The 288358-nt window shown below is 45.8% G+C and overlaps 4 protein-coding genes across 9 annotated transcripts; 2 read left to right on the top strand and 2 right to left on the bottom strand.

Moving 5' to 3' along the window:
- The first annotated feature begins 15584 nt into the window (after positions 1-15584).
- LOC149350947 (uncharacterized) lies at positions 15585-136423 on the top strand. Its single transcript, XM_089575583.1, has 11 exons — positions 15585-15672; positions 15788-16057; positions 29436-29474; positions 108648-108772; positions 113854-113988; positions 116522-116620; positions 116715-116790; positions 122273-122397; positions 131706-131815; positions 135957-136025; positions 136140-136423. Exons 1-11 carry the CDS (start codon positions 15585-15587, stop codon positions 136321-136323), a joined length of 1320 nt encoding a protein of 439 aa, XP_089431709.1. The 3' UTR covers positions 136324-136423.
- A 4508-nt stretch (positions 136424-140931) lies between these two features.
- On the bottom strand, positions 140932-192584 carry kappaB-Ras (NFKB inhibitor interacting Ras like 1). Of its 5 annotated transcripts, XM_089580114.1 has the most exons (8): positions 192393-192584; positions 191971-192110; positions 179974-180069; positions 177977-178024; positions 170566-170661; positions 170404-170497; positions 152233-152319; positions 140932-142822 (listed from the first exon to the last, which is right to left on the bottom strand). In XM_089580114.1, the coding sequence occupies exons 2-8, from the start codon at positions 192094-192096 to the stop codon at positions 142758-142760; spliced, it is 612 nt and encodes a 203-aa protein (XP_089436240.1). In that variant the 5' UTR covers positions 192097-192110; positions 192393-192584; the 3' UTR covers positions 140932-142757. The 5 variants fall into 5 exon arrangements, with proteins under 5 accessions (XP_089436240.1, XP_089436241.1, XP_089436239.1 ...); XM_089580115.1 differs by lacking the exon at positions 152233-152319; XM_089580113.1 differs by lacking the exons at positions 140932-142822; positions 152233-152319 and adding an exon at positions 152327-158521.
- A 1087-nt stretch (positions 192585-193671) lies between these two features.
- On the top strand, positions 193672-222301 carry LOC149350945 (alanine aminotransferase 2). The gene is made up of 13 exons (XM_089580110.1): positions 193672-194120; positions 194766-194855; positions 198765-198873; positions 202239-202369; positions 202505-202618; positions 204496-204625; positions 208861-208940; positions 209010-209143; positions 210370-210478; positions 219055-219120; positions 219204-219359; positions 219504-219616; positions 219718-222301. The coding sequence occupies exons 1-13, from the start codon at positions 193869-193871 to the stop codon at positions 219806-219808; spliced, it is 1575 nt and encodes a 524-aa protein (XP_089436236.1). The 5' UTR covers positions 193672-193868; the 3' UTR covers positions 219809-222301.
- A 7522-nt stretch (positions 222302-229823) lies between these two features.
- LOC149350944 (HEAT repeat-containing protein 3) lies at positions 229824-276865 on the bottom strand. Of its 2 annotated transcripts, XM_089580108.1 has the most exons (16): positions 276549-276865; positions 274404-274576; positions 270284-270368; positions 252981-253075; positions 252784-252893; positions 251991-252125; positions 248452-248594; positions 247436-247483; positions 247262-247358; positions 246210-246301; positions 245984-246129; positions 244801-244937; positions 241394-241429; positions 235838-236085; positions 235457-235630; positions 229824-230110 (listed from the first exon to the last, which is right to left on the bottom strand). In XM_089580108.1, exons 1-16 carry the CDS (start codon positions 276687-276689, stop codon positions 229934-229936), a joined length of 2037 nt encoding a protein of 678 aa, XP_089436234.1. In that variant the 5' UTR covers positions 276690-276865; the 3' UTR covers positions 229824-229933. The 2 variants fall into 2 exon arrangements, with proteins under 2 accessions (XP_089436234.1, XP_089436235.1); XM_089580109.1 differs by lacking the exon at positions 241394-241429.
- Between the last annotated feature and the right edge of the window lie 11493 nt (positions 276866-288358).

The following is a 288358-nucleotide window of genomic DNA, read 5'->3' as shown; positions in this document are numbered from 1 at the left end:
ATACGTGGCTCGAGGCCCCACCGAGTTTAATATAGGGAGCGCTTCGGTATAAACACAAGAAGGTCATTGCAACATCTTTGTTTTACTGCAAAAATAGAGAAAGGCAGGGTAATCCGGAAATTGCTGGCATGTGTTGGGTGAGAGCAGTGAATGCATGCATTTTCATGTGCCCGTTAGACACACTTCAATACCGACTAACGCTGCCGAGGCATGATATCGGCACTCAGATTGAAGGCTTTTTGGTGGATGCCACAGCCGGCGCACAAGCTTAAAAAGAAACACACAAGGTGTAATACAGTGATGGAATCGATTCTGTTAAGGAAACTGAGTAACAACCTGCCCCAGCGCGGTGGCTGTGACATAGCTGTGACATAGTTTTTCGCATGGCGGTCTAGAAGAAGTACAGGACCCATCATCTGCAGGGGCTGATTTATGGGTTTCTCTTGGAGGGGGCGGTTGGAAGGGGAGGCCCCCCATTTGAGCTATGCATTTCTCGGACGTTTCCTTGGACAGAATGAGGCTGATCATGGTTTCCCTGTGTAGAATTTCCCGCTTAGAAAGAGCGCCCCCCCCCCCCCCCTCTTCCCTGTCCTCTATATATCCGCCCTGCCCAGCACATGCCCGAAATGCTCAACACCGACCGCTGATGTCGACATGCGCCAATTTCTGTTGATGTACGCTAGGGAAAATGTCTCATGTATAAGGACACTGCGGGAAGTGGTGCTCAGGGCTGCATGGCATGGATACCTCCTCAGGCGGTTGATGGGCAATATTAAGAGATGGAGTTCACACACAGGCGCTCAGTGGAAAGGGTACTCCACGCAATAACTTCGCTTGCTAATATAACTCACTTGGCACGCAATTCGAAAAAGAAGCGATGCATGTAGTTTAAGCACAGTGGAACCAGATTACTGAATTGGACAAAATTCAGATGTCCCTTAGCGATCTTTTTCTTTCGTTTTAATTTTATACTTCTAATGCTGCGAAGTGGAGCAGCTGAAGCATGCATGCAGGACAAATATACGAGAGCGAGTCCGTGGTAAGGGACGTGCAGTGTAGCGCAACTTGAAGGTCATCACGTTCGTTCCGACTAAATGAAACCAACGAACTTTTCCTGTTGTGACGGTCACTTATTTCGCAACAAACATGAAGGTGCAGCACGGAGGAATCATCGTGTTCATTGCAGCCTCCTTGCGAAAGTAAGCCGTGTTAAAACCGCTTAATCCGAGCAGGTGAACCTTGAAGTGATGACCTTCAAATCGCTTTACCCTGTAGCTGAGGAAACCGGGAGGGATATTGCGAGCGTGTCGTGAGGCGCGTCTGCTGTTTCGACCGATATAAAGGCTCTATAACAGTGCAAAGCGGAAATTTTGTATTACAGTCGGAATGCTAACTTGGGCAGAACAGATCGACTACAACGCGGCGGCTGGAAACTGAACAAAGCGAGCATACGAAAAGAAATCAGAAATGCAGATTTTTTTTCATTACTTAATACATAAACGCTCCGCAGTAACTAAAGTAGCTGAGACTTTACCTTACTGTTTCGAGAGGAAGCTCGTTTTTCTGCGTGTTTTTCTGCATAGGGCTCCCAAACTTCAAATCCTTGTTCACTGATACAGTTGTCCTTAAGCATTACTGGTCCAGTGAATTTAAACAGGAATATACCCCGAAGAGACATCTCAGAAAACAACCGCGTTACCAAACACGAGGTATGGTGCGGCCAGGCGTTGCGCTTATGTGCCGGCTACTTTTCACAAATTGCCGGATGAAACCTTTACGGCTAGTACTAGAGGCAAGCTTCGAGAATTACTGAAAAATTAATGGTAGAGTTTTGGGTTTAGTGCAACCTCTTTCGCTTTTGTTTTTTCTTGGTCTATGTGCGCATTCTTACGCTTTTCAGTCACTATGTATTTTTTTTAGGCACGGTCCTACAAGCCATCTAAAGGCTTAGACCGCCCTGTCTCGCCTGTATTGCTATTGACGGTGACAAAATAAATTATTATTATTATCATCATCATTATTACTACAGGCTTCGCGTGACAAGCCGTGATGGTGGCTTAGGTGAGCCTGACTTCTGTAATTGTATTACTAGCTTTGTGAATAAAATTATTATTATTATTATTATTATTATTATTATTATTATTATTATTATTATTATTATTTGTTGGTTTAGGGGGTTTAACGTCCCAAAGCGACTAAGGCTATGAGAGACGCCGTAGTGGAGGGCTCCGGAAATTTCGACCACCTGGGGTTCTTTAACGTGCACTGACATCGCACAGTACACGGGCCTCGAATTTCTCCTCTAAAGAAATTCAACCGCCGCGGCCGGGATCGAACCCGCGTCTATTATTATTATTATTATTATTATTATTATTATTATTATTATTATTATTATTATTATTATTATTATTATTATTATTATTATTATTATTAGGAGACAGCATTTAAAGATGATCTGGGCGCTTCGTGGTTGGAACCCATAGCGTAGATGCTTTGTCTTTGCTCCATTAAATGCGTGCGATCGCACGCGTTCTCATTTAAACGATTTCGACACCCCTGCTCCGGTTCTCCTTCGTCCGACTGCAGGTTTCCTGCAGCAGTGCTCGCTCCTCGTCTGCAGCCTGCAAGGACAACTTTCACGTGCCGCTGGAGAACGGTTGCCGCAACCTAGGGAAAAGGCGGCTTTGCGAGCAGCCAGAGGGAACGTCCTGGGAACGAAAAAAAAAAAGCGAGAAACGGAGACGTGCGGGGAGAGCGGAAACGGCAGCGGAGGAGAGGAACCTTGACACGCACCGCCGCGCTTTCCTCTCCGGGCTGTTTGGGCTCGTGACGCGTACGTCAGTGCGCGGCTGCGAAGGGGGGTGAGTCCGACTGTTGGCGATCAATAGAGGACCGAGCGTCCGGGGCGAGCGCCAAAAGCGACGGTGGGGTCCGCGGAGGGGGCCCCACTGAGCTCCTAGGGAGAACTCGGGGCCCGCTTCCCCAGGCCGGGTGGTGCATCGAGCCAGTGCGCGAGGACGGCGGCGAGGAGGAGCGCGCCTTGCAGCGGCGGACGAGGGGGAGGGGTGTTGTTGCCAAACCGTGCGGCGACCGACCCCGGACTGCAGCAGTTGGGCGTCCGCTGGTGCGCTGCTCGCTGCTACGGCCGTTGCTGCTGTCGTCGCACACTGGGATTATCGCCACTGCCTGCTTTGCCACGCTGGTCTCCGCTGCGGTGAGTGTTTTCTGCCGGCGATTTCTTTATGCTTATTTCGCTCCGAGAAATATTGCAAAGCGGGACGCAGGTCCCTACTGCAATTTGATCGGTCGTACCGATGTTGTTTTCGAGCGACCTCGCTTGAGAGCTCAGATGTAATTTCTGCTACCACTGATCAGCCTGGCGTTCTTTCATTTTATCCTTTCTTTTGTTAAGAAGCCTTTGTAAGAACCCAACGAAAAAAAAAATGCAAGCAAACTAGTTTGCCCTCTTGCATCGCATCGTTTTGCATCGCGCCGCTGTGTTGTCCTCTGATGTTCGGCCTGCAATATGTATGGTGCGGCTATCGCACCGTCCGCGAGGCTCGAGCTGATACATGTTCAGCTTTAGATTCTGGCCGGAAATATATTGTCCTGTTTGTGCCAGCATTTTGGACAGGGCTGCCATGTGGGGGTTTAGAGCTGCCAACGACAACGGTGGGTGGGTGCGTGCCCTTCTTTGCGCATCTCTGGGTTACGGTTCTCGGTCTCGAAGTGTGTACCACGCGTCGGCTCCTGTACACGCCCCGCACGGAGGAGGAAAAGAAATCGCGGCCCCGCGGCGCTGCCAACTTTAGTCGCGGCGGCCGCGTCGGCGGTGGGCCTTTGTTTTTGCGCAAAACAGCCAGACGTCACGTGGTCGTCCGCGGTCGGACGACGATGAGCGGGGTGTTGTGACAGCGTCTGAACCGGTTGCGGCCGCCGCTTCGTTTTCAGACGCCGCGCGCTGCGGCCGTGCGGCATCCGGGGCCCCGGGCCGGGGAGCCAACGCCCGATATCGAGCGGTGCGGGCCGGAAGCGAACGGGCCCCTTGTTTACAAGTGGAGTGCGCCTGCCAACGGCCTGCCCCTGAAAGGTCGCGACCGATCGATAACGCCGAGCGCGTGCGTGTGCGCTCGCGGAGTTCTTTGTCCGCGCACGAATATAGCTGGCCATATTGTTATTCGAGCACGAAGCGCAAGATAGTAAGCCGTGCCATGGCAAAAACAAAAAGGAGTTAGAAGCAGCACGCCCTCATTGTTGGTGACCCGCGCCGGTGTTTCTCATGCCGGGCGCTTTTGCAAGCGCCGCGAGGCTGGAAATGAAACAAAGGCCGGCGAACCCGGGCCTCGCGATTCGCTAAAGAAGTGCGGCGAAACGGGCAACACCTGCCTGCCTCGTCGCGAGCACGAAAGTTCCGAGAGCCTGAGGCAAGTTTTGCGCTGCAATCTCGGAGGACGCGGTTACTGCGGCTGAGGAACTGCTCGAAAGTCCAGCGATTTCCTTCCGGGGCGGGTTCGGACACGGGCTAGCGGAAGCTATTTTTTTTTCTTTTGTCGCGGAAATATATGCGGTGCGTTGCAGGGAGGTGAGTGACGAGGTTATGCTTGTAAGGGTTGAGCGTTTAATAACGATAGCTTTAAGCAAAGTATTCCTCAATTTCTAACGGCTTACTGCGAACGCCGAACTCACTTCAGTGCACTAGCTGCAACTATTACGGAAAGCAGTTGCTCTAAAACCAGAGAAATTTCTCTGTCAAAAGCAGAAGGTTAATCTAATGGACACAGTGCCTCTATTTAATACAATGGCTCATAAAAAAAAGCACCAAGGTAACTTACCCAAGCTAGCCTGCTTAAAGACACCATGATCAAGTGCACGATAAACAATTACCGGTGCGCTTGTTGTTTGCAGCCTCAGTTTTGACACTACGTAAAATTTTGGTGAATTCTACTGTTCTGTTAGTAGCGCATGTCTAGCCGACGACCGGTGCGTCCCAAAGTGGTGGTGAGCCGCGTTCAAAATTCTGTCTGTATTTATATATACAAGGGGTCTCAGCTAATGTAACCAAGCTTTTAAAAAATACAAAGTGTCCTAGCCCAGTGAAATCAACTGAGGGTTGTCCAGAGTCGCGTGGCCTACACTGGAGGACTTTTTGTCCTTCAAAGTTGTTAAGCCTAATTAACTTACTTTTTATATATGGGCATGAGGAACTAAAATGCCAAGGGAAAAGTTGTAGATCGTCTCGAAAAAGCGCTAACAGCGTTCTTTCCGTCAAGGCACGATTCACGCAGCTTCATTCATTGCGTTTCAAAGAAAGCTATCACGTGACCAGCTGCTGGCTCACATCTCTGCCCCAGTGCGCACGCAAAGGCTCATCGGGGAGAGCAGTCCAGAAAAAAAAAAATGGGGGGGGGGGGGGGGGGGGGGGGGGATGTTCTCTGAGACACATCTCGGGTCGTTGAAGTGGCACCGTTGATGTGTGGACGTTTTAAGTGAGCTGTTTTTCAAAGTGGTGTACAACTTCTGTATTGAAACTCTGTTCCTGAAGCCAATAATTAGAAAATTACCTAATTAGGTTTAACTAATTCCGTAACTTTGAAGAATGAAAAACACTGTAGGCTAGGTCACGCGACTCAGTCGGTTTCACGCGGCTAGGGCATTCCGTGTTTTCTAAAAGCTTGTTTACATTCAGATGGGACACCTGGTATATGTAGTCTCTCTCTGTGTGTGTGTGCGTGTGCGTGTGTGTGTGTGTGTGTGTGTGCGTGCGTGAAGGAAGCCAACAGGGCCGCGGTTAGCCTGATGGCAGGGGACTGCGCTGGTCTCCTCAAGATTAGCGTGACGGAAGCAGCGTCAGTTGGAAAGAAAACTCGACGGTGAATTTTTTTCCCGCGGCATGGAGTCATGTTCTAATTCACCCAGGCATTTCACTCTCCTGCAGAGCCGCGAACTCCTCCCTCCCAAACCATGAGAAAGTTCTATCCAAAATGCGCATGCGTCAAGTCGGGCCCTAGCACGTGGCCTTGTATTTCGTGACCTCACGAAGCTGGCGCTTCCAAGATGGGAACATTTTCGAGGAGTTTTGTATACCTCTGGGGCAAGTTAGCAGCATCAGTGCACCGTGTGTTGCCTTGTCAGAAAGAGAGATTCGCTGTCTGAAACGCGCCATGCCGGCTGCGCGCACATGCGTGAATTACAGGCAAAGTGTTATTTGTGCATTACCATGTAAACATATTGAATAGCTTTCGCGCAGTGAACGCCGTTTGAAGTCTTTAGCGTCATCGCCCGTGTACTTTTTCCCAGAGAAACGAAAGAAGGAAATAAGTAAACCAACGAAAAGACGGGGCTGGAAATTTTTGCAACGTTTTCCGCCAAATTAGTTTTGATATGCACGAATATAGCAGCACTAAATTTGCGAGAGCAGTGTTTGCTGAACCACAGCAGAGGGCCCAAAACAGTCTGCAAACAGTCTGCCCGTACTTGCAGGCACTCTGCCTGCAGCTAGCCTGGAAGACTTGCGTGACAGAGCGGGCGTAGCCGTGTTTCGTTACTGGCACACGCACAGAGGCTTTGTGTTGCGCAACATCACATTGCTTGACTACATGGCGCAAGATCGCGCTGTCCGTTAGTTAATGCGAGACGCTTATGAAAAAAACGCCGACGTTCCATCGCTGCGCAGAGAAGCTTCTTTCGCAGCACTTAATGAGGAAACTGTATTGTATACGCAAACATTTAGCCGCTTTCTCCGGCCTGTATTGTACATTCATTTAGCCGCTTTCACCGGCCTGTATTGTATATTCATTTGGCCGCTTTCACCGGCCTGTATTGTATATTCATTTGGCCGCTTTCACCGGTAGCTTAGTTAGTTTACCACATTTGCATCGTTCTAACACGCAGCTCACATCTGCGCTACAAGGGACGACTGGTGGCAGCGCACCGTAGAGAGGGCAAATTTTTTTCGGCAGCGAATATTGTTCGCCAGTTTCCACCTCACTCTTCGCGCGCCATGTGCCTCGTTTTGAAATTCTAAATTACAGTTTGAATAGTTTAACAGAACAAGTTATCGCTTAGGTTGGTGCATGTTTGAGGTGTCTTGCAGAGCAGCATGACACATACGTGAGGAAGTAAAGGACACCACAGTGTGCTGCTTTTAGCCGACACAGACTACCGTGTAGTTACTCGTATAATGGACGCGCCCGCTGTAAAACAAAAGTGCAGTTTTTTTTTTCGTTGCGTAATAGACATGGCCCTTTCATTTGGTACCCTGTCTGATGATCACGATAGAAAATGCCAGCAGGCGCCATTTTTGAACGTCGAAACAACCACGTGATAATATTAAGCACTATCTGTCGAATGCTAACACGTCACCCTACGGGACAAGCATTAAGTAAGGAATGGTCCGCGAGAAATTCGAGGACTAGTTGAAACCACGGTTAGTCACAAAGAGTTTCTCTGTTCGACCTATCATATAAAGATATTGTTGTTGATGAAATCGGTCTCGTCCTACCATGTTCTAGCCGCCCCGGTTCGCTCAGTTGATAGAGCGACTGCCCGGACGGGCGGTGGTCCCGGGTTCGAACCCCATACCGGGACGAATTTTTCTTCAACTACGAAGTTTCTCTGAAAGCTGTATGGCTTTCCTTTGCAGCCGTACGGCTGCGCTTGAGTGATTGCTGATGAGTAATTGCTCCCATATTACGAGTCTACTCCACCTTGGAGGTTTCTCCTGTACATTCGACCGTTATGCGAGTACATAAGGCAAATTAAAGAAAGAGAAAGTTCCGCTGTTGACATCGAACAAAAATGGTATTTCACATTATCGCCCATTAAACAGGCTTTCGACGGGTAAACGTGGTGTCTTTCTGCATGCGTTATAGGGAGAGAAAAGGTGGAATACTCAAAGTGCACGCTCGTCGGACGTAAGCAGCATTCTGTTTCCGTCGCTCGCTTAGGTAAAAACCACTGCGGTTTGTCTTTGCCACCCCCCCCCCCCCCCCCCCCCCCCCCAGCCTGTGCACACGTAGAGTAACACGCGGTTGTCATCAAAAATTGTAACTTATGAGCAGAGAGGGAGAGCGAGCCGTACGAGTGCCTCACTTTCGTACTTTATAAGCGCCCGCGCACAGGTGGAGGTCCTCTTCCACTGCTCATTCTCCAACAGAAGCTGAAACACTCAGTGGCCTATTCTCACAGCCTCGTGCTAGCCGCATCCTAATAAAGATACGATTACTCGTTTATTATTCATCTGGTCAGCGTGTCACGAAGCGACATGGCAGTGCGTTAAGGGTCCAGGAAGAAGGTGTGACAGTGTCAGGAGAACAATAATCGTGAAGGTGGAATCCGTCACTACGGTTTACATCTCGCGTCTTCCCGAGCTCGCTTGATGAACTGCGCGGACGCGTTGGCTGTGAATGAATAAAAAGTAAGAAAAGCCAATCGCGTCATTGCAGGGATGTAGAACAGACCGCAGCACCCTACTGATCGAGCATGACAGCATCTTCAATTTAGAGAGCATCAAACCACTGAAAGCAACGCTCTGCCCTTCGGCATTTAGCCCACGTGTAGCTCCATTACCTCTTTGCAAGGAGCTCAGTTGCCGCGTGCATCTGTGCTCGTGTACAAAACTCCTGCACAAGGCGCAGGCAGCGCGGGTAGTTTGGCGTTCAGATCGGTATATCCGCTGCCTCGATCTCTTCTTCGTCAAGGTACAAAAGTGAACGTTATTTCTTATTTGTTTGTTTAACTATTTATTGATTCGTCCGTCTGTGCACTTTCGTCAGTACAAAGAGAGAATTACAGTATTACTCACCCATCAACAAAAGTGCGCTGCGCATCTAAGGAGATCATATGCTGTCTATTAAGTTAGTATCGCAAAAGCGTGAAACGGATCGGTTCACATAACTATAGATCAGGGTTTTGGTCGGCGACTTACAGTTGGTTAAAAGTGGTCCCTTCTGTTGGGTTGCCATCCAGAGACTTACGTAAGCTACAAGTGGTCCCAGAATGCAGCACGTCGACCCCCGCACTTGTGACGCGCCCGACGCTGCCAGCCAGTCACGCGGCACCGTGCTGCATGAACACGCTCCATTTTTTTTTTCTTTATTTTGTACGATGCACCCACACGGCGCGCTGTCCTTTGTTTTCTGGCAAGGAAGCCGACCACTGGCGGCGCGTCATTATTACGATTTTTTGTGACACAAAATAGTGGCATGCTAATGACATGAGAACTAACGCATGCACAGTGCGCGTAGGTAAAGAGCCGTTTAGGTGCACTGTCAACGTTCTCTAGAATAGCATGTTACGTCTGCGCGGTTTGAGAAATTTGATTGTTGCCTATGGGCTTCACATGTGTCGAACTTCACCCTGACGCCCCTGATTCTGGCCCAGCCTCCTGGTTTCCTGTCCTCGTGCTGCTTGTGCAGTTTATATTTCACAAAACCTGGCCAACTTGAAGCGTGCGTGCTCGCTTAGTAGTCACTACATATTCACCAAGAGCACGCGCTTCAAGTTGGCCAGGTTTCGTGAAGTATGAACTCCGTACTTGCTAGCCAGTGTATACAACGCCGCCGCGGTGGCTCAGTAGTTATGGCGCTCGGCTGCTGACCCGAAGGACGCAAGTTCGATTCCGGTCGCTGCGACGTCGCATTTCGATGGAGGCGAAATGCCAGAGCCCCGTGTACTGTGCGATGTCAGTGCACGTTAAAGAACCCCAGGTAGTCGAAATTTCCGGAGCCCTCCACTACGGCGTCTCTCATAGCATGAGTCGCTTTAGGACGTTCAACCCCATACACCAACCGTTTTCGTTTTCTTTCTCATCAAGATTTACCGCACGCGCCGAAAACCCTGGATTTGCAATCGTTGCACGTAATCGTTCTGTTTTCGCAATACCCGCTCAACGGCAAACTTTCCCATGGATCGCCCTATATCTCTGATCTTTACAAACTCCCACTTGTGCCGAGAGGACCGACAGCTGAGCCTGTTGCGTAAGTGGACACCGTGAAATGTCCACATTCACAAGCGCATCAGAAATCCTTATGGCTTGCACTCTGCCGCGATAAAATTTTTTATTCCATATGCGAAGTTTCTTTATCGGAAATGCTGTTTGCGTTCAGTGCTCGGATTTATTTTTTCTTTTCTTTTTTATTTTATTTTCACAAAGGCAGGGCGCTGTCTGCTACAATACTCATTTTCATTCTTGTGTCTCCGTCGGTCTCATTCATTCATAACCCAGAAAAGGTATTCACTGAATCTTTTACGATATGACGTGCTTTCGTGTTGCAAAAAAAAAAAAATGTAAAGAATTTATGAACACGCTAGGGATGCAGGCGTGTTTGTTAGCCCTGAGGTGTGAGGTGATCGCAAAAGGGGGAAAATGGAAATAAAGAAGGAAAAATATGCGAGAAATAAATTCATAAGGCATTGTAACAAGATAAGGTAGACAAGAAACAATGATGAAGGAGCAGTCCGGAAGTAAAAAAAAATAATAAATTTGCAAATCTGCAATACAAATCCCCCCGTACCAATACCCTCGTGTTCCCAACTGATTACCCCAGTTTTCTTTTCAGCGAAATTAATTTGCTTTCCATCATTATATATCATAACCACATTTCTGTCATGCCTTATAGTCATCTTATAGTCGCAACTTGAGTTTCAATTAATTTCATTCCGCAGCTCAACGTGTGACGTCACAACCCTCTCGACCAATCCTAATTACTAATGTATGACAACGAGCATGGCTTCTCCTCCGAGCGTCCGCTGTAACGCTGCCGCGTTAAAACTGAAAGGGCTATGGAGAGGGAGCGGTGGTGGTGGTAAAAACTTTTATTTTGACAGAAATGTTTGGGGCACACAGGCCACTGGGCCCCCCACGACCCGACTACACTCAAACGTTCATGCTCCTACGATCCATGACGTCGGCAGCCCGGTCCGTGGCGGTCTTCTGCCGTACCGGGTCCTCAGAGCGTAGCAGAGTCTCCCAGACCTCCCAGCTGGTGAAGTGTTCCAGGCCTCGCGGAAGAGGATCCGCCGGGCATTGGATAAGAATGCGGGCACGGGCGCCGGTGGGTTGGTTACAGAGGGTGCAAGAGGGGTTGGTAAGCGTTTGGTGGTAGCGGGACCTAGTATGAGGTGATGTGAGGGTTCGCGTCTGGAGGCGGCGCCATAGGGTTTGGTGGTAATTATCAAGTGAGGGGTGTGGCGGCGGGTAGACCTGTCTCTCGGCTCGGCGAGCCTGAGTCAGCTCACTGAATGTGTGCATACTCTATCGGAAGAACTCCGACGCGGGGGCCGCCTGTGCCCGGTGTATCAGCCCTCGGGCTCATCTATCGGCGGCCTCGTTGCCTGGGTTCCCCAAGTGCGCAGGCACTAAGAGCAGCTCCACGTGGCGGAGCGGGTTGGCTCCGGACGAGGTCAGTATGCAAATAGCAGAGACATGAACTCGCCCGCGCGCGAAATTTAGCATTGCAGTTTTCGAATCTGTGAGAATATAACGGGCTTCCGTGTGGGCAATCGCAAGGGTGATGGCTGCCTCCTCAGCCGCTTCTGGGGAGGAAATCGCGCGGAGAGGGCGAACAGCAAGGGACTGAAGAGTATGGCCCGCCACGGCTGCCGCTGCTTCCTCGCCCGAGCATGCGGCGTCCACCCACACGGCATACTCTTCGGAGCCGCAATATTTGTGGAGAGCCTTTGCCCTGGCTCGCGGCGTGGCCCGTGGTGTTGGGGATGGGTGTTTCTCGGGAGGGGTTCGACGAGGAGGTTGTAGTGGATAGGGCGCGGGAAGGAGTGGAGTGCGGGGGTCTTTAGCCGGGATGTGAATGCCGAGAGTGTTGAGGATGTGGCGTTCGGTGGTAGTTTGTTGAAGCGGAATATGGCATAGTAAGAAATGAAGGAATGCGCAGAATGCTAAGCTTCGCCTTTTCTTTCGTGGCTTTCTTTTAGCTGAAATCCTGCCGAGCCGTTTTCCGCATTGAAGTTGAGGCTTTCGCTGATAGTGAGTACTATAGCCTTGCAATTGCCGCCGCCAACTGCTCCGCCGTAGCGGCGCTTTGAAAAAAAAAAAATAAAATACAAAATAGTAACAGTTTCCATTCGTTGCTCAGCTGTGTGTCCTTCAAGTGCCGTTTTTAGTCCCGAGAATGCCTTAGGCCAGCGTAGCGCTTTCGTTCACAAAAGCAGCCCGCGCGAGAGTCAGTTTCCAGCGGCCATACGGCGCTCCGTCGGGCCATCGCTTTTCTGGAGTTGTGCCCTCTTTCTCGCGAAGCAACCCTTCTGAGCAATAACGGTAAACGCGACCGCTGATAACGCGAGCGGTAGCTTGTATCGGTCGATAAAGGTTTCTTTCCTGCACTTGGCGACAATAGTGAGGTGTTTCCGTTGCTTAAGAACTTTTTTTTTATGACCATATTACTGTTCACGCGCCATTAGACGAAGCCAAGACTGCAAAGAGCGGGGTCCGCGGTATTAAAAGCGCCAACACGCCTTCTGGGTATAGCGCCTCCTTTGTTGCGCGGTTCGTAGAAGGTTGGCAAGGGACAGGGTTAATTGGAGAGACACGGGAGAGGCCTTTGCACTGTAATGGGCGTAGTGAGGATGATGATGATAATGTTGCGCAATGTCTGCGCGGCTTTTCGCTAGACATTTGCATTCGCGAAAAATCGCCCGCTACTTATGCAGGTTTTGCAGCGTAGTCCAGTCGTCGCGAAGAGCTTGTTCGCTCACACGATGCAGCAAATCGTTATGAAATCCGTGCGGCCAGAGATATCGGTCCGCTGTACTCGGCGTGATGCAAATCGCCTGCGGAGGGTTCGAAAGTGGTGCTAATTGAGGCGCTGCGACTAGTGAGACTTGGCAGTGCTATAGCTGCCAGGTGCTAAATGTTCGCAAACAAGCTTGCGCAAACCCGCGACAGATGTTCTCTCTCACGCGCTGTTTCCTTCTTTATTTCTCGGTTTCTTTATTTTGATTATTTTTGTGTGCGTGTGTTTGAAAAGGGCATATAACTACCGCTCTGTACCGTGCCGCGGACAGTGCAACATACGCCTCGGGGTACCAGCCGCGCCGCTAGATCGCTTACCGGCCACGCGAATACAGCGGAGTGCGACCGCTAGCTCATTCCTGTTACGACTGAATCCATGCAGAATATGAATAAATACCTCCGTTCGCGCCCCTCGTTGGATGGCAGTGTCACGTTGTTCTTTTTTTTCTTTTTTTTTTGTGCTCGTCGCCGTGGCATTTCGCTCGGGAGTTGGAACGAAACACCGACGTTCCGCTCTCCTGGATAAACAGCGTGCGAGATATCTCGTGAACCGCAGCTGGTGGAGGAAAAAAAAAGAAAAGATCAACACAGTTGTAGATTCTCAAGACACCGGAGCAAGGCTTGCGAGTCGGGAAGTCCGTTGCACTTTATTTGCTCCGAAGGCGCTGCCCGCGGTTCGGAAACACAGCGAGGCAGCATAAATGCCGCTGCTGGCGACAGGCCAGCATAGAGGGCGGAAGCGTGCTGAATGGAAGCAAGGCACGTTGTGCCACTTTTCACGGTTTCAGTCGCAGGACGTCGGATGTGACACCGTCTCGCGGAATGTCGGGGCGAGCAGTTAAAACTAGCGGACCAATGCCATTTGCTTTCCTCTCGGACTATTGCTCTGCGGCTGGCAAGAAGTGGTCAACGCTCCTAAACAATGGAATCCCCAATGACGTCGCCTACGGCGTATATGCCAGTGTGCTGTTTCCTGTTAGATCATCGCAGCGCTTGAAAGAAAGAAAGAAAGAAAGAAAGAAAGAAAGAAAGAAAGAAAGAAAGAAAGAAAGAAAGAAAGAAAGAAAGAAAGAAAGACCAGACCACTTCATTTCTAAATGTGCGTGCATGTTCAGAATAAGCCACAAGCCAAATAAAAGAAAAGCTTGAAAATGCCTGTGACCTTCTTAAAACCCACGTGAAAAAAAAAAAATGACATACATGCAGCGGAGGCGGGTCGTACACGAGCATACTGGTGGCCAGCTATGAGCAAGAAAAGCAGAAAAGATCCTCATGCAGAGTATACAGTAAACGTGAGAAATTATGAACAAACTACTTTGAAAACACATTATGGGCAAACAAAATACATTTTAAATATGGCACAGTGATGGGCCGATGTTAGCGGAAACAGCAAAAGGATGCGCATGCACACTGCAGTAGGTAGAGGTTATAATAATTTGTTTACAAAGTGCAGTTTGAAATCACGTCTCGGGAGGTTACACACGCTAAGTCGGCGAGATTCGTACCTGTTAAGAATATCAGATATAAGGAAATTAAGTGTTTGTTCACCTTAATTTGTTCTCGTGCGTGGAAGTGACCATTTCTCAGCGGATCAGGTAATGAAGGTGTACGCAATGGACTGATTTATGGATAGCGGTCCAGAGGCGGTAATGGCGGAGAGATCTTGCTTAGACCCCCCTCATCCAAGAAAAAAAAAAATCGTTCTTAGCATCCGGTGGTGTTTTATAATTGTCTCCTGTTTTCTTATTTCGGTCACCTATCACTGGCGTCCCTGTTCTTTCTCAAAGGCGCTGATCGTAAAATGCATCGGTGGCGGCTCGCCCAATACGCGCATGCCCAAATTTTCTCAAAGTCATTCACACAGAGGAATTGGCGCTCGTACGCGCTTCCCCGTCTCCCTTCATTGCGATGCATACTGCTAGCCTGCTAGCGTCTGTGCGGTTGGTTACACACCATGCTTGCGTAGTTAAACGGTGCCATAGATCATGTTCACTTATTGAAAGTAAACGTTGCTGGTGAATAACACAGCCAATATGCGCAGTCCTCACAAAGCCGTTTTTAAGTTACAGCCCACGATACCTCAGTCCTACTGCAACCAAACTGTCCGTTGCTTTGCTTGAGAACGAATTACACAAAGATTACGACACTTACACGGCGACATAAGCGGAAAGCAGCGCAAAAAAAAAAATGAAAAAGAAACAGTAATTCTGAGTCAGTCAGAAAACTTTACTGAACAACACGGCCACCGGACTTTTTCACCTGGCTTGAGCATAAATATTTATTAGCAAAATATTTTGCCCATTATAATCTCCGAGCATGTTAAATAATAATAAAAAAGAATGGCGCTAATTTCATTTTAATTTTTAACTGGCATGTACTGCTAATTTCCTCTTATCCATTGCATGTGAACATTTTCCCAGCTCACCACCAGTGTCCCATTCACATTTTGCCGAACAGCGAGAGAGTTGCAGCGCCATGATTTTTATTTCGCTTTCCTTGCTTCTCAAAGTGCGAGCCATGCCTGCACGTTTAATGTAGCCCGTTCATTATACGGGGCAGCGCACGTGCCAGAAAAGGCAGGCCTTCCACTATCTCCCGCACGCTAGCGTGTATCGATCCCAGCCCGAGCGGAACACCGAAACCGCCGCGTACCATAAACACCCAGCGAAATGTCTCATGCCAAGCGTTCGAAGGTAACGGCAACGTTCCGCGAGGCAGGTGCGCCGTGCTCTCTCCTTCATCGCCCTTGCCCTCTAGCCACGCGCTGTGGCTGTTCCTGCGAGCGAGCGCACGCCCTCCGCGACACGAGAAGTAGGCGGAGCTTCGCCGCTATCACATGGCCTTTGACGTCACTCAGCTCCGACGTCGATTTGGAGGGGAGCGCAACGGAGCGGCCGCCGCTTCGATAGAGGTGCGGCCGCCCGGTAACGGACATATTCGTGCGTTAACGCCAGTACCTCGGAAAATTATCGAGTTAAGGACGTTAGGGATGGTAACTAGCTACTCTAAATCTGCAGCTGGCCGCTTAATTGGCGGAAGAAAGCGATCGTAGGACCGAGGGCCGGCTTTGCCCGGTGCTCGGTTGTGCGAGGCGCGTAGCGCCGCTCCGGGGGGTTGCGCTCCGGAGTACACGTGCCGACGCCGGGAGGGTTCGGCACGTGGAGCCCTCGTCGCTGAGTGAGGGGCGTAGAGGACGAGTGCGGCACGTGCCAAGACAACCGGGAGGAGACAGAGCTGCGAGCGCGCTGAGCGCTGTGCTTGGCCTATCGTCCCCCGAAGTCGGCGTCTGGGGGCTTACTCACGAAAAAGGTGAGCTGGCTCGGCATCGAGCCCCGTTTTCTGCTAGGCCGCAGCAGTTTTGGCTCTGGCGCATAATTTACGCTTCTGCATTCACCGACGGGTCTATAAATCGACTAAATAAAGCTGAATTTTCTGTAGAAAAAATCGACGGAACCTAGCCTGACTCGAGTCGTGGTCTCTCGTCATCCACACCGGCGCGGAAGCATGCATAACGAGCGAGAACAGTGGTAGTGTCATGAGCACGGCCTTGCTACCGACTGCCCGTGCATTTGGAAAGTCCCGAAACTTAACCCTGGAAATCAGGGCCAGGAACCAAAAATTCTTCAAGTCCAAGCGCTAGGAGTATATCGGTGATCTCGTTTTACGTGTATCAAGGTTTATAATATGTGTACGCTCCGATCAGAGGCGAAGCGGTGAGTGCGCGGGTCAGTAGTATTCGCCTTGGAATCACAGAGGACCTATCGTGGGTCCGCTGTTCCGGCTGGTGAGAAGGGTTCGTCTCCCTGGCAAACGTTCCTCTGTTCGTATGAGTTCGGACGTCGGTGGCTGCTCTCTAGCACATTACGTCCGCCAACGTCTGGTGGCCGCAAAGCACAGTGTTGCGCCACACGCTCGGCTCGTGCGTGTGGGCGACGTAAGCTCCTGTGCGACGGACCTTCACACAGACACAGGACACATTACATCGGGACAGAGGCCCTTACTGTGTTTTGTGTGCCGCCCTTGGTTACAAAGTACTGCCCTCTGGTCGTTATCGCCGCGAGATTTTCTGGGGGGAAACTTCGCATACGAGTCGACACTTGTTTGCCTGGACGAACCGTCTCTCTCCATGGCGGTCCCTGTCTGCCTGCGTTCAGCTCATACTGGCTGCCACACAGGCGGCTTTACATGCAACGCAGCGCGAGGGTCCGCGGAAATTTCGGCCCTCGGGATACAGCCGCCAAGGAGCGCATTCGAATTGAGCGCGTAGACTTGAGCGTCTGGATTGGCTGTGGCGACTGGAGTGCGGCAGCGCGCCGGAGCACTGCTCCGACGGTGGCGCTCCGGCCGCGTCGCCGGACTCGTCGCCTGCGTGGCCGAGTGCTGGTACGCTCGGTGTGCACGTGCAGTGCATAGCAGGGCAGTTTTCCACGTCCCTTACAAGGGGATACGCGTCTAAGCGATTTCTCCTGGTGGTGGGCTTGCTATGGCGTGAACAGCACTTGGTTCGGTGAAAAACACAAGACAGCAATGGGCGGCTAACTATATAACGTCGTCTGTCCGGCAGCTCATGTTGCTGAGAAATATCTACCCGTGGATCGTCGTCATTTTGAACCCCGGTATCATCACGAAGAAGCGTGTAATGTACTGTGCACGCAAGTGTTAACTGTATGAAAAAGGTGCAGGAGGCAAAATCCGATACTTGTAACACTAGTCATTAAACTGGCTTACGCTTAAGTACAGTCCGAATAGCACCCTGTTCGACGGTCCTGTTAAGCCCTTACATCGCTTCCCAGAACCCTGCAAACATAATGATGAAACCAGCGCTAGTTCCGACAGTAATTGCACACTGTTTTTGTTTTTTTGGCTGAAACTGCTTCTGACCCACTGCTGAGAACCTCTACGTTGAAAGTAATAAAACTGACTACTCGATGCTTCCTGGTAGTGACACGTATAATTATGGAGTTAACGTCGCGTCCACGATACCAGTTGTCGCTGCAACGGGAACGAGAGCTACGCGGCTTGCCGAATTCATCCTGGGCCGGAAGGCTCGATGGCTACCGCGGGTCAGGGCATCGTGCGAACTGCAGGGTTTCGTCCCTCGTACCCTATATACTAGCCCGCAGCCGCAGAGCCTCGTTGCACAGCGCCTACGTGTGGCGCAAGAAGGTTTGGAAATAGCGGGGAGAGTTTCGAAACAACGCGACACTCCTCTCTCGTGGCTTTCGCAGTTAAGACGGCCGGGACTCAGAGAGTCGCGCGACCTTTCGGAGATAGAAGTGGTTTTCCGCTCATTTTGGCTTCGAACCAGCGCAGTCGTTATCTTCACGCGGTACCTGTTGACTAAGCGGAAGTTGACGTCGGCCGACGTTACGTTTTGGCGTCGTAATAACAAGAGACTAAGAAAGCTGGTGTGCTTTCCTCGCAAGCCGTTTGGGTGCCTGTGCGAAGCTTCGACACTTGTCACGGTCGCCTTTCACTAGAAAGTTCAGGAATATGGCCTTCCTCTCAACCAACTGGCCCCCGTGTTAGCATTGTTAGCTTCCTCTCGAGTTTCTTGCGGACGAATTGACCGCGTCCGGCCCTTGGGACGCACCATGCAGCGCGAAATGTTTAAAGAGCGCGCGCAGCTGCTCGCCGTGCGCCTCGATCGATGACGCCTTGCGCGAGTGGTGTGACCGCACTCTGCACGCGCGCGAGGCGGAGTTTCATCGCAGCCGCGTCCTTGGCGCGTTTGCCGAAGCGTTGCACAACGGGTCGCGCACGTGGAGAGAGATAGGGAGTCCGCGCAGCTCGTCGATCCGTCTTCGCGGGAAACGTGGAAATTTACGCGCCGCGTACGCGCTGCTCCATCTCGCCGAGGCTGAGCACAGAGGCGCGCGCCGGCGACGCGCTATAGCGACGGAGGCCCTCTATAGGAACGAGGGGGTGGCAATGAACTCTTAACTGGCAGCGTTGGGACGCGGAAGCTATTCAACGCGTGTCATCTTCCGGCTAGAAAGGACGCCGTGCGATCTGCGTCCCTTGATGGCACATATTAGACACCTGAACTGAAACCTTAATTTCCAGTGCATGCAGTCAACGGGGAACGTGGTCACTGCCTCCCATCTCCGCTGCCTCCGCTGCACACTCTGGTCGGCCTCACTGGTCGCAGGGGTTGCGAAAGTCACGACCGCGGTTGGGGCGCGTTGCAGTGGTGCTCACGCACGTTGAGAAACCGCTCTGCCCTGCGTGCGAGGGGGGCAAGGCGCTCGGTCGTGTTTTTTCTCTTCGGAGTGGGAACTAAACCGAGTCGTGCAGATGTCCTATCAAAGCGGGATCGCAAGTTGTTCTGCCTACTCGTTGTAAGCGTCGTATCGCGGTTACACCGTCAGTTGCGTCTGGCGAGTACAATAGTCACTTGGCTGATCTTTATAGCACATCACTGTCTCTGAAAAGTGACGCGCAGCATGCCTTTGTGTCTACATATAACGTGGTTTTAAAAAATTGCATTGGCTATATTTTCAAAAAGCGATGGGAAAACATCTGCCATAACCTAGGCCGAAAAGGATAAAGTAAAGTGTTCGTGCCCATACTGTCGATTAACCGCATCCCAACAGTTGCCTATACATTAAACAAAAGTAAAAAGTCGTAGGACTGGGACGGGCGATTTAACGCAAGCCTCAGCAAAGCTGCACGGTTTCGAAATTCCGCTACGTTTCCAGGTTCCGGCAACGTCTGCAGAGAGCGAGGCTGAACGCGCGGCACTAAACCGGTGGTGTAACTGCATAGCTAAAGGCCAGAGAGCAATACCGTGGTCACGGTGCTAGAAGCACTTCAATCACCGGGACGCGGTTTTCGCAGAAATTCATATAAGAAAAAGAAATAGTTGCAGCAACTGTGTCTCACATAGGGTATAAATACGCACCGCGCCGTGAGAGAAGGAATGAAGGAGGGAGAGAGAAAAAGGCGTCAGGCTCCGGATTAATTTCCACCACCTCGGGTTTTTTTTACGGCGCACTCACATCGCACTGCACATGGGCTCCTTGCAATTCGCCTGTACCGAAACGTGACCTCCGCGGCTGGAATTCGATCCCGCAACTTTTGTGGTCAGCAGCCGAACGCCATAGCGACTGGGCCACCGCGACGGGCGCAAAGAAATTTGGTTCGTTTGTCAGTCACTTGCAGGGTAGCATGCGGGCTATACGGCAGTCTTTCTCTAGCCTCGCGACCGTGCCTCCCCGAGCTTCGTCCAAAAGCCTGAAAGGTATTGGCCGTTGCTTTACCGAGCGTCAGCCAGCGTCCGCTAGATGACCGATAAATACCGGACTCGTGCCATATCGCTGCGCGATGTGTTCTGCGCCAGATGGGCCAGTGTGCCGCCCGAGATCAGCCAGCGCCTGGACGGGAGAGTGACGGCAGGGCACAGTGCACGTCTTCTTCGCGCAAAATAAGCGAGGTGCTCTGCTTGCATGGCGAAATGTCGACATATATGAAGAAACGCTCCACGTATCCGCGTCCCGCGTCAGCAGCAGTGCAGGGCTGAAGCGACTTTTCGCATTTCGCGAATATGTTTCGTAAAGCTGCGTCCTCTTTCCTTAGAAGCCAGCTTGAATATGGAGGGCGTTATATAGTGTCTTTTAATTTTTGCTCACTTTCTTTCTTTTTTTATTCTCCACGAAAGCTGGTTAGGAGCGGTGGGAGAGGACGTTCGCGTCGTTCTGTACAGCGGAGCTGTTAAGTCTGCTTCAGGTATCTGCGCCTAGGTTCCTTCTCCGTGTTCACAAACATGTTAGCAAAAGTACAAGCGCATGTAGTCATTTCGTCATGTGAGTTCGTATCACATATGGGCGTGCATGCAATCTCTTTTCCGTTCGTGTATGTCGCAGGGCAGGGTAGCTGATTTAAACGCCACATTTCGCTGTTGTTGCCGCGGCGACGGCGGGCGACGGACGTGGCCTGCAACAAACGACGACAGAACGCGTAGCCCTATTTTCGAGCCCATCTGTGCATCCCGGGAATCTGTCCAGTTTCCGTACTTGGCCAGCTATTTGTTCGGTGAATAGAGAGAATTGTGGCCCTCTACATTTTATTATGCGCCTGGAACGTACGACCTTTGTTTTAAGTTTAGAGCCCAGGAGGCTGCTTGTGAGCCACATCGTGTGGCTCGTGATGCAGTCCCACCGTTCCAAAGCTCCCAAAGATAAGATCTTTGGTCCTACACCTTCCATTGGGTACGAAGTCCACGAATGCTACAGGAGCCCCGCTTGACTGCCTAGAAGAAAACTCCCTGGCGTCTAAACTTTTGACAAAGGCTGTACAATGGCTGCGCGGTAACTGCGCTGAAACGTGTCCCTTGCTGGGCGCCCTTGATCTAATATTTTCGTTCAGAAAGGTATGGCTAATTATCCACGGTGATATAAATTAGCACGAAGTAAAAAAAATCGCAAATCCACGTAAGCGTTCTCTATGTATGCAACGAGCGCATTCTGCGTGATTCAATAAGAAGCGCCGAAATCTGTACGTGTCCAGGCATCGTTTGGGTGATGGCCAAAGTATGCCACTTGCTGAGGGTTTAAGTCGCACTTGTGCATTTCCAAGGAGGACAAAAAAAGAATAAACAAATACGCATTTCAAACACGAGCCAGTCGATACTTCCCGATGTGCACACGTGCAACATGGCATGGTCGCGATTAGTGCTGCTATTCACGCTCCGAGGCAGGTAGGTTCAAATGCGCCGACGGGGGTGGCGGAGATTAATTTGCGTTTACCTTTATTCATCTGACGTCAGGTGTGTCTTGCGCTGCTGTGCTGGTGAGGTGCTGCATTGACGTGTCTCGCAGACAGTGTAAGCCCGGTGACCTGTGAAGCTGACGCTTTGAAGCGCAAGCGAGCAAACGGAAGGGGAAGATTGACTGACAACGCTCTGTCAAAGAAAACGAGGCGAGCGGCTCCAGTGCAAAAGTCCAGCTTACGTTAATCCGTTTATGGACGGGCAGCACGAAGGCTGGAACTGATAGCTGCCTTAAAGCAGGCAAAAGAAAGGAACACACCAACACGCACGCGAAGCTGTTAGTGCAACCGCTGCTCTAGTGCACTCCCACAGACTCCCTTAGAACTCATCGTATTTTGTTATTCTCTGTCCGCTAATCCTTCCTCCGCATCTTTCAAGCTCACCTGGATAGCAGGCTTAGGCTATACCGTCCTACCTGTACTGGGCTGCCACGTACGCAGTCAGTGTACACTACTCACGTTACCAAGTATTAACAAAGTGCACATTTATGAAGAGACATTGGTGGCCTGTACTATTATATACAGGTGCGCACGCAAAAAGTGTTGACACGAAAATATGGCGCGCAAGAGTTAGAATGCTTTCCTGCGCGCGCGCACACAGTAAAAAAAGGCCCATTGTAGTGCGCGAAAGGTTAGTACACCCCCTTTCAGCAGCGAAGGGAGCAACAGCCGCAGTAGCAAGAACACGCCCCCTGGCGCGTCACTATAAATACTATACGCGGGACATTCTTCACAGAGCCGTCACTGCCTTCACGTGTAACCGGTTTATTCCCATCAAGAGTACATGCGATGTCCACAGATTCTTCTCGGGTCCGTCGACTTCTGCCAGGTGTCGCTCTTGTAGCTGTAGTGCCGGCATGACCCGGGGCCCGCGCTCCTGCGCACACAAAGACAGAGCAGACTTCGCTTGCATTTTAAGCCACACTTTACGTTTCTTGCATTTCAGAAGCTTTGAACTTGAAGTGACACGGATGCTACTCGAAAAATTATGCAAACTGAACCGCGAAGGAGATAAGCGTAAGCAACTAAACGCTCACAAGCGCGTGTTTCTAAGTAGACGCATCGATTTCGTATTCTTGCTCTCCAAGTTGCAGAGCTTAGTGCGCTCGAGTACTAAATTACAAACATATTTATTTTTTCTGACGTTACGACTGACATTGCATGCGTGTGAGAGAGTGTAGTATCGAACTCTTCGTCACGTAATGTCACTGGCGCCGCGGGTCATCGTACTACGCAGTGGGAAGACCCGTTCCAGAGAGACGGCCAGTTTAATGTTTGAACCTGCACTAGAATTACAGCAACAAAACACAAAGGTGAAAGGCAGTGGGAGGGGAGGGGGATGGTAGTGAAGGCTCCGAAGACACCTGCATCACAGCGTTACTCCAGTGTATTCAATAGAGCTCCCCAACGTGGCTATTAACCGTGATGTCATAGGCGGAAGCTGCCAGTGATAATGGGGACAAAACAACGAATCGGGGAAGGTATCGTTAGAAAACACGGCCCCTGTACGGCTTTTTTTTTTTTTTTTTCCCCGCAGGGTGGACTACATTTTATTTCACGGAGTAACTATTCATTAATGTCCACATGAGCGCAGTTAGCTGGTTAGCTTAGTTAGTCAAGCTACTGCCCCGACTTTGGTTGGGATGGGTGGGCAATATATGTAAAGAAAAAAAAATGCTGCCTTGCATGGGGGGTCCCACTTTCGAGCCCCGGGCCAGGACATGAATTAAAGGAGCATGCACAGGGCGCACTGTTCGTCGAAGGAACGAACGCAAGTTTTATGTCTTTAGTCAAGAGTAATTTTTCTTGAGCTACGAAATCTAGTCAAAGCTGTGCAGCTCTCCTTGACTCCTGTATTTCCCTTATCCTCCGCCTTCCTTCTGGAGGGAGAGATGGGTGAAACACATATTGAGTGTTTGGCTTTTCTCGGACCCTGGCCATAGCGGTGCAAGCGCTGTTATTAACGGTGCCAACAGTACCAGCCTCGAAGTTTGTTCCCCGTCTTCCTGTGTAGCCGTACGACTGCGTTCGGGTGGATGCTAATGAGTAATTACTCCCTTAATTGTACACCACGGCGCTGTTTGCATACAACGTGCTGTCTCCAGTATCAACTCGCAGAGACCCACGGACGTCGTTTTGTTTTGCCCGGAGGGTCATACGTATTGCTAATCAAAAGCTCCTTGGGCCGCTGCGAGTGAGACCGTAACAGCTGCAGGGTTTCCTGATAAACGCCTGCTGAGTTAGAAGCTTTGAATAATGCCAGGGAATGTCTCCGCTGTCAAGAGCCTCTTATCGGAAACGCCTCGTCCGCAGCAGGTACCGAGCCGGCTGGAGACCTTTTATATTTTATGTATGGCTTCGTCCTATTACGTCTCCTCCTGTGTTCTAGTTGTGCTTCGCTGCCTACCACAGCTCTTTGCACGACGTCTACAATTGTGCACGCGACTTTTTTTTTTTTTGCAGGCTTCTGGGGCTGTTTTCAGGATGTCAGGGATGCCGGTTACATTTTAAATTCCTGCTGGACAGAATGCTAGGGCCGTTTCGTGCCTAGAAAATAAAAAACACTTTTCAAAAACGAAAAAAAAAAGATGCACGTCGCGAAGTTGTACGATGCGTATAAGAAGTGATATCGGATGCTTTAAATTTATATTCTTTCACGCGGTGGAATCCTTTATTAAAAAACGCTGAAGCTGATTTTTCGTTGAGGAAACAGCTTCCTGATAAAGAAAATTATTGATTTGTCAAAAATGTGTTTCTTTAAGAATATAGCTAAAATAGCGTGGGAGTGTGCGGGCGTGAATTCCTAAATTTTTTTATCCATTCATATTATTTGTGTGGCCGCCGCGGGGGCTCAATGGTTGTGGCGCTCGGCTGCTTCCCCGAAAGACGCGGGTTCGATCCCGGGCGCGGCGGTCGAATTTCCATGTAGGCGAAATTCTAGGCCCGTGTACTGTGCGATGTCAGTGCACGTTGAAGAACCCCAGGTGGTCGAAATTTCCGGAGCCCTCCACTACGGCGTCTCTCATAGCCTGAGTCGCTTTGGGACGTTAAACTCGCATAAACCATATTATTTATGTAAAGTAGAGGGTTCGAAAGATACGCACACAAATTTTCAAGTTGTTCTAAGTGAATATGTACGCGTGTCTGAAATGGATAGAACAGTCTGTAGTGCGCCAGCCATGGCGCCAGCCCTCGCCGGCACAACTTACGCCTGCTTCTTCCCTATGCCTCCGGCAACGTAAGGTGAACGCCGTTGCGGTCGAAGTCTGCGGCGTCCCTTCAAAGGAACCCGACCGCACCCCGCGCGCCCCCGCATCTGGCGCGCTCTTTCCTTCTCCTCCCTTTTCCCTCTTGCAGCGGCGGGGCGCGACTCCCGCGCTCCCCGCCGCAGCTCCGTTACTCAGAGAATAAACGGTTGAACAGAACAGACGTCTTGTCTTCTCTCAGGATCTCCGAGCAGCTTACGCCCTACAAGTCCGTCTCAAATTGTTCTCAGTAGCAAGAATGCTCTCTGGCAGATAGAATGTTTTTTTGTTTGTTTTTTCTGAGGGTTCATCTTTTCTCTCATGAAAGAAGTGACCTCAGCTCGGTCACAGTCGATGCATTCGTTCAGCTGGCTATTCGTGGGGCTTTACAAATACTGGTTGGCGTAAATCAGACGCAGTCCTATCCTTCGTCTGAACACCGAGCGTGATATGGAAAGCCTTTCATTTTTCTCAAGCGTCAGCCGAAATCACCCGAAACGCAGGCATCTCGCGCAATGAGCGCTTTATTCGAATCTGCCGCGTTCGGCGGCGCCTGCTATTGGCCGTTGCCATGGAGATACGGAGTTCGCCCAGCTGCTGCCGAGCGCTGCGCGCGCGAGCGGCCTCCGTTGCCGCTGTCATATCCTTCTCCTCCGGCTTTCGCGCTCGGAACCCTTTCAGAGAGAGAGAGAGAAAAGGAATAAAGTTCTTCAGAATAACTGCGCGTGTTTCATTTCCGTCTGTAGTCTTTCAGCCAGATAGATGTTCGGGCATATCTTTAGTGGGTTTCAAGTGAGCTAGTTATGACGTAACTGACCGCGCCGATTTGCGCGGAACGACTCGTTCAAAAGAATGCAAATATATATACTCTCAAAAGCCTCGGCCGGCGATGACTGTCCTTTTTATTGTACCAAGCAAAACAAAAGTGCATTACGCAGGCACGCAGGCTGCTCGAATTGGGCGCCGTAGGCATTGCATTCTGCGCGCCCCATACGCTCTTTTTTTTCGGTTTTGCGCGGGAAATAAACCCCCTGTGACCTCCTCCCGCGGAGGGCTTTAGAGAACGACTTTCTTTTTTCGTTTCAAAAACTGATTTCTCATCGTCTTCTCCGAGCCTACCAACTCGCCGTTGGCCCACGAGTTGCGTTAATTAAAAGTAAATTAGTGAATATTAATTAATTACTTAGATCAGCGTGTTTTTCAAAATTATTCAAGTCTGCTGTGGCCGACAGTGTGCATCGGAAAAATTTCCCCTTCTGGTTTTACCCTCTATATTTAAAGTGTTCGCTGAAACGCCAGGTATATATATGTCAGTTTAGTCAAGGGTTTGACGAAAGGTCGTCTGATCGGAATGGATCATGTCAAAAAAAAAAAAAAAAAGACATCACCACAAAGCTAGAACAGATTTGGGTTTTATTTTTCTTGTTTTATGGTCGGTGAATCTGTTATGTTTGACGTCTGCTTGGGTTTAATTTATATTTTAATGAGCCCATTAGGTATTCACATGCACGCTGTCACGTCTAGAACGCTGAAAGCGCTCGGGCCTGTCATTGATCTGACACCTGTCGGACAAAGTTTACGACAAGCAAGGCGCATCAAAGATGGAGGTATCGATGTTCGAATGTTCGATTTCACCTCAGGCCAGCACAGTCAGCATAAACGCGGGCTGAGACGAGTGATAATCCGAAAGAATAGGAAGATGACGCATCAGTGTCGACCTCCGGCTCAGCCGTCTCCAACTACGATATTTACACCGAGGAAAAAAAAAAAAGAGAAACTATTGTACAGGCGGGAAAAATGTATTCGACGATTTCGGGCCCTGGTTCCTCCAGAAGGCTTCGTAAGAAGTGACGACGCGTCTGAAATGGGGCAGCGATAACGCCAGCTGTTACGCACGGATGCTTCCACGAGGAAGGGGCTTCTGATGAGGAGGATTCGCCTGCGTGGTTTCCCGCGTGAACCGCAGACCTATAAAGCAGCTGTTGTGGGCGTGCAAACTCTTGGCTTCCAGGAAGCAGCATTCTCTACGGGACCCATCTTTGAACGGTGCCCATAGCGTGTGTGATGATGTCGAGGTTGACGACAGCCTGAACCTTCTCGAATGTCTCGCCGACCTCAGTGACATCAATAATTGGCATGAAAAAAAAAATGACTTTTGAGTGCTCACGTTTCAGATATCATGTTAGCCGTACTTGCACTGTCCACTCTCTGAAACCGCGCACTTTTCCCGACGTTGTTGCTGGCGTGAAATTCGCGAGGCTGTTGACGCCCTAGAGACATCTGTGATTGGCCAGCACCACTGTACTGAAATTGCCTTTCGTGCGAACAGCTTTTCTATGGTTGCGCTGACTCTATGGCTCTGCAAAAACGCGCAGCAAGTTATATAAAGGATGCTATAGTGCTCTCGTTCATTTTGCCAGAGGCATTCGTTCAGCCGTGTGCTTTACACGGGGTGGATTTTTCGAGTGCGGTGCCTTCTTGGCGGAAACGGGCGCATATATTCATCGCTCACTCGCCGAGTGTTAAGGCTGCCTCGTCACCGCGGCTGCACGGTTTTATGGTAAACATCTTCAAACCTGTTCACAAAGTACGGCTTTACGCAGTTTTCCGAAACTGCATAAACCAAACTGAAATTATCTGAAAACATAGTGTCTCTTTTTGTTAGTTTTTTTCTTTTTTTAAGGTGCGTTACAATGCAAGTTGCAGCTGTCTACGTTCTTGTATCAGGCCGTGGTGCAGCTCTCTTGATACATTTCCGTAAATATGAGCGTCATCTAGCGGGACAACCAGGGGGCGGCAAACGTGGGAACGAAAGCTGTCGTGCCGTCACTGCCAACAAGAAGCCACGAAGTGTGTGCAGGAAGAGCGCCATTGCTGACGCATACTTTTGCGCGTGTGGAAAGAGTGCGACGTCGCGGCAGCAGCGATGGAAATTACGTGGTGACTCCGTCTGCGCATCTTGAGCAAATAGTGCTATGAATGAACATTGTTGAGCTCACTGCGCCGGTTTTGTTCTCTCGATAACGTGACGCGGTCATAACGAAAATAATCCTACTGAAGAACTTGTGCTACTATATACAGGGTGTTTCACCTAAGATTTTACATAACTTTTAAAAATAGGCTTTTTAAGTTAGAAGAGGGCTTTCTTTCGGCATAGTAGCACTATCAGCGGTGCAGTACATCGAAATACAGCGAAGACGTACTAACTCGCAGGCTGGTTAACTAATATTGAATAGTTGACTTTTAATATTAGGCTCGTTAATTATTGAAAGGCGTGTAGCCCCCCGTAAGTAATATCCATATCAGTTTTTAGAATTTTGAAAATGCGGGTACGCTTGGCGCTATGACGCAAAAAATTTTGGATATTTCGACGGGTTACGTGCACTGGAGAGGTCGCTTTGCCTGCAAGCTTCTCGAAAGCACATGTATTTTGGCGCGATGTAGCCAAATGTTCGGCCACTGCGTCGAGGGTAACGGCAGTTTCGAAATTCTAAAAACTGACTTTGACATTACTTAAGGCGGGCTGCAAGCCTCTAAATAATTAATGAGCCTAACGGTGACAGATGAAAAGTTACCCAGCCTGCTAGTTAGCGCGTCTTTACCGTATTTCAATGCACTACACCGCTGACAATGTTATGTTGTAACAAGCGCTCTTCTAACTCAAAAAACCTATTTTTAAAAATTGTGTAAAATCCTAGGTGAAAAATTCTGTGTGTGTGTGTGTGTGTGTGTGTGTGTGTGTGTGTGTGTGTGTGTGTGTGTGTGTGTGTGTGTGTGTGTGTGTGTGTGTGTGTGTGTGTGTGTGTGTGTGTGTGTGTGTGTGTGTGTGTGTGTGTGTGTGTGTGTGTGTGTGTGTGTGTGTGTGTGTGTGTGTGTGCGTGTGTGTGTGTGTTCCCACCGGCGGCATGTGGTTGTTTTTTCTTCTGGTTTTCTAATCAATTATCTTTAAGCGATAACGTATTCAGTAATATTCTCCATTGACCAACACCACAAAATAATAAATATAAATAAAATTCCCTGTGTTTCTTGGTTTCTGTGGCTGTTGGCTTCTCTTAAACTGTATAACGAGCCCCCTATCCCCTTCACTTGTCTGCTATATATATATATATATATATATATATATATATATCGAAGTATACGCCTCATTAAAGGAAACATATTTATTCGACTCGGCGTTTCGATCGGAAGACCGATCTTCTTCAGGAGCGATCTTACTTTGTCAATGCATCCTCTTTTATAGGGGTGGGCACCGAACAGTAAGTGAGAAACACAAAGCACATAACAGAAAAATATACATGTGTATTTTATGTGTATTTTTCTGCTATGTGCTTTGTGTTTCTCACTTACCTGTTCTGTGCCCACCCCTATAAAAGGGGATGCATTAACAAAGTAAAATCACTCCTGAAGAAGATCGGTTTTCCGATCGAAACGTCGAGTCGAATAAATGTTTCCTTTAACGAAGCGTATACTTCGCTATATACTCTTGTAAGCAGTCAAGTACTTCATGCTCTCGCAACATATACTGTATATATATATATATATATATATATATATATATATATATATATATATATATATAAGGTTGAAATAATTGTAAGGTGCTGTTGGCACAGCTTAAAATATTTCGGTTCAAGTACATGCTTGAACTTTACACTTTTTTCTTGTCTTTGTAGGTTTGCAGCTTGGACCGGCCACCTGCCCTCTTTTTAATGGTGAGTGAACACAAGCTTGCCTGCGACTGTAGAAGTAAAGAAACAGCGTATAATAATAGTTGATTTTGACAGAATTAACAAAACAAAACAATATCAGTGCTGCCACCCATATGGTTGAGTGGTTGATATTTTGGCACATACGTGTCAGGCACAAGTGCTGTTATTTTTTTTTCTTTTTGCATAATTCTCCACCACCCATTTCTTTTTGTCCGGTTACTCCGAACCTATTCATTGTGGCTTGGTCAATAAAAGCTCATTTATTGTACAGACGCCGTGCGTTGTTGTTGCGTGCATTTCTGCTCTTCACAGCAATTAACCCTTTATACCCTTGGAAGGGTATTACGTTTAACGAATTTTGCTGACCTGTTATTCTTCGTTTTAGCAGACTGTCCGGTTTATTGCTTTTATGCAGCCAACGAAACAACGCGCCTTTTGCTTGCTTGAAAAAAAAAAAAAGAAGAAGAAGCGTACATGCAGCGTCCTCAACAACTGCATCTTTGTAAGCATGAATGCAAAGGGAGAAAAGATTCATGTTTCAGGCATTCTCGCAACATAAAATGGTGACCTCATTAACGGTAGATGCGAAATTGCGAGCCAACTCCTCTCCGTTCTGCTTCGGTCCAGGTGCGCCTCCTCCAGCTACCAGAAAGTTATTTTTGTACCTTAGCGCAGAACAAACGTTTACGAGGATAATTACCTGCGTAACCTATGTACTTATTTTCACAGCGTGACAATTGATGATATAAAAAAGTGAAAGGTAGAAGAAAACGAGCCTGCAGAACGCCGGACACCTAAAGTGGTCATTTATATTTTAATTGTGGGGCTGCTGCAGACAGTCTCATTGCAAAGGTGGTATTAGATCGCTTAGCGCGACAATTTCCTCAGCGGTAAGCTTTCTACTTTGACTTACGAAAAATTGCTCTGCAGCGAATGTTTTAGCTTCAAGAAAACGTCAAAGCGGTGGCAGCAGTGTTGCGTTGTGGTTGGCTGTTATGTACTTCAGGGTCTGGTCGGTGTACTACAGGAAGGGTGTCGCAGAGAGACACGAAATCAAATGTTGAGTCGTGAAGGTGGGGAGGCAGGCTGCAGCCAGGTGTGACAGAGCGAAATATCGAGTCTTTGTGGTCGGGATGAAAAGGAGGCTCGCGAACTCGCTGTGCCGAAGTTCAAAAATGTCGTACACGTCCCACGCGAGACCTACGCAGAATGGACGAAAAAACGAATCGAGGAAGTCATTCGGTCGAAGCTAAATCAAATAGCTATACCCATGAGAGTTATAAGGTTCGCCCCTCTTGTGGCCCCTGTATTTGGGCCCGCGTTCAAAGTTGGCCAATTTTTTATTATATCTCTCCCGCCCTCCACTTTCGCCTGTAGCCAGGCCTGGTTATATAGCCCGGCCACCGTCGCACGGAACTACTTTTCTTTTTACAATGGCGCGTATTTCAAGTATCACAGGCGCACATCGAGTGGAACGACTGACGATAGCGACAGGCTCGGTTAGGTTGATGCATTGAGGAAAAAAAAAAAACGGGATAAAAAGCTTTGCGTCATGCGGCCGGCATTCGCAAGCAAAGCTCTCTGAAGCCTTTCCCTTTGCTCTTTTTCGCTCTCGGTACGTCAAAGTCGGTCCCACACGACGGCCAATACTCGACCCTGGCTAATGAAACGCTCCACCGGCGGTTACATTAGGCTGACTTTCTCCGTGTTATACTTTACGACTAGGATTCAAAACTGCCGCGTCACGTTCGTTCCCGATAATTTTTTTTGCCCTCCATGTGCTGACGTAGGAATCCAGAACGGGCGACATAAGCAGTGTGGGGTAGTAGGAGTGACCTCACAGCGCACGCAGGTATACGCGCTGGGGGATGTCGCCCTCCTTCCCCATACAAGTTGGGGTGGGGCTTGTGCGTAAGACTTGACGAATCTTGGGGCCCCTCTGGCATCTCCACTGCGGCTCTGTGCACTGTTGAAGAGGAGGTCGCGAACTCCGAGTGATGAAGCAACCGAAGCGCCTGTAGGTATATAGCTAGAACAGGAAGCGCGCTATTGTGGGCGGCGGTGGCGGCGCTGCGTCTGTCGCTGATAACGACGTTTGCCGCAATAATTGTTCGTACGTATCTCGATAACGGACGATACAATACGTACAAATGATTGCACAACCCGGAAAGACATCCTTGCCTTCTCGCGAGGTCGGCAGAGTCTGAGCCTGCATGAAGCACGTCGCACACATAATCTGCTTCATTATCTATCACTTATACCGAGTCACTGAAGGCTGATGTGGCCAACAGAAAGGCAGCGTCCAAGTTTTCCTTTATTGTTCTTTTTGCGCGCAAATCCTTGTGTCGTTTTAAGTTGCTCCGAAAATCTGGACGGAGCAGCTAATACAATTGCAGGTTCTGGCGTCGAAACAACGATGTTTTTTTTTTTTTAAACTAAATTCGATCAAATTTTGAACCGAACGAAACTAGAGCTTATTTGAAAGCGGGCCGTCAGGACCAGAGAAGGAGCGCCTGATCTGGGGCAGGGGTTCTCAATCATTTTAGCCGCGGGGAACCTCCAGGGTTTTCCAAAAGTGGCGAGAAACCCTATGTGTGTCTTGGCTACCGTCCCTTCCTGCCTAACGTCACGCAAGAAAAAGCATGCGGTCTTACCTACGGCTACTCAAAAAATGTGCAAATTCAATTATAGAATTTACTGACTGTACAGTGAACCATTGGGCTGTGAGAAGTTACGCTATTCTTGGTAGAACCAAAATAGTTGGCGAAGGGAAAGTGGGGGTTGGGGGGATGCATGGATTTAGTTGCCAAGGGAACCCTAAAAGCGCTCCTAGGGACCCAAGGGATCCGAGAACCCAATTCGAGGGCTCCTGCTTTGAAGCAGACACGACAGCAGTTAAATTGCTGTAAGGAAATTACAGTAACTTAATTGGTGTCGTGTCTTATCTTTGTAGTGATCCGTGCTTTAGAATGTTGAGGGATGGGGAATAGATAGGTGGGGCGGAATTTGGCTAGAAGACCAAAAAAAAAATGTGTGCGTCACGTCTAGAGAGATAATTTGGTGTTTATTTTACTATTTTTTCTCTGGTTATTTGTTTGTACGAAAAATAGAAATCCACTGTCACTTGTTAGGTTTGCCGCTGCCGTGCTTAGAGCGCAGGTATAGCGTGGCGTACTTGCAGTTTTTTGGACATTGGTTGTTATGGGCTATAGTTCATAGGTGTGAAAGGACTCGCATTTCGGCCTAGCCGAGGTAAGTATTATAAAGTGTAGATTGAGATGTATGCCACAGTGCAGTTATTTGCGGTGTACTTCTTGGTTGTGTTGAACTGTGTGAGGAATTGTGATGTGTGAGCATCAGTGTAGCAGCAAAGGGGTTTCTCAGGACGTGTTTCACTTCGCTGGTGCCGTTAAAGGAGCGAAGCGGGATAGAAAAGAAAAAGGCGGGGGAACTTGCCCTCACCACTTTTCCTCTCCTCCACCTTCCTTCACACGGCGAAGGCGTTTTTTTTTTTTTTATGGTAAATTAACCGAAAAGGAAATCCTGTGATGTTTTTATTTTAATTGCCAGCCGTCTTCCAGAATCTTTGATAAAAATGCAGTGCCGTCGGCGAATTTTGCCTTCCGGTGTGAGTTCCGTTAGCCGCTCTGCTCAGTTCTTGCCTTCTACCCAATTTTGGAGCTATAGCTTGAGGCGCGTGTTTTTACAGTGTGCAGGGAAACTTTTTACCCTAAATCTCTCAAAGGTACGCTGAAGTGAGTTCATATTGCCACCCGCTTGAATCAGACTCCTGACGTCTACACCGAAAAAGACTCCGTAGTCACTGTTTTAGAGTGAATAGGGGTGTGGTCCAGCCACTGATATCCTCTCTAAAAATGTCAACGCACCGCCGTTTACTTGCGAAATCAGCCAGTGACGGCCGATTTTTTGCATTTCATTTCTTTCTTACCTTTTATAGCTTATAAAAGCTCAATTTTAAGCCAAAACAGCGTCTTTGTCGCTTGAATGCGGTAATCTATCAATACAGGGCAATTTTAATTTGCCCTCAGTGTGCCTTTAAGTTTATATTGGGACTGTCCCGGCAGCGATTTTTCTTTTTAGTCCCGGTGAATGACTGCGTTCGCCATCATTCTCTGCAGTCACCGCGAGAGCTCCCGAAATACAGGCTTGTGAGGGCGCGCTCCGACTTCCTGGGTAAGGCCCGCCGCCAGGTAGTACGCGCTCTATGGATGGCCTCCTTCCGTTCCGCGTGCAGGTGGCTTGGCAGGCGTGCTTTCTCGCGGCCGCAACGCTGACGAGTGCGCGTATTGTGGTGTCAAGAGGGGAACACCTTTTCGCGGCACCAGGTGACGTTTCTGTCTCCTGTCAGCTCGCGCCTGCCACCATTGTGCTCGCCTGGACCTCAGTTAATAAAGAAGAGCAGTGGCGAACGGCGCCCCCTCGTGCTTTTCTGTACTCTCGCTGGCCGCATTCAGTGCCGCCATTCGTCCCCTTCACCGTCGGTAAGTAGAGCGCACTTCAAAACGTGCTCCCTGCACCTGTTGAAGGTGCATATTAAGTGGTCCGGCTTCATTTCCTATTGAGTTCCTTTCGAGCGTCCAGATATGGCGTCCTGTGGCTTATGCATTTCCGTACCGTTGCGATGTCCCCAAAAATCTTCATTGGTGCGGACACGAGGTACGGAAACAGCGAATAACCCGACGTAGCGAAGCAATGCGTATTTTACCTGCTAGCCGTAGCGAATTCGACGGGGCCAGACTGGGCGCGTTAGTAATTAAAAAAACCGAGCGCCCTCTGTCTAGACCGGCGAGTGTAGTGCATACCTGACCTCGAGTTACACCATTGCGCATGCACCTTCTGGTTTTGTATGCCTCGGTCCAATTACACCGTGTATGCAGTACCGGGGAATGATGCGTGGTCTGGTGTAGCAATTTGCTGTCGGTTTTTAAAACGACCTGCACGGCGGCGCCCCAATGGCGCTCAGGCACGATACGTTACCGCAACGCGAATTCGTCGCGCGGTGGCGCCACAGCGCTAATATTTTGCTCGCACTGCATTACGCGAAGAGGGCCTGATTGCTATAAACGTAAAAATGTGAAGGAGTTTTAACCAGTTTCTTGTGGAGATAGGCTCGTGAAGTTGGTACCTGTATGAATGTTTGAGTGCAGCGACGTTTGCCTTTTTTCACTGTACTCAAAGCTAACTCCAACCCGATGTCGTAAGTTCCAAAAAGGAATTGTGTTATCCTGCGCGAAGCACAGAAAATTTCGTGGCAATTTGTGAAGTCGCTGCGTCTCCTTACTTGCAAAAAGTGGAGCAGAAGGTTCGGTGCTACAAGTTGCCGTTCCGTAAAAGAGGAAATGGCGCAACAGATCTTTCGAGTTTCGCCACTTCTCGCCAGTGGTCGTCGTCGAATCACTGGCGATTAGCTTCGGAGAAAAACAGGGCTGGACTGTGAGGCGGTGATACAGGGGCGCAGCTACAGAGCTCTCACTGCAGGCGGGCCGCTAACGTCCCGCGTGCCACAGCGAGTATGTGATAGGAGAGACGACTGCTGTCGACAGGGCTGCTGCGGTGCACGTTAGGCCCGTTTGATGCGCGGCGCTCCCCGGCGTTTCCGACGTTGTTATCGGAGTTGCTACACCGCCAGCCCTGACTTCGCACGTACTAGTGGGGGTGCTGCAATGCTCACCGCTACGGACGGTTCTTGCGCAGCCTGTGCCGGAGAGCCAGAGCGGACGCGTTGCAAAATGCGGCGGCTGCCGGAAAGGCGCTTCTGGGCACCGGCGCTTGCGGAGCAGATAGAAGTCAGTTTCCCAATTCCGCGAACGCCTGGGACGGTCCGTGCGCAAGCAGCCTAATATACTTGCTGGCGTGTCCGCCCAGTTCTTCCCACGTCGGGTGCTCTATGAGGACGCGCCTGCTGACGAGCCGCGCTCAACGCAGGCGGCCCAGCCCCACCCGCGCGAGCGCGCTTTTTCAGTGACCTGCTGGTGCCCTTAAGGTAAGCTTCGCCACGAACTCGAGCAGCTTTCTCCGTTGTTAGCGTAGCAGTCGGAGCTGCGGTTGAGCGCTGACAGGCCAGGGCAGCCGAGCCGGTGGGCATCAGCGTGTCAACGGCTGTGGAAGGATGTGGCCGGGTTCTTCCAGTAGCTGCCTCGTTAAAGTTGCTGTGCTCAATCTTTCCGCTGTCCCTTAGTGAGCAGTTCACAGGTCTTATTGTGTTGATAATACTGGCGGCTCGCGGCCTCTTCAGCAGCGACCCAAGCTGCTGAAGAAGCCGCATGTTCGCAACCGGCTGAAGAACGGCGCTGCAGTCTGGCAACAGTTCCAGCGCAAGTCGTTTGTCTTCTCCGCCAATCAGTCGTCGCTGTGTTCCCAGGGCACGATTCAAAATGGCTCCGTGATTTCCATCTTGCGCTGATTGTACTGCGTCGTGTGAGATTCCAGGGGCCGTATTCTATAAGCTGTCCATTTTAAAATGGCCATTTCGAGTCCGTCTGGTCTTCTGTTATTGGTCACCCAGATATACCCGCGGCTTTCAAGCGTCTACGGAAAGCTACCCGGCCATTGGGTAGAAGGCGACCGGACCTCACCATTGGCTCCATATTGCAGCCAATGGCAGCCAGTGGTCAAGTCCGGTCGCCTGCTGCTGACAGAGCACTGCGATGCAACTCACCAGGGGCTGCCTATCGCAGTCGATGCCAGCCAGTGGTGAGGTCCGGTCGCCAATGGCCGGGTCGCTTTCCGCAGAGGCTTGGAAAGTCGCGGGTATATCTGAGTGACCAGTGACAGAGGAACAGGCGGACGCGAAATGGCCATTTTGAAATGGACAGCTTATGGAATACGGCCCCAGATGTACTTCCGCCACACATATTCCAGCCTTACCATTTCTTAACATTATCGTCGTAACCGTACAGACGCGTGAAGCAGCGTAGCGAAGCATGTGCAGCTGAGTGACATCATAGGATTTTTGCAACCCTTCCCTTACAGCTTGTAAGGCATGTAATTTTTATGCTTCGTCCGCGTAGCGAATGGCATGGCGATACCTCAAAGCTTAGCGAGAGCAGAATTTCAATCCGCTAGAGAAATGCTAATTTCGGGGTGGCGCGTGTCAAAACGTAGCTTTCCACAATGAACGTATAGCGGTGCTTCTGGGGTGCATTTGAGGTGCGATACGTGGCAGCAGGTATATGAGCCGTCTTGGTGATCAGGTGGCCTTGCAGTGCGCATTTCGTGCCTTTTTTACTCGACAAACGAGTATAGTAGAATGCCTCTAGTCTCTACGCGTGGGGTGCAGTTTGAAAGTAAATTCGAACGGGATGAAAAAAAAAATCAAGAAGATGAAAAAAGGCACTGTTTCTAACTTCGTTTCACTACAGATAAGCGCTGCTGTTAGAGGTAGATGCCAAAAAGGTAGTTAAAAAAAAAAAGTCGACGGACAGGGCGGTTTCCTCGCAACCTCCTTAATAAAACAGAGAATGAAAATAAGTAAGAACAAACGGGACAGAAAAAAGGTTCACTGTGAGAGTGGAGCCCTGCCCGTGGTGTCTGTTGACCAGGGGTGGGAGTGGCGACACTAAAAATACGGCTGACATGTAAGCTTCCGCTGCGTTTGCGCATAGCGCGGTTCGGATTGGTAGCGGCCAATTTCGTCACTGGGCGAACTAGTGAAATGGACTAGTGAAATTGATTCGCACCTTTTCACCTGCCTGTGTGTTGAAGTTTGCAAGTAGAGTGACTTTCGTCTGCATGCGCCAATTTGTATAGTTGTCTTTGCATTTGTATCTACAGTGTATGAGGAACCCTTTCGAGTGGCGTACTTGCTTTGGCGGTACTTGCATATAGATGGCGTGACATGTTGGGGGCGCCTAGAGTTACTGTATATGACAGTAACTCTAGGGGCGCCCTTCAAAGCGACGCTCCATCCGCTTCAGTCCAAATGCGCTTTCCTTGATGTGCTGTACGTTCAACCAACTCACCGACGATAAAAGTGGAACGTTGGCTTTCTCCACACGCCGTCTTCCTGAGACGTCAACGCATAACTGAGTGGTACTTGTTTTTTGTTTAAGATAGCTGCCGATTTGCGCCATCTAAGCCACACAATGGACGGCGTCCTCAGTCGTCATGAAAACGGCGCCTGTAGAGCAGATGTTTGATACCCTTATATTTATTGGCGTATCGCTTGCTGTAATGACCAAATGGCGAGGGCATTCGTAATTACTGCGAATAAATGCTCCCCAGTTTCTTTTGTAGGTACGAATTGCGCACAAAAGACACACACAGGAAAAACACGAGGGAGACTGAAAGAGCGCGAACTATCAACTGGTGTTTATTTGACTCGTTGTATAGCACGTGTGCACACTGCCTATAAAGCGGCACTGAATCAAATAAACACCAGTTGATAGTTTGCGCTCTTTCAGTCTCCCTCGTGTTTTTCCTGTGTGGTGTGTCTTTTGTGCGCAATTCGTACCTACAACAGTATGCACCAACTCGCCCAAGAAGAAGTTCTTCTTAACTACCAGTTTCTTTGCTTGAGAGTTCAGGTGCTGTGAGTTCCTTATGTCTCGTGACGTCACTTTTTTTTTTTGCGTTTTGCATGCAGGAAAGTAAGCTTTAGGACGGGCCTTGACGTCACTTTTTGCGAAGCCGAAAGCAGACACTGTGCTGCTTGACAGGCAAGCTCCTCCTCATTGTCTTATGCCCCTTTTCGTGCCTTGTTCTTATCGGTTCATACTCCTTCCGGCTCTCTGAACAGCTACCCCGCTGCTGTAGCTCACTGCACAGTGCGACTTATACAGGGGGAGGGGGGGGGGGGGGGGGGACATGTGTCTTCCGCCACGTTGTACATAGTACATTCAGTATGGGAAGGTATGGGGACCTAATGTTTTCATCTTTTGTCCTTTGAAGTGAAGATGCGAAACGCACCAGTAAAACTCGGGAGCTGTGTTGGCTGCAAGTGCTTCGCCCACGGCCGCAGATGTGGCCCTAGGCAGTATGCGCAGCCACTTCACAGATGTACCAAGCAGTACACCAAAAGCACTAGTAAGAAGCTCCCCAACACAACACAGTAAACAAACGAATCGCCATGCAGATGATTGCGCAGTACAGACTTGCAGGTGGTCAGGCACCGGAAGGCTTTGCACATGGATCGTGCTGCGCTTTTACAACACACTGACTTTGCATGCAAGGTTTTTTTTCGATATGTGCTATCAGGAGCACTGTGGAAGAGCAATGTCTCATATTGATGGCAGAGGGCGCTTGCATGCAAGGGAGAGGCGCTAGCGAGTTAGTGGAATCCAAAACAGTACACAATCTCTCATTTTATAAAGAGGACACTCTTTCTCATAAGCGCGTGGATAGCAATAATGTGAACGGATACTTGCATACCCTCTGCGAAGCGTTCTCAGTAATGCAGTATTCCTGTCGGTCGCATCCAAATTTAGCAAAGAAAGTTTGATTTCCGCAAACAAATATCGGGAGTAATTCAGTAGCTGATGTCTCAACTTTTCTTTCCAAAGTCGCTTGTATAGAGGAGAAAGAAAAACTCACAGGAGGCTTACCACTGCGTAACGCGAAATTCTGCGACAGCTTTTTTTTGGGTGGCGAATATAATATTATTTATTCGTTATCATGTGTCTTCTTCTCTGGCAGATTGCGCGTGACGTCATTTTACTGTCACTTGTGATGTCACGGTAATCGAACCACTCAGCGGGCTGCGTTGCCATGACACGTTGCAGTGACGTCACTGCGTGCGTGCCAGTCGGTCTGGCGAATTGCGGTGACGGAATACGTGACATCACTGCATACTAACCAATCAACATGACGCGGTGTTACGATACCGATGCTGCAGAACTGGGATATGTGACATTAACAGCTGTCGGTAGCAGGGATAACATTAACGCCTGGCGGTAGCAGGGATAACAAGTACGAGAAGCGCAGTGGAACGCCGCGGTCAAGCTTGCACGCTATGGCACTGAACCAGTGATTCAAAGACGTTACCGGAGGGCGGCCGGCTGGGCTAAACTCCTTTCCTCCCGTCGAAATATCATCATCATCGTCAGCATCAATACGTCCACCATAGGACAAAGGACTCTCCCAGTGATCTCCAATTAGGCCTGCCCTGCGCTGCTGCCACCATTTCCCGCACCGCAGACTTCCAATCTCATCCAACCGCTACTGGCCTTGCTTTCTCCAGGAATGCAGTGTTATCCCAAGGGACCACCGGTTATGTGCTCTGCGCATTACATGCCTTTCCCACGTCGACTTCTTTTTCATTTCAGCTGCGATGTCGTTTATCGCGTCTGTAACCTAACCCACTCACTCACTTTCTCCATCTTATCGTTAGCCTTATCATTCCGAAATCGGAGAAATGCGGCCAGCCTCATATGAAACAGTTTCCTTATCACCCAACCCTTTCCCCCACAAGACAAACATGACTCTGCACTCCCTCTCTCTAAAAAAAGACATGTATGACCACGTCACTGTAGTGTAGTGAGTACACCTTCGACAGCCTCCCAGGAAAGCTTGAGACAACTCCAGACTCTTCTTCCAAAGACGTTGCCGTGAAACACCTCCATAAGCACCCTATCTCCTTCTAGAAAACACCTGTCGCGGGTGGACCAACTAGACTCAGTATGAAACAGTACACGCGCGAGGAACGGCCGGGAGCGGCGATACGCATGCGCAATGTGTACAGACAGGCAAAGCCACTGCTTGATTGCATGTGGCTCCATCGCCGTGCTAAAGTCAGGTATACCACATCAGCACACGTGTAGCTTTCTGTTGGAATGAAGTGTAGTGTCGCGGCAGCACATTAGTATATGTATATGTTGCCAAGAACAATTTATTGACCAATTTGCAAACTGCCTGAGTGACTAAGGTCCTCATCATTTTCACGTGATTTGCCGCTGGGCATAACAGCTAGCTCATGCGAGCCGTTTAAAGAATTTGCGGAATAGACAAAGGAGAATAAGAGTGGCCGCGCTCAGGTTTCTTTGCAGCGTTTCTTCTACTGCGAATTTCTTGTTTGTATGGCAGCCCTTTTTGTTGCGCAAAACTTTGGGCAGGAAAAAGCCGACGCTTGTCGCGTCTAGTCGCCAGAGAGCGCTCTAAGACTGGGTCAAAGCTTTTCTGATATTGCGGAGCAGCAATGACGTCACCATTTTTTGTCACGCTATATAGCTGCCACCTCTTTCCAGAAAAGGCGAAAAGTTTTGATCTTTGTACCCCTGCCACACGACGACACGGGAACCCCTTGTAACTTCTTTTGCCTAAAAGAGTGCAAGGGGGTTTCGGCTCAAAGGAATTGTCGCCGTGTCACACGGCCTCCGGCGAGCTTCTCAGATTTTGGTTTGGATTATGGGGTTTAACATCCCAAAGCGACTAAGGCTATGAGGGACGCCGTTGTGAAGGGCTCCAGAAGTTTCACCAACTGGGGTTCTTTAAAAACGTGCACTGACATCGCACAGTCCACGGGCCTCTAGAATTTCGCCTCCATCGAAATTCGGCCGCCGCGGCCGGGATCGAACCCGCGTCTTTCGGGACAGCAGCCGAGCGCCGCAACCACTGGGCCACCGCGGCGGGGCCGAGCTCTTTAGAGGAGCCGCCAGGGGCCTATTAAGGCCGGTTCACATGCAAGCGACTGAGCGATTGAGCGGCTCGTCGCAGCGAAAATTTCCCACTTGTTGAAACCTCGCCGCTCGTCGCAGCGACGACTCAAAACAGGTTTTTCCGCCGCGGCGACAGGATTCGCTAGCATTTTCGCTGGCAGGGTGAGGACGCCCTTTTTACCACCCCGCGCCGCCGTTTCCCCCTCGCAGCGGTATGTTGGATCCCATGCGCCGGTCGCTACAGTGCGCTATGCGTGTGGAGTTGTTTGTATGAGTTTGTGTGGCGAGTGAAATAATGCGACTGAACTGGAAATATGCAGTACATAGTTGTTTCGCTCGTAGCTATAATATTCTGGCACTTTTGAGCGTGTATTATGCCTGATGCAGTCGCTCTAACCACACGGCAACCGAAAAGTAATGAGGGACTGATATTTTGCCCAGTCACTGGCTGCACTGAAAAAGGACAGGGGTTATTTGGTGTTCCTTCGTAGTTGTGATTTAGAGTGTCATGGTCGCCGAATTCAGTAGAATTATGCTTCATTTGTTGTTCGTACGTAAGGGTTGTTCACAGGGCCTTAATATTATCGGGTATGAGAGCAGCGCGGAGGATGACCTGCCAAATATAACTGTTTCTGCGTAGGTAACACCTCCTTTTTCAACATTATTTGGGGTCCCTTCGTCTTCCACGCAGTAATTGCAAATTTCTCTTCCGAACGGTGCGTCACCACACTGCTCTGAGGTGTACAGCTTTGACATGTCTGAAACTATACTGGCCATACTTTCTCAAGTGCTTGTTCCGCAAAATAATCATGCAGACGGTTGAGTTTTTTTCTAAACGATGTTGACTGCATGTAGATTTTTGATACGATGAGACGACGTTTTGCTGATTCGTAGTTGCTAAGTGCCTTATTCGAGGACAAATTTTAACGACACATTTACTTTTTCTTTTCAAAACTTCAAGAAATAAATCATGGAAAGCGACTGATTCACAAAGTAACCTCACAAAATCAGCCTCTGATAACCACTTAGTTTGAATCCCATTATCCCTGCCAAGCTAATTCAACTAAAAAAAGGGGAGTCGGAACAACACTGGCCGCCTTCCTCGCTTCCGCGGAGCCGCCTGCTCCAGTTTCCAAAAGACGCTGGCTTGTCGCCTCACTCGGTAGTAGTCGGGCAAGGCAATAGATCTCTCATTAGGGTATGGGTCTGGGCTAGTTGGAAAACCGCGTTTGACGTAAAGCGCGCCAAAATTCACGGACGACTCAACAGGACAGACAAGCTTTCATCCCCGCAACTGTCATCAAGGGAGGTAAAAAAAAAAAAACGTAAACTCTAGGAAATGACTGCCCTGAAACACGTGCGACAAATGTTACTGATGTGGCTGCGTGACGCCAACGAAAGGAACCTTTTTTCTTTCTAGTGGGGAAAAAAAAAAAAGGCTCCTTTCGTTGGCGTCACACAGTCGCGACTTCCTTGCTTGCTGACGCACAGAATGTGGGTGCGCCGCCAATATATTAAGGCGAAAGCCTTGAATGGCTCATTCTCCCGTCCGACGGTCCGGCGTTACATCCAGCACAAGCTGTCAATCAAACGGATGACGGGTATCCAACGAGATATGTGAGACAGCATTTTCTTTCCTTCTTCCTTTCCTCAGATACAATTTTCATTTTCTTCATTACAGTCCCTCTTTCTCTTTCTTCTTTCACTCCCACTTCCTCCCTTCCTTTACGGTGCGGTTCGGGTGCCCAGCGGGATGACAGAGAATTACTGCGTCATTTCCTTTCCTCAGAAATGCGTTGCGTTCAAAGGTGTTTCCAACGGGCAAGGCATCGCGCTGAACGGGCGGCGTTCCGTGGACTCCTTGGCAGCGCTGCAACACGCTGTCGCGTTCCACTCCTAAAGGCGAAGCTTAAGCGTCATTAATTAGTAGTTAATTAACGATTGGTCATTACTTAGCAATTCGTCGTTAATTAGTCATTGCGTCATCGAGTGGTGATGTCACCAGTGCCCCAGAGGCAGTCAAAGTGGTAAACGCTTTCGCCTCTACGCACCTTAGACAAAGTGCCTCCTGAATTTTTTCGTAGTGAGCTGGCGCAAAGAAGTAGAGGGGGTGTGGGAGGGTGGGGGGGGATTATGATGCCTTTGTGACATAAAGATTAATAAATTGAACAAAATGCTTGACGAAAGCTCACATACTCGCTTACCGGCGAGAGCGCGCCTAAATAATATGGGTGTCTTACTGGGAAACGCCTTTGTCGTCAGGTTCTGTAGGAAGCGCTCGGCAAATTTGGATCTGGCCTGACAAGTTTGAATCCTCGCTCCCCCTTGCCGCAATCAACTGCAGGACGATTACAGCTTTTACAGCCTATACGTCATCGGCGCACGTGCTAGTGGTCTGGGCAAAACACGCGACTTGTGACAGCGTGATGCGCAGAAGGTGCGATGTGTACTGAGGCTGCTGCACAATGATGCGTCTCCAGTCGGGAGAAGAAAAGCAGCGGGGAACGCTCGAAACATGCAAAACCAGGGCGAAAGTATACGCAGGTTCGCCCATTGGGCCACGCTTCTTTGCTTGAAGTGAGCTCGTGTTGTGAGCCTGATGCAGTTGTTGGAGATTAGCTATGAGGGATCGTTGCATTCCCGGGGGTTGTGCTCACTCTAAGGAGAGCGGCTGTTTCACTTTGCTCCAGAAAGCGTGCGGAGAAAAAAGTGGGAATCACAGGTCAGGCGAGACGGCTGTAAACCAACAGAACTCCGAAGTGTGCGAGGCAAGGCATGCGAAATGTTTGCATTCCAGAACAATGCTTGGGGAGAAGCTATAATGCGCAACTTTTGCGTTTCATCCTCGTAAACTTCTCGCACTTGACTTCGCGGCGAACGAGAAGCTGTTTGAATGGCAGTCTTTGGCGAATAAGTAATCTTTTTTGTTTGCAAACTAATGAAATGCAAAGCTTCCGGGTCAGCAGATTCCACTGGAGTATGCAACGCCCGTTGTGAGAATGTAACTACTGTTCACAAGGCACCGAGTTTCTCGGCAGATTAGCTGCTGAAAAAAGATATATTTTGCGCAGCTAACTTTTATTCATTTTTTAAACAATATATGTACCACCCTGTCTTGGGAGGATACCATATTTGCGGAATTTCACGCGGTAGAGGCGGTTTTCTGTTCGAAACAGCTCGCCGACGCATTGCTTCCAATGCAGCCGAACGGGAGAGAGGGACCCAACATGCCTCCGTCCAGAGCGGTGTCCTCACCCTGAAAGCGGCGCTGTCCATCGAGGCGCCCTAACTACAAACACAAAAGAATAACGTTCAAAACAACTGAAATGTTTCTTATATTTGTCACAAAATGCAGTTATCTAGACGTATTATTAAAAACAAATTTTTGCAAAAAACAGCGAGCATGTTCTCAGCAAACCATTTCTGTCCTCTCTGCTGGACGCCATGTGCGGCGTTCTGCAATGCCTGTGCAATGGTTTGTGACTCTGCTGATTCTTCGCTCTGACGCTTCGTTAACGGAAGCTGTGCTGATTGCGCGAATAAGTCGTCTATCATAGAACGACACGGCTACACGTGCGAGGTGCGAGCATGCGTGTGACAGAACAAAACAGAACAAAAATGGCGCAGTCAAGGCAAGCCATCGAGCGCCTAGTTCGAGAGTATAGTGTAGTCACTAGAATTAAGCGTAACTAACTGAGCTGAAAACTTCTTTTATGCGATGAAAGCTAACAATTTTTAGTAAAGATTAAATTATTGCAGAAAAAGGTTATTCACTTATTCGGAAGTGAAACGAAAATGCTAACTTCACCCTTCGAGGGAGATGATAGATTTCATTTCGCTAGGCACTTATTTTAAGTTCCTTCACCTAAAGGCTGCCATATATTGTGCGCATCTTCCTCGTGATAAAGACTACCTTGGTCGAAGGGAATTGAAAGGGGTTCAGCGATGCCCGTGTGACAGGGGCTATTGACACTTTATGGCGGCTCTAAAGTCGAAATACGGCGTGTAATAAGTCCCAAACTTGCAGCGAATAAAACTACCGGTTACATTGCTGCTATCTTGAAAGTCGTTAAGAAATTTTATTGGGCGGCTGCATCTTTCATACAGGTCTCTATGTAGTTGGTTTATGGGGTTTAACGTCCCAAAGCGACTAAGGCTATGAGAGACGCCGTAGTGGAGGGCTCCGGAAATTTGCACCACCTGGGGTTCTTTAACGTGCACCGACATCGCACAGTACACGGGCCTCTAGAATTTCTCCTCCAAAGAAATTCGTCCGCCGCGGCTGAGATCGAACCCGCGTCTTTCAGGTCAGCAGCCGAGCACCATAGCCACTGAGCCACTGCGGCGGCGCAGGTCTCTATGTAAGCGAATATAATTAAAGTTGTAAAGATTATCGGCTTTATGCGGTTAGAAAAGCGATAACACAGATTCTGGTATTGCACAACAGCGTTGCTGATAGCAAGCGCTTCTTGATTTCATTTTCCACCGCTTAAGAAAAGAAACAAATTTGAGAAGTTAGATTTCCTCCCAGTCCAGAAAAGAAAGGATCTATCCGGTGCAAAAAAGTGTACGGTGCTATTGGGAAAGTTTAAAATTATTCAAACTATTTAATTCAAGTGACTAATATAGTAGTCTGTCAAGGACGCGATGGCCTAGAAACGGTTCCCACGAAAACTGAATATGACGTTTCTGATCACAAACTGCTCTCCGCAGCTGGCGCGGTCAGAGTTCCGCACTAAAAGCACCTGTTGCACATACAAGCGTTTCGTCTAACTTGGAGCTGTTAAGGCGCTAGTGTTTGTGATACCGCCTGTATGAAGACACTCTCTTACATCGCAATAGCATATCTTGGCATGCCGTGTGCACCGCCAGAGCTTCGAGGCAACCGAAAAGGCCGTTTTCGGCTCCAGTGGCTCCGCCACAGTGTCCTATTCTTATATCAGTTTCAGCCACCTGGAGCACAGTCTGTATCCAAGGGGAAAACAGCGGACTGGAAGAGCAGAAAGGGAATATTCGAGTGGGTCGCGGGCTCCATCACCATGCCAACTTGGCTCCGTAAGCCATTTTCAGTCTAACCTCAAATAATGCAGAGGCGACACCTGGCAGTATATCTCGGCATTCGGCTACAGCGCTTACCTGTATTGCTCCCGCAATAAAATAACTCAATGTGTCGCCAAGAGATCCGGCCTTACTGACGCAGTAACGAACTGAAGCGACGAAAGAACGCCTCTGCTGCCAAGTTTGAGCGCTTCGGAGACACGTTTGCAGCCGAAATACTTTTTACAGAGCGGTTATACCCCCCCCCCCCCCCCCCCTCCTTTCCATCCTGTTTCTTTGCTCTTAGATCTCGCCGTCGTCCGCACGAAATGACATCTTCACATAGCAAGGCACATGACCCATTTATTTCATTAAACTCCTTACTTATGCATGACCCCCATAAAAAAGAAAAACATAACCCGCTCAACAGCTGAGGCAGAAGTTCGTTTGACATTACGTGAACGACTTTTCAGCACTTTTTTTTTTCAGGCGCAGATAACTATGTGAAACCTTATGTATGCATACCTGCTCAAAAAGCTTTGTCATTGTATTGCGATGCCAGTATGATAGGGAGTATACCCGCATCGAGATGCGCGATGCGTACTCGAAGGGCGTGGAGGAAAGAGGAGACAGGAGAGGCCGTGACGTCACCTTTAGTGATCGTGAAGCCGGAAAAGAGCACGACGCCATGTTGTCCGGGCAAGTCCCCTCATCCTTTTGCGTGTCCTCTCTCAGCATGTCGCCTTGGGGTGCTACAACCTCCCTTGCCGTAGCGAGGGCGCGCGCATCGAGGCACCTATACCTTAACTTAGCAACTACAAAGCCGTTGCTCAGAATACCCGGAGAAGAACCACGTGGCTTCTGCCACACTCTTCTCCTTTGGCGTGATTTTGGTAAAGCTTCTCCTGTGGGGTTGCCAAACGTATCGGATTTCGCGGGGCCATTCTGACGTTGCCTGAGTTACTTTGTTCCGACGTGCCCCGGGCGAGACGGGCACCTCTTCCGGATTTAGGTCTGCTGGAACTCACGCGCATTCACACCTCACCGCGTCGAAGTGCAACGCAAGTATGACGCAAGTGCAACGCAGGTATGCCTTCGCCGTGATGACTAACTCGGGCAAGCAACGTCTAGCAAGCCGGAAGTAGCCAGGCGGAGTTGAGAGGCCGCAAGAATCAGTGGTGGATACGCCATGGAGACACAAGGAGGATCGCTGTGACTGTGCCAAGCAGGAACCGAAATATTGCTTCAATTCGCATAAATAAACTAATTTATCGAGCTTGATGGTTTTGTTTTTAACTTTAATGTATACATGTTTTGTTTGTAATTGTCAACTCGCCCCGCCTTGACTTCATTCGTTAGATATATGGCAAGCCTGTCATTTTTCCTTCCTTCGTGTCGAGGAAACATGGACGAAGAAAAAAGGGCAGGAGGAACCGTGACGCCACTTTTTTAAATGCCTAAAGAACAACTACGCCGCCATAGCAACTACAAACGGCGTTTTGACCCGTTGCTAAGCGCGGCCGGACAGAATCTCTTTTTCCCGTACGTGGAGGAGGGAAGGCGTACGGACAAGTTCCCATTGTTTTACACGCCTTTACTCGTTCACCATAACTAGTTAACAAATGCGGTGGCCGTTTAAAAAGCGCCCGGACGAAATGGCTTCCAGAACCACGTGACTTCTGTCACGCTTTTCTCGCAGACCTCTTTTTCTTTTCTCCGTGCAAGGAAACTACCCGATTCCAGCGCCGCCCTGCTCTGAAATCCGCCTTTGGAACGGGATGCATTTAAGCGGCCTCTCATAAAGTAGTGATGCCAATGAAAAAAAAAAAATGCTGAAGTCGGTTGGTCGTTTCGATTGCGTAGAGTGCAGTTTGCAGGGAAAGTGTCGCATGCATACACGTTCACTGCAATGCACTACGAAGACAGATATGCAAGAACCGTTGCAATAAGAGTTCATGCACAGTGTGCATTCTTAGCAGGAATTTGATATGTCCAGTACAGGCTAACTCTTTCAAAAAACATCTCATGACCAGCACTGCACCACAGCAAACGTTGCTGCGATTATCGACGTCTCTCCGATTTTTGTTGCTGCCGTTTGCTGTGACCATGTGGTGGGCGGCCATAATGACAACTAGCACGTGACATGTGCTACAACCACACACGCCATTTTTCTTGCAAAAATCATGCTTTGCGAGCTATGCGACGCAGGGATAATCGTACATAACAGTTAAGTGCTGCTGCCCGATCGCGCCTTATTATATCATGCTGCGACCGAGCACGTACTACAAACATGCGAAACAGCGGTAAGCTGGCATCCACAGGCAACGCACGCTTCTCGGGGCATAGCAGCTCGGGTGTCCGTGCGGCTTGGACGCTGAGGCACTCTTTGCATGCTGCCACTCATTTGAGCAGGATACGGCATTAGGCTTACGTCAAAGCGTGAGAGAAAAATCGAAACTATTCAGCTTGTTTCGTTTGCCACTGCGCATACTCGAAACATCAATTCGCGTGCGTCCCCACATTATTCTGCCAGTGCACTGGTTCATCAGCGGCATTTTTCAGTTCTGTTAAAGACAGCTCAGGTAACAGCTATCTTAAGTAACGACGCCTTGCAGCGCTCTCATTCTATTTGGGGCTCATACCCGAAAATTCCCACTGATGACCCACGGGAAAGCGGAACGATTCGCTAACCTTTCCGCTTTCCCGGCAGGTCCAGCCGATCCGCAACCCTGTCCCGTGAGTTGATCGTACAGAAACCCGGACGTTACCTTTGGGTCGTTCCCCCGGCTCAGGTGAGACGCGCAACGTGTTCCCCGGCGCCTACCCGACTGCGAGCGCGTGCGTCTGTCTGCCGCCATGCTGCAAGGCGCGCGATTGCGCGAAGCCGCCATTGCACAACGCAGCGCGCGCGCGCGCGCGCTCGTTCAAGTTTGCGCGCGCTGCCGCAGCGCGCACACGCGGGAGGCGGCGGCAGCGGGGTCCCGCCTTGCGATCGTGCGCCTCCGACGCCCCGCCGAAGGCACGTGGCTGCTCCGGCGGCGGCGTACGCCCACCCGGAAGCCGCGGCGGTGGCAGCTGTGCCGCGCTCTCCACGCGCCGCGGCCTGGGGAGCGCCAAAGGACATGCCAAGGCCGCACGTGCTGCGTGCCGCTCGGATGACGCTTCGCCGGCCCATTGTTACCGGGCGCCCGCTCAAATGTTGGGCGCGTGGCGCCGCACATTTCTTATTCCTCCATTTGTCGTCTCTCCTGATTTTGCTTAGCGGGCGCCGCGCGTGCCTGTGACACTGCTTGATGCATCGCGCGTCCGGTATCCGCTCCGCAGTGCCAGAGGCGGCAGCTGGCTCTGCACTTTCCCAGCCTCGCGAGGACGCCAGGAATACTGTGCTCGCGATGCCGGAAGGTAATCAATAAACGAAAAGACGAGCTATCATGTCTCATTCAGCGAGGCGAAATGATGTATGCGAATGACCTCGGCGGAAGATTACCGCGCGGTCCGAAATGTTCGGGATAACGCAACGCTGTCGTGTCGCAACACCGCGTTGACAGAAATCGCGCACTGTGGTTACGGTTTGGTTGGTTGGTTTATGGGGTTTAACGTCCCAAAGCGACTAAGGCTATGAGAGACGCCGTAGTGGAGGGCTCCGGAAATTTCGACCACCTGGGGTTCTTTCTCGTGCACTGACATCGCACAGTACACGGGCCTCTAGAATTCTCCTCCAAAGAAATTCTAGCCGCCGCGGCCGGGATCGAACCCGCGTCTTTTGGGTCAGCAGCCGAGCACCATAGCCGCTTCTGCTGTAAACGTCAGGAGGCTTTCTTATCAGGAGTTTCCAAGTTTAGATTCGCTCTTGCATAACTGGGCGTGCGTTTGACTATAATCGCTGCTGCGTCGACCTTGTGCGCTACTCCTCCACGCTCAACTACGAATTTCCAAAAATTCGGTGAAGGGTTAACTGAACTCCACAAAATTATTATTTTTCGCTTTTGAGCTATTCATAAAGTTACGGGTTTCGCACCGAACTTTGCGCAGTCGCTGCTTGAGTTCACTTTCGCTTTCTTTTATTATTTTCTTCTTAGTTTTGCACAGTTCGTGTTCACTGCTTGGAACTTCCAACTGCCGACGACACATTGTTTCTAACTTACATATTGCTACAGTACCGTCGACGGCTGTTCACGCCACGCATCAGTTCATGTATTGCTGTACCATCCGCATTTTGCATGGCCACATTTCGCGCTTGCCTGCAAACCGGATAATCAGTGCATAGCGACGTACACGTGCAGGCTAAGTGAGCTTGGTCACTGAACCGCGAAACTCAAGCTTCAAATTCCGCAATAGTTCCTGCTATCTTGGTTTAGGTTTGAGATTTAACGTCCAAACGCGACTGAGGCTATGAGGGACGCCGTAGTCTACTGGAGGGCTCCGGTAATTTCGACCGCCTGGGGTTCTTTTACGTACACTGACATAGCACAGTACACGGGCCTCTAGCATTTCGCCTCCATTTAAATGCTACCGCCGCGGCCGAGATCGAACCCGAGTTTTTCAGGTCAGCAGCCAAGCATCATAATCACTGAGCCACCGCGGCGGCTGCCTGCATCTTCATGTCCTACCTCCCGAATTTTTATTTTTTTTTTGGCGTGCCTTGCCTTAATGCTCTTGCTCTCACAGCGTGCTGTTTGCTAGACTAACAAGTCTCACTGGAGGCAGCAAAACGACTTTTTTGTTGCTTCCTCTGTGACGTTCTAGATAGATGAAAGAAACAGAAGGCTAAATAAACCTTCTACATATACGCCTTTCTTTTCCAAATGTAGCTATAATTCTGACTCCCTTGAAAAACGGCTGATCGTTGCTTTTTTTTTTAATGTACGTTAGCTGTCCTGCGTTTGCCGCACTGGTTCGTCCTTGCAAGTTGTAAACTTGATCCCGTACCCAGTTCCTTCCTCCCTGCGCCCTTCCTTGGAGCCAATGCGGTTGAGCCCCTTTGGTTCCTACACACTCTCGCATGGGCGTCTTCCGTTACACTCTGATGGTGGTTACACGTGTAACCACCTATCAAGGAAGCGTCATATTCGGAAGCCGTTACAGCTAGGAGACCCAGCACCCTTGACCCCGTGAGCTGTTTGCATTGCTCGCTGCGGCTGAGCGCGTGAGCCCAATCGACAAGCTGTTGGCCGCGCGGGCCCTTACGCACCAACGCCGGCACAATTGCTCCCGATTCATTGTCGGCCTTGACCGCGCCTTGACAAGCCCAGCTTACGATTGCCGCTATCTGCCGGTCAACTCAGCGTCTTATCTGTACGCACGTGTGGTGTGCGCTTCTGCGGCGTGGGCTTTCGGGGCATTGCACCAAAGAAAGAAGGGGAGAGGGGGGGGGGGGGGGGGGGGGGGGGCTCAACGTGCCTTCTGCGCGGGCGAAAGGAATACCGCTGCGTTTAAATGGTTGCCACTTTGAAAAGCGAAACGCTTCTAGGGCATTATATCGGCCCGGCAAACAAGTTTCATTCAGGAACGAAAAATGGCCTGCAAGGGAGGCCCAGTTGGTTCCGCTGTTTTGGCTGGAAGAGCGGCTTGACTCACACATAGCAGTACCTGCCGGCGCATGACGCAAGCGTTAAATTTGCTGCGCTCCTTCGCTGCCTTCCGGTGGCGCAAAGTGCTACGATTCCATGTCTGCCCGGTTTGCGACACTGAGGCGTGTTGCGGCTCTACCTGTGTCTTCAAATGCCGCGAAACGCGAAAAATAGAATAGACTGGCGCGACGCCGGGCTCCTGGCACGCGGACAGCGACGCTTTTCTTTGCTCGCTCCCGCCGGCGCCGTCCGAGGCGGCTAGCGTGGAGCAACCCCGGGTGGCCGAGAACCCCCCCGCGGGGCGCCAGCGCCACAAAGCACGCACGGCTAGCAACAGCTGGCTGTGCGACTGCACGGCTGCAGTGGCGCGCGCCCTTGAGTCGGCCCCGCCAAGGTCAGCGGCGCAGCGCGCCAGATCGTTAGGTCCAGTTTTAGCGCACCGCTAGTGCACGCAACTGCGGGGAGCCCGGCCCTGTTTGGAGCTGGACAGCGCGAGGGCGGGTCACGTGGTGCCTTGCAGACGCTACAGGCCGTAATGGGTTTGAGGGCTCGTTATCAAGCTTGATTTATCAGGTGGTTAGCCACACTTATGGCTAGTGGCTCGGCCTCGCTTGAAATAATTGCTTTGGTAAGAGATCGCATAAACTTGCGTAGTCATGATCGTCCTCGGCGGCCATCTAGCGAGTCAGCTGACGATCCTAGAGCGGAACAGCGTGCCCGCGGTCGGGGTTAATATAGTAAACGGGAGAAGTATGCTATAACGCTACCCGGCCTCCTGGTTCTCATTACTTCCTAAGCGTCTACACGCTAACGCTCTGTCTGCTGCTGCTGAGAAGTTCACTTTCCAGCCGACTACTGTGAGCGAACAACGCTTGTGACGGTCGCCCACAAATCGAGAACAAAGCGTCTATCCGCCTGTGTGTGCCATTGTCCCACTACGCCTTCTTCCATGGCTCACGTAGTACTGCACTCATTAGGAAACTCCGTGGACAATGACGCGCATGAAATCTGTACTTGACGAACGGTACGCCGGATATGCTGCTGAAGTCGTGTTCAGGGGGGCAGTTTTGCAGCAGTCTGTCGTCGTCGTAGAGCTAGTTGCTAGCGAGACAGAGTCGCGGTCGACGCGGCGGGAACCGTGCGCAGGCTGACGCAATGCGCATCGCTTGTGCCGCTTCTGTCAGTGTGCTCTCCATCGCCGCAGGGGCGTACTGACCTGTTGCGCTGATGACACCGGCCTATGCGGAAGAACCAGCGCGCTTTTTCGGCTCCCTTGTGCAAGCGGGGAGCGTAACTCTTGCCCCGCACGGCACCACGCGTAGCCTTGGGAGGACATTTTTTTGGTCCAAGAACTGGAAAAGCTCGCACAAGCGCCTTGGGTTCATGCCAGTATGACTCAAACATGTCTACCTCTTCCGTGTTGATTAAAATGCTCTTGGTTGTGGACCTGAATTCAACAAAGCGGATATATATATATATATATATATATATATATATATATATATATATATATATATATATATATATATATATATATATATATATATATATGTTTGTGTGTGTGTGTGTGTGTGTGTGTGTGTGTGTGTGTGTGTGTGTGTGTGTGTGTGTGTGTGTGTGTGTGTGTGTTTGTTTGTTTGGTCCGCCTGACGACCGCGTAGCAAGCGTTGAAAAGCCTCACAAGGCGCCCTTCGTGGAGAACCGAAACGAATGTAGTGAATCTGGGTCGGCCACTGGCACAATAGATAGCTGCCAAAATTTTGAGCGGTTTCCTACGCGGACGAAATTCATTTCTTCAGTTGGCAGCAGCGAGCAAGCTCTTGCAACTGAGCAATTTGAACGAGAACATCGTGATAACAGTAGCATGGCCAGCAGAGTCGATAGGATGGCAGAGACGTCCCCCTCTCCAGAAAAAGGAAATACATGCCAGGTTGAGCAGGCCGCTTAGAGCAATTTGTCGCAGTATTTTCAGTGGACACTAGCTTTCCCACGGAGAACCATTCGCAGCGCACAGCTCGGACGCCGACTTAGTTTCGGATTGTGTCTGGATGATGGGACCCAGTGCAAACGGCACGAGAATACAGCTTTTAAGAGACGGCAAATGGTGGGCAAATGCAGTTGTGAAAAAAAAAAAAATTACTAATGATATTATAATTACAACAATAGTAGACATCAGGTCACCGCAGCCAGCTCTCGTATTCGGGCCGCAGCCTTCCAGCATGGAAGGATGGAAAACCGACTGCATAACGCGGCCTTCGAGCAGCGCTCCGGGTAAAAAAAAAAAAGAAAAAAAAAGCGGAACGAATGGAAGGGAGCGCTGAAACAGAGTCGCTACGCTAACAGCCGCGAAGGGAGATCGACCCGACCGCAGGCACGTCCCGCCATCTCTCGCCGGGCGGCGGCGTAATGCACTTGCAACGGCTCCGGCGGAGCGATACACGCGCCACTCTCGTACACGTGTGCTGCGCCCTCCTCTCTCGTTGAGCGAGGAAGAAAGCGCACGTGTCAGGGATCGCCCATGTGACAGGTGCCCCCTCCTCGTCACCCGCGCGCTATCTGGTCGCGCTCTCTCCGCCACCCGAGGGGTCACCTTTCCGCGCTATCCGAGTGAGATAGCGGTGCCGATCGCTTCCAGGTTGCTTGACAGCGGGTTATTGAGGCAAAGGCTAAAACAAACTCCCACCCTCGCCCGCTGCTTCCTTTGTACAATAATTTTGCGTCTGCGTGTTCGTTCCTTTTCGGACGGCACGTGTATTCATATGAGAGCTCTCAATCGCGCCTTTCCTTTTCCGGCGCCTTTTCGCGGAAAAAGGAATGAATCCAGGGCCCAAGGTTTCAAATGAATAATGATAATAAAAAAAGGATGGTGTGGAATATTCCCAGAAACTTCCACTTGCACACTTCTTTCCTTCGCACTTCAGCCCTTGTTATTCAACAAAATGGTGCCTCATGGCAGGAGTGGAACTTATATTCGGGCATCAATAAGCCTTTAGCTGTTGTATCATTCCATTAAATAAGATTTATTTTTCAGCTGCGCTCTGCTTCAGCGAACACCGTGTCCGAGTTAACATATAGTCGCACATGCTCGCTGACCGCCGTTGCTAGCGAAGTCTGCGGCACCTCGGTGCCCGAACGCCCTGGCAGTTCACCTGTGTTCACCTTGTGAAGCCTCTTTGAGTCGCCCTGCTGTTGCTAACATTTCGTCTTTTCACCATTTCCTTAAAAAGTCGGGATTATATATTGGTATCTTGCTGTTGAGCACATACCCTGCTCTGACACCGCGAATTCACGGTTAATTTCATACAATGCAGCCTTTCTCGTGGGGCTGCATGCGAGCTGCGACGCGTAACTGACGCCTCTGACGCAACATTTAACGCGTTGGTGGGGCGCTAAACCCATTTCACGCATCTGCAGCAGAAATCACGCTATTTGTAATTCATAGTAAGGTGTCCGTCTGATATCTGACCACACAATCACCGATCTTTTGAATTCACCTGGCATTAAAAAAGCTGGTGGTGGAGTTCGACTCTTGTCTGTAACATATTTTTGTCGCTGTGTATGTGCGCGCGCGCGCGCGCGCGTGTGTGTGTGTGTGTGTGTGTGTGTGTGTGTGTGTGTGTGTGTGTGTGTGTGTGTGTGTGTGTGTGTGTGTGTGTGTGCGTGCGTGCGTGCGTGCGTGTGCGCGCGGGCGTGTGCATATAGCGTGGTGGGAAACATTTTATTGCATTTCCTTTTTTAAACAAGTTTACCCTTGCTTCCAAAACATCAACACTTGCAATAGTTAACATTCCTTGGTACCGTTACCTATGCGACTGCCGGCGGGGCCTTCTTCGTAAGTAGACTGGAAAGTTTGCGGTAAAAACAAAGGTGCTAAATGACATCTGGTGCGTGTACCATGGAGGCAGAAAAACGTTTGGCAAGCAATGCTTGCCTCTGATGTCAGTGGTGGACGTCGTTAGGCAGGCTGCTTTGGTTAGCGTCCAGCGTTTTAACCTCAGCGGATTTACCGACGCACTACGCATCACGCCACCGCATCTCTCGTCCCTACTGTGTCTTCTCGTCTCTCATGTGCACCTGATTTGTTTACTGGAGTTCGTTTGTGGTGATCTTTCCGTTTACTTCGGTGCTATAAAAACTTAATGACTGGTGAACGAAACAAAAAAAAAACATTTAGGCTGCCTTGATTTAGGCCTCGAGTGTGCAAACACCCTTCTCAGGTGATGTTTTTTATACACTTTAATTTTTGGGCTCACGTTTAGCTTCGAAATGCTCCATTTCCAAACGCAGGAAAGGGGTCTTCTACTAATGATGGGCGCTAAGCAAAAACAACCCAAGGAAGTCCTAAGCTTTGTATTTTGCTCTGCGGGCTGTACTGCAGTGAATCGCGGGGCAGATACCTTCATATGACCTTGAGAGACCTGCGTATAACCAAATGGGTGTAGCGTTTGTCCGCACCTCCTCACTGTGAAATGGATGGGTGCCTTATACGCCCTACATCTCCCCCCTCCTTTTGTTTTATTCCCAGCTCGAAGGGCAGGTGTGTCTCGACCCCCTGGTCGCAGCGAACCAGTGGCCCTGGCCCTGGCCTGCGGCGCTGGGTCATCCGGGGAGCGTCCTTTCCGCGCACACCCTGTGGATTACGCCAAGACTGGAAGAAGACAGCGATGCCCTCTGCGGATAACACGCTCGTGTCTGTGCGTGCCAGTTTGTGCGCGTGTGTGCAGTGTGTCCCGTTTTGCGTGAAACGACCAGTGGTGGAGCTCTGCGTGACGTGACTGCGCGGGGCGTGTGTTGTGTGCCTCGCGAGGAGAGTGTCCCGCTCCACGGAGAGAGAGAGGTGTGCTGTGTGGCGTGTGGTGCACCTCTGCTATCTTCTCACCTTTCGGATATAGCAAGCGGGCCCTCGTGCCTGCACTGGCGCGGGGTTCGGTGTAAATAGGGTGCTCTGGTAAGTTCAGGAGGCATAAGAATGTAAGTGAACAAAGGAAAAGAAATAATTCGCGGGCGCAACCATCCAGGAGCTGCTCGGATTCCACTGACAGCGTCCAAAACCGTTTTCTGTTACGTCGCGCGTCCATGCTCCAGACAGGGAGCAGCGTTTTATGAAATGAGCATTCCGTCCTTAGCTGGTCCCTGCGACCATGGTCCAAGGCGAGAGTGAAAGAGCCAGTGTACGGGCCTAATGGCGCTGCACCTGCGCGGTTGCAACTTGCACCGGGTTTTGTCTGTCGCCAAGAAAAAAAAGAAAATAGAGGAATGTCTGGCAGCTTCCCGGGAGCCTAAGCGCAAGTTTTGTGGAAGGTCCTAGTCCTAACTGAGAAAAGAAACTGCGTTGCTCGTGGTCGCAGGCTGCGCTGCCGCTGTCTGGTCGCCCTTGGTTTCAAATGTGATGGCAAGTGAACCCGCTCAGCTTGGCCTTCGAAACGAGAGAAACGACGCAGACACGCGGCAAGCTGAAGCGATCGCTGGAAACCGCTTCAGCTTGCCGTCCGTCCGTTTCACTTTGCTGTTTGTGTGCTTCTGACTTTTATTTCGCCTGTTCTGTTGCGGTTATTAACTTGAGATGCACTTGCGTGCTTTAGTAAATGCTTCGCTATGACAGCACGTGCAGTCTTCGCGAGTACAGTGGGAACATGTTTAAGTGAGGAGCTTAAGCCCGACTGGTGAAGCGTGCTGCAAAACCGAACGCGACCTCGTAGCCCGCTCGTCGCAACTACGTGGCTGTCATTTACCTCCAAAGCAGGCGCGCGCTGATATCATCGGCCGTTTGCGACGCGTTATCGCGTGATACGCGCAGCCGGTATCAATTACCGCGATGTTCGAGGATGTTGGTCAGATGTAATAAAAAATAACCGCGTAGTTAGTGCATGGTCGCGCAATAGCGCTTTGCGCAACGCCTCCTGGTTGTCAATGGTGCTGCGCTTGTAATGTGTCGATTAAGTGAAGTGACAACCTTGGTAGCGTACAAAAAGCCTCCTGATATTTGCCCCTGCAGACACGCGACTGGGGCGGTGCTTTGGAAAACTGCTGTTAACAATAGGCGGCAAAGAATGACAGCTGCCATTTTAGAGAATGTCTCCCGCTACTTGACCTCTGATATATCGCTGACGGGAAAAGAGCGACGAAAAAAAAAAATAAAAAGGAACGCGTGCGCGTTGTCTTAGAATGTAAACAATAGAAAGGATGGAGTGACAAAAGAAGCCTGTCGCGAAGGCGCATACATTTTCGTAGTGCGCTCGGCTGGATTATGCTTCTGGGAAGAAGCACGAATAACGCTCTCGCTACCCCACGATCGCCCCGCCCAGGGACGCTGACCTACATATTCAGACAAGCTGGCCCCTTTGCACTGTCGACTCACGTCGCGCTCGAAGTGCTGGCTTTGAGCCTTCGTGGTTTATTTATTTGGACAGGTCAGAGGAGTTCGCAGTATCTATATAGGATTCATCTTTTGTTACAGGCGCGAATAAAGACAACACAATGCAGAAAGACGGGACGGAGCGCTTCGTCCCGTCCTTCTGCCTTGTGTTGCCTTTTTTTTTTTTCGCCTGTAACCAAAGATGAACAGTTACCAACTTGCCCAGCAAGACGTTCTTTTAATCCATATGGGAGACTGGCGAAACGGCCTCCTTCCGACTCAGACACCTGCTCAGTGCAAGCTTTTAGGAAATGCTACATTTGATATTGCAGCATTGAAGGGCAGAATGAACATGCCACTCCAGCTGAAACAATGCAAAGCAGAGAACAAAATTGAAACAAGTGGGACTGATTGATTGATTGATTGATTGATTGATTGATTGATTGATTGATTGATTGATTGATTGATTGATTGATCGATCGATCGAATAGATCGATTGAATGATTGATTTTATTGGGATGACTTACTGGCCTCTGAATGCTTTGCACGTGGCCACCTTTGCATTCTTGCAGTGTTCTTGCCAGCCCTATATTTTCTCTTCCTTCTTTTTTTATAGTAGCAAGGTTCTATTCGTTAATTATTTGATTCGCATGCAGGGCAACGAGGCCCTTCTCTAGTGTCAGTGTCATAGAATGCTTGGTCGCAGCTACTCTCAGAGAGCATGAAATTAGCGTTTTCTTTTGTTCATCTTCTAAATAGAAGGCAAGACTGCCTAAAACAGAAATTGCCAGGTTAGAAAAACAGAGGGCGACGGAACGAACCGAAATAATTTGCTGCTTTATTGTTCAGGGTGCAGTATGTGTAGGCCTTTTGTTTTTCATTTTCTCCTTTTTCCCCTTTTCTAAGCGAGGTGATGGACTGCCCTTTCTGAAGGTAGGTAGAGGTAGATTCTAGAGAGGCGCTTTTCAGCGGGACACTGCACGCGGAACGATTTATCGTCGAGTGGAAAATGCGTGCAGGAAAAATGATCTTTGGCGACATTTTCATTCTTTTTCGCGCGCAGCTATTTAAAAGCCTTTCACTTTGCGGCGGCATTTTGCAGTTGCGCAGCGCTACTACGCGTGAAGCTACGGGAAGCTTTTTTAGGCGTCGTTCAACGGGTGTTTACAGCGATATTGATGAGTGACCCATTTAGTGCATCCGCAGTAATGTGTGCTTCTGTTTACTCACAGATGCACAGCGTTTGTAACCGCCATTTCGCGCGCCGTAGCACGTAAAAACCAACCGGTTGCGGTCTCGACCCTCTTTTACATCAACGTCGCATTTGTGTGCGCTTGTATTACACGCCGACTTTCGAGTTTCATCAAGCGCATACTGGAGGCGCACTGATTCTAACAAAATATAAGAGCCCGTTTCATCTTGAAAAAAAAAAAAAAAATTCGAGCCACATCGACACATCAGCAAAGGAAAAAAAATATTTCTAGACCGAGGATTTCCCCAAGAATCTCCATTTTGCCTTTCTGTCACTTGTGTCACCATCTCTTGCGTGTATGGCAGCGTACCGGAAACTCAACAGCGTACTCTTCCTGCCGTCCTTCTCCGGTTTCTCTCCAAGAACAGAAAAAAAAAGAAAAAGAAAAGCTGCTAGAAATGTGCGCGTTGCAACGTTCCCGTCTCTGCACAGCGGCATGTATAGTTCCTCAGCTTAGTTGTGTTCCAGGGGCTCGGATCTGCACCCTCGCGGCGCTCGAAGTCGCGCGCTGCCGCAAGCGTTCTCTGCGATCGCCAATTTTGACGCGTACAGAGTAGGATCGTCGCGTATCACTAACAGAGCACTGCAGGCGCAGTCTCAATGTTTTGCTTACAGCGTGGAAGCCTGCGAAAATCGCACTGCCATTGGAATTCATCCCGAACTAGCGCACGTCGGTTCTTTATAATGCTCACAAAGCCTCATAGATCAAGCGTTGCTGCTCATAAGAAAACTGCTTGAAACAAAAAATTAAAACGTTGCACTACAGCATTCGCAAAGTGCACGAGGCGTGCACATTTGTCCTGATTCAAATCGGTGTCTACGGCGATCCGCGGAGTCACTCGTTGATTTATAACGGCCGTGGGCAAGGCAGGACGGGACCGCGAAGCAGACAGAACGCAGCGCTGACATTGAGCCAAGTCAAGCGGCCGTGCACTGCAGATGTGCGCAGAGGGGGCGCATTTAAACGCGAACCATTTGCACTGCAGGAAGGCGAGCTTTCTCTTGCGGGTAACTGCCTAATGTGCGGAACCGTTACCTGACCTTTTTAGGGTGCAGACAAGGATTATTGTACACCCACTGTTGCTCGACGACACAGCTTGCCTACACCTGACGGTCCAGGAGATACTGCCACCCTTAGCTGCCCGATGGAGGTTACTTCCCATTTCTCTGGGTGTCACGCAGAAATGAGTACTTTTATCACTGCTAAGTGCTGTTCTCGTCTCATTTCGCATTTCTTTTTCATAACTTGCTCTGGGCGAGAACCAAACGACGCTGATGTACAGGGAATTTAGTACACATCGAATGCTGCGGTTGAACGCAATCTGGAGCCCCCTGATATGGCGCCATTCGTTGCCCACAGTGTTGCCGTGATAGCCATACTGCTCCACGCAATAAAACTGCGCCGTTGTCCTGTTCTGCGTTTCTCACTCTTGTTGTCACGCACTAACCAGCTCAGCTGAGGTCTGTGCGGCGAATTTGGCGATAGTTGGGCTGCCCGCATCCATCGATACATTTGGTGTCAGCGCTTATGTCTAAAACCGGAAGCGACCCCACCCCGGCCACTCGTAGGGTACGCCAGGCGGTTACTCGAAGGAGCCGCGAGGTGCCAGAACCGACACCTGCGCGCGTTCTGTTCCGCGACAGAAACAGTTCGCTTTATATAGTCAGTCCTCTGTGCCAATCGGTCCTCGCTGGTCGTGCTGCGCAAGAATCCCTCGTCGTCTTACAAGCCGGTTGCAGAGAGAAAATGGACGTCCATTTACGGGCAGCGGTATCGTCAACCTCGCAAAGAGAAACGCGAGGCGTCCAGCTGCTGCTGAGGCGTCCAGCTCCGTTATAGCGTCCATTCGTTTCACCTGATAGCGGCCCCTGTCCGAAGCCAGGCGCGTAGTTGGGCGCCGTCGGATAACCGCGTCCAGCCCCTCCTCGTTCCCGCTTCCCGTGCCGTTCTTGTTGGGGCCCCGCTTATCGCCCTCTTTGGCGCAGCTCCTCGGCATCGGACGCCGTCGTATGGCGGCCGCGATACGCGCCAAGGTCACGCAGCTTGTTTCGTCACTAGGCGCGCACACTGCCGCGAGCGTTCCTCGCAGCACTTCCTCTTTAGCACGCCCAGGGTCCCCTGATAAAGGGCCTTATTCACCGGCTTTCTTTCTCTCGCCAGGCCCGGGCGACTTGGTGCCTTGCGAGGAATTTCACTCCGTTACAACGTCACTGACGCGGCAAGAAGCTTTAGTGTGAACAACTTTTTTTGTTTTCTACAGCACCATTTTTTTGCTTTTAGTTCTTTTCCATTTGCCACACGGTGCCATACAGTACAACAATAAAACTGCAGGGAAGAAGCAATATTGTCGAAGGGTCCCGTCAACTTTCTTTTTATTGCGTTTGTAGCAACAGTTCCTGCGCAGTGATTACTTCCATTTTGTTCTCTGATGTCATATGGTCGTTTTCCTGTCGTTTTCTCTGATGCCTGGATGTAGACCGCCGAGCAGCTGTTAGTCTCTGAAAAGGGAGGAGGAGAGAGAAGTGGAGGAGGGATTTCTGGAGCATTTAGATGAAGCCAACGTTCATCCAAAAGGCGAAGCGTCGGTAGGCTGCGAACTAGTGGAAAAAAAAAGAGTCGAAAGGCAGCAAAATAATCTGACATACCCCATGCCACGTAAATCTTCTTTGCAGTAGTTTTTCCTGACTTCTCACGTCCTCTGAGCTAAACAATTATTTGTTACCTTCATCCTATTTGGCAAGGGCTGTTGGCCTGGAGCATGGTTGTTGCAGGTACGAGCTGCATGACAACTTTAATCCGCACTCAACACACGTCCTCATGAGTGTAATCGCGTTTAGGGCGATCATCTTTAGCTTCACTGTCAGCGAATCGTCGAGGTTAGCGCACACTTTACGGTGAATGGGATTTTGTCTCATCAACCTCTTGTCCGGCGGAAGGGGAAGTTCTTCATTTTCGCGCCCTGGAAGCCATCTGCGAGGTGGCCAATAAACCCGCCGTGCCGTGTTACGTTGAGAACATCTCCCATGCGCTCAGTGTCACTGCCACTCCTGCAGCTCGTTCTGTACGATGGCTGCAGCGTAGTTCGTTGGTCGCCCAGCGCGATGGGCTTCTTTCCGCGGGCGGTGATGTATGTGGTCGGAAGACGTGCTAGCTCGGTGAACGGCATGGATTTGATCGGAATTTTACACGCTGAAGCCATGCTCGGAAGGACTCCCGATTAATTTCCACCACCTGGAATTTTCTGCGAAGTTGTGGGCGTTATTGCATTTCGCCTCCATCGAAATGCGGCCGACGCGGCAGGGATCGGACCCGCGACGTATCGTACTCCTTGGTTGAACGCCATAGCTATTGAGTCGTAGCATCGGTTCAGTAACATGCTACGGTGGCTCAGTGGTCTTGGTGTCCGGCTGCTGGTTCCAAGGTCGCGAGGTCAAATCCCGGCCGCGGCGGCGGCATTCCGATGGAGGCGAAATCCAATAACGCTTTTGTGGTGTGCGATGTTAGCGCATTTTAAAGAACCCTGGGTGGTATAAATTAATCTGGAGCCCTCAATTCGCTTTGCGACGCTAAACCCTGCATACCACCAGCGGGTATCTATGAAAGAGTCGCCAGCAAAGCTGTACGAGATGTGTGTGCTCGGGGCAAATTTATATAGCCCTGCCTCGTGACCCAGTCGTCTGATATTGCGGCCAGCGGATGGAGTCGCATGCCGCGATACCTGCAGACATTGCAGGCGATTGACTTTATTTCCGCACACACGCACCCCGTGAACTTTTGCTGCCCACTCTACGTAAGCTATAGCTGTTGCCTTTTCCAAGCTGAGCCGCAATGCGTGGCAAGGCAGATACAGTTATTGTTCTGCGTGGATGGGAGTCGTCCTCTGTCCCACCCTTCGAGTATCGGACAGGTCCTTTGCCCTTCCTGCAGTGCAGCCAACATGGCGGAAACCTCGTGCATCTTATATCAGACCAAGAGTGTGCCGAAGAAAGGGCAAAAAGAAGAAAGGAGGTCTGTTTCACGCTGTGATCTTTTTCTTTCCTTTACTCTTCCGATTTTAAAATGTTGTCAAACGTACCGGAGCTGTAAAGAAAATGCAGCCTGCTACCGGCGGTATAGGCGTAATGCAGGTGAATCAATACCGCAATGCACGGACTGGCGGTGGTGTTTTTGAGAGAAGTAAGGCACGCATGTAATGTTTGCTAACACCCCTGGTAGCGGTTTTACTTGACAGATGAAAACAGTTTTAGGTGACTTTCAGAAGTTTGATTAATTGATAATGGGCTTTAAAATGCTTATAGCAGTTCATCTTTGTCGTCATACCAGATTGCGCCTTGCACAATGTTTTCATACCGCACGTGTCTATGGCAGAAAGCTTCTTGCGAAATGCTGCAGCACACTTCTTGGTAGATGACATGTTTTAAATATGTCTCGTGCAATTTTTTTTTTGTGCATGACGTTCCTAGATCGCATCAGGCTGAGTGGGAGGAAGAATAAATATAAAACTGTAAAAAAAAATCACGGCCGCAAATGCGCCTTTGACGTTTGCACTGCATGTGGTAAAGAACCGTGCCTTCAATGGAGAGCAACGATAGACGGACAATGAGGACGACTCCATCGAAGCTTTGGCCTTAGTAAAAATCGATTCCACGGCTCTTTACGGCAGTGCTGACATTTGTGCGGCAGGAAAAGACGCATTTATTGCTGAGAAAATATCATTAAAATTTTTTTCCCGCCACTCAATTCAATCTCGTGGCATCTACACTGAAAAGGAACAGTGGCATCCACTGTTTCGAATTGAATAGCGCTGTAACCTACCCTCTGGAATGCGCGCACAGAAAACTGTCAACGCATCGCTGCTTACCTGCGAAATTGGCCAGCGATGGCGACACCCAGCGTACAAGTTTTTTGGTGTCTTATAGCTTGTAAAAGCTTCGTTTTTGGTTAGACTGGTGTTTCCACAATCAAAACACGCTAAGACTCGGACCAACGTCCATATGACCTCAGTGTCCATTTAATGTGATATAGTAACGTCAATAATGGAGTGATTACTCATTGGCATCCACCCAAGTGCAGTCATACGGCTACAAAGGAAAGCTATACAGCGTTCCCGGAAACTTTACAGTAAAGGAAAAATTCGTCCTGGTTCAGGGTTCGAACCCGGGACCACTGCGTCACCGGAGCAGTCGCTCTACCAACTGAGCTAACCGGGACGGTAAGCTTATGTGATGATTTGGTAAGGTTGGTGCACAGTGCCCTCGAGATACGGTTATTTAATAGGATTGCGTTGCCAGGATGGAACGACAGGACGAGAGAACAAAAGCAAATACGTGAGGCGATATCGAACGTGCTTTACGAGAAAAAAATTATCTGCAGGCTGCATGTTTTGGTATGCATACTGATCAGGCTCTGAGATAAGGATTCACAACTGCAACAACTGCGCTAGCTCCGGCTAGAGGCCGGTGCACCCTCCCGCAATGCAGGTATGCAGGCTCGAGCATAGGCTTTTCCGAGAACAGCGTGCGTCACCTGTCGGAAACTTTGGCAACTACGAGAGTGTGTGCACACGGGTGCAAGCTGGCCACTCACGCGCAGAAGCTGTCTGCGTTACCAGAAGCTGGTTACTTTTATCGGTAGCTTGTAGCTGTAACCTTTGACCTTCTTTCTGCGTGGTAAACATTGTGATGTTACGTTGCTGTTTCTCATGATTTCCTGGGGGGAGAAACAGAACCGATAGCCAGCACTCGTGAATAATAGGACGTCGAAACCTGTCGTCAAACCTGGGTATTGATTAATAAAATTGATCCCCGCTGCAGCTCAGACCATATGCAAAATAAAGGCGCCCTCTCCGTCGCGCCCGATAGCGACACGATTAGATACGAAAGCTATACCGTGTGTTTCACCCAAGATATGCTGCAATTGTTTTAAAATAGGCTTTTTAAAATAGGCTTTCGGAAAGCTTGCAGGCAAAGCAATCCTTCCAGTGTACGTGGATCGTCGGAATAGCCTAAATTTGTTGGGCCAAAGCGCGGAGGGTAACTGCATTTTCGAAATTCTAGAAACTGATATGGATATTACGGTGGGCTACACGGCTGTCGGTAGACAAGGAGACTAACATTAATAATTAGAAAGTAAACTATTCAATGTTAGTTCACCAGCATACTAGTCAGCACGTCTTTACTGTATTCTGATGCGCTACACCGCTCTGGCATTTCTGTGCCGAAGAAAGCGCGAACTCCAACAGCCTATTTTTAAAAATTGCAGAACATCTTACTAAGGTGAAACAATCGGTGTCTCAGGGAAAGCTCTGACTTGTAACGGTAAAAATAAATATGAGATTTGCTGATGAAAAAACGGAGCGTAACAAAAATGGGGCACACACACATACACACAACACCTGTTAAAACCGATCGGTGTGTATCGCTTTTTGCGTCGTCCGTCCTATCCTTTGGGGGATCCCAGAGTTAAAATAGGATTGAAATAAGAACATTAGTTCCATCTGTATCTTGTGTAGCATTCCTTGCCCAATGGCGCGCTCGTGTGGTTTTATTAAGGCGGAAGCCTTTAATGCCTCATCGTTGTAAGCAGGAGCTGTCGACAGAAATGTCACGCTTTTCAGTTGGTCGAAACGGTCGTGACGTCACAGTGCGCGAATTTCAAACGGGGCCAATTGTACTTTGGCTACTAACCATGCAACCAATTAAAGGGATCGTATAGTGATGCTCCAAGTAAGTTTGAGTTTAGTTAATTGCTTACTTAACCAATTAGTCCAATTAACCTTTCTAGTCAGACCAGATAAATAAAATAAAACCGAGTAAGAAATTGGCCGAGCTTGGGAATCGAACCCCGGTCTCCGCCATGCCAGCTCGACGGTTTGGAATGAAAAAAGGTGCGTCTAGTGAATACGGTGTCTTCGTTCACTCCCATCTTTCTCCCTTCCCGTTACGGCGAGGTTTAGGCGTACACCGAGATATGAGAGACAGATACATTTCCTTTCCTCAAAAACCAATTTAACGACGAGCAAGGCGTATTTGTCCGCGTTTCAGATTACTCCAAATTGTCGTGACGTCACCACGCGCGAATTTTGACGGGTGTCCACCGAAATATGTGAGACAGTTACTGCGCAACTTGCTTTCATCATATACAATTTTCGACTAGTGTCTACTGAGATATGTGAGACAGTTAATGCATAATTTCCTTTCCTCAAATACAATTTTAATTTTCTTCACTACGGCCCCTCTTTCTTCTTCTTTCACTCACACTTCCTCCCTTCCTGTACCGTGCGGCTCAGGTGTCCACCGAGACGACAGAGAATTACAGCCCCATTTCCTTTCCTTAAAAAGCGTTGCGTTCAAAGGGCAACGCATCGCGCCGAACGGGTGGTGGCATTCCGTGGACTCCCTGGCAGCGCTACAACACGCTGTCGCGTTCCACTCCTAAAGGCGAAGCTTAAGCGTCATTAATTGGCAGTTAATTAATGCACCAACAAAATGTGAAGTGAACAATCGCGTAGCAGAATGCAGCACTCAGGCTTTCGCCTTTGACCACTTTAGCCGCTAAAGTTCCTCGTAATTTTGAGGTGAGCCTTACTAAGTTGTTCTGTATAGACAGGATACCGCGTTCTAATCGCAGAGAAGGCACTCTCGCCGACGACGAAGCTTTTATAAGCTTGAAAAGACCAAAGAAAAAATACTGGTGTCGCCATCACCGGCCGATTTCGCAAGTGAAGTGCGTGTGTCGACACCGATTTCTGGGCGCCGATCCCAGGGGCTACGCTACATCGCCATTCACTTTTAGCGGTGATCACGGAGTCCCATTCGGCGTAGACGTCTCAGTTTGAATCGAGTGGTGGGGAGATTTTTAGATGCAATTTTCTCGGCGATAAACGGGCCCTTTGCTGCCGGACAAACGTCAGCATACCCAGGAAGAGGCAGCGAAATTATATATATATATATATATATATATATATATATATATATATATATATATATATATATATATATATATATATATATATATATTTTCATTGAGAGCAATAGTTGCATAGAGTTCTCCTCAGTGTTCTCCTACCCCCCCCTCCCCCCCTCGCCTCGCCTCTCTCCCACTCTTCCTTGTTCGGGCTGTTTGGCTCACACTGGCGGCCTTCCCTGAAAAGACAAAGGTGCTCTGTTTCGACGAAGCCCCGGTTAAGGCGCGCACTTTAGTAGGTAAAGTTCACTAGACGGCGAACATACTAGGAAACAAAGCTCCTTAACCGTTTACCGGGCGGGTTGATTTCGAGGCGAAATCAAGTTCCGTGCCTTGTTCACTTCGTGACCTCTCTCTCCGCGCGACGTTTTCGAGATTAGCGCTGTTGACACTCGTGAGCTCCTCCTTGTTGCTGACGCTGCGCTCGGAAGCCACCTCTCTGTCGCGTACTTCTCGCGATGCACTATTTATACGTTGCAAAGTGCGTTTCGATAGGCTATTTAGTGGGGTCCTGCCGTACGCTTTTGAAGATGCGTTATGGTCAGCATGACGGTCATGTAATGGCGCTCCGGTTATTCATTATGGCAGTGCGCTCATTGCGCACGTTGTTCCTTTCGACAAGTGCAGAACAGGGAACAAAAACGAAATCACACTTTTTGCCGTCAGTCTACGACATAGCGTTGTATTCGACTTTTTGTTGTTGTTGTCGTCGTCGTTGGTGCCATGGAAGCAATGTAAGCATTGTTTGAACTAACTGCCCAGCCGTACCGAAATTCCTTTTCGCTTTGTTCACAAGACCGCAAAGGCACTGTCTCCAGCGCAGCTGTTTAAAGCAGTACGGTCGCTCCTTAATTGTGGAAAGGGCAGCCTTTATATCACATTTTTCTGTCCCTGACACCATTAGATTACATTTAAAGCCGTCTTGTCAGAAAGTGACGTTTACGTCCACGGAGTGTTTTCGCATCTCGTGCGCATGAATGGGAAACGTTGACGTAAAATAGCGCCCCATCACCTACTCCTCGCGAGAAATCGGCTCATAAATAGAGGCACTGAGTGGGTAACGAACAAGTGTTGCAAAATACGCGCTAACAGAGAGTGATACATTGCGCGAATTTTTATGGTGTTGAACGAGTTTTTTGCCGTTCACGCACAATGTACACACACAACACTGCGGAATAGACGTAACAGCATATGCGAAGCCATCGTTTGTCGGGACTTTGCGGAGTTCGAATGCAGGGCAGCGACAACCTCCATCGCCGACAACGCATTAAACGTGTTCATACTAATTTTCTCTATTTCTTCTGTCTGGCAGAACATCGCACGTTTGTTTTGTTTCCTGTGCTAAAACTGTGTGCCATCTGCTTTGAAATACAGCAGCCTCTTGCAGCATCTAACTGAGCTCGAAGGGATTGTTTTTGGCCTGCTCTTGCATTCCCCCGTTATCGCTCGCGCCCGTGTGAACGATATGCAGAGTTTGCTAAAAGTGCCAGACGCCGGGGACTCGCACGTTTTGTTCTCTTTCCACGAACGTGAGTCCTGATTAGAGACAAGACGGAGAAAAAAATAAATAATATGCAGGCATCGCCGAGGATACGAATGATACGAGCAAAAAGTGCGCGCGATATCTTTCCACTGTGTACTCCATTCTTTATATGCAAGGCTGTGCCGAAGCTAACAGGTTGTCGGACCCTAAGATGGTTGTCTAAAAAAAAAAATGCGCTCCTTAGACATCAGAGCCTTTTTTTAGGTATGTATATATCGTTGTACCGCGAACAAAAATGCTGGCTTAAGGAACGGCGTTCGAGACGCCGTGACAGTAAGTTACTTTGTTCTTCCTTTGCAACGTTGCGAAACAATTGCCTCCTGAACGTTCCACTGCACTCCGACACACGAAAGGTGGAAGCTCAAAAGGTGCCAAAGGTAAGTGACCGGCTGTAGGAACGGCAAATAAAGATGCTTGTCACCCTCATGCGCCAGAATCTTGTATTTTCTTCGTGCTTATTTTTTTCCCCTCTTTGTTTTGCGCTTGCGAATTGTAGCATTACCTCAACACTTCAACTCGTCCTTCGTGGGGATTAGTGGCGGTTCTGAGTGTTCCTCGAATATGTAACGGTGAAGTGGTCGTTTGCGAACCGTCTTGTGGTTGCGATTATTTGATAATTTGTTTTGCTCCTAGTCTGAGCATGGTTACGCACGTCGTTCCAAGCACGGACCGTCGAAACCGTATTGACAGGAGCCCTAGAAAGCCTGTAACAATGGGCACTCGAACGCGTAACAGCTTTCCGAGACTTTTTTTTTTTTTTTTTCCTACTACACGTGCGCATAGTGGTCTTTGAGGAGCACTTGGAAAAGTATTAAGCCACGCGACGTCGATATGTAGCTTTTCCTGGAGAACTCCTTTATTTTGATTGCTTGCGCGTGCGTAAACGTTGCGCGGCACTGGGTCAACTTTCCAAGGCCGCGGCGGCAAGAAAGCCTCGAGTCCCGAAGGAAATTGAGGCCTCTCAGAAACGTGTCTAAGCTGCACGCACACACGCACGCACGCAGGCACGCGCGCTCAAAGATAAGAGCAGTTACAGTCAAGATCAAGGTGAGTGGAGGCGAGGGCAGATACCGGAACAACCTTGCGGCGAGTTTTCAGCCCGTCCTTAGCGAGCGAGCGCACACGTGGCGTCGAAGAATAATGAAGACAAAAATAAAGACCGCACGCGGCGGCGCTCAAACGGAGGAGCCGACTCAGTGCATAGACGAAGACAGCGCGCAGGGAAGAGAAAAATAAAACGGAGCCGGAGCAGCGGTACATCTGCTTTGCTGTTTTATTTCGCGAGAGCTTATTCCCCGGAACGCACGCGTGTCGACGCGACGGAGGAAAAGACAAGCAAGCGGACGAAAGCCCATCAGAGCTGCGCAGCTCTGACATTTGCCGGTAGCAGCAGCAGAGCAGGCCGCGCCGAGGGAGGGGAGGGGTGGGGGGTTTGCGCCGAACAGCGCTGCTGCCTTGTTACCGCAGGAAAGAATGCGCGGTAATGTAATGCGGGTGGCCCGTTGCGCCGACGTTGTGGGCCGCTTCGCCTTGCCCCCTCAAAATTTGTGGCATCACGTTACGTTGGCGCGTTGCAGTGACGAGCAACTTTTGACGAAAAATAATGGGTTATGTCGCAAGGCACTATAACCTGCCGAAAAAAATAAATAGAAAAAGCGAAAGAGTCTTTCGCGCCCTTTTTCAATTTGCCATGATTCCCGATGTGAGTAAGCTACGTGGATGCTTATGCGCCTGTCAACGGTCATTTCTTGACGCCGACTCAGACGGGCGCACTTTTATTGTGTTATGAGAGTTTTGTCTCATAAATTGCGCGACTTCTTCAGCCAGCCGAGTCGCCCCGGCGACCCTTGCAGCAGATAGCCTCTGAAGGTGATGTATAAGAAACAAGAAAAAACGAAAACCGCAGGACTGTTTCTTGGGGGGCTCTACTGTCGCATGCCCTTTTAGCGCAGAAAAACAGCGCAGTGTTTCCGACACCGATAGGTGTGAAACTCGAGGTAGCTGGGTTGGGCAGAACTACAGCGCTGCTGTATTTTCACATGTAGGTACACGTTGCGCGCCGAAAGTAACGGGCAACGAGCAACGCTCGGTGATTGCACAGCATCGGCATAACTGAGGAACTGGGTCACTTGTTGCACGTGCCAGTGGCACATTTTAACGCTACTGTCCAACCCGCTAGCAAACAGAACAAGAAACAACAAAAGAAGCGCTAACATTGATGCCGGTAACTTCCCACGCCAGCTGAATGAGAATTATCGCACACTCTCGTCTCTCCCACCTCCTCTATCTTTTACATTTTTTTTTTTCCACGAGCTTCGTCGGCTCGACGACACGCGGCGGCGCCCGCGCACACGCGCGCTCTTCGCCGCAAAGAGCAGCCAACGTGCCGTGGGAGGAGCCGCTAGCGGCGTCACAGCCGCGGCCGTGTTGCTCCGCGCGGCCGGACTACAGGGGCTCCCGGCGCATGGAAAATTTCATTGATGCGCGCGCCGCGACTGCTCGGGCGGCTCTGAGCTCCTGGCGAGGAGGGTGTGCCCCTTCCTTTTCTTTCTTGTCCTTCTCGTTCTTCCGCACGCTCTTCCTACACGCGCAGCCTAAAGCGAGCTGCCTTGTTACATGCTTCTCACGAGGCTAGCCTCGGGCAGCAAGTGGGGCGACCGTCCCACCCGGTCCCGTTGGTGACAAACGCGGCCCAGCGCACAACACATCCCGATTGGGGCCTGCCGTCAAGGACGGCCAAAAGACGTGCTTCTGCCGAGCGCCTGCTCAAGCGCTCGGCGGCTAGCATGAACAAACTCTGTCCGCTGGTCCCATACTTATTTTTCTTTTTACTGCGTGAGCAATATAATCGTCTCTCGGAGAAAACCCGTTTTCTGCCTGTTTGAGAGGCTGCTACCTTCCGGGTCCGGAAGATGCCTCCTCCGAGGCAACCTCCGGTAAGAATGCATCTCCCACCGGTAGCCCACGATGAAAGCAAATTCAAAGACAATGGGGAGGCGAAACGTACGCCTAATGCTGCTATCGCAGATTTGTATCGCATCATATGATCGGCCATGCATTTTTTGTCTGTGTGTGTGTGGGGGGGGGGGGGGAACCCACGTCTAGAACGCGGAGTTTGGAAGACGCGGGCCCGAGCGCGACGGATGCGGCTTCGCGAGCGCAACGATGGCCTCTGCCAAGTTTTGCTGTCGCAATGCGTAGAAGGAAGTAAAGAGAACGAGCGAGCGGCTCTCCCATCCAGGGCTCTTCCTGGTCTGTATTCCTAGTGCGTGCTTTTTTCTTTTTCCTTTTTACGTAATCGGGTGCTGCATACATTGCCCCGTGTTACCGGGGCATTAATCTTGCTCGAATTGTGTCCTCGACGTCGTCTCGTGCCGTATAATTTGGCTGTCCTCGTGATTCACATCTCGCGGTAACTTTCCGAAGACCCTCCGCATGTAGAGCTTAGCGTCCTGAAGCTGCATGTGGCTTATATGAGGGACGCCACAGTGGAAGACTCCAAGTTAGTTTCCACCAGGAGGGCTCCATATTAATTTCCGTCAAGTGGGGTTGTTTAACGTGCACTGGCATCGCACAGTACACGCGCGTCTTTTGGGTTCCGCCTCCATCGAAATCGAAAGCCGCTAAGCCACCGCTCCAGGTGAAAACGGAGGATGGGATAAGGGGGAGGCTGGCCGAATGCTTTTATCGGAAGCGACCAGGGTAGCACCGAAACATTACAATAATGTCGCTTTTTTGTTTAGGTCAAACGTTAATTAAACATTCATAGGGCCCTTTCCTCTAACGTTTCTGTATTGTTACAAACTTTGTAACAACCTTCCCCTGACATTAACTAAATATTATAACAGCATAAATGCAGTATTCTCGAAAATGGCAAAGCAACCTTCCATGAGAATGCAGGCCCGCCAATCGTGAAGATACACAACACTTTGGAAGGACGAACAAGGAGGCCGGCACTTGAGCTGCACAATACAGCACAACACGCAACTCGGACACTCGCCCCCGAACGTGGAATACTGAACGGTGTCCCATGATTGATAGTGGCGAATGGGCAATAAGCAAAGCTTTCTAACAAAATAATGGGGCTGTGCATGCAATGTATGTCAGGCACAACCTATGATGTTTAGTTACGAAGTGCTGCTGATTGAAAAACATCTTTACTGCAAGAACAGTGGAAAAAGTTCTGGGACCCAGCACCTGAAATACAGGGTGTTCCACGCAAGATTTTGCACATTTTTTTAAAATAGGCTTTTTGAGTTAGAAGAGCGTTTCTTTCGGCATAGCTCTGTCAGCGGTGCCGTGCATCAGGATACAGTTAAGACGTGCCGACTAGCAGGCTGGTTAACTAATATTGAAGAGGTTTCTTTACCTATTGCTATCAGGCTCTTAAATTATTGAGAGGCGTGTAGCCCACCCAAAGTAATATCCATATCATTTTTAAAAATTTAGAAAACGCGGTTACCCTCAGCGCTGTGGCCCAACAAATTTTGGCTATTCCGACGAGTTTCGAGCACTGGAGAGGTTGCTTTGCCTGCAAGCTCCTCGAAAGCGCATGTATTTTGATGCGCTGTAGCCAAAACTTTTTGGGCCACAGCGCCGAAGGTAACCGCGTTTTCGAAATTCTAAAAACTGATATGGATATAACTTACGGTGGGCTACACGCCTCTAAATAATGAAGGATCCTAACAGTAATAGTTGAAAACGTAACAATTCGATATTAGTCAACCAGCTTGTTAGCTAGCACGTCTTATCTGTATTCTGATGTATTGCACCGCTTACAATGCTATGCCGAAAAAAGAACTCAAAAAGCCTATCTTTAAAAATTATGTAAAGTCAGATGAAACACCGCATACATTTGCAATTTCATTTTTTTATGAGGTTTAACATCCCTAAGCGGCTAAGTCTATGAGGGACACCGTATTGGAAGGCTCCGGATAATTTCTACCACCTGGGGTTCTTTAACATGCACTGGCATCTCACAGTACACCGGCCGATAGAATTTCGCCTCCATCGAAATGCGACCGCCGCGGCCGGTGTCGATCAAACTCGCGTCTTTCGGGTCAGCAGCCGAGCGCCATAACCACTGAGGCACCGCGGCGCCGCAAATATATATGTAGTGTTTTTTTTATAGTTATGATTCATACATTATAAGAACGGGGTGAATATTTTATTGAGATGGTATTTATTTGAAAGTTACACTAATGTTTATGATACAACATATAGCATTACTTGTTAATTTTTAACATTAATAACATACTGACTGTTCAAACGCTAAACTCGCACTGTGCGAAAGCTGCTTGTTATAGGTCGCCAATGCTCCAGACGATTATAATTAATGCTGATCACAGAATTCAAACAAATTCATCAGGGTTCCAAACTCAGCATTGAAAAAGACTCGTATGGCATCTCTGCGTCAAATTTCAGCACCGAGGGAAGCCTTTTATGGTGCGCGTTCAGCGTTGCTACAGTCTATATAAAAGCATTAGAATAATGTTTGCCTTCAAACTTAAACTGATGTCTTCAGTATAACACTAGCGTTATTTGTTAATTTTTAACATTATAGCAACGTTCCAGTGCAACATATAACGTTACTGCAACTTGTATAACAATTTTATAATATTATTCTAATGTGCGTTGCTACCTGGTGCTCGTGTCCGCGAGGAGAATCTACGAGTCTTGGTGGCCGTTTTCTGATCTGAAAGCTGCTGTGCGTTATAGAGAAGGCTCTCGGGCGGTTTTCGTCGCTCTTGTCGATAACTGCAGGGCAAGAGTTTTCTTTTTGAATACCGCTTGTCTCGCTTTTACTTTCTGCCCAAATGGATTGCTTCAAAGAAAACAGGCCGGCAGCGAGCGACGACAGCTGCTCGCTGACAGCGGAGACCAAAACATAGCAAAGGGCGCGGTTGACAGCGCCTTTGTCGAAGCGACAGCGTCCTCTCGGCTGTGACGGAGCAGTTCAACACCCCGCAGGCCTGTAAACGGTGTGAAAAGCACTTACGAGCAATTTTCGAGGAAAAACGTACCGGTTGCCGTCGAATATTGAGCGGCGAGTTCGTTCTTCTCGAGGCAGTCTACGGAGAACAGAGCCCGTATGTGCGGCTTCTCTGCTGGGCACGCGGAGATGGTAGCCCGCTGGGCCCGAGTCTCGCAGCTTGCCTGTTTGAGTTTATCGCGTAGAACTGCGACGATGAGCACGACAAGACACTATTGAAACGATAGCGGCAGTTAAACAACTTCAACGCCGCCAAAAGGTCATATTATTATTATTATTATTATTATTATTATTATTATTATTATTATTATTATTATTATTATTATTATTATTATTATTATTATTATTTACCATGAAAACGAGACACTGAGACGCAGTGTACGTGCTTTCCGGCACGACTAGAACGAAGCGTCGCTAGAGAACACGGTGTAAGAATATATTCTTGCATCGTGCTCGGGAATCCCCTCAATAATGTTACCAGTCAAGTATCGTTGTGTTGTTAACACTTGCTCACCAAAATATATGTATCCTCCCCTTGTGTAATACCCCTCGGGGGTCTAAGGTAATAAAATGAAATGAAATGAAAAAGTAAGTTTAACTCGCCGCGAAAGCACTGTGCCGCGAATCTGTTCGGGCCGTGAGTCACGCTGTGAGAATAGGTGAGTAAGGGAACTATTGAAACGGTACTGCAAAAGATATGCAGCCCTACTTTCAGTTTCCACTTCAATAATCGTGTGTGCCGGAACACTATGTGCGGACCATATTTTACAAAGACGTCAAGCTCAACTATATAGGTCGGCACAATTAGGCCCACCAGTCACTCATTAATGTTATGTGGTTCGTCTCTGCAGCGGTGGACCTGTAAAGGCCTTTCACCAATGCTCTTGAACGAGTGGATTTTTCCGAACGACAAATTTTTCCCATTTTTTTTTTTTTCGAAAAACAAAAAGTAGACCCGCCTCCTTCCCTCACCCGACGCCTTCTGCAAGACTTGCCCATTAATCCGACTGTGCAGGCCGGGTTGGTAAAGAACCACGTCGGTGTGACAGATTGTCCTTACCCTTGATCTGAGGAAATCAATCTTCATAGAGTTAGATCCAGCGCGAACAGACGCGTACGAAAGAAAGTCGATGCATGCACGAGCGCTTTCTTTGGTACTCGTCTGTTTGCGCTGAATTGGAACTACGAAGCCACACGATATCCAAGGCTCCATGGGCGTCCGGAGGGGGGGGCAAGGGGGGGCGGCTGCACCCCCCTGGAAAATCACTCACTCGAACCGTGAGTGATGGCCGCACGCCAGGGGCGGTGGTGCGCTCAGCCAAAAGGGTAAAAGCAGCCCCGCTTCCACGCTTTGGGTCACATCTGCGAAATGCCGCTTTCAAACCACACCATCGTTAGCTCTGTTGAAGGGCGACCTGTTGCAGACATACAGCGCAACCGGCGAGCATGTGTTTCGAGCCGCCTTGAGATGGGTGTCTGTTTCTTTGATCTCTAGACAGATAGCGACACGGAGGCAGACAGTGCACAGGGCATCTTGTTTTCGCCTTCGTTACGCCGGCCACCGATGAACTCTTCAGGAGGGAAGGACAAATCAGCCGTGTCCACCCCGCTTTGTCGGGCTGCTCAGGGGCAAGCGGGCGATGAGTTGGCGCCGCCGCTCGCTGTCTCCTCCGATCCACGGGAGAGCGCAGTTCGGTAGAAGCGCAGCTTTCAGAATCTTCGGCAAAGGGGATTAGCTGCTTTTGTTCACGGCGACGCAGTCTCTAGAGGCGCCCCCACACCAGCGTTCCTTGCGTCTTCTCCGAAAACCAGCGCCTTTGGTCAACGCAGCCCGATGGCGCCTGCCTGGCTCGCCTGTCACCTCTGGCTGGGTCTCAAATCACAACAACGCCCATGTACTTTGCGATGTCAGTGCATGGTAAAGAGACCCAGGTGGTCGACATTATCCGGAACTCTGTACTACTCCGTCCCTCATAGCCTGAGTCGTTTTGGGGCTCTGAACCCCATAAAACACACAAAACAAATTTTCCGACCGGAGTGGCGAGTGTCCCTTCCCCTCGGAAGTCACGCGGAAGTAAGCCCTTACACGTGTGCGCGCCGCTGTGTTTGTGCTTCGGTGTTTTTAGTGGCCGGTTGTCACCGAAGCTGAAAACAACCGAGACAGCGGACGAGAAAACGACGAGCGGCGAGCAGTGTGTGTGTGGTTGCTCGACTGTGCGGATGCGCGAGCAAGATGGAGCGAGGTGTATGAAGCTGCGAGCGTGGACTTTTCTTGTAAATAAGTTTTCGTTGTATATATAGTCATCTTTTGTTTTCAACGTACGCGTTCAACCGTTTTTCCAATCAATGTGTATGATGAGTGTGCACCGAGAGCGTGTAATGAAGCACAGAAATGAATTTATCACCCGCGTAATCACGCAATTCGCCCAGAAAAATCCGAGGCGCCTACAGTTGCTGTTCAAGGAAGACTGACTGAGTGACTGTAGTTGCGTGTTTGTGACCATATTGTGCTGTGTGCTGGTCATCAATCCGGGTGAGTCGAGAACCCGTATGCAGCAAGACTGAGCACTCTTCTCCACGAAGTGACAGTATATTTTTGCATTTTTTATTAATTTTGATTGTTTCTTAACTCCAATGTATCTCTCCTAGCCACGCTTTAATTTGCTGTTTGTAATTTTTCTTTCATGTGTGTATTTAACTTATTTTTTATTTATATATAAATAAATAAAATTACTCCGCAAATAGTGCCTTTTTGCTACGAACATACCCCCCCCCCCCCCCCTCCGGCGCCAACAACCAATGGGGCCCCCCCCCTGCAAAAAATTCTGCGGACGCCCTTGCAAGGCTCCCAGTTCATCGCACTCCTGAAATAAGCGAAGCTGTCAGCAAAATTCTCGTTTGGCTGCGCGAGAGTTTCTCGTTACGTGAGCGAGCTGATGCTTTTTCTGTATAAATAGATTAGCGCAGGTGGAACAGCAAGAAGCGGTGATTGGATTCAGTGCCTTGCGCAGAGGTGATGGATGGTGTTTGCAGACAGGTGACACTGGTGAAATCGTTGTTGAGCGAGCGTGTGCAGCGCTAGCCATTTCACTGACGATTTAAGCACACATTGCAAGCCCTGCCTTTGGGTTACGGCGATGCTCATTTGCGACTGCAAAGCACATATATGCGAAGTCCACGTTGTGCTATGCATGACCGGCCCATCACGATGATAAAGGACCGGCCACCGAGCTGCCTGCGTGCCGTCCGGCGCTGGAGGGTGGAAGAGATGGTGCGCAGGACGCTGCGGGACCCTGTCCCTGCACTGAGCTTTGACTCAGACAATTCATTTCGACGTCCACCAGTTACAAACAAACCTCTAGTCCATGCCTGCGCGCGCTACCTCCTTTGGCTGTGGCATTAATGTCCCCTGTAGTGCCGGAGCTCCCATTTCGCTGGCTGGCCCCCCTGGAAACAAGCGCTGCGCGCTCGCCGACGCTCAAAGCAGGCCCAGACTTTCTCGGACAAGTCGCGACATGCAGCGTGACTCATCCCGACACCGCGGTGCCGACACGGACCCTTCCTCCTCTCCTCCTCTCCGTCGGTGCGAACTCCTCAGACGCTCGCCGGCTCTCGACCATTGGTCTAATTTGAACGGTGGCCAGTGATTGGAGGATTTGAACGGCTGGCTGCCGTAACCGTTTCCAGCGGCTTTAAAAGCGGAGCCGCGCTGAACCCGAGCAGCAGACGGGCAGCAGAAGAGCCAACACGCCGGAGCTACGCTCGCCGCCGGGGCCGCCCTTCTTCTGTGTGCCTGCCCGTGGTGCTCTTGACCCTTGTATCATGTAAAAGCCCTTGTACATACTGTACATAAAGTTCATTTGACTCACCGTCGCATCGACCGTTTCATGGCTCGGACACCCAGTCCCAACAGTGGTGGCAGCGGTGGGATGCCTCAGTCCCAACACCCCCCCCCCCCCCCTTGCCATTAAAAAAAAAAAAATAAATTACTACACTGTCAGAAGATATTTTTGTAATGGCTAGATTTATATGCTCAAGTCTGCCACCATGGGTGGGAACAGCCGGCCACGAGCCTGCTCGATCGGGGCTCCTTCCAAAAGAGCGCCTTCCACTGGTGTGAACAACGTGGTTAGAGGTCGGACACTGATGGCCTGCAGTTACCTGCACTGCGTAATATTTTTTTCCAGCCCAAAACCAAAAGCGGAATAAAAATCGTATCATCAGCATCATAAATGGAACGACAAAATATCTCCAAGCAACTCCAAGGAACCTGGATTTTATACCACACATTCGTCGCTGCTATGGGAAGCGAGCTATCCTTGGTAACCTCGTAATAAATCGACCTTATGCAGCATCAACGTTAGCTTGCATCCGACACCTTCTGGCGTCATGAGGTAAGTTTAAGGTGCCACCGGGCGGCGTTTTAATTCAATGGTATTGCGAGTGTCATGAAGGCGAAAACTGTGCGGCGTCGGCGTGTGGGTGAACCACCTGCCAACTGTGGCAGATGGTGTTCAGGGGATTTCCCTTTCACCGTCTGTATGGTTGGCAGGTGTAGAAAGGAAAATCCCCCCCCCCCCCCCTCCATTTGCGGGGGACGGAAAGCCTGTTGTGTTTTAGGCGGTGCGGGCTGGGCAACGTTATTTTTATTTATTTATTAACTGCCCACACTAATTTATGTAGGGGAGGAAGAGGCCTGACCAAGAATGCCTCAGCAAGAGATAGAAGTTTCTGAAGTGAAGCTATGTGTGCGTGAAACGTTCATACTTTAACCACGATGCCAGTTTTACCGTTAGGAGACAGTGGAGGCTGTACCGTCTACCAGTGTCCCAGACGCAGCCCGTCCGGAGTTCCGACATGGTCAAAATAGCCTAAAGAGATCAAGAATGCACAATACACAACATAATAAAGTGGTTTCAAAGCATTTCTAATGAGTCTCTCGTTACTGCATAAGCGGAGACGAAAAGGCGAATGATCGCATTTGCTCTGCATCAATCCAACTGACCGCCCCTAATTTCTTTTTTTTTTTCTGGAGTAAGGCTGACGCACCGTACAGTTCAGCCTCGCGGATTGAGCCAGATATGTGTCAGCGGACAGCGACGCAGTTACCATGTAGACATGACGCCGCCAGGCGTACAAGCTGCCGGTTAAGAACTAACCTTGCACAAGGCGGGAGCCTGCATGTATTGACGGAGCAGATTATGCCTATACAGGGTGTTTCACCTAAGAATTTACACAATTTTTAAAAATAAGATTTTTTTTTAGAAGAGCACTTCTTTCGGCATAGCATTGTCTCTAGGGTAGTACATCAGAATACAAATAAAACGGGCGAACCAGCAGGCTGGTCAACTAATATCGAATTGTTGACTTTTTAACTGTTACTGTTAGGCTCTTTTTGATTATTGAGGCGTGTAGCCCACCGTAAGTAACATCAATATATCAGTTTTTGGAATTTGGAAAAGCGGTTACCCTCGGCGCTGTGGCAAAACAAATTTCGGCTACATCGCGCCAAAATACATGCGCTTTCGAGAAGCTTGCAGGCAAAGCAACCTCTCCAGTGCACGTAACTCGTCGAAATAGCCAAAGTTGGTTGGTCCTCAGCGCCGAGGGTAACCGGATTTTCGAAATTCCAAAAAAACTGATATGGATATTACTTACCGTAGGCTACACGCCTCTCAGTAATTAAGGAGCCTAACAGTAGCAGTCAAAAAGTTAACTATTTAGTATTAGTTAATCAGCCTGCTGGTTAGCACGTCATAGCTGTATTCTTATGTACTACACCGCTGACAATGCTCTGCGTGAAAAAGCGCTTCTATACCTCAAAAATGCTATTTTCAAAAATTGTGTAAAGCCTTAAGTGAAGCACCCCGTGAGGCCACAGCATTCGCGCTGTTCCCTGCAGTATAGGTAGATGGCCCACGTGACGAAAGCCGTGGGTTTGAAAAAAAAAAAAAGAATGAATGACGATTGCACAACTGGTAATGCGGAAAGTCGGCGCTAGCTTGCATGCAATAACGACTGCGCACAGGAAGATGCAGTCCGTACCGGATACCCGTGCGAGGTCTCTGCCGCAATCGCCCCGATCACGCTCGGCTGCACGGACGCGAAAAGACTACGAATATAAAAGCGCCTTTCCCATTAACCTCCGGTCTGTTTGTCCCGGGAGAATGCCTGTGTGCATGGGGTTGTCACGTGTTCGCGACCACATGGAGTGGGGGTGCACTCCTTGCTGCGCTCACGTTCGGTTGCGCGGACGCTTTTTGGTAACGACAACAACACGCTTTGCCGGGAACCTTCGCCTTAGCAGCTCACCCTGCAAAGGAACTGGTGCACGTTGTGGGCATAGACATGAAGCGGTCGACAGAGCTCCAATTATTTTGCATTCACATAATAAATAACTGAGATTATGTTATTGACTTCCTAACCGCCGCAGACTCGTAAGGAGCTGTATTTTGAAAAGGCCATCGTAAGAAACTATCTTTGGCTCAATTCTCGTAACGATAGCTGTGTGAAGAGTAAGGCTGCTTTCTGCGCTGCCAAAAAAAAAGAGACACTTCAGCTCCGCCAAGGGTTTGACGCGATAGCGCAATGGGCTGTTTCCCATATATGCAGAAGGTCATTGTCTACTTTACATTCACGCATCCCTGGGAGTCCTCATAACCCTCCTGGCGCAGTGGTGTAGCGGTTAAGCGATGCGCCACTGCCCTGCGATGGCAGGTGCTCCCAACGGTGGGCTGTTACGACTGGGCATCCCACCCTGTCTCACTGTTGGGACTGGAGCATCTCAGCCTGCTCACCACTGTTGCGCAGAGCTGAGTGAAGAAACGGTCGAGGTGACGGTGAGGCAACGGAACGTTTATGCACAGCATGTACAAGGGCTTTACATAATCGACACTAGGGCCGGTAGCTCAACGGGCTAGCACAAAGGAGCAGTGCGATGCCCCGAGAGAGCGTCTCTCTGACTTGATGTCTCGTCTGCTACCCGTCTGCTGTTCCAGCTCTGCGCAGATCTGTTTTTATAGCCTCCGGTGACGTTTGCAGCAGCCAGCCGTTCGAACCCTCCTTTCAGGTCACGCAAATGTCCATCGTTTGAATTGGACGAATGAACAATAAGGGCTCGGCCGTTGAAAGTTTGCAGCTTGGAAAGGGTGGCCGGCGAGGAATCTGTTGAATCTCGAGCCGACCCTAGCAGGGAGAGGGTGAAGGGGCTGCGCCGGGCGAGCGAGGAAGAATCGTGGTGCAAGCCGCGACATGTCCGAGAGTCCGGGCTTGCTTTGCGCAATGGCGGGCGCACAGCGCTGGTTTTCAAGGGGGGTCAGCGGAATGCGTGCTCGGGCATAACAGCACCCCCGCCGCCAATGAGCTACGAAGACAAGCTGCTTCCGCGTGGCTCGCATGCGGGGCAAGCTCGAACACCAAGTTCTCGTCCGGTGGCCAGCCACGCGTGGCTCCATGTTCCTTTCCATGGACAGGTCCCGCTCATGAGGCCAGGATCACTGCTCCGCCGCCTTGTCACCCAGGTATCTGGACCAGATTTGCTCGGTGTAAGAGCTTGCTTCTCAGCACCGGTTGTTGATTATTCTGCATCTTGCCAAGAACCGACCGACAACAGGCAACACCCAACACAAGCAAGTGCCCTCTGTCAGGTCGCAAAACTCTGCTGGCTATATTTCCGATCCCCTTTTTTGTTCCCTCTTCAACAAGAGACACACGTGGGATACAAGAACTCTTAAAATAATAACTCAAAGTGTCAAACGCATGTAACACCCGGAATGAAATGAATGCAAAATAAATTTGGTCCCCTGAGGTCACTCGGGCAGGAAAACGCTCAGCTGAGGTCGCAAATGAGGACATCAATTTTGCGCCGTTCTACGTGCGAACTTGAAGCTGTTCGCGAAGCGACAAAATTAAGTCACAAGGAGGTCGAAGGTAGCCTTGCTTATAGTGCACGGCTTAGTGCGTCTGCGTTCGCGTTTAACTCGCTTCTAGTTATCGACACCTGCTACCACGGAAGCTAATGTGTCTGCTTCTTTCGCTGTGGCTGCGCTTTCCTCTCTCTCTGTACTTGTCCTTCCAGTTTCTACGGGAGGAACAAGTCGAGAATGAGTTGCTTTCTCTTACTGATGACTTGTCCCTTTCCTTACGCTTTGCGCACCCGTCGCGACGTTCCATTGTGAGTGCGCAACGCTTCCGGTGGGACCGTCCTATCTTTTTCTTTGCTCGTGACGGCAAGTGAGACCTTCTAGGAGAGTTTAATTCCTTGCACAACGTTCCTTTTCGCTCGATGTGAGGTTCGCATCTATCCGGCCTTTTGATTTTACGCCTACTAAATAGCGTTATCTCGACTCGCGGCTTTCCATCGCGATACCTATGCTTGGCCGAGCGCTTATACGGTTTCTTCTTGCCAGTTATCTTGTTTCCGCTGTCACTACGGCCCCGTACAATCTTGCGCTTTATGGGCCAAACATGCGTTTTCTCTGCGCGCGCGTGCCGCTTCCTGTGGGACCGTGGTTTCTTCTGTGATTGCAGTGGGAAGTGAGAGCCTGCATGAGTACGTGCCTTTGCGCCTCATGCTCTTTATGTACTGGCGGCAAGGTCCACCCTTGTCCCGCTCCTTAATTTTTCGCCTCCCGGACAGCGCTGTCATGTATATCGGTTTCCTCCCTTGATACCCTTTCCCGTGCGAATGCTTGTACGATTTATTTTTGCAGTTTATCTTACTGCCCAGATCCGCGTGCCTCGGCACACTTATGTGCTTCGCTTTGCGCGATGGCGATGCATCGCATATTTCTTTAGCTCTGATTCTGAACCTATAGTTCCAGGGCTAACAACGTGATGACGTTGCTGCTGTCAATGTGCCGGTGAAACTGATGCTTCCGACGGCGGCAACTCCTTTTCGTGCCCTTGCTCTTTCTCTCTTTTCGGCGGCACCACTCTTTCTTATGCCTGCCTCTCATCTTTCGGTGGCAAGTTTCACTTTCCTGAACTGGCGGCTCCTTTCCTTCCGGTTGGAGCTTTCTTTCTTGTGCTTTCCTTTCATGTTCTCCTGTGGAAGCACACACTGCTTCCGTTGCCTAGGCCGCCTAGGTTCCTGTTCTCTGACAATGTCATTCTTATTGTCAGCTGGTTCACCTGTGCTACCTGGATCAGGTCTTCGATGCCTTTCCTAACATTCTCCAAACTGCGTTCTGTCCTCCGCGTCTCTGAGTGCACATTAGTCCTCATCTTTCTCAGATGGAATGACGTCTACAGCCCCGATGTCGTCTGGAAGGTTCTGTACTCCACTGTCGTCCATCATTTTAGCTTCTTCAGGCGCAGACGAACCAGTGTTCTCTCCTAACATGAGTGCTGGCAGGCAGCTCTCGTCATGCTCCTGACGCGTTTCAGCCGATTGCGGATGACGGTCGGTCTTGCACTAAGTTGCTGTGTTCCCGCTACTGCAGCTGCTTTCTGGAATATGACTAAGCTCCCAGCAGTGCGAAAGCACGAGACACGAAACACTATCGTACAACTCAGCGTCCGCAAACTTTATATGCGCTCGCTTCCGTTGATAGGAAGTCTCAGGTTTCTGCATTTCCTTTGAATGCGGTTCACAGCACAGTGTGTCATCCTCTTTGACTTTGCTTGCGTCGGCATTGGCCTTGACATCAATTCTAACCGGACATCCTCTCTGTCATGCTCTGCAACTCCTCCTACTTTTGACATGCTAGGAGATCCAATTTCCGATAACTCCGCTCCAATGTCAACGGGCGAGACCTCTTTAATTGCATCGTCCGATGTTGTGGCTACCTTATCCGAAGGCAGAGAAGTTTCCTCAGTTGGTGAATATGGGGCATCTTCCACTGTTACAGCAGCAGTTACATCTGCCAAGTACGAACTACCTCCCTATGTGCCGCACTGGCAGGGCTGCTCCACAGCTACGCACTCTACCTCTTCGTCACGATCGTCCGAACCTTCCGCATTTTCGAGCCATTCTAAAATGTCGGCTTTAAATTGGTAGGGCAAATCGAAAAACCATTTGGTACTATCTTTCTCGCGCTGGTACCTTTGGCGAAGGTCCGCCGGTGACAAGCAATATCTTATCACTAAAAAGCTTTTCAGCTCATCGTAGTTCACCAAGCCGCCGTCCAACAGGCGCTTGACAACGTCATACGCTTCGCTGGAAAGAAGGGCTACCAACTTCTGTGCCCAACCATCCCGCTGGATGCGCTTTCTCTCACAGAGACACTCGAACTCCGCCATATACTTCGCCATATCCTCGGCGATCACGAAGGGCCGCAGCCTGTCTCTCGGCTGCCGACCGTTAGTCTCATGCAGAAAGGATAAGGTTTTATCTCTCTCGAAACTCATCCGATGCGCTTAAGGTCAGGTTCATCAGTTTCATTTTCCGAACTTGCTGTTTTACTGCCTTTTCGCGCTAAAGGCGCGCTAAAGGCCTGCTCTCACTCCCAGCGTTCTTTGATCTCAGCCCAGGCCTCATTGGCTTCCGCAGGGATTACACCTTCCTTCCGCATGATCCCAAGAATCGCATGCTTTCGTTTTGCGGGGCCTAAAGCAATGCCCAACTCTTCGTAAATTTTGATGAGTTCCTTCACTTTGAAGTTCTCCATCGCGTACAATAGCGTATTGCAGTTCGCCCATTTCTTAGAATTCCCTTGCCGTTCACTACTATAGAGCTACTAGTATGACACACGCAAGCAATTATTTACAACAACGTCTTGTTTACTCACACTGCACCAGCTTTGGTTTCAAAACACTCCTACTAGGCTCGAAACAGCGAAGGTCTCTCCAGTGCTACACACAGCACTACTCTAAACTGCAATCATGTGTGCTAGAGCAGCCTGGCGAATTGAGGGGAAAACACCAGTCACTCACCGCGCCGAGGTAGCTGACGCCGGTCGATCCTGCAGCTGCCATCCACTGTTACGAATGGCATCCCACCCTGTCTCACTGTTGGGACTGGAGCATCTCAGCCTGCTCACCACTGTTGCGCAGAGCTGAGCGAAGAAACGGTCGAGACGACGGTGAGTCAACGGAACGTTTATGCACAGCATGTACAAGGGCTTTACATAATCGACACAAGGGCCGGTAGCTCAACGGGCTAGCACAAAGGAGCAGTGCGATGCCCCGAGAGAGCGTCTCTCTGACTTGATGTCTCCTCTGCTACTCGTCTGCTACTCGCAGCTCCGTTTTTATAGCCTCCGGTGGCGGTTGCAGCAGCCAGCCGTTCGGACCCTCAAATCAGGTCACGCCAAAGGCCACCGTCTGAATTGGACGAATGGACGAGAAGGGCTCGGCCGTTGAAAGTTTGCAGCTTGGAAAAAGCGGCCAGAGAGGAGTCGGTTGAGTCTCGAGCCGACCTTAGCGAGAACAGGGGGAAGGAGCTGCGCCGGGCGAGCCAGGATAGTTCATGCTGCAAGCCGCCACATGTCCGAGTCCGGGTTTGCTTTGCGCAATGGCGGGCGCACGGCGCTGGTTTCCACGGAGGACAGCGGAATGCGTGCTCGGGCATAACAGGGCCTTGTGCGACCCAGGCTGCTCTTCCCTTGCGACCAATCATTAACTGCCACCAGCCACGGCGGACATGCTCACTATCAGGTGGGCAGGTTGTGATGACGCCGCAAGGTCACATGGCCTAGGTTGCACCTGCCTCCTAGGTTGCTCTGTGGGGCCACCTGCCAGCTCTCCCGAAGGTCATGTTGCACACACGGCGATACCCGGCTTTTCCAAGCAGAGTGAAGCTATCGCTTCAAAAGCAAGATGAATGTTCGCATAAGGAGTGCGTGTTTCGAACATTCCGCGATTCAAAGCAAAAAAAAAAGGCTGTGGATTTTTTTGTTGACGTTGCGCATATCCTTAGCTCATGTTACATGTGGAATGCCATGCGTATATTTGTGCGTGTGTGTGCATTTCGACGGCAGGAACAACCTTTAGGGTTATACACGAACTTCTGAGACAATGCCTTCGTGGAATTATGATGAAACATATTTAAACAATAACTTAGAACAAGAGCAACGGCAAAAACGACAACAATTTGCATTATTCGCTACTACTTGCATATAGCAGGTGTTTCAGCAATTTCTAAAAATAGGCTTTTAGAGACAAAAATATGGCTTTCGCGGCATGGTATTACCAGTGTTGGCAGACTCCAGAAAACCAGTCAATCATCTTAAGTAGCAAGCGGGTTAACTAATTTCTGATAACTTTTTAACGATCACACTTAGTCAACTGGTTTCAATTAGACATTTGTTATCTGAACAGCCCACACACGTTGAGGTGAAAAAGACAGGCAGGGCGCTCACTTAAAACTGATTTTTTTTAAGGCTTTGGTACTGGGTATATACTGTGGCAAATAATTTTAACTGAAAACACAAAGAGAGACTTCTGTCTCAAAAAGCTGGCTAAAAGAGAGCTTAAATTCCGGATGAGGTGGAAACACTGAAAAACAAAAAGAAGAAAAAAGAAAGGTCGCGGTTATACTGTACCTGCATAGATTATCACACTACCGTTTTTGCTGCTCCCGAAAAGCTTTCAAAGCTATGCCGCACTGTAAACTCCGGCCACACAGAAAGGTGGGCTGCGCCAAGATGCGCCAAAGAGATTTGTGCCTTGCGCTAGCGAGGTCATGCCCAGGATTCCTTTGTCGTGCGGCAAGCACTACACGGGACAGACGGGCAGATGCCTCAGTGACCGTCTAAGGGAACGCAACAACGAAGTGAGCACTTCTGTGGCCGGTCATCTGGGCATTCACTGCAGCGACTGCACAGAAATAAGGAAAATAAGAAAGCATGCTGTATCCAATTCTAAGCCAGTGTGAGATCTTAGCGGAAAGTGGCAACAAAACGACAAGAGGAATAACCGAAATTCCCCAGTAAATTCCCAGACATCAAGACAAATGCGTAAGCACCGCCTCTGTAGCACTGTCCGAGAAGGAATTTCTTTTTTTTTTTTTAAATACGGATAAGAAAAAAACAGTCCACCATGTCGCCATTGCCATGTGCAGGGTTCTTGTCATTTTGTGTGTGTGTGTGTTTTCAGTTCAGATTATTTGCCACAGTATACAAGCAGTAGCAAAGCCTCAATAAAATTAGTCGTAAGACAGCGCCGCCTGTGTCCTTTTCAAGTCCGCGTCTTCGGGCTGTCCCAAGTGTACGGAGGTGGCACACCTGCCATTATTTCTACATACACCAAAGTCGAGGTCTGTTTCTCTTGTTGGTCCACCGGCCACAGGACCGACGTGTGCCCCGACCGAAATCAAGACCACTGTAGGCGTTGCCTACAATCTCACTCCCCTGCAAAAGAGCAACCGGAATGCGTACCGCCCTCCACGTGGTCTGAGGAGGACCGCACATTGCGGGATGGAACGAACGCAAGAAAATACTCCCAAAACCAAGACCCACTGGCGAGAAGAACAGCAAGCCGGCAGTGCAAGAGCCTATACTCCAAGACGATCCAGAGACATAACCAAGACTACAGTAAAGACCCACCCGGAAAGAAAAGATCGCTCTTCATCCCCCCTCCCCCCCTCCCCCCCTCCCCCCTCCCCCGAACGACAAAACTAGACACCACCAGCCACTCGGAGACCAAAACAGGTGAGCTGGGCAACTGAAGTCTCTCTCCCCCCCCCCCCCCCCCCCCTCCAAATTCAAACACCTCCGAAAATTAATCCTTCAAAGCCGAAAATGCACGCTGCAAATTCTGATAACCGAGATGCAGCGGAATATCAGGGAGATTAAGATTGGGTCTTCCCCACATTCCCGCACCGATACCCACTATCCCACTCATAAGGCTAAATCCCGCCGAATATTTCCCCCAGTCTGAAAACCAGAAAACCAACCAAACAGCCAGATCCTCACCAGCGTACGAGTACATGGATACCCGAAACCTCAGATACAACGGAGGTCGAAACTTTGAATCCCCCACCACCCTCGTTTAGAAAGAAAAGATTGGCGTTAGGCATGAACCTTACAATAGACCTCCGGGCGCTGGAACAGCGCGTAAACGAAATCGAAGCCAGGATGGAGAAAAGAATGGCTGAATTCGAAGCCAGATGGAAGAGTGCTTGGCTGAATTTGAAGCAAAAATGACTGCGCAATTTACTAAGTGGAGCTGAATATCGGGGCTGTCGAAAAAAAGATTAACCAATGAAACCAATCTAGAAAAACTCTTCTTTCATTTTGCCACAAAAATGGAAGAGCGATTCACGCCGTTCATCCATCAGGCTCTGGCGGCACGAAGTTCTGGTAGACCCGTCATTACGAACTAAAGTTGTGGTTTGGGCTTGTTGGATGGTTAGAGGGAGCAGCGCGAAAAGACGAGGAAAAACACGGCGCCTGTCCTGTTACCTTCTGTGTTTATCCTTGTCTTTTCGCGCTTCTCCCTCTAACCGTCATTATGAAATCACAACATCAGTAACAACATAGCAGTCAACCATAACCTTACTGTATGGCAGTGGAACTGTAGAGGGTTCCGAGCCAAACGGGACCACGTACAACTCCGCGTTCAAAATTCCACCCAACCACTCGATAGTATACCAGTCCAGGAACATATAGTCTCACGTAACTTCCCAGGCTACCAGACCATTTATTCAGACGCATAGATAAACTCCACGTCGCCACCTTCGTCCACCGCAGCCTTACCTATCTCCGGATGACATAGACGACACTGTCATGGACAGTCTTGTCATATAATTCCTTTTTAAAAACGAGGCTGCCCACTCTGTTCATCCTAAATGTTTATAGCCATCCCAATGCTACTTGATTCACGCCCTCGCTAGAGCAACTAAAACAGCTAAGCACTGTCCTCTCCTCATAGTAGGTGACTTTAACGCCTCTCACACAGAATGTCGATGTAAGGCCAATAAACCCAAAGGCACGCACGTACCTATCGGAATTTAGCCACCATAACCGGTTCGCCTTATATACGGACATCAATATTCCAACTAGGATAGGCGACAGTGTGCAGACTTACCTATGGGCAGGAATCTGCTGAACCTCGTATGAAAAAATTCCAACAGCCTATGTAGCGATCACTATATCCTTAGCCTCCAGTGCACGCTAGGACACTGCAAAAAGCAGTTGCTCACGGCCACAATCACGGACTGGGATGAATTTCGCAAGATCCGAGACCAAACACTTAGCGCCAAAATCGCGAACCTGGAATAATGGGCCCTCGCACTGAACCAATGCGTACAAGCGGCTTCTGAAAAAACAGGTGCAGCGGAGGCCATTCCGCAATCAGATAGCAGTCTTCTCCACCTTTGGCAGGCACCAAAGTCTAGAAAACCGTTGGCGCAAGCAAACACATAATCGCAGGTTCAAAAAAAGTATGGCCCAACTGGCGAAGGAAATCGAACATACTCAGGTCCTAGCGTCGCAGCTATGAACGCAGTTTTGCAAGCGTATGGATGGTAATCTCCGGTGGAAAAGCACACGGCACTTTCTTCGACTCTTGCTCAATCCGGACTCCTCCGAAGGAGTCACCTCGAAGGCAGTCACAAAATTAATACACCATTTCGAGGGTACTGACGACGACGACCTCGTTTCTTTCCTCAAAAACAAGCATATCGCTAACGCCCCCCCTCCCCCCCCCCCCCCCCGGTCTCCGTTCTCGAATACCGAACAAGAACGAACCCCCCCCCCCCCCCAACTAGACGAGGCTTCGAGCAGTGGCAATCCTAAGGGGTGAAGGGGGCGAAGGGGGCATTCTCTCCCCCCCCCCCCCCCCCCCCCCTCCTAGAAAAAAAAAGCGTGGCGAGGTGTGACTTTTGACGTAGAACTGGAAAGCTTTTTCGCCTGTGAAGCGTCAAGTAGTCCCCTACTTTGTACGTTCACCGTGTTAGCGGCTGTCTTATTTCACACAATTCTACGTTCTACAGGTTGGTAGTTATACGAGTGCAATTCGTAGTGATTTTCGAGGTATCGTAGTCCTGCCGTGCCCCCACCGTTGTCTTGCCTTGGCGCCGGCGCGGCGACGACGGCGGCAGCGGAGCCATTCACCCGCGGTTGCGGTGGCCAGCAACCTCGTCGGGGTGGCAAGGAGCCACCTGTTCGTGTCTTTATCCCACAATGGGACACCAGCGAGGGGATTATCCCTTCTGTGGGTTTGACAAGGCGCGCCGACCAGCCACCGAGGGCGGAACAAAGCCCCTTCCCCGAACTGAGTAATGAAGGCCGCTAATCCCGCTCGAGAAATGATGCCCGGACAGGTGCTTTGACCTTCTTGGACACGCCGCGGCGGTATATCTCAGCCGACGACCTGTTTTCCCCTAGTATCAAAATGAATATTGCTCACGTAACCGTTAACATTCCTAACATGAGTTATGGTGTAGATCTATATCGTTCGCCATATATTTTTCAACAAAGCGCACAAAAATTGTTGTAGAAATAAAATGTATTAAAAAATGGTTGTAGCTATTTTTTTTCTTTTTTTTGTATATGGAAGTCTGTCCCCCCCACCCTTCCTTCTAGAACCCATCTCTGAGACAGCCACTGGCTCCGGCAGACGTCTGGGCAGCCCTGCAGCAGCTACGCACCATCTTCGCCCCAGGGACTGATGGTACAACCAATAAATCACTCCGTAACATCGATGGGAAATCTATAACCGTCCTCACACAGCTCATGAACAGCTGCTGGAAAGAGGGTCGCATTCCGAAACAGTGTAAACACGCTAAAATTACTTTCATACGGAAACCTGGCAAACCACTCCCTCCTGCGCCTGTAAACTGATGGAGTATGTCATTCTGAACAGGCTGGGCCGGTACATGGATGACCAACAACTGTATCCGCACACCATGCTCGGCTTCCGGCAACACTTGTCCACGCAGTACGTCATGCTCCAACTCAGAAATAAAATCCTCGACCCAGACCTCTCCCACTGGCCGAGAGCGATGCTTGCACTAGACCCATCTAAAGCTTTTGATAATGTGAAGAACTCGGCAATACTCATGGCCCTCAGTAATCTGAATGTAGGGATGATGATAATCAACGATGTCAGATCCTTCCTGAAGGAGAGAGCAACACAAATACAATTCGGCTGCAACAAATCTAGCCCCTTCCATCTAGGCGGAACAGGTACGCCACAAGGCGCGGTCCTGTCGCCGTTCCTTTTCAGCGTGACCCTCACTCCGGTGACTCATAAGCTCGGAGAAATTCCCCACCTATAACATTCTCTGTATGAGACATTACCCTCTGTACTGCTACAGGAAATTATGGCCAAGTTGAGGAGACACTTCAAACCGCTACAGATGTCCACTGTCATGCCAGGAGCAAATTTCCTTAACCTGCTCCCCGAGTAAATCTGAACCCTTGGTCTTTCGAGAAAAACCCCGAGATTCAAACCCCCCAAGGTGATAAAAACCCTCAGTGATTCCCAGGTACCCGAAGTCCATACCATGGAATGCTCTTACAGAACAGTGGGAGAAATAATGCGGCATACACGGCTACTAGTGCAGGCCTTCGTTCTCAGCCGTATAACATATCCTATCACTTACGTTCATCTCTCCTGAGCTCAAAAAGTGTCCCTAGACAGAATAATTCGTGCAGCATAAAACCGCCCTCCACCTTCCCAAAAATACCCCCACCAAAAAACTACTCCAGCTTGGGGTACACAATACGGTCGATGAACTGTCTGAGGCGCATCTTGCAGTACAGTACGAACGCCTCTCCCTCATGACCACAAGAAGGGCTATTCTTAAAAAACTCAAAATTGGGTACTCCGACACGTCTACCCCCGCACTTTCGCTCCGTAATGAAATTGCCAGCCGTATATTCATTCCTTCCTTCCCCCAAAACATGCACCCAGTGCATGACCAAGGCCCGCGCCGCCAGAGCTAAGGCCCTGCAAGAACACCTCTCTCCCTTGCCGGAAACAGACCACGGGAACGCTGCAGAATACCCTGAGAAGGAAGCATTTGCGCTCTAGACAACCACGGCCAACCCCTGGTGACGACTACCTCCCTCAATACCGGACTATCGATAGAGGCTCAGGAGGCGCCCATAGCGCTCGGCATGGCCGGCACCAGGGCACAATAAATCCTCAGTGATTCAAAGCCAGCAATCAGGAACTTCGCTAAGAGAAGGCTTCATGTTTGTGGTGTGATACCCTACTAATACCCTACCCCGTCCGGTCATTTTTAGGTTACGTGACTGCCGTGATAAGGTCAATATTTTGAAAAACTGCTCCAAACTGAAGGGTTCTAATTTTTCAATCAGCGAAGACTTTTCGCGCAGTATTCGGGACGTTAGAAAAAAGCTGTGGGATCGCATGAAAGAATATCGTGACAAGAAAGAAAAAGTGAGGCTGATTCACGATAAGGTTAAAATAAACGGTCGTATTTTCGGCTGGGATAGCGAGTGTGATGATATGGTGGAATTAAAGCCAAAAAACGGCAAGGAAACCAATGTAGAACCGCGGGTCACCCGGTCTCGAAGTCGTCAACATCCTTGATAAATTTGAATGCGCGTAGCCTTGTGAATAAAACGGAAGCCCTAGAAAGTATCTTGCTGACATTTAAGCCAGACATTGTCTGCGTTACAGAAACATAGTTGCACGCGAATATTTTTGATCATGAAATTATTCCTCCCGGTTATGTGATTGTACGGAAAGATAAGGCAACAAGGGGCGGGGGCGTAGCCATTCTTTTTAAAGAGGACATATCCTTTTCCATCATGCCAGATGTTCCGGGCGTTGAGGCATTGTGATGCAAGGTCTTCTTTCAAGAATGCATTGTACACATGGGTGTCTTTTATAGACCACCAAATTCCGAAGTGTTCCATCTAGACTGCCTGTATGATTACATGTTGAAATACATGTCTAAGAGCAAGATTATTATGGCTGGTGATCTAAATCTTCCTGACATAGACTGGAGCACTCTGAGTCCGAGGACGGTTGAAAATAATCGGATTTTAGATTTCTTGTTCGCCTTTAATCTTGATCAACTTGTAACTACACCGACTCGTGTTCAGGGTGTTTCTAGTTCTGTTCTGGACTTAGTCTTTGCAAGTAATGATTTCCACAAAGACAATACCCATGTAGAAATACTTGACGGCCTGTCTGACCACAAATTAGTTTTATGTACTTTCCCATTGCCTCGGGTTGAACATGACTGCCTTGTAAAACATGTCCTTGCTTTTAACAGAGCAGATGATGCTGCTATTGTAACGTATCTGGTTCACGAATGCCAAGACTTTTCATATTTTTGTACTGATTCACAGTCGCACATTAATGATGTATGGCTGCAATTTAAATCCCATGTCATGTATTGCATCAACAGGTTCGTACCAAAAGTAGCGAAGGTGACGAGGAAACACAATACATATGGATCACACGCGATATAATACACCTAAAACGCAAAATGAAAAGACTTTGAAAAACAAATAAAATATGCAAGAGTTCTGGGTATCACTCCCAGTTGAGCGGTCATAGAAAATTATTAAAGCTTAAAATACACAGCGCTAAACAACGCTTCAACAGCACCACTCTGCACAATTTTATTAAGAACTCCCCTCAGAAATTTTGGCAATACATAAAATCTCAGCAGCGCTCCAATGTATCATCTCATACGGATAGCAAAGGCCGGGCAGACACCTTTAATAGCTATTTTCATTCAATATTTACACGTGATGTGAACCCTCCAGACCAGTCATTTATACCTTTAAAGGGAGACAAAAACCTATTAGGTTTGCCTACAGTCTCAGAATCTGGTTTACTGTCCATGTTATTAAATATCAATCCAAAGAAGTGTGCCGGGCCAGACGGAATACCGAACGCTTTCTTAAAGCGATACGCCGAACCAGTCAATAAATACTTACACCTCATTTTCTCGAAATCAATACAAGACTGCCGCCTTCCAGATGAGTGGAAATTAGCCAAAGTTATCCCAGTTCACAAATCTGGTGACAAATCATTCGTGACTAACTACCGACCAATCTCATTAACCTGTAGCTGCTGCAAAATGTTAGAACATGTAATCTTAAAGTTCATTACAGAATTTGCAGAAACTAACCATATACTTCACCAAAATCAACATGGCTTCTGACGCGGACTTTCCACCGTTACACAGCTAGTAGAAATTATACACGACCTAGCTCAGGCTCTTAACAACCAGTCGCAAATTGATATGATCTTTCTTGATTTGTCAAAAGCATTTGATCCGGTCTCGCACACAAAACTGCTTTTCAAATTTACCCACATTCTCGGAAACGGGCCGATCATACGCTGGATAAGCGATTATCTTAGCGATCGGATGCAATTTGTATAGCTTGGCAGCCATACTTCTGATATGGCTGATATGGCGATGTCCGTACGCGAATGGAACGCTTTGCAACCATGTATTACCGCGCAGCCAACATTGGAAAAATTTATTGCGCTCGCTGAAAAGGCAGTTCTTTCTTATACGCATTGTTGACCCTGTTTCATCATGTATATTTGTATTCTATTTTTTTTTCTCCTTTTTTTCATCCCACTCCTGTAATGACCCCTCTGGGGTTGGCAGTATTCCAAATAAATAAATAAATAAATAAATAAATAAATAAATAAATAAATAAATAAATAAATAAATAAATAATTATTCTCGCCACTTGCTCCGTTGTTGCTTGCAATATCCTAATCACTTCCCCTTTGTTGTCCTTGCTATCTATTAACAGACGTAAGATTTCGCAACTGACACCTCTTGAATTTGCGCTCCCCCAAGAAATACTATAACAGGATCAGAGTCTCCTTTCCTCCTAAAGATTAGTATTTCCGGTTTGTTCAGCGCGCGTTGAAGCCCACAATTATTAGTGTATTCTTGCACGGTATCCGCCGCACAATGTAGCCTCTCCTGCATGTTCCCAATTAACACTCCGGATGTCCATATCGCAATGTCGTCAATAAACAAAATGCGCTTAGTTCTTCATATGTCTCCACTGCCACATTCAGGGTTCTTGTCATTTTATGCGTGTGTGTATTTTCAGTTGAGGTTGTTTGCCACAGTATAGTGGCAAAGCCTCAATAAAATCTTTTGTAAGTCAGCGCCCTGTCTGTGTCTTTTTCACGTCCACGTCTTTGTGCTGCACCGATAATGTTGAACCAGCTCGCCCAAGCTTCCACTTCGGCCGCAGAGATTTGTAGCCTCTCGTTAGTAAAAGCCATATCAGTTTCTAGACTTTCGAAAACGTGATTATCCTCGGCACTGTGGCCCAACAAATTTTGGCTCCAATTTTTGGCCAAAGTACATGCGCTTCCGAAAAGGATGAAAACAAAGTATCCTCTCTAGAGCACGTAACTAGTAGAAAAAGCCAAATTTTGTTGAGGCACATTGCCAGTGGTAATCGCGTTTTAGAAAATCTAAAAACTAAGTCTATTACTAATGGCTGGCTGCAAATCTCCAATTTCAACTAAGCGCCTAACTCTAATAGTTAAAAGAATTCATTATTAAAAATGAGCTAACCAGCTTAATAAAGATGATTCACATGTTTTCTGGTGTTCGCCAACATTGGTTTGCAGCAAAGGCATATTTTTACTTCAGAAAAGTGTAGTTTTGAAAATTACTGCAACTCTTCCCTGAAACCTCGTATTAGATGTAGTATATATGCTCAATGAAAACGTACGGTTTTGACAGAACGAAGAAAGGCGAGTACAGGACGTCCTGTCCTCGCCTTGTCCTGTCAAAACGCTACGTTTTCGTTGAGCATGATGTCTGACCAACTGGCCCCTGAGTATACGCTGTTAATTTTCACACACACACACACACACACACACACACACACACACACACACACACACACACACACACACACACACACACACACACACACACACACACACACACACACACACACACACACACACACACACACACACACGCACACGCGCACACACACACACACACGCGCACACGCACACACACACACACACACACACACACACACACACACACACACACACACACACACACAGTCCCATTATTTGTTGGAAAGCTATACTTATAACCCTTTCGCCACTAATATTCATGGGACACCCCTCAGTAATGGCTGTATAAGCTTGACTCGATATGTTGTCCGTTCGGGGGATGAGTTGCATGCTGTGCTTTATTGTGGAGCTCAAATGTCGCCCTCGTTGTTTCTCATTGCAAAGCGTTAACCATGTTGGGAACCTACATAACTGGCAGGCCTGCATGCTCGTGCAGGGTTACTGTAACATGTTTGAGAATGCTGCATTCATGTTAAAACGTTTCAGCCCAGTAAAAAAACAATGAGCCCAGCTGGGAGTTCCAATTGGTTCCAGTTAGAACCAGTTGGAGCCAATAGGTCGGCCAATTGCGCTTATGAATCCATTTCGGTAGTCGATTTGGTTTCCCTAGGTGCAGCTAAACGGTCCAATTGGTTTTGCCATTCCAACTGGATTAACCAACTGGTTCCCGCGATTCCAGTTGGTTTCGGTGCTCCCAATTGGATTACACAGTAGGAACGTCCAGTTAGAACCCAGGAAACAAACTGGAAGCTGATCTCCCAGTTAGAACCAACTGGAGCTTCCATTCGGTTTCCTGGGTTCCAGCTGGAAGCTCTAATTGGTTCCAACTGAGTGGTCACATTGGAAAGTCCAATAAGTTAAAGCCAATGATGTCCTTACTGAAATGTGCACATATAAACATGTCTCTAAAAACAGAACACTAAACTAATTAGGTTCTTGAAAAATATATATCAGCAGCTTAATTTTCTTCACTGTTGTCTCCATCACCACGGGCGTTATTAAATAAGTTACTTCACTTCATGGACAATCGCCACCAGCTCCAGCAGGAGGGTTTCACGAGTGTGGTATACAAGCGGCTGTTAAAGTGCATTCTGTCGGTATATATTGAAAACTTATGCTGGTGTAGTGCCTGACTATAGCGTTCCTTGTGTACGTGTGATGCAAGCTGGTCTGGATTGATTTCCATAAATTGTGTAATTATAATTTAAATCCTCCTGTATAAATGTTGGCATAGGTCTGCCAGTCGTCCTAGAGAAAGCCGATACTTCCAAATGGAATTCTATTTTTTTTCTTGGCCAGTTAAAACGTTTGGGTCCCAATAGGAATTCCATTTGAGTTCAATTGGTGAGCCACTTGGATTGGTTGGGTGACCATTTATTTGCAAGTGGAAGTACCGATTGGGTTCAATTGGTTGAGCTGAATGGGTGGCAAACACACAATTGGTTTTGGGCCAATTGGTTTCAACTGAAAATTTTCTAATTGGTCCCATTGGTTTTTTTTATTGGGGGTAACGTTAGAGAAAGATTATTCCAGTGATTATTTGTAACATGACAGAAACATTACAATAAGAGACATTTAGAACATTCAATTAACGTTTTACCAGAACAAAAAATTAATGTTGTTGGTTTTGGTGCTATCTGCGATGTTATGTTGTGGCATAAACATATTAGTTCAACGTTCAAACTAAACATTGTTCTTATGCTATGTCTAATGCTATTATAAAGCTTAAATCAACATTGAGGTTGGAGTTCTGGGTGGAAACCGGAAAAAAGATGAACATACGTCGCATTCAGCTTCTGACAATCGGTTTTAAAGGGGCCACGAAACACACTTTCAGTGCATTGTTTTAGCTGTTGGTTGCATAGAATGAGTTACAGTGATGCTATTCGCATCGGTCGTACCACGTATATTCCGGTTTTGGATATTTCAATTAGCTCGCAAAAACAAATTCATGGCGCTGACGGTGTCACTACACAGTGGCGGTTTTTAGCAGTAGATATGATATCAACGGGCGAGCGCTTTATGATTGAACAAACGATAAGTATACTGCAAACTATGTAATAAATGAAGAAACGTTTTGTCATGTTTTCAGGTTTTATATCAACAAAACCAACACGTTTGCCTTACGTAAAAGCACTACAAAGCAATAAAAAAAAACACCACCAGGGGCTCTGGCTATTGTTTTGCGTCGAAGGCTTTGCACCTCTCTGTACACATACATATATGACCTAGCACACAGCTCTAAAGGCTACTCTCTATGTATCTGAGAACGGCTGGGCTGGGTCAGCTGGGCGTTCACATGGTTGTTGTAAGCATGGAAACGACACTGCCAGCCTTGGCAAGAAGGAGGAAACAGGCAACTATGGTGTACAAACTTCCGCGACGTGCTCAGATAGGCTGTTTTGGTTGGTTCGACCTAATGTCGTCATTGAGGAAGTGAAATGGGAATGGGAAGCACCGCGAAAATCGAGTTAAGGACAGCATTTTGTTTGCTTGCATTTTGAAATTTGTTTATCGAATAACTCCCGTTCCTATGAGCCGATTCCTGAATTCTTTTTGAGTCAGCATCTATGTGACAAAGAATCACCTGAAGTATAGTCGGCATCCCTTCAAGCAGTATTTCAGAGCCCCTTTAAGCGAAAAGGGTCGGGATCCTTCAGATGCACACCATGGCTTTTAGAGCGAAAAGCTTTACTCGTCCCATGTTGAGCATGAAGGTCATCCGGCTCTTAGATTTGACCTCTAACGGGAGGCACGCCGCATGCGCAAAATTGTGCGTGGCAGATGCCTCGACCTTCTTCATCGACGCCATAGCTGCGAGCTTGGCAGTCACGTCTGCCGCTGCGCCCAGCGCCGCTCTGGACGCTCGCTCTTGCACTTGTGGCACGTGATTTGCATCACGTGATTTCCTCTCGCCGAAGCGAGAGTATCATTAGAGTAAGTTGTGCAGATGTACATTTTGAGACATTATTATATAACTTTTGGCAAACTGCTGATGCCGACGTAGACACCACTAACTCGTCAAACTTCGTCTACTAGCGTACAGACTGCTTATAGACTGCTTACAGACTGTCATCACCTTAACAGAGGCTTTCCTCAGTAAGAGTTTTCGCACGTCATGTAAGGACACTGGCAACGTTTGCAACCATAACAAACCACCATCAACTCGAAACCATGCACAAGCGTGACTTACGGAGCAGACTGCGGCATATGCCGCACAGCTCACAGACACCAATTGTATAGAACGCTGCAACTCGGCAGCGCGTCAGATGAGCTCTAAGGGGACTTGGCGTCTCTTACGCAGGTACGGCGGCGCAACTTGCGGACACTTTGTGCGACAGGTATCTCTGCCACACAAATTACCCGGTTGGGCCCGAGTACACGTACTCCGGCAAGCCAAATCAGGATTTAGACGCCCCTTTTGAGTTGCATGACCTTAACCTGGCTAAAATGCGCCGAGGTGGGGTACCGGGTCGGGATCGCATAACACTGTTGGCGAACCTCTCCGACTCTGCATACCTCCATTTGCTACAATACATAAATCAGATCAGGGATGTGTGTCCATTCCCACTCGAATGGAAAACATCGCTTGTAACGTTCATCCCCAAAGCAGGTAAAGCCGTGACTACGGACAACTTGAGACCCATCTCATTGACCTCGTGTGTGGGAAAGCTCATGGAGGCGATGGTTCGGGATCGCCTCTCTCCATACATGGAGGGTAAGGGCCTCTTTGCACACACTATATTCGGGTTCCGCCCGCACATGTCGGCACAGGATGTCCTACTCCAACTACACAGGGACATAATACGACCCACAGCCATGCAACAAAACGACAAGGCCATTCTCACCCTCGATCTGAAGGGGACGTTTGACAATGTTAAACATGCCACCATACTGTCTAACTTGAACACCAGAGCGAAGGTCTTCACCTATGTCAGAGACTTCCTCTCTGCGCGTCAGGCACTCCTCCGGATCGAGGACGAGGAATACGGCCCGTATTCTATGGGTACACGAGGTACACCACAGGGGGCGGTGTTATCACCGCTCCTTTTCAACATCGCCATGATGCACCTGCCCGGCCAACTGGCTCAGGTGGAGGGCATATAAAACACGCGCTCTACGCAGACGATATTACAACCTGGATCACCGAGGGGAGCCTTGGGGAGATGGAGGGCTGCCTTCAGCAGGCCGCCTCCATAGTCGCTGCATATGCTGCCGACTGTGGCCTCCAATGTGCTCCCGCCAAATCAGAGCTTCTACACGTCAGGACAAACCACAAGGACAACACGTCTCTTCACATATCTCTTTCCGGCGGTCCCATCAGAGAAGTGGCAGAGCTCCGGATCCTGGGTCTGTGCATCAACAACAAACTTAGGCCGGACTCTACTATAGCGAAACTCAAGCGCATAGGTGAACAGGTAGGGCGCATGATCCACCGTGTTTCCAACAAGCGGGGCAGTCTGCGGGGCAGAGACGCGCTACGGCTCGCCCATGCCTTCGTGACCAGCCGGATCCTCTACGCCGTGCCGTACCTACGCACCACCAAACAACAAGACGAGCGCATTGACGCCATCATCAGGAAGGCAACACAGCGAGCACTGGACCTCCCGGTGCCTACCTCCAACGCCAAACTGAAGACGTTGGGAGTGGTAAACTCCTATCAGGAGTCGCGGGAGGCCCACCTCATGAACCAATATACGCGGCTATCGCAGACGGTTCCTGGGCGCCGCCTGCTAAACCGCTTACACATCCAACACACATGCTTACCAGAGGGGACGGAGAACATCCCGGTGCTGTGGCGCCACATGCTCTGGGTCGCTCCGCTCCCGCGTAACATGGACACATGTCTTCACATGAAGGCAGACGACAAGCGCTGGTTCACACGCTTGAGAGGCAATATGGATCTAAAGAGGGCGTCTACTACTTGGACATCACAGCTAGGGCCGTCACCCGCGGGATTGTACACGGCTGCCGTAGTCCACCGGGGCATGAATGTCGATGGGCTATCTCTTCGGGCCCCAAATTCAACAAGAGCGGAGGAAGTTGCAATAGCTCTCGCTGCCGCCGATCCAAAATCGAGAACGGACCTGTCTCTGAGAGGTTTTTGATTTGCTGGGGTTATCACAGACTCTCGCCGGGCCTGTGAACATTATATATCTTTCAGGGGAAATATCCCCTCTTGCCTCCCAAATTCTAATACGCGCTCCCGCCGATCCAACTCGCACAAAAGTGATCTGGGCTCCTGGCCACCAGGGTCTACGAGGCAATGAGGCCGCTGATGCGGCCGCCCGCGTGCGCTCACACACCGGGCTCCTCATCCTAGCTCTCCTGGCTCAGAAGCTCATAAACCGCTTCTGCGGTTCCGCGAAATCCTAATTCATTATTGCGACAGCCACCGTCTCTACCCGACACCTGCAAAGGGGCTGAGTAAGGCGGAGGAGTGAACTCTGCGGCGCCTGCAGACAGGAACTCTTCTCTGTCCTGCCATAGCAAAACACTTCGATCCGAACACAGATGGGCGCTGCCCGCACTGTGGAGAGATCTGCGATAACTTTCACATGGTGTGGGCATGCATGTACTCAGAATCCTCACCTTACCCCACCCCCACCCGAGAGGCGTGGGAGACTGGCCTCCTCAACTGCTCCTCACTGGAGTCCCAGAGGGCTCTAGTAAAGCGGGCGCGAGTCGGGGTCTCGTCGTGCGGTGTCCCGGACTAAGGATACCGACCATGCAGCGGGGTTTTCTGACCCTCAAACTCTCTTTGAGTATTAAAGTTTTTCACCACCACCAACGCGTAGTCAGCGGTGTCCACGTAGACCACGTCCTGTGAGTTTTGAAAGCGTTTGTCCAGGGTTTCGGCCCTGTTCTCTCTCCGCTCTTTATGATGTTCCGGATGCATGTTCCTCGGTAATGGGGGGATCGAGGCGGGCCCTCATCTCCCGTGGCACGTCGACCTTGACGTCTTGCTGTCTTTCGTAGCTGATCGCTAGCTTCGCTAGAACGTGTCTGCAAACGTATTGTGGAGTCCTAGGTCCATTAGTTTTCATTCGCCGTGTGGATTGGCAGACCCAGCGCTTGCTACTTTTTCGGATGATACCCTCAACCTTCTGCCTCCCGCATAGCTTGAGGTCCACGCAAGGGCGTCCACAGAACTTTTTCCAGGGGGGTGCAGCCGATGTCTGGGGATGGGGGAGGCGGTAGGTTTGTAGTTGTTTTCTACTAGGGCATAAATAATATCCGTAATTCCAAGGGGGGGGGGGGGGGGGGGCAACCGCCCCCCCTTGCCCCCCCTTCCGGACGCCCATGGGTCCACGTAGGCGATCCTACTTATGACGAATCCTGGACTATAGCCTTACTTAGTTGGCTTCTTTAATTCCCGATCGTCTTTTGGCGATCCTTCTGATGAGCCTGATGGTTTGCTGAGCGCAGCCTTCGAGTTTTCTTATTGTTTCACCGATGCGTCCATTTGCCTGGATCAGCAGTCCCAACACTGATACGGTAGCTACCGCGGGGAATTGGATGCCCTCCGGCCGTGAGGGAGATTTGCGGTTTCTCATTCTTCGCGCCCCTCCAGGGGCGGTTGGTACAGCGGTATATATAGACCAGATTTTTTTACCCTCGCACGCAGGCTGCGGGCGCGCTCCTACTCTCGACACCAGTCGCCATCTGTCGGCGCGCGCGGCCCGAGGGACTGCGGGTTGCGCCGGCGCCGCGCGTAGAACGCATGTTTACGTGTTCGCTTCTGCCGTTGTTGTGCTCCATCAGCTAACGTATAAGGGTGTGTGCTGTGCGTCACTACTCACATATTCCCTCTTCCAGACAGTACTGCGGTTATCTTGTGCGCAGTTACTCGTTAACGTGACATCCGAGGGTAGTCGACCAGGTAGTGTACGGACTGGAAACCGGCACTTCTAAGCAGATTTCTGCGCTGTCGTGTCGTTTGTTGTCGCCTTTTACGTGCGATATCATCTATGATAAATTTATGCATCAGAATGTAGATCTATTGATTTGACTAAGTGGAGTAGTAACTGGACAGGCGAGCTGCAGACTGCAGGTTGTCCCGACGGAGCGCGTGTTTTCGATCACCAATACGTGTTCGGCATCCTTGCGCTGAGCTTGCTCTTGTTCCCATTAAACAAAAACTGGTATGGCGCAAGAAACGGGGACACAAAAGGCACACAAAACACAGGACTGACGCCCAAACCAACTCCCAACTCGCCAAACCAACTCGCCCAAACTATAGTTTTACTTGACCATATTTCTCCTACAATGGGCCCTTTCCTCTTTCGCAGTTTTTATTTCATCATGAACCAACTCGCCCAAACTAGAGTTTTACTTGACCATTAAACACATTTCATGCACAGGATTGTAAGCACGAGCGCTACCGATTTCAGCTGCTTTTTCCGCACGCATGTCAGAGGCATCTGGGGGGTAAAGGTTTATCTATAGTATCTTTCTGCTGGTGGTATCCACCTTAGTTTGGTTTGGTTTATTAAGGTTTCCCTGGCGAAAATCTTTCCCAGTCCAAATGGTTTATGGAACAATTTCCAGTTGGTTCCAGTTGGAACCAAGTGGAACCCAGTAGGCTCCAACTGGAACCAACTGGAAATTGTTTCATAAACCAGTTGAGCTGGGAAATATTTTCACCTGGGTTTACGTCACAAAGCGACTCAGGCTTTGAGGGGCGCCGTAGTGAAGGGCTCTTGAAATTTCGACCACCTGGGGTTCTTTAACGTGCACTGACATCGCACAGTACACGGGCCTCTAGAATTTCGCCTCCATCGGAATTCGGCCGCCGCGGCCGGGATCGAACCCGCGTCTTCTGGGCCACAGCCGAGAGCCGTAACCACTGAGCCACCGCAGCGGTGCGGTATATCTACTTTATTCATAGGAAAATATGTGCGATTTCATTACATTTTCCACACTTAGCCAAACGGCTACGCAACGCTCTCACACGCGGCGAGAGCTCGAATAAAATAACGCGACTTCGGACCTCAAAATTAGTGACCGCTGGATTAGCTTCTTATATCTATTCAAGCTTTGATAAATTAAGCGAAAGTACTATTTTATGCAGTCACGTGCGCTGCGACTCAGTTGAGCTCACAGCGGTATAATCTGTTGATAAACTAGCGCGGGGACAAGAAAGCCCTGTTTGTGGAAAGGGGGGGGGGGGGGGGGGGGGGCTTTATGGCCGGCTGGCAGGAAGGAATAAGAGTGCATGGGAATTGGAACTGCATGCTAGCCGCGCACCTAATGCTTGATATTGAAGAAAAAGTTTCTTTGCGGTGGAGCACCATGACGGAATTCGATATAAGCACGAGCGCGTTCTAAGCGCCGGCACAATTAACCTGAATGTCAAACTAAATGTCATTAAAACGCGTCATTGTTATCGCTTTGATAACGTAAATACTTCCTGCAACACAGCCACGCAGCGGAAGTATGCTCAACAATGTTTATTTAGCGCCCGAAGCGCGGCTATATGCAGGCGCGGCCGCGGAACTGCCGCAGCCCCGCAGTCCCCAAAGAAACGCCCGCACCGCGGCGCGCCAGTCGGTGCAAAATGGCCGCGCCCGGGAGAGGCTCAAAATTCTGGTCTATAGTCTGACTTTTGTGGCGAGCATTTCAGCTCCCTGTCTCTTACGCAGTCTAGGCTTCGACCGACTGGATGGCCGGATGGCCACGCGCACCTTGGAGTACACTTGCGCCATTTACGAGTGCCTTAGAGCTTCAAACTATACTTTAACATGTTTAACTCCTCATGTATTTAAAAGCTATATTGGGTTGGCTACGCAGCCTCGATTGTCATAGGTGTCCAATAGAGTGCGCCGTTCGAGCGCCTTAGACAGGTGTGTGAACGACTGTACAATTCAAATGGTTGTTCATCGCAAAGAATGTAGCTGTCATTTTGAAGTAATATTTTTTACACAATGAAATGTGAATCCGAGAAGTACTTCTGCGCAATACTCCATCTGAATATGGTTCGTGCAACATCTCGTTAATTCCTGACCGATGTGGAAAAATCCGCTCATCACGTTCTTCGCACAATAGGAAATACATAATCCATCTGAGACCCCTTTCCAGCTCTGTGAGGCCGATCCTTCCCTAAAGTGGTAATAATTGACCGGTGCTGCATGCGTGTGCGAGGATTTCGGGAATCAGAGTTAGCTTCCCCAATATTTCAGCGGCATAAATTAAGCAAAGCGCATTCTTGCTGTTACCGACAAGAGGGTAATTAAATCCGGATGCACACACAAAGCCGTCAAACAACCCTCGCACGTACTGACAGTCCAGTCAGGCGGCGCCGAAAACGGTAGAAAGTGATAAAATTCTGTGTAAGAACGATCATAGAGGCCAAGTGCGAAACGTAGTAACGCCGGTGGCTGAAATAGGGCAAAGACGAAACCGAAACTCGACAAAGCCATCGTAAGCCATTGAACTGAAAGCCAATACGATTATTTTTGAAATGAGGGAACGTTTGCTGCTGCGAAAGCGCAGAGCGGTTTGTTTGCCTACTTAACGAGTATGCTAGTACTGACTTCTCCACAGGTGAGCGATGGATGTTACCTTGGACGATACCTTGAAAGGTGAGCTTTCTCCAACGCATTGTCCTGTTGTTAGCGTCGTTGTTGCCGGTTTTCTCGGTGTCGTGGTCAAGACCTGGGATCGAAAGGAAGCCTGCTGCAATTCTTTCCTTTCATAACTGAGGTATACGATCATTGGTGGTATTGCTTAGCAGGGGATTCTGGCTGTCTTTCAATTCGTATTATTAATCACCTCTTTCTCAGTTCATTTTCTGCTAACCTACACATCCTTACATAAAAACTGAAGGAAGCATTTCATCAGAGCCTGCATATGAACAGATGTAGTTGACTTTTCTTTTGGATGGTTTGTATCTGCGTTCTGGCACCCACCCAAAATGTGTTGTGCTGCACATTGTTTTTTTCTTCTTGTTTGTTGCCACTGCTCCAAGTGACCAGGCCCATGCGAGGTCCCCAGTGATGCATCATCTGACCAGAAAATTGCCTCAAAAGAGTCGCAGTTTTTTGAACATTAACACAGTGGGAACAGAAGACCACAAAGGGTACATCTTGAGAGGGCAGCACAAATACATGCATGCATGGTACATAATACAGCAGAGGTAGCCAAGTGGCTGTGCATAGAAACATGTAGTAGCAACTGTTGTAGTTCCTTTTTAGTTACAGAAGGACATCTGTAATAGTCTCATATCTCAGCCCTTAACATACATAGCTGTTGCACTGTATGAAAGATGTCTTTCGAGATGTCAGCTGCAATATTCATTTCTGAACAACTGGTCACAATTCAAAACATTTAAATGTTATTGTCTTTATTGCTCATATGAAAATACTGAACGGTGTTTTACTTTCAGTAAATGCTACTGTCACACTTACCTGCATGCTCAAAAGGAAAAAAAAACACTGCTCAAGTGTGTGCACATGAAATTCATATGGAGAACTGTGAGCTGTACATCTGTGTGTTGTGCATGATCGTGATAACATTAGTAACAGCTGTTGTAACTATTGGAAAAATGAAATTTATGCACAAGTTGTAAATGACCCAGCATGTGTAAATACCTTTCATCATGTCAGTATGTGTCTGCTGTATGAATAAATTTAACCCGAATAAGCCTGATCTTTCTTTTTCAAAAGTTGTTGGAATGAGGTTGTTTAATTCAGCATTTAGATGTTGACTGCGAAAAATGGACACCGAATTCGTTTACAGGATCATTTTGCCCTACCTTAGCTTCAAGCACAATTAATCTGGGGTCATTTTTTTGGGTGCATGGGATCCAGGACTACTTTTCATGCAGCCAAATCTGTTGAAGTGCTTTAACTAGCATTTAATGAATAAAGAACCCATTTGACATCGAGCTGTGAATTATGTCTGCATGGGAGGGTGCACGGGTTCCAGGACTACTTTTCATGCTACCAAATCTACAACAGTGCTTTAAGTAGCATTTAATGAATAAAGAACCCATTTTATATTCAGCTGTGAATTGTATCTGCATGGAACTGGTGCTACTGCCTGCATCAGGTAGCATAGCGACAATTCATCCATACAGCATTTTTATGTGTGCTTCCAGGGGCACATTGAGAACATTCAGGTTATGTTCTCTTAGAACGTGAAAATGGGAATTTTTGTTTGTTTGGTGGGCTTGTTTGCTTTCTGGTATGTTTTAAAGCGATGCTAAGGGCAGTTTTTGTGCATTTGTATTTAAAACATTGTTTACGATCTTTAGGCCACTTGGTGCGTTTTTTTACCAGTTAGGCACATTTTTTTCTCCAGAAAAGTGTTTTCAAATAAGCGATTTGAATTTCCTACCCTCTTGAAGCATTTGGTGACATCCGTGATATTGCAACGTTACGGAGGACTGAAACCGAAGTTAGGTAATAAAAGTGATAATGTGCCTTCTTTTTAAAACATAAACACCCATTTGAGGTGAGGTAAAAATAAAAACAGTATGATAACAATTTTTTAAAAATATATATTGCGTAAGACCAGCCATACTTACTCCCAGCACAATGAGAAAAAGCCTCATGATGACATGCGAAATGTTACACGGCATGGAACTGCAGTGAGATACAACCCTAGAACGAAGCGGCTAATGCCCCGGGGGTTGATCTGCTGTCATGACATCACGGTCTCTACTGCCTTGCACCTGCCAAGGCCAATAACAGGTGCAAGGCAGTTGGCCGCAATGTCATCTGTGCAGTTGGCTTGAGGGCTTCATTTAAAGGTCATTTTCTGCATATTTCTTGAGTTGTACCTTACTATTGTTTATACGATGCCCATGTCAGGTTATCACCTTTGGATGCCCACTTTGGGTGTCAGATGTCCTGTCTTTTTTTTTTTTGGCGTTGCTTGAATACTTTGGAGTCGGGACCAAAGTTCCTGTGATGCTTGTCTGACCTAAGGAGCTTATTCTAAGATATCGAACAGTAAGTGAAATTTACTATGGTGTCTCTTTTTATGTCGAATAAAGGAAAACACGAGCTGGAGCTAAGACTTGCCATCACCATTCTTGGCATGTTGTTGTGTGCTTCCACACTGTGCTGGCCTTGAAGCTTATTTTAGTAATGCTGTCGTGTTATCTTGCAGCTGCCACAGCGGTTTGGTCTGAAGAGGATTTTGCGAAGCAGCATGAATTTCTCCAAGTAGTTGAGAAACTGAAGGAGCATGCAAGATATGTAATTACTAATGATACTCACCATAAACTGGAGATGGTATGTTACTTAGACTTTGTCTCTCTTCTGTTCACTTTAGTTTCGATGTTTAGGAATGGATCAAGGATAGGTTTTGTCCTGGTGCCTACACCATTTTAAGAAGAGAGAATTTAGATATATGAAGTGTGAATATAGCTTTGGGCAGTTTGGTGCTAATTCTTGGGATGAAACGTGCAATTTTCTATTAAACTATATATATATATATATATATATATATATATATATATATATACCGTATTGTGCGTTTTTATCGTAAAGACTTTGAAAATTTGTCTTACCTAAACCGCCGGCTTGTTTGAGGTGAAACTGCCCACAGAGCTTGCGTATTATGGTAACTTTTGTATCGTAGCAAGTTTTACAACGGTACTTACTTAGTTAAGCCGTGCATGATGCAAAAGCGTAATCGTCTGCGTCGACATCGGCGTACCGAAACCCAAAACACCGAATTTTTGCTGAAGGGCGGCAGTAGCGCCATCTGTCTTCTGCAGTGGAAAGCGTCACAATCACAAGGCGCCAAGGCGAGCGTTGCAAGAACTGAAGCGCTTCGAACATTTTCGGCCAACTGAGCAGAAAAAATGCCAGAAACAACTATTTTAATGAGGCTGTGCCGTTAAAAGATAATTGTTTGACGTCTTTTTTTTCGTCCAATGACTTTATCCAATTCAGCTTATATCGTCTGCTTTCGTAGCTCGTCGGAGGACGACGTCGCGAAGTCCTGAGCTGTGTTTTTCTCGTTTAATTTCGTTGTGGCAGACAGATGGCGCTACTGCCGCCCTTCAGCAAAAACTCGGTGTTTTGGGTTTCGGTACGCCGATGTCAACGCAGACGATTACGCTTTTGCATCATGCACGGCTTAGCTAAGTAAGTACTGTTGTAAAACTTGCTACGATACAAAAGTTACCATAATACGCAAGCTCTGTGTGCAGTTTCACCGCAAACGAGCCAGCGGTTGAGGTAAGAAAAATTTTGAAAGTCTTTACGATAAAAACGCACAATACGGTATAGATAGAGAGAGAGAGAGAGCTGCAGATAGAAAAAACTTAAAATGCCATTAGCTTTAATCTTTCTGGTGCATGCTTATGATTTTTGTAGTTTAGTGACAGATTATTGAAGCAGCAAAAGTAGCCAGTTGCTGTGAACACGTGCTGTAAAGTTTGTTGAAAAAGGGCTGGAAAAGTATGTTTGAAGGAATTTTAAGCTTGTGGCTGTTGCAAGCAGCAGTGAAATTATATGGCCATAACGAAGTGATAATTTTGGAGAAGCAAGCTGTGTAAGTTGGGGATTGTGCGTACCTAGATCAATTATGAAATTTTTTGAAGGCAAAAAGTTGTTTTTGGGTAAAACCTGATTTTATCCGATTCTTGCACACTGCACACATTTCTCAGTACCGTATTTTCCGGTGTATAAGACGCACCCTTGTATAAGACACACCCCCCATATATGCAGGCTGTCATTGAAAAAGTTAGTATATAAGACGCACCCGTGTATAAGACGCATCCCAATTTACCCAGTTAGGCTAGTGAGGCTTAATTAAACATGCTTGTGCGACCATTGCAAAATGCACCTTACCTGTGAGAAGTTCTTAAGCACCGCTAAGTGATCGAAAAAGGCAACACTCACGCCATTCCCGCCCACGTTTTAGCAAAAAAAGAAAAAAAAGAACGAAGGAACTCTCCTTATGTCCATAAGAACATTTTATATTAACTTATAACCTTCGAAGTCTTGATCTTAAGATGTGCTATCAAAAAGCACGCCCATTTCTGGAGGCGACCCAGCTGAAACATTTTCTTCGCACTACGTACGCACTACGTACACGGAGCAAACAAAGTTGCAAAGGGTGACTGAAGGAAACGCCGGCTTGTCTTGACAATGGCGAGAAACGCGATTGTCGCCATCTTTTGGCATTTCACATTACTTTTGCTTGGGGCCTGTGAAACGGTCGCGGGTTTATGATTCCGGAAGTCGTCATCCCCACCGTTTAATAATAAAGTTGTTCTCGGTGGTCCCCGTATTGAAGTATTAACCGTGTTAAAACCGCGTCATTGGTAGTGATGTTTTTCGGTGAAAAAAGCTTGAACATGGTCCTGAGTAATTTCTGAACTCGAAAAAAAAAAAACAGAAAAAGTCGCATATAAGACGCACCCTTGTATGGGACGCACCAGCAAGATTTTTGAAAAAAAGCTGCGTCTTATATACCGGAAAATACGGTATTAGGGCTAAACCTGATTTCTCCCTGAAAATTCTTCCATCTAGAGTACAGGCAAGGGAATTAAGGGGCTCGTTAAGATGTTGGCATAGGTATATAAAAGGGCATAGAGAACATTTTCTTAAACTAAGCTGAAAACACTGCGCAAAAGTTAACAGATATTCTGTGCTTATACCAGAGGAGTGTTTGCTAAACTGGTGATCTTAGACCTCTTAACGCTTGTTATTCTTGAGGATATGTTCGAAAATTAAATTTTAGAAATGAGAGGCCGAAACATGAGTATTGCCCAGGCATATATTTGGCATCTTGTACCAAATGCTATCCACGCTAATGATGTTCTGAACCAGGGCAAGATAGCCTCTGTGATGTTAAATGGCTGTTTTCGCTGGGTGCAAGGCAGCCAGGTGTTGCATTCCCATGAACGCTGCGTGATGAGTTGCAGTAGATGAGAAAAAATTTAATTTGGTGAACAGTTATCTTCTACACAACCTGTCATTTCCATGTTGTTTTTGAAATATTGCCCAAGAAATAGGGCAATTTGTGTCATGCACAAAAACCAGTGCTTATAGGATACTATCTTTTGCTGCAAAAAAAAGACCCAGAAAAACCCAAACTAGGGAAATTTTTGCTGAATAACCTGATTGGTACCTGAATTTAAGCAAAAAAAAGAAACCCAATTTTTATCCCCCCCCCCCCCCCCCTCCCCAAATTTTGGAAAAAATACCCGAAAACGAAAGGCCCTTTATATGAAGCATCAGGAATCAACAGGAAGAACCTAACTGGGCCAGTAATTGGGTCATACTCTGTTTGCCCAGGTAGTAAAGACATAGTAACAAACTTCGCATCAACAAGATTTTCAAGACTTTCATGCATAGCCTGCATTTTTTTTTAAATTTGTTCTGCAGACAATTTTCACTTCCTTTCGGGTCAGTCTGAATTTGATAAGAGGTGCATTCAGTGGTCTTCACATTATTACAACATAGCTTTTGTACTTTAAATGGCAAAAGCCTGAGCCTTTAGTTATCTGGAGGACTTTGTGCACATACAGTGCCTGCTCAGGTATAGCCTTTTCTAATTTCATATCCACAGGCATTGAAATCTATCCACACCTCGGTATCGTTCAAGCTTCATCATACTGGCTTATAAGTTCACCACCAGTGATGCCAGCAGCTATGAACCATCTTTCTTCATCCATGCCATGAAATCTAGTGTCTGTGAATTATTCAGAAGTTTGAGTGCGAAATGTATTTGTTAAAAACTAAGTCACACATTGAAAGGTTCGCAGTAGCAGCATAAGATTTCATGTGGTGCTTTTTTCTGCACTCTTTAAGTTGAAGCTTAAGACATCAGTATACATGGATCACTGCATGGAATTCACTTACATCCAGTAGATAGTATGATTTCTGCTCTCATGTTTCGATTTTGATAGCTCTACGGTGGCTGTGATGTCAGCTTGGACTTCATGTCACATGAAGTATTAAAGCAGTGCAGTATAATCGCCGCTCCGTCATTTTAATTCAGCCCAACTCTTATTCCAGCCTGCCCCAAGAGCTTGAAAGATAACAAATGATTGTATCGCAGTTATTTTGTGCCTCACTTCATCTGAGTCCACATTGATGTCGTAGCCACTGTTCAGCTGTTGAAACCAAAACAGCCTGAGAAAGAAATTGAATTACGAGTTATTTACTGGGCCCTCCTTTAAAGAGACCTGTGCGAGTGAGTGATAACACAAAATGTGAGGGTACTGATTGGTAATTTTTGTGATGTGGCGATACATAGAAATTTGTGGAATGCAGTTTGGAAGGGGTCTTGGTGTGCAATATTCACCACACTGCAATGACAATTTCATTGACTATGTGGGCCGGTGTGTCAATGAAAGACCAAAAGAATCTAAATGCACATGCAGAAAGCTGCAAGCTGCTGGAAAGTTGGCTGCACACTATGGTAGGTGCAACTCTCACCTCTTATTCATAAAAGGAAAGAGGCTTGAAAGGGATATATGGGGAGCATTTATATGGAGGTTTTGAACATAATGAAAAGCATCAGTAAACCTTTTCTTTGTATGACTGGATCAAGGCTGAGTTCATAGCCTGAATACAAGATTCTGGTTTATTAATTGTAGCATTGTCTGTGTAAGTTTTTTTCTTGTGATTTGGTTTTTGGTTTCTGTAAAGAACCATTCCACCTTTTCTTAGGTGCTTAAAGCGTGGCTAGCTAATATATTTGATGCTGTAAGGATGGAAGCGAGTGAAACAGTATGCTTTGCAACAAATCTGATAACTTAATATCTGTGCAGAGTATCTTACTATCTCTGTTTGTGAACTGTAAGCTTACAGATGTGCAGTGTAATCTCAAGGAGGAGGAGAATACAGGTACCTTACTTGGGGCAGAGGATGACATAATCTGATACTGTCTGAGGAACTTGTACTCCCCCTGTCCTGCTTCAGATACAGCTTGTCTTAGCAGCTTCAGATAGTCTCCCGAAATGCTTGTATCCCCTTGGCCAAATAGTCAAGTTGACCATTAAAATTATGACTTGTTATTGAAAGTCACTTTGCATCGGTGTTGAGCAAGTTACCATGTTTATGTTAGTTGTGCGTTTTTGCTCTGTGTGCACAAGTGGAAAGTACTTGCAAGGTGACTAGCTTAGCATAAATCAGGTTCTCACTATTCGAATGCGACAGTGATTGTATAAACCCACCAGCACATCAGCTAGGGTAACTAGCATCATGGCTTTAATGATGCGACTACACTTTGGGTGCACAACGAATTACTTGCAAAATACTTTGTCTGTTGTGGAATGGATTCAGTTTTTAAATGTCACAAATGCCTTTGTTGTGTGTCCTTAAGTGCCTTTATTATATATCTTTAATAGGCAGAATCTGATGCATTGGCCGCACAAGAAAGATATCTTCAAGCTTCATATATGAAAGATGCTTTGACCAACATCACGCGCTCACTTTGCTATGGTGAGGATCAGCAGCCATGTATGGAAGGCAGTGCAGAGAAGGTGAGCTACATTGACTTTACATTTCACTTTGCCCTGCGACAGAGCTGCTAGATCATGAAGCTTCCTAAATTTGATGTGTCTTGTAGTCACCCTGTATGCCAGGATTTCTTGCTGTAGTTATTCAGTAATGAGAATTTGGAAAGCCATTTAAGCACAACTTCTTAGCAGCGGTTGCTTTGTATCTATGCTTTTAACTGCTATTGAATAAGATATGAATGGACGAGAAGATTTTGATTGCAAGTTAATTGCAGGTTGCTTTGCACCTATGGAGAGTAAGTAGTTTCACATGTCAGAGGTGAAGACTGACCATGCTATAACATGGTCTTTATTAACTCTTTCTTTACTGTGCCCATTAAGCATGGGTCACCGGTGCCCTATATAAGTCATGTGCTGTTTCAAAGTTCCTGTATGACTTCTTATGCCATGGTTAGGTATTCCAAGAAATTAACTTGCAGTTTTCAAGTACTTAGCTGTTTGCCCCTAAGGCAGTGAATTATGATGTTGGTCCAAAGTACATGGTTCGTAACTTTTTTTTATGAGCCTGGCAGACTCCCAGACAGTCAGGCCTTCCATCAAACGGTGCCGGTTTTATGACTTTGTCCGGTCATGAGATTAAAATTTTTGGGTGCTAGTGGTAGTGGAGGGTCTAAGGATGGTAACATGTAATCAGAGCTCAATTGAGACAATGAACTCCCAAAAGTCAGCTTAGAATGTTGCTTGCTACCCGCTGAGAACCGTTGTTTTCTACCTGTGCTTGGTTCACTAATTTTTTTGTGCTGATTAAGATGTCATAGGGACGGCGGCAGAATTATGACCCTTGCTTACAGTGTCTTTCAGATGTCAGCACAGAAAAATCCACATACAAGTATAGGAAGGATGAAACAGATGGCTCAGCACCTGTGTCCATTTTGTCCTGGTTCTTGTCTGTGGTGTTTTCTGAGCTCGTTCTTGAAAATTAGGCAAAGCAACCAGCCCAACAGCAAGCTGTATTTGTCGTGTGTTTACACTGGCCAAGGCTTGCAGCAGCCAGATAAGGAAAGATTGCTACTTTCCTTGAAATGAGTCCCTGGTGCTAGCGGTGAAGCTGATGACACCATGAAGAAGCCAAATGGCTTGCAGGAACAGTCAATTTCTTGGGCTGTTTTTCCCATTAAGGCCAGCCACACATGGAATGAATTTGATAAGGAAATGATGAAGTGTATCCGACGGCTTTAGTCATCGGCTGACGTTGCAAAATGTACCAGCTGCCACCGATCTTGACCGACCAGATATTGATACCTATCGTCCACGAGTCTGGAAGTGGTGGCAGATGAGAGTCAGTTGCAAAGCAGAAAGCTGTGGCATTGTTTGCCGCACGAACTTTGTTGTAAAAGTCCTGTTTTCGCCTCTAAAGGCAATACAATTTGGGTTAATGCACGAATGAACATCTTGAGCCTTTGCTGAAGTCAAAAGGTCACATAACTCATGCGGTGTCACGTCTTTCATTGCCTTGTTCATTCACATCAGCATTGCTAAGTTTGTATGGCTACATCTCTACTTGAGTGAGGCTGACTCCCTACTGAAGCAACTGTCTTGGTGAATATCTGGAATGTTAGCGGTGGTCTTTTTTCTTACACTGTGTTGTAATACTCCTTGTGGAGAAGTATATGCAGCTTGTGTTGCCGCACTTTCTTAAGGGGGGACATGGGTCTTAGAGCATTTTTTTTTATTTGCAGACTAAATGCAATGAAACTGCTCAGACTTATTCAGTTTTTTTTTTTGCTGATTTCAAATATGCAATTTATTTATTTCTAGGCCAATTAGTTCCTGAGATTTTAATATATATCATGCCATTGTGTGCTCAAACAATAGAAAAAAAAATGGGCCACCAGAAATTTAATTTCAATATGTGGGTAGATACTACAACGTGTGAGGAATGGAACGCTGGAAGCAGTTTTCAGTTTTTTGTCCGTGTGGACAAATGGGCTTAATAGTTAGTTTCATGTGTGTCGTGTTTTCTGGCACTATATGTCTGGTTAACTCACTTGAAAACTCACTATTAAGCCCATTTGTCCACACGGGCAAAAATCTGAAAACTGCTTCCAGCGTTGCATTCCTCAGACATTGTAGTATCTACCCACATATTAAAATTAAATTTCTGGTGGCCCATTTTTTTTCTATTGTTTGAGCAGACAATGGCAAGATATATATCAATATCTCAGGAACTAATTGGCCTAGAAATAAACAAACTGCATATTTGAAATCAGCAGAAAAAACTGAATAAGTCTGTGCACTTTCATTGCATTTAGTCTGTAAATAAAAAAAAAATGCTCTAAGACCCATGTCCCCCCTTAAGCGCATATCAAATATTATTGACACTTTCTTGGATTGCTTCAAGTGTGCATTATAGGAACCCTCAAGCTATATATTGTTTGGGATATTGGGATATTATTTGCCTTCCAGGCATTTTTTTTTTCATCTCAGGCTGTGGATTATACGAGCATGGTAACAAGGGCGTCAGTCTTCAAATGCTAAATGTACTCTTTCATTCCAGTTTATTGAACAGTTAAAAGACGTGAGGAACCGAGTTTTGGTTGCTGAGTCTTCCTTCGGAAGTCTTTTGGAGCTACCATTTGAGCCTGAAGTTAAAGAGGCAAGTTGATTTTGTTGCCATTTTTATTAACCTGAGTTTCTGAAGGTTTGAGAAAAAACGATGCTGATTAGAGTAAACATTCTTTTTTTCTCAGGAAATCCAGGCTGAAATGCACGATCTGCTAAAACAAGAACTCCGGAAGCAGAAATCAAAGCTGTTAAACCAGATGGGTCTGTATTAGAACTCTGGTTAATTGTCATCATCACCACCACCAACATTACCATGTTAAGGTTATCTTCTGCAGGACAAAGGCCTCCTCTTCCTCTGATCTCCAATTAGCCATATCTAATGGCTAACCACTCTGTCCCAGCAACTTTTAATTCTATCTGCCGAGCTGACTTTTTGCTGCCGTCGCCATTTTCCTTCCTTCGATATGCTCTCTGTTGCTCTAACAAACCAGTGGCTATCTTTTGTGTTCAAGGTGTACCTTTTAGTTTATTTTTAATTCATTGTGCCCGGTATCTGCTCTGAATAGATTAAATTCAGAGCTGCTGTGCAATCTTAACCCATTAGGGCCCATGAAAATTCTAACAGAGGGATTTTCTTCATTTTTAGCACATAATGCTCTCTCATAAATAAAAACAGATTGCTTAAATTTTGTTACGTTTGCTTCATTCGTTCTGAACTTACGCAGGTGTACTTTTCATAGTACGCTGGGCCTTCCCCATAGCACATGTGGCTCCTGCGCTCCACTTCTACTTGGTCGCGTGCATTTTGCTAATGTGTCTGTGATTTTTATGCAGGGTGGTATAACACTTCTTGCAGGCCCTCATGAATCTGGTTATACTGGGACCACAGTTATTCTAATTTGCGTGGGAATCTTTCTCCTTTTGAACGAAGCATCATATACGGTTGAGCCAGGGTGTCAGCGAACCTCTGGTTGCTGCATTTCAAAGCATAGGCAATGACGAATAACGCTGTTACCAAAGCAGAAATAGCCAGCAGGCTCGTCTTTAGCAATTTGATAGATTGTTCAAGCGTTCACATGTGCAAAGTGGAGCTTTCGTGCCAACAGCCATCCCCACTTTTTGTCCCTGATGCCAATGTAGTAGCAGTTGATGGCTTCATCTGAAATGTCCAGACCTGCCGTACAACTGTTGTAAAAATATTGTAGTTTTGGCTTACAAAAGTCGTGTTTTTCGTGTGCTCTAGGCAACCACTGCTTTACAAAACATGTAGGCTCAATGCTGTTATAGTTGCAGGCCATACTGACTACACTGTTGTCCCAATAAAAGCATGTAACCTACACTATTGCAGCAAGAACCAATTCTTGCTGGTTGGTTCTATTCCGTTGCTTTCTTTGGGCCCATTGGACATCTCCTAAACCTGTTTTGGCGAATGGTTCTTGTAGCCGGAAATTCCTCCCGGCGGAGTGTTATCACAATATCTTGACTGGTAAAGAAATTTCCAGAAAAGATAAAATGTTCACTAAGAATTGAAAACGCCTCAGGCAACGGCAGGACAACCAACGCGTGCTTACAAAAGTTTCTTTTCCGAACTCAACGACTTTCCACAATAGGTATGATATTCATCACAGTAACCGTCTGCTCTGCAGAACATCCAGTACTTATAACCAAAACTTCATTATAACTTGTTAAAATCACACCATCATCATATTGAGGGTAGCTAGCGACAAGCCCAGCAGTCTATTAGGACTCGCTGTGCAGAAAACGTGTTTTTTTGTAAAGAACTGCAAGGAACCATAACATCTATGACCTGGAATAAATAGGCGCCGCTGTGCACACAGGAAGACCCAGCGTACTATAGAAAGTACAGCAGCATATATTTCATCATAGCGCAAAAAAAGCTAAAGGTGCGGGACAATCAAAGCATCCATTGTTTACTATCGTCTTTCGTGCTGCTCTATACTTGAAACTAGCGTAATATGTACATAAACGTGACCGCGAGAAAATCATAAGGCAGCGACTACCGGTGCAGTTCATGAGAAACAAAAATACTGAAGTTTCACCATGAAAAGATGACAGACTGAAAAGAAGAAACGGGCCTTCTTAGTTAATGGGCATCGGCCGATCCTCTGGTTACGAAAACATGACCTACTTGAAAAGGAAAATTCAATCTTTCGTGTTGAAATCATAAAAATTTAACTGTACTTTTAAAAGTACGCTGGGCGCTAATGGGTTAATTTGAGCTAGAGTATCATTAATTCATGTTCATTCTCCAATCTTTGCTGCTATTTGTCTGCCTCTTTCATTTCCCCTATCATTTTCTTTTCTATCTTTTGCTGCACTGCTTTGTCTCATTTTAATTTTCTCATTACCCTCCATGTTTCAGGCCCTTCAGTGAGCTCCAGGGTATGCCTGTTTATTCTTTCTTTTAGAGACAGTGGTCTCAAACCCATATTCTTCACCTTTTCATTTCTTTTTCTCGTGGTTCGATCTGCCGTGACCTTTTGGCCTAGGTAGATGTACTCCCTTACTACTACTGGCATTTTTTCAATATCAAAATCTGGTTCTACTCGAAAACGAAGGACCCTATATATACATCGCATTGCTGAAAAAACATCTTGGCAAAGTTATGTAGCATCCATAAATATAGTTCAATCACATCGAAAAAAAGTGTGGGAACAGGTTCATAAACGTAATGGCAGCTACTCCCCCTTCACATTTGCACTTTTGACAGGCCGTGGTGAGCAAACAAGTAGAGAGGAACAGGCGGCCATATTAGGTGAACATTTCTCCAGAGTTTCTAGTTGTTCACTTTGCACCATATCATTCGTAATGTACAAAAACACGGCTGAAAGGCAAAAAAGCTTTCGACAAATGATAATAGAAATGAACCATATAATAATTTAATTATTATTATATGGCCCATCTTCAAGAAATTCAGCGTTTTGTCTATTGTAAGCAGACTGCGCCAGGGTCTGATGGAATACATTATGAAATGCTGGCCAGCTCTCTGAACTCACTGTAGAGGTTCTTTTTGAGCTTCTTACAAAATATGGAAACTACCAAAAATACCTGAGGCTTGAAAAAATGCTATTATTGTACCATTTTTTTAAATTGGAAAGCCACCAGCCTCGCCTTGTGGTACAGGCCCATGGCCCTTACGAGTTGTCTTGCAAAATTTTTTGATAGTGTTTTGAATATCAGATTGAAAAAATTGCTTAGCAAGGCCTTTATACATAAACAGTCAGAGCAAGTACATAATCTAGGTCTGTGCATTCCATGTGGTGCATACAGAGCATACCATGTTGCAAGCCTTTAAGTGGAACCAAATGAGTGTTTACCAGAAGGTATGACCACACAGTGCGTACACTCAGAGTAAGATCACGAACAAAACACCTTTTTCATCCAGTCATCACAGCTGGTCCTTCCAGAATAATATTCACCAATAAACCCTGAGCAACAGGGCCACTGCTGTTGCGGTTTGAAGAAATGTGCTGAAATCTTGGCATGTTGAACACATTGCCTGAAATGGTGCAGTCACGACACATTGCCTGTTTTGTGTAGTTTCCCACAGTCTGCACTCTCACTCATTATTCAATTCAGTAAGCAACCAACCCTATCAAAACATATCCTACAATAATATCTTGCACTAAAAAAAAGACAGCTACACTAGTTTTATACAGATGGCTTAAAAACCTAGCTTATGTTGGAAGTGCTGTAGTGCAGGGGATCTGAAAAAAAGCAATGACTTTAGCAGTGTGCATCAATATTAACAGCTGAATGTTACACTGTCGTGTTTGCTGTGGAGAAAAGAATAAACAAAGGCAGCATAATCTACATGATGCACTGAGTGTACTCACAGCGCTACATTCCAAAAATGCAGTCATGTAATATGTGTACTTTTTTTCTTTAAGTTAAGGCTTTAAAAAGGGGGTGTGCAAATTACGCGGAGATTTCATGAACATGTCCTAAAAGGTCTACAAAGGTCATAACGTGCAATATATGCCATATATTGCTGCTTATACAGCGACCCCCTAACTCGCACTCCTTGCTGGCCAAAAAAATTATACAATTGCAAAGCCAGCAGTCAGGGGCAGATGGATATAAAGGGCAATAAAACGGCATTCTCGCATGCAGCTCGGTTGACTAGCGGCAAACTGGACAGCAAACGGTTCGGTAGTTTTGGATTTCGACACGCGCCACCAGTTCCCAGGAGTTAGCTGTCGCAGCTAAAGAAATTTTCAACTGTTTGGTGCCAATGTTACTTGGAACAGCTTCTGGTTGGTTTGGCAGTGTTCTTGCTGGCTGCCCTGCCTCCTATCTGGATGCACTGTGATTACATCCAGTATAGAATCCTCTGCTACTTCAACTACCTTATCCAAATTGCTAATGATATCTCCATCTCTGTCATTTACCATGTACTCCTGGTTTCTACCTTTGCCTAGTTAGCACCTTGCTAGTCTCACAGTTTTTATGCTCTTTTGCATCTTCAATTATCCCCATGCTGCACTTACGGATGTTACTTACCTTCGCCTTGTTGATCATGTTTGGCAGTTATTTTAATTGCATGCTGCTCTTGGGGGCCTTGAGTCCTTTGTGCTCTGGCATTTATTACTAAGACCTGCCATGGTGGCTCAGTGGCTTTGGCATTCAGCTGCCAATCCCCAAGTCGCAAGTTTGATACGGGCAGTGGCAGCTGTGTTTCAATGGAAGTGAAGTACAAAATGCCTATGTGGTGTATGATATCAGTGCACATTAAAGAACCCAAAGTGGCCTGAATTAATTCGAAGCTCTCCACTACAATATCCCTCATAGCCCGTGTGTCACTTCGGGAAGTTTTAATTGCACATACCACATACCATTTCTTATTAGCGTCTTGCTGGCTGCCTTACCTCCTACCCGGGTGCAGTGTAACTTATTTATAGAGATTGCTATCTTTTCATTTTGGCTGAGGAATCTTGAGTGCTCCTTACTGTTCTGTTAGCTTGCAAATTCAACCCTGTGTTGTATCCCGTCAGGTAGAATTTGTAGCAAAAGATGTGCCTATTTTCTGCAGCATAGAAATGGGTATTATAATCTCTGTTAGAGAACTCTGTTAGCCTTCTTAAAATTCAAGTTTTATTTGCTAACACTAACACTTTTAGCTTAGACAGTTGAAGAAGAGCCTGTGGCAATATTATGGCTACCTTCAACTGTCTTGTGAGCTGCGGAAATGGTGTCTTTTAAATGGGGCTAATTTGAGATTCTGGGCAAAATAATTTTGTGCACAGCCAAGGTCCAGATTCAAAAAACTTTTATTTGACTGAAGTGCATTGTGATTGGCTAACATACAATTCTTGAAAATCATGATAATCAATAAGGAATTTGTAAGGCAGTCTTGTATCGTATAGTATTGTATATTCGGTTTAACGTCCCAGAGCGACATGGGCTATGGGGGACACCATAGTGGAGGGCTTTGGATTAGTTTCGATCGCTTGGAGTTCTTGAACGTGCACTGACATCGCACAGTACACGGGTGCCTTGCGTTTTGGCTCTATCGAAATGCGGCCGGAGGCGAAATGTGGCCACCGCAACTGGGATTAAACCCGCGTCCTCAGGCTCAGCAGGCAAGCACCCTACCCACAGAGCCACCATGGCAGGGCTGTGCGGCAGTCCTGGAAGTGCAATTACACGAGATATTTTGTGACTCGCAAATCAAGAGTGCACAAAACTTAGGGAGGTGTGTTTCTTTTTTCTATTTCTCAAGGTGATTTCCAGTGTTCAAGCTTACAAGAGTCAGTTCTCCGAAAATGCATTGACCGTGATGCCACAAAGAGCTCGAATTTCAACCTGTTGCGTGAATATGCCAACTGTGTGTTTGAATTTTGGAAGGTACGTGCCTCATTTTTCATTGTGTGTGTGTGTGTGTGCTTACATGTGTAAAAGGGCGTTCTGCAGTCTGCATTTACAGTATAATTGTAAGTAGTGTGGTAAAAGCAAAGGCAGATCACCAAGAGTCAAGCTATTGTGGAGAGCTCCAAATTAATTTTGACCCTTCGGCATGGGCGTCCGGAAGGGGGGGCAAGGGTGGGGGGGGGCGGTTGCCCCCCCCCCCCACCCCCCTGGAATTACGGATATTATTTATGCCCTAGTAGAAAACAACTACAAACCTACCGCCTCCCCCATCCCCGGACATCGGGTGCCCCCTCCCCTGGAAAAAGTTCTGTGGACGCCCTTGCCCTTCGGGTTGTTTAATGTGCACCGAAATGTCTTCACGCAGGCATTTTTATGGCTCCTACACCACATAAGTGGACTGCCCCTTTGTCATGTGTTCTTGTTATAATGCTCCATGAACATAAAATGTAAAAAAATTTATACCTTCTCAAAAATAGCATTTTTTGTTTGTCTAAATGCTTGGAGTTGTGATCTCCTGGATGCGTGTATATTAAGAGTGTGTATGAAATTGTTGCTCTGAAATTTTAGTTTATGCCATCAGTCCTAAATTTGTCTCTAGTTACGATGTATGTTGTGAAGAAAAAAATTGATTGCTCTCAAACATTCTCAAAAGGAAGTGTATTCTTCCCTAATTTGTATATGAAGGAAATGTGTAATGTGCTCCTGTTTTGGAATAATGACACTTGGGCCCGATGCATGCTGCTGTCCCTTTGGGAATTTGCACGAGGTATGCATGAGCCACCTAAAGTAAATTTCCCCTTTTCTATATTGCACTCCCTTAGAGGTGTACAGACAATTTTTGGTTGCATGTTTTCTTGTTTTTAATGATGCACTAGACATTACAGCTGGATACAGCTCGAGAACAATGTGGCAAATGTCATGACATGGTTTTGTGGCTAATCCCCTTTCACCTGCCAACCTCCTGCGATTTCATGCTACCGGGTACATGGGGATTAACCACGATGCCACGAGGACCGGTTGACGCCCATTAGCCAGAGGGCCCCTTTTGAGGAGCAGTCGCCACTTCGTTCTTGATTTCTAACCGACCACAGTATTCTTGGATAACCACGTGGTATTCACCTGCGACCTCATCATAATTTATATTGTCTTCTCGCATGCTGTTTCGGTGTTGGTTTGAACAGCCAAACGATGGCTATGATGCCAAGGCTCACTATACGTCACGTGAGGCATGAAAGAACTGTGATATGAATTGCTAATTCGTCATTTTAATTAACTAAAATGCTCAAGCTAGCCTGTCTCAATAGCCAAAATGATAACCAATAATGAAGGAGCAACTATATCTCAGTTATTTACTTTTGGTTTTGAGGACTGCTTGATATGTTAGCAAGTGCTCAAAGAATTAATTTTTTGGTAATGCCACATTGTTTTCTGCTTTGCTGTGAATTCAATACTGTAGGCTTCTGGCCCATCATTTGTCTGTATTAGAAAATAATTGGGGCTTATTGTGCTGGGGAATGACCACATTTCTCCCAACAGATAGTGCATTCTGAAAGCTGTTGTCAGTCAAATTGACTGAGCATGCATGTTTTGCCAGAAAACAAGACGGTGACAACTGGCCAGTGTGGGAAAAAATCCTGGCCTTCAAAGTGCTGAATTGCTGGACATGTGTTGTAGCAGGAGCTGTAGGGTAAAGGAGGACGTTTACAAAAGCCACTGACAGTCTGATTGTGGGCTTTGCAAGAATAGAAAAGGACAAATGAAGTGGATGAGCATAGTCTGTTAAAAAAAGAAAAACATCATCACACTGACACTGTGACAATGCACAGAAAACTAGCTTGGAATGGCTGAACAGTTTTTTCATTGCTGCAGATGCCACTGTGCACCTGCGTCTAAGCAAGAGCATAACTGTCTGTGCAGATTTGATCAAGAATGGAGCCCTCTGAGTTGGTCTTTAAATAAGCGATTAGTTGTGCAAAATAGAATGCCCATTCTCATGAATTCGCAGTCTACCGATTTCCTGAAGCTGTGTTGGCAAATTCTTGAACTCAGTTTATCAAAATGAGTGTGTTAGGTAGTGTACTTATATTACTAGTTTTCATTGATTACTTTTAATAATTTGCAATAAATTAAGTTTCTGTGTTTAGCTTAGGTTTTGCAAACTATACCTATTTAAATGTAACCCAGATAACCACTTATGTCCTTTGAACATCCTAAGAATGCCTAGTGCTGGATATTGTGTACTTCTTATAGACATCCCAATTAGTGCACGGAATGCACCGGAGATGTTCCATAGACCATCAGAAATGCATCGGTACCTCTAGCATAGGATGTGCATTAGATCAAATGGTTGGATATTTGACGCATCCAGGGGATATCCATGATCATATAATGTTCTTCTAATGGATATCCTAATTTGTCCATGGAACACACTGAAGATATTCTATAGATCACCAAAAGTGCTTCTTTACCCCTACTAATGGATGTGCACTAGACCTCGCAGTTGGATATTTGTCGCATCCACTGGATGGCCACAAAAGCTACATAGCCAGCGTTGCAGAGCAGCAATGTCGCGTGTCGCAGCCTGCGCCGTCGTCTGCTATCTTGGATAACTAAAATGGTAAATTGGTTTTTGAGGAAAGGAAATGGCGCAGTATCTGTCTCACATATCTCAGTGGACACTGAACCACACCGTAAGAAAAAGAAGCAAGGTGGGAGTGAAAGAAGAGAGAAAGAGGTGCCGCAGTGGAGGTCTCCGGAATAATTTCGACCACGGGGATCTTTAACGCGCACTGACACCGCACAGCACATGGGCGCTGTTAAGTTCGCTGAACTTTCTGCGGTGTCATCCAGCCTCCAGCACAGGGCATGGAACCGCGGACGCACAACGCGACGCATGTCGGTGGCTGCTCTATTGTTGCTGGCGACATCGTCGCCAGAACGCTCGTTCTGTCTCTGGTTTGCCTCCCCATCACAGATACTTTCTAGCGCGCAGCGTTCTACGGTGCACTGTTTGAATGTCAGCAGTCGGTGTGTTTGCGGCCAGTGCATGTTTTTTTTTTTAACCTTCTCGCGTCCCTGCGGATCACTGTGAGGATGCAGGTGTACGGTGGCCAATCGGTACCCAGATAACCACTTATGTCCTTTGAACATCCTAAGAATGCCTAGTGCTGGATATTGTGTACTTCTTATAGACATCCCAATTAGTGCACGGAATGCACCGGAGATGTTCCATAGATCATCAGAAATGCATCGGTACCTCTAGCATAGGATGTGCATTAGATCAAATGGTTGGATATTTGTCGTATCCAGGAGATATCCATGATCATATAATGTTCTTCTAATGGATACCCTAATTTGTCCTTGGAACACACTGAAGATATTCTATAGATCACCAAAAGTGCTTCTTTACCCCTAGTAATGGATGTGCACTAGACCTCGCAGTTGGATATTTGTCGCATCCACTGGATGGCCACAAAAGCTACATAGCCAGCGTTGCAGAGCAGCAATCGAGAGCTGCTGAAGCATAATACAGCCCTCTTACAGCAATACAGCAGGTGCTTGCAATCAAGTGTGTGCACTAAAGCAAGGAAGGAAAAATTAATGATTTTTGTAATAAAACTGCACCATTTTAAAAAACAGTGACAAGTTACTTAGCATCAGTGTTTTTTATTTACAATATCTGCATGAGAAAAATTATAACAAATAAATCTAGCACAGGGTGGTAAAAATGTCATAATAAAGAAAATGAGAATATGCTGTGACTCTTTTTTGCTGTGTGTGCCTAGTCTTCCTAGTTCGAACGACTCAGTTTGCAAGCAAATGCATCGTCGTATGCGCTAGCATTTTGGGCTATACGCAAGAATTAAGTTTCCGGTTTGCAGAAAATACCCAGTACCACAGTATTCGTTACAACTTAATAACGAAGTGGCAGATGACCCTTTATAGCACAGTAGCACTATAAGCCACGCCACATTCCTGCATATTCAGCCACATGAATATGTGCATGTTTTGCCGAAGCCAATAATTAAGGAGTAGATAAGTTTAGGAAACGAAAAGTGTGCGTGAGCGCCGAGATCGAAGGCGTAGCACGTACGTGAGTGTAATCTGCATGCGTCTCGCGCTCTGCTCAAGTAGCTCAAGGTCAACAGATCACAGAACCGCCACTACGTCTTGGTTACATCATAAACGATGGCAATGTTTCGCATTATCAATCCTTTGTATTATGGCTAAAAAGCTCTGAGTAATTGCCGATAGAAGAAAACTTTAATAAATTCATTCCATGGCGCACATCTTAGGATTCAGGCTTTTCTTGCATGTTCAAATGTGGCACTAAAGCCGCCGAAAATATATAGCGCGTCCTATGTCCGCGTTTGGTGGACATTAACATACTTTGCACATCTATTGTTCACGCTTGGTGGACATGCACGAGATCATATATTAGGCATCTAGTGTCCATGCTTCGTGGACGTGCTCTAGATTTAAAAAATAATCATATTATTGACGCCCTATAGACGTCTAGCGCGTCCAAACGTGCCGATAGTCCTTATGATGCACATCTAATGGACGCCCCTTTTAGGACATGATGTTTGGATCTTTCCGATACGTCGAATGGATATTTCTGGTTCACTGGGAACTCATTTAAAGCCCTAAAAGGCTTAGATTTTTTCTGAAAATTGGCAATTTGTATCGGTCTCTACATTGTACCTGCAGCCCTGAGTAAAGACTAATATTATAATAGGAAATGCCGCAGCAGTCAACTAAGATGGGTGTGGCATGAGAAGTGTTAAATGCACTCTCTTCTAAAAGGTGAAAAAGTCGAAAAAAAAAAAAGAAACCTCTGTAGCACTATATTCCTGCCTTTGTGCTCTGTGTGGAAGCTGCTGAGTTCAGTGTAGTGGGAGGTAAATTGCGGCGCCATCCGACAGGACGGGGGTCCCTACACAGCAGTCACTTGATATTTCTCAGGAAGAGAAGTGCTGTGGAAGACGGCCGTGACACGGTTGTGGTTCAGACATGATCGCGTGCGATGCTTCCCCACAGCCTGTTCGTTCTCGCTTTGTCACAAAGAAAACATCCCTGCTAACACCAGTGTTTGCTGTCAGGTTGAGGTTCTCAAAGCTGTACCATTGGTTACAAGTTCGTTTTTTGGAAATTTAACTGATTACAAGTAATCATTTGCATAAAAAAAGTAATTGAATTAACCTGAACATTACTGTATGAAAAAAAGTACCGTATATTGCCGCGCATAAGTCGACGTTTTTTTATAAAATGTCCTTCCAAAGTTGGGGGGTCAACTTATAATCGGAGTCGACATAATGCAGAGTTTTAAAGTCGGCCTGTATCCGGGGTCAAAAGTAATTTCGATTGAGTAGCGGATTATATCACGCCCCGGGCGCCCGTAATTCCATAATAATTGTGAGACACGGTGCGAAAGTTAGACAGACGCGGGATGTGACCTGGTCATCATTCCGGGCGGTTTGACACCTATTCTTCAGCCACTGGGTGTGGCGCTGAACAAGCCATTCAAAGACCGCATCGGTGCATTCTACGAGTGGCTCCAGCAAGAAAACGTAAAGACACCAACAGGGCAGCTGAAGAGAGCTTCTTTGGGCGAAGTGGTGCAATGGGTCAACGATGCCGAGTATGGACTACCAACACATGTGGTCTCTGCGGCGTTTTCCACGTGCGGCATCTCGGCACCGCTTCCAACGACCAGCGGCAGCAGTTGCTCATAAGATGATGATCGCGACTGTGTCCTCACAAGCGACGACGAGTCAGAGATGTCTCGTGAACGAATAAATGTTTCTTTATGACTCGCCCTTCTGAAAAACTTTTTGGGCGAGCTAGGACCGCAGGGTGCAGCAGTGTCAACCTAAATTCGGAGTCTTTTTTTTGCCCAAAGGGGGTCGTGAGTTGGGGGGGCTGACTTATAATCGGAGTCGACTTATAATCGACAATATACGGTAATCGATTGTTTGCCAAATTACAAGAAAATGTAATCTATTACAAGTAACACGTTATGTGCAACTCTGCCTGCGTCGCTTTGGGACGTTAAACCCCATAAATCAAACCAAACCAATTTGAAGATGCAAGTTTTAGTTACCTGTGCTGGTGTGAAAAAATGCTGTAAATTTCAAACTTTATAGGTTCACAACCGAAGAAGCAGTGTGTTTGCTCGTGTTGCTGCTCATATTCTCATTTTGTGTAATCATTTAATAGATGGGATACCTTGTTTAACTCTTTCCTTACAATGGGGAAAATGACCATTTCCTGAAGGTTTCAGTACATTTTTTTTTCTGCAAAAACTATTGCATTCAAAATTTATTGCAATACCTAGTAACAGCTGTATCAAGGTGCTTTCTATTCATTCAAGTTTAAACAACAAATTGCATGTTGCAAAAAAAAATGTATTTGCTAAAAACAAGATTTTAGGAAAAAATTTAACAAAAATTGCAAAGACAGGCTTGTATTTAAAAATAAAAAAAATGTTAAAAATTTTCTGAAATATGCAAAATGTTTGTCATTCTATTAGTCATTATCTGCAAAAAAAAAATCAGCTCCATCTTGAATAGTATTCTTTCTGCTAAACATTAACTGGAAACCCTAGAGTTAAGCATCGGAGCGCGGCTGCCTGTGTTTCAGGCTGGTTTTCATCATCACCGATGTGAAAACTGAATCATCTTCAGCATCTTGCAACATCTTCAGACTCGTTGTTGCATGGGTCGTCGATTAAATCACTCGCAGATAAAATGGAGTATTGAAGTTTGCTATGTTTTAGAGTGCGTGGCGTGCTTGCGGAGGCTGCCAAGTGATTCTGATGGTACCGCATCTTTGGAGCGCGTTATGCCGTTTTGCAGGGAAAAAAAAAAACTATATCGGAAACAAACCTTCGGTTCTCCAACTACAAGCCGGACACGCATCGTGCCTGTCAGCAATGCAGAAGGCTCCAATGTCGAGCGGCGGAGGCATCATTTGTAGGCAACATGGCAGGCAATGAGCGCAGTTCGGTGTCTTCGTTTCTTCGCAGCGCGTTAGAAAGTGCCCCCTCACGGGACAAAAAAAACTACATAGGAAATAAAACTTTGGGTCCTTGCCTACAAGCTGTACCTGCAGCGTGGTCGTTAGCAATGCGGAAGGTTCCGAAATCGGGGCGCGAAATGATTGTTAGCGAGCTAACGATGTTGAATGGGTGCTGTAGGGAGAGTTAAGTGTACATGATCTATGAAGCTTTCATTTTGGTGGTCTTGCTGCCTCAAACTTTTCTATACCTCATAATATTGTGAAACTGCTTTTTAGTAGGAGCTTCTTAGTAACTTGTGCAGCAGTAGTGTGATGCCTAATCAGTAGATAAGTAAGACATGTGCCATGATGCAACATGTGCTCCTTTTGCTAATATTGAAAAGTATATCAAGAAATGCAGATCATAAATTGCGCTGATAATGCATGTGTTACCTGCCAGAATTGAAGAATAAATTGCACATATTTATTTTTGTGCAATTATGTGTGCCCTGGGCATTCGACATCTGGAGCTTCCAGGGTGACAAGGATGCTTTGTAATATGTAAACTGCCTTGGCTTTAACGGGCTTTATGTGCTAAGTGCACTTTGACGCAAGGCAGACACTTGAAACAAATTTGGAATTTAAGTGGTGTTTATCAATAATTTATGATAGCATCTTTTTTAGTTGCAAAGAAGATGCATGTAGCGCCTGGCAGGAGCTCCTTCCACAGTGCCCTTTTCAATGTCTCGATGCTCTGTGTTTGCTGCCCCTGGGCCACTCCATCTCTTGCATCTTTATACCCATGATGATTGACTGGAGAGCAGCATGTGTGTGAGCACAGGCAGGGACATACAAAAATGACCTTTCCCTTTAACTGCCCTGCTGTGTTCCATGCTACCTCAGCCTATGTACTCGTTGTCATTCCATTGTGCACCTTTATCCCTGCTCTAGTTTAACTGTGTCTTCTGATTTGGCAGAAATAAATGAATTTCTGTAGATGGTCATGAGCAGAAAGCGAACAATCAACATTTGTTGTTCTCTGCTCAAGTGTGCAAGGTTTTCTCGGGTTGCTGTTTGCACTAGGCAGAGCCTACATCTACTGTCCTTTGAATAGCCTATACTCCATTTCATACATAGCAGGCAATGCTACGAAGGCTGCGGAAGTAGTAGGTCCGCAAAACTATATTACTCCACCACGTCTCATTCTTCCTTCTCGAAACCTCTGTGAGTGTTTGTCTAAAACAGAGTGGTATAAAACAAAGTGGTAGCATTGAAAATTGCAGTCAAAAGCTGTGAAACACTCAGTGTTCGGGTGCTCTGGCTACAATTTTCACCGGGTATGGACTACTTTTTAGGTGCAGATTGAGTAAGAGCGATTCGCCCTACCGGGCATGTATCATGCAGCCTCATGCGATTCTTACTTCTTGAAATCTTTAGTCTCGATGAGTCTCGGGACAAAAATGTGGCAAGAGGTAAAATGAAGTCCAGGAGGTGCCAGTCACAGCACTTAAGGTTTGTCACAACGAAGTATGCCTGTGTTCACTTTGGTTGTATGGCAAATTGCGTTTTGGGCGCGGCTTGCGCGAACAGGCGCGCTAGCTTTGGCAATGTTGACTGCTGTTTATAAACGGAGTATGGGCTAATAGCATGCACTTTCATTGGGACATTAACAAACTGAGCAAAACGATGGCATGAATAGAATGAATTTGTTATCGTTAAGGCTTTCTATAGTTAGCACTTTGCAAAGAGTTGCAGGGGATTCAAAAAGTAGCTTTATTGCTTGAAGGGTGCAAGGTGCAAATATGATTATCGAAACATTTCTGGATACTAGGCTTGCTTTAAGTGCAAAAAAACTAAGAATAAATAAAAGCCATGCTTCCGCAGTGGCTCAGTGGTTATGGCGCTCGGCTGCTGACCCAAAAGACGCAGGTTCGATCCCGCCCACAGCAGTCTCGTTTTGGTAGAGATGAAATGCTTGAGGCCCATGTACTGTGTGATGTCGGTGCACGTTGAGGAACCCCAAGTGGTCGAAATTATCCAGAGCCCTCCACTACAGCATCCCTCATAGCCTGAGTTGCTTTGGGACATTAAACCCCATAAGCCACAATAAAAGCCAAGACTTTAATGTTGCGACTTGTCTTGAACACGTAGGTATTTTTTTTACGCAATTTATGCAGCAATATTTTCCCCTCTTTTGCCCCAATGGTGACTCTTTTTGCTCTGATAGATAATGGGAGCTGTACAAACTTTGCTTTGGCTCTAATCACACATCATTTCTTTTCTAGGTGTACAAAGAGTATCTAACCGTAGTCACGTCAATGCCTGTATTCGAAGAAAAGGAACATGAGCTTTTCATGCAGTTGAAAGAGATTTACAAGAAGTATTCCCATGCCAAGTAAGTCACCTGAGAAAATATGTTCAGCAGCTGGCTAAGCTGCCTTTTTGTACATTTACAAAAATATCTTTCCAAGGATGAGGGCAAGATGGAAAACGGGCGGTTTGCGGCTAGAGCTACCATCTGCTTTCTGCCTTGCTCACAGTGCATGAACTGTCTTCATAAAATCATCAAGGCATTGGTTCTATGTTGGAATTGTGCTGAATTTATTTCATGCAGTACAATCTGCATTGGGCAGAAGTGGCAGCATGTTTATTCTATGAGACAGTGGTGCAAGTTATTGAGAGCTGATAGGGACGGCTAGATTTGACTATACTCACCATACCAGTATTACTATGTTATCATTATTGTAGCTGGCAGGTACTAGTAAACTATTAATAAGCGCACATTCTATAGCATGTAAAGTGCTGTGCTTTATTTTTGTCTTTTCTTTTTTCTCCAGTTATGTGATGCATTTGAGACTGTGATTGCGGAAAACTTGTCCCTTAACAAATAGTTTTCAAAATACCTGGCATCCACTGTAAACAAGGCTACTAAACAGTCTGTTAACAGTTCACCTAAGGCCACTGCGGTGGCTCAGAGGTTATGGCGCTCGGCTGCTGACCCAAAATACGCGGGTTCGATCCCGTCCGTGGTGGTCTCATTTCAATGGAGGTGAAATTCTAGAGGCCCGTGTACTGTGCGGTGTCAGTGCATGTTAAAGAACCCCAGGTTGTCAAAATTTCTGGAGCCCTTCACTATGGCGTCCCTCATAGCCTGAGTCGCTTTGGGACGTTAAATCCCCATAAACCATGAACCAAACAGTTCACCTGAGCATTTTCTAGAAGAAGCTGGTATGTACAAACCACAACCAGCTTTATGGAGAGTGACCTGTTTATCAGCAGCTGTGTCAGCATGCTGCTTTAGTTTTTTTAGTTGCATTTTAGTTCAATAAAATGCCAGTTTGCCCCATACGTAACAGTGATGCTGTCTGCCAGCATATCTTCGTGCCTGTGTTTACCAGTGTTTATTCGATTGCGGTAAGCTGTGGGCACACACTTCACATGTTAATGCATTTTGCTGAGGTCAACGCGCTCCGAAATATTGATTGAGCTCTTGATCTTATCAAACTGCGTAGTCTTGCGTACAGTTTTGTATGGCTGCGTTCCACTGTCCACGTCGAGCACCTGCACAGTGGCAGGAATTCTTGTGACTTGTGTGGAGTTGGTGGCTCAATACCTTCTCTAGGCAAGCAGAAAAAACAAACATAAATAGCTAGGAGGCATGTTAAAATAGCGTGTTAAAAATGCTGGCGCTTCGTTTAGGTTGAAAAGTGCCTACCGAGTTGCCAGCCGTATGTTTTCCTGTAATAAGGGAGTAATTACTCATTGGCATCCACCCAAGCGCAGCCATACGGCTACAAAGGAAAGCTATACAGCTTTCTCAGAAACTTAGTAGTTAAAGAAAAATTCGTCCTGGTCCGGGGTTCGAACCCGGGACCACCGCTTCACCGGAGCAGTCGCTCTACCAACTGAGCTAACCGGGGCAGCAAGCTTATGGTATTCTGTGCGCTTCAAACACTTTTTAGAACCATGGAAAATTTTATGGATTTCGCATGATTGGAGTGAACTTTGAAGCTTTAATTTCGAGGAAGGCGTCTACACACGAGTCCTCATGCTACAGACATTGAAGCTGTTTGTCGTGCTGTATTTTTATCTCAAGTACCAAGCATATAACTACTGTGAAACACTTCAAGTCTTGAAGGCAACATGTGTACTAAAACTTAAAAACAAATCAACAGCCTCGCTGGAATGTTCTTGATTTCTTGAGTGCATACTGATGTCAAGCACCAAAGCACCACTTATGATAGACCTACACATGGAATGGAAAAAGCTGCCAAACAGATTTTGAAATGCGTGACAGAAGCTGGAATGTGATATTATAAAACAGTAGACGGTCCATGGAGCAGAGGTTCAACTATGGCTGCCCATAGCTTAATTCGCTTTATTAAGTATTAAAGTTCGTTTCACATATCTATTTGTAACGAGGACAAAAAAGTAGATGGATCAGGAAAACAGATAAAAAGTTTTGTTCTTTAAACCTAATATTGCTGTAAAAGTTCACTTTGTGTCACCTTTTTGTGCACGCCCTTGGAGCGTGTGGGGGTAGAGGTCCCGGTGTCAGAGGAGATTCCTTCGACCCAGCGTGGCAAGCTCTGCCAGAAACCAGCTGCCAAGTGACAAGGGGGGTTGTCGTTTGGTGCCCAGTTTTTGCCAGTCGCAAGCCAGAAAATGCGTCAGAACCAAAGGTTCACAAGCGAAACAGTTTATACAGCAAAGAGATGATATAGGGGATTTTCTGATCAGAAACACATATACAAAGCGATTCCACACAACTACGCAATACATGCAAAGTAACACAGGAGAGAGGTTACAATACGACAGAGACCTTGCACCTAAAGTGCACTAACACAGGGGCGAGACAAGCAAACAAAACACAATTTGTTCACCGGGCACTGCGACAGTCCGATGACCGGAGGATGACGACGGATCCATCCCGCAGGCTGGCGCATGCTGCTTCGCTGGTCTGTAGCTGGGCGAGTGGTGTTGACCCGGGAGTCATGCGGGCGTGCTTCTCCAAAGCTTAACGGCAGCATGGGCTGACAGACAGCGGTCAACGCCTTTCATATATATAGGTGTGCGGTGTCTGTTCGTTCTTTATGCCAAGGCAGGCGTGCTCATACACACAATAATAACTACAGTTTCCTTCTCATTCTTGCGCCGAGCGCGCATCCTCATTGGTCAGGCGTAAAAGCCGTTTCCCAGAAAGTTTGAGTCCTTTGTTCCGATGCACCATTGCCGGCGCGCTAGCAAAGTGGAGAGGGCATCACTCTGCACGCTTAAGGCTACGCCCTCTCTGACAGCAATGAGTAGCATTTAGTCCAAACTTCTAGATTTTTCGATGGTGCGCGTGGACATGTTTCCTTTGGCGCCCCGCCGGCGAGCGAAGTGGAGAGGGCAGCAATGCACACAAGGTTAGGCGCTCTCTGGGGTTCTCTTTGTCCACTATTCTGGAATTCTCTATGGCGCACGTACTGGCGAGATTGCTTTTGCGCCATGCCGGTCTTCCGAATGTGCGCCGAATTTTGTGACTCTGTCAGTACATATATGCTTACTTAGTGGACCGCCCTTGCCTGTGCTCAAAATTATTTGGCAGTAGTGTTAAGCTGTTCTTCAATAAAACTTTAAAGACACAAAGTGTGGCACTCAGGGTTGTTTGCACATACTGGTAAAAGCAACGGAGCAACAAAGATGAGAAGACACACCCACAGTGCTGCGTCGTCTTGTCATTGTCTTTTGCGCGCTGGCGTTTTCCCAGTAAAGAAACCAGTGTGGTCCACATACTTTTCCTGGCTTTAATTCAAAATAATGTAACAGTAGTGCTCCTTTCAACAGGATCCTTGCTTCAAGTGCCTTCTGGAAGTTTATTCTCACTTTTGTGCTGAGTGGAAGCCGTGGAGTTAGGGTTTCAAGTTGTGGGGCAGTCACTTGATATTTCTGGGGACAAGCGCTGCCATAGGAGAGGGCAGAATTACCAGGTCACCCTCTGTAAAGCTCATTGTGGCAGAAGCACATACAGGTAGATGCAGCGAGAGCAAGAGTACTCTGCAGTGCTAAAATGCCTTGTCGACTGCCAGAGCTTGTGCAATTGTATTGTATTGTTTGTCCTTGCACCTGCACTATGGCCAGTTTAAAAGCTCAGAATCTGATATCAATCATGTGGATAGAAAAGATCCAATTATGCCTCCACAGTTTCCTGTAAATGCTAGTGTGAACTAAAATTTCAAAAAATGGTCACTGCCTGGCCAACTTGGCAGTAAGGAAACAGCAACAAGGAAGCTAGCATTTACAGACACATCTGTTTAGGCAGCAAGTCTTGATGACAAATGTCACGATAAATCATGTACTTGTACCTTTAAGCAAATTGTAAACTGAAGACTTATACTTGATGTATTGCATTTTCACAAGTTGAATTAAGTGACTCAACTTGAAAATATGACGTTGAAGAATGACAGTTCGAAAGGGGTCCTTCTCAAGAACGCTGTATGAGGGCTTGTTCTTTACATCTACATGCTGCTAATGCTTTTGTGTGATCTTTTCAGCGATCAGCTTAAAGAAGAAATGGCATTATGTACTGACCGTTACGTGGAGAACCTCTTACAAGCGACAGAGTGAGTGCATTAAATTGCTCTTCGGAGCACCTGGATGTAGCCACTCATCCCATAGCTGCATAGTTGTGCACTTACTCTGTGTGCAAGTGGTAATCTTGTGCCGTATTATTCCAGAAAACGTCTTGTACGTGAAGTTGAACTAAAGAAAATGGCATTGGAAGAAAAGGAATCAAGGCTTGAGAAATTCGAAGCCATCTGGTCACCGGAAGTTGAAGACAATATTTCTTCGTACAGGTCTGCCATCAGAGACATCAAGGGCCTGCAGTTTGCTTTGGGTACTCTTCCGTCAGACAAGTGATTAGCCCTCAACTTTGTTTATGTCTGATTACGTATGCTAAGGCATGATTACATTACATAAACAACGGTTTATGGGGGCCTAACGTCCTAAAGCGACTCGGACTATGAGAGACGCCGTTGTGAAGGGCTCCGGAAATTTCGACCACCTGGGGTTCTTTCACGTGTGCTGACTTCACACGGTACTAGAGGCCTGTGTACTGTGCGATGTCAGTGCACGTTAAAGAACCCCAGGTGGTCGAAATTTCTGGAGCCCTTCACTACGGCGTCTCTCATAGTCCGAGTTGCTTTAGGACGTTAGGCCCCCATAAACCGTTGTTTATGTAATGTAATCATACTTACTATATATAATAAAACCTTGGTCCACTGTAACTAAGAAATAGTGCAGGTTAGTGAATCCCATATATGAATGCTTCAAGGACAATGTGAGAGCCACCAAAGGTGAAGGAGGGGGGTGCTTGAGGAATGCAGGCACTCCGACAGTTGAGTAGGTTGTGCAACTGACTGTGGCCATAAATTTTGCTTGCTTTTTGGAAAATCACAAAAGCAGTCAAGAGGTATTGTGCACTTTCTTTGATGTGTTTTACACAAACACAATATTATTACAATACGACTTTATTGATAGATTGTTTGCTTGCAGGTTTTAAATTTTGAAGATGGTGCAGTAAAACCTCGGTAATTCTAACTCGGATAATTCGAAACCCAGGAAATTTCAAAGAATTTCTGCGGTTCCATAATTTGTAATGTAAATTTGACCAGATGATTCCAAGATCTGAGGTGCTGTGCGAGGATGCCCGATCCCGATTTCGTCGCTGATTGATGGAGTGACGGCCCCTCGGAGTCGTGAGGTGGCACTGCAGAGCAATGCCGATAAGTAATGAAGTTGCTCGATATGCGAAGCACCCCAGCCCCAGTACTCTGAGCACAAAAATCATTCTGGTACGGCTTGGTGATCGTCAAAGCATGCATCTGCAGAGGAGAAGACATGGTTCACTGCAGCGCAGGTGTGGATACGAGTTTCAAAGTAAAGTACTATCAGCACTTTGTCAAGGCACGGCCAGACTGGAAGTAGTGGTGTGCGCGCCAGTCGCTCCTCTCCAGCCTGGCCGTAGTCAGGACAGTGTCTTGTGGAGGCACTGGCTTTGAAGCACCTCCCACCCCTAACAGTATCAGTGCATGTACCGCGATGCGACCACTCTTGCTACGTGCCTGCGACAGGTTGACTGCGCGCAATGCTGGCCTACCCCGTTTCTCTGAGTAGTGTGCCACGGTTGGAGGGTTAGATCGTCCCTTCTTCAAAAAACGACCATTCCGATAAAGTTCGGGGTTGACCTATACGCAGTAAAATGGAGAGCTGACCTGGTTGGTACGTAGTGGGTGAGCACTCCTTCTGTTCTTATCCATGACTGTGAAATTATATATCTGGTTGGGGAAGCGCATGCGCTCCTGGTTGTAGATTGAGTGTATATTTGTCTTTTCCAATAAAGGGGTTATCCTCCTCCTTCGTCCCTTGTCGCAGCAGTGTGTTTGCAGTCAGACCTATACGCAAAACCAATCTATTTGCACGGTCTAAGGTAGTTTTGGATGACAGCCAGCGTAGTACGCTCTCCATGCTAATACCCGTTCCCTGCAGGATGCATGGGGCTCCTTGCATCAAAAAAAAAGTTCATTCATATGCAAATCTGTTCCACTGAAGAAAATTCGAATTCCGCCCCGTTTACCCAGCTTGTTTGCACTGGCGGCCGCTTCCTTGTACTAGCGGTAGGTAGCACAAGGGCAGACTTCTAATTCTGATAATCTAGAAGGCGTGCGTTGCTGCGGCATTCGAAACTACAGGACCGTTTGCATTTTAGTTTGCCACTAGTCAGTAGGGCCACATGAGAGTGTGGAGGCAGGGTGGAGCACCGCTTTTTCGCTTTTTATATGCACTTGCTTATTCTCCACTGGCTTCTAGCTCCACTGCTGTCCTTGTGATTGCATCGTTACGCATTTGTTGCTTTGAGTTCACATGCGCTGCGATGCCACTCCGTGGGAAATTGTAAAACAAAATGCGGTGGCGGGATGAAGCACACAGGGCAAAGGTGGGGAAGCGGGTTGTGTGTCGACCTATATTAGGAGTCTACATTCTTTTTGGCCAGCAAGGGTTTCGCGCTGGACGGTTGACTTTAACGCGACAGTATATGGTAATCAAAATTCATCCAGTAACGGTAGTGCGTTGCGGTAACAATTTTTTGCCTTGGTCCATTTATTTTGCTGTGGTCGGTTAATTCGAAAACCCTGTTAATTAGAATATTTTTTACAGTCACAATGACTTCGAATTAACAAGGTTTTACTGTATCTGTATTGTTACTTGCAGCGTATGTGCTGCGGCTTAATTCTTTTCCAAAACAGTTTGATCCTGTGGTATCATACAGTGGTACAGAAATATCGAAGAAAATAAAAATTCTACATAGGCTTCCCCAGATGCCCTGTTCCAGGAGCTGTGGATGCCGCTGTATCAGATACTCAAGCAGACATGCATTCAAAGTGGCATAACTTAATTAGGACCAAGCAGCAATACTCTACAGGGTCTGTCCTGAAAGTATAATGAGACAAGTCACGGCGTGGTGTGTGCATACGCTAGAGCGGGCAACCGCTTTTGTGGGAAGGAGGGGGAACCTTCAGCTTCACAATGCAAAGACCTCGGCTGGCTTCGAGCAGGTCAAGCGAGTGGACGTTTTCGAACGTGTACCCCTGTTTCGTCGCTGCGTTGAGGAAACCATGGAGCGAACGTTAAAACAGCGCTACGCGGTCAAGCTTTGCAATAAACTGAGTAGATCACCTACAGAGACATTTGACAGCACGTGGGAATGATGCAATGTCCAGATCGCAAGGGTACCAATGGCACAAAGCATTTACAAATGGCCATGAAGCCGTTCAGGACCACACAGTCAACATTACCTTCCGTAACCATCATTGACGGGTGCCCGAACCATTGCCCGTCGTGAACGTCTTCACGGCCGTTTGTAAATGCTTTGTGCCATTATAACATGAGACCTCGACATCGCATCGTTTCCACATTCTGTCTTGATCACGTCAAATGACTCAGTGGGTGACTTACTCAGTTTATTGCAAAGCTTCACAGCATAGCACTGTTCCAACGTTTGCTCCATGGTTTTCTCGACGCAGCAACGAAACATGGGTGCACGCTGAAGACGTCCACTCGCTTCGCTTGCTCGCAGCCAACTAAGCTCGTTGCATTGTGAAGCTGAAGGCTCCCCCCCTTTCCCCCAAAAGCACTTTCCCAATCTAGTGCATTTGCGCGTCGTGCTGCGACTTGTCTCATTACTTTCAGGACAGACCCTGTATTAATAAACTTCCTTGTTGCCTAACAAGTGCAGAATGATTCATGCAATCAACCATTTCCCTGGTGGTGGTGTTGCATGCAAGTCAAGTTTAGTGGTGCAAGTTGGTGCAGGTGTCTGCAGCAGACACTCCACACCCAACTTTTTTAGGCACAGCTCCAGACCGCAAAAAAAAAAAAAAATGGCTGTGGTTTAGCTCTGGTTAACCCTATTTGAAATGCGAAAGCAACTGAGCGCGTTGTCTCGTCCTCGCTTCGTTCTTTCGTTGTTGCCTCTCTTTCGCGCTCTCCATTACGACTAGAATCCACTGAGGCGAAGTGCATATATATATATATATATACCCCCCGCGAAGCAACACCTCCACTCCCTCTACCCCAGTGGAGCACATCTGTTGGGGCGCGGCTGCGGCGTTGCTAGGCAACGGCCGCTCAAGGTCCTTCGTGGCCCACGGCATATGGCTGAAGTGCAACCACGCGACAGCCTAGCTGGCTGGCGTAGTGTTGCTTTCGCAACAAAAATTACTGTGTGACCATGAATAATATTACGATGAAAGTGCATGCTGCTCCATGTAGCTAATGAAAACATGAGGCGCTGCCATGTATTTTTGAAGCTGGACTGCATGCTAATTGAGCCTTTCATTTATAGCCATACTATCATATCGAGAGGACTGCAATAAATACAAGCCGCTGTCAGTATAAGCATGCAAGATAAAAGTACCTCAAATAATGTTGGAACTGAACATGCAGATTTGCCTGTGTGTGAAATGAAAACCCAGAAACAAAGCACTTGTAAACACTGAGTCAAAGTGAGCTTTTACAGACTGTCTGATGGCTGCTAAATGACTTATTTGTCCATGGCTTACGCTTGTGTAATTCAAGGGATATAGTAACATCTTTTACAAAGAGGTGAAAAAAAAAAAAGCATTTCCCTTCAATTTGGTCTCTCAGCCATCACACTGAAAGCATTTTGACTGCATGTCCTTCGCAATTAGATCCCGGCCGCGGCAGTCGAATTTCGATGGAGGCGAAATTCTGGATGCCCATGTACTGTGTGATGTCAGTGCACACTAAAGAACCCCAGGTGGTCGAAATTTCAGGAGCCCTTCACTACGGCGTCCCTCATAGCCAGAGTCTCTTTGGGACGTTAAAGCCCCATAAACCATGAACAGTTTTGCAAAATAACATGGGCCAAACAAACAAAGAAAAAAGCACTGCAAATTGAAACTAGAGGCTTGTTGGAGTTCCACTCGAGAAAAATTAAGGCACCACTGAAAAAGTTATGTCGAGATTTTATTTCCTTGTTTAGGAAACGGTTTGTTGTAAAAACACAACAATGAGCATAACTATGTGCATCTGACCACGTGAAACTTAACACACAACCTTGTTACCACAAATGCTAAATAACTTGTGCGTTCAGAGGAAAGCTCATTTGAACAAACTGCATGAAAATCTGATAGCAAAATCTATTTTCATTCCGAAGGGACAGTCTACTGTTGGAAAAAAAGAGTACAAAAAATGGTCATATCCTGGTAATCTTTCATTATGGTTACAATATAAGGACAAAACTTATGGTTTTGACAGGAATTTATATTTTAAAGTGGCAAAAAGTTCAGCTACGTCACCTACGGTGGATACACTTAATTTTATGAACAGGACTGAGTGCAACACAGAGGGTTATTATTGCTGGAAGAAACTCCCGGCACTTCATTTTTTTTTTTTTTCTAGCAACTATTCGTCATTCCATCAAAACAGTTGGGATATCTGCAATATGTGATTCCATTCTTTTAACAGTGCAGTATCCCAACTTCTGGTTTCGCCTCCCAATCTCTCTCCAAGCTTTTTAAATGACAATTTTCGCTCAAAAGCATCTTGGAATGCATGCTAAAAGGGAACACACATCCAGGGCAGATTACCAGTAAATGATTTGCATTCTGTTAATCTTTGATGAAATAAAAAAATATGAGAAAACATTTTCCACAAACGAGAACATTTTCTGCAAGCAAGAGAAGTCAAATTGCTGTCTGGTAGACTGTAAAGCTATACATCCAGATATCAAAGAGGACAATGGTGAGCATTCCAGTAGCTTTAGTTTTAGGGATAGTAAAAGCAAAATTAATACATCAGCAGTAAAGACGAGCAAAAGAAGACTAGCATACTGGTGGCGTAAAAGCAAAATGGAGGAACAGCACGAACCCTCATAGAAGTCCAAGTGGTATAGCTTGGAACATGAAAAATAGCCTTGAATGGGGACAAAAAGAAAAGTAAACATTACGATTCAAAGCAAGTCCAATATATATATAAAAAAAACAGCCATTTTAATTTACTAGGCAACGTAGCACTTGCCACTGCCCCGATACAAAGGGGATGCCAATAGCTACTCATCTGTGGGGCTGTACTGTTAATAGAACGGAATTGTGAATCTGTGACAAATATCACCAGTCCTATCACCAGTCTTATTTTAATGATTGTTTTTTAAAACCACCCCAGCGCTTTAAACTATATTTTTAAGAAAACCCGAGCATGTCGGTTAAAGCGGCCAGACATTACAGCATTGTAATTTCGGGGTTCGAAGATGCCAGCTACCACGCGAAAACGATAATGTCATGTTGAAAAACTGCTTATATTGTTCTGCCACATTTCTCAGCCTTACAGCTGGGTATATGTTTATTTGAGCAAGGAGTTTTTGATTGCAAACAAAGAAAATATGGTCGATAAAAGTCAGTAAGCTGTCCCTTTAGCGACTCTATGATGACTCCTACCATGTAATAAAGAAGGCTAAATGCTTCCTGTGGTATACGAAGGCTTATACTTCAAAAAGTCAAGAAGGAAATGCATAATTGCAGGCATTTGTTAATCCAAATGTGCTAGTGTTAAAGTAGGCAGTTGTTCATACATTGTTTTGTTAAAATATTTACTGAAAAAAAAACACAAAAATTCAGCTAAAATAAGTTAGCCTCTTTACTGTCAGCCGCCCACTTGCTCATAAGCAAAGGACACACTCTGCTGCAATATCCATGTCTTTAGACTTGCAGCAGGCACAACTTGTTCAGTTGAGATCTTCCTTGGGCAACCAAAATGGACCGTCAAGTCCATGCTCAAAGTTCCATGGTGATGCTGCCTGCTTTGCCTTTGCGGCCTAACTGGGGAAATGTGGACTTGCCTGAAAAAGCAGAAGTGCATTTGACTTTTGACAAATTTTTCCCCCAAATTTCTTGACTGCACTGAGCAACAGCACTGCAATGGACTGCGAGCAGCATACACCTCACTGTGGACTAACGTGGTTTGGGATTCCCTTGTAAAAGGCACTGTTGATTAGTCATTTTTCACTGGTCACTTTCTTACCTTGTAGTTGAGGGCCTTTGATATCATCATACTGAGACCCAAGAAATGCAAATACAGTCATGCATGCCAGGCTTTTTAGTGATAGCAAGGATTTTTGCCTTCAAAGATGAACTACAACTCTTCAGCATCACGTGAGGTACATGAGACAGCACTGCTTATACAGTTGTTTAAGAGAGTTTTCATCTCCCTGCCTTTTTCCATCCACATGTGTGCCTCAATGGAAACTCAATGGCCAAAAGTTTCTGTTGCACATGTAGTAAACTGCTGTGAAGCATCATTTTCAAAAATGAAAGTGGTTAGGTGAAGCATGAAACATGAATAAACAGCAAGTTGAACTGCACAAAGGTAATTCCTGAGCAGTTTTTAGGTGAATGATGGAAACCCCAACACCTTGGGTGCCCCAAAGTAGCAGTCAGTGAGGCAGCATTGGTCTGCACAGTGCACAACAGGCACTTGTGCTGTGAGCAATTCAAGTTTGCAAGTGCTTTCTTTAGAACAGAGAAAGTGCACAGTAAAGCTTCTGAGATGGAAAGGCTGCTCCTGGAGGTCTCTTTTGATGTTTTATATCTCTCTAAACTTTTGACAAACCTTCTGTAAAGAGCTAGTTACGCACTTGATAGTTATCATCATCACCCCGACTACGCCCACTGCAGGGCAAAGGCCTCCCCTAAATATCTCCATAAGGTAGAGCATCTGTCTCGTATGCAAGAGGACTGGGGTTCGAATCGTGGTGCTGCACGCAATTCTCCACTAGCTAAAAAATTGGAAAAAAAACTCTGCATGTCGATAAAACTGCATAACCAGGCCTTGGGTGTGGCCTGACCTCGGTGACAAGAACTGAGAATGCACTCCCTCACCAGAACAGGATTTGGCCACCCTGGTGTAGTACTTGGCCACAACCTCCTATATGACTAAGTTTTGAGAGTAAAAGTAATTAAATAGTAAAATAAAAACTTCTGCTTGCACTCGGCAACTACCAATGGTATCCCTTTTCATTCTCGTGACTTTCGCAAAATCTATGGCTTATGTTGCAAGAATTAGACTCCTAGCACATCTGAGGCAAGCACTTTACACTTCAGACACGACTAGAAATGAGAACTGCATTGCTTCACACACTTGGCACAAAACAACTATGGGCCATAACCAAGAGAAAACTAAATTAAAGCAAATATTTTTCTGCTGCAACCACAGTTTTGAGCATACAAAACACATGAGAGTGACAAAGGAAACACCAGGAACCTTCAGCATGGTAAGGCCAACTGCTGGCACAAGTGTTTAAACAACATTCAATAACACATTCCTTTGAGTATGTAAAAGTTCTTCAAACTGCAGCTGCTGCTTAGATTTTAGTGACATATCAAAATTACTCAAATTTTGCCTTAAGGCTGGCTAACACTAATGCGTGCATGCTACATAAATAGGGCCCTTTGTTTCTGGATTTGATGCTGAAAGAAGGATGTGGCAATCAAAACTATACTGGCTGTTTTCTATTAAATTTAATTTTGTTGAATGTATATACATAGTTTTGCTTATATAAAAATAAAAATCAACATTAAAGTACCTCTCACACTTTTAATATTGCCACTAAGTTGCCTCAACTCTAATTACATAAGCCAAAATTTGCACTTCATTTCTTTGTCAGTGTGCTAAAAATTTGAAAAAGAGCTGTTAGTTTGGAAAAGCTTTGCCCATAAATAATGAAACATCACAATAATCGACCAATAGAATGAAAATTCGACAGCTTAACTACTCTCCCAAATGTCTCAAGACCAGCTTGCCTCCTGAGATAGCATTCCTCTATCGTTCATTTAAAGATAGTAGGCAGTTGAGTGACAGAGATTGGCTAAAAACACGACTTAGACAAGTGAGGTCTGAGCATTACTGCTATGCTTCATGAATCCATGAAGCGTGGCTCTGCTGCAATAATTAACACCTGTCCAGGGGCCATAATTTTTAACATGATAGCGTTAAGGGCCCCGTGTCACAGAAAAGCCGACACTGTCGTCACCATCGTCGTTGGCCGTGAGGGAAAAACGGCAGGTGGGCCACATAGGTCATGTGACCTTGTGACGTCTTCACAACCTACCCACTGGATTGTAAGCAAACTGCCCACTGTGGCAGGTGGCAGTTCAGTTATTGATTGGTCGCAAGAGGCTGCTCGGAAAGAGCAACCTGGTTCTCACAAGTCTCACCGGTGGCAGTCCCTACCCCTTCAGGGCAGTGGTGCATTGCTTAACCGCTGCACCACTGCACCAGGAGTGGTATGAGGACTCCCACAGATCTATGAATGTAAAATTGGGAATAAACAATTCCGACGCATATACAGGCATTAACCCAATATAAGTTGGCCTGTATTGACAAAGTACCGTATCCTAATCACAAAGAGAGACCACTCTCACTGAAAATGGAGCTTTTATTAGCTAGATATGACCAAGAAATGAAGTACCGATGTCGCCATCACTGGCTGATTTCACAAGTAAAATGCGTGTATCGACAATGATTGTTGGGTGTGGATCCCAGAGGCTACGCCACACCACCACTCACTCCAAAACGGTGGCAACCTTTTCTTTCCGGTAAGGACGTCACGAGTTTGAATCAACTAACAGGAAGATTTTTAAATCCAATTTTCTCACTGATAAATATGTCTTCTGTAGCCACACATGTCAACAGAGCCAGAGAATCAATTTTTCACTGAGAACAATATTGAATGCAGTTGTCCTCAGTGTCCTTTTAATTTTAGTTGCTGTGAAGACTACTAGTTATTCAACAGTTTAGGTAAATATTTAAACATATAATTAAACTGAATGCTGCTAATTATTGTCATAAACACACCCGGAACATGCAAGCAATGCTCATCCTCCTGCACTAGCTACACCTACAGGTGGTCCATCAGTTCGCGGAGAGCATGCAGCCACATTTTAGTGCCATATCACGACCTTTTATGTCTCACACAGGGACTATTTGGCGGTAATTAGCGATTGGTGGCTCCTGCTGGTGCTGGACAAGAAGCGAAAGTGGCAGCACACCATGCCTGCTGCATCACGACATGATTCTGTGAGAAGCATGCATGGTGCCTCTTGCCCGGAGATAGCTACAGCAATTAAGTGAAGTGTGAAACTACCAGGCAAGGCACTAATACAATGTTATACAAGGTTGGAGACCAGTTATTTCAAACTTAGGCTCCACCTGTATCACCTATGGAGAGCAAGTAACATGTGCTCATGTACTCTGTGTAAGCATCTGATAAACTGTACCAAGGGCAGCTGCTCTGAAAACATGCTCTGAAAGTTTACCAAAACTGGTATGGCGCAAGAAGTTGGTGCACAGCACAACAGCATTAATAAAATACTGCTGTGCAGGCAGCCCCAATACCTGTTTACTTCTACATGCTAAGAAAACTGGACAAGTTTGAAACCAATAACGTGTACTGCATAATTGTGTGCTACTTAAGCTGAACACTCAGTTTGCTAGTTATTTATTTTATTTATTTATTTCAAAATACTGCAGGCCAGCTTTGGCCCAAGCAGGAGGGGCATGAAAAAACATAAATCACAACACCACGTGAAAACATTTCATGTGACACACAGCAAAAATGAAACTTAAATGATGAACATAGCAACGACAAAGAGAAATACATGCTGAAAAATTGAATATAGAAGAGTCACTTCCTTTTTAGTGAAGCAAAAATGTTTTTAGTGCGTGTTCCATGTTAGGAGAGTTAAAAAGCGATTCAGGGAGTGTGTTCCAATCTGCTATTGTTTGAGGGAAGAAACTGTGCTTAAATGAGTTTGTTTTAGCAAAAAGAGACTGTAAGGAGTGCTCCCTACTATGGTGGGTCCTTCGAGCAGTGGAGTGATTGAGGAATGAAGGGGGAGAAATGCTAAGCTTGCCTGATATAATTTTATGAAGGAAGTTCACTTCAATTCTACATTGATCTATACTGCACGCCATCACAATACAGAGGCTAGAAGGTGTTCCCTTTTGACATGAGCAGCCGCTGTTCTAAGCTGTCTCAGTGAAAACTGTTTGCATGATGCACCTAGGTGGCACTGTGACCTGCTGGTGAACTGTTTTCCGGCCCAGCCAACATGGGTAGGGCCTAGAGCCAGAGCTGGCAAACATGCAAAGTAGTCTCACCATGCAGCTGATTCTTTCGTTGCTCGTACATTTAGTGCTACCTTGTTATGCTAGCAAAAGTAACTGTGTAAACCCACAGTATGTGTGACCATGGCAACGAAGAAATGAAAGACATACTTTGTGTCCCTTCGCAAAAGTGGTCACAAATCCTTAAAATCTCATTTATCCGTGCACCAGCTGATCCTGCTCACTTGATAAAGGAGCAAACAACAGCCCTCTTTAAACCGTCCAATAGACACAATGAAAAACATTGTAGGGTTTTAATGTAGATAAACCGGGTAGACATGCGAAAGCACGTGTTTAGCCTGACAATGTGTTTAGCACATCTGGCGACAATATTAGACTCAGGTTAAGCTTTGATCAAGGTTAGGCTGATCTGATCTGTTCGCAGTGGAGAGGGAAGTTGATGAAGACGATGATGTGCAATGCACAGCGCGAGAGTGTGTTGCAGATTAACACCAGGCGTGATCTGCTGCGGCGATAGCAAAGTGCTCTCGAACAGTGGCCAGCGGAGCTGATCTGTTTGCGCCGCTGCAGGTTCGAATCCCAGTCGCGGCAATATTTACTTTATCAATTTATTTATTGAAGGTCAAGGTCAAGGCTTCAGCGGTGAATCAGCTTTTGCAGCTTTGGGCATGAAGTAGAGCTTTTGCTCATAACAGCACTAATAAATGAGCCACCGGATGAAAGAAACATTACAAATTCTACAGTTGCGCTTACCAAGCATGGCAGTTTGCTCGAGCAACACTCCTGTACTAATAAAGAAACTGACAGCCTGGCCATCTTTTACACAGCTGCCAGTGTTGACCATAAACTTCTCAATAGGCTTCCATGTTGCAAGTACGTATATCCTGCTTGAGCATTCTCCCCTTGCAGGCGAGTCCAAATGAAAGTGCATCACTGACAAGGCAGTTCAACCACAATGGCATAGTCTAAGGATCAAAGTCAATTCAGGAGCTTAATATGTCTTCAAATCACTGGCTGCAACAAGGTTCATGCAAAAAACTGACTGGACATTTTCCCTGTGGTAATGCTAATTTTAGCGACAGCTAGGGTGGTGCGAAATGCCAATGCCAGTTGGAATGCTTAGTAACTGTGTAGAAATGCAGTATGTCTGCTGCATTTATGCAGCTACATTCACACGGTAAGCATGGTAAGTGCCATGGGTGAGCTCTAGTGAATACCTCATGACGTCATGAGTGACACCATTGTGTTCAGACCAATCACTGGCAGGCATTCTGGCCAATCAATGTGGCATGCTGTCACGATGTCATGCATGACATCACTCTATTCTGACTGATCACCATGGCGCATTGCACTTGGTGTGTCATGCACACGGTGAAGTCTGATTCGCTTTTTTGCAAACTCTTCAGAGAAGTCAGCTTCAGGAAGTGGCTGTAGTAGACATGGGCATCAGTCACTCATCAATCATAAGTATTATGTCCTAACTAACGACAACTACCAAAGGAAAGGTACAAAGCTGCTTAAAATCAGGTGATGCCACTAAGACATACAGCAGCGTCGTGCAAAAAAGTCACTTTAAATGTGTCATTGCTGCCGTGATGTGTTATGTAAAAAGGGGTGCACTTTGTGATTACACATTTCCTCCTTTTTGTCATTGCCTGTTTGTCCGTACCCTTTGAATTTATGCTTGATGGACAGTGCTTTTGAAGCAGAACTCTTTAGTCTGCACAACTACATGCAAATGGTGTCGTGACAAACTAGTGAAGCTGGAAAGTTCCAAAAGTTTTGGGTATGCTTCTAAGTTCATGCATGAATGAAACAACAAGAAAAGTGTAGAGCAGAAAGAACTGCTCATACAGAGGCTTGCATACCTACAGCATGCGAGCGGGCTGCGGCGCCATCTATCCAGACACTGAAAAATATTTCAGCCCTACTGGTCCGTTCATGACAAAAGGAAAACCTTTCTAGTCATGCCACAGAGTTTTCAAGACTGTGTGTGCACTGGTGTGCCAAATGCCTGAAATTCTGTTAATGCACTTCGAATGCACTGAGCGCTCCACTGCAAAAGTGCACAAGAAATATAAATCATAGCAACACACATGTCCATGTTCATGCAGTGCCTAATAGCAGCAACTCTGTAATGTGGCTACTTTTGTTTGATTTGTGTTACTACTTATTTATGGCCAGTAAATATAGCACAACCAACAAGTTCCATCAGCATCAACCCAAAAATTGAACAGAAAAATGTTACTGCAAAACAAAACAAAAAATGTTTGCTGCTTGAAGAGAAATACATGCAAGGCCTATTAACAAGTGAAAATCAAGAGAACCAACAGTCAGTCTATGTCAAGTAAAACCTCGTTTTGCTGCTCCTCTTTCTAATGCCTTGATAGTATTTCACTTGATGGTGACATACATGTATAGCCCTTCTGTAAACTGCACATGCAATTTCACAGTGGTCAGACAGGGACAGAATTATTAGGTGGGGGGTCTCCCAATGTCTCTCCCCCCCCACTAAGCGTGAAATTTTACATAGGAAAATCATGCTGAACGTCATTTTTTCGATAAAAAGAGTCGAAAGAAATACATGGTTTAAACAAGACCATGCCCCGTAACTTCCCCCACCAATATTGACCTACAAATCCACCCCCGGTGGCAAAAGCACATGATAATGGCAGGCATTCTCCAACAATTCATGCATGAATGCATAACTGTGCATTCAAGTCCTAATGTACTCTGGTTGCATACTACAGGGCCTCTGAACAGATATGAACACTCTAATAGGTCATGCAGTCACCACAAAACACAGCCCTGATCATCATCATGGTAAACTGGCACAATGCTCCAGGGGCGGATTTCAAAGGGAAGAAGGTGGGGGGGAGGGGGGGGGGGGGGGGGGGGGGGGGGGGAGAGTGGAGGGGGCAGTCACTGCCTTCTTAGCCAGAAATATTACATGGAAAAACTATGTTGAACCCCATTTTTCCAAAGAAATAAAATGTCCTAGAAATACATGGTTCAGGTGGGACCACCTCCTCCACCAACCGCCCTCTCCAAGAGTGGCTCATAAATCCACCCTTGCAATGCTCCAAACATGGTTGAGAACCAGCAAAATAAAAAGACCAGTCATGTTAATTCTTAGGGAGTGGAGCAAACCTCTTTGGTTGCCAACGAAAACACCATAGGTGCTTCCATGGCATCACACTTTAAGCATTCTATTATTCACAAGAAAGCCAACATGCCTTTAGAAGGGGATCATAAATGCACACAATTGATGTGAAATTATGAAAGCTTTCAGTGAGACCACAGTGGCCCTGAAAATAATACATGCGTGATGATGACGATGATGATGTATTTTAATGGTGCAAGAGTAGCTTTGGCCAAAGAGCACCATGGCACAAGGTATTTTTGTGTACTCAAGGTGGAGTCAAAGACCCATTTTACAAGCATTTCACCCCAGGGAAGCCAAGCACCAGGCCAAGCGAAAGCTTGTACCCAATGGAAGCCAAAATAATATACGAAAAATAAAAACGTAGAAAAGAGTAATGAGAAAAAAGCTTCACAATGTTACTTTTGCACTGGAATATCATGTTTAATATTTTTAAACTTCCAGCATATTTTCTTGTACCAGAGATATGAAGCTGTGGCAACTGTAGCTTTATTAAACCCATCAGTATTTATAGTTTTTCTTTTCTGTAGGAAGTGTGTACAGAATGAAATGTTAAAGATGTATAGACACTAATTTTAAGAGCATTAGCTCTTATCACGTTTCTCGGTTTCTTGGGGTCTGCTACCACCTCCCTTCGGCGTGAAACAGAGTTCTGAGTCCGAGGAATTCAAGATGGCGGCCCCCATAGTAAATCAATATAGCAACCCAATTGGTGATTGATTGGTGACATTATTAGCATATTGAACTGGTGATTGGTGACGTCACTGATTTTGTGACATCATAATTAACTAGTCACATGACTATGTTTAATCGCTTTTAACTCGGTAATTAATTAGGCATCATAAAACGACTTAGATATTAGGAATCCTCTATATGAGTAGAACAGGTTAGACACCAAAATTAACTAATGAAGTTAATATTTAGTTATGGTTATGCTTATATTTAATTGCTTATAATTAACTAACCGATAATGTCAGCATCTAACTAATGGATATTCATAACGGGCTCGATGAGTAGGACATGTTAGACAACAATATTGTCTAATTAGTTTAATATTTACTTATGGTAAGGCTTAACATGGCGGCCATGTTGTCAGCACTCGGCAGCTCACAATTTCATACCTCACGGCGACCAGGCACCTACTGCCTTGAGGTAAGGAAAAATGGCCGTCCAAAGAGTCGAAAAACTTTTTCGGCCCAAATTGGTCAAAAATATTCAACCTCAAGGCGGTAGACGCCGGCTTGCCGTAAGGTATTGAAAAGTAGTCTAATCATGTGCAATACATCACATTAACGATAGATGGCACAACCGAACAGCTAACGCTCGTTACTTCAACGTTTTCCAGACTGTGGCGGCATTTTTGTTTTGTTTGTGTGCTTTCTTGTTTGTAATTATGTACAAGGCATTACCATACATGGATCACCACGTGTTATTCACCTGTGACCGCTAAATAATTTATTATTGAGTTTCTCTCGGCTATTTCGGTTTCAAGAGCTGAATAATGGCTGTGATGTCAGAGTTCAATGTAGGTCATGTGAGGCATGAAAAAACTGGAATTGCTACTATATCGTTTTGCTTCACTGCAATGCTAAAGCTGACCTGCCTCAAAAGCTGGAATGACCCATTATGCTGTCATCATTACCAAAACCGAAATAGACCGAGGGAAAAAATTCAATTATAAATAACATAGTGGTTGCCACTGAATAACACGCGGTGATTCATGTATACCAATGTCTTACGGACCATTGAAAACATGCAATGAAAATCTGGTATCTATGCTCCTTTAAAGCATACTAGATTGGGTGGCTTCCATAGGTGGGCTTCCTTTGGTGAATGCTATATTAGAGACACACGGATAAACTGTCCTAAGGTTGTACAAAAAGTTATTTTCACACCTAGCCTTTTTAAAAAAAAATGCATGCTATAAAGTAAGCTTAGCTCAATCGCTACCCTATACTTACTTGGAGGAGGGTTGATTTTTGAGACCAGGTAAATAAATGGTTCAATTAGAGATTTCCTATCAAATGCCGACACTTCAGCAAAGCGCACTGTAATAAAAAAGAATACTGACATCAGCACTTATACGATAAAGGTAAAAGTGAGGTTTACTGAATTCACTGTACACCAAATTTTTGGTTTCTGTGCGATCTCATGGCAGAAAATGAGACATCAAACTTCAATTGCAATGGTACATGACAGCAATTGATACTGTAGCATGCTGAAAGCAAAACAATGGTCATTAAATTGCTGTAGTCTGGATAAACAATGCTCATTTCTACTCGTCAGCTGGACTGGAAGCACACTTTTCCATGGTTGAAGTGTCACAAAAACAGCTCTTGGGAGGAAACGCTTCCCCTTATTCATTTTACCTGCTAAAGCCAGGAGAGTAGCTGTAAGGCACGCAGCAGTGGAAGGCTCTGGATCAATTTCGACCACCTGGGGTTCTTCAATGTTCATAGAAATTTCAATGCATAAACATTTTAAGCATTTCCACATTTTCGCCTCCACTGAAATATGGCTGCTGTTGCTGGTATTGAACCTGCACCTTCACTCTCAGCAGCAGAGTGTTGTAGCCGCTGAGTCAATGTGATGAGTACTTATTCTTAAATGGCAGTACTAGTGTGGCACAAAATTTTTATGAAACTTTTCTGTGGTTGCCCTTTCGCATCATTCATATGGTGATCACATGAAACTTCAATGACCTTATATAGCAAAAGAATGATCGGTATGGCATGGCATGTAGGGTTTAACATCCTAAAGCAACACACGGACTATGAACGACGCTGTAATGAGGGGCTCCAGATTAATTCAGACCATCTGAGAGGGTTCTTAATGTGTGTTGACACTGCACAGCACACAGGCATTTTTGCATTTTGCCGGCACTGAAATGTGTCTGCCGCAGCCAGGATTTGATCCTGCGACTTAGGGGTAAGCAGCCAAACATTACAGTCACTGAACCCCAACACTGGGCACAAAAAAAAAAAAAGAAAGGTGTACTGAAATTGCAGAGCAGCTATAAACTTTAGGTCCTGCTGATGTTCATATAAACTGGGCAACACAATCTATAAAAAAAACAGATTGAATACTCCAATCAATTTGCCAGTAATTAATGCACAAATGGTCGTACTTAGATGTGTGCTTGCAGAAGGAAGAGCTATCGCCATTGAAAAAGTAATGGAAGGTAAATAATGAAGCCATCAGACAGAAAATGACAGAGAATTTTTGCCTATATTCTATAAACATGCGAAAGCAGAATTGCATCAACATTGGCTTGTCTTGTTACTTTCCTGATGGCTTTCTAATGATGGCTTGTCATGCTGTCTTTTATGTCGTAAATGGTATGGTTTTAACATAGTTAAACCAAGCAGGGCAAGCGAAAGCAACTGAGGCAACACTGCCTCAAAGGCAATGTATCAAAAGATATGGCATGAGCAGTGTGCGTCCATCGCTGCCACATGGTTGCTCACATGATTCCAACGCCGATGGCTCTCGTGCATTGGGAGTGGGGACAGCGGAGCGCACAGGCAACGCTGTGTGGGTTGTAGTATCGGCCAAGCGGGGGTGCTAGGAGTGTAAGCAATGTTGCGGGATAGTGGTACCATTGGCAATGGTGGCACAAACCCACAAACATCGCAAGATGGTTTGGTTTATTGCGGTTCAACGTCCCAAAGTGACTCAGGCTATGAGAGGCGCCGTAGTGAAGGGCTCCAGAAATTTCGACCACCTGGGGTTCTTTAATGTGCACTGACATCGCGCAGTACACGGGCTTCTAGAATTTAACCTCCATCGAAATTCTGCCACCGTGGCCGGGATCGAACCCGCGTCTTTCAGGCCAGCAGCCAAGCACCGTAACCACTGAGCCACTGCGGTGGGGTAAACGTAAACATCACAAGATCTTGCTCGGGATTTACCCATTGCAATGGTGCTTTCGCATTAAAAATGCAAGTAGAAGTGCCACTGAACAGCCACAGTAGCCAGAACATGACACTTTTTTGTGACGTTAATGCATCACATCATGTCACTGTTTTAGGTGCAGTGCTGAAACCCAATTAACCAACTAACTGCCCTTGGTAGGTGATGACAACGAAGAAACAGCGCTTTGCTAGCAAATACCGAGGATGTGTAGCCTGCCAGTCTGTAGAGGCATGCAAGGTAGTGGACAAAGGCCACAAAATAATATGCAACTGCACTAATCTGACGATACCACCATACCCCTATGCTCCTGGCTTCCTCACACTGTTCATTTTTTCCTTTAATCCTTTGAGTGTAACTCTGACCCCCCCCCCCCCCCTCTCTCCTAACAGACCGTAAGAGAGCAGGGTGGGTCACGGAACAAACATGTGTTAATGACATTCTAGTTGAAATCAAGAAGAAAAGGCCATGGTGAGGAATGTAGAGTGAAGGCAACATAATTAATGGTTGTTAAGGGCAACGGAGTGGATTCCAAGAGAAAGCAAGTGAAGCAGAGAGTGGCAGAAAGTCAGGAGGGCAGATGAGATTAGGAAGTCTGCAGGAATAAGGCAACTGCAGCTGCCCCAAGTCAACGATAATTGGAGTGATATCGGAGAGGCCTTTGTCCTGCAGTGGGTGTTGTTAGGCTATATGTTATGGTGATAATGATGATGAACTTCTACTCAACAACCAGCTAGTGGTGCCATGGATGTCATGAATACTGACCTTCTTAGGTTAAAAACGAATTTCAAAAATTAAATTCAGCTTACTTTTACCGTTTATTTTCGTTTTTTTTTTTCCAGTTTAAACAAAGCCCAACCCCTACGCATGTCAATGCTTACAATGCTGCTACCAAAGTACTTTTCTTTAACACTGAAACCTTTAGGGCTGTTACGCACAGTTGTCTGCATGGCTACAAGCTAATCAAGCTGCTTATATTATCACACAAGCTGGAAACATGACCTCATGATGTATCTTCAGATGAAAGCAGTGAGTAATATTGCTAAAAAAAAAAAAGAGCAGAATATGGCAATTATGTTTTCATGAGAAAAAAAAAAAAGAAACACACTGGAAATGCCTCATACAGTCACTTTATGCTGGATTATCTGTAAAAGTGAAAGATCCTCAGCCATTTCTCTGACCTTTAATGTAGCAATCTGACCTTGCCATATTCTCATAAAAATTGTGTTTAAAATGCAATTTAAAACAATACCAGCTGCATTAAAGGGAGGTCAGATCAGTTTCGAATGTAGCAAAATTACGTTATATTATAGTTAAATAACCACTAATTTACTAATAACCACAGACACATGCCACAATCCCGCCAACTCGCAGCTCACGCACAGGACTCATTTAAGCTCAATAATTTTTTGCTGGACATGGAACATTACCAAAAAGACGCTGAAATCATCCACCACGCTCAGATCCATCATGACCCTGAGGCACTCCTGGCCAGAGATGGACTTCACCCTAATTTTTTTTGGCGTCCAAGTAATGGCAAACAACATAAAGTACCGGCTGAGAAACACATTTAAGCGGACGCTACAGCCCACTCATGCTCCCTCTCCCACTCTGGCCAACACTCAACAACAGACCACCCACAAAAGCGACAACACCCATGAACGAACACAGCCTCCCCCCGCTAGGACCCAGGACACCTCCACACAGTTCACTCCAGAGACTCGCGACGCTGGCACACAAGACGGAAACCATGGATCCCACACCAGCGGAACAGCACGTAGGAATCCCACCGGAAGTAGCCACTAAACAACAAAGCCACCACTTCACACAGACACCTACGCGATTAGTGATGCACACTAGCACCCAGATTTTCACCGACGCGGACCTCGACACCGATGCCACCCCCAAACAGAAGTCCCTTAAACACACAACACCCATCAAGAGGTCCACTCGGCACAAGCGCAGATGACTTACATCTGGCAGCACCAATCGCCCCGAACTCAAAAGACGAATTTTCCTAATCGCCAGAAAACTATCCACTAAACAAACTAACTACCGATTCCACCTACACACTTACAAATCCTACTCGCAGCACAGGACAATACCCAAAGGACTTCACGTTAATGTTAGGTGCTCCCTCGGTGCGCTCAGGCCTGAACTCCTCGCTCGATGGGAAAAGGTTTCAAATGACGCATCCCTTTCATTCATAGCTATTTTAAAAGAACATTGTCAAGAGCAGTTAAATTCCCTCGATGATCAACTTAGTAAGATAGAACTAAATTCGGACAAAAGCCAGGCACTAGCAGATTTTGTAGCCAGAAAGGAACACAAGCTGCACGATAAACAACAGCATAAACAAATTAGAGATAAATTTCCGCTAGATACGAATATATCTGGACAGTTTAATAACCGCCTGCCAATTTCGATACAGACAAAAGATATGCCTTTTCCGCCGCAGGACACTGACGGCAACATTGTCGATATTTCCAAATCCCTAAGTGATAGCGACAAACGGATTCTGAAGCATGGCCTTACATTTGGTCCAACTAACAATAATTTTAACGAGTATGAACTTCACAGAGATCTCACAGAATTTGCGCGAAGATTGCGAATTAAGGAATTCTTTGCCGAAAAAACGAGCACCCCGATTACTAACCTAGCTCTTTCCTGTAACACGTGGTCAACACGTGCTCACCCTACTGAAGTAACCAGCCTTAATCCCATCCCTCTCAAAGCAGAAAGCACGTGGACGCCGGAAGCGCAGCAGAGTCCCGAATTAGACTTGTACATTAAATCTGTCTCGAAAGAAATTATAGACCAAACAAAGCAAGCTTGAAAACGCAGAAACGTTACCCCAACGGAACAGGCTACTCTGAACCACTTAGCTTCTAGAACCGATATAGTCATTAAGCCTGCAGACAAAGGAGGTAGCATAGTTATTCTGCCGGCCGAAAAATACAAAAAAGAAGCTTTTAGGCAACTCAACAACCCTTGTCATTATAGGAAATTAGATTCAGGTCCCACTTCAGAGTTCTGCAAATTGATTCTGAACAAACTGGCAAACTTATTATCAAGGGAACTAATCACGTAGTCCGACTACCACTTCTTAAATCCACTAAACAAATAGGCAGGACGCTTTTACCTACTTCCCAAAATCCATAAGGTTTCCGCAGAAGACTTGTTTACCACAGATATCCCCAGCAGACCTATCGTTTCAAACAATAACACGCCCACAGAGAACCTATCAATTTTCCTGAACAACTATCTTGCAGATATTCCCACCCACCTCCCTTCCTTTGTCGAGGATACACCGCACTTTCTCTGCATAATAGAGTCTCTGAATGATGCTTCTATTATCCCAGCAGATAGCATACTTGTCACACTTGATGTCGCCACTTTGTACACAAATATTCCCATAAATGAAGGTATCGACGCACTCTCCAAAATTCTAACTCAAAGTCCTCACCCGCACGAAACTGAAGTGTACCTCACACTACTTGAATTGATACTAACACTCAACTACTTTGAATTCGATTCTTCTTACTACCTTCAAGTATTTGGAACAAGCATGGGCACTCCCTTCGCACCCACCTACGCGAACATTTTTATGGGGCTACTAGAATCTAAACTTCTAAATTTATTTCTAAAAAAACCACTTATATACCTGCGTTACATAGACGACATTTTCATGATATGGGAGCATGGGGCTGAGACCCTGAAGGCATTCGTCACACATTTCAATTCATGCCACTCCAGCATTAAATTCACCTTCAACTCCTCGAAAACGCAAGTCAATTTCCTTGACACCACTGTCCATTTAGAAAATAGCAAGCTCAAAACCACACTTTACAGGAAGCCTACTGACCGACAGCAATACTTAGATTTCACTAGCCATCATCCAGGGCACTGCAAACAAGGTATATTCGTAGGACAGGCAACGAGACTAAGAAGAATATGTAGCGACGACGACGACTACCTGAAACACCTCCACTCGCTAAAAAACACACTAATCACCAGAAACCATCCACAGACAACCCTTAATAATGCGTTCCAACGAGCAACCACTTTGAAACGAGATGTAGTTCTTAAAAAACGAACAAAAGCTAACAGTCAACGACCTCCTGCACTTATAACGAAATACTCAAACGCGCTTCCAAACATAAACAAACAATATCCTGCGGAATTACCACCCCATTTTAACTGGTAACGACCGTCTCAAGAAAATATTTCCCGACGCACCAAGGGTAACATACAGACGCAACACAAACCTGAAGGACATCCTGGTGCATGCTAGGCTCGGTAAGAAACCACCACCAACAGTAACTTCATGCTCTCGACCTAGATGCAAGACATGCAAACATTTACAAAGGGACACTACGGTTAAAAGTACGGCAAGCGATTTCAGTTTCGATATAAAGACCAGTTTTGACTGCACATCGTCCAATATTATCTACATGCTCCAGTGCTCCTTCTGCCAGAAACAATATATCGGAGAAACCGGGCAAACAATGAGTGCCAGATTAAACGGGCACCGGGCTGACACAACACGGAATGAACAGAAGGCAGTGTCGACCCATTTTAGTCAACGCCATCACAAATTCGACGAACTCAAACTGTTCATTCTTCAGTCAGGCTTCAAATCGACTAGGGACAGAAAATACAGAGAAGCATTCCTAATCCACAAATTTAAAACACTGCAACCAACAGGGATTAACATTTCCAGAGGAAACCTGGAATCTCTCAGGTACATTCCAGGGTTAGCATAATTTTAAATTAACAAATGTCTTGCACGTGGTCAGACCATTTCCTAGAACCTCGCATAAGTATATTATCGCTCTTTGCACCCTTCCCACGTCATATCTTCCACCACATTTCCGGCCTTCTCACCCTCTCCCTTTGTTCACCTTTTTTTTTCTCCTAATCCCCTACTATCAGTTCTCGGAAACCATGACATTTCTGTTACCCCCTCCACCCCCACCTTTTGGCTTTCTCTAAACTCGAGCCATTCCCCCCCCCCCCCCACCCCCCCTGCCTTGTCCTTCCTTGGAAATGCCCCCCCTTTCTTTCTCCTTCCAGTGCCAGCCTATTTTGTTTGCCTTGTTCTCATTTCCCTGTACCACGCTGACTAATCCTCTTATCTGAGTTTTTCAGGTCCACCCAGCGCCTCCCCCCCATCGCAGCCCCTTCAAAGCCTTTGTTCATTACACACCCCCCCGGATATAAGTTTTTCCACTATTGCAGCTTAACGAATCAAGATTCACCTCCCTCCCCTTCCTGACACGCATCCCCTCTCACACCACTTTCCTTCCCCCACCCGGGGATTTCCTCCTCGGAGCGAAGGCCCTATTTAATCCCTGCCAATGATGAACGCTTTGCCCAGACGAAGACAAGTCCCCTTGTCGAAACGTTGGCTCAAGCAACCTTACGATTTTAGCAGCGTGAACACGGTTAGGAAAAAACAGACAGAAAGGGGGACAGGACAGAGCGCTGAGAGCTTGTGTTATTCAAGCAACCTGAGGTTTCCCCCTCCCTTGTTCATTTTGTGATCACCAAGGACCATCTACCACACCCTCTCTCTACCATGCACTAATTTACTTGCAGGACAGTACATCTTGAATGACCTGTCTACCCCTCACAACCGGAGGTGAAAATAGCTGTCAAAGTTTGTGCTTGTTCAATTCATAACAGGCAAAACTCTTGCTTCTGAATGGCTTTGCTAGGAGCTGAATATCTGGCCTAGTGACACTGTCACAAGGTGAACAAACTTAAATGCACAATTTTTTTTTACATTCTGCCTCAATAAAAGACATACTTTTAGAACATTCTCTCAAACAAACCTTCCCTCTACACCTTCATCAGCAGGCTCCACACAGCCCATCACAGCTCTGGTATATAATGCATAGTGTGGTGTGACCACAGCCTTCCATTTTGCTAGCTCTTCCATTTATTCAGTTTTTAGTGCGAAACACCATTCCAAAGGGTAAACCCTGAGCAAGACCTTGCGATGTTTATGGGTTTGTGCCAAGTGAAATCATCATCATCATCATCAGCCTGACTACGCCCACTGCAGGGCAAAGGCCTCTCCCATGTCTCTTCAATTAACCCTGTCCTTCGCCAGCTGCGGCCACCATATTTCCACAAATTTCTTAATCTCATCCGCCCACCTAATTTTCTGCCACCCCCTGCTACGCTTGCCTTCTCTTGGAATCCACTTGGAATCTTGGAATAAAAGAAATCTAATAAATATCCGTGACTGGGATTAGACCTTGCGGCGGTCCAAACAGATCAGCTTCGCTGGCCACTGCGGGAGAGCTCAAAGCGCATAGCACGAGAGCACTAGGCTATCACTGCAGCTGAACGCAGCTTGTGTTAAACTGCAACACTATCTAGCATTATGCATTGCACATTGATTTCTTCATCAACTAATACTACTATCAAAATAATATTCGTGCTTTGAGCTACGCGGCGGTAGTGACAAAGAGATGTGCACTGCATGCGTTGGCATGGAAACGTGGCAGAAATACGGCACTAGAGCAATACGCGTTGCCGTTGATAACACTGCTGCAGAAATGCGGTACTGGAGCATAGATCGCCGGCGTACACTGGGTAAATTGGCATTGACGATGAAAAAGTTGTAGACGTGCATAACTGGCTCCCTGGGTCAGTGGATACTTCAATCCTGCTTTCAGGTACGTGACGGTAGTGTCTACCTGCAAAAAACTCTGCTTTTGCACAATATTTCATGCTTAGCAATGCTAGACTGCCAGACATTTTTTTTATTTTATCCTTTCCTTTGCAACTTTACGAACAAAGCACCAGAGATGAAAAACCTTTATTGCAAGCATTTCTTCACAACAAAACCTTTGGCTGTCTTTGCCACAACATGTGACAGCTTTGTGAAAGGTTTGGTTTGGTTTATGGGGTTTAATGTCCCAAAGCGACTCAGGCTATGAGGGACATGGTAGTGGAGAGCTCCGGAAATTTCGGCCACCTGGGGTTCTTTAACGTGCACTGACATCGCACAGTACACAGGTCTCTAGAATTTCGCCTCCATAGAAATTCAACCGCCACGGCCAGGATTAGCTTTGTGAAAGATCCGAGACTGCTTATGTGCATGGCTTACCAGAAATTTTAAGTAATTTTTCCATTTTGAACATGAACTCTTTTACTGAATCACTGGAAGAAATGAGGCCTTCTTGATAGTCATAAGACTGAGAGTTTTTTCAGGCAGCCGTCTTTTTAATCTAATCTTTTCAAGGCCCAAAATGGGCATGCATGAAACATTAACCAAACCTCATTACTATAACTTGATGCCACACAGCAAATTTGGCAACAGACATGACGTAATTCATATTTTGAAAATCTGCTAATTTAAAATCTGAGAATGAAACCACAGACAAAATCACTGAGAAAAGCAGAGAGGAAAGAAAGAGTGGGGAGGAGAACAAGAAAGGAAAGTGCCAATTTCCCCCAATTTTGTTAGTACTTCAGGATTATCAGCTGCAGGAGACAGAAATCAGAGTGGTGTGTTGTACTGACAGACAGGTATGCCAGCTAGGCTGAACAGTCAGCTTTTGAACTGCTGCACCAATCTTGACAAAAATTTCAGGGATGATGTAGCTTCTTGTCGCTAGACTCTATTTTAAATTTCATTACTATAGCACAAACAGAAAAAAAAACTTGCAGCTGTCATATAGAGCAATTAGGCATGTCAGCTTAGGTAAACTACCATTTCAAAAATAACGAAGATATACAATTTTTTTGTAAGTAGATACCTTCTAAGTGGTTTACAATGCAGGATAAGGCCAGTTGCATGTTTTTTGTGTTATTTCTGCAAAAATCTCACCACCTTAAAAACGAAGTTTATTTCTTCTGTTGTCATTATACACCAGACATCTGATAATTTTTTGTGTTAGAAAATATTTTGAGATTAAAAAGTATCTCAGCTTGTTCCTGACAAAGTTTCAATCTCGAAACTGCCTTGAAAGCAGCTTTTCACGATCTAACGGTTTTGTTTTCCCAAAAAGTGCAAACTGAGAAAAATAGGTTCAATGATTTCAGTAGATGCTATTTAATTTTATGACCAAAAATAATTAATCAAAGTGTCCTGCTGCACAAGTTGGGGCCTCCTCTTCTAACATGATGCTGCTCTGTGGTAAATGTTTCAAGTTTTCTCTTTTTTTTTTTTTTTTTAAGCTTTAGAGCTGTCCAGCGCCCTTTCCTGTGCTTGTGAAATACTTTTCTTAGTTCTTGGCTGGTTCGGGGAAAAAAAAAAAACAGCGTCAAACGGAGCCAAAACGAGGCCTGGCTTAGTGAAATTCCGAGTGGCACTAAAACAGTGCTGGAAGGTCATGTGCTGTGTTTCTGGCAATCCAACCTTCTGTTTCGGTTTTCCAGCCAAACCACAGTTGCCACGGCTAAAAATATGTTCTTTTTTTCAGTTTTTCTTTATTGGTCTGGTGTACTCTAAACATAAGCTCTCCCATGACTAGAAAGCGTGAAAAACAAGCTTTCTAACGTGGACTTTCACTCCGCGTCCGGTTCCTTGCCTGCTCTGCGGTTGAGTGTTCATATGTGCTTTTAACAGCGAATGGACACCACCGTCTGGTGAAAATAATTAATTTTCTTCTTTTCTGCTGCACAGATAACCAAATTTGGTGAGTTTTTTTTTTAAATCAGGAATCCAAAACAACACAAATTCAAAACATTTTTTTTTTTCATGAAAATCATTATTTTATCCCCACATCCCCCCTTAAAAGACCAAGCACTCAACATCAGCCTAGCCACCAGAATACCCTTTTTGTCTGAGACAGGGCTAAGCCATGCCAGCTAAGGTACACAGATGAGTTTGATCCACTGTGTTGGACCTATGGCGTTGCTGCAATATGCCAAATGCCTTTAGACTGCATACACCCCAGATATTTGCTAGTTTCCTTGCTTTGGACACAGTGCTTTAGACTTTCACCTCACCAGACCGAGGACCCCATACCACAGCACAGCCTACTTTTAATAGTGCACACAAGAAGCCAAAAAGAACAGTGATGCACACCAACTACAGGATGAATATGAGCAAATGGCACTTACTTTTGGCTGAAAAAAAAAAAAAAGCCACTTGCTGTAAGATTTGGGATTGTTTTTACAAGACATTATGGTATGCCAGATGATAACGTTACAAAAACACTTGTGTTCAACTGTGATTCCTCACAGGTTATGCTATGAGGGGAATGAATGTAGCTCTTGCCCATATGAACTCGATACTGACATCAATGCATAATGCAGAGGCAGGGCAAACAGAAAAAGTGCAGCATGGGGCTGCTCTTATCAGATGAGAACTGTAATGTTTAACCCTTTCAGCCCTTATCAGATGAGAACTGTAATGTTTAACCCTTTCAGCCCTAATTTTTCTGCACAATCCTGAAATTCTTCAAGCCATCTAAACAAAAAAGTACAAAGATATCACACGCATGTGCAAGTACTGAATAATGGGAATATGTCATCATGTAAGGACGCCAGGGCCCAGTGGCTGCAGTAGGCATGAACTCCGCATGTGACATGATCCTTTACCCATGCCTGTTAACGCACAAATATTTTCATGCGACAAAAAAGACCTCTGATTAGCCAAAGCATAACTGAAGATGAGGGCAGCAATTAGTGTGCATGAAAATCCTTGAAGCAGCTTTTTTTTCCTTTTTTTTCCCAGTTTCTGCAGCATAAATCTGTACTATACCCTTGCTCCAAATGATCCTGAGTGTCCCAGTACAATCTTTTAGATTGCACCTTTCCTGCTCCTTGGCTGCAAATGGCCAATGGTTCATCTGGTGCCACCAAACATCCTTGACCGTTGACTGCCTAAAAAAACCTTTATCTTTCCATAGGGAGCATGGTTGCCTTTTCCTGAAACTATGTTGGAAAGCATAGATGTGCACAGGTCCCTCCATAAAGGCGAGGGGGGGGGGGGGGGGGGGGCAGCATCCGTTCATGTCTTCTGGGTAGCAGGGAACATAGGCATGCACAGACGTGGGCAAGGGGGACACAGATTTTGACCTCTCTTGTTCCCTGCTTCCCCGAAGACTTGAAGAGTAGGCACTACCATGAACGTCGGCCCCCTCTTATAGAGAGACCAGTGCACACCCATGGCAGAGAACAATATGGTACAAAATTAGCACCTCTGGGGGGGGGGCCACTCCCCCACCCCCTCTGCACATGCTTATGGTTGGCAGATACTGCTAACTGTTGCTAATGTGTCTAGTATGCTCGTGCTGAATATGAGCAAGCCTAGCTAATGACTTTTCCTTCTTCTACTACTTGGACCCTGGTATGGTTCTACCTGGTTCTACCCGGCAGTAGGTGACTATGGCATAGGCTCTAGGAATAGCAGGGGGGAGTTATTAGTAGAGTTCACAGACAGAAATAATTTATGGATTATGAATACCTTCTTCTGCAAATGAGAGAACAGGGAATGGACGTGGAAGAGCACCAATGATGAGACTAGAAATGACATAGACTTCATACTATGCGCTCACCCTGGCATCGTGCAGGATGCAGCGGTCCTCGTAAAGGTGCACTGCAGCGACCACAGAATGGCAAGGTCTCGAATTAGCCTAGATTTCAAGAGGGAATGAAAGGAACTAGTGAGGCGGAAGACCATCAACGAGCTAGCAGTAAGAGGGAAAGTAGAGGGATTCCAAATCGCATTGCAGAACAGATATTCAGCTTTAACTGAGAAAGACACCTTAACGTTCACGCAATAAATGATAATCTAATAGCTATCACCATGGAGTGCACAGCAGAGGTAGGTAGTAGGATGGTTCAATAGGATACAGATAAGCTCTCCAGGAGACGAAAGGTCTGATTAAGAAATGCCAAAGCATGAAAGCACCAAACCCCCCAGACAGAATAGAACTGGCAGAGCTATCAAAGTTAATCAATAAGTGCATGTTAACTGACCTAAGGAAGTTTAATATGGATAGAATCAAGCACGCTCTAAAAAAATGGGGGTAGCCTAAAACCGGTGAATAGAAAATTAGGCATAGCAAAAATCAGATGTATGCGTCAAGAGACAAAGAGGGCAGTGCTATTAGCAATAGGGATAAGATAGTTAAAGTAGCCAAGGAGTTCTACACAAATCTATACAGTAGCCAATCTAATCAGGACGCGAGGCAGTAGCGCACAGCAATGGGACATCGCGCCAGTAATGAAAGAGTAAATAAAGAAAGCCCTAGGCACAATGCAAAGGGGAAAAGCAGCTGTAGATCTGTTGAAGGACAGAGGGGAGATTGTGATAGGAAAATCTAGCCGCCCTGTATATGCAATTCCTTATGACCATGAGCGTACCAGAAGCTTGGAAGAATGCTAACATAATTTTAATCCATAAGAAAGGAGACGTCAAGGATTTGAAGAATTACAGACCAAACAGTTTACTCTCCGTCACCTATAAGGTATTTACTAAGGTTAATAAAGTCAGGACAACCTTAGACTGCAATCAGCCAAATTATCAGGCAGGCTTTCGTAAAGGGCACTCGGCAACGGACCATATTCACACTATGAATCAGGTGACAGAGAAATGTGCAGAATATAATCAACCCCAATATACAGCCTTCACAGATTATGAGAAAGCATTTGACTCAGTCAAAAACCTCGGCTGCCATGCAGGCATTGTGGAATCAGAGTGTAGAAGAGCCTTATGTAAAAATACTGGAAGATATCTATCACGGCTGCACAGCTACTATAGTCCTCCATAAAGTCAGCAATAAAATTCCAATAAGGAAGGACATCGGGCAGGGAGGCATGATCTTGCCAATGCCATTCGCCTCCTGTTTACAGGAGGTATTCAGAGGCCTGGATTGGGAACAGCTGGGGATAAGAGTTAATGGAGAACACCTGAGTAATATGCGATTCACTGATGACATTGCCTTGCTACGTCACTCAGGAGATGAGCTGCAAAGAATTATCAATGAGTTATACAGGCAAAGCAGAACGGTGGGTGTAAAAATTAATATGCAAAAAATCAAAGTAATGTTCAACAGTCTCAGAAGGAAACAGCAGTTTAGAATTGGTAGCGAGGTGCTGGAAGTAGTAAGAGAATATGTCTACTTAGGGCAGGTAAGAAGGGAAGAGCGTATGAAGGCATAACCAGTGGGTGTTGTCAAGAGAATCACCCAGAGGGTAGTTACCCTGGGAGGAGAAGGATACAGCAAGAGCATAAGAATGCTTGACCGGTGGGTGGTTACCACAAGGACCACCTGAAAGGTAGTTAGTTACCCAGGGAAGAGAAGAAGGGTTACCGTGGAAGGAGGGTATGGTGAGAGCGTAGGAAAGTGTAACCGGAAGGTGGTTAGCATGGGAACTGCCTGGGAGGTGGTTGCTATGAAAGGAAGAGGATGTGGCGAGAGTGAAGGAATTGGTAACCGGAGGATGGTTAATGTGGAAGGAGGAGGATATGGTTAGAGCATAGGAAAGCTTAACCAGAAGGTGGTCACCGTAGAAGGAGGAAGGTACCACGAGAGCACAAGGCACAAGCGGAAGGTGGTTGCCACCGGAACCACCCTGACGATAGCCCAGAAGGAGGGAGAGTATGGCAAGAACAGAGGAATATAACACAGTCCATCTACAGCAGGTGCTGCGAAACACGGCGACTGAGGAGAGGATCATTGGTGGCGCCACACACCTGAGGTGAGTACTAGAGAGGACAGCTAGTTAAAAAGCGAGTGTGTACAGAAAACTAGAATGAGCACTCTAGAACTACGCAGATATGAAGTCGCTCTCATATTTTCTACCTCAACACATCGTAAAATATAAATACCTTAATAGCTGTTGCTGAACCTTGCATTACACAGTGGTAACCGCCCTGTCAATTTTTTTTTTTTATATCCTTACATCTTCCACTGCAGTAAAATTTTGTTAATTCAAACCCTGTTAATTCGGAAAACCGCATAAATTTGACACCTCGTCCGGTACTGTCAAACGTCTGTACTATCCCATGGCGTGAAACACTCATTAACTCAGAGGAATTTTGACATAATTTGGTTAATTCAGAGAGGCAGCGAACTTCGTGTGTACACAGTGTGCTGGAGATGGGGTGACGATGATGGTGAGTGAGCCCAATCAAAATGTTAAGGAGCCGTGTTCATCACTATGATTATTAGTTGAGAAAGTACGACGGGATGCTTTTTTGTTTTGCGCTGCACTCCACTGTTCTCGTTTGTTTTCATTGCGTGCATATTACACACCGTGCTGCCAGCATTCATGTTATTGTTGAGCCTGTAATCATTTGAATTATGCCGTGTGCCTCTATGCAAGATGCGCTTTTTTGCACAGGACAGAGAGAGTGTGTGTGGGTGTGTGTGTGTGTGTGGGGGGGGGGGGGGGGTTAACGTCCCGAAGCGACTCAGGTTATGAGAGACGCTGTAGTGAAGGGCTCCGGAAATTTCGACCACCTGGAGTTCTGTGTGTGCGTGTGTGTATTCTAGTGTGTTGTGTGTGGGGGGTGTTATGCTTACGGGACATGTGTGTTGATTATACAACAGCTTGCACACACCACGCCATTTGGTAGAATAATTACAGATTTTTTAAAGAAATAAAGGTATGTTGAGTGCGACACTTCATTATGTTTGTGTTTTTGGTCCCCCTTGATAATTTGACGTTCGGTTAATTTGGGCATTTTCCTCGGTCCCGTGAAATCCACATCAACGGGATCTTACTGTAATTATTCATGTTCTGCAACTCGTATGCAAATCCACACGAGCAGCTGTATTTCCTAGCAATCTATACCATCTTCTATTCCATTTGACCATGATGTCAATTGTGATGAATGTAGGTGGGGAGCAAACAGCTAATCACAGACAAAGCTTGCACGATCGTGGCACTGCCTCTTGCCACCCTCCTGCCACCACATCCAGTCCGGCTAAGTCCCGCAGACTACATTATGCCAAATCATTGTACAACTGATGCCCTGTCTCTTTGTTGAGACTGGATTAATGCCATCAGGCATGTAAAATACATCGTTCGCACTCAGTCATTCGTCAGCGTCTACCCTGGTCCTCCAGTGCGACATGGGTGTGGGATGCATTTATTCTAGTGGCTGTGTGGGCATTTCTGAAATGGCCAGTGTGACGCCTTCTCCCTTAGCCTATACCACTGGAAGCAGCGATGCATAGCAGAGGACTAAATGAATGGAAAGTGAAATGGACTGTTAAAAAATGTGACCCCTAGGACATTTTCACATAGTGAGAAAGATCTGAGGTGCGTTTCATTACTTTAAATAAAAAGGCAAAACAATTTTATGAACAAGTATGAACAAGAGAACATGTAAGTTATGGCACACTACTTTTATTATTATTGTCAGGGGAAAAATACGTTAGTTGTGTCATTGTCTCCAATAATGTTGAAAAGTGTACAAAATTATCTGCATGCCCAAGCAAATAGTTAAACAATAAAAAACGAAAGAACACGCACATCCTATTCTCTCTCTCTATATATTTATATAAAAGTCCTCACTTAATGACAGGGCTGAAAGGGTTAAAGGTGTTTATGAATTATAAAGTTAATGCAGAGTGCTTAAATTTGACTTGTGTCCACACAACCTGAAATTGATTCAATTTATTTTAAGCAGGTCCTTACAAGTAAAGAAGTTCACAATGATGAAAATATTTTTCCCTTATGAAATTTATGCAGTTAACCTGTGTTACAATTACTTTGAACAAACTTAAAAAAATAATAACAATGCAAAAGAAAAATATTTTTAGAGAGTCTGTGTTGTGCTTTACACACCGCACAGACACCTGCGTGCTACTTATTTTTGCAAGAATATCTCTCCTACATTCACTTAATTCACAATGGTCATCTTAAAAATACGAGGGGCGTTCATTAAAGATTTCCCCTGACCCACTTCCTGTGGATGGACAGCAATGAAACTTTGCGGATTTATTAGTCCTTCTCTGCATAGGTGCCACCAAGGGACACACACTTCTCCCATCTTTTTATGCAACTGCAAACACCTCGCATGTAGAAGTCGACAGGTTGCTCCAAAGGTACATGTTGTGACTTCAGAAATCAGAGTCTCATCATCTGGAAAATGCTTGTCCTTCAAATATGACTTCATTATTGGAAAAAGGTGGAAGTCCGATGGTGCGAGGTCGGGTGAATAAGGGGGATGCGGTAGAATTTCAAAGCCGCAGCAGCATGCTTCCATTTGGGCAACGTGTGAGTTGTGAACTAGGGCACTGTCTTGTAGAAGGCGGACACCTTTGGTGTGCATGCCACGTCTCTTACTTTTGATGGCCTTCCGCAATTTCCGCAGCAGTGAAGCATACTATGCCCCAGTAATCGTGGCACCCTTTTCTAGGAAGTCCATCAATACTACTCTGTGCTGGTCTCAAAAGACTGTGAGCATGGCCTTGCCTGCCGAGGGCTGGGCGCGTGCCTTCTTTGGAGGTGGTGAGTCCAAGTGCTTCCATTGCATCGACTGGACTTTAGTTTCCGGATCAGAGTGATGGACCCAGCTTTAATGCTGTGCAATCAGTCTGTTGAAAAAGTCCTCCTGGCTTCCACGGCACGTGGTCAAAAGAGCCTGAGAGCATTCGACTCGTTCCTGCTTTTGGAAAGGTGTGAGCAGCCGGGGAACCCAGTGAGCGGATACCTTACGCATATGAAGATAGTCCTAAATGATTTTTGCCATGAACCCCACACTAATCTTGACATTTTGGGCTATGTCTCGAACGGTTACGCAGCGGTTTTCCAAAATTCCGGCCTCCACTTGCTGGATGCTGTGTTCATCGATAGCGGAGTGGGGTCGCCCAGCAATCAGAGCCGTTTCCACCGAAGTCCAACCACATTTGAATTGACGATACCAGTTCTTCACTACATCAAATGATGAAGAATCCTCCCCATAAACCTCTTTTATCTCATTGAACGTCTCCTTGGAATGCGGCCTTTCAAGTACAGGAACTTGATGACTGTTCTGTATTCCAATGCATCCATTATTACACCTCACAGCACTTCAACACCTCTAAAAGAAAGACTGTTATTAGTTCAGAGTTGCACATTGGCACCTGACCTATAGTGAGTTAAATCATTACACATGCGCAGTTTCAGCGTCCTGCAATAAATGGAAGTGAGTCAGGGGAAATCTTTATTGAACGCCCCTCGTAGTATTAAGATATTCAAAAAAAGAAAACAAGCTCTCCTAACACAACACTTAGAGTTTGACATTAAAGCCTTACCCTTTTCTTTGGTGGCCCAGGTAATGGCAGACTGCACGTCAACCTGCCTCTCTGCACTCAGATCTGCTTTGTTTCCAAGCACCAAGAAGGCCAGCTGCAAGATATAGGTGTTAAGAATTTGGCAAAAATGCCGACAGTCTGATTGAAAAAAAGGAATGCTACCTCCTTCTTGTCTTTGTGCTTATCGATGTCCTTCTTTAGCTGCTCCAATAGCAAGAAGGACTCTCTGCTGTTGATTGCATATATTAAGACGACCCCCTGCAATAAGAAAATAGTAGGACTTAAGCACCTTTATTACAAAGGTAATTCTCCTTAGAAAAAGAAAGGTATTTTTCAGATAACAAAAACCTGCCAGCTAGTTTTGCTTTTGTGAGTATGTAATGGTGCTCACCCAGAAAGCAGCAGGAGAGGCAAAGTTATCAAGAAAAATGTGCTTACTTCTTGACAAGACATCTGTGGCACAGCAAGACCAGAAGAATTGCTCACAATTTTTTATCACGTCTTCCAAAAATCAGACAAACTATTATCAGCAATAGTGCCTCAGAAGTGTACGGTGGACAATAGCTTTACAACCTATCTGATATGATACAATAAGCAATATTTTTCAGCTTCACTCTCATGAAAAGGCAGTTTCTTCCTCATGGCACATGAAAAAGTGCATTACTTTACAAAGTCTAGAAAGAGGAACAACAAAATACAGTCCCTCTGAAAACTGCCAAAAAGTGCACTACTTTGCAAATTCTAGAAAGTGAAAAAAGACACAGTCTCTTCAAAAACTGGAAAGCTAGAAACTTCTGTTATATTACAAATTTTGGCAAATAAAGCTTTGCCTGTGCTGTATACAAACTCCACTACACTATTATGACAATGAACAGGAGATGCAACGTTTGTGTTATGACCACTGTTTCACTGCAGACACAAAGATGTATAACTATAGGGCTTTCAAAACGAAACATGAACCTTATATTTCTTTACAGCACTGCCAAATCAAGCCCTAAGCAGTTCACCTGTATGAGCATATGCCATGGTACTAAGCTGTCATCCTAAGCATGTCATTTTTTAATGTGAAAGCATTTCTTGGCTCATCAGTGGTATTCATCCAATGAGACAGATCCATAGCCAATCCAACACTAGCCCAATAACAATCCATACACAGGCTTAACTGGCTAAACATGGCTTTTCTTGAGGAAAAAAAACTCAAATGAAAACAATTAAAAATTAAAATAATAATAATAATAAAAACAAAAATATAATAAGTAACAAAAAAAAACGAACTATGACCAAAAAAGACCAAAGGAGGTAGAAAAAGAGGACAGGGTAAGGCTTTCGGATTTCCGCTCTTAAGCAGACTTAAGTGCAATCCTGTAATTTTGCAAGTTACCTACCCACCGCAGTGGCTCAGTGGTTAAGGCGCTCGTCTACCGAGCCGTAGTACCCGGGTTCGAACCTGACCACGGCGGCCTCGTTCTGATGGAGGCGTAACGCAAAAGGCGCCCATGTGCTGTGCGATGTCAGTGCACGTTAAAGATCCCCAGATGGTTGAAATTATTCTCGCGACCTCCAATACGGCACCGTTTTCTCTCTCTCCTTTCACTTCCACCTTCCTCCCTTCCCTTATGGCGCGGTTCAGGTGTCCACCGAGATATGCGAGGCAGATACTGTGCCATTTCCTTTCCTCAAAACCCAATTAAAAACCAATTGCAAGTTACCCGGCCATGAAAACAAAATAGTAGTAATCCTCAATACTCATCACAAAGAAGCAGAAAGGCAAGGCTGCTCTGAAAACCTGCCAGAACATACTACTGGCGTGCAATTTTAATTAACATAGCAACCATGCATGCAGCAAGCAAGCTGTTCGCTAGATGCATAGTTGCCATGTTGCTTCCACCGATATTTTTCTAAATTCCATGGTACACAGCAAATAAATAGGCTTTAGCAAGACTGAAAATGCTATAGTCCACCTTACACTTACCTAATGCACAGGTGAAACCCCTACCATAATGCACCTAATGCACACGTGAAACCCCTGCAACATTTGACCCTTGTGGTACGTTCATATAAACCTCAATGCTGATTACTGCGAGAATTACAAGAACATGAGATGATGTGCATTCATTCTGGTATCTCACCTTGCACCTATTTTGTTTCTTCTTGGCAGTTTTAGAATAATTCATTGTGACAAATTATATGGTTAACAGATCACACTGCTAGCTGACTGCACTAATTCAAGAGTTTTATTGATCAGTCTTTATCTACCGCAAAGCAAACTATTCATCTCAGAGCCCTTTAAATTTTCTTGAGCACTTCAACTCATTCCTTTTATTGTGGTGGTCACACTGCCAGACATGCTCGACATGAAAACAATGCACTTTGCGTTTTGTGTCCTCCCATCATGTACTTGCGTGAAGACCTCAGTGTCAGGTGTTGACACTCTGCCCGACAGCATGACCAAATCTTGTTCGCCACTCTCTGTGCTTCTTTTAAACATGGACAGATGGCGCCAGACGATGTAAGCTTGCCAAGTCGCCGAGCTGTGGCAGCCCTACTGCAGGTGTTGCGGGATTGTTCGGTGGCGTGGCATGCACAATGCTTAAGCAGCAAGGCACTGAAGGATCGAAACTGCTGTCTACATCAAGTCATTTTACGCTACTTCGTGTTCTACTGGCTGGGACTGCATGAATGGGTAGAACAGCAGCGACGACGGGGCCCTGTGGTCTTTTGGAGCTAGTTATCGAAATACATTCACTGCAAGGTTTTCTCGTTCATCCGCATGACTGCTGCGAACATGGTTAATAATACCACTTCTTGAAGATAAACAGTCGGCCTCAATGCACACACTCCCATATTTGGGCCAAAGAGATTAGATATACTTTCAAACATTGCTTGAGCAGTGTAATGAGCCGACGCTTGATAAGATGAGGCCCGCTGTGCAGAGAACATGGTCAATTTCAGCAACCTGGGTTCTTTGATGTACAAAGGCATCTCAAAGGCATTTCCGCATTTCCCTTGCATCACAAATACTCCCTTCGAAGCCGGGAGTTGGACCCATGCTCTCGTGCTCGGCAGCAGAATGTCTCGCTGCTACGCGTGATTGCCAGGATTGAAAGGAAAAAGAGAGTGTGTATGTAATGTTTTAGAGGCTAGTACAGTGCACTTTTAGTGACTTGTTTGTTTTGTCAGATATTTCAAACCTCAGGGAAAATGCTGGACACAGTGTTCACCGACAGCACCAGTTTCTTGGGTGCATTCAAAAGGACCTTTCCACTGAACTTGGCATGGCACGATTTGGCTATTTTATGCTCGAGAACGTGCTTCGCACAGACACTGTCACTCAGTTGCAATATCTTATCTGCTCCGGGGTTGCCCGGCGCCGAAGTTCCAGGCAAGCAGGCTCCGAAAAAGCTTTAAAAAGCCCGATCTGTGTTGGGTACAAACCCCTTCTCGCTATAACCGCATCGAGTCAGCTTCCAGATCCTGCTGGACTCTGGGGTGTGCCACAGCAGCAACCAACACATCATAGCACAAGGCACATAGACCGCAACAACTGTCCACGGGATCGGCCCGTACAACCACGTGAGCTCGCGCTACAATCACCATGGGTAGTACCAAAACGCGGCACAAAAGGCTAGTTCTGGCAAACCCTTTTCGTGCACGGTGCCCATACTACGTAGAAGCAGAGAACCTAAAGTTCACACTCTGGCAGCAAAAAATAGACAAACACAACTTGAAGTGACACCGAAAGCCAGGCATGCTGCTTGGTTGTGTCTGTCGTTCCACAACCAAAGAGCCCTCGACACACAGCGCCCCCGCTCCGCTGCGGTGAGTGCATGTACTAGAGCGTGAACATTATCTGTGCGCACTCTTTGCCACGGTGGGCAGTCAGTGCCAACACTTAAATATATTCTTAAATGTCGGTGCAGACCTTTTCCTACCCCCTAGGTCCAACTTCCTGATGCAAATGCAACAGTTAGCCTCTGGAGGATAAAATGGCTCGACTGCACACTAATAAAAAGCCATAGAGTTCACTCCATTATGATCTACCAGTACGGTTTGTATTAGAGTTAAATGTAGCCATGAATCCATGATGCAAAAAATTTGAGAATGCAATGAATGTGAACTAAATGTGATAGCGTACAGGGTAGAGCCACTCTAGCTGCTGCTGCTGCTGCTGATGGCGGCAGGTGGTTGCTGTTTCCTTTGTATCGGGCGGGCATGACATATGCATCCTAGTCAATTTGATGTGTGGGGCTCTTGTGCGCCTTCTCTTGCCAACAGCGGCGGATACCCATGTCACTACGACACGTCACGCGGATTTTGTTGCTCGTACGCATAAGCTTTGTTAATAGACAACAAGCATTTGTGACGCTAATTGGTCATCTTAATTAATTCATTTGTAGCCTGCTCTGTAGCATACTCTGTGGCGCGAAGCGCTCACGCAAGGCCTCCTTTTGTTGCCTTCAACCCAACAACCCAACTTTCTCCATGGTTGAGGGGTAGTTCGTCCGGCTCTCAACCCAAGAGGCAGAAGATCGTCTTGGCTTGACCATTTTTCTTTTCAGTACAATTGCTTTTCTTTCTCCAGAGGCATTACGTAATGGTGGTGGAATGGCGTCGCAACGCTGTAGACAAATGAGAAATTGTGTAGTGACATCATCGCCGTTGTGCTTTGTGACCGTTGTGGCGTGTCTGAATTACCTGCGCTAGGTCATGTGGTTGTGACGTCGGATCATTATCGACCAATGGGAATTTTATTTTCACACCACAGCGGCTGCCGCCGAATGAAATTTCATTCTTACACCTGTGGGGTTGCTGCCAAATGTGCACTTTAACGCTGTTGCGTTAGAAGTGCATTATACATTAAGTGGTGTTTCATCATCATAAAAAGGTTGCATAAGCTGTAAGCCTGCAGTGTCTGCATGTATGCAAACAGGGCACCACATGTAACTTAAAAGCTGCTTTAAAATGGAGTGCCGGGTTTTTCAAGGATATAGCTAGAATATATACTAAGCAGCCACTATACACTTTTCAATAAATAATTGTGTTCACATTAATGCACTCCCCCTTGCTCTAACCAAGCACAAACAATACTGTTTCAGTTTCATGTAAACTATATGAGCTATCTTTTTGTATTCCAAACATCTGGCTCACATTACGCAAGATATGTTGTACACAAGGTAGTGCAAAATTTTCAGGTAGAAGTTTTTTCTTTTTTTGTTAAGTGAAAAAATGTGTAAGCTCTTGGGACCTATTGCATCATATGTCCAGTGTGCCCAAAAAACATGGCAAAATTTCTGCACTGGAGTCTCAATATTGGTTCATTAGTACAAGAATCTGTGATTAAAGTCATTCAAAGGTGCGTAATGTGCAGCATCAGTTCCGTGGCTAGCCAAGTTTTGGTAATAACAGGCAGCTTTGTTGTTTGTTTAACATGCACTGCACATATTACAATTTTTTCGAAATGATAACACTGCAACAGTAGTGATATTAAGAGGTCAGGTGATCACAACCAGATTGGTTTTGATTACAAAATAAAGGCATAAAATATATTCTGGCAATTTCTCACCAGTAACAGCTGGTCAGAGCTATCCTTATTTGCACGAAAAGTTCACAAAAAAGCTCTTGTTGGTGAAAATATTTGGTTGTCTATTTCTTTCGAACAAAGCTCTCCATGCAGTACCAGGTCACTTCAAGTGAAAGAGTGAAGTGGAGAGTTAAAAACCAAACATCCACACAATGAAATCTTTGCAACATAAAATTCAGGGCTATAGCAACAAGTGGTAATATTTACTAATGAGCCAAAAACTGTGCCACCACGATGAGTTGGGATTGAGACCCAAGAGATGATGCACACACAATTAAATGAAAAAGAAGCCTAATAAAAAAAAAACATCAGATATTCACCTAAGCAGTTTTGTAGCTTGATGTACCATGCTGTTGCTTTTAAATGACCAATTCTGCTTGGCAGAATTTTAACATTTTCTTTTTTGCAATAGCTATGTCTAATTTAAGCATAGATGCAGTAATTTAAACAGCAGTAATGACAATGAAGAACATACAGTGAAACAAAATGCAGGACACGTCAAGTTTTGTTTGATGTATCCAAAGCAGTGCAACTTGCATATAAAGAATTTCAGTCAATAGTTTGCTATGTATGGCATTTTCAAGGAATGATAGAACAGCCTCCAACCTCCCAAAAATGTCACAGTATGCATTTATTGGTAGTAGTAAAGCATTCTCTCAAACAAATGTTGTGATCTATACTTTACACTGTGGACAACTTTTACCTATTTCATATATTTCAGTCTTTCCAATTTGCAAAATTACTAGTCATGCACATAATCTTGTTATCTGCACATGAAAAGAGGACAATGCTGGGCACGGCATTAATGAATGCCGTATGGTTGATGGAGATAATTCTGAAGCGAAAGCTTCCCTACAGGACCTCATGCTTTGATCACCGGGTGCCTAGATTTCACCTTCAAATGACTTCGTGCTTCGAAAGCGAAGGAAAGACGCACAACTGGCCCCCCGGGACAGTGGACACCCTAGTCGCACTTTAAGCTACGAAACCAATGGAGCGGTAGCTTGGAAAGCAAAGGAAAGGGGCATAACTGCCCTCTTGGAGCAGTGGACACCTCAGTCGTGCTTTAAACTATGTGGCGGTAGTGACAGGTGTGCGCTGCACTGGAATTGACAACGTTGTGCCAGAAACGCGGCGCTGAAGCCATGGGCTGTCGGTGCTCATTGTGTTCATTGGCATTGGTGTTTTACACTCCGATGCTTTCAAGGAAAGGAAGTGCGCTAACTAGCTCCCTGGGTCATGGATGCCTGAATTGCGCTTTGAGTGTACGTGGGGGAGTGAGAGAGAGATGCGGGCTGCATGCTTTAGCGCTGAGAACGTTGTGGCAGACGCACGGCACTGCAGCAATAGGCCGCAGCATTCATTGCCACCCTGCCAGGGTAGGTGCACTGCCTATCCAGTGTCCGGAACACACTCAACAATATAGACGCCAAGCCACTTAGTTGCCCAATACGCCATAGCTTTCGCTCTCCAACTATGTTCAGCAGTAGCTGAACCGCAGCTAATTTTTTTGCTGGCTTAAGCAGTCGCAGATGCTGTCAACCCTGATTCTTGTTGCCCAGTATAAATAGTATGCAAGGAGGATTGACAGTGGTCCTGTTCTGAAGGTGGCATTACTTATTTGGAGTTCAACATATCCCGCGCTGAGTTCAAAATAAGAAACTCGCAGTAGCAGGTATTTGATATAGGTAACTTAATGCATTAAACTTGTTATGACTTTTAAAGCATATTAAAAATTATCATGTTTACCCTTGTAACAAACACATCTAACAAATACAGTGAATGGATTCACTATTTTAATACTGAAAACATAAATTCTGTTAATATTTTACCTAGCAAAATGACCGGAGCCCAAATTTTGCAATTATTTTTTTTCTGGAAAAATAAGCTTTTACATTATGCTAGTAAATACGGTACATAGAAGTGAACAAAAATTCTACAGTAATGGCAAGTTTTTAACAGGAAACTAAGGCATACAGCATGAGTACTTACATCTGCATGTGATAGATGGGACTTTGAAACCTCTGCACGGGAACTTTCCTGCAAAAAAATAGCCATAATTCTCTATGGCATATTCTTTCTACATGCTAGTGCACAAATGAACAATGAGAGACTATGCGAATAATCAACCAGCCCAATTTGAAACGCTATTAATGTTCATTCCAGCACTGCCACGGCAGGCAGCACCAACAAGCGTTGAAGCCCATGTTATTTTGCAACACAGCCAATGCAGTCTTGCCCTCACCAGAGGTGCACTTTCATATCTAATATGATGCTAAACAACATGACCAGGACTGCCCATGTTATCATCAAACAACCTACATAGGGACGTAGCTTTTGACTAAATGCCACTGTAAGTGACTAAGTGACGTAAGTGTAAGTGAAGTAAGTGTAAGTGACTAAGTGACTCTGTAAATGACACAAGAGAGAAACTGACTGTAGAAATCACTTGCAAAAGCTATAAAAACTCCTTCTTTCCAATCAATCCCTCTTGAGCTCTACATGAAAAACAAAGTTTGGTTCAAAATTTTTTGAGGCATGCACTGCCATTGAGGCAAAATCCTAGCACCTCTGCATCAGTAGTTTCAAAGTCACCACATGTGCATATGCAGTGGTTTCTGCATGCCTGCCATTCTTGGAACATCTCCGCAAAGCTACATTAGGTGAGTGTGTCAGGCACTTTTTTGGGGTTCTGCGTGAATGAATTGCCTTGGAGGTGCAGAAATCGCGGCCTTTCATCTTAAGGGAAATAAACATCTGACTTGGTTCACAAGAGCCAGGCTAGGTGAGTAAGGTGGGCACAGATTAACATTCACATTGTTTTTGGTCAAAAGCTTCCTGTGTAAGTAACAGGTCAGGCACTGTGTAGCCATGGTGCAGCAGCCAGTTCTTTTGTCACCAAAATTTGGGGTGACATCTTTGCACAGCATCTCCCAGTTGCCATAAAATATCACAACAGTATCCGGAGTTGACACTTGTCCTACTGCAACTAATTCCCTCCTGCAAGCCCTCCATGTCTAAGGAATACATAGGCATGCCCTTCTGCCACATGCTCTTGATCTCAGTGAGGCTAGAGTTTCCTACTGGGAAAGGCAAGTTTATAGACATAAGGCCACTGAGAACTGGACAAGGAAGTTGCATATTCAAGATGGTCCAACAAAGTTTTATGCTGCTGTCAACATGTCCCCATTTCCAACCAGCTGTTATAATCTCTGGGAAAAATTTTCTGGGACGTTAGTCCATCATGTGGCCACCTCCCACCTCAGCAGCAATGCCTAAAATGGTTAAATGTCGACCCTTACAGAGCGGCTACTGAACTGTATCAACTGCCATGTGGTTGGAGGCCTTCCTGTGAGCCTGTCGTCCTGAATGGCAAACCAACAGGCATTGAGCGCAGCATTCCATTTGAACGTTGTATACTGACTAAGCTCTTTTCGTCAAAGACCTTCTAGGGCCTCTGCACAGTTGTGCCTGAGCTTAAGATAAAATCTGATGCCCTCTATCTGTTTCACAATTAGGACAATCCCCAAAATTGCTAAGCATCAAATACACAGTACCACATTAAAGGTCATGTCAACAGAGCATGTTGTCAAACAGTGTGGAATTTTCATACCTGAATTGTTATGTTAAGCTGGTGCTGCTATCCACAATCACGTTGAGCTACTACAACTACTGTTCACATGGCAGCACTAGTCTCTCACATCTCATACATCTAGTGTTACAAATTGCCAGCGAATTCCTGCTGGAAGTTTGTAACAGTAAGTGCTATGTAGGCTTTCAAGTTGAACGAACTATAATACTAGAGAAAACAGGATGCATTCAGGAAAAGTTTGCTTTTCAAAAGCATTTTGTTTTGGGTACAGCAGTCATGAGTATTTTCTGTGAACACTTAGTAATAATGCAACAATCCTACATTTCAATTACTTTTTATTCTACTTCATTGCAAGAAAAGCAAACTACGCAAAGCACACTGCAAAATAGTTACTTACCACACCACGAGAATCAAAAAACAGCACTTTCTCCTTCCCTCCTCGGTCATTATCAATCAAAGCACAGTAGATGTCTTCAATTGTCGGCTGAATGTCCTAGGAAAAAATGTGAAAAAGTTCATGCCTTCACTACAAAATTGAAGGGGATGACAACATACATAAAAGCACTCATTACCTTGCTTATCTGTACAAGAATCACGAAAGTAGTAAAATAGAAGCTCGTTTTTGCACAAAACTGACAGTAGAAAAGCTGCAGTGCAGAGGCATGCGGTGAAACATTCCTAAATGCATATGGTTAGCATTTATAGCCTTTTCCACCGGGTGAGAGAGATGTCGAAACGCCTCCTACGTGGACTGCTGCAAAAAGGTTCCACTGCCACTTCCACTGTGATGATGCCAGGTGCACACAACCATAACCTCCTTTAGTTTCTATGCCCGGTCATGCACTCCAGCGTGGGCATTCAATACTCTCTCTTGACCTCCTTACACCTCACCCACAAGGGGCACAACCCAGAACTGTTTTCGCCACACGACTATGCTTGCGTGGTTGTTTGCTCACGTTCTAAACTCTTTGCAGAGACCTGTGATGCAGGATAACTGTAAAAGAATATGCGGAAGTCGGTCAGTGCATTGTTCTGGCATGCAGTATCAAGAAACTAGAAAAATGACGAGAACTCGAGAACTTATGCGACTGCGACCTACTAGCGTGGATGTGAAGAACCATGCGAAGTTCGCGAACCTGAAACATAATCACTTACAAGGGAAGAAAATGATACGAGTACAGCTTTCTTAACGCACAGTTAACAGAATGTCAAAGGGGAATCATGGAACAAGCCCAGGTAGGTGATCTTGATTTATTTCCCGGTGAGTCAGGAGGGCATGGTTCACCAGCCATTCTAGAGGGACTAGCTCAACATGAATGTGAATTAGCACATAATTTGTTGCTGTTTTAGGACCTGCACATTTATTGGTACCAAAAGCAAAGCAATTGGGTCAGATAAGTCTGACTGTCCTCTGCAGCTGTACTTGCATGCAAAATAATGACCAATTAAATTTGGTCTAAAATGGCCTCAGGATCCTTAGAGAGGTTATTGATCATGACTCAAATGCAGAAATTATGACGGGCACGGCACTGCACAGGTCAAAGAGAAAATTTATTGTTCCATTGTTATACAGCTGTTCACAGCTGGAACACCTTCAAGCAAGCTATTGTGTTAAATATATTGTGCATTGCAAGACTTTGGCAATGTTTTCTAGCACTTTCTTTAGAGGTTGCTTCAGAGCTCTTCTTTTTGCTAAGATGACTTCAGTGAACCTTTTCCGACAATACAGGATGGCCAGCAGCTTTCCAGATGGTTGCAGAAGTCTTCCTCTGTCTCGAGGTGATCAGGCATAAGCAGTATTGAAGATACATGTATCTTCGATACTATTTTTTGATACATTTCATGTATCAACCAAAGACAACAACATCTGAGAACTGGTATCTAAAATAGATATTTAGGGTACCATTCATTTTAACAAGAAAAAAGATCAAAATGATGAAGCAGCATATGAGTATCGAGAATTAGCAATATCAAACGAATATTGTGTCATTAGCCATCTTTGCTATATCGATCTGGTACAAATTTTTTGTTATATCGGAATATCTACTCTTTTTATCCCAATATACACACCACAAAAAGACAAATAGTTTGACACCACTTCGAATGTCCTACATCAATTAGTTTGGGCGTAATGGACGTTTGAAATTTCAAGAATTCACGGTTTAGGGAACAAAAGGTTGTTGATGCGAATCCCTATGATAAGCTATGCTTTGATTCAACTCAACAAGTAATCTTATGCGCCATAACACGCTGAATTGTTTGATACCACTCCGAACATTCTACGCCAATTAGGTGGTCCACAATCTGTGTGCCAATGGTACAACCACTGGTCCCCCTTGAACTCCTCACACACTGCAGTATGTATAGGGGAACAAAGGTATACCAATTGTGACCTATTGGGTCATGTGGTATGGTACCATGGTATGGTGCCACTTGGTTGCCATCTGATGGTGGTGGTGCCTGGTGGTGCACCACCTGTTTTTGTCACGTGGTATGTATCCACTGTATGTATCCGCCATTTTAGACACCTTGAGTTTCATACTAACACGATCTTGAATAATGAAAGTATTAGAGCTAAGGCTCTAAAATGTGCCGCAGATTTCAAGGCTGCTGTGAGTCAGACTTTGGGCCCCCGGTGCTCGCTCAGACGCTAGCACACTGAGAAAAGGACTGGAGCAGAATTAGGCAGAGACTGCGGCAATTCCATTGGCCCCGTCTACTTTTTCCTACTTTGTTGTTTGACAGGTAGACGACATATGTTGCACTTCTGTACACTCAGTGACCGAAGGGATGAGGAGAGAGGCTCACCATAATGATAGGAACAACACCCCTTCACCCCTATTAAAAGTTGCAGTGGTTGCCAACAGAAATGGAAGACTTTCACCATCATGCTCAGGAGCTTAAAGAAAATTTGTTATTGACTTTGTCAGCATGACAAAGGTCACGCGCCGGCAGCATCAACTGCATCACCTGAGGCACTCCTTTCTTTTGGAGAAGCAAGTGCTACAACAAGCCATAGTTCTCAAGAGATGCTAGTAAAACTTGAGTTTCTGAACTATGCTTCCAGGATCCTGAAGTCAACATGGCCATGCTTCACTGTTGTCCATTGAAAAAAAAAAGGCACCTTCATATTATAGCACAGCAACATGCTCATCTTGTCAGCGGAGAGGCTTTTCATGTGGTTCACTTATAGCAAGGCCACATTACGGGGATTTACAGACTGGCAGTTTGAGCAAATGCTGCTACTTAATACTGTTATGATCGTACTTCTGGCCACGCGGGCCGGAGCAAGCGACAACCGAGAACTGCCAACAACGCCGACAACCTCACGATGGCTGCAGACTGGATACCCTTTGTCTCAGGGAAAAGAAAAAAGGGTTCCCTCTATCGCACCTGCTGGCCACTTCGACGAGGCACTGGAAGACTGAGCCCTGCGCGACTGCAGCGGGCTCTCCCACGAGCTGCCAAGGAGTACCGGGAAGCGCTGCGCAGTCCGGCCATCATGTTTTGACATAGGCATTCGTCTCCAAAGGGGACGTTGACACCGCATACCCTTCCACGTAGCTTGCCCGTGCATTGATGCTAGCATTGAAGATAGCACCCTCCTCTCAAGCTCAACACGTGATGGGGGCGTGTTCCCTGGGGAGAGTGCGTGATGACCTGCCACAGTGAACTTGGACACACCTTTCTCGGCAAACACGGTCTCTGTCTAGGAATTTTAGGGAAGAAATCCCTTATAAAACCCGGCGCCGAGGATGGTCGAGGGGTTCCTCACATCAAGTAGCTTTCTCTCATCGAGACTCTTTGACTGAGAAGCATTCTCAGTTGCTGTACGTATACATAATGTAAATAGTTGTATAAAGTTTTCCTTGCCTTCCTCCTAACCCAGTCTCCGATCATCCTCGTCCCATCACCCGTCCAGCCATGCTACCCAAGTTGCAACAATACTGTTAAGTAAATGTAACGTCCATATAAGAGTGATTAGCAAGATATGTTATGCCTAATAAAAACTTTCAGCACTTCTATTTTATGTTGTTTACCTTTTAGCTTTTAATGCAGAATGTTGAATGTGAAACGTCTGTCATCAATGTGCTAGGGAAATAACTGCTCAGCTTTCCTAAGTGCACGGAGCTTGCATCTTTTATCACAGGGCAAAGGCAGAAACCAGTTGGTAAATACCGCAGAAACAAATGAAGAGCATCAGAAAGAGTTTCAAGTTTATTCGTATGTTGTCAAGTGCTCACAGATAGATTTGCATGAAGAACATTAGCTTAAAAAGAAAATGATTTTGCTAGCCTGCTTATGGAAGAGATCATTTCAACATGACCATGGCTTCAGTCCAATGCTGAATTTTTTTCAAAACCAGGTGCACCGCCAATGGAGCTTAAAGAAATCCGTGTGGCCAGATTTATTTAAGCCCTTTCAAAGACAGTGTGCATTATGAAATACACCAAATAATCTAGAATGCACAAAGAAATTTCATAATTTAGCTAATCATATTACCAGCTTTGTTAATATGAGCCATTTCAGTGATGTATCGAGGTACCTGTTTCGGAAATCAATTTCGGTTGTGTGTCTCCTGTCAGTATTGGAAATACAGTTTTTGAGGGCACTGGTTTCGAGGATAAGAAGGCGTAGTATTGGCAGTGGTGAAGTGCATCAAAATACAGCTAAGACATGCTACTAACAGGCCAGTTATATTGAATACTGAATAGATAACTTTAATTATTGCTGTTAGGTTCTTCTTTATTTATTGAGAGGCTTGTAGCCCACCATTTGCTACTTAGTATGTTTTGCTTTTTTAAGTTCCTTGTATTGCACACCACTCCTGCAATAGCCTCATCGAGGCTGCAGTATGTCCAAATAAAAAAAATATATACACCATATCAGTTTTTGGAATTTCGAAAATACTATTCTCGTCGCCACTGCAGCGCAAGAAATTTTGGGGCCGCATATGGACAAAATCGAAACCTAGTGACCAGGAAGAGCACTAGCCGCGCCTACAAGCTCACGTCACATATTGGTATGCCTGCCACATGCTCTGTGACTGCTTGCCGCCTCCAGTTGGATACTGAAAAAATTCCAGAAACTGGTATGGATATTACTTACAGTTTGCTACAAGCTTCTCAATAATTAAGGAGCCTAACAGTAAAGGTTAAAAAGTTAACAATTCAATAATAGTTAATTAGTCTGCTAGTTCGCACGTCTTATCTGTATTCTCATGCATTACACCACATACGATGTTATGCTGAAACGCTCTTGTAAATCAAAAAGTCTATTTTTAAAAATTGCTGACAGTCTTGGGTGAAATAACCCATATAGGCCCAACCCTTAGTTAGGATTGCCAACCATCCCAGATTTGATGGGACTATCTTGGTTTCAGGTTTGCTTAGGCACACAAAAGATATGACATGCGCTACAAGCACCATGAACCAAAGCTAAACAATGATCACATACATAAAGAGAGAGAGAGGGGATTTATTGACAGGGAAGGCAGAGAGGTTGGCCAGAAAAATGAATATCTGGCCTGCTGCTCTGCACTGGGGAACGGGAAGAGGAGAAAAAAGAGGGTCACGATGGGGGATGATGATGACGGGAAGAGGCAGATGCAAAAAGACAAGGCACACTTGCTAACATTACAAACACAAGTCAAGGCCCGTATCACTTAAAAAGCATGAGAGCGCTCGCATTGCTTGTAGAGTTTTCGAACTATCTGGCCAAGTGTCGAGGATCAAATCCTCAGAGAGGAGCCTGGTGTCAAAAGACTTCCAAAATAGATGCTAAGGTTGAGTCTTTCTCGTGCATATGCTGGGCACGCCATTAAAACATGCTCTACAGTCTCTAGCACGCCACACGTAGAACAGTCCGGGGAGTCCGCTTGTCCAGTTAAGTGCAAGTATTTGCGCGTGAAGGCGACGTTTAAACATAACCAATGTATTAGGCATGCAATAGGTTGTGGTATTCTGTGAGGAACAGAAAAGGCCGTTGCCAGATCTAGCCGTTTAAGGCGGATGTGTCGAGTGTCTGGCAGGGCCCAGTATCTAGCCGTCGCACTCTTCACAGATCCCAAAAGGAGACGAGTGGTGTCCGGTCGAGAGAACGGCACAGCTGTGTGCACGTCACTGCAGAAGGCGCTCCTTGCTTCACATACATAAAAGCTGGTGACTGTGACAATGCAGCATGAAAGCTGCTCTAACCACAAAAAACTGGGGTCACCACATACTTAAGCCTCCATGGCAAGCATTCCTTACTGGCAGCATAAAATAAAACCTCATTAATTTGACCCCTGTCCTGCCCAACGCCCATACAAGTATATAGTGTCGGACACTTGTTAAATCGGACGAGCTACCAAAGGGCTATCGTGTCGATGTTGATCTGCTCAACAAGCAATCGTTCAAATATCCATCCTCAGGCCTGAACTGCATAGTACATTGTTCCCCGGGCCCCTCTGATGTGTGTGCGATGGCAGGCGTGATAATAATTGGCATGCGGGCACCGTCATTAAGACAAAAAATAGTCGACCACATAGTTTCATTTTCGGAGTTTTGCCACTAGCGCATCAGCCAGACAGCAGCCAAACCCAGCTGCGTGCCATTCAGAAGGCTCACAGACTCATCACTAGTCCTTTAGTTTCCTTTCTTGAAAGTGCCTTCCAGTCCGGCAGCAATACGCATTTCCTTTGCTTCTATCCGTGTGGTTCTTCCAGAGCACCAGAACCAAGGTCCATGTTGCCGAAAATGCGCGCTCATCATGCGTTGTTTGCCATTTGTGAGGTGAAGCCTCCTCACATGCGACATCACATGTGAAGAGGCTCTATCACCACCGCGTTCCACCATAAAAGAGACCACGTAGACCCATTCTGCCAGCCTGATGCTTGGCTTCTATGCTTGGAAAGTGGATCTTTGACCCCACCTTGAGCAGTGCGAAATGCCCGGTGCCATGGCGCTCCTTAGCCAAGCTGCCCTTAGGCCATGAGAATTTATCCTCATCATCACTGTGCATCCTAAACTCCCAATAATGTGCATGCTTAGTAGAGCAGAACGTTGGGCCAGCTGGTGTAGCATGTGTGTGTGCATGTTTCTCTTGCCCGTCCTGTGTTAACCTGCGCAAAGTTTTTCTGAAAATATGCACGCATTAAAGCATTTGACAGAACTGCGAAAAATCGTCGGTGCCCTGCTAGTTATCATCTCAGAAACTGATATCCTAGTTTTTCACCAAATAAATTTGCTCTCTTACGAAAGCTTTTTGGCAGTTTTTGGGGCCATTCGATAATTTTACCTTCAGATAATTTGTAAATTCTTTTTAAATCCATTCAAGTCCAAATTAATGAGGTTTCACAGTACATGATGCACGATTTAGATGTGTTGTATAACTACCTCCTCTATTTCGACGTGTGTTTCAGTCTTTTCTTCTCCTGCTCTTTCTTGTATGGCCTAAATGCTATTTTTCTGATGGCAGTTTTTGTCTGTCTCTACCATCTGGTTGCTATGTTAGCACCGGACATTACTGCACCTTTGCCATTGTGAATAACTGTAACAGGGTGGGAATAAAAAGGAGAAAAAAAAAACAGGATCAAAATTCGTTGCAGCATCTAAGTAAAAAAAGATACCTGCACCACCAGTCCCAAAATGACCTTGCCTACAGATAATCAGCAGCCGTTTTGTAATGAACATCTGGATTCTAGTATAGCCTCTGTACAGATGATCATACGCCAATGTGCCCTTTGTACTACCCAGCAAACACCACAAGTGCCACAGGGTGCCATCACAACTCCCATACAGGAAGGAGGCCTCCAAGATATCCCACCAAAGTGAACTGAAGCCAGTAACTTCTTTACCTTGTTTATGAGTTTCTTGCATCACAGTACAATAAGGATGCTCTCGTGATGCTACCCAGGCAACATCATGATTAAGTTCATTGTACTGGACAAAATAAATGAGGAAACATTAGGTGTGTTGCACAACAAAGCTCATATTTTAAGGCCATCCTCGCTATCTAGCAATAATTCAGAAATGGGCTTGAGGCAAAATGATACAGACAAAGTTGAAATCAAAATATGAAGGTTTGAGAAAAAAAGATAACGAGTCAGAAGTACAACTGCATATACAATTTTCACTAGTTTACCATGACCACCAGCTGTAGGTGAACACATAATAAGACAATTTTTTGTAAGGTATAAGGACACCATACATGTCATACGAAGCGAACATTCAGTGCACTCAACAGTACGCCCAGAAAGTAATTCCCCATGCTCCCCGTTATGCAATATTATAAGCTTTACAAAAGTAAATACAGGACTGCCAGCTGCAAGGAATAAGCAGAGGTGCTAGTAAATGGTCTACAAGCAGTTGTGGGCTGTTCCCACAGTGGACAAACTACCTGTTGTTGCTTGCATGTTGCCTTTTGTGATAATTGCCGATAGCACCTTATGGCTACAGCATACGACAGGCTGTGTGGGTGAAAATGCTACTCATTATATTGTTGCACAAATTAAATACAGCAAACACACAAAAACATCTCTTTGTGTGCTTGCTCTCTCCCTGCTTCAAGTGCATATCGACGCACATCTAGTTGACAGGTCATTACCTCTTGATTACAGCAGTACTGATCTGCTCCCGATTGAACCCAACATTCAGCCCATTCCCTGGAAGGCACTGCAACTGTGCACACTTGGCTGGAGAAAGTGCTCCAGATGGTTTTCCAGCCCAAATCAGTATTATTCATTAAAGGGGTCATGACATGGACTACCAACAAACCGTGGTTTTACACTGCAGGTACTAACCACGACGTGGTTATGTGTACTTAAAAAATAAGTAGGGCTCTAGGTGTGCATTTGAGCTAGAAATTGCAATTGGAGGATATCGGCTCTAAGCCCCTCCCCCTGGCAGTGACAGCCATATTGAAGCAGCATGAGTAACGTCATGAACCGACAGCGCCGTCGTCAAAACTGCAAAACTGCTGTGCGCACATTCGGTGAGGAGCAGAGCACGTTCTACTTGAGTCCGGTCATGACACCTTGCGGTGAAGCTGCAGAGATCGGACAGAAGCTAGACAGAAAAGGGAACGAGACCGGCCTTTGTCCTGCAGTCATGACTTCTTCCCTTCCTCCCTTTGTGCTCCTAGCCCGATCAACAAACAACCCACTCTCCTACGCTCAACCTGCGTGCAGTGTGCAGTTTAGTTGTTCAGCCGTGAGCAAGCACGTGACTGTCGGTCACGGTGTAAGAATATATTTAGGTGCTAACACTGCGCCCGGCAACGCGACCAGATCGTGTTCGCTACTCCTTGTGCTTCTCTCGAACGGTGACAGATGGCACCACATGGTGGGGGCTTGTCTAGTCGCCGAGCTGTGACTAGAAAAGCTGATGAACACTGATGAAGGCAGAGCTTGCACTTAAGTGAGGAGGTGCCTCCAAGTTTCCTGGTGGAAGAAGGGCAGCTGACACGCGTGATGTACTCCCGCCACCTGTGCGCAGTTTCTTTTGAGAGCTGCATGATGGATTGGTGTCTTTTTTTTTCCACAGGCCATCCCCGAAGGCAGTGCAGCAGCGGCGGGTGCGGATAGCTTGCTTGCCTGCTTGGAACACGTGACTGCAGACTGACGTTTTCCAGGAGGCTTTCTTTACCTTGCCTCTTTTGCCAGATATTTGGGACATTCGCCAACAGCACCGGTTTCTTGTATGCATTGAAAAGTGCCCTGCCACTGAACTCGGCGTCGTACGATTTTATATCGTATGCTCGGAAAAGTGCTTCGCGCAGACGTAGTCCTTCAGTTATAATATCCTATCTGCTCTCGCGATATCCTGGCGCCAAAGTGCGAGCTGGCTCCGAGCGAGCTTTAAAAAGTGACACTTGGTACGGAAAACTCTGGTTTGGTCTGGTTTATGGGGTTTAACATCCCAAAGCAACTCAGGCTATGAGGGACACCGTAGTGAAGGGCTCCGGAAATTTTGACCACCTGGGGTTCTTTAACATGCACTGAAATCGCACAGTACACAGGCCTCTAAAATTTCGCCTCCACCAAAATTTGACCGCAGCGGCCGGGATCGAACCCGCGTCTTTCGGGTCAGCAGCCGAGCACCATAACCACTGAGCCACTGCAGCGGCACCCAGACAACTCTGGTAGGCCAATCTGCAGTTGGGTACGCAGCACCTCATACGCATAATCATGCCTAGTCAGCTTCTGGACCCAGCTGAACCCTTCAGGTGTGCCACAGCAACAACCAACACATCACAGCCACGATGTACATAGGCCGCGACGACCGTCCACGGCGTCGGCTCGCACCATCACGTGCGTTTACACAACGATCATTGCGGCTGGTCCCAAACCGTGATACAAAAAGCTAGTTCTAGCAAACTTTGCTCGTGCACGGTGCCAACCACAACGCTGAAGCCGAGAACCTAACGTCCACACCTAGTGATGCAATCTGACAGCGCAAAACATCGACAAACACAGCCTAAAATGGCACCGAAAGCCAGGCAAATCGCTTAGCTGCGTCCGCCACTCCGCAAGCGAGTGGCCACTACTTTGCAGCGCCCCCTAGCCGCTGCGGTCGGCGCATGTACTAGAGGGCGAACATGATTTGTGCACACTCTCCGCCGTGGCAGGCGGCCAGTGTCAACACCTAAAATATTCTTACACCATGCTGTCAGTTTATGTTGTCATGGATCGCGAGCGTGCCAGTGTTGCCTGACTGTCACACGATTCAGAACTTTAAAAAATTAAATTACAAATTACTCACTGCACCAAATGAGCTCATATTTTGCCCAGTTGTTACAAGATGCATAGCGAACAAAACGTAATAAACAGCTTGAGTCTCAAAAATGCTGCCCTGACCCCTTTAATGGTCTGGCTCTTCAGAGACGATGTTTGTGCCTATTGTGATCCAGTCCTGAGGTGTGATGATCGAAGCAGACAAGATAGCTGTTAAAATAGGGAGTGCATCTGTTCTCTGGGAAACCTAGGACAGTGCCCCAGCTGTTCGCTACATTCCATATCAGTCATCCCTTGCAGAGCTGTCAAAGCCATAAGGCATGCAGAGGTGACATTCTTGCACTGTGGGGTATAGTGCCAGTCTAAAAGTCTTCTCCTTGATTAGGCACCAAGGTGTGCACAATTGGTATTTATAGTAGCCTTTGTAGGCCGATAGAAAACACACATATGCAAACATATATGCACAAAGAAAATAATGTTTCAAACAATTTGGTCAAAATATTTAAGGCGATTTTTTGTTCCAAGAGCATAAACATTAATAAAATGGTTCCAATTTCTTTTCCTGAATCTTAGTAAATGACGTCATAAGAGTGACATCATTTAATATACATTTAAGCCTAGTGTATGAACTTGATTAGAACCAAGTTACATGCATGTATTAATTTTTTATAGCTAACATGCAATAGCATGCATTTTCCTTCAATTTCTCTTTTGTATGACTTGTATAATTCGTCTTTTTGAGGAATGATGTTCGATATAAAATCTGCTGCCAAATGCGTTTGACTATGAGCCTTAACTAGTTTTGGCTAAAAGTCCATGTTCATTCTATGTACTGCTTAATTTGTAAATAAAATTGTGTGACCTTAAAAAAAGAGAGTTAAAATAAAAATAACTGCAACATTCTGTAGGACTGCCAGTGGATAGTGTGCCAGCTTTTGCAAACAGGGAATCTAATAAATCATCTGTGTGACACAAATGCATTGCCTTCATGCTGGAATTCACTAGGCTCATTTCGCAGGGAAGTCGTGAGATGTCAGCGATCCACTTCACTTCTTTCTGCTGCCACACCCCTGACCAACACTTAGTGACAAAAACGACCTTATTGTTCAGAATTCTACATCACATTGCATGCTAGCATGCCGATGCAGACCTCTACTCCTGTTATTGTGACATCTGACTTCTGCAGTACTGTTGCACTGTGCCGGTAGATGATCTGGATGGAAAACACCCACTGTCACGCTAATACTGCCTGACTGTTTCCTCTAGATCCTCTTCTTTTTCCACCTGAATCACAGCAAGGTGCCCAAGAATACCTCTAAGATTTCATCACCTTTCTGACTGCTTAAGGAGGTCTGCAGGAGTTTCCACAGTGCTGCTACTTATGAGGACGAGATGGAATAAAGACTGCTCTGCCTGTACCTAGTGGCACATGCTTTACACGTACATGTACTGTCATAAAGCTCTAAATGTCTTTATCGTTCTTCACATTGCCAAAAATTCTGAACAAATATTTCTATTTATTTTTTTCGCGTTATCACATTAGTGGCATAGAGATATGGCAAAGATAAAAGCGAGTTGTACAAATGGCCTCACACTTCAATGAATCAAACACAGAGCATGATAATATTCGTGCATATTCAGAGTAAACGTCGCGAGGGTGGACAGTAAAGCTGAACTCACAGCTTTTAGGGGATGGTGGTTGTATATTAGCTGCTCCAGCACCGATGTCTTGCCGCAACCCTTGTGCCCGCAAACCATTATCTTGCTAGTTTTTCCCGAAGACACCGATGACTTGAGCATCTGCATGCCAAAAATCGAACCTGAGTACGATATATAAAAAGTATACATGTTAGAGAAGTCGCTACTCAAACATACAATTCCTTGTTTTCATCAGTGCCCTCGGTGCCTTTAAAGATTTGCAACTTGAACGCCCTTTCAAGCGCAAACAAAAGACAACGACTTGAGCGTTTGAGCGTTTTCGAGTTAGAATTTAATGAGAAGCAGTAAAAAAGATACACTGCTGAGTGTTACGGCTGCTAAACTGGAAAAGTAGTTTTACGCTATCAGAAAGCACCTTAGGATACACATCGGGCGACGCTTGCCTTTGTAGCAGATCTGTTCCTGCTCAGAAGTCCTTCAGAAGGTAATTTTCGGGGGATGCTTTACAGAGATGCTTCTTCTTTGCCATCCATGCTTCATCGACTGATTATTGTTTCGTTGATGTTGTAGAATCTTAACTTTCTCACTACCATTTCAACCACAACAGACACAAACCCCGAAACCAGACGAAATGATACTGATGTCGATGGACTTTCTTCACACACATAGGCGATGTACTTACATTAGGCGCGAAGCAATAAATTATCCTCTTTTATAAGACCACATTTTAACAGTATCAGATATTTTAAATAAATTAAAGCTAAAACGCTGCAGGTACAATTAATTTGCTAAAGCGCGCGCAACTATAACTTGTTTGAGAATCCAGCCCAAGCAATGCTGCAGTTATTTTACAAAATTACTAGCACAGTCTTCAACTTGCAATCAGATAGCATTCGTTACCTTTGATATTCGATGTAGAACAGTACAATGAGCATAAAACTGTGTGTCGTAGAAGTTTCACGGTTTCACAAAGCTAGCAGACGACACTTCCCGGTACTGATTTTTTACGCGTCTTGCGAAGCGGCAACATTCGTAATTCCTCCGTGCTAGCTGTGCATTTTTACTGAGGAGATGTTATGATGTTATTTTCAGCATATGTTTCTCAATTGGTCGAGGTTATCAGTGACACGTGATCTCAAGCACTCGCGTGGGCATAGCTGCTCGCAGCACATTGGGCACAATTAGCAGAAATGGGCGTCGGCTGCGCAGCAAATTGACCTTGGCTTAGCAACAGTGAACTATGAAAACACGCTTCGAGGTCAACTACTGGAGGTGTCAACAACCTTGAGTAACACTGCGGCTACTCACACCTACGGGAAAGACCTGCCAGCCTGAAACTCCAACCTGTCGTGCTGTCTAAAGTTTAATTATTAAAAAAAAAAAAGTGCCCTTACTACTTTGCCTCAAGGCAGACAGTTGTGCTCGACAAGAATTCGAGTTCAAACGTCTTATGTCATGTCTCCTCGAGGTTCAAACTAATTCAGTAGCATTATAGTTGAAACTGCACAAGCAAGAGCAAATTCCTCCGGCGCGTGCATTTGTCGCTGGTTTCGTTTGCTGCAACTCTGCAAGTTAGGCAACGAAAGCGAGTGAAAAAACATTAATTTAAAAACTCTGAATAAATAAAAGAATATCTTGAATTTGACTCAAATATTACAAAGATTGTTTACATTGGCTCTGTGCGGAGAAAGGCCCCGTCCTTAGAATTGCTGCGGGCCTGTTTTGACCTGCAAGTGTTTACTTCTTGTCCTCCGCAGCCGTAGCGTAATGGAATCATTGTGACCGTGAACTTAAAGCCGTTTGTCACCTTGAATCTGCAGGTGCATTTAAAGGAAGGCAACAGTAACCTTTTGCGGAGAGCGAAGCTGCTTAAGAACGCTGCTTTTTAACAGGACTGGCCGCTGTAGCGTGCTCCAGCCATGCATAAGCGCGCAGTGTTCCGGCAAGTTCGCCTCCTATCGGAGGCTCGGCTGTCACGTGACCCCAGGTTGCAGGCAGCAGCGACGAAAGTTAACTTCCCTCTCGGAGCAGCTGTTGGTCGTGCAGCATCCACGATGGCTGGAAGAACCGTCACTCTGGACAACATGAACCCACATCTTATAAAAATGGAATATGCCGTGCGTGGCCCCATCGTCATTCGAGCCGGAGAAATTGAAAAGGAGCTGAAAGCGGTGAGAAACGCGTGCTTTTGCTCTTCGTGCATCGCATACCTGATTGATACCTGAGCTGCCTGCCCGCGTGTGAGGTAACTGTATACCTGCGTGATGGATTGTGATCAGTCATTAATTTTTATGTCCGCGAAACACAAATGTAGCCATTGCTTCGAGAATGGGTCGAAAGACGCGCGGTGTGTTGGAACTCGCGATCGCAGAGACAGTTTTACGGAATGTTCGGTATCCTGTTGCGCACGGGTGCCGTTCCGTGCGTGTCTGGCGCGTGACCATTTTTCTGTGTCACTTGTCATGTAGCAGTAGTCTGTAAAGAACAGAGTGTAGACGGATGACTTGAAAGGCACTCGGCGTTGGGCAGTTCTTGCGGGCGCTCTTAAGCGGCCATGGCTAGGCCGTCTTCCGCGAAGTATACGAGTGAGGCAGCAGATAAGAGACGTGATTGACAGCATTGCGCTAGCCTAATTTCGCGGGCGTTGAGTCCGCGGCACTATCTTAGCGTTGCGTAACCGCGGCATAGAGGGGAGTTTGTCGCGCGCAATTTTCAAAGCGTATATGGCAGGTTCACTGCTTGCCTGTTGGAGTTGTGAGTTACCGACCGGTAGCAAGGTATTTTAGCGTGTCTTACTGCGCATGCTTTCGTTCCAGGGAAAGAAGTATAATTTCACCGAAGTGATTCGAGCCAACATAGGCGATTGCCATGCTGTGGGACAAGTACCATTGACGTTTTTCCGACAGGTATATATTTCTAAGCGCTGTTTGTCTTTGTGTACATTTTGTTTTTTCTGCTATGTATGATTATGATTTTAAGTAACTGTGAAGCAGCACATAACTCATTTAGCTTCACTCATTACTAGTGCAGCTCTGCAAGGTGAGCAGATTATTTTGCTACTTCTGCACTCCTGACACAGAATTCATTTTAAAACTTCTCTGGCAGTCACTCGGGTATTCAGTCATATTTGCTTCTTCCAGGCCTTGTGTGTGAATTCATAGAAATCTTATCTGTGCAGTTCTGTAAGTGCAAAGTGGTGCTGTTTGAAAGTCAGCACTGAGAGCAAATGCAGGGTGTGCAGTAAAGAGCAAAAAACTCGTACATCATGCTCCATGGTGTGCTGCATGGAGTTGAAACTACCACTAATTTTAATTTGTACTCTGGGTATCGAAATGTTACGAAAAAATGTGCGTCTGAAATGTAGTGTTGGTTTGTAGCTTCTCCGTACTGTAGCAAACGAAATGTGCCTGCAATGTGTTGTCGAAGCAAATCAAGCTGGGCAAGTTGGCAGTGTTTCATTTTTCACAAAACAGCATAAAAGACTAGACGTAAGACACAGAGTGGGTGCTGAACTCTACTTGGTTTTGTTAAAATGCGGCATACCTAATAAAATTCAATTGAGAGTTCTGCACAAGTCCTTCGTCGTTTGCATCTAGTCATCATTTTCTGCACTGTTTTATGAACAACAGATGTTCCATAAAAGTGTCAGGTGGATAACTTGAACTTAGTAAAATAACATTTTCTTTTCTCTGGTTTTATTGTGTGATTGAAACACCTAATGGGGATAATGCTGGCAATCTATCACAAGGCTTTCGTATGAATTGGACTGAGTTTGCACAGTGTATGGAGGAAGCATACAAATAACTGAAGCCACATTGCTCATTGTGTTCAAGCAGAATACTCATGCCACAGAATGCTTGCATTTGGGATCTTTCTTTTGTGCCAAGCAAAAGTTTTGTAATGGATGCGTGATGAGCTTGGATAGAAGGTCGATGGTCGTCTAATCCACTAAGGAAATCCATACCCAATTTTTCGTTTGCGGGGACATTGCTACAGCTCTGAATTGTGAACCAGCTTTGCAATCAAAGGCTACATCCTTGGACGTAGCTGCATTGAAGTTTATGGCGAAGCTTGGCTGCAAGCGACAAGGCTCCGAAATGGGCTTCTGTTTTTGAACAGCCACAGCATCATAGATCACATCTTTGTATAATGCACTATGGCCTTTTTCCGCTTCCTAGCCTTCCCACTTAATGGTTAAATTCACGATGCAAGTGTGGGGATAAATTTAATACTTGATATCAGCATTTTGAGTGCTCTGATATGAAGTACAAATTCCTTTAATTTCAAGTTTTTTTTAGCAGAAAAACAACTTTCCGTGCTGAAAAAATACAGAAGTAATTAGGGCCCTGCTATTCGATTTAATTGAAAAAAAAATGAAATGCACAGGAGCTCAGTTTATTGTGCCTTAAAGAAAATGAACAAAGAAAGTGGTACATGTTGCAAAAATAAAACTGAATCATTGTTGGTAAAGTTTGCTTCGCTCTAACAATTGAAACTAAATAAGTAATAGGTTCTGATTTCCAAAAGCTTATGAAAAGTTTCGATTACAGATGTTTTGAGCTTCAGAAGGAACCTCCTGTGGTACAAGTTTTGTAATGATAGTTGTTTTGCCAAAGCTGTTTCTGGGGTCTGAGCAAAGTACATGAAATATCTTATGCAAGAGGGACTTTTGAACATTTTGTGTTTAACAAGGCATTTCGATTGGTCACTTCCATTGCATTCCACGACTGATCGCTAGCGGAGTTTGCAGGTGGTTGCAGTTTTATGCTCCTTCATTATTTCTCACACACTTTGTTCAGAGGCAGAAAGATTGCGAGTGGCACTGTTTTAGATTATTTTCAGCGCTTTTCTACTGTTATGTTTCAATTTTTTTCAAGTATCTGTGGATGTTCAGTAGTTAATTGGTTGCTTTAGGTCAAGTAGCCACTATAGATCCAGACAATGGCAGAGAAATTAGCAGGAGAATAAGAATCTGTTGGAGAGAATTTGGCTTTCATTAACAAATCTTGAGTAGTAGCTTACCTATATACGTGAAGAGGAAAGTATATAACCGATATGTATCTTGCCAGTACCTGCTTATGTTGCTGAAACTGGGGAGATGGGAGACGCTCTTCGGTCTCTGCACTGGCAGGAGGTTGATGTTTTTCGACTAGAGGGGTGAGTTTACAGTGCCTCCTTGCTCATTATAACCAAGTGGCACGGCTACGGTTATTCGTTAGAATCTGTTCTATGTTCTGTGGCATCTGCGACGCAGTGCCATAACCCCATTACATATTTTGACGGTAGATCCACTCTTGTTAGTAATAAGCGTGTGTTTGTTATAACTGCAGTCATTATAAGTGGGCTCGACTGTATTGAAGTCCTTCGCTTGCCTGCAAAATGCAACTATGCTCACTTAGCTCAAGGATTATAACTGTTGATGTATATTCATTGTGTATATCTTGTTCCAAGAGCATCCATGGGTAAATATTGCATGATCAGTCCTACAAATATTCCAAATGTGCCTTCGTCTGGTCAGACGTTGGGATTTCTCAGGTTAGAAATCCTATATGCCCACTGCTTTGTCATGCAGATGGGGAATGCATGAAGGTATGTCACAAATGACTGTCAACTGCTCGCATAGTAACTATGACTTGTGCTTCACTAATACCGTGAGCTGGAACAGTAAAAGTTTTAAAGTGACCATGAAATGGTGTACACTGAGATAAGGAAAAGCACACTAGCCATCGATATTCCAGCACTTGTCACCGCACTGCAAAAATTTTTGAACCTAGCATCATTAACACCAAAGATATCGGTGATTAAAAATGGTGCTCCTCCTTGCCCCCCTCAACTCATACACGCTGACATGCCAGAAAAAAAAAATAATAAATAAACGGGTTGGGGCTGCACCCCTCAGCGCCCCATCTAAGCGCATCCCGCTCATGCCACCTGGGCACGTCTAATGAGGATGCTCGCCCAGACTTACCTGCTGATGTCATTGAGGTAGGGGATGCACGATGAAGTGTTGCCCTAATCGGTTGCGAGCTACTGCGAGCAGTGATTTTTAAAAATTGTTTGTAAATTATAGAGTCCACGCAGAGCTTTTAAATTTCACTCGAATACTCATAACGACCTCCTGTAGAGATGTGTTGCGCTAGATTATGACCATCAAAATCATTTCAGGGTTCCTTTAATCTAAAGCAGGTGTGGCAGCGAGTTTATGGCAGAGCTGTTGAGGGCATACTTTTGTGGAGCACTTGAATAGACTATGTATTTGGGCTCCAGGGCTAGGTTATTCTTGAAAGTTTGGGTTAAGTAGAACTTGACTTAACACAGTAAAGCCGGTGTCGTCATTGACGTCATTGGCCATGAGTGAGAAGTCCCAATGGAAGCAAAGAATTACTAAAATTTAACTGGTCAAAGAATGTTTGCATTGGTGCCAAATTTTTCAGGGAGGTTCCTGTAACCAAAGGAAAGTAATTGAGCTGAAAAGAAAATGGGTTAATTTGTGTTTGGATGTGAATCAAACCCAGGACCTTCAGGTTGCAAGACAGGCATGCTACCCAGAGGCCACGAAGGCTCATTTCATTTCATTTATTTTACCCTCAGGGCTTTCACATTACAGAGGGGCCTCAAGTTGAATAGAGGTGGACCTAGGGAATACGTTGTGGTCCCCCAAGTGTCTGGATAGCAGAGTGCTGGGAATTTTTTCTGGATACATGCAGCTGCTGTCTCGCTCACTTTGTCACCCAACAGTTCTCATTTCAGTTTGGCACAAAATTGCTGTGATCTTTAGCTGAATTGTGTTAAAAATGTCCCCCTTTTATTCTCAGGTTATAGCGGCATGCACAGTGCCCGACTTGATGAAAGGGGACTTGTTCCCAGCTGATGTGAAGTCACGAGCTCAACAAATCTTAGATTACTGTGGCGGAAAAAGTGTGGGTAAGCACGCGACTTTCTTAGCTTATATTTGAAGCATTATGAAATGTACAGCATGATTGAAGACGCACGCAAAAGGACGAAATCAGATGATACACAATGCTGTTATGACCTTCGTCCTTTTTTTGCATGTCTCCGATGTGTGCTGTACGCTTCGGGATGCTTTTGCGCCATCTAGCCCAACAAAACTTCTTAATGCAATATATTTGAAGCCTTGAGTGTTATTAAAGGACCTGTATACCTTGTTCTAAAGCAAGTAGAAGCTTTAGTGTCAGTGTCCATGTCCTTGTGTGCGTGCGTGTGCAGGGTGTTTCACGTAACTTGAGCCAGGGAATACAAAACAAAAAATGGAACCACAGCTGGGTGAAACCAATGACATATTGTTTGCCATCATGTGGCAGTTCTCAGAGTATTCTTACATTCTGCTTAAATAGTTATGACCTTATTCTTTATATCATCCTATTCTGCTCTGTTAGTTATCAATATAAAACTTTTTTAATATTCACTTTACAGTCAAGTGTGTTTCGTTGTGGAGTGAGTTCAGGAACAACTGGTCCAGTTTTTTGTAGCAATGTACCTTCTGCGTGATTGGTTTTCCAGCATTTAAAGAGCTCGTGAAATATGGACAAAAAAAAAACGCGTAACTGCGCTCATGTGCTATCATATTGCAGCACTCCCAATTTTGTTTTGGACGGATGAAACATGCGTGTTGGCCGTGCCCAGGTTAGTGGCCACCGCTTAGTGCGATGGGCTGCACAATGATACAAATAATGAAAATGGAGTCTATGTTGAACTATATGACTTCACTGCTTTCCCTTCCTTTTTCATTTTGTTTCTGGGAACGCCTAATGAAAGCTCTATTTGAATTTGCTGTCGGTGGCCTGCCTATCACTTATCACGGATCATGGCACGCGCTTATTATGTTCCGAAAGAATGTGGTGACATACTGTCATGATAATGCTGGCAGCCACATCGGTCGTTCACTTTGAGATGGTGAGCATGCACACATTGTTCATTCAAGGCGCGTTTGTTTGGCAACGCTACAGTGCCATAGTGCAGAAGTGCAACCATGCATATATATATATATATATATGGTCTTTGACTCAGAAATGTACTGATGTGTACGTGAGTTAATGAGTATGCTAATTAGGAATTAGGTAATTATCCAAAATTAAAGGTAAATGTTGCGATGTTTCATTGCACTTGAACAATCCGAGGGGTATGTATGCATGTTATATTGATGTGCAAGATTCCATTTGAGTATCTATAAGTTAGTGTTTATGGTAATTAGTACGAAATATAATTAAGATGTGTAGTGTGTGTGTTGTGGTGATTTAATGGATTGAACTAGTGGAGTTTGCTGTCGTATTCTACTCTTAAAGGCAAAGCTTAAGCATTCGTGATTTCGTGATTTCTTGGCATCTGATTGATCAATATAAGATAAAGTCACCAGAAATTGAAAAACTCAACAGGATTTAATTCACGACGTTTTGCCTGGAGGACCAGCCTTTTTCGAAAAAGGCTGGTCCTCCAGTCGCAAAATGTCGTGAATTAAATCCTGCTATGTTTTTCAATTTCTGGTGACTTTGTTACGCACGTGCGCACACGCACACACACACGCACACACAGTAACTGGGCGACGGTGGTTGCGACGCGCGCGCGAGCCAGTCTGCAAGCATGACGGTGCAACCACCATCGACATTTCGGCCTGCGAGAGCAGTGAAGTCGTCGCGCCATACCAGCAGCTGATTTCATTCACTCAAGCCAGGATTGAGAGCAGCACAATCGTGTTTTTTTTTGCATTTTGCGGGCTTTCTTTGGAGCTCTGGAAAAAAGATACACGTGAGTCTTTCTTTATCGCAAATAAATGGAATCGGGGTTTCTGAAGGTCCTCTTCAACTTGGCTATTCCCATGTGCTGTCTAAAGTCAATATTTATGCATTTAGAAAAATTATCTTATTTGCTAATTAATTAATTGCAAACCAAAAAATTGCCTATGATGCGCAAGCCGGTTTGGTAGGTGTATGTAAGTGGTTTCCCTGGCCTACCTCAAACATTTTATCTTCTAACCCTTGGCTAAAGTTAGCCTGGACTCCCTGTACGTGCGTGCATGCTTGTGTGTGTGTGCGTGCGTGCGTGTGTGTGTGTGTGATGGAAAGAATGGAAATGTCTTTCTTTAAATACAGGAAAAAAGGGGCCACACAGGCAATAAAAACTTCATTGGCTGTCACTTAACCCTCTCTACAACATAATGAAACCTTCAGGACCTTAGAGTGAATAATGAAAATTTTGCATTTATGATCTTAGCTACATAACTAATTAGCAGAATTTTAAAAATTCTCCAACAGCACCACACTAAAAATGAAATGTCGTTGATTTCACCTAGCTGAGGTGCACTGTTTTTTTTTTAATCTTTGGCTCAAATTACATGCATGTTATTCGCAAAGGACGATAAAACAAAATGGCTTTCTTTTTGTTTTTGTTTGCTGGGCAAAGAATTGATCAGAGTATTAAGCCAGAAATTCGGAGGTTGTTGTTTTGATTGCTGTTTTTGGTGGTGTTTTTGGTGTGTCTGAGGTAGCGCTGAATGTGTGTGGTGCATTAAAAGTGCTCTGAAGAGGATTCTGAACTTTTCTTTTTACAGCGGGAACTCGATCTACACGCTCCAAGCATCCTTAGGAACTTCGAATTACTGCCCTCTGCAGCTGATTTCCGTAATAAATTGAATTAAACGTCCCGGCTCCTGCTTTTTTTTTTTTTTTTGAACTGACACCTGTGAATAGGAGGAGTCAACTAACACGTGGAGTAGTGCCTTTTCAGCCAGTTGCGTGGCGGCTTCGCTTCCACTTTTGTTTTATTTTTTAAGTTTCCGTCAATAAATAGTTTCAGTCGCAGACAACAGAGTTGTAAATTGGGCCCACGGAAATAAAATATGTGTGGACTCTTTGCTTTCGCAGACCACTCCGCATATTACTGCGTATCACTCCGCTAATGGCAGAGCGGCAAGCCGCCACACGACGAGCTGAAAGGCATTTGACACGTTCATTGACTCCTTCTACTCTCAAAAGTCAGTTAAAAGAAAAGGGCAGGAGCCGGGACATTTAATTCGATTTAATAGGGATATTGGCTGCACAGGACAATAATTCGAAGTTTCTGAGAGTGCTTGGAGCATGTAGATGGAGTTTTCGTGGTAAAAAGGCATGCCCAGAATACTCTTTGGTGCACCTATAATGTGACTTAAAAGCTTCAGGTGCTATGAATGAATTTATAGTCTCCCATTGCTGGGCTCTTTGTTACTTGCAGCTGCCTTGTGGTATAAAAAGTACTCTTAAGCGGCTGCTTTCTCTTAATTGCAATATTGAATGCAGGCGCTTACAGTGACAGTGCTGGTGTTGAAATTATCCGAAGGCATGTCGCCGATTATATAAGCCAACGTGATGGTGTGGAAGCAAACTATGAAGATGTGCTTCTCTCAACTGGTGCCAGTGAATCTGTTCGGGTGAGTGTCTTTCATTATTGATTGTTTCACTCGTACTAGACTGAGGTGAAATGATTTTTGTGATGCTTTCTGCTGTTTGTTTCTTCTTGCTTTTATGGCAGGCGTCTTTATAACTTGAGAGTTTTGTCTTTCTAGTCTGTGCTGAACTTGCTAAATGTGTGCAAGGATGGGAAGCCATCTGGAGTCATGATTCCAATCCCACAGTATCCCCTCTACTCTGCAACCCTTGCGGAGTATGGCATATATCAGGTATGGCATCAGGTGTATTCTGTAGTTTATTCTGCACAGGCCTCTAATTTTTTGTTTCTGGCTGAGAAATACTTGTTAACAGGTGCTAGAAAAATAAGTGAAATTTTGTCAGATCAAGATTTCTAAATGCTTAAAGTTTTTATCGAACATTTGTATTGAAACAGCTTGCATGGAAATCATTGTAGCTGTGCTTGTTAACTGTGACCAATTCAGCAATTTCATTAAGTTGTCTGCATTAGGAAAGTGCATCATAAAATATTTTTTTTTGTGAATTAATGCCATAACTAGTGCACTGACTAGGCAGAACTTTAAGACATACATGCTGTTGTACAAGAAATAAACTGAAAAATGCAGATTTTCCGATAAATATTGGGGAATTGGGCCTTGTTGCATGGACAAATTCAAATGTGCTGTTGATGGTATGGTTACTGGTTGAGGCCAATTGCTACTGGACTGGCGACCAGCTGCTGTGCTGGTTGCCTGTCCTGTCCTTGGCGAGTAAATTGCATGGTCTATTTGAATTAACCATAGCATATGATCATGCTTTCAAATTACCGAGCATTACCAAGCAAGGCACCAGAGGAAAAGACTGCGTATGGCTGTCTGAACTTGTATACACCATGCAGCACTCGGTAGCTAGTGCAGCCAGGTGTCTTATGTTGTGCTAAGCCATTCATACTGGCGAATTTTGTCATATTGACTGATTTCGGCTTGGAAGGAAAGTTTGTTCTTGGAAACAGTGCCATAGATGCTGTATTTGACACTGTAGGGCTGTCTATTTTCCCTGTATTTGAAGTCACTTTAAAGTTGGTTATTCAGTAATAATCATTCACATCAATAAATAAAAAACACTGACACTAAGCAGCTTCCAGCAGTAGTGAGGTAGTGTCTTCTTATGCAATGCACAACTTTTTGAGCTTGAATCTGTGGGTGGGGCACTGTGTTACATGCAGGGAAGTTGTGAGATAAGAAAGCTGAGTGCATTGGACACTGAGTGTTTGCGCTGTGTACAAATAAAGGAATTGTTGAGTAATGGCCTTGCTACACATTTCTCCTGCAAAAGTTTTTAGAAGCTCCTGAAATTAGGGTGTTTTTTACTAATATTTTATCACAGCAAACTTTAATATGTAAAAAGTATGTTACATACATAATAAAAAGAAGCATATAGTATGCACTTAGTTATGCTTTATAGATAGCTTTATTGTGGCAAAATGTATTACAACTGATTTGAAGCATTCATGTAACTTGGGAGGGTGCTTGCAGTCTCTTGCAATTAAATGTGCATATTGTGCACTCAAGCACAGTGTCTGAGTTGCTGTTTGAGGTAAACAATATTTTTGAAGCGAAAAACTTCACTAGGCTCGCCACAGCTGCGCATGCGCGAAACCGAGTGACGTCACGCGGAGTGCAGGTGGCCGCTGCTGCCGCAGCCGTCGTCGCCGCCGCACGCTGACTCCATCGCCTGACCTTTCGCCGCCGCCGCGCGCTACTGCGCATGTGCGCTGCCGCTTCTCCTCCTTGCCACTGTTTGACCTTTCGCCGCAGCCGTGTGCAGTGCGCATTTGAAAGGAGGGGTATATATCGCGCGCTTGCCCATAGAAGAGGCGCAGACACTCGTCATGGAAGGAGAAGCAACAGCCGGACGGCGCAGAAACACCGATCCAGAAGTGGTAGCTTGGGAGTTGGCTGAGAAGCAGCGAGAGCTTTTCGCTTCAAGACATCCAGGCTTAACCTTAGCTAAGCCACAGCCAATTTTTTTTCTGTAATGCCTTTAAAAAAATTAATTTGTAGTTAACCTTGTTTTGATGTTTTTTTTTGTGGTGCTCTGTGACATAGTTTCACTTCTACAGCTAAAAGTGGATTGTGTAATTGTGCAGGCCAACTATTATTTGGACGAAGAGAATGACTGGGCATTGAGCATTCAAGAGCTTGAAAGAGCTCTTAGTGAAGCCAAGAAAGTTTGCAACCCTCGTGGCCTTGTTGTGATCAACCCAGGGAACCCTACTGGTGAGCTTTAGTGAAGCTTTGCCAGACATCAGTCCTGGTGCAGGGATATTGCATAGCTGCTTCTTTTTCAAGTCTACTTGCTATTGCTGCATGTTGAAAAAGTTTTTCTTAATTTTTACTTTTACTTTTGTGAAAATTTATGGATAATTTGAGCAAACAGTCCATGCATGCCAGGCATGCACTCCTTATCAAAAGTGATGTTGGAACCTCTCCCTATGTAGCAACCTACAAACTTGCCGAGCAATAATTGCTGTACTGAAAGGACATGCAAACTCCAGTTTCTCACTCCTTCCTTGGTGGACTGCTAGGATTCCAAAAATTTTTGTGCCTTTCCATTGTTTGCAATGGAATTCTGTTGCTCTGCTAGCTCAAAAAAGCATGTATATACTTGTGAGACTTAGTATGACTTAAAGATTCTTAAAATGTTAGTACAGTTTGGAACTATTTTTTATGCTGTATGATGTGACCTTGCCATCTTGAATTAATGAATAGATTTACATTGATAAAGGTAATTTATGGCCACTCATGATTGTAGGAAATGACGTAATAAGAATGGTTTGGTTTGGTTTATGGGGTTTAACGTCCCAAAGCGACTGAGGCTATGAGAGACGCCGTAGTGGAGGGCTCCGGAAATTTCGACCACCTGGGGTTCTTTAACGTGCACTGACATCGCACAGTACACGGGCCTCGAATTTCTCCCCCAAAGAAATTCAACCGCCGCGGCCGGGATCGAACCCACGTCTTTCGGGCCAGCAGCCGAGCACCATAGCCACTGAGCCACCGCGGCGGCGTAATAAGAATGGGTTATTAACCAGAACTGTAATTGTAGTGCAATGGAATCTCAATGATACAAGTCTCACGATGTTGCGAAAAATTTTTATCATCCAAAACAAACAAAATCGGGGTGCAGAAGCATGGAAAATGCATACACGAAGATTGGTTTTGCAGATGGCAGGACTTATTTACGACCATGTAGCCACAGCTCTCTACTTGCAGTGCATACTGCATGACTAGTTATCGTAGTATCGACGATGTACGGGCAACACTTGGTACTCAACAGTGCAGTGACGCTGCCGTGGTGGCTCAGTGGTTAGGGCACTCGGCTGCTGACCCAAAGGACGCGGGTTTGATCCGGGCCGCGGTGGTCGATTTTCGATGGAGGCGAAATTCTAGAGGCCCGTTGTGGGGTTTTACTTAGTTGGAGATAAATACGTTCTCCCCGTTTAACCACGGCTGACACAGTTCAAAATCGCGCGGACCCCACCTCGTGGTCGCGTACGCTACTGAGTGCACGCCGACCACGGCGAGCCTTGCTCTGAGGGAACAAAGGAACGACACTCTGGTTGACACAAACGACATTTATTGCTACAACAACAATAACGCCAGCTAGCAACAAAATACGCTGAGGAATTGAGGACGTCCAACTCACCAGCACGGCTACTAGCGAATGTTCCCCCACACTAGGGCAGGGGGAAACACCGAGGCCGGGTGGGACGAGCTGTGGGAGAAAGTTCCCCCCCACGACGCTTCGCCATTTGCCCTGCCGGTGAAGAACGAAACGTCGCTCCGGGAAGCGAACCACAGGGGACGAGTAAAGCGCGTCCCCACATCCCCCCCAACCTTAAATAAGACCTATGCGCCTGCAAGTACATGCTACGGAGGCTTCTCCTGGTCTTCATGTCCTTGAGGCAGGTCTTGCAGCGGAGGTCGTGCCGACAGCGTGCACGCAGTCTTCCGTGGTATTCCGAAGGCGGCGTGAAGGCCTCCGCTGGGACGACTCGCATGGCTCGCGGACTACGTGTCCGCCGGCCCGCGAAGAGGAGGGCCAGTTGACCACTGCAGGCCAGGATTCTGCAGTAGTCGCCAGGGTAACAGTAGCCGGAGGTGGCTGGTGTCTGGTGTCGCCACGGCTGCTCCGGATGGATGCGGCGAACAGGATACAGGCCGCTCCGTCGCAGCAGGCGGCAGCGAGATGATGTGCACTGGATCTGCAAAATTTCCAAAACACACTCCGCATGCGTTTAACGTAGGTCACGGGAGGGGAAACAGCGTCCAAAAAGGCCTCGTGGCTCAATGCTCAACTTGCTAGCAAAAGTGTCGGGCGGTTGTGCAACGCAAAGTTTGAGTGAACAAAGCCCTTTCTTGAGTTGAACGAGACTGCTCAGTTCATGCGAGGTTAAAAAAAATGGGTGGGGCAGCAAAGTGTGCCCCCTCTCAACACCACGGTCCGGTGGTCGTGTCACTTTTGACATGGTGCATGCAGCTCTGAAAAGCCTTAGTTAGGCCTCACTGCCATTGTGACACCGACCCTCAACAAAAGAAGACCCGAAACGGGTTTAATGCGCGCAGCCGCGAGGAGACATCAGCTTTGTGGGGTGGTTTTACCCCGCTCGCTGCACAAAACAGCTTCTGAGCGACCGACGCCCACCGCATCGGACAGTGTCGGAGCGCGCAGTGTCGAGCTGCAATACCAGCGAGCTCGTAGTGCCACCCGTGGCCCCAGGCCACACGGGTCTCGGAGCTGCGACTCCCAGAGTCGTAACAGAGACAGGAGAGAAAATATGTACAAGAAAACTCGGACCACCCACGCGGCTTCCGTACTCATTTGCTTCGGGCTCGGCAACTCCGCGGGCGCTAGACCTCGCACTCCCTCGATGCAGACCAAGTGGTTCTCGTGCTGAAGAAACTCCAGAGAAAACTTGACAAAAAATGTGCTGAGCACGTTGAAAAGTTCAAACATGCAAGTTCAAACAGCGCAGTACACCTCGCACTCAGAAAGCATGCCGCAGGTTATAGCAATCAAAATTCACACTAGGCCTAGCACTTGTTAAGTCCGAACAAAGAGCGTTCCTCGAACTGAACAGACAGTCGTCCAGTGTTCCAAGAGCAGGCCCACATTGGGCTGCCAGTTGTGGGGTTTCACTTAGGGGGAGATAAATACGTTCTCCCCGTTTTAACCGCGGCTGGTACAGTTCAGAACCACGTGGACCCTACCTCATGGTCGTGTACGCTACCAAGCGCAAGCCGACCATGGCGAGCCTTGCTCTGCGGGAACAAAGGAACGAAACTCTGGCTGACACAAACAATGCAATTATTGCTACAACAACAATAACGCCAGCTAGCAACAAAATATACCGAGGAATAGAGGACACTGACTCACCAGTACAGCTACAAGCAAATGTTCGCCCACGCTAGGGCAGGGGAAAACACCGAGGCTGGACATGACAAGCTGTGGGAGAAAGTTTCCCCCCATGAGGCTCCTCCATTCGCCCCACCGGCGCAGAGCGGAGTGTCACACGGGAACATCAGTGCGCTTCCCCGTCCCGAGCAGAAGAGAGCCATCTCCTCCGCGCGTGTGCAGCAAACACGCCATTCGTGGCGCTGCGACGGCGGCGTCCTTCCTTGTTAAAGTAACTAACACAGCTAAGGAGGGTACTTTACAGGGAAGCAAACCATAGGGGACGAGTTCAGGGTGCATTGCGGGGAAGCGAACTATAGGGTCTAAGAGCACTTGCTGCTGGGCTAGTCGGTTTGTGGTTCATAATTAAATAGTTTTTAGGCGCAAAAAACAGACAAGGCACATAGGTAGGTGACAGGACGAAGGGGGCGCTTCGTCCTGTCACCTAACTCAAGGTGGTCGAAATTTCAAGAGCCATTCACTATGGCGTCTCTCATAGCCTGAGTCGCTTTGGAATGTTAAGCCCCAATGAACCAAACCATTCAAGGGTGTAGTCGTGGCTCACACATTTGTGCCATCTGAAGTGGTAGGGGAGAGTGTCTGGAACATTCGAAGTTCCGCACATTGTACATAGTGCACTATGGCTAGGGAACTCTACAACTTACCTCATACCGAAATTCGTATCACCCGTGTTCGTGCAATCAAGATTCTACTGTATGTTGCTGCTTGATAGTGGAGGTAGTTTTAGTTCTCCTTAGCATTTTGCAACTCTGAGACCTAACTGCAGATACGTCACTATCGGCTATTTTTGAGGGTATCTTTGTTTTTGACTTGCTGTATAATTGCTAAATAAGTCTGTAGACCTTTTCACGACCCTTGGGAAAACCGGTTTTCTGGGCTATGGGGAGAACGTGAGGAGCTTCATCCTCAACTCTTTCTTGTACTATGAGCACAGACCAGTGGCCAATATGGTGGCACCCATGGACGTTTTTTTGAAAAGGTCTACAGTAAGAAGAAAACTGAATGTGCAGCTTCTCTTGCCTTTTTTTTTTTCCAGGGTCGGTCCTGACTGAGCAGAACATCAAACAAGTTGTAGAGTTTGCACATAAGCACAAACTCTTCCTTATGGCTGATGAGGTAAGAATTAATCCAGTTACTATCACTTAAATACTTGTGGCCCTCACATTCTACTGCCGATACTTGCAGGTGTATCAGCACAACATCTATGCTGAAGGAGCTGCATTTCACAGCTTTCGCAAAGTCATGCACAATATGGGCCCTCCTTACTCTGAAATGGAACTTGCTTCTTTTATGTCTGCCTCCAAAGGATATATGGGAGAGTGAGTATGCACTGTAAACTGTTTGAGAAAAACAGCATGGCGCTTCTCGTGACGTGTCCATTAACCTCTGATCTACCCATGTTTAGTGCACGATAGCCTTAGCAGTAGTTCAGGTTTAGTGGAGCAGTGGCAGCTATTTTTGATTGACTGTTAGAGGGAATTAATGAGCATTTGTCGTGGGAAAATATTGTGCATGCGCAGTGTGTGGTGGAGCTGTCTAGAGTGAGTCATCTGTTACAGTGTATGACCTCCTGTGTTATAAAATGATGAAAGTTGAAATTGGACGTTTTGTGGACGCATCCACATTCACCTTGCCAAGTTATAACATTGCATCACATATGTTGTCAAGCGTGTTGTTTTAAGTTCTTGGAGCTAGAAAAATTGAGTGGTCTGTGCCACCAGGTGGTGCTTCTAAGTGAGCACACAATGTGCATTTGTTTTTGTTTTTCTGTCCCATAGCAAACTGCAGTTTACTTAGCTTTACTGAGCAATGGTGCTGCAATCAAGATACCTTGTTTCTGGCTATTCAAAATGTTGTCAAACATAAATTTGTTTAAAGGGGACACTGAGGACAAATTCAGTGTGGCCTATATCGATGACAATGAGGCTACTTCCTCTGAAAAGGGAGCTCTTATAAGCTAGAAAAAGGGGAAGAGATGAAATATAGTAAAACCTCTTTTAATAGGCTGAAGGAGAGTTCATCCGTATAGTTTCATTTTCAAAGCTTCGTTGCCAGCACGGATCTCGTGCGATTAGGCCGCACTGCCACTCACTTCCTCCTGGTAATCAACGACTCCTTTTCATCATTGGAGTCATAAGTTTGAATTGAGTGGCAGGGGGAAAAAAATGTCATTTTGAAGTTCAAATTGCTGCCCAAATAACATCAGCATATTCACAAAGAGCCAGACGATCGATTTTTACTAAGAAAAAAAAATTGGATGCTGTTGCCTTGAGACCCCCGTAACAGGAGCATTAATCAGCACTCTTTGCATTTTTTTTTTTTTTAGGAGGGGCATGCTCAATCATTGCAAGTGATAATTTAGTTCTGTATTCCATGTGCATCTGCTTAAAAAAATAAGTAAATGGAACCATGCTTTTGCTGGAAAAAAAAAAAAGACCTTTAATCCTTATATTATTCTTGCATGTCACTCTGCAAGTTATAAAAGAAAACGGGAATCATTGTCTGACTTCTGATCAAGTACAGCTGCTCATTCTCATGCTTGCAGGTGTGGATTACGTGGTGGTTACGTAGAGGTCATCAATCTAGACCCAGCTGTGAAACGTGTCCTGTTGAAGTCTGTCTCTGCCAAACTTTGCTCATCTGTTTTAGGACAGGTGAGTTGAGGGAGTAGAACTGCGACTTGAATGGTTGTTCGTTGCCTGTCACTTCTGTCGACAGTGGAAGGATTGGTTCGAGGAGCTGCTATGTTGCTTTTTGTTACTGACCTTGTCACACGCTTTTTATGCGCACACTTTAGTAAAGTGGAAGCTAGAGTCTTGCAGCATTGAACATGAGGCAGAGTGCTGGTCCCTGATCAAAGCATGTGTTTAAATGATACAAAATTTTAAGGGACTGAACACTGAATTTTAAGCACCCAATTTTTTTGGCATAACGGAAAGCTTTCTTTCTAAGGTGCTCAATTCTGCGACCGTTTGAAACAGTGTTGACGATATTTACTAAGAATTTTTTTATGGCTGCACGTGCCCAATACTGGAAATCGTGACCAGTGATGGTGGTGGCGTGATGGGACAGTAATTAGACATTTTTTAACTCCGCTTCATACCTCAGGTGCAATGCTATCAAAGCTTGCGCTGCCTTCATCTATGATCAAAAAGTAGTGCGTTCCTTGTGGCGAGTGAAAAATAATAAATGTTTTGCCTGCTGGCTTATTACACACTGCATTTGTTTTTAGCTTGATTAAATGTGCTGTTATTGCTGACGACACACTGCTGCCTTCTTGTGTCTTAGACCACTCGGCCACAAAACAAATGCGTAGTAACATGCCTTCTTTTATTTTTTCATGCGGATTACTTCCATACCTTTTACAGCATTGCACCTGATGTATGAAACAGTGTAGTACAGAGTAGCTTCCATTTTAGTTTCCACATCCAAAACTGTTGGTACAGTGATATATGTCTCATCGAAGAAAGTTTTAGTAACGTGGTTGCCCCTTCATCCAAGGAATGCAAAACACTGTGGTGCCGTCTAGTGACAAAAGCTTTTGTAAAAGCACATGGTAGATAACGCAAAGGGAGCATTGCTTTTCATTGAAGGGTGCACTGGAGAGAACGTAAGCTATGATGAAACATGATGAACACTCCTCAAAGAAAAACAACACTGTGCACATCGATATTTTACCGAGATGTAGTCACATTGTCAGATACACTGATAATGGCAGGGTTTCACTGCAGAATGGCACTTCAGTTTGTTTTATTCGATTTTAAATTCAAAATTAAAATTATAAATTCTCGTGTCTTTGGTATTGCAGCGCTCAATTCTTATAGTATGAGGCACGACCTTTTCATTTCCGCCATATTCTCGTGACACGTTTTGGTCAATGGTTGATTCTTTTAAGGACACTGATGTGTTGACATGCCATATGAATGAATACCTTCAGGAAATGTATAAACGAATACAGAGCATGACTCTGCATAGAGTCTACCGAGGTTTTGGCTACTTTTAGAGTCCACTGAGAAAGCACATGAGAGCTATGAAAATTTTTTGTTGGTGTGATTTGCTTAAAGTGTGGACAGAAACAGTCAAGCCGCAGAAAAGTTAGTGAGATTTTCTAAAGTTGCTACCTTAGGGTTTTAAGAACTTCAATGTGGGCGACATATTTGTGTTTGCAATGTATCAGTGACAGTGTGGTGCCAACAGCCTAGCATCTTTTGCACACCCACATTTTACTCAGCAGTGTTGCAATTTTCAGAGCTGCTTCATTCCATTCTCGCAGGACTCGCATCTGTCTCATGTTGCATATCAGGCACATCATATCCATGGGGAGGCCTGAGGCCCACCCCCGTAAAAAAAAAAAAAAATCAAGCACGGCAATTCCCCCCCCCCTCCCCTCCCCCCCTCCACAATTCTGTTGGCAGTGCTCTTGTTGGGCATGCAGCACCTAGCACCCCCCTCAATACAAGAATGCGTCTTGGGTCTCTGCCGAAAAAAAAAATCCTGGCTACATGCCTGTTGCACACAGTGGGAGAAACATAAATTAGTTGAAAGACCATAGTATACTACAACTATTGCATGCTGATTTTTCCCACTGCAATAAAATTGTGTAAGATTTTAGGATGTAGGATTGCAATACATGTATGATCAGTACATGAGCGACTATCATTGCAGCTGTGTAGTTCATCACGAATGCTGCTCAGCCAGATGTGCAGCATTTAGGCATTTGCTACTGCTCTATGAGTGATGTTTGCTTTGAGGCACATTTCACTGGCAGTTGGCAAAGTGTAAGGTGAGACATTGTGCCATTGGTACATGAAGTAATGATTTCTTTTTGGGTGTCAAGTTTATCTGATTATGGTGACCTGCATCTTGTGTTTAAGTGCACTAGTTTACGGTAAGCTGATGACTGCGAGCCCTGCTGGTGACACACCCATTGCATATCCCAGCTCTCCACTGTGATGCTTGCTGTTCTTTGGAAAGGCATGCCCTGACATTAGTTCACTTCATTTCCCCTGTCTTAGATGGGTGTTTCTGAAGGAATTGAATCAGAACCTGCGCATGTATAGAGTAAGATGGAATCAAAAAGAAACAGTGTGGCTTGATGGCCCAGTGGCTGTGGTTGTGCGGTGCAGAGCAGAAGTTCACAGGTTTGATTTCTAGCTGCAGCAGCCACAATTAAATGGAAGTCAAATGCAAAACCATCTATATGGAGTTATTTAGGTGTCTGGTCAAGAGCACAGGGTTAATTGGACAATATAGGGTTATTTGTAGAGAGATGGGAGAGGCCTTATTCCTGTAGAGGGCGTATTCAGGCTGATGATGGTGATGGTCAAGAGCGCCAAGTGGCTGAAATCACTTGGGAGTCTTCCAGTATGCAAGTCTCCTAGCCTGAGTGTAGCTTTGATATTTGAAAATGTTTTAGAGTGCAGTTCTTGGGCACCAGTTCTTGGCTTGCATGTTGTTCGCATAACAGGCAGAGCTATAGCAAAGCGAAGAGCACAGCCAAGGCTGAAAGTACAGCAATAATGAAGGGAGGGCGAGAATGAAAATGCAGAGGAGGGGCTAGCGGTGGGAGTAAGGTGGAAAGTGCAGGAGGTACGGTGGGGGTAGGCGAGAGGGTACATACTCACTTTGTGCCGGCTCTTGCGTAATGGCTTCCTAAACATGTTTGCAGATAGTCATCATGCTTAGAACATGTATCATAACCACCTGCGCATAATCTGCTGCGGTGGGTGCTGTAGCAGGCTGATATCCCTGCAACCCCTCCGTTTTAGGTGGCACCCATTGTAGGATTTGTGAGAAACGATGCACTGACCTGCCCAAATGTGGCGATTCCTTGTGCAAAAATTGTGGTCCCTTAATTGTTGCACATGTGTGTGGCTGAGTATGTTCAAATCAACGTAATATCTACCACAAAACTGCTGGTCCATGAATCGGCAGTTGAACCATCAATCAGCTCATACATGGGCGTCTGTGGGGGCCGTTTGTGGAGTCCACTAGGTTTACCATGGGAACGGGCACTTGCTACTCTGATTGTACAGGCCATGCGCCTCGTGGCCCGCTCCAAACAGTGACGTGTCGTTTGTGGCTTCAGCATTCCTCCTTGAAGCAATGAGACGCACATTGCAATGAATTCTCGCAGGGAGCAGCAAACACAGGAGAGGACACTGAAAACGGGCAAAGGTTTCACCCCGCCCGCTCTGCACCGCTTAGGGGCGTTCATTAATTGCGATAGTTTAGAGGCTTTGTGCAACAAAGCACCGATGCTTCGCATTGTACTCTTAAGGGTAGCTTAAGCATGGTCCAAGTTTTCTGCCTCAGTATATCGCAAAATCAAGCTGCGCTCAAATTTCGCATTAGGGAGCACTGTAATTGTTGAATCAATTTTTTTAAGGTTAGATTGAAATAAGGTTTGCACACGTCTTCCTCAGCAATAGCGGTGGTAAAGCACCTCCCTTTTATTTTAGATGTGCTGGGTTCAATAAATGTAAGCATCTCTCTTCTGCCTATGCACGCCTTCGTTCCTGGCGAGGGTGGGGTGTGAAGATCAAGTGGCACCTTCTGTAAGCAATTCTACCCTGGGGAAGCCAGGGCAGTAGTCTAGGAGCTGTCAGCATGGTTCACAGGACCTTTACGCAGTCACTGGAAATACCAGCGGGCTCCTGGCAATTCCAGAACAGACCGCATTCTGTGAATAAGACGGGTGTTCTTCCACTAGGTGGTGACTGCATGCTTGTTCAGCTATATTTTGCACCAGCATTGTGCGGTCACACGTGTTCAAGCGCAGTCACAGTGTGTTTGAGTTGCCCACATAAAGCGGGTTCTGGCCAGAGGAAAGCTGAAGGCTCAGTCAGCCTTCACCATGCAGTTGCATTCTCACTTCAAAGGAAGAATGGTGCTTGATTGAGAGCACAAGTGTTTATGAAATGGTGAGCTATATTAAAAGTACTGCACTACCACAAAAACCTGTGTATAATACGTGTTTTTTTTTGTTTTTTTTTCGGATTTTAGCAAGTTTACACCTTCCATTATATGCAGATCCAAACAATTTTTGCCCAAAATTTGCAGTTCCGTTTTGTTATTAACGAGCGCCGTTACCACCACACTTGTGAGAGGAGGCACCATCTAGTGGTGGCATGGGTTGATAGTTTCGATTTCGATGCGAGGTCACTACACTGACACGACCTCGTGACACCCAGGACGATCGCACCTCCCAAGGTATCTGGGATCGCAAAAGCAGTACTCGGCTGCTTTAAAAGGAAAGTAATCGTAGCTGCTGAAAGCATTGGTACCACATAAAGCACTGCTACATGGTCTGGATGAGGTAGGAAGAGCCTGCACTTACTGCCGCCTGACACGGGCCTCTCCAGCCATGCTGTGCAGTTGGATGGCAGACGCTTGGGCCAGCATTCCTGAGGAGCCCACCGGTTAATTTCAAGAAATGCAGGATATCAAATGCGCTCAATGGTACTGAAGACGTGCTTTTGTGGAAAGATATCTTAAAGGGATACTGAACCAAACTTTTGGAGCTGCTGTTTTACATTTAAACAAGAGCTTGACTGCTAAAATTGATAAATGCGACAAGCATTTTAGCAAAAAAGGCGGATAACAGGTTTTTTTTTTTTGTATTTATTGCCGTATCGTTGCACCTGGCGGCCGCCTGTGGAGGCTGCGACTAGACGTTATTACACCCGCGCGCCCACTGTTCTAGCAGAAGCACGATTGCCATCGCTACTCGCGGTTGTCGTCTGCTCATGGCGTACACAGATATGTCAAGATGTTAATCAATGCTGTCTACATACCATAACCATATGCACGCTTACGTACGCTAAATGCAGCTATTTTTTCTGTACTTTACGCCATTTCTAACATTCTCACTTTTAAAACAGAAGCCCGACGATGTTTAGACTAGTGGCGCCATCTGGTGGTTAGGAGGGGAACCATTGTTGTCAACAAACCGACGCCCCTCTTAGCCTAAAGGGGCAGAATCGTCACTCTAAATAAAAAATAAAGCAAACTTATTGCTCCTAGGTTTTCTTATGGCCGATAGGAGACGAAGCGAAAGACCAGTGGCCCATTTATGGCCATTGAACGCGCTGAAGAAGGCAGTAACTGCGATGAAACCAGTCCGAAGCGAGGCTTCATGCATCAAAGGGCGCCGCCATATTTGTCGCCGCGGGAGGGTGCCATGACGTCACCCTCTTCACCTCGCGCCAGCCGGGAGGGCTTGGCGCGCGCTCGTAAAACATCGAAAATAAAACCATCCGTTGAAAAATATGCGCAGTGACGACTAGATTTTGGTGTAATTACATTCCGAGAATCTATTTTCAGCGTTTTTGTTCAATTTTAAGATTTTGCTTCAGTATCCCTTTAAGATATCTTTGACGGCGGCTTTTCGGAAGACAGTACACCCGACGATGACGATCACTAAAGCACTGACTATGGACACATCTGAAGCGTGTGTGCCTGCAACCGGTCTGCTTATGTTTGTGGCGTAGGACACGAGTAGGTGCAATTGCGGCACCCGATATGTATCTGCCAGATATTTGGCGCCCGATGTACACAAATAATTGGAGGACATTCATCTTTCGCGACTTCCATAAGTCTTCGAGCTGACTGCCTTACTTGCATTACACGCGGATTAAAACTTTTTTGTTTGTTTGTTTTTGCTATCCCCAAATTACACCTCATATTATATGCGGGTCCGTATTCGCAGGTTTTTTGTGGTAATCCTCAGACCTCAGCATAACCCGTACCTATGCAGTATCATCCACGAGAGGGTCAGTGGCGTCACGTGCACAAAGCAAAGGCTATACGTATGTCAGTGCAACAAAGGATGTTTATGGGCCACGTGGCCAACTTCAGGGTTTCAACGCACAGCACTGCGCAGAAGAGGTTGGGGCCAGGTAGTGTGAGGGGCACATTCAGGTAATGCAGCCTGCAAGCTAATGGCTTTCACGTGCCACCACCAGTAATGGCTTATGAGGACAGAGAACGGGCTGTGTGCCATGCCCTTCGGACCATGGTTCTAGCATACATACAAATTGCGTTCATCTACAACCTGCTGAAAGGTTGAGACAGAGTAGACCGGGATGAGAGGCTACGCACCTTGCTGCTGCTCCAGTCAGTTGCGGTTTCTCTCTCGATAGCCTGCTCAAGACTTCACTCTGGAAGAACTGTCGAGTGTATCACTGAGAGAGTATCACTGAGAATTTAGGAGTGTAAAGCTGTAATGGGCAGAATAAATGAGAGGGTGACCAGCAGGGGTTTTTGGGAAAACTCCCCATTGGAGGGGGACAAGCAGTGCAACCGCCCCATTCCACTCACGACGACCTTGAGGGGTTTGTCTAATGAGTGAAACAGCAGCAGCAGCAGCAATGCGCTTGGGTCATTCTAGACGTGCAGTCCCCACAATATGGAAAGGCTGACAGCGGCAATTATATGATGGAGAATAGAGTGAGACTGCAGAGTAGTAGTAGTAGCATGAAAACAGGCTGTGTAAGTGAAGGCAGATGGCTGGTGTCATGGTGTCTCATGGTGGATGAGATTAAAAAGTTTGCGGGGATACGGTGGCCGCAACTGGCAAAGGACAGGGTTAATAAATAAATTAAATAAATAAATAAAAATGACAGAGACATGGGAGAGGCCTTCGCCCTTCAGTGGGCGCAGTCAGTGCGTGACTGTGACTGTGTCCTTGACTGAGTGACTGTGACTTCGGGTTTTTCCTTTGTCTTGATTATGTTTTTATTTTTCTGATTTTTATTTTGTGGCCGGCGCTCAGTGCTTTCTTTGACTGTTACGGTGACAATGACTTTGCAGACTTGGGTTTTCTTTTTTTTTATTACTATTTTATTTTTATTTATTCTGCGGACTGCACGCTGTGCGTTGGCTATCTGCCTGCGTCTAACTTATTATGACGAGACTTTTGTTTTCTTTTCTTATGAGTTTTTTTTTTTAATGCTCTGTTTTTCGCTTAATTTTTTTTTCTTCTTTGGAACATTTAGTTATTTTTCATTTATTTTGAATTGGCGTTAAGCCTGGCAAAGCATTGCTGGTCCAGGCATCCTCTCTCTTTCTTTTATGTTTTTTACCTCTTTTTTGAGAGGACCAATAAAAGGGTTAAAAGGGTGATGACATGAGAGAGAAGTCTTGTGATGTATTAAGAGTCGGGCAGTTCTTTCCAACTTTTCCCTGCTCCTCCCAACGAAGCCGAACCAGCACGAAAATGCAGATTACACCAGATTACACCAGAATTTATTTACATCATATTCAATACTGCGACAACTTCGCTGCCATCAGGATGCGGCCTCTGTCTCCGCATCTCCGATCCCTCTCTTCTGTTCCTCTGCGTTTATCTCTCCCTTCCTCCATTCAGGGTCCTAGTCTCCAGCCAGCTCTGGTTTGTTCTCCTTTCTCCGTTGTTTTCTCTGGGTTCCTTGTGAAGGCATCATCGCGGCTAGGTACCACAACCCGGCGGCCGTTACGCGTAGGTGCTTGCTGCTCCCAAGCACAGACGATTGCCCGATCGGGTAACACCCTTCCCTGGGGCACCGTGCTTTGCTGGGCCCAGCATTTTGTCTCGGCTGCCAGCCGTGTTTCCGGTGCTAATGTGCCGGCCTTTCGGCCAGTGCGCAGGGTTGGGGCCTGCGCACACACAGTCATCCGCAACGGCCCCGTAGCTGCCATTTGTCTTCGGCCCCTTGCCGTCTCCCAGGTGCCGGTTGCCCCCCCCCTCTCTTCTGCATGCCCCCCTGCACCCCAATTGGGGGCTGTCTCTTGTTCATCACCACTGAGCAGCAAGTGCACAAACACAAATGCACCGGCCGTTTGTTCTGGCTGCATTCGGAAGCGATGCGGCTGCTCGCACGACAGATGGGTTATTGTTTATTAATGCTTGTTAATGCACTCACATGAATTATTTCTGAATATTAACACATGCAGCGTTCAATTTTTAACTTATTATATGTGGCTTTGTTCAGGAGCTAAAATGTGTTGCTGTACATCAGTTAAAATGTCGAGTATTAAATGAGTTTTGTGATTCTGTAATGAGACTAGTCATCCTAAACAAACCCGAATACTATTTTGGTTAGAGCGATACTGGTTTTCTTTATGCATTTATGGTGTAGGAGACCATGCTGTGTGTTTAAAAAGCATAATGACTCGATGTTTTGTGGATTTAATGCATGCAGCAATGCACTGCCTCTGCAAATAAGTCATGTATTGTATTTTCTTGCAGTGCGCAATGGACTGTGTCGTCAACCCTCCGAAGCCTGGTGAGCCATCATATGACTTGTTCATCAAGGTGAACTCTTTTGCTTCCATGACTGGCATTTTATAACTGCAGAATATGGTTTACAGTACAATCGTTCTTTCATCTTGTCATAGGAGAAGACGGCTGTCCTGGATTCCTTGAAGAAGCGGGCAAAACTTGTTGCTGACACGTTTAACTCATTTGAAGGATTTCGGTGCAACAAAGTGGCTGGAGCCATGTATGCATTCCCAAGGTTCACATTGCCACAGAAAGCCATTGAAGAAGCCAAGGTTATTATTTTTGTTCTTGCAGGCTAGTGCTAATAGCATTGTCGCTTTTCTTTTTTTCCTTCTGAGAGAATTGATGCTGTTAATAGATTTGTCAGTGCACCAAATAACTTGGCTGTTTGTTGTCTCCTTCTTTGTTGTGGACAGGCTGCTGGCCAAGCTCCGGATTTCTTCTATGTGATGCAGCTGCTTGAAAACACTGGTGTATGTGTTGTCCCTGGCAGTGGTTTTGGACAGGTGCCTGGAACCTATCATTTTAGGTATGTATCACCCCGTTATTTTAGGCTCAGTGCTAAATGAGTGCAACTTAACTGCTGGACTGCTAGCAGTTAATGCCTGGTACTTTTGATGTCCTTTTCAGGACCACAATTCTGCCTCCATTGGAGAAGCTCCAGGTGATGCTTACACATTTCAAGGATTTCCACCAAAAGTTTATGAGCAAATACAAATGAACACTGCCAGCTCAAGCAGGGTGTTCATTGGTGGCTCTCGTCTCCTGTGCATCGGGACTGCCAAAATTGACCTATACCACGTGCTTTCGCTGTGACAGTGAGACTGTATCTAGACTGTCTCGTTTTGGTGTTTTGATGTTTGGTCATCCGAGAACTGCAGCAGTTTCTCTCATCTGCCTGCGGATGTTTGAAAGTGTGGATATCTTTTACTTTATGGAGAGCTTTAATGCTTACTAGCTGCGGTATGTTACCCTAGACGCAAGGTGCTAAAGTTTGCTTGACACACTTTTTTTTTTACTGCTTTTAAATGGTCTTTTGTTCACGGACTGTTCATTCATTGAGTGTTAGTTTTGTAACCACCACGAGAGGGGTTTACGATTCGTTGATATGCATAAAAAGTACCATTGTTTAGCTACGCACCCCTGCCACCTGGACCATTAACAGCAAGTTAGTTTTGGAGCTGTCGAAAGCATGGAGTAGCAGAATTGTATGTTTGCTGTAGTGTTTCCTGTTATTAAGTTATGTTGGGATTGTTTGCGTTCAGGAAGCATTGTATTAAATGTTGTCATGCTTCTCACCATTTTTCCAGACAGCCAATATAATCTTGCAGGTGTTATTTTTGTTTTTCTTCTTTGTACTGCTAACAGAAATTGGGATAGTGATAGCAGAGCTAATCGCCTTGGCAATAAATATAAAAGTGCTGGCTGAGCATGTTTTTCATGCAAAGGTTGGTTTCTCTAATTTATCTGAAGTCTCTGTTGTATTGTCATTATTTGCCAGTTTTTTATGCTGTGTATGAAGTCGGTTGCATCATTTAGCGAGACTGCTTTATTAAGCTACACGAATTAGCATTGTTGTGGATGGCAAACTTTTGTTCTTTACTGAAAGGTGTGTGAAACTTCACCATATTTCATGTTGTCAATTTGTTGTCATGTGGATGTCTGGTGTATCGCTGTGTATATGTAGCGGGCAGTGTAGTGAGTCTTGCTCATGTCAAACCCGAATATGTCAAATAAGTATTGGTATAGAACAGCACAAGCAGCCCTTTAAAAACTGCATGCACTGTACATTGGCATTGGAAGTCCTATTCAGTGCCAACCAAATTTTTTTATCAACCAGTGCATTGCTCCTTGCTTCTGCACGAGTTGCTTTTCTTGAGCACTTATGTTGTTACTGTCATGTTAAGTTCTTAGGTGTGAGGGCTAGCTTTAAGGCTTCAAATGGCAATATAAAGACATGGACATCATTTAGCTTCCTGCAGTTTTTTTCCATGCGCAGCCTGTGAAAACAGAACAGAAATTTGGGGATGAAAAGGTAAATAAGAAAAGGAAAAAAGAGGGACAATGCCAGGACAGGAACAACACTGATTTAAAGGTTGTTGCCTGCTGACAGCAATTGACAGCCCATAACCTGTGCCATCAAGTGACTTTTGCTCATGCAGCTGCCTTCCATGGATTGCAATGGAAAGCTCAAAAGTGCGCTGAATACCAGTGCACGGTCGGGGCTGGGTGATGGGTGTGCGCCACTGTTGTGTACTTCTATTCATTTACAGTTTAAAGTGCCACGTTAAAGCTAGTGTCAACACTTTGTCACAGTCTTAAATTGAAATATCATTACAGTGCGCGGTTCCAAGATCCCCTGTGAATTTGATGTATCCGGGTTTGATTGTATCGGACGCTGTTCTCATTGCCCCCCCTTTTCAGATGTTTATTGTAAATGATGCAGTGTTTACATGTGTAACAAATACCTGACAGCCTTTTTTTTGTATTATAACTTCACACACTCATTTGCAATAATTGCTTGAGACCATTTGCACTAAGATGCACTTATTATGCTGCTCAGCAGAGTTAGCTATTGAACTTCTGCCCATTGGTACTGCCTGATCTGGCATACCAAAGTTTTCAAGGAATAGCAGCTGTACCTGACTAGGTGAGTGATCTGCACCCAGATGCATAATAATTTTTTTCTGCCTGCTGGCATACAGCTCTTGTACATTTGCTAGTAGCAGGGCTTGAGATGTGTGATTTTGAAGAATGATGAACTACAAGCGCATACATTCGCACTGTAAAGCAGTCATGATGTGCATGTATTGTTCCAGGCAGATAAGCGAGCAATTGCATTAATAGTGTTTTGCCTGTGCACTATTAAGCTGCAGTCTTTCTGTTACTGTGCATAACACGGAGCAGTTGTTCCTTACTATTTTTTATACAGTTCTGAAGTTTTCCTTTGCAATAGAATTTTGTTGGTAACCAGCCTGTTCAATGATATAGGCTAGTTGCAGGCTTTTATTCAGTGTTCTGTATGTGCCTTTAGCTGTCAAGAAGCTGTTGTCCTGAGGGGTCTATATGTGGACAGTTCTTTGTACTGTTGTAGTGCCGAGAGTCTAACATTTAGAAGCAATATGAGTACCTCATTATATATTGTGCATGTTGGGATAGCCAAGCTGGGTTGTTAGTTTTGCTTAGTACACAATAAAACGAAAAGAAAACCTTGCTCCTGTTTTACTTGTGCAATATGATATATTGGTTTCTGTCATATAAGTTTTCAAGGTAGTGAGTGCTTCAACTTTTTTCTTGCCATACCTATCGATCATGGGTCAACAGTGACCCGTAGATATCACACGCCATCTCAAAGCTACCAATGCATTTTTTCACAGCGGTGGCTCAGTAGTTGGAGCACTTGCTACTGAGGAGGAGGACCTGGGTTCAATCTCGGCCACTGCTGACACATTTAGATGGAGGCGAAACTCAAAAAAGGCCTGAATACTTTTTCGGCGCACGTAGCCCTTTATGGGAGTGGGGAGGGGGGGGGGGGAAATAAAATGGCCAATTTAGTCCGAACTTTCAATTTCTCAATTTATTATTTTTTTTTGTGACTCTTAGGTGGTCTTCTGCCTCATGAGAAAATATAGCATAATATGCAGTACAAATTTAGAAAATGGTGGTCATCAAAAATACTGGGCAACTCTTAGCTTCTAATGGCCTTGGCACAACGTGAATTCCGCGCATTTACGATGGAGAACCACCACCTTAGTATCACCATTAAGAGGAGAGATCAGACGATCATAGCTGCCGTTGGTTGCAGGGCCGAATTTCTCTGAACAAAAGCGAAAGCACACAAGGCAATGAACGAAGCAGATCAGGGAATAAAGTTCAGGGTTGATCTTCTGGGCTTGTAGTTCTCTAATTGCTATCACTTATCCCTTTGGCATCTCGTAAAAGATGACAGTAGAGTGATTTTTTTTTTATGAATCTTGAAACAATGAGTGCAGTCAAGCTCTCAATTTTTGTATGTACACGTTTGGCATTTAAGAAAACTAACAGCTTTATTGCACGGAACAGGGCTTTGCGAATATGCTGATATACTATGTACTTTCTCCTGGATTATTTATCGCCCCAGTGGTGGTGACTTGTGTTATTTGTAAGTTTAAAATGCAGTTCTGAAATCAGCTTAAAAAGTTCCATATCTATGTCGATTGTGGCTACATTTGATGCCTAAATAACTAATATTTTGGCCCAGTGCCCCCTTAAGCGCTTCGTACATAGTTGTGTACATTGCGAACTCTCTGCGTGAGCTCTAGTTAGCACATATTTCTTTGTTTGAGGCGTATTTAGCATCCTCCACATGGCAAATAGGGCACTCTTTTATGGCAACTAGCAAATGGCGACAAATATTTCACAAAACAATAAGCCTGGACATTTTCTGCCATTTTCTTGCAGTGTCACTGATATCTTTTTTTTTTTTCTGAATTTCTTGCATCGTGTGCATATTTTAAAAAAATGACTATTCTTAAGGTGTTGATTCCATAAATCCTGGTGCTTTAGTATTTGTTTCTAACTGTTGACAAGCTGCAAGAAATTAACTGTCTGTGTTTTTTATCTAAAAACTAATGACTTGGTTTTCTTGAGGCCTGGATGTGCTATTGAGGCCGAAAAATATTTATTCTGAATTGAAATGATAACTGTCACTTAGAAGGAAAAAAAAACCCAGGTGGTCTAATTTAATCCGGAGCCCTCCACTGCGGTGTCCCTCATGGGCCATGGCCCACGAGTCGTTGAAACCCCATAATTTTCAATTTTTTTGTAGTATTTCCAGACTTTGTCTTGAAGTAGCTAGGAACTTTTTCCAAATGGTGGATTTTAGTGTTGGAGTGAACAGTGCAGTCCGTGACAACTCCCTGATAGCTGGACCCTCTTGCAAGTTTCGTAGGTGTCATCCCCAAGATGATTTTTTTTTAATGCTAGTGGCAGCGCTGGACCTTGGGATGTCGAGAAACTAGCTGAAAACAACTGCTGTCCATCAGGAAGGATTGTTTTCTGCCTGCCACCGGTTCACCGATTTTTGTGCTGCCTAAGATGTAGTAGGGTTGTTTGCAGTATTACGGTCTTATTGGCTGCGAAATGAAATATTTATATGTGCAGCCTTTAAGCACTGATCTGAAATGCACTTGGTACGTATAAGCCAGCTTCATTGAATTTTTGCTTTTAAATTTTTCTAGTGCATTGCAGTTCCCAACTCAGCCTTTAAATATGTATAATTCAGAAGTATGTTTGTGTCTGTCTGTTTGTACTTTCTAGCATTTTCCAGTATAAATATTTGAAGAAAAAAAGCAAGCTCTTGTAACATCTTCTAGTAGCTTTTTCTTCCTATGAGACAGTAAACATTTCATTTTTCATAGTTTACATTTGACAAATAAAATTTTGCATTACTGTCAAGGACTGATATGTGTACTGCGAAATAGCACATCCATTTCATTTCATTGTGATGTGCGGCACGTTAATGTAACTAATGCATAATTTTTATTCAAAAGTGACTAAATAAACAAACCAGATTTTTTTTTCCCAAGGCAAGGAAAGTTAACGGATGTTTCAGAAATTAATAATTGTAAATTAAAAGGGCTAGTTTGTTAATTTACAATCTGCACTATGTACTTATTTAAGCTCGCCACAGTACTGTCCAATTGCATGTTGTTTCAAAAGGGCTCTGAAAGGGGCTCCCAATAAAGTTACTGTATGCGTGGGATGTTAAAGGGTGCTGCTTCATGAATATCCTTCAAGAATTTTTTTTAATGCATTTATTAGAAGCTAAGTTATCCGTTGTCAGAATTTGAATTAAAGTGTCTTCGCTCCTTTCCCTCTACTCTCATCACTTTTTGCACGCTCCCCACCTGCTCGGCCGATCGCCAGCTGCCGACATGCATGGCAATTCCGCTGGGGGGGGAAGCTTCCTGACCCACCAGGGCAACGTGGCCGACTGGCTGCGGACATGGTAGCTGCGCAATGTCTGAAAGAATCTAACCAATAGCCACTTTTCAACCGACATACATAGGCACGCAACACGAAGAAAAGAGAGTTTCAAAAAGTCACCGAAAAGGGCTCGCCAACTTTCGTACGTGATTATGAGGCCTTTGTGGTGTCTCTGTGATTAAAGTAAAATCCCGTGTGTTTCAATCTGCATCTGGAGTCTGCTACTAGGCCTAAAATTTGCAGTTACCTTCATATGTGCAGTACTTGCCTGCTGCTCATCATGATTAATACTGCTTCTCCCTTATTTGAGTGTGTTATTTAATTTTGGCATATTTCATGCTGACAGAAACGTGATAACCATGAAAGCAGTCCTGTTAAATTTTGAGAAATGCAAGAAAAAATGCGCACACAGATATCATCACTTACCTGATGCATGCTACTGAGGAATATTTCGTAATAGTGGCCTCGTACCAGTTACCGTATTGTAGCACTTGTAATGGTGTGCTTTCGAGCAAGCAGGTCGCATTAATGATTCTCAGCTCCAGCAGCTGCATTGCGATGTGGGCAGAATCTTTTACAGAACCCCAGGGGGTGGAAATAAATCCACAGCCTTTCAATGTGGGGTCTCGGTGCCGATGTGCAGCTTTGGAGTGTTAAATGCTGCCAACGAACAAAGCAGTCTCCAATGCCCATGCATTTAATTGAATTGATGCCTTATAATGAAAGCTGGATTAATTCAACACAGCCTGCTCCAGCAGTTTTTTTGGAAAAAAAAAATGGCTTTATGTGATGGCCATCAAACCACTACAGTCCTATGCAAAATAGGCTGTAGAGAGAAAATGCATAAAATGTTAGGTGCCAGTGTGTGCTGAAAAGAAAGATGCAAGGTGTGTTGAATGAAGGATCTGCTGCTGATACTAAAAGTACTGATAACCAGTTTCTAAAAGCCTGGTTCTTTGTTTCACAAAAGAAAGCTTGCTATCTGAAGTACCGAATTCCTGAGTGATTGCACCGATTATTCTGTGAAAAGGAAAACTTCGGTTTTTCTCAATCTACGGAGTCTTCCATAATTCTAGTCCACAGTGGAAACTTTAGTAGTTGGGAATGTTGGCAGGTGCATGCAGGCAGAAGCGATTAAACAGTGAATTACAGCAGTTGCAAGAAACATGTAAATTTCATAGCTAGGCTAACAAATATCCTATATGTGTTACTGATGGCTGCATAATGCAACCATCACTAACATTGCTCTAGATATTTGATTTATTTCCAACGTTGCCCATTTATTGCTTTGAGCTGCGCATGTGCTGTCATGCCATCCCGCGGGGATCTACATAACGGGGGGCGGGATATTCGTCTTACATTTGGAGCAAACTTTTTTTTTTGCCCAGCAAGGGATGCGAGATGGGGGGTCTACGCATAGGCGGCATTATGCCTAGTTTCACCCAAGACTTCCCACAGTTTTTAAGAATACGCTTTTTGAGTAAGAACAGCGCTTTTTTTCGGCATAGCATTGTCAGCGGTGTAGTACCACGGCCCCTTGATGCACGATGCAAAGCGAAGTGCATTGCTTATCAACCGGCCCTGGTAGTACATCACAGCTAAGACATGCCAACTAGCAGGCTGGTTGTTGAACTACTGTTGAATAGTTAACTATTACTACTAGTCTCCTTAATTATTGAGGTGTGTAGCCCACTAAGCAATATCCACAGCAGTTTTTAGAATTTCAAAAATGCGGTTACCCTCGGCACTATGGCCCAACAAATCTTGCCTGTTTCGACGAGTTATGTGCACTTGAGAGGTTGCTTTGCCTTCAAGCTTCTCGAAAGTGCATATATTTCGGCGCGATGATGCCAAAATTTGTTGGGCCACAGCGTCAAGGGTAACCGCATTTTCGAAAGTCTAAGAACTGATATGGGTGTCACTTACGGTGGGCTACACGCCTCTCAATAATTGGGAAGCCTAACAGTAATAGTTATAAAAAATGTTAGGTGAAACACCCTGTATATTGCACATTATAACCTTTGTAGAGTTCTGTAGGACGTGTTGAAAAGTTTTTGCGTAATCTGCGCACTCCCTTTTTGAAGAAGTTCGCAAATTACGCAAGTAAATACGCTAATTGCCAACACGTCGCTTGTCATTCCGGCTCTTGAAGCTGACTGGCTTGAGCGTAGTAGTGAATTAAAACTATGTATTCGCAATTATACTGTAGTTTTGTTTCATGCCACACAATGCAATCTGAACTTGAGCGTGGTAGTGAATTAAAACTATGTATTCACAATTATATTGTAGTTTTGTTTCATGCCACACAATGCAATCTGAACTTTTATATCACAGCTATCATTTGGTTGTTGAAACCAAGAAAGTATCAACAGCATTAGCTCAAGGAGCTGAAAATCAATTTTTATGAAGGAAACAAATTGGACGGAGCTACTCTCACTGTCCCATCAACCTTTTGAGTGTTTTTGGCAGTGGAGTCTCATCTCGCTGGGTTTTTACCATACATGTACGGTGGTGTCATGGGTTCGGTGACTACGCGACGTCATCACCGAGTCCTGACAATGAGGGGGTGGCTGTTTGATGCCCGGCATAGCTGGTAAGCAAATGTAGTGAATGAGACCGAGGAGTGTTAAGAGGTAACAACAACAAAACAATGTTTATAGTTTCGATTGAAGAATACGACAGCTTTCACAGACGCCTAATGTACAAAATAATGGCAGGAAACACATAGCATTAAATACACTGAATTAAGTTATACATTGAATATGTCTACACAGGTCAGAACACAAGTGAGAGCCCAATTAGCTACAGTCGATAAAAGTTCAGAAGGGGAACAAACATAGTCAATCGGGGAGCACGGCTGCAGTCCATCCACAAACACAGTCAGTGCGGCCCCCGAAGGCGACGTCCTTCCAGAGCAGCTTGCGGGTTCGAGGATGCGGTGCGGCAGCTCGGCTCGGAGTCCCGGGAGTTCGCGGCGGCAGCGTCTCCACCGACGAGCGGACTTAAGTTCGTGCCCATACGGTCCCCTTTTAAAGTCCTCGGACGCTAGCGGGCGAAACACTCGCTGCGCCACAGAGTCACGGTTCGAAAAAGCAAACACCAAAAAGCGCAACAAGAGTACGTAGGCACCTACACTTTGACACTGCATGGCCGCCATCTTGGAGGAGGAAAATTAACGGACAACTAAAAAGAAGCCCTAGGCTGCGACTCTGGATTCGGTGACCTTGGAACAGCAAAAAAGTAAAACACAACCAAAAAGGGAGTCACGTACGCCCACAACTTCTTTCCTGCTAATGGTCAGCTCAAGACTTCGGCAGTATGGGGGCTGACCTTGAGCCGGGAAAAAGTAAGATACACGTCTCCGCTTGCGCAATGTGAGGGGGTTGTCTAACTAACTGAAACAGCGTGCATGTATTCGTTCTCTTCCTGAGACCCGTACAGGCTACATGGACACACAAACATAAAGAAATGCGGATGCATCAGTTTCATACAAACAAAAGTAATTTACAGGCTGCTGCCACTTCTGTGACAGGTGGAAACCAGGCAGACCTCTCCATTATCCATTAAAGTCTCTTTCCTTCCTTCCTTGTGTTTGAAATTTTGCACTATACTGAAAAAGTGCTGCCACCGCCTAGGACTTACAAGTGTTTGTGCTACCTTCTTATGGAGAAAAAGAGAACAGATTCTGACCTTCAGCGTATCGCATGGTTTTTGACATGCTTGAATGATTTCGGCTTCACTGCGTGCATTGCCTGGTGTTGTGAAGGATCACAAAAGTTGATTTTTACATTGATTGGCTTTGTCCTCGGATCGTTATCACAAACACTCGCAGACGTCGCTTTCCACTTTGGTTTGGTTTGGTTTATGGGGTTTAACGTCCCAAAGCGACTAAGGCTATGAGACGCCGTAGTGGAGGGCTTCGGAAATTTCGACCACCTGGGGTTCTTTAACGTGCACTGACATCGCACAGTACACGGGCCTCGAATTTCTCCTCCAAAGAAATTCAGTCGCCGCGGCCGGGATCGAACCCACGTCTTTCGGGCCAGCAGCCAAGCACCATAGCCACTGAGCCACCGCGGCGGCGTACTCAGTTTCCTTTGAACTGTTCAGATGCCTGGTAAAATTGCATTATGGCCGCACATGCAGTCTTTCTTTCTGGTGGTGACAACGATGACTCTTCCAGAACTCCCGACTTAGATTAGAACAGTACCAGCATCATATGACCAAAAAGTGCATCCAAAACCGGCACGAATGATGGCAAGCCACTTTCCAGAGAGGGAGACTGACATATCTGAGAGCAGCCTCGCCAAGCAAAGGTATCGTGTACACTAACATGACTTAGTGCTCCAAGCGGAGAGCAGACACCAGTTTTATGCACACAGAAAGCGAAAAGGCACTTTGCACAGAGCTATGCTTCAAGGACTATCATACGGTGAACATTTTTGCAGTTTTACATTATGCTGTGACTAAAACGCTGTCACTAAACATCTTTTCCCTATTTTCACTCATTTTTTCTATATTGGCGATAAAGAAATTCAACCCCCAGTGAAAGTTTTCGAATGTGCAGAGCAGGTTTCAATAAGGCATGCATGAATGCTACAAGAAGATGGCAGACACAAGTGGTGCAACAGTGCCAGATAAGTACAATTGTTTAGAAACTGAAGCCAGCTGAGAATAAGCATGAAGACTACCTTTCACAGTTGCATATCCCAGTTCACAAGCTAATATTGGAAAACTTGCAGCAGTGCCATGCAATCGAGAGCCTGGAGTTCAAGAAGCAGCCAAAGCTTTTATTCTTGAGCAGTACATGTTTGCACTGGTGGCAAACTTAAATGCTTCCTGAACTTAGAAAAAGCTGGCGCTAGTATCTTCACACAGTTTAGTCACTGGCGTCGTCTTTGCCATTTGGATTGCCATTTGGATTGCCATTTGGATTGCCATTTGGAATTCCACTCTTCCGTGCTTTGTACTTCAGAAATCGGACCAAGTTGTCTTTGGCGGTGGCGATCACTGGAAAATGAGCAGTGGATCCTAATATCCTCCTCGCTAGTTTCACCTGGAAAGTAAAAACAGGCAGTCATTGGCTTTCATGCACAGTAATATGGGTGCACTGCATGAGTGTATACTGTTTCACCGATGTGATGTCAGATGCACATGATTTGTGACATACGAGGGGGTACCCAAAAGAAACCGGACTAAATTTTTTGGTCGGCAAAGCTTCTGTGGTACCGCGTTTTGCCACTAGGAGCGCATAGAACGAACATTCCAGAGTCAGTAAACCGAGTGCCGTCGTTGAAGGAGGTCAGACTAGTTTAGGCAGAGTTTTAGAGTGACGACTGTTTTGTATGAATGTCGTTTTTGCAATGGCTGATTTTCATGAACAGCGTGTGCCGGTGAAATTCTGATTTTTGCTCGGAAAAAGTTGAATGGAAACTTTTGAAATATTAAGAAAGACGTACAAGGACGATGCTACGGGGACAACTCAAGTGTTCCTGAATCGAATCCTGAATCAAAGCAACAATCATGCCAATGGAAAAGTTCAAATTCATCTCGCCTCAAGAAAGCTCGTCAGGTGAAACCAAACCTCAAAACAATGTTGATTTGTTTTTTCGACGTGAGAGTCGTCCATTGAGAATTTGTTCCGCAGGGTCAGACAGTTAGCCAGGCCTTTACTTGGGATGTTTTGAAAAGATTGGGCAAGAGTGTGCGGTGGAAGCGGCCAGATTTGTGGCGGTCGGGTGACTGGTTTTTCCATCATGGCAATGCCCCTGCTCACACAGCCCTGTCTCTACGACAATTTTGGACCAAAAATGGCATGACCCCTATTCGTCAACCCTCATACTCTCCCAACCTTGCCCCGTGCTACTTTCTTTGTTTCCTAGAACGAAAAGGTGAAATGAATGGAAAGCGTTTCGCTGATGTTGCTGAGGTGAAGAAAAAAACGACGGAGGCACTGTGAAGTATCACAAAAGATGAATTTAAACAATGTTTTGAAAAATGAAATGAAAGATTCGACAAGCGTATCATTGCAAGTGGGGAATACTTTGAAGGAGATTGAAGGTCTGTGCTTAAAATGTGAACAAATAAGTTCAAACAAAAATAAGTCCGGTTTCTTTTGGGTACCCCCTCGTAGTAGCTTTTACAAGCCAAGACATAACTGGAACTGGCTCTTGAAGTATGCCTGCTCACCTCAGCTGAGCAAGTCAATCTAGTGGTAGTACTTCTCCGTGCATTGTTGGCTGCCTTGGCATTATCAAGCAAGTTTTGAAAAACCCTATCCAGACCAGCACTGTAACTGACTACTTGTGTCACTTAAATTGCTTCTTCCCAAATGTTCGCCTTTGATTTTGACACGACCATTGTAAGGGACACTGAGGACAAACCTATGTTAGCCTGTGTTGATGAATTACTGCATTCTAATGACAAAGAGGCTACTTTCACTGGAAATGGAGCTTATATAAGCTAGGAAAGGTAAGAAAAAAACAATAAACTACATAGATTGCCGTTGCCAGCCATTTTAGAAATTGAACTGCGGCGACGTCAAGACAGTGTTCGGGTATAAGCTATATGGCTATTCACATCCAAATGGAGACCACGCTGTCCTTTTCATTCAGTCTTTACATCAGAAGTTTGAGTAAATGACATGAAAAAATAAATGTTCCAGTTTAAACCCTATCTTCTCAGCAATAAATGTCTTTTTTGTGACAAAAAAAACATCAGCATAGCCAGAAAAAGCCACATGATTTTTACTACAAACAAAAATTGGATGAACTCGGCATCCCTTTATGCTTTGGTTAGTACAGCCAGCCACAATTTAAACACTAAGAAATTTCTATATGCAATGTATTTACGAAATGAGTAAATGGTGATGGCATGGGGGATTAATGCATACCTACATCACACAGCATACAAGCATTTTTTCCCACAACCTTAGGCCCTGCAGGCAAGTGCCACGGCCACCAAGACATTGCAGCAGTAGATGAGCCCAAGATTCATATCCCAGAGCAATACAGTAAAACCTCGTTGATTCGGACTTCAAGGCAGTGCACGTCGGAGTTATCGGAATGTTGAGTTATTGAATGGCCCCTCAAAACTGCCAAAAACAGTTCACAAAGCAAAATTTATTCTACTTTAACTAAAACTGTGCAACAGCAGCGATTTCTCACAGTTCCCTCAAATGCTTTATTTGTGCACGCTACTGGCAGTTGGAAGTAGAACTGCTCCACAACAGCAAGGGTATTCGAGATTTCTTTCAGTGTGTGCCTCAGTAGCGAAAAAACTTCTTCGCATGTGACGAGCGCGGAGTTTCAGTGTGCTAGAACAAGAGAAATACCATGCGGACGGAATTGAGGGAAGATCAGTGACAAGGCAATTGTTGCACCAAACGGTGTGTGGCTCGGCTGGTGGCGAAACTCCAAAAACGAAACTACTCGGCTGAACTCTCTCTCCACCTACCACCGACGGGAACCTGCCGACCGTCAAAGCGCCTGCCTTTGAGTGCACATCTGAAGGGCGCAAGAGACAATGCAACATGCAATTCAGACGAATATCTGGATGATCTCCTGTCGAACACACCATGCCTCCACACGGCACTCTTCGGCGTCTGGTAAACGTTATTCCGACGCCACTGACCAGCATGGGTGTTTGGCAGGACTCCGGCGGTAGTCCAAATTATTCGAATGAATGAGGTTTTAATGTACATACAGGTTTCCCTGCAAGGTTGCAAAATATGGTAAAACTTCATTGACAAGTTCCCAGTTCATACGATTTCTTGGTTCAGACGCTCAAAACAACAGGCACTAAAAACATCCCACGGAGTTGCCCTATTTTTCTCCCGGTTAATATATTCCCGAATAACGCGATTTCCCGGCTACTACGTTTAAAATTTCCGCAAATTTCAGCCGTACAATATGTTTAGTGACCTCCTGCACATGTGCACGCCTGTCATAGTGGCTTCTCTGCAGTGCTTTGGTGCAAGGGTGAAGCACACACACACAAAAAAAAAAGCTGGTGTTCTAACCTACGAGCAGGGTATTACTGCAGAGATGTGGCAAGGAAAGGAGAAATGCACCGGCTTCTTCAAGGAGCCTAAATGCTCTGGGCCAAAGCATCTGAGAACTACAAAGACGCGTTTACATACGAACAGACGGATCTGGGAAATGCAGCATGAAAAGCAAGAATGCCGCGACAGTGAGCCATCACGATGGCTTCCCAGCACAGCTTAAGTGCAAGGGGGCAAAGCATAAAAAAAAAAATGATTTCGGCTACTCTCGCCATTGCCGTCGAGGGACCGGGTGTGTTGTGAAGTTTATTGCGCAGCTAAGACAACAAAAATGTGGACCAAATTCCGCGAGCACTAGAAGGTAGGTGTTCAGACCTTGTGCCAGAACTGCTGACACTTTCATGAAGCAAAATTAACAAACGTCTTCGTACCCCATTCAACATTTCCATTCCTGAGCAGCCATAGTGGCTCACTGGTTATGGTGCTCGGCTACTGACCCAAAAGACGTGGGTTCAATCCCGGCCGCAGCGGTCGCATTTTGATGGAGCCGAAATGCCAGAGACCAGTGTACTGTATGATGTTGGTGCATGTTAAAGAACTGCAGGTGACATAAACCCCGTTAAACCATAAGAGTTCCATTTCTGACATTTAGGCGGTTTGGATCATACGCTTTCCCAAATACATGTTTTTCTTGAATTTTTTAAAAAAATGTACCAATGAGCTTGTACTGTACTTTTGTGATCCCAGCCTCCATTTCAATGAGTGAATTAAAATAAACAAAAATTAAATGCCTGTCTTCCAAGCAAGTACAGCAGACTCATTATTCAAACTTCCAAGGGACCAGAGATTTTTGTTTGAATTACCAAGAGCGCACCTTAGTATACTTCCAAGGGACCAGAGATTTTTGTTTGAATTACCAAGAGAGCACCTTAGTATGATCCAAGACAATGTGATTTGCTTTATGGACATCTATGCATACAAATAATAATTTAGCACTCTTTCACCGTGCAACTATAGCTAGATGCTTTAGCACAACTTAAAACAAGGGTGAACAGCGCTTATTCCTTTACTCAACCAGCAGTCTCCAACTGGTTATATGGTTAAAAAAATGTTATTAATGCATTGCTATCCCAATAGAGTAAAACCACATTATTGAGACCTCAAGAGACTGAAAGAAAGGTCTGAAATATCGAAAGTTCTAATAGTCGAACGGCTACAAAAAAACTTTTCAAGAAGCAGTTTTGTAACTGATGAAAAGGTAAGCATGGTCGTCTGCTCTTTAGAGAAAACTGCGCGGCAATGATGATTTTTCGCCGTTCCGCCGCTGGGAATATCACAGTAGAGCTGCTCCACAACCTTCACAGGTGTGAAGCCTCCCCAAAGCAAGCAGATCGTGATGCCTGCGCATTTTCGGTGTACATGACCACGCGGGTACATGACCCATGTGGGAAATGCACACTTGCACCGGAACAGCATGGCGTCTAAAAAGAAAAACTACCAGCAACAACAATCAGCGTCCAATCCGGCTCGCAGCTAGTGTTGGCTCCCTGATGCATGGCCGATAGCAGATTTTGTCGGAAGCTGGTAGCAAAGCTCATAAAACGAAACTATGCGGCGATGGGGCGATTCCGATCGACACACACGGTCCCCCTCGGATCGCATCTGAGTCAACCGGCTGGAGGAGCCGAATTTTCAGCTCACGCGGCGCCAGACCTTAGATATCTGAACTTGGCCGCCGCTTTTTCACGCTCCGGGAGCGTTGGAACAAGCCAAAAAGTTCGAATTTAAGAGAATCCGCGGTACGAATTAAGCGGCTCTAAAATGCACAGAAAATATAGCCAGTAATAAGGGAGTAATTACTCATTGGCATCCACCCAAGCGCAGCCATACAGCTACAAAGGAAAGCTATACAGCTTTCTCAGAAACTTTTACTGCACCTTGGGGGATTCCCCTAAACATTTGGTCAGCACTGTTCCCACTTCGAGTTATTGATCAATTCGCTCTCGCCCTACCATAAGCTTGCTGTCCCGGTTAGCTCAGTTGGTAGAGCGACTGCTCCGGTGTAGCGGTGGTCCCGGGTTCGAACCCCGGACCAGGACGAATTTTTCTTTAACTGCGAAGTTTCTGAGGAAGCTGTATAGCTTTCCTTTGTAGCCGTATGGCTGCGCTTGGGTGGATGCCAATGAGTAATTACTCCCTTATTACAAATTTACTCCACCTTGGGGGATTCCCCTAATATAGCCAGCTAACCAAAATTTTGAAATCTGTTTAAATTAACTAAGTTCAAATTATTAGTTTGAATTATTGAGAGTCTACTGCACTGAAATTCTGGAAGACAAGATATGCTCAGAAGAGCATGCAGCATATCAGAACAATAATTTCATTCATCTTCCCACTAACCTTGCTTCTAAAGACAGGTAGGAAAAGGCGCAACTTCGTCACCAACTCAATCTCTACAGCAACTGCTTGAGTCGTGTCTTCTCCAAAGGCATCAAGCAAGCCATCCACTGCTTCCGCCACCACTGAAACGTCGGGGTCCTTGAAGGCTACCTCCATAAGGCACAGGCCTACCTTCTGCATACAAGCAAACACGGCACATTAGTATTTTGAACCAAGCAATTAGAAGTAAATGATAAAGATTAAAGATGAGCCCAAACTGTGTGTTTTAGTTGTGTAGTAGAAGAGTTAAATGCACAAAAGCATTAAATAAAAACTTTTATTTCTAAGCACTTTCAGCATGCAGTACTGAGCACAGTGGTAGAATTTAAATGAGTTACAAACCTTGAGCACATTTGGTTCGTGTGGACCCAGTAGACAACCCAAAGCAGACATAACACGGGCCGTGTTAGTCCTAACAGCTGGCTCGTAGCAGTGACACCCTTGAGCAAGGACTCTGAGTGCCTCGTCATTGACACTGGGAATGGGTGGTGTGTCCCTTGTTCCACCTTGGGCAGCAGCAGAAGCCAGAGCCTGCAGCACCGCACGACATGCGCCGGTGCTTGCCTCCAGTAGCTGATAATCTTGGGAATCTAGAATAGAATTTTTAACCACCCACTTGATAATGTTTCTTTTTGTGAGGAAAAAAATAAAGGTGGTGCAAAAATATGTTACATAATTGGCAAAAAAAGCCTAAAAATCATTCCTTTACAGATAATGCTGCATGACAAAGCTGTTTTGCAGCTCAATAGCTTAATTCAGAAGACTTCCTTTCTAGGTAAACTTAATGGGACCAAATAACGTGTTAAACGCCTTCAGACACTGAATTTTGGCTGTGTGTTTTCTTTCTTGGAATAGTGCACAAGACATTAGTACACATAGATCACGTACAGTTCACCTATGCCTGCTAAACAATTTATAATTAAATATATTTTATCATACTGTTTTGGTTTTCACTGCTGAATTGGTGGTTATGATGGCAAAGTTGGCTGCAGACCATGCGGAGCATAAAAAAACCAAGCAGCTATCATATTGGTGTTTCTTTTTTAAAGCATCAGATGACCTCGAAAACATGAAGTAACAGCCACCACTCAGCTGTTGAAATATAAACAAACAAGAAATTTATATATAATAATAAAACCTTCTTGATATGCTCCCAGTTACGTGCTCGAAATTGCAGGCATTAAAAATGTCCCAGGGAGACATTAGCAGGTATTTTTCTCTCAGCTACTATGCTCAAAATTTTGACAAATTCTCTCGTATAGTGCGTTTAGCGACCAACTGCACATGTGCAAACATACATATGGGCCAAACATAAGGGGCACTTGACATGAAGACCTACAATGCAGTGCCTAGGCGCAAAGAAGCGAAGCACAAGCAGAAAAAAAAAAAAGAAAGAAAGCTGCATGCTAACATATGTGGGGCATTCCTGCTTGGATGCAACATTGAAGGTGCACTGAAGAGGAATCTAAACTAGTCTTTCTGCCGCGGGAACTCGAGCTACACATTCCGAGCATTCTTAGAAACTTCGAATTATTGCCCTGTGCGGCCGATTTTCTAATTTAAATCGGATTAACGTCCGGCTCCCACCTTTTTTTTTTTTTTAATTCCCCGCAGACCACCGGTGGGAGGAGTCGACCAACGCATGGAGTGCCTTTCAGGCAGTCGCGTGGCAGCTTTGCTTTCGCTTTCATGTGGTTTTTTAGGTTGCCGTGAATAAATAGATCTAGTCAGAGACTACATAGCTGCAAATTAGGCCCATGGAAATAAAAATACGCGTGGACTCTTCGCTTTTGCCGATCACTATGTATCACTCCACCGATGGCAGAGCAGCAAGCCGCCACGGGACTGGTTGAAAGGTTGGTTGACTCCTCCCACCGTCTGCGGGAAATTAAAATGAAAAAAAAAGGCGGGAGCCGGGATATAATAGGATTTAAATTAGGGAAATTGGCCGCACAGGGCAAATTTGAAGTTTCTAAGAACGCTCAGAACGTGTAGATTGAGTTCTTGTGGTAAAAATACGAGTTCAGATTCCTCTTCAGTGCACCTTTAAGAGAAATGCAGTACTTAAGGGCATGGGGCCCAAGTATCTGAGAACTACAATGATGTGCTTACATATGAGGGGGCCAGGTATGCTTGGACAGCCAGCTAGGAGCTAGGAGGAGCTAGGTGCTAGGAGGAAGAGGGCGAGTAGAGATTTCGGCTGCTTTAGCCATTGCTGTCGACAGACCGGAGGTGTCAATTTTCTTCCTGAACTCTGCTAGCACTATAAAAGGAGCTGTTCAGATCTTTTGCCAAGAAATGCTAATCGACATTTTTATGAAGTGAAATTGGCGATAAATGCCTTTGTACATACATCATTCAACAGTTTCATTACTCAAAACAAGGCAGTGTGCAACATAAGTTTTCCCAGAGAAGTTTTTCCCACATTTTATATTAAAACATGTCGACAAGCTTTAATACAGCACTTGCCGATTGTCTGAATTCCACATGGTGATTAATGTTCACTAATGTCTTGCACATCATTACAAAGTGAGGATACACAACCAATATTTGGCTTTGTATCCCAATACCTGAAATGTTGAAGACTGCAACAAAAACCCAATTAAGCACATGGAACAAAATTGATTCAGTAATAAACCACAGTGCATGCAGGCAAGTAATGAGCTCTAGCGGCTTTTAGCATTTTTTGCAAGGGCCCTTTTGCCATGTGTGAGGTCAACGACCCCACATCTCCGGAAGACTACTCAGAGCCTTCGTGCTATTCAATGAAAAAACTAAACACTGTTATAAAAAGACAGACTGAGCCTAACTGTGTCACATGCAAGGCCACCATAATTCACTGTTGCTTCTGGGCAATGGCGAATAGCGAACCAATTAAGTTGTGTTTTGTGTTTGCATATATTTGTGATGACTACAAGCAGATGTGTAAGAACTTGTGATGCGTTACGATTATGTTATTTTATCATCGATTTTGTCAACACATTAGGCTTAGCTTTCACAGTTGCAAATACACCTGGTCACATTAGTCTTCATTTACTAATGGTTTTTCAAAAATAAAGAACAGAAACTTGCTCTGAGGAAGTTCATTCATTCATTCATTCATTTTCATTTATTCGGTCCTCAAAGGCCCCATTTAAGGGGTATTACATGAGGGGTGGGCGGGGAGTACGGCAGTTATGACAAAAAATAATGAAGTTTGTGACGTTTTCCCCACCCTACCAGACAGCTAAGCTCATAAACGACAGTAGAACCTTGTTGCTGTTTTCAAAACATGCAGGGAACAAAAAAAAGTATTATCCGGCAAAACCTGTGTACCTCACTGAACAGTAATTTTTCAGAATCATTGGTTTGGATCAAAGGCATTTCACTTCATAAAAATGTCAATTAGCACTCCAAGGCACAAAGTATGAACAGCTCCTTTTTTAGTGCTCACAGAATTCAGCCCGCATTTGCGTTCCCTTTAGCAGGAAAAAACTTTGCAACACATCTGGCCAGTCTGTCGACGCACAGCAAGCAGGGATCTCTTTCTCACTGTTTTTGGATGCTTCGCCCCCTTATTGAACTGTGTAGAAGCCGACGCGGCAACTGACTGTCGCAGCATTCCCCAGACCCAGCTCGCTCGAACGTAAGCGCATCGGTGTAGTTCTCAGGAGGGTAGCAGACTCCTCAGTTCATCTTCAGCCCCATAGAGCTCTAACTTCAGGGATGACCACAACTATCCCATTACATGACTGACTCAACAGCAAACCCTCTAGGCTGACACTCTTGACTAAGACTATCAAGGACGAATGTCTTGAGAACCCATAAGCGGCATGTACAGACGAACCACACTATAGTAAACTCTGATATAGCAAAGCGAAACTGCAGTCCCATTTGACATTCCACAGACGACTGTACATTTTTTTTTTTTTTCATTTACTATATAGTACAGATTTTTTTGGAACAAACGATGTAGTAAAGAGTGTCTAACTGCGGCGATGTACTTTCCACAGAATGATGACATCGCAGCACGTGGAAAGTCGAGGATTGAGTGGCCAACGTTCGGAGGCAAATAGATACCAACAACTATAAAACGTTTTTTTTTTTTTAGATGGCTTCACCACCAACCTCAAGAGCGCGAGGATAAGCCAACTTTTTCGAAGACCTTGGGGCCCTGAGGCAAAGCACGCGGCGTGCACGGAAAAAAAAAAAAAGCAAAGCTGGCTATAAAGACAAAGAAAGTGGCGCGGTTCGCTGATAAAGGAAAGGTCGTAAAAGTGCAGTGGTGAGTAGGGAAGGGAAGAAAAAGGCGAACGTTCGCAGCATGGCAGCGGTGGCACTGCATAGGCGGTTTTGCCGCACTTCACTGTGTCGCGCGCGTTTCTTAACTGTCGCCTCTTAAATGATGCTGCGGCTGCGGAAGATGACGCAGTGTTCACGTAACGCTTTTGTTTTTGCATGAAATCAAACTGGCATTATATTCATAGCCACGTTGTATTTGTGCAATTGCAGTACTTTCACAAGATGTAAACGAAAGCGAAAACATAACTTAAAATGTGATAACTGAAAATAAATAAATATCACATAAAGGGTTGATAAGAGCAGGATGGTGTGGTTTATGTTTTATGAGGGTTTAACGTCTCAAAGCGACTCGGCCTATGAGGGACGCCATAGTGAAGGGATCCGGAAATTTCGACCACCTGGGGTTCTTTATACAGTAAGGACCCTGATATAGTACAGGTTTTCGCTGTTCCGAGTGACTTTACTATATCTATCGTATAACTTATCTGCTGGTGGCTCAACGCCACACCTGCGGAGGTGAAAGCTGGACTTGCCGCCTTTAATGTGTGGTAGTGACAGCACACAATCGTTGCGCACATAACACCTATGCGCCTGAATCATCTTTCGCACGTCCCGAAACTTTTCTCCACGACAGTAAAGCAGTGTACCGCTACACAACCTCCCCTGTATACTTCACAAATGTACTAACGGCAGAAAAAAGTCAACTGACCATGGGATCAAGTTTTCTTGAAACCTCGCACAGCAGCAACAGTTAAATCTGCTGGTAGATATCAAGCACGGTAGACTATGCTTGCAGTGCTCATTTTTGAACTGCAGTGTTAGCTATACTGCAACAAACCTATAAAGTTGTTTTCATAGTACATTTACTTTTTCTTGTGCTAGTGCCTAACTGAATTTGTCCATATGTAATAATCTCATCTGTACACTTTCCACTAGCAACCACTTTTTGGAATAATAAAAAAAGATCTCAGGGCAGAGCAACAGTGACAGGGAGGCAGAAGGACAGCCGTAAATATTATTAAATAAGATTCACAACGGTAGGGAATGGGGAGCTAGTTTTGCATACTGCAGATATGTTAGGGTCTGCAGCTTGATAGAGTGGACAGACTGTATATACGTGTGTAACGGCCACACCCAGGACAGACCATGTGTACGAAGCCAGGGGTCATCATCACCACCACAATTAACTTTTTTCGTCCTCTGCAAACTTCAGCTATAAATATTTGAAGTTTATTCATTGCTTTGTTATACAGGTAACAAACGCACAATAAAGCAGGAGCTAAAGGCATAGCCTGACAGGGGCTCCTGCCCCATCGAGCTGTAACGGCAGACAGGATGCAATTCCCCACAAAACTTGCAAGCATATACCAGACATCTTGTACAGGCAGCAAACATTGAAATTGAACAGAAAAGAAAACTAAAAAAACACGAACACGCATATAAAGTACATCTAATACACATAGCACACGCTCAAACAGAAAGTTAAATTGTATTCTAAAAAGCAACATAAAGATAACAAAGCATATTAAGTTAGTTAATCGAAGCAAAATAAGGAGATATTATAAAGTTAAGTATTTATTATTTCACTCTCCAGCAGGAATCTTCTGAGTGACTTACCGTATAAATGCGTGTAAGGGCCGCAATTCTTTGTTCCTGAATTCGAGGGTCATTTTTTGGGGTGCGGTCCATACATGCGATGTGCGGGAAAAAATTTTTTAAATTAAAAACACACCAATCAGGGAACAAGCGGCATTTATTCTAAGTTCAATTGTCACTCGCAAAGTATTTAGACTCTTGATCTGGTGCTGTGCTCTGGTGCATGCTCATCCAAAGAAGCCACGCAGCATGTCCGCTGTCAAAGCGTAGCCTTGTTCCGCACTTCCATCACATAGCAAAGCAGATCTTCCTCCGGTTCGTGAAAGTTTCATGGCTTGCCTCGGAAAGCGCGGTTTTTGCAGCTTGTGTTTCTGAATGCATCTTTTTGGTGCATCTCAATGCATCTCAATGCATCATCAGACACACTCCTCGGCCGCATCAAATTTACTGCCTGCCGCACGCTTGCCGTATTCGAGAGCTAACTCCTAGCCGTGCAGCTGTTAAGGTGCTTGCCCATCGTGCTAAAACTGCAACGCTTGGCGGCAGTACGCGAAAGCTACAACCATCACAACTACGATGAACACGCTAACACGCCACAAAAGCAAAAGGCTGGAGCTGGTGATACTGATGCCAATGTGAATAAGCAGGAGAATGCAGCAAAGGAAAAATTTGATGACGATGATGACCGCGGTCTTGGGCGCCACCGGTGGACGGCACTTGGAAGCTCCTGTGCGCATGCGTGGCCTCCTCGATTAAGCGCACTGTTGTTTGCAGCCGGATCCGATCGCGGAGGCCACGGCGCGTGCATTTAGAAGGCTATTCCCTCCTGGGTCATGGAAAGTTCGGGGTGCGGCCCTTACTTGGATATATATTTTTTTTAACATTTTCTTCGGGAAAAACGGGGTGCGGCCCTTACACGCGTTTATACGGTAATTGAAATACGTACATGCCCTGAAATCAATCCTGTTTCCTTGGTTATTTAAAAATAGGGGGGCTTGGTAGTTTACATGTTGCGTGCCATAGTTTGTACGTATGCGTGGTGTTCTAAGAGTTTCTTTTCGTAAGCAGTACCAACTTGGTGTCTTAGGCCCGACATTATCATATAGCTTTTTTTTTATGATTTGTGCAAGCTTGTAATACTCTATCTGACTAGGTTTAAGGATTTCATGTTTTAAGAAGAGGGGTTCAGTTGGTAAATTTTGATGTCTACCTCTGCAGCTTTCAAACATTTTATCTTAAAATTTTTTTCTGTAATGTGGTTAACCGGGTATCATTTTTTTACGCATAGTACCCCATACTAGGCTGCAATACGATAGTCGCGAATAAAATAAAGTGTAGTACAATGTTTTCTTCAACCAGAGAAGTATCAAGTTAGTCAACCTACAAAGGCACCCAACAACCCTAATTCTGAACATAGCTGTCTACATGTGTGCTTGAAGATAGATCGGTTTCAAACCACACACCCAAAAATTTCTGCGTCACAATTTGTTTTATTTTAATATTATTAAATAATATAGTAGTGGCTGTTTCAACAGGTTTGTTAACTGGAGCAAAAATAATATATTTGGTTTTATTTATATTTAGTTGTAGCCTATTTGTATGCAACCATGCTGAAAGTTTCTTCAAATATTCGTTAACTGTACATTCTAGGTTTGCAAGCGAAGCGACGCCAAAAATACATTAGCATCATCTGCGTACATAATCAGACAAGGGGAATCAGGTATATCAGACAAGTCATTTATATAGATTAAATAAATTGGACCTGGTATAGACCCTTGCGGGACACCACTGATTACTTTTAGTTTGGGCGATACATCATTGATGATTTTTACGTACTGGCACATATTAGTGAGATAACTGCGCACTGAATCTAGTGCACCACCACGTATGCCATAATTATGAAGTTTGGTTAATAATATTTCATGGTTAATGGAATCAAAAGCTTTACGTAGGCATCAGTATCACCAGCTCCAACTTTTTGTGGCTATCAACTGCACATGGGTAATGGCTTTTGTGTGCTGTTTGCAATTTTCTTTTCATGAACTGCCACAGAGTGTCGGAATGTCAGCATGATGGGCAAGCACCTTAATACAGCTACATGGTTGGCCTTAAATTGAAAGTTGTAGGGTTTGTTCTCGAATATGGCAAGCATGCAGTGGGCAGGAAATTCGATGTGGACAAAAAGTGCGTTCGCCGATGCTGCAACCAAAAGAATGCATTGAGGACCACAAGCTGCAAAAAGCACACTTTCCGAAGCAAGCCATGCTAGTTTCCCGCATTAGAAGAGCTGCTGGAAGACGACTTCTCGTGGGATGAGCATGCACCCGAGCACAGCACCAGCTCAGTCAGAATTTTGACTCGGCGAGTGACAACTGAACATAGAATAAATGCTGCTACCCCCATTGGTGCATTGTTTTTAATTGAAAAAAAAAGAAAGCACACTGTGTAAATGAGCCACACCCTGAGCATTGGCACTTGAATCTTGGAAAAGAAGTGCAGCCCTTACAGGTGTTTATATGGTACTCCACAAATGTGTATCCTAATGAAAGCCAGACTTCACTGAAACAAAACTATGTTTAAACATTTAGTTTCAATGCAGAAAGAATTCTAGAAATCAGACATTGAATGTTAAAACTTTCTCCACACTATTAAGCACTGATCTGCTACATACGTTACTCGTAACATGCATGTTGACATGCACGCGAAACAATGCTGCAACCACCTGCCCGCTCAGAGACACCAAGTAAATTCCAGTGTGGCTGCACGCTGTACAATAAGCTATACAAGATGCTATTAAACCAATTGGCTCTCCAGTACTCTCACCTGTTTATAAAATGAAGCAATTAGGAAAATGCCTGGCAATGCCACCAGCTATTATACAAAATAATAGATTACAAGATATTTCTGCCATACAGGCCAGGTCAGCAGCCCATGCCAGCTAAGTCAACCAGGCCATGTTGAGCTGAAACTATGGCTTCTGTCACAACAAAAACCACTCAGGATCTGCTAATCAAGGCTTCATCAAGCTCCACCCATGGAAAATGCAAACCTTTACTGCACTTACGTTTCTCAAGAACATGCATGAAATGCCACAACCACAGTCAAAAGAGTTCACTTTCTGGAACCACTAAACAAATGCACAAAATTGTCATTACCATCCTTTTAACAAAAGCTGGTGAGTTCTGCTAAATTCAAGAGTAACTATGTTAAAGGGAGGGGAAGAAAAGGCTTGTGCAAAAGATGCATTTTTGCGTTACAAATGCCTGCTTCCTTACCAGTCTGTCCACAAGGCAACCTTCAATTTGAGCTCACAACTGCCCCGTTGAGACCATTCTAACAAATGAGTAGTAATGCTTACCCTGACCATTCTAACAAATGAGTAGTAATGCTTACCCTGAACATTCTAACAAATGAGTAGTAATGCTTACCCATGTGCAAAAAAGTCAACTGTGCCAGGCAGATCCATATGCTGGCTAACCCAGAGATGCCTCCAAGATCATCTGGATCCAGTGCCTCAACCAGATTACTAATGCAAATCAGGGCACCACACCTGACAAGACCAACTCTGAAAAGAGGACATTTCAGCTTCTTCATGCATTTTGCTGATTAGGTCAGCTTGCTTTGTTGAGGAACCTCAGCTCTACAGGAAACAATTTGAATTCTTACAAATATCTTAAGATTGCAAAAATTTTAAAAATGTCACATACAATATATTTCACTACTTGAATGACAATAAAGACTAGGCTTGAGTCAATTCATGTACTAGGCCAGCACTAGTCTGCTTATACTAGACCCCAGTGATGAGAAATACTTAAAAAGGTGCACTAAAGAGAAATCTGAACTAGTCTTACCGCGGGAACTCGATCTGCATGTTCTGAGCATTCTTAGATACTTCGAATTATTGTCCTGTGCGGTCAATTTCCCTAATTTAAATCAGATTAAAAGTCCCGGCTCCTGCCTTTTTTTGAACTCACAGCTGAAGGTAGGAGGAGTCAAATCATGCGTGGAGTGCCTTTCAGGCAGTCACGTGGCGGCTTTGCTTTCACTTTTATTTTTTTTTTTTAGGCTTCCATGCATAAACAGATCCATTCAGTGACAACATAGCTCCAAATAGGCCCACGGAAATAAAAATTCGCGTGAACTCTTTGCTTTTGCTGATCACTACATATCACTCGCCGATGGCACAGCAGCAAGCCAATATAGAATATATTAAGAACTTTTGTGAGTAAAATTATGGTAATAAAAGATTTTTTTCATAAGCAATATGCACCCCATTTTTTAGTGTCATTTAAAGGCCCCAGTAACGAACAGAGGTGAGTGTGGTGTACGCTTCATCTGAGTGTGCTACAGACCACAGAGGACTTGGCTGAAATATTCACCACGACACATCCTGCTCACAGAATGGGTGCTCAAGAAGTGGTTCAGGGCCCTTTAACAACAATGACAGATTTCAACAATTTAAATGCTGAGGAGCCTCTCATAAATTGGCACAGAATACTAATTCATTCTCATACACCTTTGAATACAATAGTTCCTGCAACTGTCTTCATAAGATCCACCTATGGAAAATATTCAGAAACACTATCTCTTTCGTCAAACAAGGTGGAGTACCTTTTCAGCACTACTGATGAAGGCTTGTGTTTAAGAAGTTCGTTGGCAATGGCTTCATCTATTTGGTTCACATGATTCATGACTTTGGAAAAAATGCTCAGCCTCATCAGAGCTTCACGAAACTCAGACGATATCTTCAAGGGAAACTGAAAAACAAACAAACAAATAATAATAGTAAAAACAGTTTCACGGTAAAATATACGAACAGGCTTGGGTTGGTTCTTACTGTGACAGAGGTTTCCTCGGCCTCCATATCACCACTGGAAGCAGAGCTATCATCTGAAATATCTTCATAATCGTCGTCTCCATTGCCATCATCTGAATGCAAATTATATGAACAAATGTGGCCATTAGGTCACTATGAAGCACAAACTTTCTTCAGTGCAGCAGACATCATGCACATTGTTCTGGGCCAATTAAAAAATAAAACGGCAAAAGCACCACAATGCCCTACACCAACAAACATTTGCAGTGTCCAACAAGATCTCAAAACTCGTTATGCTGTCGCACTGCACATAAGGGCAGATTACATACAAAATGCACCTAACCAAAAGTAGCTTTTAAGGCCTTTACATCTCTCACTCAGTGTCAAAAAATTAAAATCATTCTCATCATCACTAGCCCAATTCATTTTACTGTAGCATAAAGGACTCCTTCAATGATCTCCAGTTATCCCTGTCCTGCACCAGCTGCAACTTGCCTAGCCCAGCAAACATACTAATCACATCCACCGACCTAAAACTACACCACACATTGCTGCAGCTGTACAAAGGCTGCACCAGTTTTTATACCAAAACAAAACAATGAAAACTCCCGACACCACTCCACCAGTCAAGCTAGTTGCTAGTAACTCTGATTACTCACTAAGGGTTCCAAAATAAAAAGCCCTGATAAAAGCCAGTTTTCATTAGTACAACGCTATTCCCAAAGGTCCTTCTCAGTTAGGCAATAAAGGGCATCAGGCTTCCTTAAAACACATATTCCAGTGTGGAGCAATGAAAGCAAAACCTAATGGCAGGTGAAGCTTCGGGCCACTGATAATGCCTTAGATTCACAGATAATGCAGCTCAACTCCATGCAAATAAAACAAAGCTAGCTAACATAACTCACATTGTGCATGGTCAATAAGCTAAGCCCGCTAAAACCCATCTCCTGACCTGTAGACTAAAGTGCACATGCGCACTCCATAGCTGGGTGGGACAGAAACTGCTTTCTCTGCCAGCATGTGCTGACATCAGCGCGCAAGCAAAGACATGCACTTGGCTCATGTCGAAGTACCTTCTTCAAAGCAGAGATCGGAAAAAAGCTCCACAGCTGTTTTCTTGGCCATCAAACAATCCAAGACCGATGTAAGCATTTTCTCATGGTCCTTCTCCTGTTCCAAAGAAGGGGCTATAAGAATATGTTCTTGACAGCATTCGGCCGGAGTGGCCACAAGACGAAAAAATTTACCTTCTCTTCAACCATGTCCGTGTCCATGTTTTTCTCCTCAACAGCTTCCTGTGCACAAGACAACAATTTCATGGCAAGCATTCTTTACTCATTGCATTAACCATTTAATGTAGTTTTTTAAATAAAATACTTCTACTTCACCGTCTCAGACTGCACAAAGTGGGCAAAATTCGACAGGATCACCCTGCCACCATTCAAATGGCACAAAGAAAGCATGCCAAGTTGCACTCATCTTAACGTCGCAAAACTAATAAGTTGCACTGAGCAGAACTATGGGGTTACTCATCTACAGCAAACTATCTTCTACAAAAACCATACCTTGTAATGTTTTTTTTTTTTTTTTCAGTGCATGAAACCTCACATTATAAATATATAATAGCTTCCAGCTGTCTACAAATGCATTCATACAACATGGCAGCAGCCAACCTTGTAGTGGCTAACTTCCATTTAGTAGCAGCCTTGATGTATAGCGTGAAAGTGAAAGATGTACAGTGTTGGCTGCACAGACAACCACAAAATGGTTCATTCAATTCTAGCCCAAGCACCCAGGACAGGGTAAAAATAGCTTCTTTTTTATGTGCCTTTAGTGTTCTTTTTCAGGGCTGGCTTCTTTCAGCTACCTTATGAATAATACTTGACGACAGTCAGTACTTAAAAGACAGCACTCCCCCTCCCTTTTTCTTTCCACCTTGCACGCACCCAAGCTATGCGTAGAATGAAAAACAGCACAGTGCATCACTATACTGCTGCACAGTCTATTCAATGTAAAATAACACAACTACTAAACACCCTCGTACAAGTACAACTTTCCCACACTTTGTGACTATAGCAGAAAGTAGAATCAAGAACGGAAACTTTGCATAGGCATGAAGTCTACTAGAGCACAGTCATCAATTGTTGTAGCCTCTTAAATATCTAGAAATTTTATAGAGCAACAGAGAAGTTCATGGATTTGTGAAAATTTTTGTTTGATTTGTAAAGAGATTAAACAACAATACATTTGGAAAATAACTTACTTCAAGCTGAGCCACGTTTTTTGCCAACATTTCGATGTTGCCAAGCACTGGCAGAGAGAGTGCATTGTCTAAAACAGAGATAACTGGCGACAGAATAGGTGCCAAGGGTGCTTTCTGAGCTTCTGTGATGTTTATCAGAATTCCTGCAATGCATAAAGCCAGGAAATGAAGTCCGTCTACATCAAATGCAGCTTGAAACTGTCACAACTACAGTAAACGGTCACCACCTTTAAAGGCCCCATAAAATGGTTTAGAAGATGGCTACAAAATACACGAATGATGGTAAACGCTATTGAGTGTTCATATCGCGTACGAGTTCCAATAAGTGAGCCATTAATTAACAAATTTTCAACCATTTCTATTCCTGTGGCTTGCCAGCAATGTCTGCTGCCAATTTCTCGCATGAATCCTGCCTTAAAGGGGTGGAGACACCAAATTTTGAGGCTACAAAAAGCCTGCTATCAAATTCCTCTGTACGCAAGGGCACTCACAGCCAGGTGTTGGACACAACAAACGTCTAAAAAATATTTTAATTCGGTTCCAAAGATTACCTAAATGATCACTCTCACGATCTAAACCCATCGCTAGCGCGATCAACGCTGACGTCACTGCGCTGGCAGAATAACCAACGTTTTAGTGATGTCATACCAAAATACATAGACGTACGATGAGCGGGGCACAGCCACAGCTGCAGCCGCAGCCATGAGGCACGAGTGACGAGCCACATGAGTGCAGTTGACGCACAAGTGAGCCGCATTTGCTGCGAACCACCACTCGCTCGGTTAGTTTTTGTCAACGTATTGCCGAACTAGCCATGCTTACTGGCATTTTCGCATCCTCACGCGAACTCGTGAAGGCGATATTAGCGTGCGACCGTGTGATCAAAAAAAAAAAAAAAAAAGTCAATGTCCTCATTGGAATCAGATTTGTCAAAATCCGAGCTGCTGGGACTAGCCGTGCCGTTGTTTGTTTTCATGCACTGGTCAGCACGTGTGTGAGAAAGCAGACGATGCAGCAGTAGGTGCATCACAACTTTGTGGGCCCACGTGGCCAGGCAAAGTAGTTGAGCATCCTAGACAGTGATGTCACTGTCCAACTCGGCGTTCAGAAACCAAAACCGAAAATCGTTCACCTAAAAATGTGATATTAAATTATTCACTAAATATATGAATCTTCGCGTGTGTATCATGCTTCCTGGAGTAATAAGAAATGTTTGAAACAAAGAACGCGCCAACCACAAATTTGGTGTCTCCACCCTTTTAACATACATATGGCTCGATTTAGTGACGTCAGGAGTGAGGAGGCTGGCAAAGGCGCGCAATGAATCTTCACACCCTGTAATGGTGAGAAAAACTGCAACAATGTACATGGGGGCACAGCCAGACTAGAGGTGACAACATGTCACTCCACTCCAGTCCAGTCGTGGCCAAGAACTGAGCATGACAATCAGAAGTAAAAAACCAAGCCAGGTGACAGATCGTGGGTGGAGCACAGTTCTAGCCTGTAATCTTTTTCTGGCTTTCTCCAATGCCTGAGTTGGCAATGAAAAGGGAGTGGGTTTTACTATATTTAACTGTCAATGTCTATAGTGTTACAGAAGCTATACTGAATTTTTTTTTGTTTGTTTGTTTGCGGGAGGATGATGGATTATTTCGTATCTATCAGTCTTGCTTTTCTTACCCTCGATGCAACGGTGCAAAGTGTTTCAGGGGCCCTTTAAACTGCTTTTTCAAGTGTGATTCATTATAACACTTTCTCAGTCGCAACGAAACATGCATTTCAAGAGCAAAAACACAAAACGTTTCGGTGGCCTCCTTACTACACTATGATGAGCACAGCAGCCGACAAACTTGGAAAGATTAGTACAAGTAGCAGTCTGGACTTCGCCACGTCTTCTAGCAAGGCAAATGAACAGCAGTAACTTTCTCTTGCGGCTTTCTAACCCAGTGGCTTGCACAGGCACCGCCACAAGCTTGTTACAGCAGGATACAACTTAAAGGGGATCTGAAAGGGGCTTTAATAAAGTTGCACTATGCCTGTGATGTTAAAGGATGCTGTTCCATGAATATCCTCCGGCAAGAATTTTTTTGATGCACTTTGTAAAGCCGAGTTGCCTGTAGTCAAAATTTTAATTTTAGCGTCTTTCCCTCTCCTCTCGCCACTTCCTGCACGCTGAAAAGTTAGCACTCCTCTGCCGGCCCCACAGCCGGGGGCGGAGCTTCCTGACCCGCCAGAGCTGCGCCGCTTACTGGCCTCGACCATGGTAGCTGCCCGACGTCTGAAAGAACCTAACCAACAGCCATCTCTGAACTGGTATATGCAGGAGTGATGCGACGGAGGAGGGTGTGAGCATGAAAAAGTTGCTGGAAAGGGCTCAGCAACTTTCGCACGTGATTGTGGGTTCTCTGCTGCATGTATAAGTATCATTCGGCTCAGGTGTTCACGCCAACATAATGCAGTGATTGAGCAAGCTGATAAGCTCTCCTCGGAAAGTGTTTCGAGCCCCTTTAATGTAGCAGCAGCTGGCAACAATAGCTCACTGCCCACAATGTCGCATTGCTCCGCTAACCAATTGCAGCAGTCAAAGAAATCAACATATTAATGCTTCAATCTATTAAACAAGTTAGAGGCACCAAAATACCAATAAAAGTTTGAATAACAGACTACTTCCTAGTCACAGGGGAACATTGTGTGGCAGTCACAAATGTCACTGAAATTCCTCTGCAGACTTAAATTGTGTCTGGCCAGTCTTTGCAGTGGTACCATCAGGATAAGCCTGAATTTGTGACTCTTGAGCTTCTGTGGCATTCAAAGATCTGTCCCAGTCCCACTCAGTTAAAATCATTTTTTCTGTCTTGTTAATGCTCTTGTTGTGTTAGTGTGTAGGTGAGATTAGCTTTGCTGGGTGGTCCCAGTTTACTCTGCCCAGAGTAGATCATAATGGAGGCTTACAATACTTATACTCCATTTCATACTCAGTTTCAGCAGTCAACGCTGCGGACGTTGTGGAAGTAGTGCACCCACAAAACCATATTACTCCGCCATGTATCGTTTGTTCTTGTCGAAGCCTTAGTGAGCGCTTGGACAAAAACAAAGAGCGGTACAAAATGAAGTGTTAACATTGGTAATCAAGGTCGAAGATATGAGGTCATCAGTGTTCAGGCCCTCTGGCTATAATTTTCCCTGACTGAACTACTTTTAGGCGTGGATGGAATCTGAGCAATTTTCCCTACCAGCTGCATATCATACCGCCGCCTATAATTCTTATTTCTTGAAGTCTCCATGAGGTGCAAAATGAAACTATGGCCAGAGGAAAAACGAGGTACAATCAGGTCACTTCAGACCTATCTGTCGCAACAAAATATACCTGTGATCACTTTGGTTTTATGGTGAACTATGTTTTAGGCGCAGACTTAACTTGCGCAAACAGGTGTGCTAGCTTTGGCAGCATTGACTGCTATGTATAAAACGGAGAGTATAATCGCTAAAAAAAAAATCAGAGGGCCAGCCAATTCCAAATGAAAATCACTTGAAGTTACCTGCTGAAAGCACCTGAATTAGTGCCATGCCTGGCTCCTGGAACAGAGTTTGAAAAATGCCAGATGATGCTGTCAAGAAGCTCATGTTTTCAGCCAACTCTGCATTGTTCTCAGACACAACGTGCAAGCAGTGACCTGTAAGTGAGACCAAAGAAATGCAACCTTTCAAATGATCGCACAAAAAAGAGACTTCACAGCATAAACTCAAGATGAGCATTATTCAGCTGCAAACACTTCAGTTTTGTGACTAATGCATTTAATAATGTGCAGCTGAAAGCTGTTTTCGTTAAAGTCTCGGACCTTTTTTGTGGTCTTGCTGTAACATTAGGTAAACATTAGTAAATCTGGACAAATAATAAGCATCTCCATGTTCGGTTGGTTCGTTGGTTGGTTTATGGGGTTTAACGCCCCAAAGCGACTACGGCTATGAGACACGCCGTAGTGGAGGCCTCCGGAAATTTCGACCACCTGGGGTTCTTTAACGTGCACTGACATCGCACAGTACACGGGCCTCTAGAATTTCTCCTCCAAAGAAATTCAACCGCCGCGGCCGGGATCGAACCCGCGCCTTTTGGGTCAGCAGCCGAGCACCATAACCACTGAGCCACCGCGGCGGCTTCATGTTCGGTAGGTTATGTATGCCTACCATGCAATTTTTGACTAACTTTCTACACTCCTTTTGCTCTGTACTGCAGTGCATGATGTTGAGAGTGCCTGCAGTCCACCAAACGCGGTTCAACTGTGAATGCTCTCGGACATTAGCAGCCTTGGGAATAACAGTGCAAGCACTCACCCACAGCAATTGCTATCTTTGTTCCATATTTGTCCACGTTCAGGCAGGGAAGCAACACAGTCCATAACCTCTCGCGGTTGAATACAGTCACAGGAGTTTTATGGCTTTCACTGCAAGTAAAATCCAAATGAAATGGAAAATGAAAAACTTTGCATTAGACATAAAATCATGAATGGATACCGGCGCACTCAACTCACCATAGGTTCCATAACAGATTAACAGCCTCGTAAAAGACTTCTGTCTTGGAGTCTATTCTCTCTTGTGATGCAGCAGGCTGCCAAGGAGAGTTGTACTGAAATGTAATGGCAAAGGATAAGTGTCACCTGGATATAAGTGTTCATCATAATACTGCAAGTCCAAATCCTCTGGTATACAAACGTCCCAGGCAGAAACAAATAATATAAATAGTGTTTCTTGCATAGTCTTGTACAGTCTTGCATCTTTCCACTACTCAAGAGACAGCGACATAATTTAGGGGTAAAACAAGGAATACTGATGCGCAATCAGTGTCCTGTGTTTTTTTACCTCAAAATCCTGTCGTCTCTTGAATAGCACAAAGATGCAAGCCCATATAATGATATAAAGCTCAGACAAACACCAAAATAAACAACAAAACACCTAAGTAGAGAGTTGGTAGCACGGCAAACACATGGCTATAAAAACTGTAGCAGCAAAACAGTAGTTTTGGGATTGGTGCTCTTGATGCACAATATAACTTTGCTGAATTATGTAATAGCACTGGAAATGAAGGAAAAAAATTGAAGGATGCTTAAGCTTCGCCTTTAAGAGTCGAACGCGACAGCATGTTGCAGGTGGTGGTGGTGTTCGATTTGGTTTACGGGGGTTTAAAGGGACACTGAGGAGAGCACTATTAATATTTTTTTTATAGTAAAATCCGATAGTTCGTCATGTCATGGCTTTGTTGCCACTTGGCCGGCAGCGAAAGATGCATTTATTTCTAAGAAATTTGGATTCGAAGTTGAAAAAGTTTTTCCCGCTGCTTTGATTCAAACTTGGGATTCTGCTATGACGACACAGGACTAAGAGACGTGAAACATGACGTGCACATGACGTAACGCAGACTCTGTGATTTCTGCGGGCAGCAGTGCGGCCTAGCAGCAGCCGAAAAGAAAGCTACCGCCGGCCGCACGTTGAAGGCATCTATCGGCTATTGCGGCCGTCGCTACAGACGCTTCGATTACGTTTGCACTGGCGTTTTGCCAGCGTTACGATGGATCTCATTCTCGAAGTCGTCAACGAAGTTCTCGCAAATAGACACCTTTAGCATACCGTGTACCTTGTTACCGCTAGCGGAATACCGGGAGCCCGCCTACCGCCGGAAAACAGGCGCTGATTTGTCCCGATGCTTCAGGAGCGCGCGTAGCAGCCGGGCACGTGGCGCCATCTGGCGACGTCAAGGAGATTTGCGCATGCATTGGCTGCGCCTCAGTGATTCATGGCTTCTCGGTTCCTGGTGTTGCTAGAACCATTCATTCTAGCAACACTGCTTTGTCCTATGATCTCATCACGCTTTTACTTGCGAGTTTGGCCTGTGGCAGCGATACCTGTATTTTGGTTCTTGCTCTTTTCTACGTTACAAGAGCTTTGTTGTCAGTATGAGTGGCGTTTTTGTAATCAGGAGCTGGCATTTTGTCGATACAAGCTAACTTCAATTTCTCCTCAGTGTCCCTTTAATGTCCCAAAGCGACTCAAGCTATGAGGGACACCATAGTGAAGGACTCCAGAAATTTCGACCACCTGGGGTTCTTTAATGTGCACTGACAGCGCACAGTACATGGGCCTCTAGAATTTGCCTCCATTGAAATCCAGCCGGCGCGGCCAGGATCGAACCTGCGTCTTTCGGGCCAGCAGCTGAGCACCATAACCACTGAGCCACCGGGGCGGGTCAACCAATATTTATTATGTCCTGTGACTGCCAAACTTCAGTTGCAGTGATATTGTACCACTTGTTGAACGAGTCGCATAATGCAAACAAAAAAGTTGAATAACATAAATACATCCTGTCTTGTATCCAGCTTGGCAACACCATGCAAGAAACAGTGCATCAATATGTTTCAGTAATGCAGAATAATAGCTGGGTTTTTACAGCAATTGTGAAATTAATCAACTGGTGATTAATTTCAGTCCTTCAGTCCACGGCCTCCCAGCCTCTATGTGGCTTGGCAGATGAGCAAATGTCGTGCCAGCATTTTCTCAACCCCAAAGCGAATATCTTGCACAAGATGTCGTTCCGGGACCCGAAATGAATGCAGACTATTACAATGGAATGCCAAAGCATAAGTGGATCGTTGTCAGAAAAAGGTACCCAGATTTGCGGGCTTCTAGGAAATTAATGTAGAGCCACAGCAGTGCTCCAGAAAAAAGAACAACATAATAAATTACATAATTAACCAACTAATAATTAGAAATATTAGCATATTTATAATTGTGTTCGCACTGTCACAGCACATGGGTACACAGCATTCCATGCAATGGGTAGCTTACTCCAATTCAAAACAGAGTGTGGCCATGCATACACCTGCTCAAACAGAACACATGACAATCTGTGCACTGTAGCCACATGTCCTAATGCCACAAGCTTACTGGCATGCTTCAGCCAAGTTATGGTTAGACAGATTATAGGTAGTGCAAGTGGAGTTTCTAAGAAGAATACAATAAGGAACAAAGAACCAGCAAAAACCTGGACGCTACATGGAGGAGCTGGAATAAAAAACCTTGGCTTTTTCTTTTTGACACACAAGAAGGCCGGCCAACAGCGCTGCAGAAGTCATGCTGCCAAACTATGCCAGTTACATTAGCCACTTCTACCTCATCAAAATGTACTAAAAGGGTAAAAAGGGAACATGAAAGTGGGAAGAAAACCATTTCAATCAATCAAATGCCAGCAGCTCATCAAGACTTCATCAGACGAAACAAGGAGGCACTGGCAACTTAAAGTGATGGGGAATTGAAGGTAAATAAGGCCAGTAAGGCAGACTGAAATGACAAAAGGGAGTGGAATTGTCCTTTTCACCACACCTACTGGTACTTATGCTTGTACAGCACTCATGCAGCCAGAAATCAATCAGCACAAGCACAAAAAAATGCAAGTGGAGCAGCACACTAGCAATGGATATTACCTCATTACCTCAGGATGAGTGTCAAATCAGTGGGAGAAGAGACAATGTACTCTAGCCTGGCAGAAACATCCACGAGATGATGATTACTGTTATTCCAAATAAACACAATTTCTTTTTACGAAATAATGCTGGCTGTGCTTTTGCAGCCACAGTGGGAGCGGTTGCAAATGGCAAACTAAACGAACACTAGCACCATTCATATAAATATTGATGAAGGCCCTTCAAAAAAAAAAAAAGCATTACAAGAGCTTAACAACACATCGGCTGTGAAAGTTTCACTGAGGACTTATTCTCAAAAACACTTTACTTTCATGCTGTATCAAACACCCATTTTCTTTGGTGCATTTTCAAGCAAGTTACATTATATTTAAGTGCAAGGTGTGCCCAGTTACAGTAAAAGATTCCCTAATACAAAATAATTTTCCCATCCAAATGACTGTTAAGGCCCATCTCCATGGGCCCATCGGAGGCGCACGAGCGCAGCGCCTACGCATACCAGCGTACGCTGGAGCCGGTCTGCACATGCGCGAGGCGCAGACGCAAGCAGGCGCTGGCGCTTGGCAAATACCTGTCCATGTCAGATATTCGCGCCGGCAATGGCTTGCTGGTTTGCGGTCGGTATAACCAATCACAGAACGCAGTTCTCTCGGAGTCTTGTACGGCCCTTCGCGCCATTTTCTTCGCTGAGCTGAGCTCGAGTACCAGCGACTGGAGGCGACAGGCCATCGAGCTGCGTATGCTTTCCAACGCTTGCCGCGGCGCTGGGCGCGTAGGCGTTGCGCTCGTGCGCCTCGGATGTGTCCATGGAGATGGGCCTTTAGAGTGAGGGTGCATTTTCAAGTAAGTTACATTATATTTTAAGTGCAAGGTGTGCCCAGTTACAGTGAAAGACTCCCTAACACAAAATCATTTTCCCATCCAAATGACTGTTAGAGTGAGGGTTCAACTTCATATAAAAGGCACGCAAATAGTGAGATGCAGCTTCATTTCCTTTGTTTTGCAAGGGCAGGACTTTTCTCATTCTTGTACGTTTATATCTAAAGTTCTGGTGAATTCGAAATTAAAAGTAACTTTAACCTAACCCTTGAATGCTTTTTTTTTTTTAGTACTACCACCTACTTTAGCAAATGGCGAAAGACATAGACACGAGAAATTCTACACCATTTACAGACATAAACTGAAATTTAATAAAGGAAATTCTAAACAAATGAGAAAAGATAATGTACAATATGAACTTTAGTTTGTAATTCAAAGAGGAAAGCAATAAAATGACTTTGGGTGATTATATGAGGCTTAACGTCCCAAAGGTGCATGTGGTGCAAGACACCATAATGGAGGGCTCTGGATTCATTTCGCCCACCAGAAGTTCTAAAAATGTGCATGACACCATGCAGCACAAGGGTGTTTTTGCATTTCGCTGCCATTAAAATTTGTCAGCATTTTCATGGAGGCAAAATGTAGAAAGACAGCCTGTGCTCTGCAATGTCAGTCCATATAACTGAACAAACTGCGAATGAAGGATAGGGTAAAAACAATATGAAGAAACGACCTTTTAACTGCAGTTGCAAATGATACAGATACACGTGAACTGGAAAAACTAGTAGCCATTTAGTAGAAATGAAACTGGGTTGATGTTAAATGACCGTGCAAAATCAAAGACCTCACTTGTGCATACACAACAATAACATCCCACTTGTTCTTTTTTTCTTGAAGACTAACAGTGCAAACAATATGAACATAGGGAGGACAACCGAGAAACACACTGTTGCATTTGTTTGTCCTTTATCTTTCTTCAGCCCATGTCCTTAACATTGAGAATCACTTCCATCCACCTCAATCATTTCTTGACAACCCATCAAATTTGAGGTAAACTCGCTTTCAAACTTATCTTTCATTAATGTGCAACAGGCAATGATAGACAATATGTTGCTGTTAATCTCCTTACATAAAAATGGGTGCGCGCATGTATGTTTTACGTAGTGGATTCAAGTTCCGAGCTACAATATGCGTGCTCTTGTTTTAAATTTAAAAAAAAAATTACAGCATTGCAGTTTGTTAATGCGGGCATTTCATTCTTTAAGAGCTGTTTCACATCAAAAGCATTATGTCAAATGACATGTGTCCTGACTCAGTTGGTGAATCAGTCTAAACATCGCGGCGTAACGAAAAAGCCCGATGCGGTTAAGTCGCGCTTCCGAAGCTCGCACTGCTGGGCCGCCGAAGCGGTCAGGCGCAACCGACATGACCGCTGGCCCAACCAAGACGGACGCCCTCCGGCTGCGGTGGCGGGCGCAACTGGCAGCCGTGCCAGAGCGCACGTAAAGCAAGCGCACGTCGCTCGAAGCATCCTCGTGGGGCCGGCGCGGCACGGCCGTGCGCGGCACGGCCGTGCGCGGCATGCAAATCTTTCATGGAACTCCCACGGGGGCCTTTTTCATTTGCAGCGTGCTTGCTCCGGGCACGGCCGCTTTTTGGCGCCTAATAGGGCAGGCCGGGCAAAGGCAGGTACGCCCCCACGGCGGTTCCCTAATCCGGCGGAGAGGCAATCCTCAGGTGAACGCGCTCCGCAGGGAAGTCTCGCGGGGAAAGCGCGCCGCCGCCTGCGTGCTGTCTGTCGCAAAGCGCACTAATTTATGCAAACTAATGCCTGGTGCGGTTCCTCCCGACGGACACGCGGTCGCGGGCGGCCGCCACACGCGATGACGAAGGGCCCAGGAGCAACGCACAAGACAGGCACGCGGGCTGGAACCTTGAAAGCTGGGTCGATGCAGCGCGGCCGCCGAGAACGCGCCGTCAAAACAAGTCGGCCGGTATGGTGGCAAAAGCAAGTGGCTTGCCAAGACGACGGCGGCGGCTTTCGCACAGGCGCTGACGAAGTTCACGTTGTCGAATAATGTCACGAAATTGTCCACTAGCCCCACACCCCGATCAACACAGAAAAAGTAACAAAAGAACGCAATACGCAGTTCAAGGTTAAAATACTACTGACACCCGTACGGGGCTTCGTGCGCCCCCTCCTCCCGTTGTTTCTTGAAAGCGAAGTACAGTAAAGGATCACAGCTGAAAGTTTCACGTCGCTACAATGAACCGCACACAAGCGCTACACGACCCCCGAGAAAAACACGTGGGAAAGCTTTTTTATTTTTTAACAGGACGGGCAGAGCTAAAAATGCACACATCAAAAGCGACGTGCCAGTCAACGAACAGACAAAGCTGTCGAAAACTTCGGGAGACGTACGACGGCCATGAGATATGCATAGCTCGGCAAGCACGCGGCGAAGAACGAAGAAATACCATGCCACGCGACAGCGCTAATCCTGGGCAGCGGACAGCGGCGGGCCCACGGGGCGGCTGGCGCCGCGCAAACAGCGCGCCGTCTCCCCAGGGGCCATGCGCGCCTTCGCGGACCTTCATATTTCACGCCGTTGTGGCGCCTGCGTGGCTCCATCCATACTTAATAACGAGTCCCCCCCCCCCCCCCCCCTTCCCCCCGGTAGTCAACATGCTCTTTATGCCAGAGGGGCATTTCGAAACGGCAAGTAGCCATCGGCGTGCCGCTGCATATTTCAGCCTTGCGCCCCAGGTCAGTGATGGACACCCAGAACGTTGATTCCCACGCAACGAGAGGTCTCGGCCATGGGACGATCCGCGACTTCTTGTAAGTGCGGCAGATGCAAGACCGAGAGGACAGGTCTTCCTCTAATTCTTGTATAAGTCTCACAACATCACAAGGTGCAAAAACTGCATAGAAAAAGCCTCCGAGGGTGCCACCTGCTTCAACTTTGAGGCTCACAAATAATTTCTCTGAACACCAGATGCCAGTTACAGACTGAATCGGTGCGGCACGGGACCATTGACACCAGCTACACTATGGCCCTTCCAGACACCATAGCTACACAGCCAAAACCGATGGTGGCGTGGGAGATGAGGTGGCGAACACTAGCAGCAGAACCAACACGAGTTTCAGGAACAAGTTTGCGTTTGGCGTACTCAACACAAATGGTCTTAAAGGAACTAAGCAATAAATTAACTGCGATACGTAAACCAGACGATAGATAGGCATTCCATCACTCGTCACCTAAACGCAAGAATTTTTGAGCTAGCATCAATAAAAACGAAGTTATAAACGATTAAATCACGCTCCTCCTCTCCCCCCTCAACTCGTACGCGCGGAGCACCAGGAAAAAATAAAGAAAACAGCTCTGGGACTGGGCCCCGCCCGTAAATACGTCATTCGCTGGCGTTCGGTTTTTACAGCAATTGTGAAATTAATCAACTGGTGATTAACTTCAGTCCACTGCCTCGAAGCCTCTATATGGCTTGGCAGATGAGCAAATGTCGTGCCAGCATAGGCGGCAGAGGTAAATTGAAAACATATGCGTGAAGGCAATGCCCTGGCTCGCGCTTGCCCGAGGGGGTCGCGCGGCGGCTCGAGCAGACGATTTTCACGGCTACCGGAAGCGTACCCGTGACGTCGTGGCTGCCGTGGCTCCAGCGAATGACAACGTGTGGTGGCCTGCCGACGTCACGGGACTAGAGACGTCTATTTTCCAGATTTTAGTTCAAAGTCGGTTACTACAAAGACAGCAATCGGCCCGCGAATTAAAAAACGCGGTTTTTAAAAATTCATAACAAATTGCCGGCTCAGTTTCGAAGACTCATACTTGGTGTGAATGCCTCTTAGCATCATTTGTAAGTATTGAAAATATTTAAAAGTGACTTTTAATTCATTGCATAGTCCCTTTAACTACTGCCGGATCTTATACTTGTGCCGCACGTGCACAAGAAATGACAGTAAATGCTTAATGCCTTAGGTCTGTTAATGCCATTGATTTCGAAGCTAATGCTACATGTCCAGATCTGATGTAATTACATGTGTATCATGAAAATAATGCCTGAAAGTCAAATTTTACCAGATTGTAAATAGAGCTCATTAGAGCAAAATCCATGTAATGTTAAAATTATCTTGCAGAAATTGCCGCTGTTCTTATTTGTTAAGTCGAAAAAGTAGCCATGAACCCACATGAGAATGAAGCCGAGGGTGTTAGAAGTGCCGATCAAAATGGCACCATTCATAATGAAAACATAGCTGAGGTGAGTCATCTGACTGAATGTTATGAATCAAACATTTACTACTTGATGGAAGGTTGTTTCCAATTATGTTCCATGCTCTTTTGAGAGAGGAACGGGGATGACAGTACATTTTTCTTGGGCGAATGATTGGTTTATTGGGGTTTAACGTCCCAAAGCAACTTAGGCTATGAGAGACGCCGTAGTGAAGGGCTCCAGAAATTTCGACCATCTGGGGTTCTTTAGTGTGCACTGACATCGCACAGTACACAGGCCTCTAGAATTTCGCCTTCACTGAAATTCAGCCGCCCCGGCCGGGATCGAACCCGCTCTTGGGCAAATGAGTTGTGGCGAACTCAGTAGGTTGTGAATGAAAGTAAGGCCAATGCCATTAAAACCATACATGTGGATCTACACCATCGTGCACTACGCTAATGCCATTAAAAGTTAAAGGTGCACTAAAGAGGAATCTGAACTCGTCTTTTTACTGTGGGAACTCTATCTACACGTTCCGAGCATTCTTAGAAACTTCGAGGTACTGTCCTGTGTGGCTGATGTCCCTAATTTAAATTGGATTAAACGTCCCGGCTTCCACCTTGTTTTGAACTCACCACTGACGGTAGGACTCAACCAACCTTTCAGCCAGTCCCGTGTCGGCTTGCCACTCTGCCATCAACAGAGTGGATACGTAGCGATCGGCGAAAGCAGCATCCACGCGTATTTTTATTTCCACTGACCTAATTTGCAGCTGCGTTGTCTCTAACTGGATGTATTTATTCATGGAAACCTAAAAAACAAAATAAAAGCGAAAGCGAAGCCGCCACGCGACTGCCTGAAAGGCACTCCATACGCTAGTTGGCACCTCCTACCTTCGGCGATGAGTTCAAAAAAAGGCGGGAGCCAGGACGTTAAATCAGATTTAATTTAGGGAAATCAGTTTCTAATAGTGCTCAGAACTTGTAGACCCAGTTCCCACGGTAAAAAGATGAGTTCATTAATCTTTAGTGCACCTTTAAGGCACCAAGCTCTTAATGCCGTTAAATGTGCCCATGTGGCTCAGGTATTAGCCTCATTTGACTAACGAGAGCAGTACTAAATGCTTTCCCAAAAGGAAACAACCCTGAACAAAAGATAATTGTCAGAATATGTCACCACCTTGCAAAAACACAAGCCCACTACGTCGTGTTTTGGGTATGAACCAATCAAACATTATACAAAAGACCCTTAAATTCACAAGTGCACTTATTCACATCATGCCTGAAAAAGTACTGTTCTGACTTGACACAATTACATGCACACCTTCTGATTTCATGGCCATTTGGGCAAAATTAAACATTTTGGGCTATGACAATTTTTTTTTTTTGCAACTATTACCACCTCCCTACAACACTGTAACGACAGCAGATTTGTGTACCCATAAACAAAAATAAAAATGCACACATTACAAATTCGAAGGGCTTGACACCACAGAGTCATCAGCATTGTGACAGTCGATTAACAATCCACTAATAAAGTTTACCAGCAGTTCAAAGCACCCACTAGCTCACAGTAGGAGTGTTTATCCCCTTCAGTCACACACTATAATTCAAAGCGGGGAAAATGTTAAAATTTTCAGATTTTTTCAGACGCTTGCCAAGGTTGCACAGAATTTACCCTCTCATATGCTTAATTATGCACTTTCTGAGGAGAATTCACATTACACATCTTGACTAACAACGGTCTCAGAGTCCCAGTTATACAGCTTTTGACTTATTCCTGTCATAAGAACTTTTTATGCGCACTTTCTGAGGAAAATTCTTATCTACAGATCTTGACTAAGAACGGTCTCAGAGTCCCAGTTATACAGCTTTTGACTCATTCCTGTCATAAGAACTTTTTATGTAAACCTATCGGTGCATTTTAAAGCAAGCAGCCTTGCAAAATGTACAAAAAAAAAATGTGCCCTGAATGAAGCTATACCAGAGCTACTCTAAAAAGTAGGGGCATCCATCTTAAAACATTTTACCTTAATTACACATGCCTGGCTTGAAATGGTTCTGCAGACAATGCTGCACATTCGACCTTCTACACAGGGATTTGGCTGTACTTAGGACCAACATTTTTAAATATACTTATTTTCCAAACTGCCGCTGCGGAGTCGGGCACAACTTGTCCCTAGGCGGTGAAGGGGCGCTGCGGCCGAAGCTTGCGCCACTTCTGCAGCGCGAACGGTCTGGCCTGTTGTTGTCCTGTGTGCGCGCACGGATTCTACACACGTTTGTGTTGTACACATAGCAGGCTCGTAGAACCAAACTGCCTGTGCCCGGCTTGCGCCCCGGGCATGTGCCGCTCTGCTTTATTTTCATCTTCTGCCGCATTGCGTAGCTGGCACCAAGGCACCAGCTGGGAGCGCCGAACTGAGCACCACCACGTTGTGGCGTCAGTGGGCGCTACAGTAGAAATCGCCTGTTGATGTCCCAGTCTGCTCACTTGAAGATGTAGAAGCATTTTTGCAAATTGTCCACAATATGCTGTCGGCTGCCCGCAGCAATGCGATTTTGTACTTGATGACGCGCATGCACTTTTTCGTTCAACAAAAACCCATGAGAATGATTGCGCGGTGCAGGCACAGCAGGAAAGAAAGAAAGCGAAACTTACTTAAGAGAATGTGTTCGTCATTGTTTATAGATATGTTAATGAACTGCATCGTTTGCTTTGAAATTGCACTGAAGAACGGAGCCTCGTTCCACGTTTAATAACAGCGGGCATTCCTAATGTTAACGCATCCTCCACGCTACCTTCAGAGATAATGCAGAGGTTTTGTGGCAGTGAAGCGTAAACCACAACCAACAAAACGGATACAAATATTTCCGCTCTGCACACACGTACGCAGATGAAACAGCTGCAACAAGAAACGCAGTTATAGAACTTGGCGAAAGCTACAACGTATGAATGCGCACATGCATTGATTGCTGCACAAGCAGCGTTGAAACAGTTTAATCGATCATTAAAAGCCAAACAGATCTGCAGAAAAAAGAAAAGCAAACGCACTATGCATACCGACCCTCGTAGAGCAAGCGCAACCTGCGACGCGCTAGCAGACGCCGCCCGCTGCATCGCTCAACGTTGGCCCAACTTTTGACCGCAGCGCCGCGGTGGCAGGAATCGCAGCGGGCGCCTGCTCCCTATGGGCGCTGCACGAAGTTTATAAACTAAGTATACTTAAAAACGTTGCTTAGGACAGCACCTGAAGGGGCTACAACAGAAGCACTTTTTCCCCCACCAACATCTGCCAATAAGAGGCATATTTCGCCGATCTGAGACTAAAAGTTGATAACTTAACATCATACCTCCTTAGTGCATGACATAACGCTGGGTTGTACATACCCTTTCATGTAATATCATGACGAGCAAGGTAAGGAGACTAAAGATACTGCATTCAGTTGAAGCCATTGCTTTGTGCACTGTTACTTGCATGCTACAAAAGTAGAGCACGTCAACTTTGTGAAAATTGTGCATAACATTTCTTCGTAGTTTTGCTTGCCACAACAGTAGACATGTGTAATGTATAACAGCGGAGTGGTGGGAATGACCATGAGCATTTTGCAGCTGGCTTTGTAGCAGGCAAAAAGCCAATTTGGAGATGCTTTCCTTCATTTTGTGGCAGAAATCTGATGCTCAGAAAGCATGCATAAACACAAATCTATGCTTTTAAATAGTTCCTCTGGACTAGAAGCAGATAGGCCCTAGTATTTAACAGCACCCATTTTTTAAAACTGAAAACAAAAACCTATAGGTTGTACGTGCAGATAGCACTGCACTAGGTTCAAAATTTTTTTTCACAATTTGGCTTGCAGCTATCCTCCCTTTCAAGCTTGAGTAAATATTGTTTTGCTCACATTGAAGTCATTAAAGTCTTGATGCTTCATACAACTTGGTACAGCAGAACCCCTTTATAGTAGAAATCTTTGCTCATCATGTCACAATTCCCATCACGCCTGCCGCGGTGGCTCAGTGGTTACGGCGCTCGGCTGCTGACCCAAAAGATGCAACTTGATCCCAGCCGTGGCGGCTGAATTTCAATGGAGGCGAAATTCTAGAGGCCCGTGCAATGTGCGATGTCAGTGCACATTAAAGAACCCCAGGTGGTCAAAATTTCGCAGCCCTTCACTACAGCGTCTCTCACAGCCCGAGTCACATTAAAGAACCCCAGGTGGTCAAAATTTCCGCAGCCCTTCACTACAGCGTCTCTCACAGCCTGAGTCGCTTTGGGACGTTAAACCCCAATAAACCAAACCAAACAATTCCCATCACAAAAAAAGTTGGTTTGGTTGGTTTATGGGGTTTAACGTCCCAAAGCAACTAAGGCTATGAGAGACGCCGTAGTGGAGGGCTCCGGGAATTTCGACGACCTGGGGTTCTTTAACGTGCACTGACATTGCACAGTACATGGGCCTCTAGAATTTCTCCTCCAAAGAAATTCCAGCCGCCGCGGCCGGGTTCGAACCCGCGTCTTTTGGGTCAGCAGCCGAGCACCATAACCACTGAGCCACCGCGGCACAAAAAAAGTGACAAAGCCGTATCAACAAAGAAACATTACAAACGGTCGCTCCATTATCAGTGCCTTTACTGCTATGCCAGTTGTTGGTGATAACATATGGCTCTGAGGACGCTGCCTGGCAATTTAGCTACTTACTGAACACATAGGAGTGTTGGTTTAGAAAAGAAGCACTAGTACCACACTTGCACAAATATAACGTGGTCACGAATATAATGCGACCTGGGAGTTCGAGTCCATACGAAAACGAAAGCTTTGTGTGGACACAGTGGCGTCTTTCACAGCTCAGCATCAGTTTTTTTTCCTTACCTACTCCTCAGTGCTCCTTCTTTGCTCTGCAGCACATGCTGCCTTCCTTCCACATTCGAAACTAGTTTTATTTTTATTTTCGTGCACACCGCACGCTTTGTCTCACAGCCGAAAGGCCTTTTGAAAGTAGGCTTCACCTTGCAGTTCTTGTGCCCCGTGTTATGTCACCTCAAAGCATGCTGTTTTATCACTTTTGATATTCATTTGCTTACAGTGCTGGCCTTATAATTACTCAGTTATGTATCATTGTTCGCAGATGTCCTAGACTGTGCATGCAGCAATGTTCTCATTCTCCAGTAAATGCGTCGCCATGGCCAAACGCACTTTCCTACAACCGTTTCTATGTTAAGGTTTGGTTTATGATTTATGGGGGTTTAACGTCCCAAAGCGACTCTGGCTATGAGGGACACAGAAGTAAAGGCCTGCAGAAATTTTGACCACCTGGGGTTTTTTAACACGCACTGAGATCACACCACAGGCCACTGGAATTTCACCTCCGTCGAAATTCGACCGTCGCGGCCCGGATCAAACCCACGTCTTTCAGGTCAGCAGCCTAACGCCATAAACACTCAGCTGTCATGGTGGCATTTCTTTAAGGATAAATTTACAATAAACAAAAAAAAAGTACAGTCTATGGAAGGCGAAATCAGACTGCACTTTCACTTCAATATAGTTGTGCTTTTACTATAAGTGAGTTTACTATAGCGGGCTCTACAGTAAAAACGTTACAGATCACTGCGGCACCTGCATTGAAGAAATGCGTAAGCATGACGTCACACCTTATGGCGTCACACCAAGGCGTCGACGTAACACTTCCACACTTTTCATGCCAATTGAGACTCGTGACCAGAAGTCGAGACCCTCAAACCGGAAGTCAATCACTTATCAATCAATTATCGATACTACAATGGATTGTCTTCATGACTGGAAGTGTTGCACCACATGACTGGAAGCGCAGGCGAAGCCAATGTGTGGTGCCAAATTTGAAAACGAAAGCATGGTGCGAAGTTTGAAAACTGAGATGGCCAATGATGGAACTTAATGATTGAGTAAGATGGTTGGTTGGTTTATGGGGTTGAACGTCCCATAGCCTCAGTCGCTTTGGGACGTTAAACCCCATAAACCAACCAACCATCTTACTTAATCATTAAGTTCCATCATTGGCCATCTCAGTTTTCAAACTTTGCACCATGCTTTAGTTTTCAAATTTGGCACCACACATTGGCTCCGTCCGCGCTTCCAGTCATATGGTGCCACACTTCCAGTCATGTGGTGCAACACTTCCGGCGTTTTCAAATTTTGCGCCACTTTTGCTCCGGCCCCTTCTATTTTTGGGCATTTTTGGCTTTAAATAATTAACTAATTAATCATCGTAGCGCAAAACATCGAAGACAAGGGAGAAGAGGAGACAGGCGCTATCTTTCAACTGAAGGTTTATTCACGCGAAAAAGGAAATATATACAAACAGGAATACAGGAAAAAGAAATGAAGGCATGCTCACCCAAGACAATCTCTAATACTGGAATTTCACTCTCTAGTAGTGTGGTAGAGGGAGTGCTGACGCACGTGCCGCCGGCCTTACGAATGCAAAATGCCTCTATTATCTCCCTGACTCTTCTGTTCTTATGACGGAAGATGGCTTCACTTTCTTCTAATATTGTATGACATTCTTGGTTTTTGCAGTGCAAGCTGAGGTTGCTGGGTGGCCGCACCTACTTCAGATCTCGCTTGTATTCTAAGAGGCACTAATTTAAACAATGGCCCGTTTGGCCGATATAGTTGCTACCACAGGAGATGGGAATCTTGTAAAACTGGGCTCATTGTCCATGGCATGAGGGGCGACTGATGATTAATCGTGCAGTTGTCATTTTTCAATTCTCCTCCATCCTTGATGCGACGAACAGACTGGCAGATGATACCAAGCTGCCTTCCTGCCGAAAAGACGACGTTGACATCATACTTGGCGCCTACTTTCTTGAGGCGATGAGAAATGCAATTAACATAAGGAATGACTGCAAGCTTTTTCCTTTACAACACACCTGTCTCCTGGTCACGGCTGTTTACACCTTTCTTGAGCTTCCTTCTCAACCTTTCGCACAGGCGTCCTATCGTGACATCGGGGTAACCAGCTTCTTTTAGTCTTGCTATCTGGCCAAGAAAACTTTCTTCAACCAGATGGTGGCATGATTTCAAAAGAGCAAATCAAAGCGAAGAAAGGGCAATACTCTAACCAATTTCGAGTGCGCTGAGGCAAAGTTCAGCAAGGGTTTCGCCATACGCGGAGCATACATCCAACATACGTGGTCTTCAGTCATCTTGATGTTAACATCAAGATACTAGATTCATCCTTTCTCCGGTTCTTCTGCTGTGAATTGTAGCCCTTGTTTATACTCCTCAAAACTCTGCAAAATCTTCTCTACACCATCCTTCCTAAGTCCAGAGTTCATAATTCAGAAGCTGTTCTAAGGTTTCTACCGGAAATAAACCCCGGCCAATGCCTCCTGTTCAGTGTGGATGTGGTGGACCTTTACAACTCCATTCCACACGTCGGGCTCATGAACGGCATCTAAGCCTGCATCTCTGAGCAGAATGATGCGTATGAATTCACTGAACAGTGTGGCATGTCCTTTGAAGAGTTTTTGGAAGTGGAGAAATCAGGGATCTGCATATTCTCGAGATTTGCACCTGTTCTGAGCGATATTTTTCTGAGTATGGTGGTCTAAAGTTTGATTTGTATGAACTCTGGACTTGGGAAAGATGGTGTAGAGATTTTGTAGTTTTGAGGAGTGCGATCAAAGGCTAGAATTCACAGCAGAAGAACCGGAGGACGGACGAATCCAGTATCTTGACGTCAACATCAGGATGACTGAGGACCCCGTGTGTAGGATGTATGCTCCATGCACAGCGCACTCTAAATTGGTTAAAGATGGTATTGCCCTTTCTTCACTTAGATCTGCTCTTTTGAAATCAAGCCACCACCTGGTTGAAGGAAGTTTTCTTCGCCACATAACCAGAAGCCGGTTACCCCAATGTCACGATAGGACGCCTGTGCGAAAGGTTGAGAGGGAAGCTCAAGAAAGGTGTAGACAGCCATGACCAGCAGACAGGTGCGTTGGAAAGGAAAAAGCCTGCAGTCATTCCTTATGTTCATTGCCTTTTGCATCGCCTCAAGAAAGTAGGTGCCAAGTATGACGTCAACGTCGTCTTTTCGGTGGGAAGGAAGCTCGGGACCATCTGCCAATCTGTTTGTCGCATCAAGCAGGGAGGAGAATTGAAAAATGACAACTGCATGATTAATCATCAGTCGCCCCTCATCTTCTGTGATAGCAGCTATATCGGCCAAATGGGTCGTTGTTTAAATTAGTGCCTCTTAGAACACAAGCGAGATCTGAAGCTGCCCAGCAACCTTAGCTTGCAGTGCAAAAGCCACAAATGTCATCCAATATTAGAAGAAAGTGAAGCCATCTTCTGTCATAAGAACAGAATAGTCTGGGAGATAATAGAGGCATTTTGCATTCGTAAGGCCAGCGGCACGTGCATCAGCACTCCCTCTATTGCACTACAAGAAAGTGAAATTCTAATATTAGATAGTCTTGGGTGAGCATGCCTTCGTTTCTTTTTCCTGTATTCCTGTTTGTATATATTTCCTTTTTCGCGTGAATAAACCTTCAGTTGAAAGATAACGTCTGTCTCCTCTTCTCCCTTATCTTCGTGGTTTAGCGCTACGATGTGTACCAGATGAACAGTTTTACACTTCGCCTCAATCAAAATACAACAACCATGGGCTCAGCAGCCGCAGCCATAGCCACTGAGCCATCATGGCAAGTAGAAACACCAGATATCACAGAATATAAGCATCGCCAACATACTGCTTTGTTTAGTAAACGCAACCATAAAGATTTGAGATCAAGCATGGTAAGTAATTTCTACCACACTACCACAAAAGGTTTGGTTTGGTTTATGGGGTTTAACGTCCCAAAGCGACTAAGGCTATGAGAGACGCCGTAGTGGAGGGCTCCGGAAATTTCGACCACCTGGGGTTCTTTAACGTGCACTGACATCGCACAGTACACGGGCCTCTAGAATTTCTCCTCCAAAGGAATTCCAGCCGCCGCGGCCGGGATCGAACCCGCGTCTTTCGGGTCAGCAGCCGAGCACCATAACCACTGAGCCACCGCGGCGGCCTACCACAAAAGCTAAGCTGGTTTTCCTTCACTTGTATCCTGTGATGGAAATACGTCTTGTGTATAAATGTCAGCATGGGGCTCCAGCTTCAAAAACAGTGTCAAAAGATCCTCTTCGTGGCAACTAGCCAGTGAAGATAGACCGCAATAAAGCATTTGTCTAATAAAGCAAGCTAAGCAGCTCCAGGCAAAACTTGTACTAACAGGACTGAAACGAAAGAAATATAGCATTGTTGGAATGCAGTTAAGCATAAGCTTACCTCTTTCAGTAGGCCTGTCAATGGCGTCATGATGTCGTAAAGGATAAGTGTTTGACATGCTTTATGGTCTATGGCACTGATGTTCCTGTGCGCAGAAAAATAAAGCAGGCATCAACTACAAATCAAGCACTTCAAGAGAGACACGCAAGGTTTGCTGAATTCCATTCTATGATGCCTTTTGTAGCGATAGCCACACTACGCCAGCCACTTCGAGAGGTCAGCGTGACTACGCGCTGAGCTGTGGCACCACCACTCTGCCAGCTTTGCGCATGCGTTGAGTGAAGTCATAGCTTGTAGCTGGTGTGCACGCCACGCACCTCGCCACTGCGACGTCGACGCCACCCGCCTCATCAGCTGTGCGCATGCGCGGAGTGATTTCAGAGCATGCAGCTGGTGTGCGAGCCGCGTGCCTACATTACGCTAACATTTCAAGCCTTCAACGTGGCGGCGCCGGGGCTGGTCACGTGGTGTGGAGCAGCTGCCGGCGGCGCGGTGCGCCAGTGAAACCGAGTGGGGGAGGAGTGGAGAGGGGAGGAAGAGAGAATCCACGTCCAGGGACGAAGATGAAGAAAGGAACGCCCAGCGAAACGGAGCGGCGAAAGACCGACTTTGCAATTCGACTGAGCGAGTTACACTCGGCCAGCTTTAGCTATCGCGTCACTCTAGGCTTAACCAGAGCTAAACCACACCCATTTTTATTAATACCCACAAGAACAGATTTTTTTTTGTTGACATCACAACAAGGTAAAACTAGGTTTGATAGACAACCCTTTTGAAATAAGCCAATAAGCAAGAGCCGACATTGAATAAATCTCCGACTACAGGCTTATATACACTGTGAGGCAAACGTGCACTAGATGTTAGGGCAGAAAGACAGGCTAGTTGGTCATTGTAGCTTGCGTACATAATATCAGCACATTGAAAATTACATGCAGGACAGGGCCAGGAACATATGCACTGGACAAATGCTGGTTGCATGTGTCCAGCGTTTGTTCCTTTTTACTATGCCCAGGGAAAGTTTTGATGTACTCACATTATGTACACAAGCACAAGACATGCTTACATTAAGAGAAATCAAACAGTATAATCAAAAGTTTACAAATAGATATTTATTTATTTATTTATTTGGAATACTGCCAGTCTCTAGTTGAGACCATTGCAGGTGGGCATTACATGTATCAGATTTAACAAATTGAATTTGATTACTCAAAGCAGCTTTTTGAAATTCAAAACAACAAGGAGCAAATCATGCAGTGCAGAAAACAAAAACGAAGTTAACAAATTTATACAAGCACTTTCACAAAAGGCAAGTTCAGAAGAAAACATTGGCACAACAGACCGCGTACTGCAAGATATCGACAAAACTAATCCAGATCATTGTTTTTTTTTAAAACACAGTATCTAGTTCAGAGCAAAAAACTGAAAGTGAATTCGTGTTAGTAATGGATGCATCTGGGCTATTCCGTTCTCTTGTTACTAGCGGGAAGAAGGAGTTTTTAAAAGTATCACTGTGATGTACATATTACAATGACTATACAATGACTATATAATCACAACAGCTGATAAATGTTACACATGTGCAGAAGCTGGCGTACCCCACAAGTGGCACCATTGGAGAGAGAAAAATTCAGCACTTATTTTACTGTCCATATACAAGCAGCACTCCCAAACTCATGCAGTGCCACTGCACTAACTGCATAACACAGGGCATTAGGTGTTACTGGTGCTGTCGCGTGTGACTGAAACAGTGCAAAAGTTAGGGCACCAGTTGTTTCATGGTTTCATAACAGTGCAGATTAAGGGGACACTGAGGGAAAGTAAAAGATGGCCTGTATCGATAAGGTACTGTGTTTTAATCACAGAGACCACTCACACCAAAAACAGCTTTTATAAGCCAGAAAAGACTGAAAAACAAAACACAGGTGTTGCCACCACTGGCCAATTTCATAAGTAAAATGCGTGCATCAACACCGATTTTTGGGGCGAGGATCCCGGAAGCTACCACCACTATTAACTTCAAAACGGTGGCAACCCGTCCTTATAGTAATGATGTCATGAGTTTGAATTACTGGCAACAGATTATTAAATTTCCTCATCGATAAATGTGTCTTGCTTCTGGACAAATGTCAACAGAGCCAAAAAGAGCCTTAGAATCAATTTTTACAGAGAACAATAACTGGACCGAGTTGTGTTCAGTCACAGAGAGCAAACTGAGGTTTGCCGGTAGGGATAGATTACCACACTCAAACAACAAATACACTACTTTCACTGGAAAAAAAAAACAAAAAAAACTTTTGTAAGCTAGAAAAGACAAAGAATGAAATGCAGCTGCCACCATCAGCTGCTGATTTCACAAGTAGGCTACGGTCCAACCAAAACAAGCATTTCTGGCTGTCCAACTTAAAGCATGCCTGGACCTTTTTGTTGTGTCTCCGCGACTGGATTGGATTGGCAATGTCAGATACACTTTCAAAACTGCACGGTGCCAATACTGCTCACTTTCCATTAAAACTAGTGTGACTGGAAACTTTTGGGGCTTTTTTGGTGCAGTGTGGTGCAGAAATACACAATTGAATCGAAATGATCCAACTGATGCAACTGCTGCACCACTGTTAAATACTATCAGCAAGCAAAACCAAAGCATAGCCACATTTCCACTGAGGCCGCAGTATCATTTGCAAGAACAGGTCTTTAATCAGTACCTTGATTAGCGTGTTTTTTGATACTGAATGCTAATGGTTAAATTATCTAGCAATAAAAAGCAGAAGAAAAACAGTAGGCAGTGCACACAAACTACACAGCAGTAAAAGGAATTCCCTCAGCCCATGCAGGTTAATTTTATGCAACAGCTTCTAAGATTGAAAACAGAAGACAACAACAATCACATCACAACTATTTGCTGCAAAAACACTTAGCCTCATTCATTTGAAAATGGAGTATCTGAATAACATGATTCACAGAGAGTCTAAGCACATTAAACGCTCCGAACTCAATTTGGAAATCCTATCCACAATGCATTTTCAAAGCATAAAAGTAAAAAAAGGCTCAAGGGTTGCAGATTCCATAAAAAACAACATACAGTTTCGTATACATCAACTGGAAGTGGTACCTAGAAATGCAATACGCCATGTTTAAAGGGATACTCTAAAGGGAAATATCAAACTACACAAGACGCATAAATAATTCCTATCCACCTAAAACCATATTCGCCGTTCCACTGCGCAGAACACATGGAAGGCCACGTGCTCACATACCTTCACACACTGATGTCGTGCATGCATGTGCGTGTCTGCATGAGCGCATAATAAAAATAAAGAAACAAGCACTGCAATGTCATAACGCCAGCAGCCTGCACAAAGTAGCTGATTTGACGGATGAAGTGAGAATGAAACAGCTTCGCCAGACACGTAGCAAGCACGCACAGCATGAATGGTTTATGGGGTTTAATGTCCCAAAGTGACTCGGGCTATGATGGACGCTGTAGTGTAGGGTTCTGGATAATTTAGACCACCTGGGGTTCTTCAACATCCACTGACATCGCACAGTAGATAGATCTCTAGCACTTCACCTCCATAGAAATGTGACCGCCGCAGCCAGGATCTAACCTGCGTCTTTCGGGTCAGCAGCCAAGCATTATAATCAATGAGCCACCATAGGGGCTCACAAAAGCATGAATCCTGATGAGAACTTGGTGGTTCTGCACTTGCCGAGTACAGTGGCTACACACAACCCGAGTGCAGAGAATGCGAGACGAAAGCTTCAGTGATGGTGTTTGTGACTGACCTTTCTCTTTGTAGTCTGTTTTGCGTTGTTTTATTTACGAGGCCCTGAGCACTGTTCGCTATGCTCGCCGTGCTGCTTTCCTCGTATTTTGACAGCAATTGCCCATCGAGACAGCGAAATGGTGTTTGCTCATGAATACGTCACTCGCTGCCACTGCACGACTCTTCCAGTGGCGGCACCACATGTACCTCACTTTTACGCAATTTTCTGGCTTATAAAAGCGTTGTTTTCAGTAAGAACGGCATATTCGCTATCAAGCAAGCCTACCCTATCAGTCTAGCCTGACTTAGTATTCTCCTTTAGTGTCCCTTTAAAGTAGAGCCTGCAGGCTGCTTACCGAAGGGCTCCAGCAATAGAGTGTCGTACGGCACAATTGTTGTCCAGAAGAAGGGGCGCTGCCGTTCGGATAACGGATGCTGTCAGAAGTGATTCACAGGTGGCTGGATCTTTTGCAAAGTTTGACATGATGCAGGCAGCACATTCCCGCTGCTCCGCATTACCATCTTGCAGCTGCAATCAAAGAATGACACATGAACAGTATAACATATGCCAAGCCCTTGGATTAGGGACCATCTGCAAAGTTCTATGCAGTGTGCAGACCTGGGGACAAATCAGGTACAGTGCCGAAGTCTTCTAACACACGAGTGGAGGCACACATGGTCCCTGCATGCAGTAGCCGCGCGCCTGGGGTCGCGCAAAGGTTTTATACCCATGCCACACGCGCACAAGAAATGGTAGTAAATGCTTAAGGCCTTAAGTTCGTTAATGCCATTATTTTCGGAGTTGGTGCTACACGTCCACATTTAATGCCATTATCGAAAGTGACGATGACGATAACGCTTGTAAGGTAGTCAAAAGTTTCATCTGAATATAAACATTCCTAATGAGCGCAATATAACGGGAATGTTGTTCAAATGTAATGTAAAAACGCTTTTCCAGAAAATGCGGCTGTTCCTGCTTTAAAAGTCGAAAAAGTAGCCATAAACTCGCATGTCAGCACATAAGTCGAGAATACCTGTCAATAAGGCTGGTTAAAATGGCACTCTTCGCATCGAAAATGCGGTATTGATGACTAATCTGACTGAAAGTTAAGAATTAACCATTTCCTACTGGTTAGGAAGTTGTTACTAACAAAGCTGCATGCTTTTCTGCGTGTGGAATGAGAACGAGAGTACACATTGCACGGGCGAATACCCGTGCCACACGCGCACAAGAAATGGCAGTAAATGCTTAAGGCCTTAAGTTTGTTAATGCCATTATTTTCGGAGTTGGTGCTACACGTCCACTTTTAATGCCATTATCGAAAGTGACGATGGCGATAACGCTTGCAAGGTAGTCAAAAGTTTCATCTTAATATAAACATTCCTAATGAGCAGAATATATCGGGAATGATGTTCAAATGTAATGTAAAAACGATTTTCCAGAAAATACGGCTGTTCCTGCTTTACAAGTCGAAAAAATAGCCATAAACTCGCATGTCAGCACATAAGTCGGGAGTACCAGTCAATAAGGCTGGTTAAAATGGCGCTATTCGCATCGAAAATGCGGTTTAGGTGCCTCATCTGGCTGAAAGTTAAGAATTAACCATTTTATAGTGGGCTAGGCAGTTGTAACTGACAAAGCTGCATGCTTTTCTGCGTGTGGAATGGGAACGAGAGTACGCATTGCACGGGCGAATGAGTTGTGGCGAACTCAGTAGGTCGCGAATGGCAGTAAGGCTAATGCCATTAAATTTATGCGTGTGGCACCGCACGAATGCCATTAAAACTTAAGGCAGTAAGCACTTAATGGCATTAAATCTGTCCGTTTGGCACGGGTATTACTGGCTGCCAACAGCACGGCAGGCACGTTCGAATGCTTCACGTTCGAAGGCACGTTCGAAGCCCCAGAATCTAGCACTGCCACAGTGCAGATATTTTCGCTGTGCAGGTGACCCACGTTTTTTTTTTTTTTTTTTTGCAATCTATGCGCTATGCTCTAAACGGATTAAGCTAGATGTATAAAAAAGCCTGCGATGGCACTGCAACGCATTTATAGTGCGACCTGCGTTGTCAACCACATGAAGCTTTAACACGGACACAACGCAGATGAAACAAAAATGAGGAGCGAAAGTTAAACGACGCGCCTGTCACACGTGTACCAAGCCACGTGCGAGAATGGAACAGATGCTGGTCATGCGTGATTGCGCAGAACGACGAGCGTCTGTAGAATATGAAGCCTTGTTAGCACTTGTAACACTTGACGATTAAAAAATTTAAAATAAGAATAGCTTGTCGGTCGCTTTCTTTTGATGCTCAGTGAGGATCACAATATCGCAAAACGACGTCGGAGGCCGAAGGCTCTTGCACAATGGCTAGCAAAGTGCAGGCAGAGGTTTAGAACAAACCAACTGAACGATTTACACAGTATGCGCTTTACCGCGGAAGGAGGAAATGCGTGACAGTAATATAGACATCGTGCACGAATTTAGCGCGCCTCTTACCATGCCAAGAAGATCGCGGACATCGCTGCTAGTGACATCTTCCCCTGGCAGTTCTCCGCCTTCTTTCACGTCAGGAATCGACGGCAGTCCACAAGGGTTGTGTCTTCGGCATCTATACTTTTTGGTTCTAGCTTTTCCCATTTGGATCACAGAATTTTGAGCAACTTCGCTTTCACAAATAGGCAAAATTAGTCGAATCGAAGACCACGAGTCCCTGCAACTGTGTCCTTGCCGCACGGTTCCGAAAAAAAAATAGCCCGTGCGCCCGTGCGCCCGTGCAGCGAGGCGCTGGGCCGCCCGTGCACTCGTGCCAAGGTTGCCAGATCATTCCAACCGATGGTTGCCAAATTGGCCTCCGCAGTAGCCCAAATGTAGCCAAAAGCGAAATTTTTAAGTAGCCCAAAAGTAGCCAGATATCTTTATTTTTTGTGAGTTAACTGCTTACCTAAAATAATTTATTTTATGGTAGGATATTTACGAGTTACTTTTTTCCACACATGACTTCTGATATGGTGGCCATGACATGGTTTTTCCGCTCCGTGCGCACCATCGCTGAGGTACAGTGAACTGCGGAAGCCTTTAATGCCTCATACTGTCGTGACCAAGACGTGTTAGCAAATGTGTCCGCGTTTCGGATGCATGCCTTGTATGGGCATTGGTGAATCAATATCCAATCGATATTTAGTCGGGTGCATTCGAAAGAGATCGGAACATGATATAAAGGGATTTCATGTACCTTAACACTAATTAATCAGTGGAGTAGTTAAGGTCAGGTGAACTATCACTAACCATACATTAACTAGTATCACGAAATGTGTAAGTCATGCTTAACTATATCATTAACCATCATTAATAGTTAGACGTTTCATAGACATTGTGTCGAACATTAGAGTTCCATCACTTGACAGGTGAGTGACAGGACATGATGGATGGCATTAGAACAATTGTAAAGACTAATCACCCTAATTAACCATTCTAGTCAGACCACATAAATAAAACCGAGTCGGATATTGGTCGAGTTGGGGAATCGAACCAAGGTCTCCGGAGTGCGAGACGAGCACGCTAACCACTCCGCCATGTTGGCTCGATGGTTTGGAATGAACTAAGGCGCGTCTAGCTAATACGGCGTCTTCGTTCACTCCAATCCTTCCCTTACGGCGAGGTTCAAGTGTCCATCGAGATGGTGCGCCAGGAAAAGCTTTCGCCTTGCAGCACTTTAGAGAGCCAAAGTGCCCCCTGAATTTTTTCTAGGTCACTGTAGCTGAGATTATGAGCCACGGAAAGCATATGATGCAACTGTTTAAGGAGTGCAGCAACACAGGCATGCAAGCTAATTCATAAGGCAAATCGGTCTTCATCAAAAATGTCGCGTTTTTCTTCTCAAAGAAAAATAAAATCACAAAGAAAAAACAAAGCACACATATAGCACCCCACAGTAAAGTCACTGAGCAATGTTATGCCTTCAGCCATGCAGTATGATTCAAGCCTTCGATGATTTTCCAGAACGTAACATAAAAAAATTGGCTGTGGCTTAGCTTGGTTAAGCCCGGTAATTGCGAAAGCAATATCCGTAGCTACGCCATGGTTCAGCTGGTAGTGTAGCTGGTGGCGGTGCTTGTGGTTAGACTTGTGGTGATGCATCGGTTATACAATCCAATATAATCCAATCCAATGAAATCAAATCCAATCCGCTAGGCGCGCCGCGCGAGGCGGGTAGGGCGGGCTATAGAGTATTCTAGTACACTATAGAGCGGGCGCAGGAGTAGGCAGCAGCCATCCTCCATGGCAGCAGCCGGCAGCAGCTACCAAGCGCGGCCTCGCCTCGCGACGGCCGCGCGATGGCACAAGTTGGAGCCCTGCTGCTGATGATGATAACAACTTTTCTTATCCGCCAGATAAGGAAGCCCCCTACTCCCCGTCCCCAGCACGCAGGCCTTGGTGACGGGGGCCGGGACCACCGCGATTAGAAGCAGGCGAAAAGGTCTTGATTCCTCGCGGCTTCTTCCGCCAGGCGGATGGCTTGTTGCTGTGAAGCAGGGGCCTCGCTCTGCAGCAGGGCTTCCCAGGTTTCTCTACAATGTATGTTTTCGTTAGCCCCTGGGGAGCTAGCGCATTCCCAGATTATGTGGTCGAGGGTCCCTCTCGCCCCACAGTGCTTGCACTTATCGTTTCCTTTATCTCTATGAACATGATAGGCCCAGACCGGGTTTATGAAGTTCCCAGCTTGGAGGCGTCGCCATGCGATTGCCTCCCTATTGTTTAGACTTTTATCCGGTGGTGGCAGCAGTCTCCTCTGTAACCTATAATTTCAACAATTTCCGTATAATTTTTCAGACGCTCGTCCATGTTCCGGCAGTCGGGCAGCTCCACAGCTACCCGGAAGTAGAGAGCTCGGGCTAACTCGTGGGCCGCGTCGTTGCCAGGAATGGACGCGTGTGCGGGAGTCCAAATTAGGCTAACTTTTCTGTTTAGCTGTCTACTGGCCAGAATCCTTGCCGCTTCCGGCGAGATCCTACCCTTTCCAAAATTATAGATGGCCGTTTTGCTATCGCTAATTATAAAATTGGCTTCCGTTCCAACGCAAGCGAGCGCTATCGCAACTTCTTCAGCTGTTTCCGCGTTGCGGCTTCTAATGGTGGCTGCCGATGCGGGGGCACCTCGGCCGTCGACCACCGAGGCGACCGCCGCACCCGACTTGCCACTTGCTGCGTCCACGTACGCAACGGACTTGCTGTCCATCGGATCGAAGCGTCTGATAAGTGCTTCTGCCCTCTTCTCCCTCCTTTCAGTGTTGAATATGGGATGCATGTTACGAGGGAGTGGGGGAATGATTAGATTTTCTCGGCAGTCCTGCGGAATGCTCGATTTGAATCGTAGACCCCTATCTGTTTGCAGGCCTATAACATTTCAAGGATGGCTCTGCCTGTGGTTGTTCGGCTTAATCTTTCGAGCTGTGAAATTTTAACAGCCTCCGCTATTTCGTCCCAGGTATTGTGCACTCCCATAGAGAGCAGCTTCTCTGTGGAGGTGCTAATCGGTAATCCCAGGGCCCTCTTTATGCACCGTCGAATGAGCGAGTCTAGTTTCTTCTTCTCCGCATCCGTAATGTTTAAGAAAGGTGTGGCATAACTCACCCGGCTTATTACGTATGCTTGAATTAATTGGAGCCCTGCTCTTGCAGCTGTTACGTCACACCGCTAGGCGCGCCGCGCGCGGCGGGCGCAGGAGTTCGGCAACAGCTACCAAGCGCGGCCTCGCCTCGCGACTAGTATTTATACCCAAACCCGGGAAGAAATTGGGGTTAGAAAATTTAAGGCCCATTTCGCTTACGTCATGCGTGGGCAAGCTCATGGAGCACGTGGTGCAAACTCGCCTTAACAGATTTCTAGAAGAGAACGAGCTGTGTCCCGACACGATGATAGGATTTCGAGCGGGGCTATCTGTAACCGATGTCATGCTACAGCTGAAACATCAGATAATAGAGGCGCAAACAAAAGATACGAGAATAGTGGTAGGCCTTGATGTGGCGAAGGCCTTTGATAACGTCCGCCACGATGCTATCCTGGACAACCTCACTTCGCTAGGGGTCGGAAGCCGAACCTACAGTTATATTAAATATTTTCTAACGAACAGAACAGCTGACATCAGCATTGGCAATTGTAGACGGAAAGGGATTCGACTTGGAGCCCGTGGGACACCACAGGGATCTGTGCTCTCACCCATCTTATTTAACATAGCTATGATTGGCTTACCAAGCAAGCTGGTAGAGATAGAGGGACTCCATCATAGTATCTATGCGGACGACATCACGCTCTGGATGAACCACGGAAGCGATGGCTTCGGTGCTCTGCTGAAAAATCAGAAATCCTTGTGATGACGGCACAAGCCCCGAAAAAGAAGGAAAATCCGAACATCACTGTTAAGGTAGGTGGACAGGCAGTCCCACGGGTGGACTGCATGCGCATACTGGGGCTATACGCGCAGTCGACAAGATGCAACTCCCAAGCATTGGAAAGAATCCAACGTAGCGCGCAGCACACCAGTAGGCTTATTCGACGAGTCGCCAACAAGCAGGCAGGCGTAAAGGAGGCCAATCTGCTTAGGCTACTACAAGCCTTTGTAATAAGCAGGATTGTGTTTGCTGTGCCGTATCTAAAACTCACCGTCTCCGACCGTAAGGGCTTAGAGTTAATCATAAGAAAAAGTGTCAAGGTAGCTCTGGGTCTTCAGCAATGGGCTCCGACAAAAAAACTGCAGGCCTTAGGAGTATCAAATACCATAGACGAGCTTATAGAAGCTGCGCTCACTGCGCAGTTTAATCGATTAACGACCAAGAAGACGGGTAGGTATATCCTATAAGGAAGCTGGGATACTCTCCCACGCAGACAAAATACCTTGAGGTGGGAATTCCTGCTGAAGTGAGGCAGAAAATAATAATCCCCCTTATGCCACGGAATATGCATCCCGATGCATTCCGGTTCCAAATTTCTCCCCCTGCTCGCTTGCTTCACGGCAGTCGCTGTGTTAATTCGCTTCTTACACTAATTTATTTCCACTGTAACACCACTGATTGTATTGCATCATCGCAAGACCAAATCGACGTCGACTCTGTTCTGCTTTGTAGCGTGTTTTCGCTTGAAATACAACCAAAATAATGTAAATGTCTTTCTATGCGTATGCAGTGCGATGTGTGTGTTGAGACGCGCTGTGCGCACAGTTGCATGCATGGATAGTCTGCTATAACCCGGCCACTGGCAACTTTTACATGCTGTGAGGAAAATACATGTATCGTTTGCTAAACTGTGCAAGCTCAGCCCTTCGTTGCCTTCGCAATGCAGCGAGAAAAAATAATATATAATGACCAACGCGTTAAATTAGTTCAGCCGCACACATAACCGACTGCCGTGCATACGCAGAACAGCCAGCCTACGCTGGCATATTATAACCACGAAAAAACACTCGTACCTTTCGTCATTTTCATTTTCCGCGCTCTGGACACGTTCATACGCAGCACGCGCTGATCTTACGGTGATGCTGGGCAATACGCCATGTCGCAGCATAAATAAAGTTGCGAATAAACGATGCACGAATGCAGGGCAGTTGCCATGCAGAAGGCAGTGCGTGGAGTGCGTGGGAGAAATTTGGAACCGGAAGTAGCTGGCAGACGATTTTCCCATGGTTGTTTGCATTCACTTCGGAAACGCACCTCACCTATTGCTATGCAGAAGGCAGTGCGTGGGAAATATTTGGAACCGGAAGTAGCTGGCAGACGATTTCCCCATGGTTCTTTGCGTTCACTTTGGAAACGCACCTCATCTATTGCCTCACATGTCGGTGGACACCCGAACCGCGCCTTAAGGGAAGGGAGGAAGGTGAGAGTTAAAGAAGGAGAAAAAGAGGTGCCGTAGTGGAGGGCTCCAGAATTATTTAGTCCATCTGGGGATCTCAACGTGACATCGCACAGCACACGGGCACCCCTTTGCGTTTCGCCTCCATCGAAACGCGGAAGCCGCGGCAGGGTTCGAACCCAGCAATTAGAAAAAACAGTGTTTTGTACCGGAGTGAGGGGACTAGTGATGTTTACAAGGCTAGCCGTGCGGGCTAGTTCGTGGAACATGAATCCTTAAAACAACGCAAAAGACATGGACACAGTGTGTGTATCTTCTGTCTGTGTCCCTTTTTTCTCGCTGTTTTAAGGAATCTAGTGATGTGATCGACTCAGAATGTTCGAAACCACTGGAGCTGACGTTTATAGCAACTTTTGGGCCACTGATCAGTGGTGAGGACATTGTACATGATGCTGGTGGTGGCGGTGTGCGAGTATCACTAGTGGAGTATTTTTAATAAAGTAGTGACAAAACTCAGGATTTTGGTCTGGGCTAGTTGGTTCACTGCTACAAAAGATTAATCCAGCGCGACAAAACAAGGACAGTGCCCCTCCTGGCGGTGGAAATACAGAATAGCGACGCTAATAGTTCCCATGTAGCACTGAGCATTAAAATAATCTTATAAAATTGTTGTGTAAGTTGCAGTAACATAACATGTTAATTCAGGAAGTTATTCTAACGTTAAAAATTAATAACTTCATGTGTTGTATCATAGACATCAGTTTAACATTCAAAGTAAAGATTTTGCTAATGCGTGTTCTAAATGTTATTACCCAGACAACGCAAAGACGTCCTGAGTATGACCTCAGGATGTTCAGACGTCCTAAGGTTGACTAACTGGTCCTCAAGCAGTCCAACTAGGTCCCATTTGTCCATCCGTTGTGCATACTCAGGATGTCTTGAGGGCCATGTTTGGGGACGTTTTCAGTAATAGATCGGGATTTTTATCAAGAGCTTCTTTTTCATCGGAGTGCCTTTTTCAAAGCTACTGTAAGCGAAAGTAACCAGAATAAGCAAAAAGAATGGTTTGGTTTGGTTTATTGGGGTTTAACGTCCCGAAGCAACTCAGGCTATGAGGACGCCGTAGTGAAGGGCTCAGGAAATTTCGACCACCTGGGGTTCTTTAACGCGCACTGACATCGCACAGTACCCGGGCCTCTAGAATTTAGCCGTCATTAAAATTCTGGATCGAGGAGGTGCCGAAGGAGGTTCCATGTTTTGGCGAGGCCGATATTGCCCTCAAGCTGGTCACATATTGTTTCCCAGTTCCGATCGCAGAGTCTAAGTGCATATGCCTCAATCTCTTTGTTGTGGCGCGCTAGCTAGGCGTCTTCTGAGATTGCGATTCCACTAAATTAACTTAGCGACAAAATTTACAGACATTAGGTTATAAATTTGAAGGTTCGGAGCAGGAACTCCTCGATGCAATTCGTTGTCGGTATATAGGCTCCGCCACCAAAACTTCCTTACCGCGCTATGAGGGTAAATCCAACAGCGAACTAGACGCCCCTATTCACGAATTCGAGGTTCAAGCAGAAATACTAAAACTGAAAACCAGATCAGCCCCCGGACCCGATGGTGTAACCAACAAAATGCTTAGAAACCTAGATGATAAGTCTATAACAGCGCTGATCAATTTCATGCAAGAATGCTGGGAGAAAGGTGAGATTCCCAAACAGTGGAAAACCGCTAAGGTAATTTTCATACCTAAGCCAGGGAAACCGCTCACTCTAGAAAATCTAAGGCCTATATCCCTCACATCTTGCGTTGGAAAACTGATGGAACATGTCATACAAACGCGACTGAACAATTTCATGGAAGACGACTTATACCCCCATTCGATGATAGGTTTTAGATCGCATTTGTCCACACGATGTCATGATACAGCTCAAACATGACATACTAGACACCAAGTCGCTCGATGCGAAAGTAATAGTGGGACTTGACCTCACTAAAGCTTTCGATAATGTAAAACACGAGGCGATACTAGAAAACCTGGCTCTTTTAAACGTCGGGGAGCGTACATACAACTACATTGCCAATTTCCTTTCGGGCAGGATGGCGTGCATCCACTTTGGTGAAAGTCAGTCTCAAGACATACACTTGGGCAGCATAAGCACCCCTGAGTGTTCGGTACTTTCCCCTCTTCTCTTCAACGTGGCCATGATACGGCTCCCGAAGAGGCTGGAGGGGATAGATGGCTTGAATTTCTGCATGTATGCGGACGACATCATGTGGATGACCCGTGGACACGACGCGCACATCGAAAGTACGCTACAGAAGGCCATAAATGAGGTAGAAAACTATGTCAGTCGTAGGGGCTTGCAATGCTCGCCGCAGAAGTCTGAACTTCTTTTTTATCGACCTTTGCATCAAAGACAAACTAGAACCATCCCTAACATCAAATTACAAACTCAAGGGGCGGAGATTCCTCATGTTGAAAAAATCAGAATTTTAGGAATGATTATACAAAGCAACGGGTATAACGGCAATGCAATAACTAAGATGGAAAACTGCGCGCAACAAACAATGCGACTCATACAGCGGATTGCCAACAGGAGACACGGCATGAAAGACCAGAATCTCCTACGGCTGGTACAAGCGTTCGTAGTTAGCCGTATCTCATATGCTGCCCCCTTCCTTGATATTAAATGGAATTATCAGGCGGTGCACGAAACAAGCTCTAGGATTTCCCATCCGTACATCCACTCACCGCCTCCTAGAGCTAGGCATGCATAATACCCTGGAAGAAATTACGGAAGCAGTGAGAACGTCCCAAATCGAACGCTTAGCCGGGACCACAACCGGCAGGGCCATTCTAGAAAAACTCAATCTGAGCCGAGATAACAGAACAACCGCCAAAGTTGACATGCTCGGAGAAATACGGGACAGTATAGTTGTACCTCCATTACCCAGAAATATGCATCCTATTCATCACTCGGTGCGCCGGGCCAAACGGGCAGAGGCGCTAGAGAAACGCTTCCGCTCCTACAAAGACGAGGACGTGGTCTACGTGGACGCCGCTGAGTATGGTAAGAACACAATGACCGTCGCGGTCGTCAGTAATAAACAACTCCTCAAAATAAGTGCCTCCATACTCTCGGGTAACCCAGAGACTGCAGAGGAAGCTGCCATAGCACTGGCTTGTGTAGGCACAAAAGCTAGGTACATCATCAGTGACTCCAAAGTTGCCATTCTAAATTTCAGCAGGGGCCGGGTCTCCCCTCTAACGAATACAATTCTAAGCAGTCATGTAATAGACAGGAAAATTACACTAGTCTGGACACCAGCACATGCATCCCTGCCTGGTAATGAGACGGCCCACGAGTTCGCCCGAGGCTTTTCCTTCCGGGCAGACCCGAGCGAGGTGGCCTTTACAGACAGGGATCGCATGATGACCTACAGAGAAATTACACAGCACTATCGTTTGCAACGAGCTAGGATTCCTCCAGCGGATAGATCCTTGTCCAGATACCAAGCCATCAACTGGCGCCGGTTACAAACTTACACCTTCCCAAACCCGGCCCTCTGGAGTCTTATGTACCCAGGGCAATTTTCAGACAAATGCGCAAACTGCGAACTTAGGGCCACCTTGGGCCACATACTATGGGAATGTCCTCATGCCCCCCGGTAGGGACGAGGTATAAACACAAAAGATCAATGGGAGACCTTACTACTGAGCTCCGACCCGGCGACTCAGTTACAACTCGTCCGACTGGCCGAAGCCGCCGCCGAGAATCAAGACCTTTCGGCCGTCATCTAGGCGGGTAGCCCTCTGGCTACCCTCTTTCTTTTGGACATTAAAAGTTTTCCTATCCTATCCTATCATCGAAATTCAGCCGCCGCGGCCGGGATCGAACCCGAGTCTTTCGGGTCAGCAGCCGAGCGCCGTAACCACTGAGCCACCACGGCGGGGCGCACAAAGAATGGGTTTACGATGACCCCAGAGAGTAGCTCTCTGGAGTTGAATTCTGTTGCCTGAACGGAAAATATGAGCGGCCCAAAATCTAAACAGTCCAACCCCATCAAAAGCAAGCAATGCGTAAGAAGAGGTGTAAAAGCAAAAATATCTTAAGATATCTTAAGATATGCCTACTCAAGGCATATAATATTTGAGGTCACAACGGTTTCCTTCATTACATCACTACTGTACGTACATATAGTTTAATAAACCTGCAGTTTTTAATTAATGAGAGCCGAGTGCGAAAGATAAAGCTGGCTTGATACCAGTTCGGTTCCACAGTACAGTCCTGTGATGGGACGATTGTAGGACATTTGAGGTATGTTCATCCTCGAGCAGTCCAGCAAGTACAAAGTGAGGACATCTTCATGAGGACATTTAGCCACTCAAAAGGTACTCAGGATGTCCTGTTCACGATGAGGACGTTCTGATTATTTGAGGACGTCCTCGAGACGTTTGGTGTTGTCTGGGTATAATTTTAAAAATTAACGAATAATGTTACATGTGTTACCTTAACCATTACTTCAGCGTTCAAACTAAGCAATGTTTTAAAGGAACACTAAAGGGCTAGGCTGATAGGATAAAGTGACCTGATAGCAAATATGTCATTTTTACCGCAAACAACGGTTTTATAAGCCAGAAAACTGCGGAAAGAGAGGTACACGTGGCGCTGCCCCTTGAAGATTAGTGCAGTGACGACGAGTGACGTGTTCGTGATATTTCCGGAGGACAGGATGTCGAAGGGCAATTTTTTTCGGATTCAGGTCCGGGCTCGGCTCCGGAGCGACATTCCGTTCCGGGCGAACCGGTTCAAACTGGTTTGCGGCGAAAATGAAGATTAATTTTCTAATCAAATCTTTGGGGCTATTTCTATTTCTTTGTGAGGTCTGTATGCGAACTAAAAAAGAATCTTTGCATAGAACCTTGGGGCAACACATACCCCCCATATCTTGAATCAATTGCCCGACTACAAAAGAGAGCTCTAAGAATCATCACATATTTCAACTACACTTGCCCTAGCAAGCCACTTTTTCAGACAGCCCATATTTTGCCTTTACATTCTATTTGCACGTTAAAAAATTCATAAAATACTGCAATCCAATATGCCGTTTCACCATAGTATATTTATAACTCCTAAAAAGGACACTAGAACTGCAAGTTCACACCATTTTCACTTACCAATATGACGCAATACTTACGGGAAAAGGCTGACTGAGTTCAACGGTGCACTAATATGGAATGGCATTCCTAATGATGTTAAAATTAAAAGTAATTTTTCACAATCCCTCAAAATGTTCTTGCTGAGTATAATTTTGAGGACGATTGGATGTGTAAATTTTGGGCCGAAATGATTTTGTTAAGGTTATATGCAAAGAATATCCGCAGGAACAACAAATGTATACAAGGGCGTCCGCAGAATTTTTTGCAGGGGGGGGGGGGCCCATTGGTTGTTGGCGCCGGAGGGGGGGGGGGGGTATGTTCGTAGCAAAAAGGCACTATTTGCGGAGTAAATTTATTTATTTATGTATAAATAAAAATAAGTGAAATACACACATGAAATAAAAATTACAAACAGCAAATTAAAGCGTGGCTAGGAGAGATACATTGGAGTTTATCAACGAAGAAACAATTAAAATTAATAAAAAATGCAAAAAGATACTGTCACTTCGTGGAGAAAAGTGCTCAGTCTTGCTGCATACGGGTTCTCGACTCACCCGGATTGATGACCAGCACACAGCACAATATCGTCCCAAACACGCAACTACTGTCACTCAGTCAGTCTTCCTTGAACAGCAACTGTAGACTCCTCGGATTTTTCTGGGCGAATTGCGTGATTACACGGGTGATAAATTCATTTCTGTACTTCATTACACGCTCTCGGTGCACACTCATCACACACATTGATTGGAAAAACGGTTGAACGGGTATGTTGAAAACAAAAGATTACTATATATACAACGAAAACTTATTTACAAGATAAATGCACGCTCGCAGCTTCATACACCTCGCTCCATCTTGCTCGCGCATCCGCACAGTCGAGCAACCGCACACACACTGCTCGCCGCTCGTCGTTTTCTCGTCTGCTGTCTTGGTTGTTCTCAGCTTCGTTGACAACCGGCCACTAAAACACCGAAGCACACGTGCAAGGGTTTACTTCCGCGCGACTTCCAAGGGGAAGGGACACTCGCCACTCCGGTCGGAAAATTTGTTTTGTGTGTTTTTATGGGGTTCAGTGCCCCAAAACGACTCAGGCTATGAGGGACAAAGTAGTACAGAGTTGCGGATAATGTCGACCACCTGGGTCTCTTTACCATGCACTGACATCGCACAGTACACGGGCGCTGTTGTGGTTTGAGGCCCAGCCAGAGGTGACAGGCGAGCCAGGCAGGCGCCATCGGGCTGCGTTGACCAAAGACGCTGGTTTTGGGAGAAGGCGCAAGGAATGTGGGGGCGCCTCTGGA

This window comes from Amblyomma mixtum, chromosome 3 (genome assembly GCF_055824585.1).
Source record: "Amblyomma mixtum isolate Tamu chromosome 3, ASM5582458v1, whole genome shotgun sequence".
NCBI classification, from domain to species: domain Eukaryota; kingdom Metazoa; phylum Arthropoda; class Arachnida; order Ixodida; family Ixodidae; genus Amblyomma; species Amblyomma mixtum.
This window is presented reverse-complemented; position numbering and strand designations above follow the sequence as displayed.

Excerpts from the sequence above, each read along its gene's own strand:
- kappaB-Ras (XM_089580111.1), bottom strand. The coding sequence starts at position 192,096 with ATGCAGATGCTCAAGTCATCGGTGTCTTCGGGAAAAACTAGCAAGATA. Across the intron at positions 178,025-179,973 it reads TTTTTGATTCTCGTGGTGTG|GAAAGTTCCCGTGCAGAGGT; the intron begins GTAAGTAACTAT and ends ATTTTTTTGCAG. Across the intron at positions 170,498-170,565 it reads AGCACAAAGACAAGAAGGAG|CTGGCCTTCTTGGTGCTTGG; the intron begins GTAGCATTCCTT and ends TATATCTTGCAG.
- LOC149350945 (XM_089580110.1), top strand. The coding sequence starts at position 193,869 with ATGCATAAGCGCGCAGTGTTCCGGCAAGTTCGCCTCCTATCGGAGGCT. Across the intron at positions 209,144-210,369 it reads TCCAAAGGATATATGGGAGA|GTGTGGATTACGTGGTGGTT; the intron begins GTGAGTATGCAC and ends TCATGCTTGCAG. Across the intron at positions 219,617-219,717 it reads CCTGGAACCTATCATTTTAG|GACCACAATTCTGCCTCCAT; the intron begins GTATGTATCACC and ends TGTCCTTTTCAG.
- LOC149350947 (XM_089575583.1), top strand. The coding sequence starts at position 15,585 with ATGGCCTTTGACGTCACTCAGCTCCGACGTCGATTTGGAGGGGAGCGC. Across the intron at positions 16,058-29,435 it reads GGGGCTTACTCACGAAAAAG|GTTTGCAGCTTGGACCGGCC; the intron begins GTGAGCTGGCTC and ends TTGTCTTTGTAG. Across the intron at positions 131,816-135,956 it reads AAGAAGTATTCCCATGCCAA|CGATCAGCTTAAAGAAGAAA; the intron begins GTAAGTCACCTG and ends TGATCTTTTCAG.
- LOC149350944 (XM_089580108.1), bottom strand. The coding sequence starts at position 276,689 with ATGGGAAAAGCTAGAACCAAAAAGTATAGATGCCGAAGACACAACCCT. Across the intron at positions 253,076-270,283 it reads TGACAGGCCTACTGAAAGAG|TACAACTCTCCTTGGCAGCC; the intron begins GTAAGCTTATGC and ends ATTACATTTCAG. Across the intron at positions 246,302-247,261 it reads CGATCTCTGCTTTGAAGAAG|ATGATGGCAATGGAGACGAC; the intron begins GTACTTCGACAT and ends ATTTGCATTCAG.